Source organism: Acomys russatus, chromosome 28 (assembly GCF_903995435.1).
Source record: "Acomys russatus chromosome 28, mAcoRus1.1, whole genome shotgun sequence".
Taxonomy (NCBI): domain Eukaryota; kingdom Metazoa; phylum Chordata; class Mammalia; order Rodentia; family Muridae; genus Acomys; species Acomys russatus.
This window is the reverse complement of record NC_067164.1, coordinates 23,269,248-23,557,605: the sequence shown is the minus strand read 5'-3', so window position 1 is coordinate 23,557,605 and position 288,358 is coordinate 23,269,248. Positions and strand designations below refer to the sequence as shown.

The 288,358-nt window shown below is 43.4% G+C and overlaps 4 protein-coding genes and 1 pseudogene across 14 annotated transcripts; 3 read left to right on the top strand and 2 right to left on the bottom strand.

Moving 5' to 3' along the window:
• The first annotated feature begins 52,857 nt into the window (after positions 1 to 52,857).
• Plac8 (placenta associated 8) lies at positions 52,858 to 68,217 on the top strand. The gene is made up of 4 exons (XM_051170704.1): positions 52,858 to 52,934; positions 64,010 to 64,147; positions 66,620 to 66,744; positions 67,501 to 68,217. Exons 2-4 carry the CDS (start codon positions 64,039 to 64,041, stop codon positions 67,603 to 67,605), a joined length of 339 nt encoding a protein of 112 aa, XP_051026661.1. The 5' UTR covers positions 52,858 to 52,934; positions 64,010 to 64,038; the 3' UTR covers positions 67,606 to 68,217.
• Positions 68,218 to 77,893: 9,676 nt separating this feature from the next.
• Positions 77,894 to 105,474, bottom strand: Cops4 (COP9 signalosome subunit 4). The gene is made up of 9 exons (XM_051170324.1): positions 105,308 to 105,474; positions 95,163 to 95,242; positions 94,504 to 94,655; positions 92,835 to 92,938; positions 90,433 to 90,586; positions 90,129 to 90,279; positions 86,004 to 86,174; positions 82,210 to 82,325; positions 77,894 to 78,373 (listed from the first exon to the last, which is right to left on the bottom strand). The coding sequence occupies exons 1-9, from the start codon at positions 105,379 to 105,381 to the stop codon at positions 78,317 to 78,319; spliced, it is 1,059 nt and encodes a 352-aa protein (XP_051026281.1). The 5' UTR covers positions 105,382 to 105,474; the 3' UTR covers positions 77,894 to 78,316.
• Positions 105,475 to 107,927: 2,453 nt separating this feature from the next.
• On the bottom strand, positions 107,928 to 114,073 carry LOC127210538 (translation machinery-associated protein 16-like; annotated as a pseudogene).
• A 5,762-nt stretch (positions 114,074 to 119,835) lies between these two features.
• Lin54 (lin-54 DREAM MuvB core complex component) lies at positions 119,836 to 189,705 on the top strand. The gene is made up of 13 exons (XM_051170211.1): positions 119,836 to 120,160; positions 137,159 to 137,874; positions 142,362 to 142,485; positions 153,695 to 153,837; positions 164,442 to 164,658; positions 171,225 to 171,298; positions 171,629 to 171,826; positions 173,543 to 173,634; positions 174,235 to 174,306; positions 175,628 to 175,730; positions 175,872 to 176,009; positions 187,521 to 187,723; positions 189,491 to 189,705. Exons 2-13 carry the CDS (start codon positions 137,191 to 137,193, stop codon positions 189,690 to 189,692), a joined length of 2,250 nt encoding a protein of 749 aa, XP_051026168.1. The 5' UTR covers positions 119,836 to 120,160; positions 137,159 to 137,190; the 3' UTR covers positions 189,693 to 189,705.
• A 32,759-nt stretch (positions 189,706 to 222,464) lies between these two features.
• Sec31a (SEC31 homolog A, COPII coat complex component) lies at positions 222,465 to 281,933 on the top strand. 11 transcript variants are annotated; one of them, XM_051170753.1, is made up of 28 exons: positions 222,465 to 222,626; positions 234,469 to 234,551; positions 235,270 to 235,393; positions 237,248 to 237,446; positions 238,838 to 238,933; positions 240,813 to 240,953; positions 242,536 to 242,678; positions 246,653 to 246,752; positions 250,005 to 250,166; positions 250,294 to 250,446; positions 250,670 to 250,903; positions 252,055 to 252,129; positions 253,324 to 253,362; positions 253,821 to 253,898; positions 256,237 to 256,312; positions 256,799 to 256,977; positions 258,007 to 258,133; positions 259,046 to 259,191; positions 260,775 to 260,948; positions 263,472 to 263,645; positions 266,330 to 266,422; positions 267,058 to 267,181; positions 268,768 to 269,061; positions 275,069 to 275,127; positions 277,525 to 277,788; positions 278,853 to 278,972; positions 279,344 to 279,415; positions 281,345 to 281,933. In XM_051170753.1, the coding sequence occupies exons 2-28, from the start codon at positions 234,473 to 234,475 to the stop codon at positions 281,522 to 281,524; spliced, it is 3,705 nt and encodes a 1,234-aa protein (XP_051026710.1). In that variant the 5' UTR covers positions 222,465 to 222,626; positions 234,469 to 234,472; the 3' UTR covers positions 281,525 to 281,933. The 11 variants fall into 11 exon arrangements, with proteins under 11 accessions (XP_051026710.1, XP_051026703.1, XP_051026712.1 ...); XM_051170746.1 differs by having other exon boundaries at positions 268,768 to 269,106; XM_051170748.1 differs by having other exon boundaries at positions 222,467 to 222,626; positions 234,472 to 234,551; positions 268,768 to 269,106.
• Positions 281,934 to 288,358: the final 6,425 nt, after the last annotated feature.

Here is a 288,358-nt window from a genome sequence, read left to right as displayed (position 1 = left end):
CCATATGGCCAATGTTCAGCCATCTTGTCAGAGCCTGCACCTTTAAGTCTCTGTTTTTCCTAGAGCTTGCCTTTCACCAGAAACTAGCTGACCCTGTTGTGGGTCAGCTGTTAGACTAAAGACAGATAGAGATGGAGCAACCCTGTTATGGTTTAGCAGTTAGACTAGACAAAGAGGGAGCCAGATACCCTGTGTGGCAGGACATTATGACCCTGCCTGGAATTCCCTGTGTTTTGAGAAAAGCCTGCAGCTGGATTGCTATAGCAATATGTCTCCCTGCCTTCGGACTTATAAAAGCTGCTGCCTGACTAATAAAGTTTGAGAGCTTGGTCAATCAGACTTGCTCTCCTTCTTTGTGTCTTGCATTTTTCACCAGGTGACCTTCCTCCCGAGTTTTAGTCGAACCCTGCAGGTCAGGTCACAGAACAAAAAGCAACTTTGAGCGGAGGGCCTCCCCTCACCTTGTTAACGTTAGATCTGAGTTTGTGTCACCCTTTCTGCTGTTGAATCCAGACACAAGTCAAAGGCAACTGGGACCCCGAGAGGGGAGGGACCATGGACTGCCCCCATCTGTCACTTCTGGGAGAGTAAACACCAGGGTGATAACACATTTGACATCTGGCCTGGGTACATCCTGACCTGGAATCTCAACCCCGGGCAGAAACTGGCTCTGAACATCTCCAAAGAGTCCTGCCCCAAACGCTGTAGCTGTCCGGGTCTCCTGGCTCAGCATCAGGGATGTTTCCAGGAAGGCAGAGCCTGTTGCTCCAGCTGGCACTGTGCCACCACCAGGGAGTATTAAGTTTTGATTTCCCAGCCGTTATGAGAGAAAAGACAAAAACAAAACAAAAACAAAAAAATCTGAAAGTACATTCATTGCCTGCTCGGCTCCAGCCACACTCTCAGTGCAGGGGCAGTGGCTTTTTTTCAAAACAGTACTAGCAAATTCAAAATCCCCCTGAGGCAAGATAGAAAGATGAGGGGGAAATCAAGGGGCCATGGGAAATGAATGAAACCTCTCTCCACAACTCTGGTTAGGGCCCCTGTTGGCTGCGAGTCAGAAACGGCAGCACAGCAAGGAAGTCTCCCTGGAGACACGAAGACAACGTTCCCTTCCCAAGAGATCTCAATCAGGGGCGTCCAAACCCACAGATGGCCTGTGCTGGGGCCAGAATGTTCATGACTCTTAAGTTTAGCTGACTCAGGTCTCTCCTCTCCTCCTTAAGCCTGAATAATGAACCCCCATAAAACTATCTAAAAGTTCATTTACAAACAAGAAATTCTTTCAGATTAAAAAAAAAAAAAATCAATAAGCTGACCCATGTTTTCTGACTTTTTTTTTTTTAAGACAGGCTTTCTCTGTGTAGCCTTGGCTGTCCTAGAACCACTCTGTAGACCAGGCTGGCCTCAAACTCACAAGGATCTTCCTGCCTCTGACTCCAGAGTGCTGGGATTAAAGGCGTGGGCCACCACTGCCCAGCTGCTTAGCCTGCCTCCTTGTAGAACCCAGGACCAGCAGCTCATTGATAGAACCACCCACTTTGGGCTGGACCCTACAGCGGATCTTATGGGGGCACTCTCTCATCTGAGGCTGTGTTAAGTTGACATAAGACTAGCCAGCACATAAGCCTTCATTACGTCAAGAGGGTGAGGAAGAGGCCAGATGTTTGCCATTTTTATTACCTGTCTGTGGCTCCTTTCCTTGTCTGTCTGTCAGAGATCTGCCTAGTTTTTATCCTCTCATCCTTGTAATGAAAGGGGCTCTTTCTCTTCATTAACTTAGGCTATGGTTGCCATGGCGTCTTCTTAGGCCTTTCTTGTCAACACTTTCCTTGTTGTCTCAACTTAGAGAAAAAGAACAAAGTCGTTTCCCAAGATTTGCAGCACATCAAATAGCTTTTTTTTTTCCTCACAAAGATAACAGTATTCTCCCTTCCTCTTTTTTTTTTTTTTTTTTTTTTTTTTGTTGTTGTTTTTGTTGTTGTTGTTGGTTGGTTGGTTTTTCAAGACAGGGTTTCTCTGTGTAGCCTTGGCTGTCCTGGACTCACTTTGTAGACCAGGCTGGCCTCGAACTCACAGCAATCCACTTGCCTCTGCCTCCCGAGCTGGGATTAAAGGTATGCGCCAACTCCACCCGGCTCACCCTTCCTCTTTTTAAAATTAGCACGAATGGAGCTGGGCTTGGTGGCACTTGCCCGTAGTTTCATGGGGTGGAGGCAGGAGGCTCACCACAAGTAGCAGCCATGTTGCCAGGCTGAGTTTCACCTCTTCACCTAAGTGTTAATTCTAATATTTGTGTTTAAGCAGAAGCATCACAGAGGGAGTGTTTCTTCAGTTGTACAAATACCAAAGCCAGTTCCAGCTGGTCTGCATAGCGATCAGACTTTCTACCCTCAATTCAACTGAACCCACCTGTGAAATAACCAAACCCTCCCGGAGACCAAGACAAACAGTGTGCCAGCAGTAAGAACAAGGCTTGAAGTTTTTTTTCTCTCCGCCACCCCTACCCGCAATGGGGCCTCACTGAGGCAGGGCCTGGCTTGTTTGTAGTTGTGAGGCTGTGATTACCTATCTACAGTTTCTCTTGCGTCTGTACAGCTTCCCCAGTACTGAGCTCAGTAAAGTGTGCACAACTGATGGAGGATGCCCTGCTAGCTGTGACCATGCACAGAAGTGTGAAGGCTCATCACATTTCCCCCAGAATATTTGAGATCCATTTCCGTTCTTCCTCTATCTAGCTTTCTGACTCCTGGAAGTGTCACTCAGTCTCCTTAAGCACCCATTTCCTCATTGCAAAATGAAGATGATGTCCCCTGAGGTGTGAGAGAGAGAGAGAGTGCATGTGTGTGTGTGCACGTAAGTACGTATGCATTTTCAAGATAGTCTTTCGCTGAAGCTAGTGCTCACAGGTCAAGCAAGACTACTTGACCAGTAAGCCAAGCCCCAGGGCTTCCTGTCCCTAGCTCCTCAGCGCCGAGATTGCAGGCACGTGCACTGCATGGCCAGCTTTTTACGTGGATGCCGGATATCCAAACTCAGGTTTTCGTACTTGCATGGCGAGCACTTTATGCACGGACCCGTTGCCCCAACCCTCAGCTTATCTCCCTTGAGTGTGACATCCTAGCCACTGCCATGTGTGTGCTCTATAAGCATTTTTCTAATGAATGAGGACTTGGCCTACATCCTCTCTGCTTTTCTCCAGCTGAATGGCAAGCAGCTGCCTAACACCGGAAACCTCATTAATTGCTTTACCTGCTTCTGAACGTGTCTGCCTCCAGGGGGTTTACATAGCGGCCCATAATTGTGTTTTCTCAATACTTAGGATTGTATCAAATCTTTAACTCTGTGGATCTCTCTCCCTTCCTTCTTTCCTTCCTTCCTTCCCTCCCTCCCTCCCTCCTTCCCCCCTCTCTCATTCTTATATTTATTTACTGTATGTGCGGAGATCAGAGGACAGCTCACAAGAATGAGTTTTTCCCTTCAATCATGTTGGTACTGGTGAACATAAGTCAGGCTGTTAGGCTTGACAAAAAAAAAAAAACAACAACAACAACAAAACAAACAAACAAATCCAAGTTCACCAGCTGAGCCCGGTCACCAGCCCGCCCCCCTGGCTGGCCTCCTGTCTACCCTTTACCGTCCTGGGCTCTTGGTCTAGCTTTCCCGTCTCCCCGCTCCCTCTCCTCACATGGCCTGGCTCAGACTGGTAAGGGAATCACTACCCTGCTTAGTGATTCCAGGTTCTGGCTTCCCTGGGATGTGTGAAGGTCACTCACCGAAGGGCAGCACAATACAACCCAATGAAAGCTGTCACCCCCAGCACTGGGCTTGGGCTTAAAGGAGAAGTTGTTCCTTACTGGGTACGGTTTCAGTTTTGCAAGATGGAAAAGTTCTAGAGATGGATGGTGAATTAAAAAAAAAAAAAGAAAGAAAGAAAGAAAAAGGAGGACATGACTGCTGCTAGGTTTGGTGGCAGGGAAGGGAGAAGACAGGCAGGCCGGATCATATAGGGAAGGCAGCCCAGATACTGGGCTGAAGAGTTCGGCGTAGGGGTTGGGGTTTGCCAGCCAGGAGGACCCTGTAACAGGGAGAGACTGAGAGATGCTAAGAGAACCTGGCTTAGCGGACAGGGTCCACTTTGACATGTAATAGGCACCTCAGCCAGTTTGTCTCCGTTTTGAGACCTAACATGGCAGATGGCCCAACATGAATATAACTGACACTATTGAATTATCAACAGGAAAGCGTTCAAGACGGAAATTTTACTGAAGTCTCTACCATGCACTAAAAAAAGAAGACAAATCAATCATGTGATAAAGTGTCTTTTAATTCCTTGACAGACTGGAGGGGGGGTGTCTGTGTCACTTTCAGAACTCTGACAGACATAAGAGCAAACCTATATGGTTAAATGGAAACAGAGTGGGCTGGTGGTACACCCTGTAAATCCAAGCCCTCAGGAGGCAGAGGAAGGCTGATCTCTGAGTTTGAGGCCAGCCTGGTCTACAGAGTGAGTTCCAGGACAGCCAGAGCTACACAGAGAAACCCTGTCTTGAAAAAAAAAAAAAAAGTAAACAGAAACAGAAAGTCTTTCAAATTTACTCATAGCAAAGTTAAAGACTGGGCTTAGAAATGGGCACCCGCACCACTGAACATCGCATGGAAGTTGTTAAACACGCAGACAGACGCTCAGACCGCAGTTCACTTTGACTTGCTTTCTCCAAGGGCAAACCAAGGTGACTGCTGAATGCTGCCCACTGTGATCTGTGCGTGTGTGCTGTCTGTGACAAAGGTACCTCGCCAGCACCAGCTACACCCTGTGGGTTTTGGCTGCTTTTGGGGTTCAGGGCGGGCAAGATTCAGGTTACCCTCCGGGAAGGACTCCCAGCCTTTTTTTTTTTAATCCATGAGCAGGCTTTTTAAGGGTTCATCCAGTAGTGGACATAGGATGCTGGGTTTTTGAAAGAACTTGTTTTAAATGTTTACCTTTATTTACCTTCCTTATATCTCCAGAGAATATCTTTCTCTAAGGGCGTAAGCCACTTATATTCAACCTGTAGCTTTAGGCAGTGAGAGGTTACACCCAGTTAATCTGGGGTGTTTTCTACAGTGATATTTCCTTCCACTTCTTAAAGCATTTGGCATTGTTAGCTGTCTGTGAAAGTTCTCTACAATTCTGTCTCCAAATGTGGCTTTTCGGTTTTTGTTTTCTTCCTCTTTAACAGTACCCCTCCAGACACCTGGCCCCGCTTGCCTGTGCAGCTTGCCAGCTACCAACCTTCAACGGGGAGCTTCCTTAGGGTGCGTAAAGTAGACACTTAGGACACATCTACCGAATTCACTTAAACAGTCAACGGTGTTAATGTTAAAGGAAAATGGACAATTAAGAGTTCGAGGTGCGGCCACCTGGAACTGCTATCCAAAGTCAGTTTATTTGAGGAAGAACGGAGAGTCAACAGGCATATAGGAGACTTCAAATATCACAACTCTTAGGTCCAAACCCACGTCCAAGTACAGAGGTGCCTATTTGACATGCCAAAGAGAACACTGGCAGCCAGCTTCCTCCAGCATTCCTCTGTCTCTACCTGTTACAGGGTGCTCCTCTGCCCCTCTACCCTGAACTTCTCCAGTCCAAGGGCTGGGCTGCCTGCCCTTCCCTATATAAGCCAGCCATTTTGGTTAGCTGGCCTCCTGTCTATGCTTTACCTTCCTGGGCTCTACCTGCCCCCTTCTCCTCACATGGCCTGGCTCAGACTGGTAAGGTTCCCTCTGGACTCCCTCAGATATCCCTGCCTCTGACTGTGTTCTCCATTTTATCTACAATAAAATTTCTCTTCCACCATACCTAGGAGCAATTGCATCCTTTTTTTTTTTTTCCTGTTTGTTTTTCTTTTTCTTTCTTCCTTTCTTTCTTTCTTTCTTTCTTTCTTTCTTCCCATTTAGTCACAAGTAGACACGGGTGTGTGTGTGTGTGTGTGTGAACTCCCACCATAACACGATTGGGCTTGTAACGACAGTTGCCTGCGCAGGAAGCATTGCATAAGTAGGTCCAGGTGGCAGGGGGTTCAGGGAAGGGTGCAACATGAGAACCGAAGAAGCCAGGCTCACAACGCAGTGCTCAATTCCCAGGCGGTTCCTTCCTTCAATGAAAGCCCTGCATTGCATAGTGCCACCCAGCTTCACACTTCCTCTTGTGTCCTCAGGCAGGCACTGCATGTGGCAACAGTAGGTGTGGCAGCCCTGAGACGATGAGAACACAAGGTTTCAGAGAGATTACAGAAAGTCTTACAGGAAGTCACATGGTTTGTATGGAATGCTGCTGCTTAATCCCTGTCCCAAGGCCTAGGCGGGTTTTCTCTCACCTCTTCAGTGACTAACTTTCATAACCTTTACCTCTCCTCAGCTGAAAGCCCCAACACCCACCTCCCCTGGGCTCTCTGTAGCCTTTTCCCATTATCAGCTGGAAGCTTCCACCTGAGCATCCCGTAGTGTCATGGAAATAAAATGTCAAACATTCTTAGTCTTCCGCCCAGACCAGTTCACTTGTAAATGTTGTCTAGTTAGTCTTATGGTATTGTCCTGCCAGCTAGCTGGCAACACAGCCCTGAATCCATCCTCTTCTCGTTTCACCCTGGCTTTTGAGGAGACACCAAGTGCGCTGTGAGTCTCTTCACAAAAGCTGTACACTTGAGTGTCCAGTCTCATCTCTGTTTCCAATCTCAGGCTGCAAGAGTTTGTATCTAAGATATTCAATTCCTTCTGAAGGAAATGCCAGACGTGTCGACAAGCATCCATCCACCAGGATACCAAGCTGAAAGTATTCCATCATTACATGTATTTATTGAGTTACCTTACCTGTGAGGAGCTTGCGTAGGCACCAGATAAAACACATGTCCTGTGTTTTCTGGCAAGAAAGACAGGGAGATGGGTGTGTAAGCTCCCAGAAGGCACCGGTTCAAGCAGCTCTGAAGCCCTGATCTGTCTCCAGTCTTTAGAACAGTGATGATCCCACAGAGATGATCTCTGATTTGTTAGGTAGACACTTTTTCTTTTCCAGAGAAATTGCATGTATCTAGTGAAAATCTGTGACATTTATTTCATGACATTTTAAAGCATTTCATGAACTTTAACTCAGTGGTTAATGCTACATCCTTCTCCCAAAAGACTGAAACCCTTCATGTTTCCATTAATAGATATAGCTTAGCAAGTGACAATATAACATCATCGTCGTCATCATCCCCACTACCATCATCATCATCATCATCATCGTTATTTGACTTTAAGATAGCGGAGTCCATTTCTCCCAACACAACATGGGTTGCAGGGATCAAATTCAGGGCATCAGGCTTGTGTAGCAAGTGCTGTACCCAGTGAGCCATCCCGCCAGCGCTATTTTTAGTTTTTGAGAAGTTTTTATGCCCAGATCTCCATAGTGGCTATGCCACTCTACTCTCAGCGATGGTAAGTGAGATCTCTTTTCTATATCCTTGCCAGTGTTTCTTGCCACTTGCCTTGACGACAGCCATCCTGACTGGAGTGAGACAGAATCTCAAAGTAGTTTGAATTTGTATTTTACCGACGGCCAAAGATGCTGGACACCTTTAAAAATAGCTCACAGTCATCTGTCTGTACATTTATTTATCTATTCATTTATTTATTTAGAAATGTTTGCTTATTTCATTGGCCATTTTACTAATTAGCAGATAAGGTTTTGGTGTGTGATGTTCCTTGTCGTCTTCTATATCTTCCAGGTGGCAGTTCACTGTGTGAAGCATCTCTGGCAAAGATTTTCTCCCATTCTGTACACTATCTGCTCACAAAAGCACATCTTGGGCCAACCCTTTCCCTCTGAATTAAAGACATTTCGGCAATCTTGTTACCCTCTGTCTCTGTGTCCACACTGCATTGATTTGGTAGCTGTAACCTTTGGTTTTGACTGTGTGGTAGAGAAAATCTCTCACCATTTTCCATGGTCACCTGAGCCAATGTTGGGTGTTATGTGTACATGTGTGTGTGCATGTGTGTGTACGTGTGTGTGTGTGTGTGTGTGTGTGTGTGTGTGTGTACATGTACAAATAACTATCCATGCACTCAGGAACCAGTGTAGGGCCTTGGGTGTCCTTATCTATTGCTCCTCCATTTTATTCCACCTAGACAGAACCTTTCTCTGAGGCAGGCCAGGCAGATGGCCAGGAAGCCTCGGCAAGCCTTCTCCCTCTTCCCTTCCCACAGCACTGCAACTGCAGGTGTTTATGTGGCTGTGCCAGCCTAGTGAGTGCTGGGAGCTGAAGTGAGGTCCTCATGTTAGTGAAGCAAGTGGTTTTTTCCCCCCAAGACAGGGTTTCTCTGTGTAGCCTTGGCTGTCCTGGGCTCACTTGTAGACCAGGCTGGCCTCGAACTCACATCAATCCGCCTACCTCTGCCTCCCAAGTGCTGGGTAATTAAAGGCATGCACCACCACTGCCCAGCATTGAAACAAGCATTCTTACTTTATGAGCCATCTCTCCAGTCCCTCAAGGTGCTGAGGAGCCCAACCCAAGACCTTGCACATGCCAAGCAAGCACTCTTCTGATGAGCCTCCTACCTAATCCAATTGTCTTTTTTTTTTTTTTTTTTTTTTTTAAGTTTCATGGGGGAGATGGCCACAGTCATGGGGTTCTGAGGACAAACCATCCCCTCAGTTGTCACATAAACCTTGTTTTTTACTTTTTATTCTTTCAATAGAATAAAGACATTTATACAATGGCCACATTTTCTCTGTGGTTTTGACGCTGAAATCATAAGTGAGCGGGGACGTAGCTTGCCCATCATATTCAAGACCAGGCCCTGGATTCCCAGCACTGCAAACAAGCAAAACAGAATCTCAAAGTGAACCAGCTGAGGACTGCATCTATAATTAAAAACTCTTAGTCCAGAGCCCGGTGCGTGGAGCACAAATTAATTCCAGCCCTTGGGAGGCAGAGACAAGAGGGCCACCAAAATCTTTGAGGTCAGCCAAGAAATAAACGCTATTAATGTGCATTTTATTCTACCTTAAGTTTTTGTATTAAAGTTGTGTTGATTTCAAAGATGACGCTAGGAGTCAGAAAAAGAGGACTCAGCAGGTAAAGCACTCCCCACCCCTGTCAGATAAACGACTACTGAGTTCAATTCCCAGAACTTCACCACAGCATGGCAGATAGATATCTACCTACCAACGGCTTTCTCATCCTGTGGGCTGTTTCTTCACTTAATCATCTTTGATGAACAGACGTTTGTTCATTTCATGAAGTTCCACTTGACCGTTGTTTTTTGGTTTTGTTTGTACCTTTTGTTTTTGTTTGTGTTTTTTTTGTTTTTTTTTGTTTTTTTGTTTTTTTTTTTTTTTTTGAGATAGGATCTCTCTAGGCAGCCCTGCCTGTCCTGGAATGAAAAAGTGTGTGCCACCATGCCTGGCTTCCATTTGCCAACTGTTGGCATTATTTTCTGAGTGACTGGAGTCATGCTCAGGACTTCAGAGCTACAGCCTGTGTTTCCCCTGACTTCCTTCCATGTGACACCTCTGCTCTCCCATTTAGGTCTTTGATCTTTTGGGAGTTGATTAAATTAAAAGGGTTTTCTAGCTGGGCGGTGGCGGTGCACACCTTTAATCCCAATCCTTAGGAGGCAGAGACAGGTGGATCTCTGAGTTCGAGGCCAACCTGGTATACATAGCAAGTTCCAGGACAGCCAAGGCTACACAGAGAAACCCTGTCTCAGTGGGGGAAAAATGTTTTTCCATAGCTATCATAGCTGTGTACTCCCAAGTAGCACCCAGGTGCTGAGACTCGGGGGCAGCAGGTTTCAATGAGTTCAGACCAATGGCTTTTTCAAGGTAACTAAAGCCCAGAGGTGAGGTCATTGCACACCTGTTGTCAGTCACCATCATCTTTCATCATCCACTGGTCCATTCTGTTTCCTTCCCTCTTCTAGGTAATTTCAATCATATTTTGCTATGAAATCATGTATTTCCTCTCAGTTTTCATAGCCCTTACTATCTAGCGCCTCTGCTGAGTTTCTTCACTCCTTCAATCCCCACATGTCCATAGTTGCTTCTTTTCTCACTCATTCTCAGTTCCTCTTCGAGCATCATGAATCTGTTCAGGAAGTTGCTTCAAGCCTCTTCTCTCTCTCTCCTCCTCCTCCTCTTCTTCTTGGCTCTATAATTTTCTTTCTTTTTTTGTTTTGTTTTTGGTTTGGTTTGGTTTTTTGTTTTGTTTTGTTTGAGACAGGGTTTCTCTGTGTTAGCCTTAGCTATCCTGGACTCGCTTTGTCGGCGGCCAGGCTGGCCTCGAAACTCACAGAGATCCTCCTGCCTCTGCCTCCCGAGTGCTGGGATTAAAGGTGTGCGCCACCACGCCCAGCTCTATCATTTTCTTTTTCATCCATTCCAAGTTTTGTGTGAACTCCTACTTCCTGTTTTTCTAAGGTGTGAAGGGGTGACTTAGTTCCTCTGCCAGCGATTTTAGTTTTGAATTGGGAACGTGTTTGACATTCTCGGGACTCAGGATGGTGCGGTTCCTTTTATTTCTGAGTAACCCAGGATTTATACAAGTTTAGTTTGTCCCTTAATTTTTAAGTATTAAAGACTTTCAGGTCATGAATTTATCATTTTTCACATTGTGTGACCTGACCATTTGTTGTTTTTGTTGTTAAAGCTGGTGGCGGAGCCAAGATTTGAAATATGAGCATTTTAATGCAAATATGTATTTACTTACTTTTTATTTTGAGACTGGGTCTTAGCATCTAATCTAGGCTGGCACTGAACTGACTGAATAGCCGAAGCTGGCCTCATAGCAGCCCAGGTGCTGCAAGGCAAGTACCACAGGGCCTAGTGACTTTTTCATTTTTGTGGGGAGAAAAAAGGTCTTTTCTTATTTTGTGGAACATAAGAAGTCTTTATATGTACTATATTAAGTCACTTAGTTATAGTATTCTGTTTATGAGAAGAATTTTTTTTGACAGACAAAATACATTAATTTGTTGGTCTGAGGGTTTTTTTAAACTTTTAATTCTGGCTAATCAATCATTGAAAAGATATTTTAAGCCAGGCGGTGGTGGCACATGCCTTTGGTCCCAGCACTCGGGAGGCAGAGGCAAGTGGATCTTTGTGAGTTCGAGGTCAGCCTGGTCTACAAAGCGAGTCCAGGACAGCCGAGGCTACACAGAGAAACTCTGTCTCAAAACACCAAAAAGAAAGAAAATGTATTTTTTGAAATCTCTCAGGATAATTTTGCGTATATAAATTTCTTCTTGACAATAGCCAATAGTGTGTGTGTGTGTGTGTGTGTGTGTGTGTGTGTGTGTGTGTGTGTGTGTGTGTGTGCGCGCGCGCTCGCCTGCAGAGGCCAGAAGAGGGCATCAAATCCCTTGGAGCTGGAATTTCAAGTGGTTGTGAGTGGCCCAGAGTGAGTGCTCTCAACCACACTCAAGTCCTCTGGAAGAGCAGCCAGTGCTCATGACCAGCGAGGCATCTCACTAGCCACTCCCACACCGCTACATTCTTTGATGTATAGTCTGCTGTGCTACTTCTGTGCCTTTCCCATTACACTGAGGACTTCCCATACGCTGTGTTCGTGCCTGATCTCACAAATGTTGCCACTCCTGTTCTTGTTTGTCACTCATGCAATATGGTTTGCCTGTTGTTTCATTTTCAGCTTTTAATTAATATTATTTTGTTTCAAGTATGAACCAAGGTTTCCAGGAAAGCAGATCTCCGTGTTAACATCTTCCAGCACTTAAAGCTTACTCATTTGAACACTGAGTCCCTGATTCAATTTCCAGATGTTTTGTTTCATCCCAGTTGTGCTGACAGTGACCTTGCTGTGAAGTTTGTAACTGCCCCGGCTCTGAGCAGAGTGCCATCCCTTCCTACTCTCAGCCCTGGACTTCACACGGTGATGCCATTTCCTCATGTCAGCACAGAAGTAGCCCAGCAACTCTGGATGGCAAGTCTGGCTGGCAAGTTAGACAGCAGCTTCCTTAAACTTGTGTGATGGCTCTTCTTGGTTGGCTACTTGACTACATCTGGAATTACCTAAAACCCAAACAGCTGAACAGCTGGGTACGCCTATGAGGTATATCTTTCTTTCTTTTTTCCTTTTGGTTTTTTGAGACAGGGTTTCTCTGTGTGGCCTTGGCTGTCCTGAACTCACTCTGTAGACCAGGCTGGCCTCGAACTCAGAGATCTGCCTACCTCTGCCTCTTCAAGTACTTGGATTACAGGCATGTGCCCACCATATCCATGTGAGGTGGTTGGGTTTTTCCCCCCTTAATTAAAACATTTGAAGTAGGAAGACCCACTTTCAATCCAGATCTCTTGAAGTGGGAAGATATGGCTTTCATCGAGGCCACATCTGATGGCAGCCTATATAAAAGATACGAAAGAAGGAAGTATTTGCTGGCTGCCTGCCTGCTCTCCCTCTTGGCAGAAAACCCATTCCTTCACTGACATCAGAGCCCACTTCTTTGGCATTCTGGCATATGTTCAAGACTGGCTAAGACATCAATATCATTGACTGAACATTACTGTATCCGTGGCCTGCCCATTGGCAGAGAGCTACTGGAAAAGCTGGGCCACAGCTTGTAAGCCATTCTAATAAATCCTATATATTCACTGCATAAGCTCTGTTCCCCTAGAAAACTCTAGCGAATATAGCCTGACTGGACCCAAACACAAAGCCTGCAGCGTACTACTCCCTTTCAGAAGGGGCACTGTACAGCACAGAGGTGGTCAAAGAACAGACTGCTCAGATGGAGATTCCTGCTAATGCTGGCTTGAAACCATGGGGTGGATTAGTAGGGCTCTGCTTTACTGTCTGCAAGACACTGTAGAAGACCTGTGTGTAAACTACACAGCAAAGTACATAAAACGGGCTGGAGAGATGGCTCAGTGGTTAAGAGCACTGCCTGCTCTACCAAAGGACCCGGGTTCAATTCCCAGCACCCACACGGCAGCTCACAACTGTCTGTAACTCCAAGATCCGACACCCTCACACCGACACATATAAATTAAAATTAAATTTTAAAAAAAGTACATAAAACACTAGAACAGTGCCTTGTGCAAATTTTCTTGTCCCAGAATCCAGAGGATGAACATGGAGCTGTTCGCTCTTCCCTGGACACATGGAGTTGAGGAGGTGCAAGGGTCATGTGAAGATGATAAGAGTCAGAGGGCAGAGCCCGAGGCCCTGACAGGAGTAGGGCCTGAAACAAGCTGGTCCTAAAACTAGTTGTGCCTGGAACTTTTCAGTTGCCTAATGTTATGTGACTTGCATTAAAAAAAAAAAAAGGGTTCTGATACCAGTCACCCACTATCCCATGCTAGAAGGCTAGGGCCTGCCCACACCCTGTGTTATAAGTCTGTACTTTCTACTTCTTCCATGGCTTTTCCCTTTGACTATTTTTCTCCTACTCCTCTACTAAAAACAAGGTTGGGTTGGAAAGTAAATGTTTTCTGGATACATTTTAAGTGCTCAGAGACGGGTGCTTTGTTTGGCATGTGAACTGTTTTTTGAATAGCTCTATAGTGCACACAGCCAGTGATTAGTCTAAGATGCACAGTGAGCTGATGGCGATGTTACCATCTGAGCCCCGCCCCGCCCCCTACCTTGGAGCAGCTCTGAATATGGCCAAACTCTAGACAAATGTTTGTAGCATAACCAAATCTGATAGCAATACCTACAGAACTCATTATGCTTGGTACTGACTTTCAAATGTACTTAGTCCTCCTCTAAAAAAAAAAAAAAACTAGACCTGAACTAGACTGCTCTGCGGTCACACACATTGGTCTCCATGATCCCCGCAGGAAATCAGTCATCAACTGCTTAATCCCCCTTTCCTGCCTCACATCTTGCTGAGCCTGTTTGCAAAGAAAACAGGACCAGGCCGCACAACTCCAAGGCAGCCACCGTGTCTCCCACATCGTTCCAGCCATGCCGTACAGCGGAGAGCTGAGGTCCACCCGTGTGTGGTTGACAGCAGTGCGGAAGTGTCAAGACAGGCCTCGGTTTGAATTTTACGCCCTGCTTACCGACAGTGGAGCACGTAGGCCATAAGAGGACGTGGGAGCATGGTTTGGGGTTTTTTTTCCCCCTATATTGTCTCATCACTAGTCCACCACAATGCTCTGATGCCAGGTGTGGGGGAGGCGGGTTCTTCTCCTACACCAAGCGATCAGTGAGCGTTTGCAGCAATCACCAGTTTGATAACCTCTAATCCAGTCTGATTCTGACACTGCTGACCCAGAGGTAATATCTGATGCCACATGACCCTCAGCATCCGGCGGGCGGCCTGGTCTCCACATCCAGGTAGGTCAGTCCAGGCCCTGCTTGCTTCTGGACAGGAACAGCCAGGTTTTGAGGTTAAAGATCCCAAGGTCCTGCTTCTTACTCAGGGGTGGCTTAGAGAGCTCAGGGTGAGGCCCAGGCCCACGCTGATGTGGAATTTTCTATTCGGTGGTATGCGTGAGAAGTGAGTACAGAGACAAATTCCTCTCTGAAATAAGCAAGCACTAAGGGACCCTTCCCTTTTCTCTGTCACATCCGGGAACAAGCCTCTCGCTGATAATTTCCGACTGGGGAGAGCATAGCAAGGATGTTTCACAATGTGAGTCATTCAGATTTTATATTCAAGCATAATAAAAAGATTTCTTAGAGCCAGACCTAAAGGGTTAAGGGACTTTGACCTCTTCTAAACCAACAGATCTTAGTCAGTGATCCTGGAATATTTACATTTATGTGCAGAATAATGTGTCTATGTACCCACCTAATGATTCATTAGGTGTGTCATTTCTTCTATTACCCCTCCACCCATTTCCTAAGAGCCGCCTATTTCACCTACAGTGACTTTCTGTTCAATATGTCCTCTTACCTTCCATACCTGCTCAGGTCCTCAGGGACAGTGGCCCTCTAATGTCAGTCTTAGCTTCAGGACCAGTCCAGTGTGACAAAACAGCATTGGTCATGGTCTTGCTCAACCCGCAGTCTCTCAATCTCTCCCCTTGTCGAGCTATACTCTGAAGCCACAAACACAAGACCCAGGAAGCTGGTTTGGGGCCTCACAACCTGTAATTCACAGGTATAGCACATCAGTGTCCTGAGCATTTTGAAGTGAGGGGTCGAAAGGTCTCAGGAGTGCGTCTCTCAGATCTCTCCTACCTTCATGCCTCTTGCTCTCTGTTCCCTGAAGCAAGTCTCAGAGAGCAGAAATTGCCAAGGTGGGAAGGCCCTCCTCACACTTCTTCCATCTCCCACAACCCAGTAACATTGTTGGTTGTCTAACAACGTTGACTGCTCACTGAAAAGGGCAAAAAGCAAAAAACACCCAGACTGAATCTCTCTGAATGTTTTTTTATTTTTTATTAATTTATTCATATTACATCTGAATTGTTAGCCCTTCCCTTGTATCCTCCTATTCCTCCCTCCTTCCCGCTTCCCCCCTTCTCCCCTCCTCTATGTCTGTGATTGAGGGAGACCTCCTCCCCCTATATATGCTCTTAAAGTATCGAGTCTCTTCTTGGTAACTTGCTATTATTAGCAAAATGGATAAACTATTTTCTGATCCCACTGGACAGCCTTCAGGGCCTGACAGACAAACCAGTTCAGTTCCAATGTGAGCCCTCACGAGATTCAGTGTGCATCTCCACATTTCACAGATCCTCTGGTCCCTGTAGCCTCGACAGTAAATCTGTGACCTCTAAAGGACTAGCCTCCCGCAGCCGTGAGTGGAGAACAGATGTGCTGGGTATGATCTGGACCAGCTCTCTGCAAATGCAAGGTGGAGGGTCCCCTTGTTTGCTTTAGCAAGGCATCTCTGCTGAGCTCCTGCAAGAGATAAATCTCCAAAGAGACATGAAGAAAAAAAGAAATAGAATAAGGGCAGTGCCTGTGGCTGGGGAAAATAAATTGTCGCCTGAATAAGGAAGGTCATCTGAGTAGAGAGCTTTGGAAAAGATGCGTACAAACTGGGACTCTGAAAAGGACTTAAAGTCTTGTTCAGTCAACCAATAGGATTTCAGCCCTTCAGCAGCAGGCCATGGGAAGATCTATATGAATACAAACTAGACTCTTGGCTTCTTGGCCAGGCTCTACCCTTTTGTAGCTGATCAAGACTCTTGGGAAGGACCCCGTGATGACTAGACACTAATTTCAAGGCAGAGCATAGTGGCCAATGCAGTGTTCACTCGCCAGGCATGAAAACAGAAGGAGGATTTCATCACAGCGTGAAGAAATTGGTTCACTCCACAACTAGGAGACTCTGCGTTAAAATGTGATCGGTGTGATGGCACACACCTGGAATCCCAGCACTCAGGAGGCAGAGGCAAAGTGAGTCCAAGACAGTCAAGGCTACACAGAGAAACCCTGTCTCGAAAAACCAAAAGAAAAAAAAAGTAATCCTACTGTTGGCTCTGTTTCTTAACAATTAGACTTTATTATACAACCCAACTATCCTACACAAGAGGGAAAAAAGGTTAAAGGGAAACAAGAAGAAACCTTCCGGTGTCTGTTCCATGGACGGATCCCTAGGTGTCTGCCTGTACACGGATCTGGCCTGCACACTGGTCCTCTCCCCGATCCACGTGTGCTCATCTTCCAAACCTGCAGCCTTCTCCTCTCCTCTCCACCTGTTTGTCTCTCTTCTCTTTCTCTCCCTTCTCTCTCTCTCTCTCTTCTCTTTCTCTTTCTCTTGTGCCTGAGTCCCCAGGCATTTCCTAAATTGTGGACCCAAGATGGTTCCCCCAGTCTATAACAATGTCCAACTCAGTGGGATATCCGTGGTGTTTCCAAGGGGCAAAGCCTAGGGCAAGGCTTGCCATGACTGCTTTCACCTGGATCAAATCCTGCAGTTCTTCCACACATCCCCCTTTTCTTAAAAAAAAAAAAAATTAAGAACTATATACACAAGTATACATATATACAGAATCTTCAGGTATCAAATACATAACCCAGTCCTTTTATATTTGTTAACCTTGGATAAAGTGTAGCCTCGGCTGTCCCGGAATTCACTTTGTAGACCAGGGTGGCCTCGAACTCAGAGATCCACCTGCCTCTGCCTCCCAAGGCCTGGCATTAAAGGCATAGGTCACCACGCCCTGCTCCTCAATTCTTTTTTAAGAACCCAATACAGGTATGCACTGGCTAGTCTTAGGTCAATTTGACATAAGTTAGAGTCATCTCAGAGGAAGGAACCCCAAATAAGAAAATGCCTCCCTAAGATTGGGATGAGGGCAAGCCTGTAGGGCATTTTCTTAATTAATGATTGATGAGGGAGGGCCCAGCCCATTGTGGGTGGTGCATCCCTGGCTTGGTGAGCCAGGATTCTATGAGAAACCAGGCTAAGCACCCTAGTAAGCAGCACCCCTCCATGGCCTCTTCATCAGCTCTTGCCTCCTGGTTCCTGCCCAACTTGAGCTCCTGTTCTGACTTCCTTTAATGGTGAACAGTGGTGTGGAAGTCTAAGCTGAATAAACCCTTTCCTCCCCAACTTGGTTTTGGTCATTATGTTTCATCACAGCAACGTAACCCTTACTAAAACAAGGTACGAATCAGAGTTTCTCAGCCTTGACACGACTGGGGCAAATGTTTCCTTGCTGGGAATGAGGCGAGGAGCTATATCCTTTGCATTGTGGACTGTTCTGCAGCACCCCCCCCCCCGGTCTTTACTCACTAGACACGGATAGCATTTCTCTCCCACCAACCACCCCCTGGCTGAGGCAGGCAATGAAGGGAGGTTATAGGAGTTGGGGGAGCTTATGGGCGGCCAGCAATACCTCAGCTCCTGTATAAAGTCACTGTTACAAGGAGTGCCACTTTTGTAAAAACTCCTGCCATCATACAGTTTCTGCACGTTATGTTTGTACCCTTGTGCTTCGATTAAAAGTGTATTGAAATGGAAGAAAGCTGGCAGCAGTGAGCCTCTGACCGGAAGGAGGAACGAAGAATGAGCTGAAAGAGAAGAGAAAGCAGGTAGGGTGGGGTAGCGTAAAAATTCCAGACAGAGAATCTGGGCATGGTGGCATGCTCCTGGAGTCCCAGCACTCAGGAGGCAGAGGCAGGAGGATCTCTGTGAGTTCAAGGCCAGCCTACTCTTACAAAGACAGTTCCAGGACAGCCAGGGCTATTACACAGAGAAATCTTGTCTCAAAAAAAAAAAAAAAAAAAAAAAAAAAAAAAAAAAAAAAAAAAAAAAATTCCAGACAGGAAGTCCAAACAGGATGTGAACAAATCTACAGGGAGATCAGCATCGCCTAAGTCTTTGTCCTGTGTTCCAGAATTTGCATGTTGGCCTCCGGGTTCCAAATGACCCACTTAAGCATATGTTACCATGGTGACTTTGACTTTTGCAGGGCTTCCATATGCTGCTGAGATATGCAATCTCTGAAACTCTTGCTCGTGGCAAGACCTGGAGCAGTGAGGCTAAAGGCTTACTCAGGTCTTCTCATCAAGGAACATATGCCCAATCAAGGAGTGATATCAGAATGTTCTATGCTCAAAAGTTACTCATGTGGGGGAAAGCGGCCAGTACTTCCTGCCAAGCCTGACAGCCTGAGTTAGAGCCCTGGGACCACATGGCGAGAGGACTGATTGTTGTACAAAGTTGTCCTCTTCTCTGTACATGAATGTGTGACACCCCCACCCCACAACACACACACACACAAAAAAAAAAAACCAAGTAAACAATAAATAAATGTTATAATGAGAAGCTTTTTTTTTTTTTTTTTTTTTTGTTTTTGGTTTTTGGTTTTTGGTTTTTCAAGACAGGATTTCTCTGTGTAGCCTTGGCTGTCCTGGACTCGCTTTGTAGACTAGGTTCAAACTCACAAGCTGATCAGTCTGCGCTTCCTGGTCTTTTGGCTAAGATCAAGAATAAAAAATATAGCCAAGTGTGGTGATGCACACCTGTAATCCCAGCACTTGGGAGGCAAAGGCTGGATATTAGATTTAGACTGTTTAAGACCTAGTCTAGGGTCCATGTGAGGTGGCCCCATGGTTACAGCACTCAGTGATCTTACAGAGGACCCAGGTTTGATTCCCAGCACCCCACGCAGTGTTCACAGTCATCAGTGACCCCAGTTCCCGGTAATCAATGCCTTCTTCTGACCTGTGCGGACACCAGGCACATCCATGGCGCACATATAGACACATGCAAATTAGATACAGTTTAGGCCCTGAGATAGTTTTAAAATATTTTCCATGTTGCTTTAGTAGCAAAAAAATGATTTTATTCTATGGATTTTTCCCTCCAGAGCATTGTTTGTTTTTAATTAAAGAAGTGATTTCTGTTAAAACATGACCTTGGTACGTTCTTCTATCTTTAATGATGTAGATACATATAAGCAGTGATGGCAGAGTATAGGTGTACCTGATACAGGGACAAATGTGTGTACATATATACTGATTTCCCTAAGTATATTCTCTCTCTCTCTCTCTCTCTCTCTCTCTCTCTCTCTCTCTCTCTCTCTCTCTTTCTCTTCTCTTCTTCTTCTTCTTCTTCTCTCTCTCTCTCTTTCTCTTCTCTTCTTCTTCTTCTTCTTCTCTCTCTCTCTCTTTCTCTTCTCTTCTTCTTCTTCTTCTTCTCTCTCTCTCTCTTTCTCTTCTCTTCTTCTTCTTCTTCTTCTTTTCTCTCTCTCTCTCTCTCTCTCTCTCTCTCTCTCTGTCCTGGACTCACTTTGTAGACCAGGCTAGCCTTAAGCTCGCAGAGATCTGCCTGCCTTTGCCTCCCAAGTGCTGGGATTACAGGTGTGCATCACCACACTTGGCTATATTTTTTATTCTTGATCTTAGCCAAAAGACCAGGAAGCGATGACCCTTGGTATATAGTTTGTTTTGTTTTGTTTTGTTTTGTTTTTGATACAACATCACTCTGTTTAGCCCTGGCTGTCCTGGAACTATGTAAACTAGGCTTCCTGAAATTCAAATGTGCTGAGCCCAGTGACACAAACCAGTCCAGAACACGGATTTGTTCTGAGGAGGAACTAGGGAGCTATGATGCTGATCAATAAGGTCATGTAATATCTTCGAGGACAATTCCTACATTATGCAATCTCAGACCTAGAAGTGACCTTAGGCCAGGAGTGAGGGCGAATGCAGTAATTACAGTAGTAGAGAGGCTGAAGTAGGAAGGTTGCAAGCCCAAGGTGAGCCTAGGCTACAAAGCAAACCTCTGTCTCAAAAAGAAAAGAAAAGAAATGACTGTAAATATAATTTGGCATGACTTCCTGATGGAATACGTGAAGACTTTAGCCAAATACCAAATACTTCTCAGGGTTACAAACTTAGCAAGCTAGTGAGTTGGTTCCCCAAATTTCATCTGTAGGATCAAGATAGTTACTGCTCTTCTGTACATCTGTGGGATCCAGGAATCTCTCCATGTGTGTGTATATCCCTACATACACATGGCGTTTTGAAGTTTCTGGAGGTTAGTGGTCCAGGCATAGAGTTAAGAATCCCTGTGAGATGCTGGGCATGGTGGCGCATGCCTTTAATCCCAGCACTCGGGAGGTAGAGGCAGGCGGATCAATGTGAGTTTAAGGCCAGCCTGGTCTACAAAGCAAGTCCAGGACAGCTAATGCTACACAGAGAAACCCTGTCTCAAAAAACAAACAAAAGAATCCCTGTGAGGTCAATTGGATGGACAAGCACATAGAAGAAATGACCTTAGACATCCTAGGTGCAAAACTACCTGGAAAAACAGGGTTGTATTCTGGAGCTTTAAAAAAAAAAAAAAAAAAAAAAAGTAACAGCTATTTATTATTTGCCAGGCCCTATGCTAAGTATTTTCCATATGTTATCTCATTGTGATGCTTACCTCAACACCATGCATGTGATGTTTACTTCAATACCATGGGCATGGTGCTTACCTCAACACAATGTATGTGTGATGCTAATCTCAACACCATGTGTGCGGCGCTTACCTCAACACCACACAGAAGGCACCATGATTCCCACTCCATCAGGCAGGAACTTGAAGCATAAAAGGGTTAACAGCTCACCATTTGTCATGTGGAAGCAGTTGGGCAGAGGCTTGGGTTTCAGGCATGAGAAGTCATCATGCCATTTCTTGGTTTTTCTAGATCACTCAGAGTAAAAGCTAGAGTGGCCTAGATGGCTAGCAACTCTGGCTTTATGTCACTTCTGGAATGTTCTACAATACCTTAGCCCTAGCCCTTTATTCTGCTAGCCGCCCCGCCCCCCAAGACAAGACACCCACTGCTTCTCCTTGCTCTTCCTTTCTTCCCAAGGTCGCTGTGACAACTCCACCCCTCTTCCCTGCTTTGTTTTCCTCTCTAGTGCGTGTCCACCCCCCTATTGTGCTGTACTGTGGCCGTGCTCCTTAATCAAAATGCAAAATCCACTACTAATGTCATATTATTAGTTGAGCGATAAAAGAATCTTCATGGATGTTAGGTTTGATGAAGAATAAGATATTGATAATTCCCCTCAAGAACCGTTCTCATCGCCAGCGCGATGACATCTGTCGGTAATTTCTGCCCTATAGGGCTGAAGTAGGAGGGCCATGGACTGGAGGTAAGTCCTGCATTTCATAAAAAGACCGTGTCTATAAAACACTCCCACCACTGGCAACAACAACAACAACATAACACACAAAGGCATGAACAATAGCTTACACCCGTACTCAAGACCAAACAAACCTCCTATCCAAAAAAAAAAAAGTTATTTTTGCCTTTGAGTCATTTACACTGACTGAGAATCATAGGATGCTTTCCTAAGCAATTCCACACACGCTTGCAACTGTTTCTCCAGGTTACTCTGAGATAGGGAGGACCACCCAGGGGAGGACTCTTGTTTCCCAGCTAGCAAAGTGACCGTAAGAGTTTTTCTTTTGGTGTGAGTAAGTTCTCGTAGTGTGAGGACTTAACCTCAGTGTCATCAGAGGTTCAGAAGATGACTCTCAGCATATAAGTTGGGGGTCTGAGGCTAGGTCCTACACACACACATACAGCAAACCCCACTCCTGCTTCTCAGTGACTATCCAGAGAAGTGTACGCCTCTAACAGAAGGAAAACCCAAGAGTAGTAATGGTGACCTTTCTTCCCCCTGTGTTGTTAACATCACAAGGGCTTCTAGCTAGTTGTCAGCAGTCACTGTGTATTTAGCGACATCTAGACCACTGACATGTTAACAGAGGAACTGGATTTCTCAACAGAATGATTAGCTTTCTCTTGTTAAAAATGTCAGGACAGAATCTGAAAAGAAATAGACGCTTCAAAGCCTCCTAGGAAGCCAGGTTCTGGCAAATAACTGGGAAGCAACGTGTATCCGAGTGAGTGACACCAGTACTATTCCCGTTTTACCAATCAGGTCTTACAAGCTTTTCACTCAGCTGCGCTTGGTTCCCGATTAACATTGAACGTTTTCCTTTACTGCTTGAAACTCTAACCACAATGTTGTGCTCTGTTGTTGGGCTGGTAACCTTGCTCCCTTCTCTCTTATTATTATCTGCTTTTCGTTTTGTGGGTATGTGTATGTGGGCATGGGCGGTCATCGATGTGTGAAAGTCAGGGGTTAGCACTGAGAGCCTGTCTCAACCGCTCTCCGCCTTTTTTTTGAGACAGGGTCTCTCACTAGCCTTGGAGCTTATCAGTTTGGTAGACTGGCTGGCCAGTGAGCTCCAGGACCTGCCTTTTCCCTGTTCCCCAGCATTGTGATTATAGACACACACTGCGTGCACTATGGTACCTGCCTTCTGCACAGGTGCTGGGGACATGAACTCCTGTCTTCATGATTGGGCAGCCGGTAGGCGCTGAGCAGGCTCCTTGGCTTCCTATTTGTAACACTCCCCTGACCAGGGTCAAGAAGCATCCCATCCCTCTGCTTCACTGACTGCCATCTCCCTCCGTGCTGCCGGGGAGGGTCCCTAGTCAAGATCCGGCCAGTGTGCTTGCTGCATCTGATTGCAGTGCCTGCCTAACCATGCTGACTCGATGGCTTGGGCAGAGACTCTTCGCAGGTGCACGGATGCAGCCAGTGGCCGGAGATGACTTCTTTGTCACTCACCACTCACTCAGTTCATCCCCAGCAGACCTCTCCAGCCTCACCTTGCCCGGTTCTTCCAGATTAAACTTGTCCTCGCTGAGATCTGTGCTGTTGCCAGCTGACTCTCACCAACAGCCTGCAATACCCTATCATGTTGGGTCTCAAACCCCGGGACAAATGGCCCAGGTGTCTATTTAACATATCAAAGCAGACTCTAGCTGCCAGTTTCTCCCTGCATCCTTAAGTCCCTACCTGTTCCATGGTATGACTGGCGTACCCTGGCCCTACCCTAAACTTCTCCAGCACAGGGGCTGGGCTGCCCTGCTCTATATAGCCCAGCCATTTGGTTACCCAGTGTCTTGTCTACCCTTTTCCTGTCTGGCTTCTTGGCCAGTCTCTTGGCCCAGGCTAACCTTCTGGGTGAGCGGCTCCTCTCTGGCTCCTCTCACCTCTCTGCTTTTCTCTCTCCTCATATGATCTGGCTCAGGGTCATGTTCACTCTGGACTCTCCCAGATGTCCCTGCCTCTGACCACACTCTCTCCCTTTGAGCTACAACAAACCATACCTGGCTACAGTCATGTCCTTCTCTCTCTCTCTCTCTCTCTCTCTCTCTCTCTCTCTCTCTCTCTCTTTCTTTTCATCTAAGAAGTGGAAGTTCTGTGAGTTTTGGAAGACAAGAAGCTTTGAGCTGCCTTCGGAAAATATCTCCAATATTCACTATCAAGAACTTGCTTTATGACACAAAGAGGAAAACCCAGACGGAAAAGGTTATCTAATAGTAAAGTCACATGGAGAATAATTCTCGAAACTGCCCAGCAGAGATAAATATTTAACTGTAATCCAGAGGACTTTCTCCTCTCTGATTATTTGGGAGGGTAATGGTGTCCTTGCTAGTATCATAGGGATATAAAGTGACGTCATGACCACTCCAAGGTATAGAGGTTGAGGGAAAGGATTTTATTGTAGATGTGAGGAACAATACAGTCAGGGGCATCTGGAAGAGTCCAGAGCAAGAACAGAAACACGGCCAGCAGCATGGACCAGGTCATGAGAGAAGGAGGAAGGGGCGGGAGGAAGAAGGGCAGAGAGGAAAAGATGGCAAAAGAGAGCGTCAAGAGAACACATGGCCAAAATCACAGGGCTATATAGGAATGAGAAGCGAGGTGATGGGAGCCCACGAGCTGGGGAAATCTAGAGCAGGAGGTGCGGTGAGAAGAGCCGAGAAGAGCCACCAAGGGGACTTGACACACTGAGAAAGCCTGGAGGCCAGCATGCACTTCTGTATGCTAGTGGGCACCAAGGGCACCCTTTTGTCCTGAGTTTCTTCTGGACCTGGCAATGGGGAAACCTAATAGTGATTAGTGGCTGACTGGCCAAGCTTCTGGAGGATTTGGCACAGTGGCAGGCCCTCCAACAGACCTAAAGACGTATCAAAGGTGGGCAGGGGGAGGGGGGCGGACTTCGAAGTCCCAACAAGGCTACACAAAAAACACAGACTTCTGCGTAGTTGCTAATAGTTTCACCCAGCACTTCCTGCTTAGAGCCAACAAAATTGGAGGCATCCCCATGGTCCACACAACCACTCACACTTCCCCGAGAGTGAGGCGTTGCTGAGCCTGAGCTATGCGAGTGGGAGCATCCTACAGAGGGCTCTCACAGGCTGCAGCTTCTGGGTCTGACCTAGACCTGCCTGACACCTGCCAATTGCTTAATACCTACCTGATGTATGAATTCTAATGAGTCCAGTGTTTAAGTTAGAATAGAATCAGTTTCTCTTGCGTGTAGTCAAAGGACCATAATTAAGACTGCCCTCGCTGACAACTCATATTGAAGGCCATTTGAAAAACCATCTGGACGTCTCCTATTATAGAAGCTTCATAAAATAGAGACAAGTATAAGAGGAGTTTAAGTGGAATCACCAAATAAAATGCTCCCACTAGACATTTTATGCCACCAAGTAAAACCCCCAAGGCCAGGAATGGGTCACATCTTGCTGAGTTATTGGTCAAAGGGGCCCCATGGAAACCTCCAACCAGCTCAGGCTATGGTTGCTCTCCACAACCGGATGATTAGGCCCTCTTATTATGTCATCGAACATGGAAAAGTCAAACTGATGCCCAACTAGATTTACTCCTCCTGACTAGTAGTGTTCATAGTACAAGCTACCAGGGGAGAAAGGTAATCATCTATATTATACACACACAGACATATTATGTGTTATATATACACACATATATTCATACAAACAAGTTTAATTGGCGTTGTCCTGCACAAAGGATTATACTCATCCCATAGGCTAAACGAAAACCCCGAGCTAAGCATGAGATTTCACCCTTCAGTTTGTTGGTCTGAGGCATCCTGGAGACTGTTAAAACAATACAAGCTACTACTGTTCTTGGTTGCCTGCCGGAACTTGATGGATGCCCCCACTGCTGAAGTTACCCACACACACTGGCACTGGACACCCAGAAATCAAGTTAGTACTGACCAGGCAGTTTGTTCCCTGCTAGCCAGATTTCATGGCTGAAGAATTAACGACCTAAAACAGAGGTCCTCAAAGAAGCTGAAAAACCTCTGACTCAGCACAGCGATACTACTACCAGCTGACATGAACGCCAACATAATACGGAAATGTGCAATCAGTCAGAAGCTGGAAAACTCCTGACAACAAGGTTAACATATAATCATTTTTTAAAAAAATCTGACATGTCTCAACCCTGAGACTACAAATAACAAATCTACAGATAAAAGTTTCCACTCCAAAAGTTCCCTTATAAAACCTTCAAGTCCCCTGTGCCCCAGTACACAGTCTCTACTCCTCTAGAGAAACCTGCCTTTCACTGTCCTGGCAGGGGACAAGCCTCTTCTGTTGAAATCAGTCTCCTTTTTCTTTTCTTTTTCTGTTGCCTCAATTAATCCTAATCTAACGGTGGTACTAGAAGGTGTTATACAGGCTACCGGAAGGAAAAAAAAAAAACAGTCATCAACAGTTTTACCTAGCTGGGGACACTGTGAACAAAAACGACTGACATGGCAAGATACACTTGCTGGTGCAACCACGGCACAGCTGTTGTAGGAGTCACCAATCGCTTTCCGATTAGCCCCAAGGCCTGTTCCACAGGAGGCAACGTGTCTGGTACTGCAAATCTGGCCAAGAAGTAGGTTTGCTAAACGGACATAGTATCAAACTGCCCTCTACTTTTGTGTCTCTCTTATCAAGAGATCGGTGTGGCTCTCGAGTCCCATCAGAAAAGCCTCTTTGTCTAATGGACGGTGGTTAAAAACAAAGAAATCTATAACTGGTTGAACCATAAAGAAAAAGTGTCTGTGGTTGCTTGGCCACAAATGGGACATCTCCTAAGGCTCAGAGACCATTGTGGAAGAGAGGAGGGCAGAAGGATTGTAAAAGCCATAGGGCAGGGCGGGCTGCAGTGAAACTGGTCTGGACCTCACAGGACCACAGTACTCATGAGCTCACAGCAGCTGTTCCTCACAGGATCAAACCAATCAACAATCCATCATGAAGGGGGACAAGCTCATGAGGCCCACCCCTAACTGAGGAGCTATGGACACGTGGTGCCTTCTGGGGAAGGGTCAGTCAGTTTTGTTAAGGTTGTGCTCCTGGTCGACCATGATCCAGTTGACGGCCCCACACACCAGGAGTATACAGGGAGCTCAAATTAGACTCTGCGGATTATTAACACAAAAAAAGAGCACAAAGCTGGGGCATGGGGTAAATCTTGAAACACTTAGTAAGAAGAAAAGAAGTGACTATAATCAAATTTATTGAATGAAAATTTCAAAAAAAGTAATAAAAATAGTATTTTGAAAACGTATCTTCCTTACTTTTATGTTTTTAAGTATCATTTCACAAAAGTTGTAAAATGGCAGGGAGTGGTGGGGCATACCATTAATCCCAGCACTCAGGACACAGAGGCAGGTAGATTTCTTGAGATTGAGGCCAGCCTGATCTACAGAGTGAGTCCAGGACAGCCAGAGCTACACAGAAAAACCCTGTGTCAAAAAAAAAAAAAAAAGAATAAATAAAATAAATATCTCAAACCAACTCTATGAATTGTCTTCTGATCTCCACACACATACTGTGGCAGGCACACTTTATCTCTACATGCATACTATGATAAGCGTGCACACATGATCTCCACTATGGCAGGTGTGCACACATGATCTCCACACACATGCTATGGCAGGTGTGCACACATGATCTCCAAATGCACCCTGGGGCAGGCAGGCACGCAAATTATGCATATATACACAGACAATAAATAAATGATTTTTTTTTCTTTTCGAGACAGGGTCTCTGTGTTAGCCCTGGGTATCCTGGACTCGCTTTGTAGACCAGGCTGGCCTCAAACTCACAACGATCCGCATGCCTCTGCCTCCCAAGTGCTGGGACTAAAGGCGTGCACCACCACGCCCGGTAACAAATAATTTTTTTTAAAAAGAAAAGAAAACAAGCCCAGCAAAACGTTATCAAAGTAGAATAAGAGTGTAGGCAGTCTCTTTACTTTTCTACCGTAAGTGTGCTTGAAACATCAGTAAAGAGTACTGTCCATTTGTAAAGCAAAAGACACCACACTGTTGATTTATTGCCTCTGGAAATGTGTGGTCTCGATGTATAAATGGCCTAACCACCCTGACGAGTGTGTTTTTCTTCCTTCAGAGTCCTAAAATGGTGTTTGATAGCTCTTTATATCCTCAAGAGTCAATTCACTCTGGGAATCACTGTTTTGAGTAGCTTAGTCTGTCTGGGCTTTTGTTCTAAACAAGCCTGCCTCCTTCTCCTCTTCATCCAGCAGGCTTCGCAGAGAGGGCAGTGAAGTAATCACTCCTTCTGGAGATTGGGTCTGCCCCTCTGCTCACGTGAGACTGGTGATGCCTACGGCTCTCTCCTTGTCATATGCTCTTTCCTCGTCCCCTGGATGTCTAGGCTTGGGCACGTCTTGAAACGTTGACCCTAGTGTCTCCTAGAGCCAACCTCATACTCCCCCAGGCCCATCCGGGCTAACTCAGAACAGACAGCCCATTAGCACATGCTAAACTACTAACACCACGCATGCTCAGAATCCGTTCTATGGTGCAAAGTACAAATGGGTTTTATAATGGAATGCAAAGAGAAAAAGTGTTTCTGTGCATCCTTCTTGTCCCTTACCACTTCCCACTGTCATAAGTAACTCTTCGTCTGTGAAGAGCTGCATCACATGGCACCCTGCATCCTGTATTGATGGACCTGGTTGATTGTCAGCATAGCTTCTTCCCAGCTCGGAACCTCTCTGGCACCTAACTGTGCACTTTATACTATACGTTTATATATGTGTATATATACATATGCCTAATATATTTATGTAACTACATATAGTACATTATCTGAACATAGTAAGCAGTTGTGGCTTGCTTGAAAATGTTTGAAATATGTCTGTGTCTGCTATGGCGCCCATAAACAATACAAGTAGGAGGCAAGGTTAGAGCACAGTTAGTAGCTTGTAACAGCCTTAAGAACCATTTGGAATGGCTGGTGCTAGGGTACTCCATTTTTGTGGTTTACATTGAAACAAGTTCTTTTTTTTTTTTTTTTTTTTTTTTTTTTTCCCCTTGTTTTTTTAAATGTCAGAGCTGGGCATGGTAGTGCACGCCTGTAGTGCCAGCAGTCAGGAGGAAGAGGCAGGTGGGTCTCTGTGAATTCAAGGTCAACTTGGTCTACAAAGTGAGTGCAGAACAGCCAAGGCTACAGAGATGCCCTGGATGAGGATGGTGATGGTGATGAGGAGGAGGAGGATGAGGATGATGATAAGAAGTTAGAAAACATACATTTTCAAGAAAAAAAAAAAAGGAGGTCTTGAGAAGAAAGGTGTGAAAAGCAAAGAGTAACAAAATTCCCTCTAAACAAAGGAAAGTTCTTCCCACAGAACATAGAGATGATGAGAGAGAACATGCCCACACGATGAAACACTGCGTGGTCATTTTCCATGTCTTAGGTAAATATTGTGTGTTCAAAGGACAGCATCTGACTTTGACAGCTGAGTTACTTTCTAGTGTGCATTCCAGAGCTGTAATGACATCTTCTGTAAGGGCAAAATTAATGCCATATTCTATATGTAATGTATATTCTGCAACTAATGCCGTGGTCTGTGAATGTTCTGTGAGAACTTGTCCTCCAGGTGACCTCACGTCTTCCTGCATTCCAGGAATGACCGTGCACTGCCATAAACTAGACCTGCCAGCAGTCTCCAGAACTCTAAGTTTACTTCTTCCTGTATTCGGGGAATGACCGTGCACTGCCATAAACTAGACCAGCCAGCAGTCTCCAGAAACTCCACCGGAGTGATTAGATACAATGAACTCCCAATGATGCTCTGAGATAAACAACTTCCTTGGAGATTCAGCCCCCTGGACCCAACCTGCCTGAAGGTCGGCATTCCTGTGGCCCACAACTTTCCCTTGAGATCCAGCCTCCAAGCAACCTGCTTGAAGGTTGACATTCCTGTGACCTACAATCGCCACTTATGGTTTTTTTTCTTACTCCCTTGTGACCCCAACCCCCAATTACAGTTTTTCCCCTTATAAACCCACTGCCCTTGAAGCTCTGGGTCACTCTCCTATTCTGCTGCATCAGGAAGGATTGTGACCTGATGCTCCAGACCAAAATACAGAACCCCGTGTGCATTACATCGGTATCTAATCTTGGTGGTCATTTTGGGGGTCTCGCAATCTGGGTGATCTCCATATTACACTTTAAAGTTTGGATTATTTTTATTCAAACTGATGTTTCTACTTCCCATCACCTTAAATTAAAAAGTACATATTATCTGGTATATTAAAGTCGTGAAGTAGGAACTAAGAAAGTTAAAATAGCAGGGAAATTTAAATTCTTAGAAAGGAAGTGTCACCCTAAAATAACCAGAGAAAGAGACTCTGAAGAGCATGCACACCCTGGGGAAGGAGCGTTGCCGTGGGAACATGCATATGATAGTAACTGTGTGTGCCCTCATCCAAAGAGGCGACAGGAGGCAGGTTTTGTTCTTGTTTTCAGGTTTACAAGTGTATATGGGTGGGACACACACACCGTAGTGTGTGTGTGAGTCATAGGACAACTTGTGGGAGTTGGTTTTCTCCTCCTACCACATGGGTGAGATCAATTAGAAGTGACAGCAGGAGCTCTTGCCCACTGGCCCATCTTACTGGCCTGAGCGACAAGGGGACTCAAAGGTAAGCTGAGGAGGGTTTCAGAACTCATTTGGAGACCCTTTACCCTTGACTACCAGGAGCAGTAGCCAGGGTGGCCTCAAACTCACAGAGAGCTGCCTGCCTCTGCCTCCTGAGCGCTGGGATTAAAGGCGTGGGCCACGGTGCCCAGCGAATATTTACATTTTGGATACATTTTCAGAGGCTGTCTTAGTCACTGTTCTATTGCTGTGAAGAGACAACATAACCAAGCAACTTTTATAAAAGAAAGCATTTAACTGGGGAAGGGGGCTTGTTTATAGTTTTAGAGAATTAGTCTATTATAATGGCAGGAATCTGACAGACATGGCGCTAGAACAGTGGCCTCAAGAGCTCTCAGGCAAGAAGAGAGACCCTGGCCTGGTGTGAGCTTTTGAAACCTCAGCACTCATGCCAGTGACACACTTCCTCCAACAAGGCCACACCTTCTAATCCTTCTCAAATAGTGTCACATTCAAATGCATGAGCCTATGGGGGCCATTTTTATTTACACCACCACAGAGGCATCTAGTTCAAGCCCCCAAACAGGGAGAGGAAGGTTGCTGCCAAAAAGGAAGGCTTGTATCATCTGGAGGACATGAGGTCAGTGGAAGAATGGCAGCCAGAGGGCAGGGCAACCGAGAAATCTAGAATAAGATGTGAAGCACACTCACATTCTCTCTCTCTCTCTCTTTCTCTCTCTCTCTCTCTCTCTCTCTCTCTCTCTCTCTCTCTCTCTCTCTCTCTCTCTCTCTCTGAGACAATTTCTCTGTATGTCCCTGGCTGTCCTGGAAGTCATTCTGTAGACCAGGCTGGCCTCAAACCTAAGCTCTGTCTGTCTCTGCCTCCTGAGTCCTGGGGGATTAAAGGCGTACCCCATCTAGTCTTTTCTCTCTTTCAAAACACTAGAGATGCTTCTTTAAAGAACATTGACAAGCCAGGCGTGGTGGCACGCGCCTTTCATCCCAGCACTCGGGAGGCAGAGGCAGATGGATCCCTGTGAGTTCAAGGCCAGCCTGGTCTACAAAGAGAGTCCAGGACAGCCAAGGCTACACAGAGAGAAACCCTGACTCGAAAACAAACAAACAAAAAAAGAACACTGACAAATAATAGAAGACAGAATTAATACATTCACTAGTGTCTTAGTGTGACAGAATACCAGGACCAGAAGCAGCTTGGGGAGGAGAGGGTTTATTTGGCTTTCACTTCCATATCATAGTCCATCACTGAAGGAAATGAGGACAGGAATTCAGACATGACAGGATCCTGGAGGCAGGAGCAGATGCAGAGGTCATGGAGGAGTGCTGCTTGCTGACTTGCTCCCCATGGCTTGCCCAGCCTGCTTTCTTTCTTTTTTTTTTTCTTTCTTTCTTTCTTTCTTTCTTTCTTTTTTTCTTTTGTACACCTGCATGCCAGAGGAGGGTATCAGATCACATTATAGATGGTTGTGAGCCACCATGTGGTTGCTAGGAATTGAACTCAGGACCTCTGGAAAAGCAGTCAGTACTCTTAACTGCTGAGCCATCTCTCCAGCCCTCAGCCTGCTTTCTTATAGCGCCCAGGACCGCCAGCCCTGGGCCAGCTCCACTCACAATGGGCTGGGCCCTCCCCATCAATCACTGACTTCAGTCAGATCTTATGGAGGTGTTGTCTTGATCGAGGGTCCCTCCTCTTCAGCTTGTGTCAAGTTGATATAAAACTATGCGGCACAGCTAGAACAGGAGACAATAACTGAAAGAAACAGATTTTCCCTCAGGTTGAAGGAAGCGAAGATCCATAAGGGGGCCCAGCACAACGAAAACAGCAGTGATGGAGTTCACGACTAGATCTCTCAGAAACAGACACCCAGGGCATGTGTCTGGTCCTAGCACTAGAGGGGAAAAAAAATGAATAGAATTTTCACCAGCCACATCAGAGCTTAAAAATAGAAGGATACTCTCAAGACACTAGAGGAAACTCGCTGACAAAAGTACTCGCAACAGGGAGGCTGGTTCTCTTGCCTCAGTTGCCGCTGGCCTGGTGGCCTTCAGAGAAAGGAGAGCAGGCTACCAAGAAGAGACTTGATACCCTATGAGCATATACAGGGGGAGGAGGTCCTCCTCAGTCACAGTCATAGGGAAGGGGAGTAAGGGGAAAATGGGAGGGAGGGAGCAATGGGAGGATACAAGGGATGGGATAACCATTGAGATGTAATATGCATAAATTAATAAAATGTATATTTTTTAAAAAGAAAAAAATTCGACTTGAGCCTGGCAATGGTGGCATGCTCAGGAAGATCTTTGTGAGTTCGAGACCAGCCTGGTCTACAAAGTGAGTCTAGGACAGGCAAGGCTACCATAGAAACCCTGTCTCGGGGGTGGGGGGGTTGGGGGCAGAAATAAGTTTACTTGAAGCTTTCATTTGGACCTTATTCATCCAGCAGAAGACGAAATTTTTGATTCTGGAAATTTTTAACAGTTTCTATGGAAGAAGGTTGAAGTCAATGGAAAAACTGGAGATCTTAGAAATGCTGTTCATGGTGAACGCTTGAAGAGTAAAATCACAGTTATTTCAGAGAAACAGTTCACTAAAAGGTATTTGAAATTCCCTACCAAGAAATGTGTAGAAGGGGTCTCCTGTGTGTGTGTGTGTTTAAGTGTCACCTCTCAGTGAAAGGCTGATGGCCCCTTAGCTGAGGTGGGAAATAGGGTGGCAAGAGTTCTGGAGAGGGAGAGAGGGACTCTGGGAGACCGTCAGAGGCAGAGGTTCACCCTGTGACCCTGAGGAAGATGGATGCAGATGCATGAAACTGAGCAGAGGTAACCAGCCACGTGGCAGAACTTAGAATAAACAGGGTATCAGTTATGAGCAGGTCAGGACCATGCCCAGCTATATTGGTCTAGGCTTTTGTGAGTATATTTAAGCCTCACAGTCATTATTTTGGGAGCTGGGGTGGGTAGAGGGTGGGAAGAAGCCATGTATTTACAGAAATGCCTTAAGAAGAATATCCCCTGAGATTGGCTTTGTGTGGTTGCGTCTGACAAGGAGACTTACGCACGAGTTTCCAGATTAGTTGAGATGAAGATGGATCAGGGTCTGAGGACTTTGCCTTTAATAAAATGGAAGTATTCTAAAGAATAAAAATCACAGTATTCTAGTTTTTAAAAGTACACATAACATACAAACATGGGTTTACAACAATTATAAAATGAACATTCATGAGGCTGCTGTCCTACTAAAGGTCTTTAATATCTCACACACTTGTGACACTTCAGGGCCCTGTCCTGAATTCCCCCCTTTTTCCCCAGGCTGTAGCAATCTGAATTTTGCACAGTAATTTCCTTTCAGCATCGTCCCCTGTTTATGTATTGCTGATTGATATAATCCTGGCTTGAAAAATATTACCACATAAAATGTGTCTGTGATATGAATTTTTTGATAAATGATACCATTTGATATGTCCCTCCCCAACCCCGCCCCTCTGTGACTTCTCCTGGTAGTCAGTCGTGTGTTTTTTAGTGTGACCATGTTGCTGTAGAGATTCCACACAGGCCCTATGCTACACTCTTATTTACCTTATAGCAATGCAGCTGCACCGGCTTCCCCCTGACTAGCCCCTAGTAAATCTCGTCGCTCTCTCCTTTGCTGTACACAGAGTCTGGGCACTAAGCTGACAGACCATGATACTAACACGTAACTGGATTTATTTTTAAATCTGGTCTGACAATTTACACTTTAACTGGGTTATTTAATGTGATGCCTGATGAGGGAATCGGCTTTCATGCCTTCTACTTTTTTCTTTTCTTAACTTTGTTCTTCTTCTTCTTCTTCTTCTTCTTCTTCTTCTTCTTCTTCTTCTTCTTCTTCTTCTTCTTCTTTCCGCTTGCCTGCTTGCTTTAGCACTAATCAAGTGCCTCCTTCCATGCTACTACTACTGTATGGAAATCTGTTGAAACATGGAATGTCTAATAAAAGTGTGAGGGACGATCAAGAACCTTTTCACACATAAAAGGACTCAAAAATACCTGCTCCAGTCTTAGGGATCTCATCCGAATGTGAGCCGCTGAAATGAGAGGATGAACCATCGAAAGGGATGAACTACAGAGAGAGAAAAAAAAAAAGGAAAGCCAGTAGACAGCAATCACCTGGCCTCAGGTTCAACTCTGAGGCAGAGCATAAAGCGCAGGGCTCCGCCTCTAGTATTTCAGGTGTGTGTGGGAGCGGGCACAGTGAATAATCTACCCAAATAGAAGTCAGAGGTGGAGATTTGAGGAAGGAGTAGGGGGCGGGCAGAGGGAGGGACAGAATTCCAAAGATTTGAAGGCAACATGGGGCAGCCCGATTAAAGTACACTCAATAAGAAGATAAAGTGGCAATGCTCAGAAACTCCCAAGGGAAAAAGTCCTGACCTCACCAGTTAGATTTATTATTAACTATCGACCTCATAGGCCTATTGTGAGGATTAAGTTGGTTAATAATTGTAGAGTGATTGGAAAGGAGCAAAATAGACAGATAAAAGAAAATGAAACTCAGCTGAGCCCCTGGTGATAGCCACAGTGTGTGTGGGTGGGTGGGGGGAGGGTCACTTCCTTACTTCTCAGATCCTAACCCTAGTTTGAATCGCAGACTGTTTAGCCGTGGCTAAAGATAAAGGTTTTTATTAACTTAGAAAACATACAAAAACGGTACAAATGTTAAGATGTTATAAATATAGACGTTGGGGCGCAGGAATGAAAAGCATATGAGATGCTATCCTTATCTTACACAAAGACCAGAGAGGACTGGAGAGATGGCTCAACAGTGAAGCTCACTCACTGGCTGCTCTTGTAGAGGACCTAAGTTTGATTCCCAGCACCCACGTGTCAGCTCACAACCATCTATGAGTCCATAGACACAGACCTACTCACAGGCAAAACACCCATATAAATAATAAAATAATAATAATAATAATAATAATAATAATAATAATAATAATAATAATAATGTGGTGGTATGATTGAGAATGGCCCCCATAGGCTCATAGATTTGAATGTCTGGCCCAGTTGGTGGACTGTTTAGTAAGGATTAGGAGGTGTGGCCTTGTTGGAGGAGGTGTGTCACTGGGGGTGGGCCCATGCCAGGCCCGGTCTCAGTGTCTCTCTGCTTACTGCCTGCTGGTCAGGGTGTAAGCTCTTAGCTAACTGCTGCAGCACCATATCTGGTTGCCTGGCCCCATGTTCGCTGACATGATGGTCTTAGACTTGCCCTCTGAAACTGTAAGCAAGCTCCCAATTAAACGTTTCCTTAGCCGGGCACGGTGGTGTACGCCTTTAATCCCAGCACTGGGGAGGCAGAGGCGGGTGGATCGAGACCAGCCTGGCATACAAACTGAGTGCAGGACAGCCAAGGCTACACAGAGAAATCCTGTCTCGAAAAACTAAACAAACAACAAAAACGTTTTCTTTTATAAGTTGCCTCGGTCGTGGTGTTTTGTCACAGCAATAGAACAGTAAATAAAACAAATTACAATTTTTTTTTTTTTAAAGACAGGAAAGAGCATAAATGAGAAGAAACAGAATGTTCGTTCTAAATTGTTCAGATCTTGGTTCTGGCTTTAATCAAAGGGGCGGTGTGTAAAGCAGACAGACCTGAAGTAGAGATCTAAGTTTAGTATTTCCTGTAAAGTCATTAACTATGACAAAACTATCAAGGAGTAACTATGGCTGGCTATGTTGAAAGGAGATCTATATAGAGATTAGGTAAATCCTCCTCGATCACGTGGAAAACTGTGCCTAAAATTATTAGTCAGTTATTGATCCATCAACAACAGTAAACACATTAGTCCTGGATAGATATGAAGATAAATCCCCCAGAAAGACTTTAAACAGGAACACAAACCATTAAAAGGGTTGACATGACGCTTTCTCTGAAGCAGAAGTGAAACTGAGAAAACGAAACAGAAGACTGATGCTCTCTGTAGAAAACCTTCCATAGTTTTTGAGACTTTCAATCATTTCCATGTATTACTTTAAAGAGAATAAAAGCACTTAAGTATTATACGTTTACAACTTTTATGAGGGAAATCTTGCAACTACCATGTTTTAAATGGTTAGTTTAATTTTCTGTTATTAACCATTTGCTTGTCTTCAAATTCCTCTACAAAGATCAAATGTCATGATACAAGTCTGCAATGTGTAACAAATATTTTAAAGTGCCTCCGTCCATACCTCCTGCAGACAAGGTTTCTCTGTATAGCTGTGGCTGACCTGGAACTTATTGTGTAGACCAGACTGATCTCGAACTCTCTGCCTCCCAGATGCTAGAATTAAAGATATGTATTGCTATGCCCAGATCCAAATATTTTAAAGTTTTAGGTATGCCAAAGCACTTAGTTTCCTAGGCCCACAAACCTTGATTTATTTTTAATTCATGTCAAAAATTGGAAGATTGCTGCATGTAGTGGCATACGCCTTTAATCTCAGCCTCTTGGAGGCAGGGGCAGGCAGATCTCTGTGAGTTCAAGACCGGCCTAAGTCTACAAATGGAGTCCAGGACAGCCAAGGCTACACAGAGAAACTCTGTCTCAAAAAACCAAGCCAAAACCAAACTAAACAAACAAAAAAAGATTGGTAGTTATGGTGGCCTTTAATCCTAGCACTTAGGAGGCACAGGAAAACAGATCTGTGAGAGTTCGAGGCCACCCTGGTCTACTCAGCTAGTTCCTGGACAGCTGGAGCTACAAAGAAAATCCCTGTCTTGAAAAACGGAAAGAAAGCTGGGTGGTGGTGGCGGCGCACGAAAGAAAAAAAAAGAAAAATGGAAAGAAAAAAAAAATCTGCCAGAAAACATTGAAAGCTACATTAGAACTACCCTCCCTTTAAAAAGATATTTAGTGTGTGCATGTGTGTGGAGGAAGATTTGGGGAAGAAGGAGGTGGAGGAGGAGGAGGGAGGAGGGAGGAGTAGTAGTTTTGCATGACAAAGTTTCCCAAAGCCAAGGTAAATTCCCTCCCTCTCTGAGTATCTACTACACGCCTTGGTTTTGTTCCTTTGTTGGGAAAGAGTAGAAGATAAGAGGCTTCTTTTATATTAAGGAGGACATTCAACTCTTTTGGGAGACATACGGGCCCAATGCCAGAGGTGAAGCCAACAAAATGGGCGGCGTGATGTCAGCGAAGTGGAAGCATCCAGGCTCCTTCTGAGCCAATGAGCAAAGGGATGAAGCACACATCTTCCTCATTCTCCCCAGGTCAGTCACAGACGTCGACTTTGCAGCTTTTGCTCCAGTCTGTAAAGATGAGTGCCTCTGGCTGTGGCCTGTGTCCACCCAGAGTTTTATGGCTTCCCTTAATGTCACAAGAGGCCTGCTTGCAATAAAAAAGAACAGAACGGAGAAACACAAAGCCCTAACTGCTCCAGTTCCCGGTCACAGTGGCTTCTAAGGGACTCTTGGATCCCTGCCCTCAGGGACTTTTTTCCGTCTGCCCTTTTCGTTTACTGAGAGGAGCCCAGGGTGAGTGCGTGGATTTCTGTTCGTTGGCCTCCCTAAAATGAAGAGTTCAGATTCACAAGGAAAGTTCTACCCACCCATGAGCCCATAGCTCCTGGGAATAGAGACGATTACCCCCCCAAGAAACAGGATCTCCCACCCAGCTGCTAACGGTTAAGAACGTTATAAGAGACTCCACAATAAAAATATGACCCAGGGAAACGCGTCATAAAACCCCTTTCGTGGCCTTCTTTGTTATAGCCTGCGAATTTCTTTCCGCCGAACACAACCGCTGTTGCCGGCCTAACCTTTAAGGAACAGAAGATCTAATCGGAGATTGGCACCTACTATTGTTTGTGTCCTTTTCCTTGAGAGACAGCATGGTTTGGGAGCCAGTTGGGTTGAGTTACCCTCCTCAAAGCAGCCTGTTCTGTTCCTCTGAAGGAGGCCGACTCCATTCCTCTTCTGTTCCCATTAAGTTTAATGATGCATATTGGCTTTGTCGGCATCAAGCAAGAAGCAAAGAACAACCAAAGCTACCGTTGGCATCGTGTTGTTTGACACCATCTGGAGAGAAAGGCTCTGGTTTCTCACCATGTTTCCAAACTGAGATTGCAAGCAAAAGAAATTAAGTTAGTTTACTTGTGACCTGTTAAAAGTCTGTCAAGAGGGGCTGGAGAGATGGCTCAGAGGTTAAGGGCACTGACTGCTCCTCCTGAGGTCCTGAGTTCAATTCCCAGCAACCACATGGTGGCTCACAACCATCTACAATGTGATCTGATACCTCGTCTGGCCTGCAGGTGTACATGCAGGCAGAGCACTGTATACATAATAAATAAATAAATATTTTCTGTCAAGAGTCTGACTGGTCCTCTCCTCACTTGCATCAGGAAATGCTGAACATATATATTTGTTTATTTTCTGGTTGAAAGACTACTGACATGCCGGGCGTGGTGGCGCATGCCTTTAATCCCAGCACTCGGGAGGCAGAGGCAGGCAGATCGCTGTGAGTTCGAGGCCAGCCTGGTCTACAAAGTGAGTCCAGGATGGCCAAGGCTACACAGAGAAACCCTGTCTCAAAAAAAAAAAAAAAAAGAAAGAAAGAAAGAAAGACTACTGACGATAACTTCATAAGAATTGTCCCTTCGTTCAGAGAAACAGTAGCACTTTTTATTCTATTTGCTGACTAGAAAATATATTAGCTGGGTAGAGCTCAACGCCAGCTATTAATTTTTTTTAACTGATGAAAAGGACTTCTAACGTATTGCTTTTAAAAGCATTAAGATATACTGAAAATATTATAAAATTCATCCATCTAAGGCGTAATTTGGTGGGCTTAGCGGTGTTCACAAGTTCATGCTATCGTCGCCAGACACCTGATGCCACACGTTTGCTTTTAAAGAACCCCCTATTGTTACCAGGCACGTCCCGTCCCATCCTCTCCCCAGTCCTGTGCAAGCACAATTTAGCTTCAATCTATAGCTTTTTGTGTGTGAACTTTGTCCTGACCATAAGTACCACAAAACTAAACATTTTACCCTTAAATGTCTAAGTAGAGACAGTAAAAAAGAAACTGAAACATGAAAACACTTTGAGTAAATATGGCAAGCATGGTAGTGTTTCTTGTACACGGTTATTCACCTCTGTATATGCAAGGGACATAGACAGAGACACGCTGGAAGAGACAAGGAATGACGCATACTACAAGGAGTCTATAAAGACAGGACCCACCGACCAAATGGATGCCAAACCCAAAGTAAGAAAGGGTTAAGGGCTGGGGAGATGGCACCAAGGCTAAACTACTGGCTCCTCTTCCAGAGGACTAGGATTTGATTCCCAGCACCCACATGGTGGCTTGCAGCCATCTGTAACCTCAGTGCCAGAGCATCTGGACTCCACAGACAGCAGGATTGCTCATGGTGCACAGACATACACGCAGGCAAAAAACAAATGCAAATGAAAGGAAAAAAGAGGCGTGTGTGTGTGTGTGTGTGTGTGTGTGTGTGTGTGTGTGTGTATTCTATTCATGACAATACAAAAAGTTCTCTGTAAATATAGATTGTAGAGTTGGGATGATGGAAAAATATATCACTGCTTCTTCAGAAATGAATGGGTTAGTGTGCAAAGCTACTTTCCCTTCTCCGTTTTCCTGTCATTTCTTAAGAGCCCAGGGCACTGGCACACACTGAGCGCCCAGGGGGCGGTTGGTTCTAGGTGAGTTTGAGGCTGGCAAGGTCTACAAACATATAGAGTTCCAGGCCAGCCAAAACTGACCTGACTCTGACTCAAAAAAAAAAAAAAAAAAAAAAAAGATGGTTATTCTTGAGAAGCTAGAGGCAACAGGAAGAAAAGCATTCAAACGTCAAGTTCCTCTCCTATAATGAAAGTTTGAAAAAAAAATCCACTTTATATTGTTTGCCCTCATTTCTTACCAGTTATCTATTTCTGAGAACAAAACACTCCGAAGCTTAGTGGTTGCACCGAGCAGCCACTTACTTTGCTCACAAATCCGTAGCCTGTGCAGCATTCCGAGGAGACTGTGGTTTGGTTTGGTTTGGTTTTACTTTCCACGTGGTTTCTGTGTAAATACGATGAGGAGAAAATGGAAAATGAAAGAGAAGCTAAATCTTTGTTTTAAACATTGGGCTCAAAACCAAAACATTGGTATTAGAAATTGTCATCAGAACTTATTTCTCAGCCAGGCGGTGGTGGAGCATGCCTTTAATCCCAGCATTTGGGAGGCAGAGGCAGATGGATCTCTGTGAGTTGAAGGCCTGCCTGGACTACAGAGCGAGTTCCAAGACAGCCAGAGCTGTTACATAGAGAAACCCTGTCTCGAAAAACCAGAAAAAATAAAAAAATAAAAAGAATTTATTTCTCAGGCTGGCACACACCTTTAATCCCAGCATTCAGGAGGCAAAGGCAGACAGATTGCTGTGAGTTTGAGGACAGCCTGGTCTACAAATAGAGTCTAGAACAGCCAAGGCTACATAGAGAACCCTTGTCTTGGAAAAAAAAAACAAAACTTATTTCTCTTATACTCTTCCAGGTGTGTGCATAGACATCCAATAAACAGTATCAAAATCACTGAATCTGGTAAGCAATTAAAAAGGAAGTACATCTGTATTATCTCATGTCTCTCTTCTACATGTCCAACAAAGCAACATCTGGATCCACGCTGGGGCCGGGGCATGATGGGTACTTATGTGCAGCTGACCTTTTCCTTTCCATTTAGTCCAATGGCTTGCATTGACTTTGGAGGTGTTGGCATGACACCATGACATAAGTAGAAGGGTGAGTATCCATGCTTATGTCTGTACAGATATGTGTATGTGTTCACATACGTGTAACTATGTTTCCTAGCTACACTAAAGGAGCCTAAACGAATGCTAACCCAACAGCATCAAGTGCCCCTAGGACCCTTGTCTTGACTTTTAAATATCCTTCTTTTGAGAAAGTATGGCATCCCAAAGAGGTCATTCTGGAATCAGAACACTAAACACAAGGTGAATATGGGATACCTTGTGGTGCCCCAAAACAACCCAGGGTCAGCTCTTCAAACACAGAAAAAGACAAACGCTTAAGAGTCAACTAAAGTTTGTCATCTAGTTTACGTGATTGACCAAGGTCAATTTCTGAGATTCTTTTATTGAAACTCAGTATAATTGCCTGAGGGAATAACAAAAGAAAAAGGGGGCCATAAATTGCACTCTTTTTTCACCCTTGTTTCCTGGGCTATAAACACTTAAATATTAGGACATTATTCTGAATTGAGTTGTCATGAGAGTGACTGCTAATAGATAATTCTTCAAGCTGCTCTGAGGAACACAGACCACCTCTTCTTTAGGAAGTCTGTCCGTCTTTGGGTCCGATGGACGTATGGTGGGCTACTGAGGCTTGGTAGCTGAGAAAGCGGGAATCCCACGTTTGTTTTCAGAAAAAGACACGGTGAGATCAAGTTGGGCTTGTGAACATCTGGGACATCTGTAAAGAGAAAAGAGAAAACGTAAGAACACCAGCAGCTAAAGCCCTAGGCACCGAGCTGGAGACACAGCTCGGTGGTTCAGAATACTGATTGAGATTCCTGGCATGTGCCACCATGGGTGCTGTCTACGATGTCACAACTGTCTCTAACTCTAGGGTCCAAGGGATCCAGTGTTTGTTCTCCATGGGAACTAGGCAAAGCCATACATGCAGGCAAAACACACATACACATAAAATAAGAATGAAATTTAAAACAACAACAACAACAAAAATTAGCCGTTAACAACAGGCCTCACAGATGGCCTGGCTACTCAGTTCTTGAGGAGAGGCTTTTCAGTGCCATCAACTTCACCAGAGGCCTCTCTCACTGAGCCTGACTGAGACCTTTTTGAGCATGTGACTGAAATCAAGCCAATACAAATGATTTCTGAGAATTAAGGAGGTGGAAAGGAAAAGCCCTTTTCTGTAGTACTTTTTTTTTTCTTTTCTTTTTATTTATTTATTTATTTTTATTAATTTATTCTTGTTACATCTCAATGTTTATCCCATCCCTGTATCCTCCCATTCCCGCCCCCCCCCCCATTTTCCCATTATTCCCCTCCCCTATGACTGTTCCTGAGGGTACTTTTTTTTTTTTAAACCTGGAATAAGAGCCTGCTATGGCTGGGATGTCTGAAATACCAATGAGATATGAGGTATGAGATATGAAATGTGTTCCACACAACCGATAGGCTATGGAGAGGTTTATTATATGAGCATGGGGAGGGAAGGAAACGGGTTCCCCAGAGAGAAAGAGACAGAGAAAAGGAGAGAAAGAGACAGGAGGGAGAGCAAGAGAGAGGTAAGAGAGAGGGGCGAGGTGGGTCTGTCCTTTTATATCCTGGGCAGGGCCATGCCCAGCAGCAGGTAGCCGACTGGGGCAGAATCCTAACAGTGGCCTCTCCGCAAGCCTCTTGACCTGTGGAGTGTCTACAGCAGACAGGCAACCAGTGAGAGGAGAGCAGGGGCTGCTGGTGACAGACTCCACTCCTTGCCCCAAGACCCTGGCTCTCCTCAGATAACTCCCCTGTGAACTGAGTTCCTGCAGACTGAGCTCCCACACTGTTACTCACCAGAAAACCCTTTGTTCCTTTGTTTAGAGAAGCGTAAATTGAATGAAATTCCTGTCACTTGACAGCAGTGAACCAAAGAGTATACTGTGCTGGCAGCAGAAAACTACTGTACCAGAGAAGAAAGGGCTTGGTTTTTTTTTTGGTCTGACTTTGAAGTAAACACTTGAAAGTCAGTGCTTTCCACATCCTGAATATGAAGACATTGTGACCTGAGACCATATCAGGGAGTTCAGATGTTTCAATTGGGCAGGTGCGCTCCTGCCCAAGGCTCTAACTTGAGAGCCTTGTTAGCACTAGCAAGAACTCCATCCTCAAGCTATGCTTCTGGCCCCTTAAATATTCCTTTCTTCCTTTATTTCTTTTCTTTCTTGGTTTGTTTGTTTGTTTGTTTTAGATTTTACAATTTTTTATGTGTATGAATATTTTGCTCACATGTATGTCTGTGTGCCACGTATGTACCTGGAGCCCATCAAACGCCTGGAAACATAGTTACGGATGGCCGGGAACCGCCATGTCAATACTGGGAATTGAGCTCCAGGTTTTTGCAAGCCGAACAAGAGCTCTTAACTACTGAGCTACCTCTCTAGACGCCCTCCCCCCCCCCCCGCCCACTCCCTTAAATATTTTTTTTAAAGCTTGAAACAGCTGTAGACTTAAAAGAAAAGTTGCAAAGGTGGAGATAGAGTTTCTGGATGTCCTTCAACAAGTTTCCCCCGATGTTGGCCTCACAGGTGATCGTGGCCACGTCACCTGGGCGTAATAAGGGATTATGTAACCAGGGAGATATCATGAAGCAATCAGGGGGGAAATGGACTTTTTGGTAAGTGGTATTGGTGTAACTGGACAGCCTTGAGATGAAGGTACAAGTGCCTCTTCTTTATACTGCCCAAAAGAATAAATTCCAAATATAATTTAAACATAAACAAGCAAGAGTCATGAGAGCAGGAAGATGGCACAGATGGAGTCTGGACAATTGGAAGCAACAGACATTTCCTGTGATTCAGATTTTTTCAATGAATAAGAGGAAATACTAATTAAATTGCTACAAAGAACTCAAATTTAAAAGTACATGCCTTGTTTGATCTTATGTAATGACTCCAAAGGCCCATCTGAGGTCACCTTGGTCCCCAGCTCAGTACCATCTGGGGATAGCAAACTCTTTAAACATGGAGGCTAGTGGGATGTCTTCTGTGGAGAGTGTGCCCTGGACTGAGAGAGGCTCGTCTCTTCTTTCTCTGAGCTCTGAGATGAGCTATGATGGGGAGTTCCCTCATTGTGGACTCCAGAGCCTAATGACCCACCATTCGTGGGCTGATACCGAGCCCATAAGCTTTTCTCACTTGTTTATTTTATTTATGTGTTGTTTCACTCTGTTTAGACAAGTCTCATGTAGCCCAGACTGGCCTCAAGCTCCCTGTAGCTAAGGATGACCTTAAATTCCTGGTTCTTTTATTTCTGCCTTCAGAGTGCTGGCATGTACAGCCACACTACCTTTTCTCTCAAGGTGGCTGCCTCGGGTGGTGTGCATGCGCTGTGCCATTTTATATGAGTTTTAAACAGTTGATCAAGGTGTTGACTTTGAAATATATTTTAAGACATCATCTCTACTCTTCCTCTTTCCTCAGCCCGCTGAATGCTCACCTAATAGTTGTGCATGAACAGACCCAGCCGAATTTTATCTTTAAAATAGATATTTATGTGTTTACTTACTCCAACTCCTCAAAAGGCCCTATAGCAATTAATGAGTAGCCCTGGTACCCAACAGTGATCTCTAAATGATGCTTCAAATAACAGAAACCAAGAGGTTTTTGTTTGGTTTTTTGTTTTGTTTGTTTGGCTTTGGTTTTTCGAGACAGAGTTTCTCTGTGTGGCCTTGGCTGTTCTGGGCTCGCTTTGTAGATCAGGCTGGCCTCTGCTGGGATAAAAGGCCTGGCGAAACCAAGAGGTTTTTTGTTTTGTTTTTTCATTTTTTTCTTTTTTGAAGATTTATTTATTTATTATTTTGTATACAGTGCTCTGCCTGCATGTACACTTGAAGGCCAGAAGAGGATATCAGATCCCATTATAGATGGTTTTGAGCCACCTTGTGGTGGCTGGGAATTGAGCTCAGTACCTCTGGAAGAACAGTCAGTGCTCTTAACCTTTGAGACATCTCTCCTGGCCCAAAATCAAGAGTTTTTAAAGAAACTGAAAAGAGGCTGAAATGTGTAAAAGAGAAGGGGGGCGGGGAGGGGGGCGTGAGATGACTCAGCTGGTAAAGGCAGTTGCATGGTGCAAGGAGAGCCCCGACTTCCACGAGTTGTCCTCTGACCTCCACATGTGTCATTGCAAGTGCTTATAGGTGTGTATCACACACACACACACACACACACACACACACACACACACACACACACACGGAACAAATGAATGAGTAAAAAACATGGGAACACAAGAAAGCAAGTAATATATTGGAACACACACAATTGTAGGACCCATGAGGAAAGAGAGATGGGAAGTCCTCCCTTCTAATTTTGTGAAGACACCTACCTACTAAACAGACTATGAACAAATGAAAAAACTTTACTTTAAGCTTAAGTCCTTTCCCAAACCCACCAGAATAATGTGATCGTGGCTCAGCAGGGAGCTACTTCTAGTTGGGCTGTGATAGCTCACTGTGAGCTGAAATGTGAACCCTAGTTGAGGTCAGAACACTGAGGATTTTCAATGCAAAGCACCGAGGACCAGTGAGCTTGTCTCAGCAACAGAAATCCTGCATAAGCGAGCAATGGGTGTGATAGGATTTGAATCGTATTCCAAGTGCCGTGGAAAGCTGCTACAGAGGTTTGGCCGGAAAATAATAGAATTTGATTTGCGTTTTAAAACGATGGTTCTGGCTGCTGTGAAGAAGGGATGATTTAAAAACATGAGGGCAAATAAGGGAGTGTTTGTAGCCATCCCCAGAATAACAGTGTGGCAGTGGAGGTGGAGGAAAGCAGGTAGGTAAGGCAGACTCTTCTGAGATAAAGCTAGCAACCCTCGCAATGGAATGACTGGCCATGCAGGGATGACCTAGGTTGTTGTCTGAAGCCATGAGTAGATTGTGGGGTTACTGGCTGACATGCAGAAAGTGAGGAGGTATCCATGACAGAAGAAGCAAATCAAAGGTTAAAACAGGAGCATAGGCACCTCTCTCAGCTGATATATTTGCATATTGAAATATATGTAAAGTAGAAAGGTTTCAAATATCTCACGCTCCACCATAAGTAGAGGTTTTGAGGGATAACGCTGTGGTCCCCTTGCCCTATTCCGATCTTTATTTCTTTTTCTCAGCTGTTTCTACTCCCAGCTAAACATTCTCTTCTGTCAAATCCTAGTTTCCAAGGTTTACCTCAGGCAGAAACATTCACCTTATTTCCCCAATCTTTCAGAAAATTACCAAAAATGGTTATTCCCCCATTGCACTGCACGTCTGTCTACACATGATCTTGTGCTGGTCCTCAGTGCCCCTGTATTCCTTGAGAGGGTGGACCAGTTGCCCCTGTATTCCTTGAGAGGGTGGACCAGTTGCCCCTGTATTCCTTGAGAGGGTGGACCAGTTGCCCCTGTATTCCTTGAGAGGGTGGACCAGTTGCCCCTGTATTCCTTGAGAGGGTGGACCAGTTGCCCCTGTATTCCTTGAGAGGGTGGACCAGTTGCCCCTGTATTCCTTGAGAGGGTGGACCAGTTGCCCCTGTATTCCTTGAGAGGGTGGACCAGTTGCCCCTGTATTCCTTGAGAGGGTGGACCAGTTGCCGCTGTATTCCTTGAGAGGGTGGACCAGTTGCCGCTGTATTCCTTGAGAGGGTGGACCAGTTGCCCCTGTATTCCTTGAGAGGGTGGACCAGTTGCCCCTGTATTCCTTGAGAGGGTGGACTAGGTAGGTAAACACTTTGGTGCCTCCCTCTGGGTAGCATGATGCTATATATGAGCTAGAACGTGGCACAGTCTGGCTTCTTTCCTTGTATATTCAAGCATTCAAGGCCAAAATAAAATAGAAACAAAGAAGGTATGCACAGGCACATCATGTACTGTGTTACCATGAAATCACAGGGCCAAAAAATAAGTATTTTTTTTATTCTTCTATGTACGAGATATCCAACACTGCCTTCTTAACAGACAGTACCAGCTCATAATGCTGTCACAAATCAGTCTGTAAATTCTGTAAAGTATTGTCAAAATTAAGTATTTACTTGCATGTGTACACGTGTGTGTGTGGGGGGGGGTGGGTGGAGAGAGAGAGAAAGAGAGAATAAGAGAGATAATGTGGGTTGGTCCTTTTTTAATCTAGTATACAGCTGAAGCGCATGTGGCACACACCTGGAGGCCAGCCACAGAGTGATGATGTCAGAGGTTGCTAAGCAACCTAGAGACAGATTAGCAGGACTACTTTTCATATAGGGTAAGTTAAAATATACAAATGTAGGTTTATTGGAAGTAGCTCATGGCTGCCATACAAGGGGGAAAGACGGGGGCTGGGGGGAGACAGAGACAGAGACAATGCACAAAATGTCCAGGTTATATGCTGAAGGAGAAGGAAAAGCTCTGCCCTGGAATTTTAGGGTAGAGGACAGGGTATGCCAGCCATGCCTTGCAGCAGATAGGGACGGAGGAGTGCTGGGAGAACCTGGAGCAACCAGTCATTATTGAGTGCAAGAATGTAGCAATCGAGGGCCGGGCGTGGCGGCGCATGCCTTTAATCCCAGCACTCGGAGGCAGAGGTGGATCGCTGTGAGTTCAAGGCCAGCCTGGTCTACAAAGCGAGTCTAGGACAGCCAAAGCTACACAGAGAGACCCTGTCTCAAAAAAACAAAACAAAAAACAAAAACAAACAAACAAAAAACAAAGAATGTAGCAATCGGGGGAAGGGGACGGAATCCCACCCTCAGAAATAGGCGATAGGTGGGGAATTTAGGCTGTTGATTGGCAGTGTAAGATTCCAGGTGGCTTGGACTTAGCCACCATAACAACAGCATTGTTAGCTGAGCAAAGCAAGTTAAGACTTGCAGGCTGATACAAGGGCAAAAGAAGTAACAGCAAACTGAGAAGAACAGGTTAAAAATCCTCTACTAGCCTCCATCTCAACCCTGCCCCCCAGAATTTACTGCCCCTATCTCACCCTACTTAGAATTTACTACCTCAGACCCCCCATTCACCTAAAAGGTCACCTACTGTTAGCCTATCACACATTAACTAACCATTGTCACTAGTTCCGCGCTTCTGTATATGGTATATTAATCCCCGACTCTTCCAGAACGGGGTCTTACATCTCCTCAGAGCTTGGTGGACCCCGGCGCGTCCACTCAATAAAATTCTTTTGCTTTTGCATCGACTCTGGACTCTGAGTCTCAGTTGGTCTTCCAGGAATAGACTCTGACGATCTGAGTCTAGCAGCAGTACTTAACTTGGGGCTTATGCTGTAAAATGAAAATTCACCACCACCACCCCCCCCACACACACACAAACACTCACACACACAAATCCTCTTTTCTTTCTTCTTCTTTCTCTTCTTTGCTTTTCAATACATAGTCTCACAGTCTAGTCCCTGCTGGTCTCAAATCCATGACGTTCTCTCCACAGAGTAAGGGTTACTCATTCAGGACCAAAATGAAGTCGAGATAACGAGTCAAGGGTGCTTCCCTCGTGACAGCAAGACCAGTAGCTGCCAGTGGGAGCTAGCTGGTAATGGCGGTGCTAATGCTGTCCTGACTGTGGCAAGCTGTGGAAAATGGCGGCCTCTACACTTCTCTGTGTTTTCATCGCAGATACATGGAGAGACCCTGTCTCAAAAACCAAAACAGGAAAGAAAAGTGAACCGGGGCTGGGCGTGGCGGCGGCGGCGGCACACACCTTTAGTCCCAGCACTCGGGAGGTAAAGGCTGGTGGATCGCTGTGAGTTCGAGGTCAGCCTGGTCTACAAAGTGAGTGCAGGACAGCCAAGGCTACACAGAGCAACCCTGTCTCGAAACAAACAAACAAACAAAGAAAAAGAACCCAAAAAAGTAAAACGGCAGTGAGTGGAAACTAGGTAAAGGTGAAGCAATGCTGAAGGTGTGCAAGAGTCAAGAGATCTTCAGGCTCCATTCTTTTCAAGTCTCTGAACTTCCTGAGTATGTGACATATTCACTCCAACCCCCTTGGATCACTTTTTTGTCACCCAAAGTACTACATGTTTCTATGAGATTGCTTGTCCAAATGGGTGGAGCTCTGGACCTGGCTAAAGTAGAAAATGTACTCTGGCAAGCTGTCCTCTGACCCCCACGATAGCTCCATGACTCACTTGTACACAGATGTTGGGGACAATAAGCCATATGGCCAATGTTCAGCCATCTTGTCAGAGCCTGCACTTTTAAGTCTCTGTGTTTCCCAGAGCTTGCCTTTCACCAGAAACTAACTGACCCTGTTGTGGGTCAGCAGTTAGACTAAAGACAGATAGAGATGGAGCAACCCTGTTATGGTTTAGCAGTTAGACTAGACAAAGAGGGAGCCAGATACCCTGTGTGGCAGGACGTTATGACCTTGCCTGGAATTCCCTGTGTTTGAGAAAAGCCTGCAGCTAGGTTGCTATAGCAATATGTCTCCCTGCCTTCTGACTTATAAAAGCTGCTGCCTGCCTAATAAACTTTGAGAGTTTGATCAATCAGACTTGCTCTCCTTTGTATTTTGCATTTTCAACAGGTGAACTTCCTCCTGAGTTTTAGTCGAACCCCACAGGCGGGGGTACACAGACACACACGACTCAAGCACAATAAACAAGCAAACAAATGAAGGAATAAATAGATAATAAAGTAATCAACATTTGAGTAGATCAGTTATTTCAAAATTAGTAGAGTTGAATAGAAGTGTATATTAGTCAAGCCGGGCGTGGTGGCACACACCCCTTTAATCCCAGCACTCAGGAGACAGAGGCAGGTGGATCACTTGTGAGTTCAAGGCCAGCCTGGCCTACAAAGTGAGTCTAGGACAACCAAGGCTACATAGAAACCCTGTCTCAGAAAAAAAAAAGTGTATGTTAGTCAATTTCCCATCATGCTGCCTCCCTGTCAAAGCTTCCCTCAGGAACTTGTAAAATGGGGGAGAGGTTGCCTGCCAGAAAGAACCACTTCCCTTATATACCTGAGGTCTCAAAGCCCATGCTGGTCCCCAGGCTCCTTGGGTCCTTATTCGCAAGTACCTGGTACGCATTTCAAAGGCCACACTAGCTTCCGGCCCCTTCTCACCTCCTCCCCCCTCCCTCCTCTCTGAACATCTGGCAGCTTCAGCTTACAAGCTCCCTCCCCTCAGCTGCTTGTGCTTCTTCTAAGTCACATGATTTTTCCTTCTCTAGCCCTGGCCATGGCCAGTCTATGTCTTTCTCTCTCTGTTCCGCACTCTTCCAGATGCCTCTGGATGTCCCCTACCCCACCCCACCCCACTCCCTATTTTAGATGCCTGGCATCTCGCCTGCTTGTATGTCAGCTTGTAGATGTCCTTGGAACTGGAGTTAGAGGCAGCAGGCGTGAGCTGCCATGTGGATGCTGGGAATTGAACCTGGGTCCTCTGGAAGAACAGCCAGTGCTCTTAAGCACTGAGCCATCTCTCCAGGCCTGTACTATCTTACCTACAATAAGAACCCTCTTCCTGCTGACGGAACAACCATTTCAGCGCTTTATTTCCTGGGCCCTCACTTACGGTAACAACTACCTAAGGAAAGCAACTTGAAGGAGGCAGAATTTACTTTCTCATTTGTTTCAGAAGGCTGAGTCCTACGGTTGGCTGGCTCTGTGGTATTGGTCTGTGAGGACGCAGGACATTTTGGCAGTGGAAGTCTGTGGATGAAGCTGATGACCTCCTGATAACTCAGAGGCAAGAAGAACATGCTGACGCACGGATGACTACGCAATCCGAGGAGAGTGTCCGGTGACATACTTTCTTCAAGTATGTCTTGCCTCCCAGTTTCCACTACCTCTTGATAACCAAATTGTGAATCCATCATTGAATTAGCTCGTTGGTTAAGTCACAATCTCAGGGACCAATCAGCCTCCAAGAGCCCAACTTCTGACCCTTGCATGGAGACCAAGCCTTCAACCCACGAGCACTGGGATGGTGGTGGATGGGGGTGGGTGGGTGCGCACGGCACTTTGTAGCTAAACTACAGGAAGGATTTCCCTTATGCTGTTGCCTCAGGCTAGCCAGAGTCCCCTGTTGGGGAAAACTGGACTCCTTTGAAGTTCACTTTAATTACGTGGCACTTACCATGAATGCCAGCGCTCTGGTCTGCTCTGGCCTGGTCTTCCTGGGAGTCTCCTTGAGCCGGGGGCTAGTCTACAGAAAATGGCCTCCTATAAATGTTGCTGCATAATAAAACCTCTCAGAAATGGAAAGTGCCCAACCTACCTGTCACTCACGCTGAGGCTTGTCTGAAGCAGCAATCCTTGCCAGGACAAGGCTGTGGTATTAGATCAGATGGTAAGAATGTGCACCAATATGTGGCACAGAGTCCCATTTCAGCCGATTTCTAGCTGCCATATACTAGCATATATATATATATATATATATATATATATGTGTGTGTGTGTGTGTGTGTGTGTGTGTATATATATATATGTGTGTGTGTGTGTATATATATATATGTGTGTGTGTGTGTGTGTGTGTGTGTGTGTGTGTGTGTGTGCCTGTGCCTCAGTTTCCTTTATCAGTCAAGTGGTGGAAGCAATACTGATACTACCCTTCAGGATCATAAGGAGAAATTTTAAAGTAGATATGCCCCCAAAAGCATTAAGAGCCACACCCATGAGTCCAGTACAACAGCCCAGGGGTTAAAGGAACTCACAGGTAAAATCTGACAATTGAGCTAAAGAGTTGGCCCAGAGGGCCCAGGCTTGACACCCCAACACATGGTGGTTCATAGGCATCTGGAATTTCGGTTCCAAGGGATCCAATTATCCTCTTCAGGACTTTGTGGGCATCTGGCACACATGGACATTAAAAAAAAAAAAAATTAAAGAGTGGGGGAAGTCCTGACAATCTCAGTTTAACCCCTGGAATCTACAAAACAGCAACAACGGGCCAGCCTGGTATGGTGGCTGATAACTGTCATCCTGGAACTCCTCTGAGATGGGAAGTGGAGACAGGAGAATTGCTTGGAGGCTCACAGCCATGTGGCACAGCAGTAACAAGAGACGAGGCTGTTTTGACAGATGGAAGGAGAAAACAGCCTTCTAAATGCTGTCCTCTGACCTCCGCATGCCTGCTGTGGCACTTAGGTGCCTGCATGCATGTACACACAGGCACACACTACAGAGAGGGGAGAGTGGGAGATGATGATACATACTCAAGTAAAATAAGAAGAGCCATGTCCAGGCTGGCACGTGGTGGCTCACGCCTATAATCCCAGCACTCGGAAGGCAGAGGCAGGTGGATCTCTGTGAGTTCTAGGACAGCCTGGTCTACAAAGAGAGTCCAGGACAGTCAAGGCTACACAGAGAAACCCTGTCTCAAAAAAACAAAAACAAACAAACAAACAAACAAAAAACCCATGTATAATATACAGCAAGTGTTAAGGATGTCACTAGTGCCTCGGGGAGAAAAAGAGAGGGAAGAGAAAGAGGAAGAGAAATGTCTGGTCAAAACCCTGGCGTGGTGGTATGGCTTTAATACCAGCACTCAGGAGGCAGAGGCAGATGAGTTTGAGACCTTCCTACAAAGTGAGCTCCAGGACAGGCAGAACTACATAGAGAGACCCCTGTCTCAAGAAACAAACAAGCGAAAAACAGTCTGATCAGGCCCTCAATTCCAGGTCGCCATGTGCTTCCTTGTTTATTATATTAAAAGAGGAAAATAAGGTGTAAGAATCAGTGAACTTTGTTTGCCCGGCAGGTAACACACCAGTCACCTATAGCATGAATCACACCTCTCCTCCCCACAGGGGAGTAGCTGTGGTTAGCCCTTTGTGAGAAAAAGAACGGTCCCTATTTGGTCAGAGATAGCTTTCAAGCACTTCAGCCTAGATTACCACAGCCAATCAGAATGGAGGACTCTGCCCTTCGGACCATGGGCTTCTCCTGAAAGCTGATCACCTCTTCCCCCTCCTCAGAGCCTCGGCTGGGTAGTAAGAGTCCACCTCAGACCACAAGACACTTCCTGCTCCAACCCTTTCAAACGGTGAGTACCTTGTTAAGAACTTCTTCTAACACGGGGAGGTGGATGTTTCCTTTTAAAAAGTGATTTCATTGTTTTGTTTTATTACTAACATAGTTTGAGATTCTGTTGAGAAATCCGTGTTTTCTTCCCTAATTGCTTTTTTTAGTGAAACCCAGCAATTATGTGGTGAGCCTCTTGCTAAGAGCCATGCTTTGAAACATCTCAGCTGGAACCCTCTGGAAACACTGCTTTGAGTGGGGGTGTACATTTCATGTACTTTTCTAACTTGGTCCTTTCCCCCTCTCCTTATTTACTGGAGCTGGCCTAGGTGTGTGTGTGTGTGTGTGTGTGTGTGTGTGTGTGTGCGTGTGTGTGCGTGCGTGCATGCGCGCGCGTGCTCGCGCGTGCATGAGAAATATTTGTTTAAACTAACAAAACTAGATGGGATTTTTGTACGTTTAGTTTGTCAAGTCTGAGACGCTTTAGAAGCTTACTACGAAAGCAAAAACCTGACTACTATGGGAATTTAATTCTGGTCCTGGCTCATGTTCTTAAGGAGAAACACCACCTTTTACACTGCACATTTGATAGCTCATGTGATGAGAGAGTGTTGTGTGATGTGAGTGGTGCAGTCAAAAAAGAAAAAGACTTTTAATACCAATATATAATTGAAGAAAGCCTAAGCAATATTAACAGGACTTACTAATATAATCGGTGCCATATAATAAAATGTCATTAAGCCAGTGTATTGTCCTTCTAAAGAGTGCTCTGAGGCAGAAATATAGGTCCAAGAACGAGTCTAAAACTAAGCCGGGCATGGGGGTCAGCCTGGTCTACAGAGTGAGTAGGCAACACAGAGAAACTCTGTCTAAAAGAAAAAGAAAAAGAATCTAAGACTCTAAGACTAATAAAGTCAAGATGTTTAACATGTGATCCAAACCCTACAAGGTTTCCTGGCAGAGACCATTTCCTGCTAAGAAACCTCCGAAGGAAGGTATTGGTCCTGTCACTCTTCAAAGCTTGTTCGCTTAGATTCCCATTTCAGTCTCCTCACCTCCATTTCTTTCTTTCTTTTCTCCTGAGTGCCCCCCCACACCCGATAGCTTTCTCTTTCTCCCGTTCTGCATTCAAAGATGGGGTACAAAGCAGAGCTCCGAGCAAGGTTACCCCCATGGACAGGGAACTACAGGTATCTCCTTGGCCCATAATAACTCTATCACAAGACTTGTATTGACACGCAGGCTGGGCAATACATGTTTTCTAGTGGACTTGTAGTTCAGACAGGAAATGGACGAACCAAGAGGCAGAGGTTACAGGGTCTGTAAGTCACTGGGGTGGGGTGGGAGTGTCCACCTCTGATCAAGGGGCCAGCATCACCAACAGTTAAGTACGATGAGCCAACTTTGCATGTGCTCTTCAGGCATGTGGGAGGCACCCGCAGGGACTGTACCTGCCTGGGGAAAGGAACGCTTTTTTTTTTCTCCCTAATTGTCATCAAAGCAGCCACATGCCTTTGTCAAGACCCAAGGGCTGCAGCCCCGAAAGCTGATGATTACAAACTCCCAGACCCTGACTAATTACAGCTTTCCAGAAGAGTAACCAGAAATCTACTTTGCCACGAGCTTTCCAAGGCTTTTGAGACAGGTCTGGCAGAAATGAAGATACTCTAAAGAGATAGCCGGGCGTGGTGGCGCACGCCTTTCATCCCAGAACTCAGGAGGCAGAGGCAGGTGGATCGCTATGAGTTCGAGGCCAGCCTGGTCTACACAGCGAGTCCAGGACAGCCAAGGCTAACACAGAGAAACCCTGTCTCGAAAAAAACCAAAAGAAAAAAAAAAAAGAAAGAAAGAAAGAAAAAGAGAGGTGTTGGTGTCTAGCAGTCTTCTAAAACAATAGACCGTCCAAAGAAATGGGGACCTTCCTAGGAACCTCACTCTGGGAGAAGGAAAAGGCCTCTCTAGTTAGTGCACACCCCAGCCTTGAGCTTAAGCCTTAATTTCACTTCAGAGCCTGGAGGACATATTTGTGGACTGAAGGGGTGAGAGTGAGGAATGAGGCGCTTCTAAGTTTCTTAGCCCGTTTTCTGCTTTCCATTAATTTGGGTCTTAATTGGCTTGTTAAGAATGGGTGGACAAACACGGTTTTAGGGGCACAGGCTGTGACTTCCCAGTCTTCACGTATGATAAACTCAGAGGACCAGGGAACAGACAGACACACACAGGCAGATTTTTTTTTTTCCCCTTCACTTCCTGGTGATCTTTTGTTTGAGATGACTAAATTTAAACCATCTTGATGGTTGACGTCAGTGGGGGTGGGGGTGTGTAGGTGGGGATGTGGGGGTGTTGTTGGAGGTGAGGGTGGGGGTGGGAGGTTGTTGGGGGTGGAGGTGGGGGTGTTGTTGGGCGTGGGGATGTGGGGAGGTTGTTGGGGGTGGGGGTGTTGTTGGGAATGGGGGTGGGAGGGTTGTTGGGATTGGGAAAGTGGGATAGGAGGAAAAGAGCAGGTCTTTGGGGTTGGCTGCATTGCTTTTTATATTTTGTTCTAACTTCCAAGTGACAGGGTCATGAGGTGCACGAGAGAGCACTGTAGAGCGTGTCTGCAGCCTTCTGTTAGTGTTTTGTGGTTAGTTTTAGTGGGCAGCATACTGAGGACTAGAGGCAGGGCAAAGTCCGTGGGCAATGCACGCTCAGCTGCGCTTCACTTTTCACTTTCAGCCTGACTTCTTAGATCTTTAACTATGGAGGAGCCATTTCTTCTATAAAAACCACGGGCTAGGGGCCGGGCGTGGCGGCGCACGCCTTTCATCCCAGCACTTGGGAGGCAGAGGCAGGCGGATCGCTGTGAGTTCGAGGCCAGCCTGGTCTACAAAGTGAGTCCAGGATGGCCAAGGCTACACAGAGAAACCTTGTCTCGGGGGAAAAAAAAAAAAAAAACAAAACCACGGGCTAGACAGTATAAGAGCCTCTTCAGAATAAACTGAGGTGACAAATGGCGATCCTGGACAGCTGGTTTCTTCCCTCTAAGACCATGCTTCTGGACTGTGCTGAGCAGAGAAGCCGTCCCCACAGCTGTAGGCAACCTTCATGGCCCAGAGCTTCTATTGGTATTCAAATCCTCCTGCCGCCCCCGACCCCACCCCCGCTTGGCTCCGGTTTTGGAAACACCATGGCCCCCATAGTTTCCCACATTGAAAAGAGGAAGTTAGGTAAGTAAGCATGGAGCCCCGGATGGAGCACTGCCTAACACGCTGGAGGCTTTAGGTTCAACCTCCAGTACCACAGAGACAGAGCGAAGGGAGAAAAAGAAATCCATACTGAAAGAAACATGCAGCTTTTTTTTTTTTTAATTTAATAAAGTTTTATTTTTCCAAATGTACAGCTGACTTAACCTGCTCCTGCATCTTCACCAGCAGCTGGGGCATCTCCACCTTTATGTTTCTTGTGTAAATTACTTGGGCCCTGTGCTTTGAAACCAGCTTGATAAGTCCTTTACTAAGTAGCTCCTGAAGGGCTGCCCTGGCCAAGGAATGGCGAATCTTCAGTGTCTCAGAGACCACAGCTGGAGTAGTAAGTTTATATAGTAAGGAACTTCCTTGCAGAGTTTGTCGTATGTGGCTTTGTCACACAGGACTAGATTATTGAGCTTGTCCCAAACTTTGCCTTTGAACCACTTCTTTTTGGCCTTGCCACCAGACTTACCTACTGGGTCTTTATCCTTTTTTTTTTTTTTTTTTTTTTTTTTTTTTTTTTTTTTTTTTTTTGCCGACTTTTTGGCATCTTTCTTCTTCTTGTCCTTGGGCAGCATGGCGAAGCTCAGACAGTGGCAACGACCACTGCAGCCTCACTAAGATGCCCAACATGCAGCATTTTAATTCATTATTTTATTTGTAATTTGATTTTAGTCTATATTAGAAATAAAGGTGGGGGGGGGACCTTACAATACCAAAGGGACTGGAAATGATTTCTTTGTGTGTATGGCACATTTTATATGTTTTCAGATTTCCCCTGGGTTAAGCAAATGAAAAAAATATGCGTTTGTGTTATGCTTATTATTACAGTATTTTTTTTTTTTTCCTCCTGCCTCCACCTCCCAAGTGCTAGGATCTAGCACCACCACCTTGTCTATGACACAGCTTAGACTGACTGTTTAGGGCACTAGTAGAGAAAAGAAAACCTTTTTACTGATGATCTGGCATTGAGGAGCTGAATGTTTTGGGTGCAGGTCTTTGCCACAGACACAGATTACCGTGGGCTTCAGAAGCACTCGGCCGGTGCTCAGGTCTTACCGGGCTGTAACATCTAGGAAACCCAGTTTAAGTACATAAACATCTGGAATACGCTGAGTAATGGTTGCCAGTAAAAGGGTAATTACATCACCACGCACCCGAGGTTTCCCTCTCAGATCAGATGCCCACTCTTTCATTGAAAAATCACAATGTAGAAATGAGCTACAGGATTATAATTTCCCTCTGAGAGAGATGACGGAAAGGCTGCTCTCTCACCCCCTCTACTGTTATTTATCAAATGCCCAGGAGCAGCTAAGACTAGATAGAGCCCAGGGGGGAACCATGAGCTCTTCAGGACAGCTTAATCCCTTTAGATTTGTTTGTCTCTGGAGGGGGAAAAAAAGCTACCTGAAGATTTCATGATAATGAAATAAATGTTAATTCTAATTTTTTTGTTGCTGCTGTTGCTACCGCGGGGGTCCAGCCCAGGACCTCTCACGAACTAAGGAAGTGGTCTAGCACAGATCTGTCTCCCAGCACTAACAGTTTCCTCACCACTATCATAACAATAATGAATCAGAAAGATAAAAGTGAAACAAACTATCAGCAGCTGGCCCTGAAATGTGCCCCCTACAAGAGCAGGGAGCGCACCCCCAGCGGAGGGGGAGGGAGGGAGAACTTCCTCACTGGAGTTAGTGAACCCCCTTTCCAGGTACCAGGTGCCCGCTCCAGTTTCCAAGTCTTGCTGCAGTAAACACTGCTCAAACACACCTGCTCCTGTTAATTGTGAAAAGGGTCGGCAACCAGAACTGAATTACTGCAATGTCTTTAATTTCTTTTCCTGGAACTGATTAAATAAATTGAGGGAGCAGCTGATGCATTCTTTAACACATACGAAGGAGTTGGAAGAGGGACAGTCCGGTCTAAATAAGTAAGTAAATAAGACGAGCTGCGGAGCTCTGGTGACATAGCACTTCCCAGCACTGCAGGAGGCGCTGGATTCAAGCTCCAGCATGGGGCGCAGGGCGAGAGGACCCAACAGTCAAGATTGTCCATGGCTACAGTTTGATGGTAGCTTAAGCTATAGGAGACTCTACTTAAAAAAAAAAAGAAAGAAAGAAAGAAAGAAAGAAAGAAAGAAAAGAAAACTATTGCTTAGGGGCTGCAGGGGCAAGACTTACTGAGAGATTTCTGGGGCTGTATATCAGGCATGGCCCATACACATTTCAGATGAACTGCTTTTCTGGCCAACCAGATGCTGTTATTCATGGGCCACTGGACTTATGGGTTCCACAAATCCAAGCAAAGTTTAGATGAGCGTGCCTTATGACGTGATGTTAGTCCCTTTCCCGGAATAGCTAGCTTTGTGGTTAATTATCAGGGGACGGGACGAGATGCATTGTTCAGGAGACTTTTTTCTTCCTTCCCTGATGTGGCCACTGGCCAGTTACCCAGGCTAATCCTAAACATTCTGTCTCTCTCTCTCTCTCACCTCTCTCTCTCTCTCTCTCTCTCTCTCTCTCTCTCTCTCACACACACACACACACACACACACACACACACACACACAGAGAGAGAGAGAGAGAGAGAGAGAGAGAGAGAGAGAGAGAGAGAAACAGACAGACAGACAGACAGACAGACGGAGACAGAGACACAGAGACAGAGACAGAATGCATTTGGAGGAAGATACCCCAAAGGCAAAAGTCCTAGGATAAGATCGTAATATGTAGCCTCTTCACCGGCTTGAAGCTGTAATGTGGCATCAGTAAAAGCTGTTGTTAGCAGCAAAGCTAGTTCGGAGTCACAAATACACAGGCCAGCTGTGAGCCCTCCACAATTAGTGAGGCTTTTTTTCTTTTTTTTTTAAATGAACTGAAAGCAAGAGGAGGAAGCTCATTTAACTTTCCCAGTCAGTAAAGCTGCTGTCCCAGTGAGCTGTCCATACCAAATGAGTATATGTCACCGCTAAATGGCCGTCAGCCTCTCCATTTCCTGGTTCCTCTTCCGAAGCCTCACCCTGGATCATGTGTGTATGCCCCACACTCCAGACTCAGGTAGACTTTTTACTGTTGTTAAGAAACAGGATATCGTGTGGCCCAGGCTGTCCTCGAACTCACTACATACCTGATGGCTCTGAACTTCTGATCCTCCTGCCGCTATCGCCTGATACTGGGATTGCTGGCATGTGCCACCCTGCCTGGTATTCTGCAGTGCTGGGACCCAGGGCTCCTTGTGTGCTGAGCAAGCACTCTACCAATGGAGCCACATTCCCAGCCCTCTTGGAGCTCTGTCTTTCTGGTGGCGTTTGTGGGGATGTCGCCAGTGCCTCATTGACTAGGTGGGAGAGCATCCGCTTACCTGGCCAGATCCTTCCTCGTGGGCCAGATCCCACAGTGGATGCATGTGGATGGCTGTCTGAGAGAAGAGACAGGAAGCTGTCTTAATGGCCAACTCCAAGACAGAAAGGTGGGAAAGATTAGTTCCTTAGACTTTGGGCAAGTGAAATTCCAGTCTTTAAGACTTGTTCTGGAGAGAGAATAGTAAGCCAGGAACCATAGGTAAAAATGAAAAACATCTCTAATGATATCAGACTCCACCCACCAGTCTTGCCTACAGTTGTTACTATGATGTATGCCAAATGGCAGACTTGTACGTCTGTTCTTCCTTCTACACTCACTAACTGGAACTTTCCAACAACGAAAGTACCATTCCTTTCTCTCCGATTTAATTTTTTAAAAATTTACCTATAATAGTATCATGTAGCCGGGCGGTGATGGTGCACGCCTTTAATCCTAGCACCCGGGAGGCAGAGGCAGGTGGATCTCTGTAAGTTTGAGGCCAGCCTGGTCTATAAAATGAGTCCAAGACAGCCAAGGCTACACAGAGAAACCTTGTCTTGAAAAAACCACCACCCCCAAAAAAGTATTACGTAGCTATATTACAGATAGCAGCTAGAGCTACAGATACTTTGCCTTATGAATTACAGTCTAATAATAAGATTACTTTTTGCTCAATTGTCCTAAATTTGGCCATCAATTTTCCTCAGAAGTCTCCCCTATTCCCCCAACTCAGAAATGGCCCATTCGATAAGATCTTCTCTTGAAGCCTGTTCTCTTCCTGATACCACAGTCTCAGGTTCAACCTGCTCTTTTTATTGAACAATGGCACTTGGTCATCAAGATTTGGGTACTCGGTGTACCTTTTCTTTAGACCTAATCAGAACGTGTCTTTATGTTCAGCTATCACGTCTATCCATATTTATCTATGTAAATCTGCTTGCCACGTGACTTCTTGAGTCCTGGCCCCCACCCTGATGATTTTTAGACAGAATCTTACTGCATTGTTCAGGCTGGGCTAAGAGTGTGGCCTTAATGCTCGTCCTGTGTTGGCTCCCTGGGTGCCTGGGACTCTGGGCTTGTGCTGCCTACTTGGAAGTTTTGCTCATCTTGGGTGCTCGGCTAGTGAGTTCATAAGCCTCCTGGGGGCCTCACTTTCCAAGTCAAGCGAGTCACAGGCATACTACTCAGCAATGTTTCCTGAATACCACAGCTATTCTCACGGAGGTGCTTTCCCTCCAGCAGGTCTGTAGCAGGCTGCTCAATGCTCACTGCTGTGACCAATTTTAGTGCTAAGGGTCAGCCCCAGAGCCTCACTGATGCCAAGCCGCTCACCCACCAACACCCAGGCCCTCCAGTTTTCAGTTTTGCCTAGCAGAGAGAGAGAGCACGCCTTCCTCACTGTTGGGGGAGTTTGAGTATCGTTTTATATATTTAAACTTTCTTTTTTTTCCTTTTCCATTTCTTTTGTAAGTAAGCTGTCTTTTCATCATTTTTCTAATCTTGGGGCTTTTGAATCTCTCTTGCTTTGGATTTAAAAAAAAAAAGCATTCTCAGTGCCTAATTTTGCACCCTCTCTCCTATACTTTCTTTACTATTTTTAAAAAACTATTCAAGGGGCTGGAGAGATGGCTCAGAGGTTAAGAGCACTGACTGCTCTTTCAGAGGTCCTAAGTTCAATTCCCAGCAACCACATGGTGGCTCACAACCGTCTATAATGTGATCTGATGCCCTCTTCTTCCCTGCAGGTGTACAGTCAGGCAGAGTACTGTATAATAATAAATAAATCTTTAAAAAAAAAACTATTTAATATTTGCCCACTACACTAAGTAATGGGAAGAGAAATACTTAGAGATATTTACTGATCATGATGATAGTCAACACATACAAACATTTCAAAGACCTTTTAAGCCTTTTTTTCTTTGTCGCTTTCTCTGCCCCAAGCCCCCGCCCCCAAGAAGAAATAGATAGGGTCTCAGTATAGCCCCAGCTAGCCTAGAACTCACAGATGAATCTGTCTCTTCTTCCTGGGTGCTTGGATAGAAGGAACACAGGAATTAAAGGAGGACCCAGCCTGTCTCTTTTTAAAATTAAACCAGTTTTATCTTCCTCTATAATAACCAAACATTGTTCGCATGCTGTTTACTAGGATTCAGGGGCCTGATTAATTTATAATTAGCTCTACTGAAGTATGCGCAGATTTAGCCATATTTAAAGCACCCAGGAACATGCCTGGTCATGTGAACACATCCATCGTGTAAGGTCATTCTTGGGATGACCTGCTGCTCTCTTTTTTCCATTCAAAGAGACTACTAAACTAGCAGGTGCTGCAAGTGCTGACGTCTAGAGAGAACTAAACAAAGGTAACTGAAGAAATAAAAGACTACTAACTCTTATGACAAGACAGAGCCAAATGGCCCGTCTTTAAAAGGGTTCTTTCTGTTTAGGAGATAGTCTCTGCATGTGGCCCTGACTGTCACGGAGCTCACTATGCAGACCAGGCTGGCCTGAAACTTAACAGAGATCCATCCACCTGCCTCTACCTCCCAAGGGATGGAACTAAAGGTGTTCACCACCACACCCAGCCTTTATGCGGTTTTGAAAATATGTACCAGATTCCTAGCTAGAAATTCCCCAGCACCATTAGCACTTAATTCAGCAAGAGAGTTAAAATACATACCGTGACCCTAACCCTGAACTTGATGCTGAAGGAAGTGGGAAAGCAGAAGGAGGCTGAGGAGGCAGCTCCACGGGTAAGTGTGCCTGGTGCACAAGCGCAAGGACCGGAGTTTGGGCCCCAGCACCTGAGTAGAAAGCCAGGTGTGGCTGCACACACCTGTCAACCCAGCACTAGGTGCGGTGAGCACATGGATGGCTGAGGCTTGCTGGTCAGGTGACAGATGCTGTATCAAGGGAAATGGAGGCTTGGAGAAGGACACCTGGTGCCCGCCTCTGGCCTCCACAAATGTCTGCATACACAACTGTATGTACAACAAACACACACACTTTTTTTTTTTTTTTAAATAAGGGGGTTTCCTGTTTTCCAAGAGACCTTCTTTGAGCAGTGGCAGTCCTGAGTGAAGAGGGCAGGATGTGAGAACAGGGCTCCTAGGCAGAGAGACCAGAAAAGGATTTGAATTTCACATTTTGCTTAGGCCCTCCCCCACGGTCCCTGTTTTCTTATTAACTCAATAGAAACCATAATTCCCAGTGGCAGAGCTGAGTAAATGGATAATGCAGGTTAAGCTATGCCTGATGCAGTGCAGAACCCTTAATGAGCTAGCTGACAGTATTGCCAACAAGTGTGAGTGTGTGTGTGTGTGTGTGTGTGTGTGTGTGTGTGTGTGTGTGCAAACCATGCAAAGGAATGCCTTGCCCAATACTGTCCTTTGTATTTGTATTAATTTTAAACAGGTGTCCATTAAACTTGTCTGCAAACTATACATAGTGCTCTCAATGCATGTGTGAGGTGGGCAAGCCAGGAACCACTTTGACTTTACAGATGAATAAATAAAAAATTAAGTGACATGGTTAAGTGGCTCATTGGTGACCATGTGGCTTTAGGGTGAGGACCTTAGCAAAGATATTGTCATTCCAAATCTAAGTCACATTCCTGGACCCCCAGGAGAGCTGGGGACGATGACACACACCTGTATCTCCAGCACCAGGAAGGCTTGAAGCAGAAGGTTCATGAGCTTGAACCTAGCCTGGGCTACATGGTGAGCTTGAAGCTAGCCTGGGCTACATGGTGAGTTCCTGACTTGGGAAAATAAATAAACACCAACAATAAAAACACAATAGAAAACTGGTTGAGGTGCCAGGTGTGGTGGCGCACGCCTTTAATCCTAGCACTCGGGAGGCAGAGGCAGGTGGATTGCTGTGAGTTTGAGGCCAGCCTGGTCTACAAAGTGAGTCCAGGACAGTCAAGGCTACACAGAGAAACCCTGTCTCGAAAAACCAAAAAGGAAAAGAAAGAAAGAAAGAAAGAAAACCAGTTGAGGTGATTAGAAGGACTTGCTAGTCCCTGTCACAGGTCAGGGACAAGCAGTACTGACAAAGGGAAGTGAAGGAACAGCTTGATTTCAGAAGAGTGCAGTGAAACCCCAAAGAGGCAAGAGAGAGATGTGTGTGTGTGTGTGTGTGTGTGTGTGTGTGTGTGTGTGTGTGTGCGCGTGCGCAATAAGCCTAGGCTGTTCTGTTTTCTATGGTTCCCTGTCACAGACCCGCTGTTTGTTTCCCACCTCCTAGACGGTAGGTACCTGTCTAAAAATAGCACGCCATCAACCCTGTTTCTTTTCTTCCACCCATGGGAGATACCTGTTCACCTTACCAGTTCAGTGAATTCCTTTCCCCTGAGGCCTCTGTCCCTTTGGAGGTGGAGACTGAAATGCTTAAAGATCAACAAGCTGGTTTCCCCCAAGCGCAGATGCTCCTGGCCAGTGGAAAGCAGCGGTTAGTTCCAGCTAAGGCGGGCAGAACGCAGCAGCTTCCCAGAGCAGTTCCAGGGTTGCAAATGCCAACATTGTCTTTTTCAGGCCAGGGCTTTTGAGACCTCTCACTGAAGATGTCTCAGGGACCAACAGTCATTGTGACTCAACCTGGATTTGTTCGTGCTCCCCAAGATTCCAACTGGCAGACCAGCCTGTGTGATTGCTTCAGCGACTGCGGAGTCTGTAAGTGCGGGGAAGGTGTCCTTGTAACTGATACAATGTCCCATTCCTCCCTTACTGTGTTGAAAGTTCCTAACTTATTACAGGCCCCTGGGAATCTGGGATTGGTACAATCAGCATCAATCTACTGATTATAGCTGATTCTTCTCCAGCCAAAAAAAGAAAAAAAGAAAAAAGAAAAGTAAAGAAAAAGAAAAAAAAGTTACCTCTAAAATAAATCCTAAAGCCGGACATGGTGGAGCACGCCTTTAATTTCAGCACTTGGGAGGTAGATTCAGGTGGATCACTGTGAGTTCGAGGTCAGCCTGGTCTACAAAGTGAATCCTAGAGTTAAGGTAACATTGAAAGCCTCAAATGATTCTAAAACTGAATGAGCCTGGTCTAATAATTATAAATGGATAAATGAAACATTTTGGCCTCAACCTGTTTTGTTTTGTTTTTCTAGACAGGGTCTCTTTTGTGTTAGCCCTGGCTATCCTGGAACTCGTTCTGTAGACCAGGCTAGACTTGAACGCACAGAGAACCACCTGTCTCTGCCTCTGAAGATTAAAGGTGTATGCTACCACAGCCCTGAAATATGTTTTTTTTTTTTGTAAATTTATTTATTTTTATTATATGAACACTGGTATTTTCCCTGCATGTAAGTCCCTGTGAAACAACTGCAACAAGATTTCTTCTCGGGGTTACATACATATTAAATCTTGCTTTATAGTTACCTCCTGTCCAGTCACAGGACACCCTCAGAGAACTACTTTAATCTGAACTGTTAAGTTTTCCTCCATGCAGTAAGATTTCTCTCCAAGTGAACTTGGAAGAAAGCGAGGTGAGGTGGAAAAGGGGCCCAGGGGCTTTGTTCTCAGCAAATCAGGAACAAAAGATTTGCTTTGAAGCCTGTTCCTAGGAATGGTAAGGAAATACAAACGCTCTGACTTGCAGTAGAATGGAACTTGGAACTGAATGAAGCTAATAATGTCACGGAGAGCATAGACAAAAAGAATTCCATGTGAGTTTGTTCGTTAGCTTTCTCTGACTTACGAGGCAACAGGGGCTGATTGCCAAATGTGTCGCATGACATTATTTTGACATCTGAAAATCAAAGTGATAATAAAGACTATAATAGTTAAATTCCCTGAACATTAACATTCTCTCACTCAGCCCCAAGTTACTACTCAATTATTTGAATGTACATACTTGGATATATGGTTTTTTTTTTTTTTAATGGGTCAGTGGGAAGAGTGCCTGTGGCCTAGCCTCATAGCCTCAAGTTTGACTTCCCAGGACCCACACAGTGGAAAGATGACCAACTGTTGAAAATTATCCTCTGACCTTCACATGCATATACATGCACACACTGAATAAAATGTAGTTTTAAAGGGGAGGAGCAGTAGGGTTGGAGAGATGGCTCAGAGGTTAAGAGCCCCGACTGCTCTTCCAGAGGTCCTGAGTTCAATTCCCAGCAACCACATGGTGGCTCACAACCATCTATGGTGTGATCTAATGTCCTCTTCTGGCCTGCAGTTGTACATGTAGACAGAGCACTGTATACATAATAAATAAAATAAATCTTTAAAAAAGGGGGCAGAGGGGCAGGCTGGGTCCAAATGCAGGCTTCATTGTTTTATGGCAAATTTTCTTTCTTTCTTTCTTTTTTGTTTCAAGACAGGGTTTCTCTGTGTAGCCCTGGCTGTCCTGGAACTAACTTTCTCTGTAGACCAGGCTGGTCTGGAACTAACTTTCTCTGTAGACCAGGCTGGCCTGGAACTCAGAGATCCATCTACCTCTGCCTCTCCGGTGCTGGGATTAAAGACCCACAACCACTTGGTTTATGGCAGATCTTCTTTAATGCAGATCTCCTCCTACAAATACTTGGTGGTTCTTAGCCTTGATGGCATACATAAACACCCCTAGTTTGTCATCAACACACACACACACACACGCACGCACGCGCGCACACTCACGCGCCTTTGCCACCCCTAGCTTCATCCCCATCCTACCCCAGGACCTTGGCCACAGTGTATGTATGACAAACTGTCTCAGACAGGCTTTATTCCCTTTTGTCCGTTTAAAATTTTTTCTCACCATGCTTTACCATTCAGCTCGAGCAGTTTCCTGCTTAGGGCCTTGTAGGTGCCACTCTGAAGTAACCTGGACAGCCTAGGCTGGTACTGGACATTCTTTCCTCTTACGTCCCTCTTGGACTTCAGCTGGGGACACTGATAGTACCGAGGGTTTTACCTGGAACATGGGTAGGTTTCAGTCATTTGTACATGAGTGGCACTACTGCAAGAAGAGCCAGGTCTTTCCCCTCGCGCAGCCACTCTTGAAGTGATGGAAGTGGGCAGTTGCACTGAAGTCCACCCAAACCATCAAGATGGGTCTGGCCACAGAGAGGGGAAAGGCCTCATAATGTGACTGCTCTTGCTGTAGCCGATGGGGGCAGACTAGAGTAACTCGTATCTGTTTTCGTATTCTCAGGCCTCTGTGGGGTGTTTTGTACCCCATGTCTCGGGTGCCAAGTGGCAACTGACATGAATGAATGCTGTTTGTGTGGGACAAGTACAGCAATGAGGACCCTCTACCGGACCCGATATGGCATTCCCGTGAGTCACTGGCCTGTCCAGTTTTCTTTTTTTCTTTCTTTCTTTTGGTTTTTCAAGATAGGGTTTGTCTGTGTAACCTTGGCTGACCTGGACTCGCTTTGTAGACCGGGCTGGCCTCGAACTCACAGAGATCTGCCTGCCTCTGCCTCCTGAGTGCTGGGATTAAAGGCGTACGCCACCAAGCCTGCCTGTGCCATGTTTTTCATTCTGACGTGATTGCTTTGAACTAGTACCTTCCTGGCTGTGAGATCAGACTTCCGACATCGCCTTATTGTATCCTGGACTTGGTAGTTTGATTGAATCTTTCATTCTCAGAATTACAAAGTGGAAAAGCCAGCTAACATTTTCCTGAATGTGTCCAGCTAAACTGAGTCCAGGGCAAGAGAGATGGCTGAGCAGATAAAAGCTGGGGGTGGTAGCGCACATATTTAATCCAAGCACTCAGGAGACAGAGGCACGTGGATCACTGTGAGTTCCAGGACAGCCAGGGCTACACAGAGAAACCCTGTCTCAAAAAAAAAAAAAAAAAAAAAAAAAAAAAAGCACTTTCTGATAAACTGGAAGGCCTGAGTTCAATTCCCAGGACCCATAGGGTAGAGGAAGAGAAATGACTCCTGTACACGTACACACACACACACACACGAAATACAACATAAAAAGAAATAACCTGAACCGAGCCTTCTGGCTCTCTCTAGAATGCCTGCAAGCCCACAAGCAACAGGCTGCACATTCATGTGTCTTACGTGTCTTCCACAGGGATCTATCTGTGAGGACTACATGGCCACCGTCTTCTGCCCTGTTTGCTCTCTTTGCCAAATCAAGAGAGACATTAACAAGAGGAGAGCCATGAACGCTTTCTAAGGAGCTGCATGGTGAGTCAGCGTGGGGCTTGGGAAACAATTAGGGGCCAGGTAAGTTATTCCTTGTTTGGAATGATGACTCAGTCACTGCAACTCCTTAAGTCTCCGTGCTGTCCCATTATAACAATGTACTTGGTTTTGGTCTATCAGGGAAGCAATTAACCACTTATCTGCTACAAAGTACAGTAAACAAGGAAGTTGCAGTTGGGCACAGTGGTACATCTTGTAACCTCAAACTCAGGAGACAGGGAAGGGTTGCTATCTAACCCGGCCGTTCTAACAGAGTAATTGCTTGGTTAGTCAGGGCTCAGGGTTGGGGCTTTAGCTCAGTGGTAGAGTGTTTGCCTACCTCTACACCACAGCTGGCTACAGGTAAACAGTTTTGAGATGAGAATTTTAGAATACATAGATTGTTAGGCTGGAGAGATGGCTCAGGGTTTAAGAGCACTGTCTGCTCTTCCAAAGGTCCTGAGTTCAATTCCCAGTAACCACATGGTGGCTCATAACCATCTGTAATGAGATCTAGAGCTTTCTTGTGGGGGCAGTCACACATGCGGGCAGATTATTGTCTAAATAATAAATACATCTTTAAAAAATACATACAATGTTATAAAGCAAGAATGAGCTGAGTGTGGTGGCACACGTCTTAAATCCCAGCACTCAGGAGGCAGAGGCAGGCAGATCTCTGTGAGTTTGAAGCCAGCCTGGCCTACAAAGTGAGTCCACAACAGCCAAGGCTACACAGAGAAACCACGTCTTGAAAAACCAAAAAAAAAAAAAAAAAAAAAAAAAAAAAGAAAGAAAAGAAAAGAAAAGAAAAAGAAAGAAAAAAGAAAAACAAAACAATACCCCAAAAGCATAAATGGCATGGCCTGTAATATTTTGGTTATTTTTGGTATAAAAATCTATTTACTAAGTAAGATGAGGTTTAACAAGTAAATTTGTCAGATGTGCCCGAGAGTACAGATGTCCCTCGGTCATCGTGCTAGTCTGAAATTCATATGGCCTCCTTAGGAAATCATGCCTTATCCAGCAAACATTTACATAATCAGCCACCTGTGAATATATTTCTTGATAAAATTACTAAAACTGTCCACCTAATGAGGTTAGTGTTGATAAAGTTTCAATAATTAAAAAAAAAAATTTTATTTTAAATGATATGTGTATGTGTGTGCATGTAAATATGCATGAAGCTGCCTAAAGTGCATGCTGGGAACCAACCCTGAGTCCTTTTTAACAGCAGCAGGTGCTCTTGAACTTGGGTGCTCTTATCTGTTGAGCCATCTCTCCAGCCCCCTAGAAACTTTCTCCTCTCCATATGTAGCCCCACCTGCCCTGTTCATTCAGCACCTTACTACACTTAGCAATAAAAGTTACATGTGGTGGTACTTAATGCAGACGTCTGCAACAAACACAAAGGCAATTGGGCATTTTAAATATGTAACTGGGTGCCGGATTAAAAGATCTCAATTTAGAAAAAGTGTATAAATACTCTGAAACAAGACACAAGAACAAATATGAACCAAAAGGTCTTGCTGAAGGAAGTGTCCTTTGAGAGGGGTAGAGAGTGAAGCCGACAATACTGGGAAATGCCGTATGACATTTCTTCATCTGTAATTCAGCCAAGTCTCTTTCCAACTAATTTTTCTGAGGCTTAGCTACTGAAAATGCAGGTAGGCAGAAATTAACACTGGATTTGTCATTTATCTATAGGATACCTCCAGTGTGAAAAGGAGACAATATCTTAATCATCTGAAATGAATAACTCTTCATAGGTTAATAGAAATAGCTAAGTATTTCTAAAGTGTACGTGTCTGTGTGTGTGTGTGTGTGTGTGTGTGTGCTGCACATGTATGCAGGTCCCTACAAAGCCAGAAGAGGGCGTCTGATTTCCTGGAGTTGGATGTGGGTTCTGGGACAGCTCTGTTCTCTGGAAGAGCAAGCGCTCTTAAGCCTGAGAAACTCTCGGACCCCTACCCCACCCCATTTTTTAAAAAAAGATTTTATTTTTTTAATGTATGTGAACGTCTTGCTGTGTGTGTGTACCACATATGTGCCTGGGGCCTTTGGAGGACAGAAGAAGGAGTTGGATCACTTGGAGCTGGAGTTAGAGGTGGTTATGACCCACCACATGGTGCTGGGAACCAAATCCTGGTTCTCTGCAAGAACAAATGCTCTTAGCTGCTGAGCTCTCTCTTCAGCATCTCCCAAATAATTCTTGAAAGATGCATAAAACTGTTTATCTGTTTAGCAAATAATACATTAAATATTTAGTGTTGTGTAAAACATCAGCCAGGTGTTGCCGGGGACAAAAATGAACTAGTTTCCTGTCCTTGTAGCTTTTATTCTCAAAAGATACCCCTAAGTAGGACGCAACGTTTAATGAAAGCCTTAACACCGAATGCCATAGGAAGGTCACCTTTGTGAGAGGAGTGAGTGACAATTGCTTGGAAGCTGTGGGTTTGGGTTCTAAAGAAATTCGCCATTAGCTCACTAGAAGTGCATAGAATTGACTGTGGCAGGATATAAGGCAAGCTGGTGACAGGTGTGGATGGAGGCAGGTGACTCAAGACAATTACCTGGCCAGCAGCAGCTCAGCTGCTCTTTCCTCTAAGCCCCAGGGGAAAGAAGCATCAGTTCCGAGAATCCCTCAGGAAAGAGTGTGAAGAGCTGCTCCCCACAGAGCAGCAGAATCCTCTCTCAGAGAGGGAAAGGGCAACCCAAGGCCACCCTGAGGATGAGGTCGAGCTAAAAAACACTCTGACCTCAATAGCCGCCCTCCTGGGCTTGCCCTAACAGAGCCAGCCAGATGCAGGGAATAGGATTGGGTGGATTGCTATACTTCACAGGCAAGCCTCAAGCTGGACGTTGATTAGGGGGAATAAAAATAAAAGGCAGCTTCTGATCAAGCAATTATCCATATATATATATATATATATATATATATATATATATATATATATATATATATATATATATATATATATTCCATATACATGGATTTTTTTCATATATATATACACACACACATATATATATATGAAAAATTATCCATCTTTATGAGCTTAGGGCCAATTTGACTGGAACGTACAGTGTAAGTAGGAAAATAACGAAACAAGAGATTTGTTTTGTTTTGTTTTTGAGACAGGTTTTCTCTGTGTAGCCTTGGCTGTCCTGCACTGGCCCTCGAACTGAGAGATCCACCTGCCTCTGCCTCCCTGAGTGCTGGGATTACAAGCATGTGCCACCATGCCTGGCTGACGACAGCCTTTTTAAATGTGGGTTTGTGTCCTTAGCCTGCCATAGGTGGACACTGGGCTGATGCCTGATAAGCACGGGGAGTTATCAAAGAGTAAAGGCCAGAAGTGAAGAAGTAGGACATTGTTGGGCTGGGGCCAACCTAGCTCAGTCTTTAAGAACACTGGCTGCTGAGGCTGGAGAGATGGCTCAGAGGTTAAGAGCACTCACTGCCTGCTCTTCCGAAGGTCCTGAGTTCAATTTCCCAGCAACCACATGGTGGCTCACAACCATCTATAATGAGATCTGGTGCCCTCTTCTGCCCAGTGGGTATACATGCAGACAGAACACTGTATACATAATAAATAAATACGTCTTTTAAAAAAATATATGAGCACTGGCTGCTCTTCCAGAGGACCAGTTCAATTCCCAGTACCCACACGGCAGCTCACAGGTGTCTGTAACCCACGTTCCAGAGGATCTGACACAGATGACTGATCCTCACACAAATGAACGCAGGCAAGACACCAATGAACATAAAATTAAGTTAAAAAAAATATATATATATGTAAATAAATAAATTGTCCACATAAAAACCACAGCTCTTGCCAGGCATGGTGGTGGATGTCTTTAGTCCCAGCACTCAGGGAGGCAGAAGCTGGTGGACCTCTGTGAGTTCGAGGCCAGCCTGGTCTACAAAGTGAGTCCAGGACAGCCAGGGCTATTACACCAACCAAACCAACCAAAACAAAAAACCCCACAGTTCTGATCCTCAAAGGAATAAGGGAGTTTCTTCTGAGGCCACTATGAGTAACCACAGCCTAGGAACACAGATTGAAGTTGCCCCAAATTCCATGTTCCAACCTGGAAGCAGCCTTACAGTTTTATAGGACAAAGAAAGTCACAAAGCATAATAGGCAACTTTAAAATGCATTGGTGGGTTCACCAGACACTGGGTAAATGGGATGAGGAGATGTTTTAAAGGCCCAGCATGTTATCTGATGATGTTCTTAGTTCCTGAATTGGTGGATATCACAGATATTAGTTCAGATACAGAATAGGGGATGAAATGGCTGTTCCAGAAGCTAACTCTAGCCCAAGATAAAATAATTCATTTTTGATCCTACAAAATTCCAATCTCCCCACAGCACTAAAATTCCTATCTGTGCACCAGTCTCTCTGCAGACACGGACTCCTTCCAGGACATGTTTTGTTCACAGCCAGACACAGCTCTTTCCCCCCCCCCCCCCAAAAAAGTTTTCAGTCTCAACATGAACAAGGTGAACAAACCATGTGACCACATATACATGCTAATAGGGCGGGACAACTGAACCTTAGATTTTAATCTCTGAGAAATTAGCTCACTGACTCTTCAAGCTGCTTTGAAGTAAAAATCTCTTCAATGGTTCTGACATCCAGTGGTCAACGTGGATATTCTATGTTCGTCACTGGGAATAAAACTGAACACAGTATTGAGGGTGAAGCCGAGTTGGTAGCATTCTTGCCGAGGATGCACAAAGCCCCGAGTTCAATTCCCAGGACTTCATAAAACAGGCACATACCAACACTTGGGAAGAGGGAAAGGAGAGGGAGGAGGATCAGTGCAAGGCCAGCCTCAGTTGCAGACAGAACTGGAGGCCAGCCTGAGCTACATGACACCCAGTCTCCAAACAAAACAAATCCACAAGGCTAGCGAGAGGTCACAAGTTCCAATCCCAGCACCGCATGACGGTTCACACCGTCTGTAACTCCAGTCCCCAGGAACTCAGTGCTCTCTTTTGGCATCTATGGGCACTAGGCACACATGCCCACAGAGAGGCACACAGGCAAAACAGTCATAAACATAAAGTAATTTAAAACACAAGTAAACAAACAAGGAAGTCTGGTACACTATCAGGTGATAGGAACAAGAGGATATAACAACTCAATGGGGTTCAGGCTTGGACAAGATCCCGGAACAGAAAAGACAGTTTGGTAAAAATGTAAGGACGCTGGTTCAAGTCCATTCTGCTAATGATGCGCTGACGTTGGTTGTCACAGTAACACCCGATGTTAACCAGCGGGGAAACGGGGCACAGGGTGCCAGGGAGCTCGGCACTATCTGCTCAACTTCTCAGTGTTTCTAAAGTGATTCTGCAAATTAAGGTTTACTAAAAATGAAAAAGTAGACTGAGAAATTCAGCAACTATTTTGTGCTTCCCTCACAGGTGAGAGCCCTCGCCGAAGCAGCTGAGCTTGGTAGACACCTATTCAGCCCGAGGGTTTCCAAATCTTTGGCAACTGTGATACGATGCGATGTGTTTAATTACAAGATGGTGGCATTTTAAAAATTGGGCTTTTCGATTTATTTAAAATGGATGTTGCTCTTTGACTCGGTTTCTTCTTGCTCCCATATCACCAAATATCCTAGCTTATAAATTTTTTTACATTACATTTTAAATACAAACCAAATAAAAGATTTTGCTAAGAAGAGTGTTTTTGTGTGTGGTGCTGGGGACTGAAGTTAGGGCCTCACACACGCTAAGTAATTGCTACACCTTCAGGCCGTGCCTTTAGCCCTCCCTACATTCTTTTTTTTTTTTAAGATTTATTTATTTATTACATACACAGTGTTTTCCCTGCATGTATATCAGAAGAGGGCACCAGATCTCATTATAAATGGTTGTGAGCCACCATGTGGTTGCTGGGAATTGAACTCAGGACCTTTGGGAAAGGGAGACAGTGCTCTTATCCTCTGAGCCATCTCTCCAGCCCCCCTCCCTACTTCTTTATGGATCTTTGCCTTCACTCAAATGCTTTTGTCATCAATTAGTTTTAAAGGCTCAATCTCACAACCCCACTCCCACCCACCCCCCATTCCCATCCTCCTACCCGCCCCCCATGGTTCAAGGTTCAGACAGACTTTCATCAACAACAATTCAGCACTTTGATCCATGAAGCTTGAGGTGGGTGTGGAAGCAGTAAGCTACAGATAGCGAATTATTTTGACACGGCAGACACTCAGTCCACCCCGGTTACTTGTCAGTACAAGGACTGACGACATAGCGAGACTCTGCCACGAACATGCCATGTCTGGCTTCCAGCTGAATACTTGAGAGGTTTAATGGCATTTCCTTTTCTTTTTTTATCCTTTTAAATATGAGGTAGTAATAAATAAATAAATAAATATGAGGTAGTGATGAAGAAGAAACTCTAATACTATTGATGCTATAAAGGACTTACTAACAGATCTGCTTGGGAAATGTGAAATCACACAGTGCAGAGTTGAGCTAAGGGGATGCTGCCACCAAAAAGCCTTAGATAACCGTTATGCTAACCAGGCCTGTTGAGACAAATGAATTTTGAGATTGCAAGGACATACGGTTTGTTCACAAGGATTTATCAGCCATTAGCTCCATCCCCAAAGAACCTGTGTAGTAACATTTGAAAGAATTCTGGAATTTTGGTTTCTTTAAAAAACACAGATATGCTGGGCGTGGTGGCGCACACCTTTAATCCCAGCCCTTGAGAGGCAGAGGAAGGCAGATCACTGTGAGTTCAAGGCCAGCCTGGCCTACAAAGGGACTCCAGGACAGCCAAGGCTAACACAGAGAGACTCTGTCTTGAAAATAAAATAAAATAAAAATAAAAAATAAAACCCCACAGATATCTAAGAATGTGCTTTCGTTTTGATCCTGGATGTGGGGCTGCTACAGATTATCTGCAGCAGCTGACTGTGATTTGCCTCATGCTCTAGCCAGATGCAGATAATTTTCATGATTGAGTGACATTTGGAATTCTGGGAACTTTCCAGAGGGTATATAAATGGGAGGGCCTCCGAGAGGCGGGTTGGTAGTTGGTGGTTGTTTAGGGAGGTTGTTTGCTGTTTCTAAGTAGCTGTGGTCAAAGAAGAAACAAAAGGTAAGAAATCAGATTCAGGGGTTCCCCCCCCCCCCCCCGCCACATCCTTATTTCTCTCCTAATCTAGTTAGGAGGTGAAACCAGGGGCACACAGTGGGAAAAAGAAGAACCCACAAAATAGCAAAGACCGGCCACAAACCTGCCTCAAAAAGGCATCACAAGGCCATAACCACCATTAATTTTTGGTCTGCCTTTAAGTCCCCCCCCTCCCCCGTGCCACCGTGCCTGGGTATTTCTCTTCACTTTTAAAGTATAATTTTGTTGTGGAAAAGTCCATGCTGGGCTGGACATAGTGGTGCATGCCTGTAATCCCAGCATTCTGGGAGTCAGTTTCTGAAACTTCCTGAATCTGTTAATTTGGTGTATATGTTAGCTTTAGAACATTGTTAGGCATTATTTCAAATATTTTTTCATCTTTTAGTATTGTCATTACACATGAACTTTGATAATTTCCCCCACAGTTCTTAGCTATCCCCGTTCCACTTTACACTTTAGTTTGGGCAGTTTTTAAACTATCAACCACTTCAGGCCATTTCTTCTCTTTGCCATCCCAACCTGAGGCTCAGCTCAACAGTGGGTATTCTTTTTTCTTTCTTTTCTTTTTAAACCTTTAAAAAAAATTTTTTTTTAATTTTATTATTATGTATACAGTGTTGTCTGCTTGTTTACCTGCAGGCCAGAAGAGGGCACCAGGTTACATTATAGATGGTTGTGAGCCACCATGTGGTTGCTGGGAATTGAACTCAGGACCTTTGGAAGAGCAGGTGGTGCTTGAACAGGTGGTGCTCTTAACGACTGAGCCATCTCTCCAGCCCCAAACCTTTCTTTTAAAAAGGTTTATTTATTATATACACAATGTTCTGCCCACCCAACAGAAGAGGGCACCAGATCACATTATAGATGGTTATGAGCCACCATGTGCTTGTTGGGAATTGAACTCAGGACCTTTGGAAGAGTAGCTGGTGCTCTTAACCTCTGAGCCTTCTCTCCAGCCTTAGTGGGTATTCTTATGTGCTTACTTTTTGTTGTTGCTGTTTGTTTGTTTGTTTTGAGACAGGGTCTCTCTGTGTTAGCCTTCGCTGTCCTGGACTCACTTTGGAGACCAGGCTGGCCTCGAGCTCACGGCAATCGCCTTCCAAGTGCTGGGATTAGAGTGCACCACTACACCTGGCACATGCTTACTTTTTTCACTTCACAGTTTCAACCTTCTGTTTATATATCCATCTATTCTTATCTTTGCCAGCTTTTCCTATTGCAGCCCTGAGCATGTTAATCACGGTTGTTTTCAGCTCCTGGCCTGGTATCTGCAGCACCCCATCATCATATACTTTCCTTGCTCTAATGCCTGCCCTCTCACTTACAATGGCTCTCTTGTCTTTTAGCATTTGGGATTTTTTGGGTGGATGTCATGATGTCCCAGGCTATTGGTAATTAGGCTTTTGGTAGGAGGTTTTATGCTAACTTGAGTGGGAACTAACAGTTGTTCCCTTGTAGCTATAACTGAGAAAGGGTGCAGTTTCCTCCTTGCTTGCTGTTTTGAGGGAGAGTCCCTTAGAGCTCCTCCTTTGGGTCTGTGTCCTGCATGCTCACAGTCACAATTCAGTGGATCTTTGATGATACAGTAATATCTGGGAGGCACTCTAAGGTATGACCAGGTTTGTTTCTTTTTCATCTATGTATATCGTATGTGTGACTAGGGCCACACATGTGCCATGATGTATATGTGGAAATCAGAAAACAACTTTTTTTCCCCCAGAATTATTTATCTTTTGTTTTATATGTATATCTGTTTTGCCTGCATGTATCTCTAGATCTTACTTGCATGCCTGGTACCTTCAAAGGCCAGAAGAGGGGGGGATGAGTCCTCTGAAACTGATTAGATGTGACTGTGAGCCACCATGTGGGTACTGGGAACTGAACCTCGATCCTCTGGAAAAGCGGCTCGTAACTGCTGAGCCTCCTCTCCAGCCCCAGAAGATGTATTGATTTGGTTCTTGACATCTACCTTGCTTTGCAACAGGGTCTCCCTGGGGTTTCCCATTCTGCATACTGCAGGCAAATCTGAGATTCTGGCCAATTCTCCTGTCTCTCACTGTATGGCATCTCATCACAGTAGTTTCTGGACTGGAGACACACACCATCATCTCTTCATGTGGGTTTTAGGGGTCGAACCCAGGTCAGCATGCTTGCACGGCAACCGCTTTTACCCACTACACCACCTTGCTGGCCCCATGTGTCTATTTCTTATTTATCCCGGGTCCCTGGCTCTGATCTTCAGAGGTGTATCTATTGCTCCGACCCTTGCAGAAAACAATGATTTAAAGAAGGCTGGAGCTGTGCACCCGTTCTCTAGGTCAAAGCCTGTGCAGAGTAATTCCCCTTAAAAGTCAAGTCTGTCTTATGGAAAATAATTTGGGTATTATTTCAAAATAAGCTACTGTCCCCCAGGTATATTTCAAAACAAAGGGTATACTTCAAAAGTCACCACCCATCCTCTGGTGGCTGAAACACAAGGAATTCCAATTATAACCCTAGAACCTGGTCTGCAGGAGGCCAGTTGTCTGAGTTCATAAGCAGGTACTGGCAACACTGCTTTCTCCTAGATGATCCACTACAACCTGTATCCCGCCCGCCTGCGCAGGCCCCTCCCTCCATCCCGCCCGCCTGCGCAGGCCCCTCCCTCCATCCCGCCCGCCTGCGCAGGCCCCTCCATCCCGCCCACCGTCCAGGTGTGGTTGTGGTTCATCCTGTGCCTTCAATTTTCTGATGGATCTAAGACAAGACACTGATTTTTCAACCTGCTTAGCTGTTTTGGTTTTAAGTGGGTGAGTCACTTTCAAGCTCTTTCACTGTTGGGCTAACCAAGAAGTTATCCATACTCTTTCAAATTAAGAAGTCCTTTCTACATATTCTCTACTATCCATGGTTGAAATAACCTACAGGCCTTCCTTGTTGGCTTTCTGCCAAATGATGAGCTCCTCCTGGTGTGTGACTCCAAGCAGTCACCTTACCCCGTTGGGTTTGTGACTCAGAAGGCTTGGAGGCAGGCATTATAACTTATTCATGTATTTGTAGCACAAGATGAAAGTAACATCTTCTAAATTCAAGGAAAAGGAATGAAACACTTCACTAATTAAGAACAGAGTACTACCTTTATTCAGCTCATGGCTTGTTTATTAGAGTAACCACATTTGGAGAGGCATAAAGCACTTAAGTTTGATATGACTACAAAGTTACCACAAATCGCAAACATCAGAACTTTCATTTCTGCTTAAAGAACAAGTTTTCAGAACATGTGAGTTAGTTTAACACACAGACCCAGGGTATATGGGCACTGCTATATCTAAGTGCCTCGCTTCCTGCTCTCATGTCCTCTTTAAATAGGAACCCGCATAGAAGAGCTGAAATGTGTAGGTCACGATGCAGATGCTCTAGAGGGTAAGGGGCATCAGTCCGCACGAAGGGGCAAAGATGCAGTGTGCACAGCTGTGCAGGGGCTCACTGCGCCATCTGGGCTTCCATGGCTTGTGCCGTCCACTCTGGGGCTGTCTGACTAATTTTCTCCAGAAGGTTATTTACTTGGAAACAAAGTGATTGGATTTGTTTGTCCCATGTTGGCAAGGCTTCTCGTGCTAAGCAAAGAATAAAATAATGGGTGGAAAATAGAAATTACTTACAAATCAAAGCTAAAAAATAAATGACAACAGTGTTTTTTGTTTGTTTGTTTCTTCTTTTTCCTTTTTGAGATAGGGTTTCTCTGTGAGCCTTGGCTGTCCTGGACTCACTTTGTAAACTAGGCTGGCCTCAAACTCAGTGATCTGCCTGCCTCTGTCTCCCCTGAGTGTTGTGATTAAAGACATGTGCCACCACACCCAGCTTGGTGGCACATGTTTTTAATCCCCTCACTCAAAAGGCAGAAGTCGGCAGGATCTCTGTGAGTTTGCAGCTAGCCTGTTTTACAAAATGAGTCTAGGCCAGGACTACACAGTGTTACTATCTCAAAAAAACCCAAACCACCCTCAAATCACTAACACCAAATATAAAACATAATAAAAACAAATATTGTTAATGCCCTTGAAAGCAAAATCAACTACTGAACACCTTTCAGTACCACAGAGCAGCCACAGGCAAGGCCTGTGTCTCAGTGCTTACTGGAGGGTCACACTGCCATCTATTGGGAAAGCACTGGACTTACAAGCAGGATTGTGACTACCGCACACACACAAAAAAAGAAACCATTTACAACAGAAATAAAAAGAAGCAAATCCACTCAAATCACTATCTTTTTGTTGTTGTTGTTGTTTTGTTTTTTGAGACAGGGTCTCTCTCTGTGTAGCCCTGGCTGTCCTGGACTTGCTTTGTAGACCAGGCTGGCCTCACAGCGATCCACCTGCCTCCGCCTCCCGAGTGCTGGGATTAAAGGCGTGCGCCACCACCGCTAGGCTTCAAATTACTATCTTGATCTACTTTTTTGTTGTTTTTTGAGACAGGGTTTCTCTGTGTAGCTCTGGCTGTTCTGGACTCCTCTGTAGATCAGGCTGCTCCTGACCTGTCTCTACCTCCCAAGGGCTGGGACTGGGATCAAGGCGTGTGCTACCACCGCCCGGCTTCATGTAGTCTTTTAAGAAGACTCCGCTCTATGTGTATGAATGTTTGCATGTGTGTGACATCATGTCTGGTGCCCAAGGCCAGAAGAGGAGGTAACCTGAAAACGGAGTCAGATGGTTCTGAGGCACCATGTGGGTTCTGGGTCCCCTGAAACCTATTGAACCATCTTTCCTATCTAGGATCAGCCCCCTTTTAACTAATTTAACTTGTTTCTAACTAAAATAGTTACATCGCTCTCTGCCCCTCCCTTTCCTCCCGCTGCACTTTTTTCATTTTTTAAAAGCATCACAATGACTCTGGCCTGAAAGCACACATACCAGGACATCATGCAGACCGAGAGAGGCTTCTATTTAGGAATATATATGTACATGCACATCCATCCTTGCATATTACAACAATTAATGAAAAAGAAGCCATGAACCTGAACCTGAGTAAGAGCAAAGAGGGGTATGTGGGAGATTTGGAGGGAGGAAAAGGAAGGGGAAGTGATGTAATTACATTAACCTCAAACATAAAGGTAATTTAAAGGGTCGACAGGCACTGCTTCTAGGGAACCAGTGAGATGAGAACTGAATAAGGGGATCCCAGGATCCGACTTAAGCAGAAAGAGAAAACAGAAAGGGCTGCACTGGCTACAAGGGAGCAGAAGTGAGCACACCAGTGGCTCTTACAGGTCAGAGAACAGGAAGGGCCACCAGGTACCACGACAGAACCCAGCTCTGCTCTGAGAAAGGCCTTTCAGTTACAAGCTCCCAAGTGAAGAGTGTTCTGGTTGCAGGTATAAAGTGGGAGCAAGCGGAGAGGTGTCAGACAGGTGAAATGTCAGGCGGTCCACTTACCTACCTGCCTACGTTAGTTCAGTGAGCTTCTGAGTAGGAAATGCAATGGTCTTTTCATGTGCACCATACATGGTTTGAGCTCAACAAAGGTCAGATGACTAAATGAGTAAACTGATACAATTTCAGTTCATTTTCCTTAGCTTAGAAATGTTGAAATACACCATGTGCGGTGGCGCATGCCTATAATCCCAGCACTCTGGGAGGCAGAGGCAGGTGGTTCTTGGAGTTCGAGGCCAGCCTGGACTACGAAGTGAGTCTAGGACAGCCAAGGCTACACAGAGAAACCCTGTCTTGAAAAAAACAAAACAAAAACAGTTGGAATAAATATATTTACAAATATAACCTTTTAAAGTTATTTTAAAGTATATCTTTTGGAAATAAACTCATGAGTAATGCATTCAAAACATCAAAACAAACAATTCAACATATTTTAACCATAAGCATATACTTCATTGTCATTTCACTATAATGAGAGTGCACAAAACCTCTTACTTTCAAAATGAACTATTCCATCAATCTGGTCAATAAATCCGTTCATACGTCCTTCTGTTATCATTTGAGACGCTATCTTTTCTGCCTATTAAAAAAAAAAACAAAACAATCTCTCAGAAACTGAAACGTCATTCTTAGCAACCATTGACATATAGCCAAGGGAAAGCCTTTGGCTGAACTCCTACCATGGCTGTGCTTACCCATCCTTTGTTGAGCAACATGTCTTGTATTTCTAGTTTAAGTTGAATGGGATGCTATTTCACTTTCTTGGGAGTTTGTCTGTTTTGGAAACAAGGTCTTATTATACAGCCTGGCTGACTTAGGACTCATGATCCTCTGGTGCCAATCTCTTTCGTGCTAAGAATTCAGACATGCTAGACTTGCCAGACAAGAATGTAGCCATTTTCCACCAACTTTCTTCTGTGCTTAAAATCAAAATACCAAATTTTCTTTTTAATGACTTGTCTCATAAATTCTCTGCTGACCTTAAGTTCCCTTAGCTGAGGATGATCTTGAACTTCTGATCCTCTTGCCTCCACTGCCTGAGTGCTGCGATTTCGGGCGGGTACCATCAGTGCAGTTTATACGGCCCTGGGCATTAACTCCAGAGTCTTGTGTATGCTAGGCAGATATCCACCAACTGAGCTACAAAACCAGCCTCAAAAGTCACTGGGACCCAAATGTTAAGAAAATAAAAATAGCTGGGCAGTGGTGGCACACGCCTTTAATCCCAGCACTCAGGAGGCAGAGGCAGGTGGGTCCCTGTGAGTTCGAGGCCAGCCTGGTCTACAAAGCGAGTCCAGGACAGCCAAGGCTACACAGAGAAACCCTGTCTCGAAAAAACAAAACAAAAAAACAAAAAAGAAAGAAAGAAAAAAGAAAAAAATAGTTTAAAACTGCAAGGGCACAGTTCTGATGCTGCCTTTGTTACTGCTTCCCTGCAATGTCCTAGAAATGAGCTGAGTAGTTAAGTTCAGTAGTTAAGCGTACTGGCAGCTCACAACAGATTACAATTCCATCCCAGTGGACGGAACACCCTCTTCTGGCTTCTACAGGCACCAGGCACCCATGTGGTGCACAGACACACATGCAGGCAAAACACCCACAAACACGGGGCTAGAAACAGCTTAGTGGGGAAGAGTGCACGCTTCTCTAGCAGAGGATCTGAGTTCACACCGGGTGGCTCACAACTAACTGTAATTCTAGCTCCAGGGGATCTGAAGTCCTCTTCTGGCTTCTTTGGGCGCACACAAACATACAGAGGATACACCCACACAGACATACATATGAATAAAAATAACAAATCTTAAAAATAAAAAAAAAACCATACACATGAAAATAAATAATTGAATCTTAAAATAGCCAGGCATAGTGGTGCATGCGTGTAATCCCAGCACTCAGAGAGGCAGAGGCAGGCAGTTCTCTGTGAGTTCGAGGCCAGCCTGGTCTACAAAAAGCAAGTCCAGGACAGTCAAGGCTATACAGAGAAACCCTGTCTTGAAAAAACAAACACAAAGACAATGAAATACCTTGGCTGCAGGGATCTCTAAAAGAGCTCCAAGTTCTTCAAAGGTGATATTGTTGTATAATTTGCTTGCTGACAACAAGTTATGCTCAATGACAGCTCTGTCCAAGATGCTGGAACCTTAAAGAAACAAACAAACTCCTTAAATGTTTGAAACCAGTCTTATACTTTAAAAATATATTCCTTTATTTTTATTTCTAGGCATGTAGTAATCATCTCTGTGCCTCTGGTCAATACTAAAACTTACATTTGATATTATTATTATTAATTTTGGTTTTTCCAGGCAGGGTTTCTCTGTGTAGCCTTGGCTGTCCTGGACCCACTGTGTAGACCAGACTGGCTTCAAACAAAGAAGATGCGCTAATATGCTGAGGTACATTTACACTCTTAGTTTATTCACAATTAAATAAAATACAGTATTTAGAAAATTAGTGTGATAGCCAGTTTCCAATAGTCAATCACCATGAACCACACCTCTGGGTGTGTCTATGAGGGTGTTTCCAAACAGATTTAACTGAAGAACAAAGGACCTCCCTGAAATGAGCATGCCACTCCCTGGATTGGGTCCCAGACTGAATGAAAAGGAGAAAGCCAGCAAAGCACCTGCACTGTCCTCTCTGAGTCCTTACTATAGACACAATGTGACCTGTCCCCTCACACTGCATCACGCTGTGCACACCACGAGGGTCTGTACTCTCACTGTGAGCCAGAACAAACCCTGACTTCAGCTGCTTTTGTGATACACGGAGATATTTAGAGACCTTCAGGGAAGTAGTCTACAAAACCATTTCTTGTGACTGCCCACCACCTCACCACAATAAGGAAAAGAAAGGAAGAAGACAGACAGGCAGACAGAAAGATAAAAATGAGTTAGCCAAGGATGGGGCGGTGGACTGTCCAACAGTACAACATTTGCTATTGAAGGGCACAAAAGCAATCCCAAGGATGAAAGTAAGGGGAGGAGGAAGGGATGGATGGTGGGAAAGAGGAAGAACATACACACACACACACACACACACGCGCGCGCGCGCGCGCGCACTTTAACACAAAACCTCATAGCAGCAATATTAACAGCCCCAAAGTGGATACAATCTTCCTGTCCATCAACTCACATGTAAGTAAGCAAAAGGGCACATCCGCACAGTAAAATACTATTTGGTAACTAAAACAAATGAAATACTAATAACAATCTGAGCCATTACACCAAGAGAAGCCAATTATGAAAGGCCATGATATTACTATGATTCCATTAACATGAAATGTCCAGAGCAGACAAATCTATAGGGCAAAAATATATTGGCAGTACTGCTACACAGCTCTGGAGGAGAAAGGCAGTGGACATCCTTTAAGATTAACAATAAAGCAGACACTATGCTAGCTCAGGACTGCTGCCTCAGATGGGAGCAGCACACAGCCTTCCTTTCTCCCAAACAGAGCCACTGCTCCTCAGGGAACCTATGGAGCCTATTTTCCCACTTTTCTCTCTCTCTCTCTCTCTCTCTCTCTCTCTCTCTCTTTGGTTTTTCTTTTTTTTGGTTTTTTGAGACAGGGTTTCTCTATGCAGTCTTGGCTGTCCTGGACTCGCTTTGTAGACCAGGCTAGCCTCGAACTCACAGCGATCCGCCTGCCTCTGCCTCCCGCGTGCTGGGATTAAAGCCGTGTACCACCACGCCTGGCTCGCTTTTCAGTTTTTCAAGACAGGGTTCCTCTGTGTGGCCTTGGCTGTCCTGGACTCGCTTTGTAGACCAGGCTGGCCTCAAAATCACAGTGATCCACCTGCCTCTGCCTCCTGAGTGCTGGTATTAAAAGCATGCGCCACCACGCCTTGCAGGTCCCACTTTTCTTTCCCATTTTTCTTTCATGACGAGAAAGTTCACTGTCAAATCTGAAGATCAACTACATAATTCTGAAAACTTTTTACCTAGCTTTTAATTAATTTATATATCAAACATTTTTATTTTTATTTTTGGCTTTCAAGATAGGGTTTCTCCATGTAACAGAGCCCTGACTGTCCTGAATTCACTTGATAGACCTGGCTGCCCTCAAAGTCACAGAGATCCACCTGTCTCTTCTTCTGCCTCCCAAGTGCTGGGGGATTAAGTGTGCCAGCCATCACACCTGGCTCCAGACACTTTTTAAAAAAATCATGGCTGCTTAAAATATACAGAGGATTAAAAAATTCAAAAACAAAACAGGAGGAATAGCGTCAATTAAAGCACATACATACTACTCATAGTTGGCCTACAAATTTAATTTTAATTTTTCTAGAAGTCAAGCAAAATAAGACAATCAAGGGGCTGGAGAGATGCTCAGTGGTTAGGAGTACCAGCTGTTCTTCCAAAGGATCTAGGTTCAATTCCCAATATCCAAATGGCAGCTCACAACTGTTTGTAACTCCAGTTCCATAGATCTGACCCTCACACACATACAAGCAGGCAGACCACCAATGTACATAAAATAAAAATAATTAAAATAATCCTTCAGCCATAAATGAATTTTTCCTGAGATGCCACATACAGAAAATTCCATAAAAGAGAAAATCTTGGGGCTAAAGATAGAACTCAGCATGTTAAGAGTTTGGTCCCCAGTGGCCACACTGGGTGGCTCATCGCGGCTTATAACACTTGCTGAGCTTACGGCCTTTCAAGCCACCTCCACATGCCTGGCGTGTACTCATATTGACACATGCTGACACACATAAATAAAAATAAAGTCCTTAAAGATGCTTTAAAAGAAATGTCCTTTAAGTAGAAAGACGGGGACCACCAGAGTGCTTTTAAAAGTATAATCAAATAAAGGAAATACTCAGTGCCAAGCAGTTAAGACCGGGTCAAATGTTGCCTTTCAGCTGGCCCCAGTAAAAGGACTCCTCACAGCTAACTGCTCTTGGGGACAGGAAGTCCAGGGCAAAGAATCTAGCTGACATGCATGCTGAACGGTTCTTTGAATATTTCTCTGTGTTCACATCTATATGTTTAGTGTTGCAGTCACTTTAACAAGGTACTTTAAAACATCTATAGACAAGGTACTTTAAAACATCTGTACACAAGGTAATTAGTATTCCTCCTAGCTGGGCTACCTTGTCAGGCCCCAGTGGGAGAATACACACTTAGTCCTGCTGTGACCTGAGGTGCCTGGGTGGGTTAACAGCCCTTGGAGGCCTCCCCTTCTCTGAGAAAAAAGAGCAGGGAATGAGGAAAAGGAGTGTGAGGGTGGGACTGGGAGGAGAGAAAGGAAGGGGCTGGGATCAGGCTGTAAAGAGATTAAATTAATAAATACATGGGAAAAATGAAAAGAAAAAGAAAGTTAGTATTATGAATAAGAAAATATTAAAAAAAAAAAAAAACTTTTTCCTGGCAAAGACATTCTGATTTAAGCAAACACATCATCTAACCAATACAAAATGAAATCTGTTCTTATAATATTTTATCATAAGGAACCCTGGGTAAGCTACTGAGCTAAATTTTACTCTTTATCAAGAATGGATATTTATGCTCTATTACAATCTGTTATTTACCAATGGCTTAAACTTTTTAAGATCTAGGAGCCATAGGTATATTTCATACTCTCTCAGCTTTCACAAATTTCGGGGGAAAAAAAGGATACAAAAGAAAAGAAAAAGTATTATTTCACAAAATGCTTTCCAATAGAGACGATTTTAGAGTACACCACAAGCCTGTGTTGGTGTTTATAGTCACGATTAGTCAACAGTCCTTTCTATTAATCAGGAAGTAATACTTAGAAATACTAATCTATCCCTAATCAGCACTGCCGCACACAGTAAGACGTAGGCGTTACCATCGGCTGTCGTTGCTTTCTGGTGAGGCATCAGCATTGCAGCGAACTCTTGGAGCTGGTTCCCTCTGATGATCCTGTCTAGGTACATCTTCTCGAGGATCCCATATGCAGCAAGTTGCTGGCACCTTTCATCCTTGAAGAGAGTAGCCAGCATCCGAGAGCGCTGCTGTCCTAGGGAACATCACACGTTCTCTAAGTGTCCTTCAGTGACAAAAACAATCTCAGTCTATGATCCCATTCTTGTGTACTAAGCTACAGACAACCCTCATTAATATGTATGTTGTATAATATAGCATGTTCTGGAAAGTCACTGCACCACATAGCTAATGCTTAGCTGCTGCTTTTATGGGAGATACAGAGTTAGGTTCTTTGAACCCCCTAGTCAATTTTTTGTCGACCTTAATCGATCTGTACTTTGTTTCATGTGTTTCTGTTCAGACCCTGACTTAGCACATCGTGTTAATTCATTAGCCTTGAACTCATAGCTGACACTACAACTCTGGCAAAATAAAGTTTACATGACACTATTTTGTCACACAAAATCTCCATATCAAACTGCCTATACTTATGAGCACTAGAGGGCATGGGGGTGCACGCCTGAAATACCAGCAATTAGGAAGCGGAGGTAAATGGATTGCCAGAAGTTTAAGACCAGTGAGAGCCACAGTTCTGCCAAGACTACATGGCAAGACCTTGTCCACCGCTAGTTCTGACCAACACCTGGTCTACAAATACAAAGCAAGTTCCAGGACAGCCAGGGCTGTTACCCAGAGAGACTCTGTTGCGGGGTGGGGGGGGGTAGAGCTGGGTTACAAAGAGGCAGAGCACTAGAAGACCACTCTCACATGCAGATAAGAATTGCATAACTCATTTTGCTACTCTCTCTGCCCATATCTGAGAATGACAAAAAAGCTGAGAGTTTGGGTTAGTTCAAAATAAATTTTAATCTTTAGATATGTTCACTAACAAAGACCCACAGATAAGTGAAGATAACTGAATATTTATCACATAATGGGCCAGGTGGTTCCAGGTGGTTGTAAGCCCAGGTGATTTCTAGTTTCTTCTTTAATGTTTACATTTATGCATTATTTAGTTAATAAAAAATGTATGTGACCAGCATAGAATATTCGTCTGTAAACCCAGAATCTGGAGGGGTTAAGCGTGAGCTTCAGCAGTTTGAAGCCAGCATCAACTACACAAGTTCTAGGCCAGGACAGTAAGATCTTGTCTCAGAAGCAAAGGAAACAAAAACATTTCTCTGCTAAGAAGCAATATTGTCTCAATTTATAAGTTTTAAAACCTTTAAACAACAGATGACAAAAATACCAAAAGAATGGAAATAATATTGTCAACAATCCCTTTCTTTCTTTTTAAAATTAATTTATTCATATTACATCTGATTTTTGTTTTGTTTTTTCGAGACAGGGTTTCTCTGTGTAGCCTTGGCTGCCCAGGACTAACTTTGTAGGCCAAGCTGGCCTCGAACTCACAGCAGTAACATCTCAATTGTTATCCCCTTCCTTATATCCTCCCATTCCTCCCTCCTTCACCCTACTCCCCTCCCCTATGACTGTCGCTGAGAGGGACCTCCTCCCACTCTATATGATCATAGGGTATCAAGTCTCTTCTTGGTAACCTGCTATCCTTCCTCTGAGTGTCACCAGGCTTCCCCATCAAGAGGACATGGTCAAATATGGGGCACCAGAGTTCGTGTGAAAGTCAGCCCCCGCTCTCCACTCAACTGTGGAGAATGTCCTGTCCATTGGCTAGATCTGTGTCGGGGTTCGATGTTTACTGCACATATTGTCCTTGGCTGGTGCAGTAGTTTGAGCAGAACCCCTGGGCTCAGATGCGCCCGTCATAATGTTCTCCTTGTAAGTAATCCCTTTCTTTTACAATATAAATATTTGGTTTGTAGAAGAGTGTACTCTTAAAGACACCTACACTGAGTAGGTGGCATATCCGTGGGCACATCCAGTGTCTAAATCTTGGGGTTTTTTATTTTTTATTTTTTTCCGAGACAGGGTTTCTCTGTGTAACAGTTCTGGCTGACCTGGAACTTGCTCTGTAGACCAGGCTGGCCTTAAACTCACAGTGATCGGCCTGCCGCTGCCCCTCCAAGTGCTGGGATTAAAGGCATGCACCACTACCGCCCAGCTGTGCTGGCTAGTTTTACGCCAACTTCACACACACTACAGTCATTTAGGAAGAGGGAACCTCAAATGGGAAAATGCCTCCACTAGACTGACCTGTGGGAAAGCATGTAGGGGGCACTTTCTTGGTAGTGACTAATGCAGGAGAGCTAAGCTCACTATGGGTGGGGCCACCCTCTTAACCGCTGAGCCATGTCTCCAGCCCCGGCAGTTGTTAATGAGCATACAGGGCTGAGCAGTGGGGGTGGTGGGTGGGGCACAGCTCAGTAGCAAGAGCACTTGTCTAGCATGTGCAAGGCCCTAGATTGAATCCCAGCCCTACAAAGTACTCACCAAAACAAGGTGAGCAAAGTGAACCTCTGTCCATAATAAAGATGAACAGTAGTATCTGTTGAAAACTAGAGTTTTCATTGGGCGTGGTGGCGCACGCCTTTAATCCCAGCACTCCAGAGGCAGAGGCAGGAGGATCGCTGTGAGTTCAAGGCCAGCCTGGTCTACAAAGCGAATCTAGGACAGCCAAACGCTACACAGAGAAACCCTGTCTTGAAAAACGAATCAAACAAACAAACAAACAAAAAAAGATTAAAAGTATGTACCTTTGTATCTAGGTGTTTAACCTATCCATAAACTCATCCCTGTGCCCACAGGTGTGTCCAACCGTTTGAAACTGTGAAATGATGTTATCAATTACAAAGTTCACACTCAAGAACTATGCAACTGAATTACAAACAAAAACCATATAACCAAAACTAAAAGCCCTCATGTTTTAGGTGTTGACAGTTTCATGTTGCATCACGGTTATAGCTATGCTTGGCTGAATACAGCTTTGGGCCACAGGTTGGAGATGCGTGGATGATAAAGTAAAACAAGAGAAAAATTGAAGTGAATCTATATACTAATATGTAATAGTCGCTGATACCTAGTAACAAGAATAAGTAAGTGGTGGTTTAAGTCTTAATCCCAGCAGTGTAGAGGCAGAGGCAGCCTGGTCTATAAAGGGAGTTCCAGGATAGCCAGAACTAAACAGACTCTGTCAAAAAATAAAAAATAAAAAGGTGGTGGTGAGGATGTTAAGTGAGAGTTCTAAATGTGTCACGAGCTCTCAGCTGATTATAGGTTTTGGAGGATTTCAGAATGGTTTAGAATTAACATTCCTTCACTATGGTCTTTTCTATTGAAAAGCTGCTTGCTTTCTATACTAAATTTAGTAAAACCTTTTTATGTACTGAGGAGAATGAATGCTATGTCTAACACTGAAGCTTAATGGTCTAAAAATATCTAAAGGGCAGGATATCTTATATTTTTTTAAAAGATGGTATTACATTTATTTATTTTATGTATACATGTGCTATATGATACATCTGTGGAGGTCAGAGACAACTTCCTGGAATCAGTTCTCTGCTTCCTCCATGTAGGTCCTGGCAACCAGCACCTCTCTGGAGAAGGCATCTTACTGACCTAATCTCTGGACTGTAATCTCTGTCTCCTCTTCTGCACTCCTCATTTAATTTAAGAGCCATTGTCTTTTCTTTTCCTCTTTTTCTTTTTCTTTTCTTTTTTTTTTTTTTTTTTTTTTGGTTTTTTAAGACAGGGTTTCTCTGTGTAGCCTTGGCTGTTTTGAACTCGCTTCATAGACCAGGCTGGCCTCAAACTCAGAGATCCACCTGCTTCTGCCTCCCTGAGTGCTGGGATTACTGGTGTGTACCACCACACCCAGCCAAGAACCATTTTCTTCTTCACTGAAAATTTAGACATAAACTTTGCTACCTCTTAGTCTATGGGTGACAGGCGGATACACTCACCTTACGTTTTTAGATAAATCATTTTATTCCTGGTTTTGTTTCATGTTTGCACTCACGTTAGTTGTACTGAGACACCCTAGAAGATTCCTTGCTAAGTACTCTAGTAGTTACCACCTAACATTATGAAGCAGAGACAACTCACTTCATTTACACATAAATCACACGCTTACCTGCTGATGCTAAGATGGTGCAGTGCAAAGCATGCTTTAAGGCCTCTAGTCTTTCACTTTCATGGACTATTGTCTTATAAGAGAGTTCATTGTACCTTTGGGCAGCTTCAATGAACTTCCTTCTGTAATCAAGAACACGTGCATAGCAAACCTATGGAGGGAAAACGCTCCAATTAGGGAAAAGAGGAAAGACAAAAGAGCAAGGAGACTTTCTAAAATATGTAAACATTCGTCAGGTGTTTTGAAACATCTTGGTATATAATTCATCAATACAAAATTAACTGCAGATTAGCTCATTTGTTACCTTGTAATGTATTTGTAACTGTTCATTTGTGGATTCATTCTGAAGCAAGGATGCTCGATTTATATAAGCCTCAGCCTGAACAGGGTCATCGTCCTCCAGATACAGCCTAGCAATCTTCAGGTAAGTCTCCAGCTTATAATCTACATTGTACTGTCTAGGACAAATAAGTAAGTAAGTAAGTGAATGGATGTTTTGTCAAGAAAATTTTTTATGAATAATACAATTCTAACTATATTATGTTATAGAAAATAAGCTAAGATTCACTGATATTTTTAAGTTTGTATTGTCATTGGTCATATTATATCATGGCTGCTTGTAATTCTCAGATAATCTCATAAAATAAGATCATGCACCAGATTCAAGCTTAGCAGATATTACTAGTGGAATTGCATCCAGGCTCAGCCTGCCTGGAGAACAGCCTGGCAAATACTCTTTGAACTCTTTGAATGTGAATGCTTTTAATCCACTATACTTTACTTCTAGATACCAAATCCTAGACCATAAGGAATGTGCCTATGTGTTTATTACAAGCAAATTAACTTGTAAAGTTATAATTATTTATGTTAGGAAAAAAATGAAAATCACTATAAATATTCATAGGAGTGAAGGTGTGTAAAAGGTAAAAAAGTGTGCAGTTATGATCATTACTAGGTGTTTACAGACAACATCTGGTTTTTTTTAAGTGAAAGAGTGGGCTATGGCTAGGCACGGTGACACATGCATTTCATACCAGCACTCTGGAGGCAAAAGCAGGCAGATCTCTGAGAGCTGGAAGCCAGCTTGGTCTATATACCAAGTTCTAGGTCAGCCAGGTAGCGAGGTTCTATGTCAAAAACATACAACGTAGAATGCGGCAGCATGCCACACATCATGAACACGTGTCCCTGCCATCTAAGTAAAATGCATCTTTATTCATACAACAACATATAATCTCAATTACGGTGTTGGTTTCCTGTTTCTTCCTTCCTCTTTTGGTTGTATTTTACTCCAACAGTGAAGTACTGGAGGCCTCACAAAATTCAAGATTAATCTTCATAGACAAGTAATCTTTTCTATTTGCCAGCCAAAGCAGTAATGCATTGTGGCAAGAAAAATGCCTTAGATCATTTGACTTTCACTCTGAAATTCATTCTTTACTTGTTTTGATATGTGTGTGTGTGTGTGTGTGTGTGTGTGTGTGTGTAGCAGGTCATGGAAAGGATTTCTATGGATTCAAACTGTTAGCTTAATTTATTTTTCATCAATAGTTTGCTACTCACAATTGAAATCTATATGAATTGTTCTATCATGTTAAGCTTCTTTAATTTTTCAATTTTTTATCAGGGTATCCTTACATTACTTTGAAAATCAAAATCAATACTTTTTTTTTTTAAAGAAAGTTCCCATTTACCCAAGTTATATTCCTGTATTTTCTCACTCTCACAACTCCCATGCCTCTGTCTAGCTGATGGCTATATCTGACTTCACTAAGAGAGGCAATCAACAAGTATTTGCACCCATAACTAACATACAATGTGCTCTGTGTTCTAGTTGTCAATTCACATCACCCACCAGGGAACATCTGGCATTTCTGATTGTTACGAGGCACAGCAGTGCTGCTGCGACACTGCTAACCTCTTAGCACAGGGCAGCCCCTAAGGAAAGGATTATGCCAATCGAAAATCTCCCCACCACTACCAGAGTCCCCTCCTTTCATACACTGCTGCAAGAATCCTTTACCAATTCCTCAATATCTTTTTTTTTTTTTTTTTTTTTTTGTCTTTTGTTTCGTTTTGAAGACAAGGTTTCTCTGTATAATAGTCCTGGCTGTCCTGGAACTCTTTTTAGACCAGGCTGGCCTCGAACTCACAGTGATCTGCTGCCTCGGCCTCCTGAGTGCTAGGATTAAAGGCGTGCACCACGCCCAGCTTTTTTATCTTTTGAGATAAGGTCTCACTATGTTGCTTTGACTATCCAGGGGAATCCCCATCAACACTTTGACCAGGCTAAACTCAGAGCTCTGCCTGCTTCTGCCACCTGAGTGGTAGGATTAAAGGCATGCACTACCATGCCTGGCCCTCTCATTTTTCTTTGAATCAAAGTCATTACGATGCCTTCAAAAACCCATAAGATCTGATCCCTAGAATTAATTTCACTCTGTCTTTTCCCCGTGTTCACTCTGCCTACCCTGATATTCTTTAGAAAACGCTACAAATATGTTGTCATCTTAAGATCTTTGTGTTAACAACACTCCTTCTAGAGTGACCCTGCTATACCCTGCCCCTAGACAACTCAATCACTCTTTGAGAAGCATTTACTACCGTCTCATACACTATAACTGTCTGTATCTCCTATACTAGAATGTAAGAAAAAGTGTTAGTGAGCACTTATATATGTCCATCCAAATCCACTATTTACTATACTTTTGTCCTGTTTCCAGGGGAATCCCCACCAACACTTGGGCTGCATTTCTCCAGTCTTCTTCTTTCTCATAAATAGATGCAAGATGCTGTCTTATGGAAGCAACCTAGAATGACAGATACAAATGTTACTGAAACAGTGCTCTCATTAAATATTTTAAGCTGGTAAATAAGTTGCAGGTTTATGTAGCATCATGTACTTTTTTTCTTCTATCAAGTTTGCATTCACAGAACATCAAAATAGAGAACTGAAACAACGTGTATTTCTACAACGTGTATTCTGGCAACATTCTGTTTTCAGTATTAAAATTTGCTTTTGTGTTGCTATATACATGATGTGGAGCTTTACTATGGTTTTAAGGTGAACTTAACAATCTTACTAAGGCTACCGAGATTGCTCATGGTACAAGGCTACAAAAGCCTACAACCCAAGTTCGAGCCCCAGAACCCAGATACAGATAGAAGAACAGAACTAACTCCACAGTTGCCCTCTGACCTCCACCTGTGTATAGCGGTTCATGTTTTTATACCCAAAATAAATAGGCAATATTTACTAACACTCCAGTTGGAGCTGTAACATCCCAATACTTATTTGATTTTACATTGAAAATGGTGTTTGACACAGTTTTATAAAAAAGTATGAAAGGGAGCATAAATTATCTTCATTAAGGAGTTAATACCATCAGATCATAAAAATAATTTATCTTACAATCAAAATCTACCATCCTAACACAATAGGACTCATGAGCTCAGAGACTGAGGCATTTTGCCCAAGGCCTACACAGGTTCAAGCCAGACAAGGCCCACACAGGTTCAAGCCAGAGAAGGCCCCAGCATAGAGAGGGGCACTGTATACAGACAGGGTCCTACACCTAACCAAGACGCTGTTGACAACGGATATGCTCACGGCAAAGGGAAAACGGTCTGTGAGTCTATTAGCCACACTCCAGGGCACCAGGCCCTATGGCCAACTCAATGATATTTCTATGGACTTTTGGTTTCATCTGCTTTGTTTAAACTTTGTTTTTTGACTTATTGGTCTTTTACTTCTTTGTTTTGATTTTTGTTTCTGTAGTTCTGTGTGTGTGTGTGTGTGTGTTGTGTGTGTGTGTGTGTGTGTGTGTGTGTGTGTGTCTTGGTTTGCTTCTGATTTTTGTTGGTTTGGGGTGTTTTTGAGACAGTTTCTCTGTGTAGCTCTGGCTGTCCTAGAACTCCCTCTGTAGACCAAGCTGGCCTCAAGATCCACTTGCCTCTGCCTCCTGATGTTTGTTTGTTTTTTCCTTTTTTTAAGAGAGAAAAAGGGGGCTGGAGAGATGGCTCAGTGGTTAAGAGCACGGTCTGTTTTTCCAGAGGTCCTTAGTTCAATTCCCAGCAACCATATGGTAGCTCGCAACCATCTATAATGTGATCTGATGATGCCCTCTTTTGGCATGCAGGTGTACATGCAGATAGAGCACTCATATACATAAAATAAATAAGAGAGAAAACAAGAACAAAGTTGAATGGGTGGGGAACACCTAGGAGGAAGTGGTTGAGGGAAAAACATAATCAAAATATATTGTATAAAAATTTTTTTCCAAAAAAATAAATTACTGGTAATTAGTAAATCTGGTTTCCTGATTCATTAAAACAGAGCAAAATAATAACAAAATCCATGGCTCTGAATTTTCACCTGCTCCTCGAAGGAGATGACCCGAGGCTGGATCTTTTCCAAGGTGAAATGGTAGATATCCTTGGCAGTGCTGTCCGGCAGGTTAGGGAGGTGCGTGCAGAAGTCTGTCAGAAGCTGCCTTGAGATCACCAGGCTGACGTTCTCATTCACCACTTGTTAGAAAATAAAAAACACGAAGCGTCAACAATCTTTTAAAGTTTCCATAAAGCAACTAAATTTTACTTAAAATTAACACTTAATAGTTCAATGTATTATTCAGAGGCTTCTGGATCTTATCATCTTATGTTTCATAATTAGTTTCTTTATGCTGGATTACACTGACTATATATCTACTACAGCAAAACAGAAAAAAAATACAGTAACTTTTCTAAGAAATAGAAAAAATTGGGGAAAATTTATTTCTTGAAAATGTTATACTTTTTCTTTTCCCCCCTTTATTCTTGTGCAAGGGAGGGCACAGAGCATCTATACAAAATCTTAAATGGAATCTCAATTTTGAAGACAATTCACCTGAAAATAACCCAACTATAAGTGGTTCCAAGTCTGAATTAAGTTAATCTCAAAACACACTTAACATTGATTGTTGTAAAACAGGCTGACGAGGCCGTAAGGAACCAGTCAGTACTACAAGGCAAGCGTGGCCCTTCCAGTCTACTCACTCGCTTCCACAAAAGCTTTCAATGCTTCTAGTTGTTCTGTTCCAGATAACTGAATGGCCTTTTCCAAAATCTGCCGATATCTAAAACAGTATCAAATAAAGATAATAAATGTTTAGTTCTAATTGTCAACTTGAAACAATCTAGAATCACTGAGGAAGAGAGTCTCAAGGAAGAACAATCTTAATCAGACTGGCCTGTGGACACTGTCCTGGAACTCTTGCTTGTATTAATGAAAGAGTGAAGACCTACACTGTTGGCAGCAGGGAATCCTGAACTATAAGAACTGAGAAAGCAAGCTGAGCATAATCACACATGCATTTATCCCCTCTGCTCCTGACTGTGACGTGAGCAACGGCTTCAAGCTCCTGCTACCTTGACCTTCCAACAATGAAAAGCGGTAACCCAGAACTGTGAGCTAAAGCACGCGCCTTCTTCCTGAGTAGCTGTCAGGGTATTTTCTAAGAGCAGCAGAAATACAACTAAGACATAGATCGTCTAATGCAAACTTCAAAGTTTATTTATTCATCTTACTTGTCTGTTTCTGGTCTGTCTGTTTGTTTGAGCCAGAGTTTCACTGTGATATAGGTCCAAGCTGGCCTTGACTCGCTATTGTAGACAGCTAACTTGGAGCTCTTGATCCTCCTGTCTGCCTCTCAAATGCTAGGAATCTGGGATGCCACCATGCCTTGGCCTATTTATTCATTTCTACCACTAACTTTGACATGTATTCTGACTTTTCAATTTACCCTACTTTCTTCCATTAATCGCTAGATGGTCGTTTCCTTTACTGCACACTGACTATATACATTAGAGTACCCAGCCCATCACAAGAAATACTAAGTTTTGGGACTGGTGAAATAGCTCCGCCAATTCTGATACCTGAGTTCCATTGCTCGAACCCACACAGTGGAAGAAAGGAATTGGTTTTGCCAGAAATTGTTCTCAGAACACACACACACACACACACACACACACACACACAAATGCAATCTTAACAATTTGTTTCGTTGTTTGTTTTTGTTGTTGTTGTTGTTTTGGTTTTTTCTGAGACAGCGTCTCTCTGTGTAGCCTTGGCTGTCCTGGACTTGCTTTGTAGACCAGGCTGGCCTCGAATTCACAGCAATCCGCCTGCCTCTGCTTCCAGAGGGCTGGGATTAAAGGTATGTGCCAGCACGTCTGGCTCTTAACAATTTTTAAAATAAATACTAACCCTGTAATTCTTGTTTGCTTTTGCTTTTTAAAACAAGGTTTCTCTGTGTCCCTGGCTGTCCTGGAACTTGCTTTGCAGACCAGGCTGGCCTCAAACTCACAGAGTTCACTTGTGTCTGCCTCCCAAGGGCCAAGGTTAAAGGTGTGCACCACCATGCCTACCTAAACTTGTAATTCTAAGGTGCTACCTCTAGTTTTTTTATATTGGGTAATACACACACACACACACACACACACACACACACACACACACACAATTTTTAACTCATCAGAAGAGGAGTAAACTCATAACTCTACGTTACTGAATCTAAGGTGTCTTTTTCTTGAAAACTTTTATTTGGAATTAGAACAAAAATACCCATCTTTTTTTTCAGTGTCTTTAAAAATAAGCTACATTTTTTTTTTCAACTGTATGCTACACACACAAGAACACTATTTGAGGTGCTCAGCTTTCCTTCTTGCCAACATCATGAATCTAGGATCATCAACAATGAGATAATACCACCTAGAGATTGAATGTCTCAATGTGTACAAAACCAATCCACCAAGACAATGCACTAACAGAATGTTCTTTTTTTTTTGGTTTTTCGAGACAGGGTTTCTCTGTGTAGCCTTGGCCATCCTGGACTCACTTTGTAGACCAGGCTGGCCTCGAACTCACAGTGATCCGCCTGCCTCTGCCTCCCAAGTGCTGGGATTAAAGGCATGCGCCACCACGCCCGGCCAGAACGTTCTTTACGTTGTCAGACATCTGCATTCAGCTCTAGCAACTGGTCTACTACCCATCACCACATCAAATCAGCACTATAAATAAGAGAAATGTTAAAAATACACAGTGACAACTGCCATGCACCAATAAGTTCCTTCCTAAGACACAAATTCCAAGAGGACGGGGACTTTTTTTTTCTGCTCTGCTCACTGAAATATACGCCATCTTCAACAGTACATGGGACAAAAGGAGCACCGACTTAAGAATGGTGGCATTTCAGTTCTTAAAGTCAGTCAGTAAATATGGGCTAAATTTTAATACTCTTTATCTTCTGTCTTTTTTGCTAATTTTTAAGATTTATTATTTTTATGTGTCTGTTGGTGTGAGTATCTGTCATATAAATTTGGGTACTCATAGAGACCAGGGATTCAGGTGGCTATGAAGCACCCAATGTGGGTGCTAGGATCCCAACACCAGTCTCTGAGCCATCTCTCCAGCCTTGTCTCTTGTCTTTTTGGAAAGGTGGCTCAGCAGATAAGAACATTGCCTGCTCTTTCACAGAACCAAGGTTCACAAACATCCATAACTCTAGCCCCAGGGATCTGACACTGTTTCCTGGCCTCCATGAACAGTAGGCACATACATGCACAATGCAGATATCCAAACACAAAAAACACCCATACACACAAAACAACTTATAATTTATTATTGGGGGGGGAGGCAGACAAAAATGCCATGGCATACATATAGACGTCAGAGGATCACTTTGTTGAGTTCAAGCAAGGGGCTGAAGAAACGGCTCAGCAGTCAGGAATACATACTGCTCTTCCAGAGGAGCCGAATTTGATATGCATCACCCACCACAGATGGCTGAAAGCTGCCTATAACTCCAACTCTAAGAAATCTGATGCCCTATTCAGTCTTCTTGGGCACTTGCACACATGTGGCATATGCACACTCAGAAACACAAGCACATAAATATAAAATAAGTTAAATTTTAAAATAATTGATAAATTTTTGTACTATTAGATCTTCCATTTATCGTTATGGTGAATGTTACTGGACCAACTCTCCCTTTTTAAAAAATGGCTGAGCTGCGCATGATGGTGCATGCTTTAATTCCAGCATCTGGAAGGCAGGGGCTTCTGTGAGTTCCAGGCCAGCCTGGTCTACAAAGTGAGTGCAGGACAGCCACGGCAGTTATACAGAAAGACCATGTCTCAAGTCAAACAAACAAACAACAACAACAACAAAAACAAAAACATGGCTAGGTTGGAAAGATGGCTTAGTGCTTAGAAGCACTTGCTGCTCTTGCAAAGGATCCAGGGTCAATTCCCAGCACCTGCATGGCAGCTCACAACCATCTTTAACTCTAGTGCCAGTGGATCTGGCCTCTAAGGGCACAAGGCACACACATGTATACATAGATGTAGTCAAACACATAAAATAAAAATAAAAACAGCCTTTTTTTGGGGGGGGCCTTCTAAAATACATAAAAAACACAGCCAGAGAAAGGCTCCTAAAGACCAACTAAAAAATACAGGCAATTACCATTGTTATGTTTTGCCCACTAGTATTAGATAGTAAAGTGCTATTGCTGAAGATAACACGTGGTCTGGTTGCAAAACACAGAAATCAAGCTGGGCTAGAAGCTTCCTCCCAGCTGGTTAACTCTCATAAAGCCAGAAAGTACTGTAAAAGAAGAGTTGTTAACAAGTCTTCTTTGCTGTGGGCCTAATTTCAACACTACTGACTGGCCTGGCAAACTATGCCCACTGGCCCTATAATGCCAAGTCGCTAAGAGATAACCCACCACTTTCTGACTGGATTTGACTTCTGTTCCAGGGAGAGAATTCATATTTGATATTGGAGACTAAGTCAAAAGCGCACAGCTGGGGAGGTTATAGGCCTTAGCAAGGAAGCTGTTACAGGAATTTTATAAATGGGCAGACGCACCCATCATATTTATGTTTAGATACAGTGCCACCATCAGCTTTGGTCAGAGAAACTTCTTTTTACAGTAACTATAACAACTAACAACTGGACAACTGGGTGGTGGCAGCAGCTCACACCTTTAATCCCAGCACTTGGGAGGCAGAGGCTGCCACACTACACACAGAAAAACATAAACAAAACAAAGAAAAAGATTAACAACTGGTTAGAATGGTTAGAATAAATGATTGTTGAATAGTCATCAATAAATGGGTTACTATATCACCCTCTCTAAGGTGGGGTGGGAAGACTAGTGTCCTGAGTTCTAACCCTGTAACCATGATGGAAGGAGAGAACTGACCTCACGTGCACCCATGACATGCAACAACTAGGAGCTGATGTTGAAGCAAAACAAACAAATAAACCTGTAACATAATTACCCCTAGAGAGGTAAGTAAGCTTTGAAGTTCAAGGAGAAATTAGGAGCCGTGAAATGAGATTCAGAAAATGAGAACTATCAGAAATTACAGAACTGAAAATTATTATAACCAACTTGAATACTCAACGGCAGATCAGACAGCTGAAGAGCAGCCAACCCAGAAAGCAGGTCTGAAGAGCCTGTCCAGAATGAAGCAGAGACGTGAATGCATACACAACAGAGCAGAAGACAAAGAAGTCCCACGACAATGTTCCAAACATCTCACTGGAGTCAGAGGAGAAATAGGACAGAGCAGACATAGTGAAGACACATTATTTAGACCAGGAATGGTGGCTCGTGCCCATAATCGCAACACTTAGAAGGTCTGAGCTACAGAATGAGACACTGTGGGGGGGGGGGGGGGAAGGCAGACAGATAAGCAGATAATGCAAGACACTTCTCAGAACTGTTCAAAGAATCTAGACCATTGGGCTTTCCAGTGAAGCTCAGCTGAGTAACTAAATATTTTCAAAAAGTGGCCACAATTCTTTCACTCCCTGTATCTATGTCACTTTGCAATTTGACTAACTCTTCACATAAAAAGAGTTCATTTCACCACCCTGCTCTCAACTTGTTGACCAATAGAATGTAGCAGAAATGAAATACCAGTTCTGGGCCTAGACGTTCAAGAGGCCTTGAATGTGTCATTATCTTTGGAACCCTGTTGTCACATATTAGCCACCGACTTCACAGAAGCAGAGCAGGGTACTGCAGATGCATGTGGGAGGTCGAATGGAAGCAAGACCTTTGGCATAGATAAGTATTTACCTCAGCCAAAGCCAAGCTGTCAACCTACAAAACTGTAAACTAAATAAGTTATGTTTTAAGTCACTAGGTAACAATTCTTAGTGGCTTATTTCACAGTAAAAGCTGTCTGCTGTGTATATATGTGCATCATAGTAAAGTTGCCAAGATGAAGACAAGCGCTAATATCATTTTTAGGAGAAATAATCTCTAGTAATCTCTTGATCTGTAAGCATTCTATTCCAATTTAGTGGCAATGGGAAATACTGGGGACAGATATTCTACACAATTTAGTCAAAACAAACCACCACCAACAGCAACAACACAACAAACCCCAAAAGCAGTCCGCTATCTGTCAGGAGACTGAGGAAAGGGCTGCTGTGAGTTAGGGGTGACCATGAGCTATGTAATGAGTTTTGGGACAGTCTGGAGCATGAGTGAGACCCTTTCTTAAAAAAATAAACCAACTCATAGCCAAGTTTGGTCAAATAATATGAGGCCAAAATGGTGTCCATGTTTAGTTAGGCGTCACAGATGTGGGCTGTGTCCTGGCTTGGCCTCCATGTGACCCCCAGGTTTCTGTGTGTGTGAGTAGTCCTCCCCTTGCGATACCTCTCACTCTCCAAAGCTCTTTCTCACTTTTCCTAAATAATGCTGTTTGCTTCGAAAAAAAACAGAAAATATGTATTTTCTCCTTCTTCCACATATAAGACTAAAACCATCACCTGACTTGCCACATAGTGTCTGGCATTTATTCTGGACATGGGAATCAGTAAAACTGTCCTGGAGGATTAACAAAGAACCGAAGGTTTTGAGTCAGAAGGGCTCTTAGAGGTTGCCCAGTCTCTCTGCCACTGCAGACACCTGCGTGTACGTTCATTTTGACCCTTGTATATTTGTATATTTGACCCTCTACTATACAGAAAATTGTAATCCAAAGTCTACTTCACTGGAGCAGAGTACAATCTTATTCCTTTTCCTCTGAAAAGAAGTCTTCTCAGTAAGCAAAGGCAACGAACAGATCTTCTATTACTAACAACTTCTCATAAAATGAAATGTTAGCGGGTCCTGGCAGGCACATTAGTAAACCCAGCTTGGGAAAGCCTGAGGCAGAGAAAGATTAGGAAAGAGTCCTAGGCCATCTTGGGCTATACTGTTGAAGGCTAGCCTCGGCTACGAGAAACTCTGTCTCAAAACAACAAATAAAAATAAATGTTTAAACTGAAAAGACCTTCTCGGCCCCTCTGGATCCTTTCTATGCTCTAAAACTGAGAGAAAGAAGTTTTCAAGGTTGTGTTTTCACATGATGGATTCAGCAAAGAGACCTATAACTCACAGCTTGACGCCTGCCCTCAAAGAAGTAACATTTGCAAAAAAGTGAATTCTGGTCAGGGAGTGAACAAATGAACAGACCAAACAATCTAATCTATGTCCAAGTAACGAGGCTACATCTGAGCACAGGGAGATGGGCCCACCAGGCCAGTGTGGGCATGGGGTGAGGGTGTGGGCGTGTGAACATGCTTCCCCAAGGAGGAAGTCACATGTGAAGCAAATGCTGAAGAATCAAGTAGTTCAGCCAAGCGAGTCAAGACAGGCCCAGTACAACAATTACCTTCACATGCTCCTCTGCAGCCTCTCTTCTTCTTCTGAAGGTCTTTTTTGGGGGGTCGGGTGGGGGTGGGGAGGAGATAGGATTTCTTTATGTAGCCCGAACTGCCCTGGAACTCACATAGATTGGCCTGCTTCTAATTCCCAAGCGCTGGAATTGAAGGCCTTCACCACTAGAAGACCTGGCTTCTAAAACTGTTCTTTAAAAAGAAACATTTATTTTATGTGTATGAGTGTTTTGCCTGCATGTCTGTCTGTGCACCACATGCATGCCTGGTGCCTGAGAGTCAGAAGGGGGCACTGGATCCCATGGAAATGGAGTTATAAATGGTTGTGAGCTACCATGGGAATGCTGAGGACTGAACCCAGGTCCTCTGCAAGAATGTAAGAGCTATTAACAGCTAAGCTATTGCTCCAGTGCCCTCTTTTAAAGCTTTGTAAGAGGCAATAAATATTTTATATGAAAGGAAAAAAAGTAGCCTATATCTGCAACCAAAAAAAAAAAAAAATGTTTTTTATATGGCCAGATTCTTGTTTTGTTTTTGAGACAGGGTTTCTCTGTGTAGCCTTGGCTGTGCTGGACTTGCTTTGTAGACCAGGCTGGCCTCAAACTCACAGAGATCCGCCTGCCTCTGCCTCTCAAGTGCTGGGATCAAAGGCATGCACCACCATACTCAGCTGTGGCCAAATTCTTATGCTAACTTCGGATAACTGAAAGCACTTCTTATTGAGTTTTTAACAAGAAAAGCAATATAGTCTAGTTGGTTAAAAGTGAGCTTTTGAGACAAACCTGGGTTAAAGAGAAGTTATATCCCCTTCTGGCTGTTCACTGACCTAACCAACATCTCTTGAACAACACACTGCACGGAACAGAGGGGGTTAGCACTAGTACTCCAGAATTCCTTAAAGTGAAAGCTTTGTTTCTCAGTTTCCAACGTAAATACCTTAAAGGAGCAAATGACTTTGACAGATGCACTTCATAAAGTATGTGGTTGGCAGAACTGTTTTGTTATGAGGATAAACATCCCGATACATTCTTACCCGGAGAGTACTGGGTAAATACCTAGAGGGAAGGCTAGGTATTCTCAGAGGGCTGGAGAGATGGCTCAGAGGTTAAGAGCACTGGCTGCTCTTCCAAACAAAGGTCTTGAGTTCCCAGCAACCATATGATGGCTCACAACCATCTACAATGAGATCTGGTGCCCTCTTCTGGCCTGCAGCTGTTACCTGCAGCTGCAGGTTTGAACACTGTGTACATAATAAATAAATTAATTAATTAATTTCTCAGAAAGCAACACTGAGGGCTGGAGATGGCTCAGCGGTTAAGAACGCTTGCTGCTCTTCCAGAGGACCTGAGCTCAATTTCCAGCACCACATCAGGTGGCTCACAACCACCTGTAACTCCAGGCCGGAGGGATCTGACTCCCTCTTTTGGCATCCATGGGCACCTGCACACAGATGGCACTCATTGTCACAAATATATAAATAAAGAAAATACGCTAAATGCTAACACAAGAAAGAAAGCAGTATTGAGGGAGGTGCCAGCTAACACAGCAGGGGTCACCGTTATCAAGCAAATTACTTCATTTACTCTCAACAATAAAACTCTGAAGGGGACACAGCAATGGCTCCCAGGCTCACACTCCTTTGCAGCATGACTTTGCTACTACAGAGTTAGTGGTCCATCCATTCCCTCTCCTCCCGAGTCTTGGCTGGTCTTGTTACTTGCTTTCATCAGTATTACAGAATGGATGTGAGACTTCTCGAACTAGCTATAAGCCTTGCAGCTTCCATTCTCACCCTGGTAGAACACTCTGATGAAGGAGGTTCCAGAAGACAGCTGAAGCCAAACTAGAGAATGGGAATAAAAACCCAGCCAACAGGCAGGGATGCGCACGAGCCCAGCCCTAACTGAACTGCCAGCCAACCTAACCTGCAGCCACACAACACACAGCACCCCGGGGGGCTAAAGGAACATACGTTTACACTATTAAACTGTATATTTATTAGGCAGTAATAGACAAAACAAACAAACAACCCCCAGCCTATTGGAGACATGCTACTGTTTGTCTCCAATCCAGAGCTACGGAGGGAAAAGCTTAAGTCCCAGATTGCTCTCAGGTTCAAACAACTGCATCCTACCTAATAACTAACGGACGTATGTTTTCTGTAATAAAAAAATAAAAGGATACATTAAAAAAATGGCAAATAAACCAAAAAAAAAAAAAATGAAGATAAAAAAAAACAAATAAATAAAAGGAAATACAAGGGACTACAAAAGCTGGTTTTACTTTCAGCCAAATCTATAAAAAGTATTACTATATTTAAAAAAGACTAAACATTCCAACTCCTGGAATAAATCCTATGTACTTACCGACTGCCTAACAATAGTAACTCTATGAGGTTTTCTATACACCAGGGACTTTACTCAGTTATTTAAGTGTGGTAAGTACACAGACACACACTCATTTTGAAATCAGAAAAGACTAAGTCTCACGATTATACTACCATCTTTTTAAGCAGAAAAATGAAGAATAAAGTAGTTAAGCCCAGGGTATACAACTCAATTTCCCACTAATAAAGTTGACTACTACAGAGAAACGCAGCACAGTGGCCACACAACACATACACTATTTCAATGTGCAGGTTTGGGCAAGAGTATTTCATTAATTAGATCCACGTGCTGTCAGGATGTAAATATTAGGAGGCATACTTTCAGTATCAAGCAAAGCTGTGGACTCTACAAAAAGAAAACGACTAAAACTGTTAAACAACTACCTGGGGGGAACTGACACAAATTTTGACTTAGAATGGTCATAAGCACTCGCACTCGTAAGATTTTGACAAAATTCCTAAGTAACGCCTGGAAACATCACTGTTCTAAACATCCTGCGCCCGAGGGCATTCTGCCTGTGTTCTCTTCTGCAGAGTTGGTGACAGACTTAAAAGAGCATCCAGTACATAGGGACCCACACACACGCTATCAACTGAGAAGTTCTGGACGACGTGACAGCGGCCATACCTTCCCAGCCCCTGCCAATCCTGGATAGCCCGGATCAAAACTCGGAATACAAATTTCCCTCCGCCAAGGCGAGGGCCAGGCGGGTAGCAAACACAAGTCAAAACTCGGTGCGCTGAGCTCACCCAAGAGGCACTAAAGGAAGGGGGGGACGGGGGGAGCAATCTTCTTTCTTACCACGCTCCCAGAAGCCAAAGGAACCGCAGAGGTCGTTATCAAGGACTTCTAGAAATTGACAGTCTCCCCGGGTCTTAGGACAGCCAGGACCCCAGCACAACGGTCCCTACGGCTTTCTGCTGCTCCCAGCAGTGACCGCCACAGCCGACTGCAGGCCCGCCCCCCTGAGTCAGGCCTACCTGGAGCTCCGCACCCGAGAGCTCCCGTCACCTCTAGGAAGGTACATTTGTGGCTTGCTTCCTACTTCTATACTCCTAGGAAATACTCACTTGCCCGCCAGATCTTTGTGAGAGCCGCTCGAATTCATGAGCTGGGCCAAATCCTGGCGCACGGCAGCCGCCATCTTTCTCCGAGCTCAGCCACGGCGGAGGGACCGCTCGCAGCCAAAAAGGAAACGAGTGCAGTCCTCCAGGACGCCGGCGGACGGGCCGCGTGGTACCATAGAGTAGAGTCTTTGTGGGCCAGAGCGCCGAGGATGGGAGCCGGAATTAGCTCCGCCCCCCCCCCCCCCCCAGGAAACGCCACTCCTCCAGATAGAGCCCCGCCCAGGCTTCCCGGGAGAAGCCGGCTCTTACACTCCGATCTGCGATTGGCTGAAAAGCTTGAAGGCGTGTACTTTGTGCAGCTTCAGTAAAGGACCGGCTTGTTAAACTACTGCGTTTTCACTAAGTTCCGGGTCCAAGGGTTATCGTTCTCACCTTCCTTCTTTAAGGCGTCTCCTAAACTACCTATGGTAAACAATGAGCTGTTTTTATTTTTTTATTTCAAATTCACTATAACCCAACGCTGGGGAAAAGAAATCCAACACAGACACACACACAAACAAACACACACACACATATCATGGCCAAAGTAGTTAAAGCAAGCAATTAATTAAAGCAAGCTCTTTTTTATTCGTGTACACCGGCTGCTTCCCCCTAAGGCAGAGTTCAAGAGGTTAGCCTGGGATGTGAGGGAGACAGGGCTTTTAAGAGCTCAGGAGTAGAGGGATTCCACATGGGGGATATGGAGGCCAAAATAGGCGGGTTTAGGGGACCTGAATGTAAGCCTAACACGTTAGTCCTTCCTGAAACAAAGACATGGTTGCAAGGTGGACAAAACCAAGTCATTACATCAGGCAGTCCTAACAAAGTAGCCATAGGTGGTCATAGAACCTTTGGAAACAAAGGCAGGGGTGCAAGATGGTTATAACCCACGTTTTGAAAGAAAGACATGGTTTCTACTCCTGGAACAAGCAGTGCAGAACCATTTGTAGTTAAGGTTGCAGGTGAGGCATAGCCCAATCCTTAGGAAACAGGAGGTTTAATCATAAACAGGAAGAAACCTAGTCTGTCTTTACTATAAAAACGCTTTAAGCCTAAGAATGGAGACAGGCTGGTTTTTCAGATAATTTACCTTGGGAGGGAATATACTATGATCAAGAAAATGATCCTCAGCCGGGCACAGTGATGCATGCCGGTAATCCCAGCACTCAGGGAGGCAACGAGGCCAGCCTGGTCTATAAAGCTACAGCCAAGGCTACACAGATAAACTCTGTCTTGAAACTCTTCCCCCAATCCCCCAATTAAAAAGAAAATGATCCTCCCAGGATGAATCTCCACTGCTTAGGTGTGCTGATGTCTGCATTTCCCCACGTGTAAGAAAGTCAACTGCATACTTTATGATAATAGTGGACTGCTTTCGAAACATTCCCCTTATTAAAAAAAAAAATGAATAGTTCGTCTTGGTGGTGGTCACCTGTAATCCCAGCATCCCAAAGATGGAGGCAGGAGGATCAGGAGTTCAAGGCTATGCTCACTAACTTGGCAAGTTTGAGGTCAGCTTGGATTACAAGAGACCTTGTCCCACAAAAGCGTAAGATATAGTATAGATTTAATGTATACACACACACACCTATGGACTATACATGTGTATTGCCTTTCCCTGTTACACCCTGTATTCGACCGCCCCCCCCCCCCCCGACAAGGTTTCTCTGTGTAGCCTTAGCTGTCCTGAACTCACTTTTTAGACAGGGATGTCCTCGAACTCACAGAGGTTTGCCTGCCTCTGCCTCCCTAAGTGCTGGGATTACAGGTATGCACCACCACAGCCTGTATCTTTTCTTTTCTTTCCTTTTTAAAATTGGGTATGTAGTACTCTGCCTGCATGTACACCTGCAGGCCAGAAGAGGGCATCAGATCACATTAGAGATGGTTGTGTGCCACCATGTGGTTTCTGGGAATTGAACTCAGGACCTCTGGAAGAGCAGTCAGCGCTCTTAACCTCTGAGCCATCTCTCCAGCCCCACCCTGTATCTTTTTAAAGTATTGGTCATATATCACTTTGTTCAGAACAATGCAATTTTTCATCTGTTGTCCTGAAGTAATTAGTAATACTGACTTTCTCTTTAGTCGTTGTTATTTGAGGCCAGGCGGTGGTGGTGCACGCCTTTAATCCCAGCACTTGGGAGGCAGAGGCAGGCGGATCTCTGTGAGTTCGAGGCCAGCCTGGTCTACAGAAGTGAGTCCAGGACAATCAAGGCTACACAGAGAAACCCTGTCTCGAAAAACCAAAAAAGCAAACAAGCAAGCAAGCAAGCAAGCAAGAAAGAAATTGTTATTTCAATGACAAGTTATATGATCGTCTTAACTTTTTTAAACTTTTTTTTACATATAGATAATACTAAAATTTTTATTTGTGAGTGTGCATATGCACATATGCTATGGTGTGCGTGTGGACATTAGAAGAACACTTGCAGCATCTGTTCTCTTTAACCCATGGATTCTGGGAATCAAACTTTGGCAGTCAGGCGTGGCTGCAAGCCCCCTACCTGCTGAACTGTCTCACCAGCCCACATACGAATGATCGTCACCGTCATCACTGAGGAGGATGTGAGGGTCCCGCGTGATTTCAATGAGGACGATCAGGCACTGGAGCTATTTCTTCATCTGTGTCACTTGCTTCACTCGCTGGTTCCACTCTCCCATCTTTAGAGTCTCCAGTTCCCCATTAGCTCTAATTCTCCTAAAGCCTTTTCTATATTTAAAATATTCTTCTGTCTGCGCTTCCTAGGAATTGCACCATTAGCACAACGTTTCCTCACTTTGATGTTTGGCAATTTTCTTCAGATAGAGATCCCATTCCCACAAAGTCTGCAGACTATTAGAGTCTCAAAGACTTAGCCTCCATCCTGCTGCCGTTCCGTCCCCACTGTCTGCTTGATGACGGCCTCCTGGGAACGGTGCCACCTTCCCTGCCTGTCCTTGATGCTGCAGTGTAACTCAATCTGCTCCAGCTCACTGCTGAACCAACTCAAATACCTTTCAACTAATTCGCAGGCATGCATCTCTCTCTCTCTCTCTCTTTCTCTCTCTCTTTGTCTCTCTCTTTCTCATGTTTATTTTTATTTTATTTTTTATCCAGATGACTGTGAAACCACTGAACTTTGTCACTGAAGGCTGAGACCCAAGGCCCTTCAAGCTTTCCTTCTTGTCTTGTCTGTGAGACTCTATTGTAATCTGAGCTGCTTTTCTACTGTACAGATGGATGACTTACACCCCCACCCCCCACCCTCCACATCCTATAATTTTTCCGTTTATTCTTTTTTGTTTGTTTGTTTGTTTTGTTTTGTTTTTCGAGACAGGGTTTCTCTGTGTAGTCTTGGCTGTCCTGGACTTACTTTGTAGACCAGGCTGGCCTCGAACTCACAGCAATCCGCCTGCCTCTGCCTCCCGAGTGCTGGGATTAAAGATGTAATTTTTCCTTTTAATCCTTTAGACATGGTGATGTCCTGGCCACCTGAGGTCCTGCAGTGTCCAGAAGCGACAATCACACTGCCTGTAGCTGCAGCCACTCCCAAGTTCACTCCTTAAGAAACCCACATGGGTCCCAGCCATCTTAGTTTTACATGTGAACACATTCATTATTCATGTAGTCTTATAAACTTCTTTCCAAAAACGCAATCAAATAAATGTAAGATTTTTGTTTTCTTTTCCTTTCACAAAAAGTAACATGGCTTATTGTTCTTCCTTTGTGTTTTCACTTTTTCTGCTGATTTAGCCATGTAAGACTGGTCCTTTTTTTTAATCATAATTTTTCACAAGCACTGATGATACATTTAATATATAGGACATATTAAGTCCTTTCTAATAGAGCAATCAATGGTGTAGTGGATGACCTCTTATATGTACACGATTAAAGATATGTGCAAGTAAAATATACTCCCAAAAGTGGGTCAAGGTACATACAGTTTGGGGGCAGCTTTTTTCCAAATTGCACTTAACAGGAGGATTCTCGTGTTTTGCTCTCCAGTCAGATCTATTTGGAATTGCAATTTTTTTTTTTTTTTTACAGACTTACCTACAGCAGCAAATACTGACCTTGAAGCACTTTACCATTTTATTATGTTATAACTGACATGTTCTCTCTGTTGCGAAGGGAACAGAACAAGGAAAATAGAGTAATGTAGAGGTTCTCCATACCAGTGCATGTCACGTCCTTTTGGCAAGAATGTTTAGTGTTGGTTACATTGGAAATTCTCTCTCCAGTCGGGCAGCCTTTGTGCCCGGAGAGGGTACTTCAGGTCTGTTGGCATGGGCCTCTCAAGGCCTGTCTGGGCAACTTAGTGGGACCTGTTTGAAAAGAGAAAAATAAAAAGGAGGCCGGGAGGGAGCACACTTTACACCTCAGGGGTAGCGCCCTTTTCACAGTGGAATAGCGCCCTTCCCTGAGGAAGAGAGTTCAGCTTCCCGTTCAGTGTTGCCAAAAATAAGATTGTAACACTGTAAAGATCTTCAGCTCAATAGACTTTTTATTTTAGAGTTATGTGCTTCACAAAAGAAAGTAAATGTTCCAAGAAGAAAGACATGGTTATATAGACAGAAAAAGAAAGGAAGGAAGGAAGGAAGGAAGGAAGGAAGGAAGGAAGGAAGAAGGAGCAGTGAGCTCACACCTGTAAACCCAGTACTCAGGCGGCCAAGGCAAGGGACCTCATGCAAGGTTAAAGTCATTCTGGATTGTGTAGTGTTCCAAAGCAGTCTGGGACACAGACTGATACCTTTTGTCAAAAGGAAATGAAAAGTGGTTTGGTTATTTCAACCTTAGTTTCTTTGTAAGACAGGGCCAAAAATAATTTGAAAAATCCTACGTTACTTTCTGTTAATTTGGTGTCTCCTTTTGTTTTTGTTTTTGTGAAAGTACAAGGCATTGAAGGAACTTCATCAGTGTGATAATTGAAACTGCTTGTTTGAAAAAGTCTCTTTAGTCTTGATGTCTCTAAAGTTGAAATAAATAGCTTGGGATATATGCTACTGTGAGTCATTCCACATTTCAATTATAGTCTAGTCCTTAGGGTAGGACAGGAGCTTGGTCTGAAGCAATGGGCTCTGTAATTTTTTTTTTTTTTTTTTTGGTTTTTCGAGACAGGGTTTCTCTGTGTAGCCTTGGCCATCCTGGACTCACTATGTAGACCAGGCTGGCCTCGAACTCACAGTGATACACCTGCCTTTGCCTCCCGAGTGCTGGGATTAAAGGCTTGCACCACCACGCCCGGCTCCTGGGCTCTGTAATTTTATTTGACATGTTTACATCTGCGCAAAACCTGGGATGGTTTTGTTTTGTTTTTGTTTTTGTTTGTTTGTTTGTTTGTTTGTTTTTGTTTTTTTGAGACAGGGTTTCTCTGTGTATCTTTTTTTTTTTTAATTTATTTATTTATTAATTATACAGTGTTTTGCCTGCATGCCAGAAGAGGGCACCAGATCTCATTGTAGATGGTTGTGAGCCACCATGTGGTTGCCGGGATTGAACTCAGGACCTTTGGAAGAGCAGGCAGTGTTCTTAACCACTGAGCCATCTCTCCAGCCCTTCTCTGTGTATCTTGACTGTTCTGGACTTGCATCTAGCTGCCTCTGCCTCCCAAGTGCTGGGATTACAGGCATGCGCCACTACCACCCAGCAAAACCCAGGACGTTGAAAAACAAAACGAACCCTCTGGAAGGACTGGAGATATGGCTCTTGAATTCCCAGCATCTATATGGTGACTCACAACTGCCTGTAACCTCAGTTCCAGAAAATTTGATATACCATTTTCTGACCTCCTACGGCTCCCACACAAAAGCAGTACACAGAAACTCAGGCAAGCAAACACATATACACATGAGATAAAACTAATAAACCTTTCAAAAACATAGGATGTGGGGTTGGGGAGATGGCTCAGTATGCAAAGAGTGTAACACACAGGGAGTTTGGATTCCCAGGACCCACATACAAAGTTACTTTGTGACAGGTAGGTCCTGAGGGCTCACAGGTTGGCCAGTCTAGCTGAAAGAGCAAGCTTCAAGTGTCGTGCAAATAAGGTGGAGCTAGCTGTAGGGCTCCCACCACCTCCACACATGTGTGCATGTTGCAGTGCACACTAACACATTAATATAGAAGAACAATCATAACAGCAGTGTCATTCTCACGGTTTCTAGTTTACCTGGAGCTCAGCAGTCTCCACAGGACTAACTTTTCTTCCTTATCTCGAACTCTCACTTTTCACCTAACCAAACCCTCTTTAGCATATCAGGATGGCCAGTTTCACTGCCCTTTGCACTCCGGGGCATTATTAAGTCAAGATAAGATTGCTTGAAATACAAGGACAGCGATAGTAGATCTGCTCATCAGGACAGCTACCAGGTGACAAACAGAAGGGCAGGGTACACAGTGCAAAGGAACGATTCATTCCCTAAACAGGACTGAAAAGAGCAGCAAGAGAGAAGCCTGGTGTGGTAGCACATGCCTGTGATCCCAGCACCGGGAAGGCAGAGGCAGGCGGATCTCTGTGAGTTCGAGGCCACCCTGGTTCTACAAAGTGAGTCTGGGATAGCCAAGGCTACACAGAGAAACCCTGTCTCAAAAAACAAAAACCAAAAAAAAACAACAACAAAAGAATGGCAAGAGAATTCAGCATGCTACTCAAAATCGTGCTCAGTAGAACCAGGAAGACGTGGCACAAACCTTGACACTGGTGTGCCTCAAATATACCACTATGGTCTCATTAGGGTCAAATGCAAGTGGTATTGTAGAGATATCTGGTGTTCACTGAATCTCTCTCTCTCTCTCTCTCTCTCTCTCTCTCTCTCTCTCTCTCTCTCTGTGTGTGTGTGTGTGTGTGTGTATGTGTGTGTTTGGAGGCTATGTATGTTAGGCTTCATCTTCCATTGCTGTTCCCTCTTTTTTTTTTTAATAGGGAGCTCACCAACTAAACCCAGAGCTCACCAGGCAGAGCTGGTGTGGAGCACATGCCTTTTAATCCCAGCACTTGGGAAACAGAGACAGATCTCTGTGAATACCGGGCCAGCCTGGTCTACATAGAAAATTTCAGGCCAACCAGGGGCTATGTAGTGAGGCAGTATCTCAAAAAAATTTTTTTAAAGAAAAAAAGGAGAGAGAGAGAGAGAGAGAGAGAGAGAGAGAGAGAGAGAGAGAGATTAAGAGCACGTACCTAAATGACATGGGTTCATTTTCTACCACCCATTTCAGGCTACTCACGCCTGCCTGTAGCACCAGCTCCAGGGAAATGGATTCCCTGTTCTGGTCTCTGTGGGCTTCTCCACTTTTTGAGAACATATCAACACACTTATACATAATTCCAAATAAATATTAAAAGTTGAGGTGTTGCGTGTCCTGGACCGTCTCAGTCGGGTGTAGGTCCGTGGGTCGGGAGTTTTTGAAGCGTCGGTGTGCAGAAGATAAGGCGAGTGACAAACAGAAACAAACCCAGAGCAGCTGTTTGATTCTGAGTGTATTTTGGAGACAAGTAAGTCAGGTTTATATACACATTTTAAAACGGGGGTGCTTACCCCCATGGTTATATTATTTTTTCATACAAATGAAAATACAGGAGGTAGTGTAATTATGTTGTATCAATCTTAAACAATCATTTATAAGTCATTAGATTGGTATCAGTGTATGTGCCCTCCTTATCAAGGGTCAATGTTTTTTCATTATGTCAAACACCTGTGAATCAAGACAGTTTTGTTTTGTTTTGTTTTGTTTTTTAAAGCTCATTCATCACTATCTGGAGTTTTACTCAAATTGTTACTTGTAAGTTATAATATGAACTATGATTAATTTTTAGCCATGTTTTTATTAACAAGTGGAACGGAAGTTAGTGGTAAACTTCACTGAATGACCCTTGGCTGTAGTTTTAAGTAAAGGGCCGTCTAGCAACACACTTACGTTTGGAAAGTTTTTTGATAAGAAAAGTAAAACAAAGGCAGAAAGAGAAAACATTTAGAAAAACAGTCAGGATGTTTTCAAACAATGAGTGATAAGAGGAAAAAAAGGAGGGGGGGGGACCACAATTAGCCACTCCTGGCAAGAACATCAGAGCCGTTTTAGGAAGCTCTCCCAATGAGTAGGGGCCGTCGCCTCGGTTTTGTGGTAATGTTTGTCACACAGACTCCACTGGAGAGGTTGTGACAGTTGTGAAGCATCTAGAAGATTTAACTCCACTGGCATATTAATTCCACCCACTAGACTCTGCTTTAATGATGCTATTTCTCTGGCTAGGGTGCCATTATGACAGCCAACTCCACAGGTGCCAGTGTCTCAGCACAGACATTCAAAGGAAGTCATCCTGGACCTGCCCCTCCCCCTTTCTGTGGTACACTCTTTTGTATTTTTACCTTGTCCGACCCAAATGTACCTCGCTACAGAAGAGAGAATGTGTGACTGTGTGGCTGATCCGTGCTCTTGTCATCTTCCGCACGAGCCATACTCACTCCCTCCTGTACTGAGTGGTGCTTTTTTGAGACCATCTGTTTTAGAATCCTCCTGCCCTTTCTAATCTAGACCTGGCACATCCAGTTCCCAAGAAGCTGTGCTGTTGTTCTTTTAGGGGGATCGATGGTCACAATAGCTGACAAGCCAAGTGCTAGGAATGTTCTTACTATTATATTAGTAATTTTGCCCTTCACACAGGGCAGAACTAGAAGATATGCATTTTAAGGGTGAAAAAAACTCACGAGCTCATGCACCTATTCAGGGTTACATCTGCGTCTTCTAGTGCCCATGTCCGGGATCCCAGATTCAGTATGTCCCATGATGACTCTTCATCTGCCTCACGCTATGTTTCCAACAGCCTCTGAACAACAGCTCTAATGCTACTACAGAAATATGACTAGGAAAAACAGTTGAGGGGCCAATGAGATGCCTCATCTGGTGACAGAACTAACCCCGAGTTTGACTCTGGGGACACACGTAGTGGCAACCAAGAACCGTGGCATGTGCATGTTTACACACACACACACACACACACACATACACACACACACACACACACACACACACACACACGTAGGGCAGTTGGGGATTTGGCTGCGTGGTTAATAACACATGCTGCTCTTGAAGAGGATTGAGGTTTGGGTCTCAGTACCTATATGGCGCCTAATGAATGTGTGTGACTCCAGTTCCAGATGAGCAGACGCCCTCTTCTGGTCTCCACAGACACTGTATGCACACAGTGCACAGACAAACATGCATACAACCATCCATACATATAAAATAAAAACGAATAAATCTAAAATGGAGTTGCAAGTGTAATTTTTTTTTTTTTTGAGACAAGGTTTCTCTGTGTAGCCTTGGCTGTCCTGGACTCACTTTGTAGACCAGGCTGGCCTCGAACTCACAGAGATCCACCTGCCTCTGCCTCCCAGGTGCTGGGCCCTATAATTTTGTTACATTATCATTATTCACCTATACTGCCTTGCATATTTAAAGTAAATTACCTTCCTCGGATTCCTCTTCCCAGCATCCCTCCTATCTTGATGAGAACCATGCTTGTTTCTTTACTAGTGACAAGGGCTCATGTGCACCATGCATGCACGTGGAGGGCAGAGACGGCTCTGGGAAGTCTGTTCTTAACCATCCACCTTCACAAAGGTTTCAGAGATGGAATTTTTTTTTTTTTTTTTTTTTTTTTTTTTAAGATTTATTTATTATGTATACAGTGTTCTGCCTGCATGTACACCTGCAGGCCAGAAGAGGGCACCAGATTTCATTGTAGATGGTTGTAAGCCACCATGTGGTTGCTGGGAATTGAACTCAGGACCTTTAGAAGTGCTGTTAACGTCTGAGCCATCTCTCCAGGCCCATCAGAGACAGAACTTAAGTGCCTTTGCCGCTTCATTCCTCACTGTCCAATTCTGGTTTTATAACCTGTTTTATTGTTTTTGGGTTTTTCCCCCTAGGCAACTTACTTATTTTAGATTTTCCTATTTCTATTTGTGTGTGTGTGTGTGTGTGTGTGTGTGTGTGTGTGTGTGTGTGTTTAATACAGGATGCCATGAGCCTAATGTCCTAGCAAATTTATTGGGATTACTTACAAGAGTATGTGTGTGGGATTATTTGCAGAACTGTGGATGACTGAAAGGCAGCTGCATTTTCAAAAGTTCCCAACAGCATGAGACACAACTCAGGAAAGCTGTATCCACCCATGCACAGCATGGATTCAGCTCAATTGGTTCAAGATTCTCCCTTCCCCAGCGGTTGTTACCGTATAAAATCTTGGGGAGGCGGTCTTGTAAATCTTTTGAGTTCCTGGTGCTTCTGGAGACTGGTGAATTCTATTTATTTCCTGAGATTTTGCAGGAGTTTCTCTTTCTGAGTCTTAAGAAGCCTACCTACTGGAAATAATGTTTCAATGTGAAGAAAGTAGTTGTAACAAACACCTGTTCTTGCTATGAGGCCTCAGGTAGCCTCACATAATTCTCAGGCCTCAGGCTCCAGAATTCCCTGAGTAGAGAGCAAGCCGAGGAGGAAAGGGTTTTGTGGTCCATCATTGAAGGAAGTCAGGACAGGAACTCAACCGAGGCAAGAACTAGAGGCCATGGAGGTGTGGGGCTTACTGGCTTGCTTAGCCTACTTTGTTACAGAAACCCAGGACCACCAGCCCAAGGATGGCACCAGCTACAGTCTGCTGGGCCCTCCCTCATCAATCACTATTTAAGAAAATGCATACAGCCTGATCTTTTTAAAAAACATATTTTATTAATTTATTCATATTACATCTCAATTGTTATCCCATCCCTTGTATCCTCCCTTATACAGCTTGATCTTATGGAGGCATTTTTCTTAATTGAGGTTCCCTCCTTTCAAATGACGCTAGAATTGGCCATGGCAGTTGTGTTCGCTCTTAGTGACCCCTAAGAGGATGTCCAGGAGAAGTGTGTCTGTGAAGGTTTGCAAGGCACAGGTCTCTGTCTCCTGACTGCAATGGAATCTGGGCTGTGTTGACAGCTTTTTCCTTTGTAGCTTCTGGGGTTTCATATGAGAAGTCAAAGCTATACAGTGCTAGTGTTGTCCTGTCTCTCATCAGTACCGCTCCCCCCCCCCCCCCCAGCTTCTTAGAAGTAACTTTTTTTTTCCCTATCATTTTAAAGCTCTTCTCTTTATAAAGACTTACCTAGGACATGCTTAGGTGTGTCCTTTCTCATGAATCCTTCCGGGAACACAGACAGATGTGAGTCTATATTTTAGGGAGGGCCATGTTCTTGAAGCATTTGTTAATCACGTTTCTTTTTTATGTTCCTTTTCCCAGATAACCACATACTTGGCTTTTTAGATTTATCTTCTTAGTGACTTGTATTCATCAGCACAATTTTTACCTTATATATGTTTGCTTTGTGTTTTAAGATAATCTTTTTTGTTTGTTTGTTGTTTGGGGTTTTTTGTTTGTTTTGTTTTTGTCTTATGAGACAGGGTTTTTCTGTGCAGCCCTGGCTGTCCTGGACTCTCTTTTGTAGACCAGGCTGGCCTTGAACTCATAGAGATCAGTCTGTCTCCCAGAGTGCTGGCTCTTCAAGTGCTATTTTGTAGTAGTGTTATCAGAAGTATGCTATCCTGGTGGAAAGAACTCAGACTTTTTCTACCAGAGTGGGGTGCAGGGCTGCAGATTAGTTCCTTAAACCCAGCTAAATCTGGGAACTCCATCTCTGTGCCCTTTGCTTTCCAGAGATGCCCCCACAGTACCACCAGTCATTTCACCAGGATTTCTGGCTAGATCTCAAGGTTTCTCACACACTAAGCTCAAGATATTGATTGGTCCTCAACAAAACCCACGTATATGCTCCAACACTTGAACTTCTAAGCCTATGCAAATTTCATGCGACTGGGCCTGCTAAAGGGTGGTTATAACTTAACAGAACTAACATTTGAGGCCAATACCCTGTATCCACTTGACAGCTCTCACTTTTACTTAGCTGTCTAAATCCTGGGGAGTTATTTTTATGTTGTAGACGATGCACCTCGTGGAATACTCTCAAGGCCATTTTATTTCTTGGATTTTTATAAATATCCCAGGAAATGAAGGAAAAGATGACTGAATAAAAAAGAAATCAATACCGTATTAGTATAAGGTGCATACTGTATTGCAAAACAAATGATCAACAACTCCCTTTCAAGGTAAGTTTAACTCTGCGTCCTCCTCTCTGGAGCTTTTTGGAGCCCCTTGCAGAACTCATGCCTAAACCCGAAGAGATTTAGCATTCGAGAAAGGATGTCGACGCCCTCTTCACCCACTCAAGGGCATCACCAAGCGGGGGCGTGCTGGAAACCGCACCTACTGTGGCACTGTCACAAAGCCAGAAGCAGGAACCCAGTCGGTGCTCCCCGCCTTCCCTCTGACAGAGAGGCCCCGGGAGGAGTCACGTGGAACCCGAGAGCACTCCCCAGCCTTGCGCAAAGACGCCACTCAGGTTGCCAGGGGGCGGGGCGGGGCGCGTAAGGGGCGGGGCGGCGCAGGGGCGGGCGGGGCGGCCCGGCGTATTATGGGATGCGGCGGTGGAATGGCGCTGGGCGCGTGATTTTGAACAAACCCGGGTCTGTGTTTCGGAGGCGCCGCCGCCGCCGCGGCTGCTGGGAGCCCGGGGAGCGCGGCGCGAGAAGGAGGCGGCGGCGCCGCCGGTTCGGGTGAGTGTCAGCTCCGGAGACCCGGGCGGAGCGGCGGGGACCGGCGCCGGGCCCTCGGGGCGGCCGCGCGGGCGGAGAGCGCCGGCCGGCTCCCGGGCAGCTGGGCCGGTGGGCCGCTGCGGGCGGAGGGTCGTCGGGGCGCGGCCGCGAGCCGCTGGCGCCTGAGAGCACGGCTGTCACTCGGCGAGGCCGGCGCCGCCCGCCCCGCGCTCGGGAGGAAGGGCCCGGCGGCTGTTGACAGGCTCTCGGCGGGGCCCGGGAAGCAGCCGCCGGCCCCAGGCTTCTGGGAACCGGTTTTGCTGCTGTGTCATTTCGTACCAGCGCCTCCTTTCGCTGCTGCCCGCCGCCGCGTTCTTCCTACGCCCCTTTGTATGGACTCCTCTGGGTGTGTGTCCGTTTCCCTCGCGAAGCCCACCAGCCTAATGTCATAATGTCCCCGCGGTGCACGGGGGAAGGGAGCGGGGCTGGGACTCAGCCTGGCCAAGCAACGGTAAACAACCATCCGAGTGCCGGTGGACCCGGCTGTTGGTGGGGGAATAAAGTTGAAAGATGAAGAAACTGGGAACCCCTTACATGCCCAGCCTCTAGCGGGCTGTAGATAAAAAACGCTCTGGGAGCGGGTGGGAGACAGCACTTGATTAAGCCCGAGCCTGCAGACCTTTATATGGAGTTGTCATTGAAGCGAGGTAGGTAGGGAAATGAAATGGCTTCTACTTCTTCCTTATTCTTAGGTAAACTTAAGACAGTAGAATAGCCTTTTCCACAACACTGAGATTCAGTTTCCTCCTTGCAGATTAGCCCTTTGAGGGCTTAGACTGTAACTGAATGATAAAGAATAAAGCTTTTGAGCTGGTAATTATTAAGGCTTTCTGAAGCCAAACAGCTAATTTTGGGGGAATACTGGTCCCATTCAGAAGCCTTGCAGCTTATATGCTTTTATTCCTTAGATGATTAAATATTACTTATATCCTCTTTTGGCTACTTATTAAACTAAGGAGGAACTGGAAGGGGTGGGTAGGTAATTCCGGAAGCTTGTTCTAAAGCAAGCTGTTTATTTTTCACTGCATTGGACAAGTGTATCACCAGCAGATGGTTTTTAATTTGGAAACTTAGATTTTAAAACCATTTGGCAAGGGATTCTAGCGAAGAGCTGTGTTTCCTATATATTAGAAGTTGATCGTTCATGAGTGTTTTTCCACTGTTGAATCAATACACTTTAAATTTAGTAGCGCTTGTATATCTCAAACCAACGACAAATTGACGCAATGGTGTTTGTTCATGGCAGAAATGGTCAAAGTTATGCGAAGAGGAAAACAGTTCAGAACTTTATTTTTAAAAAATAAGGGCGGGGGGGGGGGGGAGACCCCAGTTCAGCGCATGTAATTTAAGGGGTGTCTGAGAAGTCAGGTATGCATATGGAAATAGCCATACTGTCAAAGTAGTTCGGTGGGTGGAGTAAAATGCCAAAGTTGGTGCGTGACGTTGAAGGTCTCCAGTGACTCTGAAATGTACACGACACATGTACATTTCAAGTGTTGTTCTGGAAATGAAAGAGTTTGGGGTGTTTACGGTTCTTGGGTCAGATTCCGCATGGCTTGACCTCCTAACCAATATCCCTAACTTGGAATCCTGCAGGTATCACGACTTCCCGTCCCCCCCCCCCCTCGTTCCCCTCCCACGGGAGTTGTGGGGCTGGTCCTGGGATGATAGGTCTGGCACAGCCCGCCGGTAAGGGCTAGAACCTCCGGTGTGCGTTTGAAGGTTGGCGGGGCGGGCGGGAGGTTTCCCCGGATATGTGGGTGTGCGCTGCTGGGGAGGGCGGGCCCGGGCGGGAGCAGGAGGAAGGGGGAGGTGACTGGCGGCCGCGGCGGCGGCGGCCGGGGCTCGGCTGTCGGGGGAAGCTGCTGAGCTGTGATGGTGATGACGAGGTGAAAATGGCGGATCTTTCGAAATACAATCCCGGCCCCTGACATACCAGAGGCGGCGGCAGAGGCGACATCGCCACGCCGGTTCCCTTCTGGGTCCCCAGGTACCCTGTAGCATTCCATTTCGGGCAAACTGGGAAAGGAAGCAGCTGGACAGAGCTATCGTGCACAGCTAAAACAAGCACTTCCCCGGTCTCGAAATTGCCCCGGACCTTCTGGAGCCCGCTCCTCGCAGCCGGAGGGTGGAGAAAGCGGCAGCCTCTGGAGGTAGCGGAGAATGGGGGTACCGGGGGTTCTCTGTCTGCAGAGCTCTTTATTTGGGAACTGGGGGAGGAAATGCGTTGCAGATCAAAAATGACTTGCCCGGAGTGCAAAGAATCAGTAGCCTCAAAATGACATCAACATTATTTTTTTGAGTATCAAGAGGACTGAGTTTGCTTAGACCTAAGGCTGCTGCTGAGGCCTAGAGGACCCGCCAGTACTTGCGATCCTTGACAGAATACTCAGACACCCACTCAGTGGGGGTTGGCTGGTGGTGTCCAGCAGCGTTCAGGGAGTTGTGTTTCCCTTCCGAGGCACAGCATTGGCATTTTCTTCCACATTTAATGTTGGTGACAGGACATAGTCCTTAACTTTCTGGGGTGTGGGTCCTACAAATTTTTGAACATATGGACCAGTTTTGTAGCAATCGAAAAAACCTTTATATGGCTTTGTCATCTTTGGGGTGGCACCTTTGACCCTGCCACTTGGCAAATACAGTTGATACTGTAAATCATATTTTCTGCCCATTTTAAAGTGGAGTTTCTTCTCTGCCCCTATCTAATTAAATGAATTCAGAGAATGAGGTTATGGAAGATTTTATAATAGACTGTATACTACAAGTGAAATTCCATTTGGGAGTGTTGTTCTGCTCATGAATTTGCCTTCACTGTCAGAGATGTTATGTTTTGATGCAAGCTTTGAGTATATTAAACTGATAAAGATAATTGGAGCCTGTTATATTACAAATGTTGCTTCTTTGTTCAGGAAACTAGAGCACTGTTACCTTGATTATGAGCCTTGATTGACCTGATGGTGGCCCTAGCTTACGTTTGTCATCTGATGGTTCGTACTGTTTTAGATTGTGCTGCAGGTTCCTAGGCGGTGTCCTTGCATACAACAGCAATGATACTGAAAGTCTTACATGTTACATAAAATCTTATACACCAGTTTGGGGCCTTCCTTTTTTCTTCAACTTAAATGGTAGAAAGAAGGTTGGGTCAGTGACCTTGAATTATAAGGGTAAACAGGTTACTATTTAAGAAATGCAAAAAAAAAAAAAAAAAAAAAAGAAAAGAAAAAAAAGAAAAAGAAATGCCTACTAGTAATATTGTAAGCAGTAATAAGTTTTCTTACCCAGGTTGTCTACAAAGTGGTATGATAGTACATCTATTACCGTATGGTATATTGTGAGATACAGGGCAAATATTTTGAATGTGTATATAATTTGAACCTTGGCTTTCACTCACTACAAGAATGAGAAGCCAAAGAATGTTTTACAGTAAATGCCTGAGAGGTTCTTAGAAGATTTAATTATTGTTGCTCATCAAAAATATAATTTGAGGGGTCAGCCAAATGGTCCAGCAGGTAAAGGCACTGGCCATGCCACCAGTCTTGAACTTGCTTCCCGTGGGACGCACATGGTGACAGGAGAATACCAACTCCCACGGGGTACTCTCTAACTTCCTCATGTCAGGTGTGCTCCCACTAAGTAAACAGATGTAGAAAACACTAAACTTGTGTCTGAAGAGGTAGTTCATCCATTAAGAGTGTTTCGTGCCTCTCTAGAGTTTCCAGCATCCATGACAGAAGGCCTCACAACTGCTTTAACTCCAGCTCCAGGGAATTTCATTCCCTCTTCTGGCTTCTTTGAAAACCTGCACATTTGTGGCCTATATGCACAAACACACATCAAAAATGGCTTCTTTCTTTTTTTTTTTTTTAAAGACGAATGCATTAAAATTATATATTTATATAATTTTATCTTGCATTACTCAGTAGAATTTGTTTGTTTTTTAACTAAATTATGCTACAGTTTTTTGGTCCACATCAACTAGCTTACTTGGTAGTAAGAATAATAATTTTTAAAACGTAAAATGCGTTGTCAATTGTCATTGTTTTCTGTTTGTTTTGTGATGAGGTCTTGCTTTGTAGGCCAGGCTAGCTTTTTTGTGTGTGTGAGCATTTAGCCTGCATGCACCACATGCATGAGATGCCCACAGGCATCAGGTACTCTGGAGCTGGGCATGCAGAGATTGTGAGTCACTACCACGTGGGTGTTGTACTCTTTGGAAGAGCCAGCTTCTGCCTTGAACTGCTGAGCCCATGATCAGGTTAATTTTAATCACCTGGTGCTTTTTTGGTTGCTTCTTGGTGATTATCCCGCCCTCCCTTTTTAAGATAGTCTTTTTCTGTAGCCTAGGCTGCCCTGAAGCTCACAGTGGTCCTTATACCTCCCAAGTACTGGGATTACAGGCATGTGCCACCATGCTTGGTTTGTGATTACCTTCTTCTTTTTTATTTCTAATATTTTTTTTGAGACAGGGTTTTTCTGTGTAGCCTTGGCTGTCCTGGACTTGCTTTGTATACCAGGCTGGCCTTGAACTCACAGAGATCCACCTGCCTCTGCCTTTCCAAGTGTTGCAATTACAGGCTTGTGTCACCATGCCCAGCTTTGTGATTACCTTTAAGCCCCCCTCCTCCCGTTTTTTGAGACAGGATTTCTGTGGCCCTGGCTGTCCTAGCTCCCATTATGTAGATAGACCAGGCTGTCCTTGAACTTACAGAGATCCACCTGCTTGTGAGCAGTTGTGATTACCTTTAGAAAATTATTTCTTTTTTAAAAAAATAATTGTATCATTTCCCCCCTTCTCTTTTCTCCCTTCAAAGGCTTCTATATACTCCTTATTCTTTTTCAACTTTATGACCTTTTTCTTTTTTTAAAAAAGATTATTTATTTACTATGTATACATATTCATTTGCACAACAGAAGGGGCCACCAGATGACACTACAGGTGGTTGTGAGTCACCATGTGGTTGCTGGTAATTCAACTCAGGACCTCTGGAAGAACAGACAGTGCTCTTAACCTCTGAGCCATCTTCCCAGCCCCCATGACCTCCTTTTTCATTAATTTTTGTTATATAGGGAAGTGCATGCACACACATAAGTATAACCTGCTCAATCTCTGTAGTTACAGTTATTTGTACCTATGTGTTTTTTAGGGCTGACCATTTGTCATTGGCTAACTAATTGGTGTGTTCTTCCCTGGGAAACTCTTTCTCCCAATCTCAACATGCATTAGGGTAATTAGTTTATTATTATTGTTGCTGTTGTTGTTGTTGTTGTTGTTGTTGTTGTTATTATTATTATTATTATTATTATTATTATTATTATTATTTTCTTTCTCTGTGTAGCTTTAGCTAACCTGTCTTGGACTCGCTTTGTAGACCAGGCTGGCCTCCTGCTCTGCCTCCCTAAGAGCTGAGATTATGGTGTGCACCACTGCACCTGGTGTAATTTACCTTTTAAAGCTCAGTTTTTAGATCATCTTAGTAAGGACAGTTACCTATTAATAATTTAAATGTATTAGAATGACTGAAGGAAGAATTTGCCTCTGTAGAGAATCAAGTGTCTGTTTTGTTTGGAGAGAAACAATATGGATAGTTTTGCTTATTTTGGTTGCCTGCCTTCCTTCCTTCCTTTCTTTCTTTCTTTCTTTCAGACAGGATTTCAGTGTGTGTAATTGGAGATTCTTCTTGCCTCAGTCTCCCTAGTGCTAGGGTTACAGGGGTCTGGGGTCACACCCGCTTTAAAGGTCTGCCATTATTTGTCAAACACTTACATGTTGAACATTCCTAATCTGACCCAAAGTGATCATTCAAAAACGTTTAGCTTTTAGAGCATTTTGGATTTTGGTGTAGGATATAGTTAGAAGAAAAGACTATACGTAAATTCCCCAACGTGAAACTTGAGAATCTGAAACACTTCTGGTTCCTGGCATTTTGCATGAGGAATAATCAGCCTATATTGGGGGTTGTCTGTGAGCCCTAAACTATGCATGGGAACAATAAACATCATTGCCCCAGAGGGTTTTCAGTTTAAGTGTCACTGCAGGTGAAATTGAAGTCATAGGCTAACAGGGGCCTTGTAGCACCAGGCTTTGAGTTGTACAGCTTTAGGGTAGGATGGCAGCCTCAGAACTGTACCTAGGGATATAGATTCATGATGTGTTTGTAAGGTGTGCTGTAGGTGAGAGGAGACAAGTGAAATACCGTGTCAGACTCCAAGCTGTGGAGATCTGACACTGTTGATTGAAAAGGGATGGAGTAACTAACTCATGAACTGCATGTCATAATGACAGATTAGTTTTCTGTGGAGATTAAAAGATCTCATTTTATTTTAATTAACTATTTTGTGTTTGAGCTCACATGCCATGGCCCACATGTGGAGGTCAGAGGACAACTTCTGAGAGTCGGTTCTCTCCTTCCACCAAGTGGACCCACAGATTAAACTCAGGTTACCAGGCTCGGTAGCAAAGCACCTTACCAGCTGAGCCATCTCTCCAGCTGCAGATTAAAAGACCACATGTGGGCCATGCCACGTGAGCTCACACACAAAACAGTACGCTAAGCTTTGATATATCTCCATGGAAAAAGATAGTAAGTTCTAGGCCAGCCGTGGGCTACATAATGAGACCTTGTCTAAAATAATAATGGTAATACTAGTGACATTTGAAGAAAAATTATCTGAAGAACATTGACCAGTGTTATTTTCGTGTTTATTTAGGACATACAATGATGCCCTTACTGCATATCAGTGAGGGTATCATATGGGAATATTCGCAAGAGGCTTGGGCCAGGCTCCGTCCACGTTTTGTTACTTGTTGCTGTGATATGACACCTGAACTGAAGAAGCCATTGATTCTAGCTCACAACTCCAAGTCACAGTCCATTATTTGAGGGAAGTCAAGGTGGGGGGAACCCAAAGCATCTTGTCATTGCGTCCAGTATTTGGAGGATCACTTCTCAAGTTGCTTACATTAAGAATCCTTGTTTCATGCTGTCTTCTGGGTGAGCATTGTACTCAGGACTCAGAGCAGCTGTGGTTACAAGACTGTTCCAGGCCAGGTCCAGTCCATCATGGTGGGGAAGCAGGGCGAGGCTGGCTGTCACAGTAAGCAGCAGGCTGGAAGCAGAGGCAAGCTTTGATGGAATATTGAAGGCATAAAAACAGCTTGAAGGGAGAAGTAGTTTAGAGAATGTGGAGGTACAGTGCACCCACGTCTTCACAGTGGCTTCTAAGTGGGCCTGAGATTATAGGATAAGCAGCAGGCAGAGCCAGAACTGGAAAATGGGTCTTCTACTGTGTGGAATATTAAGAGTTTGTTGTTTGAGAGACGTCTTCTACATAATCTGTGCTAGTGTTGAGCTCAGGATACTCCTGCCTCAGCTTTCTGGGTGTGTTTCTTCTGTGGTAACACTCCGTAATAAATTCTTTAAAATGTAAAAACATACGTAGCCTTTTATTTCCATCTATATTATTTTAAAATTTTAGATACAATTTGCTTTTTTTCCCCCCATTGTCCCTGTGCTAAATCAAATATGTTTCTCTCTGCTGTGGACTTTTTTACTGTAACAGCCCAACACCCCACTCCCCACACCTCAAACTGGGTTTTCTCTAGGGTAGACATGGTTATCCTAGAACACATATTCTCATATTCTCCCCCCACCCCCAGGCTGGCTCGTACTCACATAGATCTACCTACCTCTGCCTCTTAGTGCTTGGATTAAAGGCACCCTTCCCCCCACTTGTAACAGCCCTTTAACTGTCCAGCCTAACAGTGAGCCCATGTTGCCTCTTGTTGATTCTTCTTCTTGTTGTTTTTTAAAGCTCTCAGACCTTAATTTCTCAAATGTTCTCAAAGTCAGAAAGCAATAAGTACCTGTTAGTTAAACTGCTTATAGAACTGTAAGCTAGTTAAAAGTTTAGGCCTTGTAGATTTTTTGATAGTATTTTCAGAGGTTATTGTTGAAAAGCTTTCTTGAAGATAGTTTCTTAACTTGCTAGCATGTCTATGATGGTATGGATTTCGTGTTGAAAACACTGTAAAGTCACAGAGCACCTTACATAGATAGTTACTTTCTTTTCTTTTCTTTTCTTTTGGGTGGGTGGGGGGTTTCAAGACAGAGTCTCTCTTGTGTTAGCCTTGGCTGTCCTGGACTCATTTTGTAGACCAGGCTGGCTTCGAACTCACATCGATCCACCAGCCTCTGCCTCCCAAGTGCCGGGATTAAAGGTGTGCGCCACCACGCCCGGCCTAGATAGTTATTTTCAAAGCCTGACATAAATAATGGTACGGCTTTTTTTTTTTCCCTGAGATGGTCTCTCTGTGTAGCCTTGGCTGTCCTGGACTGGCTTTGTAGACCAGGCTGGCTTCAAACTCACAGTGCTCTGCCTGCCTCTGTTTCCCAAGTGCTGGGATTAAAGGCATGCACCACCATGCCCGGCTAATGGCGGAGGTTTTTAATGGCATTCCTTCCTTATGGTTAATTTATTCATTTTCCAAATTTCTATGGAGAGGCTATTGTTTGCCAGCTCTATTGTAGGCCCTTGGATGAGAGGGAATGATGGTGAGGAAGGTGAGCAAGTCTTCCTCCTGTAGCTCACGCTCTGAAGAAGTGGGTGGGATGTAATCAAGTACAAACAAATCGACAAGGACTTTCTAATAACAGTAGATGGTGTTTAAGAATGGGGTAGGATGTAGTGCCATGAGGGTTGTGTTGGACAGAGGGCTTTTAGTGTCATTGAGACAGAGTTAGAATTCATTAGACTTTCTGAATTGAGTGACTCTGATTGGGCCTAAACCATTCAACCATTTTCAACTGGGAGGAAGTAAAAACCTGATTGACTTCCAGGAGTGTACTTCTGCCAGTAGATGCTTAGAACTTCCATGCTACAAGCTGTAGCTACTGAAGCCATGGGGGATTCTATTTGTGTTCTGGGCTCTTCTCCTCCGTCACTGACTGGTGGTAACTCCTGTGCAGGAGAAGCAAACTGGCCTTAGCTTTCTTGGCCTGTGAAGATCCTCTTTCCTTAGAATAGACTTCAACATTGATGAAGACACATATGCTAGCACATAGCTTCCATTCCAAAGGGATAAAATTAGGGTGATGAATCATGTAACTAAAGGGCCAAACCCTTTTCTTGCCATGCTCACAAGCTTGTTTGGACAATTTATTTTAGCCATGGTTAGTATGCCCTGTGCGTGACCCTAATGGAAATATATAAGGGTATTAGGTGCTCTGTAGACTGCTGCATGGCTTCTGAGGTGCCCTGTTTCTGGAACTTTGCACAGTCCCATATTACTTACAGACTGGACAAGCCAAATTAGACCGTTTCTTACTACAAGTGTAAAAAGACATGCGTGCGTGCTTCCACTCCTGTAACTTAGTGTTGCTTGTGGGTATTCTCTTTCTCTGCTCCCTTCCACCCTCCCTTCTTCTTCCCTTCCTTCTTTTCCTTCTTCCCACTTTGCTTATCACACTATCTAGCAGTCTTACTATGTGACTCAGGCTGGCTTTGGAATTGCCTCAAAATAAAAATCCTCCTGCCTCCCAAGTATTGGGATTTCTAGCATGCACCACCATGCTGTGCTACTCCAGGTCTCCCCCACTTCTCTCTTTTTAAGATTTATTTTATGTATATGAGTGCTCTGTCTTCATGCACACCAGGAGAGGGATTCAAATTACATTACAGATGGTTATGAGCCACCATACAGGTGCTGGGAATTGAACTCAGGACCTCTGGAAGAGCAGCCAGTGCTCTTAACTGCCGAGCCACCTCTCCAGCCTTTATTCCAGGTCTCTTAACAAGATGAATGTAGACTTAAGTTTTCTAACAGTAGAGCATTCTTTTTTTTTTTTTTTTATTTTTATGTTCAATGGTGTTTTTTGTTTGTTTGTTTGTTTTTTGTTTTGTTTTTTTTACAATGGACTATGTTCAATGGTGTTTTGCCTATATGTATGTCTATGTGACGATGTCAGATCTTGGAGTTACAGACAGTTGTGAGCTGCCATGTTGGTGCTAGGAATTGAACCCTGGGTCCTTTGGAAGAGTAGTCAGTGCTTTTAACTGCTGAGCCATCTCTCCACGCCCCCAGCAGAGCGTTCTTTAAAGGATCAGAAGCACAATACGCAGAAGAGACATGGCAGTCAAAGCCACTATCACATTTAGGAACTTCAGTGTCCTTGGTGGTTATTTAGCACAATTCTTTTGGTTTTTCAAGACAGGGTTTCTCTGTATAACAGCCTGGCTGTCCTGGACTTGCTTTGTAGACCAGGCTGGCCTTGAACTCAGAGAGATCCACCTGCCTCTACCTCTGCCTCCCTGGGATTACAGGGTGCACCACCACTCCCAGCTTTAGTGGTTATTATTATTATTATTATTATTTTTTGAGACAGGGTTTCTCTGTGTAGCCTTGGCCATCCTGGACTCACTTTGTAGACCAGGCTGGCCTCGAACTCACAGCGATCCACCTGCCTCTGCCTCCCGAGTGCTGGGATTAAAGGCATGCGCCACCACGCCCAGCTTTTAGTGATTATTAAAACAATAGAATAGTTGGCTTTTTGTTTTTTTTTTTTATTCATTAAGTTGCTTTGCTTTTTTCCTTGCTGTACAGCCCAGGCTCTCCTGACACTCAGTAGTGTCTTGAGTTTTGGGGTTAAAGGAATAACTGTACCACACACCTGAATAAACATGAGTAAGAATATGGGCTGTACAAGTAGTACTGAAAACCGACTTGACGTAACACTTGTAGACTACTACATCTTCTGTAACTACAGAACATGTGTTCACATGCACAAAGTGAAACATTCATGAAGATGGATCATAACTGACTGACAAATCTCTTATTTTGAATTAGGGAAATGTGAGAATTTGTTTTGACAATAAAAGTTAAACTAGAAATTGATATAAAAATCTCCAAATGTTGAGGTATTAAATACTATTTATTGTCAAAGATGGACTCACAAGGGCTATTAGAAAAAAACATTTTTTTTTCCGAGATAGGGTTTCTCTGTGTAGCCTTGGCTGTCCTGTACTCCCTTTGTAGACCAGGCTGACCTCGAACTCACAGCGATCCTCCTGCCTCTGCCTCCCAAGTACTGGGATTAAAGGCATGCGCCACCACTGCCTGGCTAGGACATGTTTTGAAGTGAATAAATAGTAGCAAAAGTTGACCTAATGGGATGGATTTGAAGTAGCATTGGTGTTCTTTTTGTTGTTGGTTTACTTGTTAGGTTTCAGTGGCGTGTTGTAGGTATAGAAGGCTTCAGAGTCACTCGTCATGTCCTCCAGAGTGGTACCTCTGGGAGCCAGTGTTACCTTCAGCGTGTCTGACTGCACCATTCCTTTGCTTTTTTTTGAGTGTTTTCTCGCTACTTTGGGGAAAAAAACAAAGCTGTAGCAGTGATCTGAACCACAGCTTGAAAAATTGTGTTTTTCTGGGGACAGACAGCAAACATAACTTTTGCAGGCATAAAATTGCTTACATATGTTCTTCCCAACCATGGAGAAATGTAATTAAATAGCAAAACACCCTCAGGGTGAGAGTGACAGAGAACAGCGCTCTGGGCCTCTAGGCTGGATTTACTGAACCCTCATCCTTGTTACCATTTTAAGATTCTGGAAAATGAAGGTCAGATTACACCTAAAGAACTCAGTAGGAGCCGGGTGTGGTGGCACATTCCTTTAATCCCATCACTCGGGAGGCAGAGGCAAGTGGATCACTGTGAGTTTGAGGCCAGCCTGGTCTACAAAGCGAGTCCAGGACAGCCAAGGCTACACAGAGAAACCCTGTCTCGAAAAAACAAAAACAAAACAAAACAAACAAACAAAAAACCCAAAAACCCAAAAAAACAAAAAACCAAAACCAGACTAGAGTTCAGCAGTTGACACAAGTGTGATACATGATGGAATGGTCTTTGAGATTGGTAATAAAAATCAGTTTAACTTGCAGGCTAAAGTAGAAAACCATCTGATTTTCTTGGTAGAAAAAGCATATGTCCCTCCCCCTCCCTCCTCACCCCCCACCCCCCGTGCGTGCGTGTGCACGCGTGTGTTTTGCTGGAAATGAAACATTAGGCTTCGTACATATGAGGTCAGTGTTCTACCATTAAGTTACATTTCCACCCTCACTCCTTTTGAGACTAAGTCTTGATATGTACATAGATGTATTAGTTACTTCTCTGTTGCTGTGATAAAATACCATGACCATAAAATAACTTAAAGAAGAAAGTTTATTTTGGTTTATGGTTCCAGAGCAAGAGTCCATCGTGGCAGGGAAGACATGGCATAGGAACAGGAAGCTGGTTGGACACATTTCCTTCCATATCCTGGAAGTGCAGAGAGCAAGCAGGAAGATGGGGCTCTTAACCTTCAGCATCCTCTCCCAGTGATGTGCTTCCTCACTGTTCATCCTTGAGCATTGGGACTGTTACCCATTCAAACCACCACCCAGGCCAGCCGAACTCACAGTCCTTCTGCCTCCACCTCCTAAATCCTTGCATTACACACAAACCACCATTCTTGGGTTCATTTAGTTTTTACAGATATAGTCATTTTTACTTCGTATGTATGGCTGTCTTACCTGTATGTCTATGTACCACCTATGTACAGTACCCTCGGAGTCCAGAAGAGGCTATCAGATCTCCTGGGGCTGGAGTCACAGGTGGTGGTGGGTACTGGGAATGCAGCCCCATCCTCTGCAAAAGCAGCCAGTGCTTTTAGTGCTTAGTTGCTTAACTATTTCTCTAGGCCAAGTTTTTTTGGTTTTTGTTTTGTTTTCTTAAAGGATAAGCAAGATGGCTTAGCAGATAATGGTGCTTTTAGCCAAGCCTGATGACCTACATTCAATCCTAGTGATTCACATGGTGGAAGGAGAGAACCAGCTTTGTCCTCTGACCTCCACACTTGCATCATGAAACTTATATACCCCACCCCCTACAAGTATATACTTTAAAAAAAAAAAATCGTTTGAAAAAATAAGAAAACAGTGGAGCCGAGTGTGGTGGTAAACATTTGTAATCTCAGCACTCGGGGAGGCAGAGCGAGTCTAGGACAGCCAAGGCTACACAGAGAAGCCCTGTTGGGAAAAACAAACAAACAAACAAATAAAAAACAACAACAACCCAGAATGGAAGCCAGTTCTTTTCAACTTGATAAAAGAAATATGAAAAACCTACAGATAAATAAATGACATTGGGAAGCAAGCAGGGACATCTGTTTTCACTCCCTTAAATTATCAGTTTGTGTGATGTCACAGCAAATAGAGTAAGGCAAAGGAAATAAAAGGTGTGCAGATTAGAAGGAAGAATTACACCTGTTATTTGCAGATGGGTATTGAACATTTTAAGTAATCTACATAGAAAAGCTACTTAGTGTTAAGTAGGCTTCAGATACGGGACAAAGACAGTATACTAAATCATATCTCTATTAATGACAAACACTTGGAAAGTGGGAAAACCATTTATAATAGCATAAAGACAGAGTACTCAGGGTGGGCTGAACAGCATGTATCAGGTGTGTACACTTGGAGTATAAAGATATGCAGTTGACGTGTGTGTCTTTGTATTTCTGTATGACTGCAAGGAAGACAGTAACAGCTCTTATTTCTTGTTTTGTTTATGAGACAAGGTTTCTCTGTATAGCCCTGGCTGTGCTGGTATTCACTCTGTAGACCAAGCTGGCCTCGAATTCAGAGATCTGCTTGCCTCTGCCTCCTGAGACTAAAGGTGTGCACCACCACTGCCTGGCAACAGCTCTTGTTTTAAAATTCTTTTTATGATGATGTGTGCCTGTAATCTTAGCTATTGGATCGCTGAGGCAGAAGGGTCCAGCTTTCAGGTTAACCTGAAGGACTTAGCCAAACCCTGTCTAAGATAAAGTAGAGCTAGGACTGTAGCTCAGAGGCAGAGCATTTGCCTGTCATGCACATGACTGTGGGCTCTTCACCCAAACTAAAAGGGTTATAAAAGGCAAATGTTCTTGAATGATACAGTATCCTCCTCCTCTTCCTCCTCCTCCTTCAATGTGCAAAATGGAGCAAGGTGGTGGTTGTGCAGCCTGGTCTACAAAACCAGTCCAGGACAGCCAGGGCTACACAGAGAAACCCTGTCTCAACAAACAAACAAATCACAGTCAGAACCTTCTGGCTATTTTCCTGTGGCATACAAGAATTGTATAGTACGCCCTTCCATGCAGCATGCGTTTTGAGTTGATCTTTAGTGTTGCTCTCATCTCTAGTTCCCTTCCTTTTGACTGTTAAATAATATTCTCCTGTACAGATCTCCTGCACTTTATATATCCATCCACTTAATAATGAGCATTTGAACTTTCTCAGTTTGAAACTTAAGTTACAAACATTAAGTTCAAGTATTATGGCTACATCTTTCCATTTTTTAAAAATAAATACCTAGAAAGGAATGAACCAAATATTTATGGTTCTGTGGATACAGACACTCAGATTATCTCATTTAGTATGGATAGAGCATCCAGGTCATGGGCATGATTTGTAGTAGGAGAAATGAAGAGACTGTGTGGCTGTAGGTGGGGCCCTTGTGTGTGGTAGAGACTGTGGCTGTAGGTGGGGCCCTTGTGTGTGGTAGAGACTGTGTGGCTGTAGGTGGGGCCCTTGTGTGTGGTAGAGACTGTGGCTGTAGGTGGGGCCCTTGTGTGTGGCTGTAGGTGGGGCCCTTGTGTGTGGCTGTAGGTGGGGCCCTTGTGTGTGGTAGAGACTGTGTGGCTGTAGGTGGGGCCCTTGTGTGTGGTAGAGACTGTGGCTGAAGGTGGGGCCCTTATGTGTGGTAGAGACTGTGTGGCTGTAGGTGGGGTCCTGTGAGCCTGTACTGTGAATGCCTGTAAAACTGTCAGTGTCCATGAGCTGTGTTCAATATTTAGGAGTGTTTATGGCTCTGGCTCTGCTCAGTACCCAGTTTGTGTGCCACACCCGCTTTTCCAGTTTCCCCAAAGTCTGCAAACCCTACTAATTACTTTCAACTACAAATTATTGTGACTGATGATTTTCCTGCATATGTAAAGGACTCATTCAACACAATAAGAATTTTAAAAGCTAACATAAAAAAAATTTTTTTTTCTTGCTTTTGTTTTTTTTTTTTTTTGAGACTGGGTTTCTCTGTGTAGCCTTGGTTGTCCTGGACTCGCTTTGTAGATCAGGCTGGCCTCAAACTCACAGTGATCCGCCAGCGTCTGCCTCCTGAGTGCTGGGATTAAAGGCATGTGCCACCATGTCTGGCAAAAGAAAAACAACAAAAAAACAAAACAAAACAACACTTCTTAAGGCTGGCCTTGAGTTCCTGACCTTTTGTCTTTACCTCCCAAATAGTGAGATTACAGCCACGTGTCTCAGCTATTAATAGGCGCACACACACACACACAATTTGCACATGAAAAGACAGACAGTATTATTATTATAGCCGTCAGTGGTAGAGTGTATGCTAGGCAAGCACAGAGGAAAAAACTAGATTCCTCATTTCTAAGAAATGTCTTTGTTTTTCTGATTGACTTATTTCACTTAACATGGTAATCTTCAATTACTGAATTCTCACCTTTTGAAACAGGAAACAATATGCTATAAAAATACTAGAAGGGATTGGAGGTGTAACTTGGTAAAAATAGCTCTTGTGTAGCGTGTGCAAGTTGCTATGTTCAATTCCTGGTAGTAATTTTTTTAAAAAGAGGATAGAGCAGACTCAGTACATTGTTTAAAAATATGGAAGTTGGCCTGATGTGGTAGCTCACACCTTAATCCCAGTATGTGGAAGGCAAATGGATGAATAAAATCACACGGCCAAGTTCATGAGTAATGAGTCAAAGCTGCCAGACAGTAGAGTACTTGCCTCATGCACACGAAGCCCTGGATTCAGTCCCTAGAACAACAGACATCCACGCATGGAGCACATGCTTGTGATCCCAGTACATGGGGAGGCAGAGGCAAGATTAGAAATCAAGGCCAGTCTTTCTCAAAAAACAAACAAACAAACAAACAAAAAACCCTCAATGTATGTATGTATGTATATATATATATATGTATATATATATATATATATACTTAAACATATATATGTATATTTATAATGTAAATATAACTATATTAATAATTAGCATGCTTCCTAGTATTCATGAAGCCCTGATTTTGTGCCTAGCACCACACAAGCCAGCATGGCGGCACACGCCTTAACCCTAACACTCAAGAGATGGAGGCAGGCAGAGAGAGGGCTTAGAAGTTCAAGGTCATCCCTGGCTTCATACCAGAACGAACCTGAATTGCAGTCTCACATCTCAGAAAACAAGTCTCCCCGAAACCTCAGTGAGGTTGCAGAGACTAAGAGCCACTTGCTGCTCCTTCACAGGGTGTGTGTTCAGTTCCCAGCACCCATATACGCTCACAACCATCTCCAACTCCAGTTCCAGGGGATCCAACATTGTCTTTTTCTTTCCATAGGCACTGCATGCACTTGGTGCAATCACATACATGTAGGCAAAACACTCATACACATAAAAATAAAGATGTTTTAAAACACCTTGCAAGTCCATATCTAGGTATGTATTAATATTATTTAAAAGAAATGGTAAGATGTAGCCATAATACTTGAACTTAATGTTTATAACTTAAGTTTCAAACTGAGAAAGTTGAAATGCTCATTATTAAGTGGATGGATATACAAAGTGCAGGAGATCTGTACAGGAGAATATTATTTAACAGTCAAAAGGAAGGGAACTAAAGATCAGCTCAAAACACATGCTGCATGGAAGGGCGTACTATACAATTCTTGTATGCCACAGGAAAATAGCTGCACAACCACCACCTTGCTCCATTTTGCACATTGTAAAGAAGAAGAAGAAGAAAAAAAAATTCACGTAGCCAGGCTTAGTGGCTCACATCTGTGATCCCAGCCCTCAGGAGGCAGAGGCAGGTGGATCTCTATGAGTTCCAGGCCACCCTGGTCTACAAAGTAAGTCTAGGACAGCCAGGACTACACAGAGAGACACTGTCTGAGACTGCAGGTATGTGCCACTACAAGTGGCCTTTTATGTCTTAATGTAAATGTCTGGTATGCAAGATACAGTGAGCAACCCATGTGGAAGGGTCAGGTCCTGACCCACAGGTTGAGAACCATTGCTTTACAACATGTAAAGGTGGGGCTCGGAAGAGGGCTCAGGGGCTACAGAAAGAGTACCTGCTGTTCTTCCAGAGAACTGGAGGTCATTCTAACACCCATATAGGGTGGCCCTCAACAGCCTGTAATTCCCTCCAGAGGGTCTGATGCTCTGCTGTTCAATTGTTTGGTAGGTGTTTATGATTTAGATAGTATTGTTGTTTTTTTTCTTGTTTTTGTTTTTTCCTAGACAGGATTTCTGTGTATCTTTGGCTAACCTAGACTTTGTAGACTAGGTTGGCCTCAAACTCACAGAGATGCCTGACTCCTTCCTCCCTAGTGCTGGGATTATAGGCGTGCGTCATGGAGCCTAGCTATATTTTTAGACATTAACTAGTGATAGTTTTTCTGGGATAACACTGTTTTGTTTGTTTGTTTTTTGTTTTTGTTTTTTATAACTCATTCAGATCACATCCCAATTGTTATCCCCTCACTTGTAACTTCCAGAGCATCTGAACAGGACTTCCTGTACATGAAGTTCTATATGAGCAAAAATACAAAGCAAGTATGTTGTGTGGGATTTCAGGACAGGGAGTTGACCTTGAAGAATTAAGCTTGTTTTATTCTTTACTTTAAATCACCAGTGATAAAGTGTGTATGCTACTATAATTTTGCAGTTAAAATGACTAACTTTGGAACCATTCAAATCAGAGTTGGAGTCCAGTCTTTACCATTCACTAGTTGCCCTGGGCAATTATTCAACCTTTCTATATTTCTCATCTGTAAAGAGGGGTGGTAATGCTACACATAGCCAGGATGAGGAGGGCAATTATGTCAGGCTTGGCCCAGGAACTTCTTAATACTGATGGCTAATTTTGGTAGCAGTGATATTTGCCATTGCTACTAAGCACTGTTTAGTGTCTGTGTGTGTGACTGTTTTGGGTCGCCCCAGAACTTGCTGCAGCCCTTCTGCCCCTGCTTCTCCAGGGCCAAAGTTACAGCATGAACACCACCAGCTATATGTGCTGCTCTGAATTTTGGGATGATGATTATATTTTATTTTTATATTTAAAAAAATAGGAGAGGTGTGGTGATGCCACCTGTAATCCTAGTACCCAGGAGGCTGAAAGATTAGAGGACAGTTTGTGCTAGGTAGTGAGATGAGAGCCTGTCTCCAAAAGAAGAAAAGTAAGACTTGCCGATTGGGTTCTAAAGGACTTTTGAGGTTCTCAGAGCAAACAACTTACTACTAGTTCATTACCTGGACACACTCTACTGTCTTTAATACAGGCTGATCCTGGAACTCACTCCTTTATTAGAAGTTCCAAATGATTTTTAGCTAAAATCATTACAACTGGTTGGTCCATAATCTGGGCTTATTTTTTTCCTCGATGGGGACTGGCAGTGCATTCTTTTTCATTTTTTATATTTATTTTTTATGTTATATGTGTTTTCCCTGCGTGTGTGTATGTGCAGTGTGTGCATGCCTGGTGCCTGTGGAAGTCAGAAGAGGGCATTGGATCACCAGGAACTGGAGTTCCAGACTGTTGTGAGCCACCATGTGAGTGCCAGAAACTGAATCCCAGTCCTCTGCAAGAACAGTTGCTCTTAGTCACTGACCATCTCTCTAGATTTGGATATTGTTGAATAGCTCCCCTTTGACACGTTAAATGGGAGAGGATTTGAAAATCATTTCAAAGATAATTCCCTTAGTATGAAGCTAATTGGTTAGACGTGGGCCACACAGTCTACTAGATTCTAGTCATGAGGTAGATTCATCTAGAAACTCCTTTAACATGTAGTGGGTGTTTATAAATAGGGCAGTACAATTTGTAGATAGGTCATTGAGGATTTAAAGATATTCCCATACCTTAGATCCTTAAAAGCTAAGATTCGTGAAAGTGGCATAATCTAGCTAAGTATCAGGGACATATCTTCTGTTGAATTGTATATCATTGTCAAGACTGCTATTTCGTCATTTACAATGGTTTTGAATGTATTTTTTTTAAAGCTGCTTCAAAACCTGGTAACGGGCTTTCCCTTTTCTTACAGTGCCTGGGCATCTTTCTAGAAGCAGAGCAATCATGGAGGTGGTGCCGGCTGAGGTGAATAGTTTGCTTCCAGAGGACATAATGGACACTGCTATAACTTTAGTGGATGAGGATAGTATTGAGGCTGTAATTGTGTCATCCCCAATTCCCATGGAGACAGAGCTGGAAGAAATTGTCAACATAAACTCTACTGGTGACTCTGCAGCCACGCCCATTTCCACGGAACCAATCACAGTGTACAGTAACCACACTAACCAAGTTGCAGTGACTACCACAGTTACTAAAGCAGATTCTAATTCCACAGTGAAACCAGCATTTCCAAGTGGCCTTCAAAAACTTGGTGCTCAGACTCCTGTGACTATATCAGCCAATCAGATTATTTTAAACAAAGTATCACAGACATCTGATCTTAAACTTGGCAATCAGACCCTTAAACCAGATGGACAGAAGTTAATTTTAACAACTTTGGGCAAGTCTGGTTCACCAATTGTTCTAGCACTACCCCATAGCCAACTACCCCAGGCTCAGAAAGTTACAGCTCAGGCACAGCCAGGAGATGCTAAGTTACCACCGCAGCAAATTAAAGTAGTTACCATTGGAGGGAGGCCAGAGGTGAAACCTGTCATTGGTGTCTCAGCACTCACTCCAGGAAGTCAACTGATTAATACTACAACTCAGCCCTCTGTGTTACAGACCCAACAGTTAAAAACAGTACAGGTAAAAACAAAAAAGGGGGCATATTATGTAAAGTGCATGTAAAAAAATTAAACTGACTCAAACTTGTGTTTATAGGGCTGTTAATTGCTTAATTTTTAATGAATTCTTATCAATGTTGTAAGTAATTGTGTGGATTTGTTTTGTTCTTGTATTTGATATGTCTAATGCTCATGGAAATTTTTGCCATAGAACTTACAACAAACTAAATTTTAATTAAATTCCAAATTGTATATTTATAGCCTTTTATGCATTTTATACATAGTGGTAGTTGGCCTCAAGGGCATTATTTTGTTGGCATAAAGATGCCCAACTTACTACAAAGTTATCAAATTAATCCATCTTTCTTTCTGTTTTCATGGGTAATTAATGACTAAGGGCTGGGTAAACTTTGCTGTTCTGAGAACCCCTTGGTGCCTGCAACAGCTGCTGCTCACCAGCGTTTGTCTCTTGCTTGGAATGTATTGTCCATCATCCTGTTCATATTTGCAGTATAATGGAACAAAGCATAGTATTTTGAGTTGGACCTGCTGGCTTTGAGTCACTCCTGTGCTAACCATAGGCTATGGAACTATAGGTAGCTAGCCCTCTGAAGTTTTTACCTTAGCTTAAGATGGCGACTTGAGAGCTGGAGAGATGGCTCAGAGGTTAAAAGCACTGTCTGCTCTTCCAGAGGTCCTGAGTTCAATTCCCAGCAACCACACAGTGGCTCGCAACCATCTGTAATGAGATCTGGTGCCCTTTTCTGTGGCCTACAGGCAGAGCACTGTATACATAATAAATAAATCAGTCTTAAAAAACAAAGAGACGGCTACTTGATCATTTAAAAAACAAAACAAACAGTGTTGTGTTCTCAAAACATTGAAGATCCTTCAGAATAGTACTTAATAGTATGGACATGTTATAGGGTGCACATGAAATGTTTTTTGGATTTTTATGGCCAAAAAAGCCTCTTTAGGCCACTACAATGCTTACAAATGCAGTGGTTCACTTAGGAGAAGGAAAGCACAGTACATTCCTTGTTTGGAAGAGTTGTCTTTTAAAAGAAACCAGAAGGCAGCCAGGCGTGGTGGCCCCACTTTTAATCCCAGCACTCTGGAGACAGAGGCGGGCAGATCTCTGTGTTCAATGCCAGCCTGGTCAACAGATGAGTTCCAGGACAGCCAGAGCTACACAGAGATCCTGTCTCAAAAGAAAGCCAAAAGAAAATAAACCAGAAGGCGTGAGTCAAAGTAGCAAAGAAAGGAGTGTAAGGAGTGAGTCTGGGGGAGCTGCCTCCCCTTCGCTGACGTTTCCACTCAAGTTTTGGTGCCTGTGTTGGGAAGAAATCAGAAACTTTAGTTCTCCTGAACTTTGCTTTAAGAGTTTTAAGCTTTCTCAAACCTTGCAGCCTGCTGTATCCTTTCCGCTGCTGTTTAACACTTCATACTCCTTGCTGCTTCATCACTGTTATCTCTCCCCTGACTTTATCATTGTTGGGGCACCCTTGAGTGCTGGGAAAGCCTCCTGCTCTTAGTATTCAGACCTGTTTGCATTGGTCTTGGCAGTGGGCATCATTATTGTGTTCTCCAGAGCTGATGATAGAAATTGGAATGCTGTTTCTTTGTTCATGAGAGCAGTGTATAAATATTGTTTGAATGACTGACTTTTAGCCACTGACTTCTCATTTTAATTTCCTACATATTGACAATAAAAGACTCAGCTCTAATACTTGTTTTATTGTTGGTTTTATGAAACCTGATTCCATTTGTTTTAAAAAATTAAAATATGTATATCTATCTATCTATCTATCTATCTATCTATCTATCTATCTATCTATCTATCAGAGCTGGGCATGGTGTTTCATGTCTTAATCCTGGCACTCAGGAGGACTTTATCTTTGTGAGTTTGAGGATAGCCTGGTCTACATAATGAGTTTCTAGGACGGCCAGGGCTATTTAGTGAGACTGCCTCAAATAACTAGTAAACAAACATAAATAAATAAAAATAAGCAACAGAACATCAAACATTTATTTAGAATATTTTCTAAGTATACAGTTGATTTTTAAGTAGCTTAGATCTTTCCAAGTCAAAAGCAACTTAAGAAACCTTAAAACACTTTGGAAAAATTAGTTAATAATTACACATCTACAGTTTTTCTACATTAGGCCCCATAATATTGGGGCTGTCTTGAGGACTATAAGTATACAAATCTGACCCCCCCCAGATAGTTTACAGCATTATTTAAATTGAGACTTTTAGAGTGTGGACAGCAGGCAAGAATAAAGAAGACCCATTTTCAAAAGTAGTGAAAGTAGTGACTGTCCCACAGGCAATGACTGAGGGAGAGTTATACTTCATTTCAAAGAGCTAACCACTTGTATAATCTTAGTGCATAGTGCATAAGAGTAATAAGCAGCTAGCAGCCTGGGACTGCATAGCCCTTAGTGGCTCCTGAGTTGTGTCCAACACGATGGTGAAAGTTAGTTGCAGGAGTTATTGCCTGATTTTTTACCTTATTTATAATTTTTCTTTCTTTTCATTTTGTCTTAATCTGCTGGTTATATACATTAATTGAAGATGTTTAATACTTTTAAAAAAGTTGTTTGCTTATGTATTTATTATCTATCATCTATCTATCTATCATTTATCTACTCTTTCTCATCTATAGGTATGAATGTTTTGCCTGTGTGTGTGTGTGTGTGCGCGTGCGTGTGCGCCCGCGCGCATGCCTAGTTCTTGCAAAGTCCAGAAGAAGGCATCGGGTCTCCTGAAACTGGGGCTATCATGGTGCTGGGAAGAGAACCTAGGTCCTCTGCAAGAGCAACAAGGACTCTTAATTACTGAGCTTGTGCATGCCAGGCAAACACTCTAGAAAACGAGTTACAGACTCAGGCCTGTGCACTTTGATTCCTAAGCTACCCTAGAACAAAAGTGTAAGTAAAGTAAAAGATCATTTTCAGGGCCATGCACAACATTACATAACATAAGACCAGGTGTGGTGGCAGGTGTCTGTACTCTTCGTGCTTGGGAGGTAGAGGCAGAAGATAAAGGGGTTCAAGGCCAGCCTAGGTTACATAAGGCCTTATTTAAACAGAAACAAAACCAAAACCAACTAACTGTGGTTCCTTAATGGATCTAGAAATTGTTATTTTTAGCAGTGCTAAAGGAATACAATTGTAAGAATAAGATGAGATTGTTCATTTGAATAATTACTGGGCTTTTGGTTAGAATTTTTTTTTTCTGTTTGGTAAGCATGTAGCATATGATGGTGAAAATCAGGAAGAGGAGGAAGATACTTACAAGTCTTACTTTAATAGCTAAGGTCCCTAACATGATGTGTAGATGTGAATGAAGCTCCGCCTTGTTTTAGAGCTTTACTGAGAGCACTGTGGCATTTCCCTTTGTGTCTCTGGGTTACATCAACTTTCTAAATACAGTTAATTTGCTCAATATGTCATGGTTTGCAAGCTGAGTATATTACTATGCACCAATGGATTTCCTTTTGAAGAAATGATTTTATCTCATAGGTATTTGTGACACTAGTATGTTCTGAGTGTGTCAGCATGCTGCTGTAGTGAGCACATAGATGGAACTGGTCTGTAGCTGGGATCAATAGCATTTCTGTTGTATCGCTGTTCTTGTTGGTCATGTTTATTCATTTGAGTCATCTCCAGTAATAAAATACTTTAGGGTCTCAGTACACATATTTGCCAAAAGATAACCTGTTTACTGTTCTTCACATAGTAAGCTTTGAGTTTTATGCCAGGTAAGTTTCAGTATTTAAACAAGGAGCTTGGGTGTGGTGTGACAGCGTGTACCCATAGTCTCAGCACTTGGGGGTGACAGCAGGACTTTAACTGCTTCAATTCTTCCCTTACCCTTGATACGTGTGTATGTAGCTGAAAGTCTGTTAGGCATGATGGTTTATGTCTATAATCTCAGGATTTGGGAAGCTGAGGCAGGGGGATTACTGTGAGTTCAAGGCCAACCTGGGCTACATAGTGAACTCCAGGACTGCCTTAGCTGCTGAATGAGAACATATCTCAAAAACAAAACAAATGAAAAAGAGAAAGAAAGAGAAAAGAAAGACAGTGTAGTTGTAAATCTGTAATATGTATTTATATGTTGGATTGTAGGTGAATGTTGTCATGCGTATGTGTACTTCAATGCCTCATTATTTGTATTGTATTTTTAAAAACTCTCTTATTACTAGCTTATTTGGAAAACTAATATTGTGTTTAGTGTTTCACTATTATTAAACTTTACTGTTTGTACCATCTACATGTATCAGAGAGGCTGGGATTTATTGTGAAAGTAGAGGTATTAGGTCACGTGCTTATAGATATGGTTATACTAATATTTTGGCGAATGGATTTATTTAAATGTTTTATACATTAATATATAGATGTATTTGCTAAATGACCTGACTTTACATGTATGAATCTTGTCTCATTTTACTGTACAGATATTTTATGGAACAGATGTCTTCATAGTGATTTATGTTTCAGATTGCTAAGAAGCCTCGAACACCAACCTCCGGTCCAGTAATCACGAAGCTGATATTTGCAAAACCAATTAATAGTAAAGCAGTCACGGGACAGACAACTCAAGTGTCGCCACCAGTCATCACAGGTTGTATTTCTTTACAGTTCATCAAGCTCTGTCTATATCCATCTTTTTTAGACTTAGACAAGGCTGTTTTGCCATATTAAGTTTTTAGTGCATTAATTATAGCTTACTTATTAGTATTTTTGCACTCTTACTGAAAATAATATTTTCATACAATATATTCTATTATGGTCCCCCCTAACTCCTCCCACATCCTTCCCACAACTCCAGGCTTCTTTCTTTCTCTCTTGAAAATGAATAGGCTAACAATAAATAAATAATAAAAATATAAACAAGTAAATAAATACCAGGATAAAAGAATAAAACAAAATAACAAAGAGAAATCATAAGAAATACACACAGATAAATACACACAAAAAAACAAAAACACAAATAGGAAATCAGAACACAGCTCCTCTGAGTGAGTCACCTCTCTTGCCCACACATGAAATTCTTTATGAACAGAAAATTGTCATGTTATCAAACAATTGTTACTTAACTAATAACAGAATTTAAGCCATAGTACATTTATCAACACTCTCCTTAATGTTGCCCAATTTCTTTTTATTATACAAGCAAAAGACCTATAAGACAAAAACAAAGTGATAGGAGACAAAAATTCTACAATAATTACATTGAGTTTGTTTTGTGTTGGCATCTGCTGCAGGGTGTGGGGCTGACCCATAAGTGTGGTTAATATACAGTGAGACTCCTTTGGGGGGAAAAACCTGTTTTCCTTTGTTGTGAATTGGAGATAAATTCTTGGTTAGGGAGGAGAACTTGTGACCACCTCACATCCCCCTGGCCCATCTCCGATTTCCTTGGACCTGTGCGGGCCCTGTGGGTGCTGTCATAGTCTCTGTGAGTTCATATGCACATCAGTTCTGTTGTATCTGGGAGATACTGTTTCTTTGGTGGTGTTATCCCCTCTGGCTGTTATAACCTTCCCACTTCTGCATAGTTCCCTGAGCCCTGAGGTGTAAAGGAATTTTACTCTAGCAACATGGCTACTCTGGCAAGGGATGACATCCAAATACCTAGGTCTATGTGATCCAGCCGGAATATAGACATGCCCTTAGTATACACCTTAATTCTTCTGGCTGGAATACCCACTTTTAATTCCTCTGGCTGGAATATAGACATGACTTTAGTACACACCTTTAACCTCAACAATCAATGACATCTAATTGAGGGGCAGACAAAGTGACAAATCAGAGAAAGATTGGACAGAATGAATCAGAGATAGGATACATCCAGCTCTCATGAGAAAAAAGAGGAAAGAAAAGCTACTTAGAAGCAGCCTGCAGAGATTGGGCCCGGGGAGGGAGGAGAGAGTTTGTGGAGACAGTATAGTACAGTTCAATGCAGTTCCAGTTGAGTACAGTTAAGTTTATACAGTTCGGTTCATGGAGTTCGGAGGCAGTTTTTCCAAGCAGAGCAATTCCGTGAGAAGCAGAGAGAAGCCAGTTTGAATCAGTCAGCTTAGAGAAGAGTTTTGCGTCACATTAGCTGAGTTTAACCAGCTAGACAAAGTTCAGAAAAAACTAGAGTGAACATATTCAGCAGTAAGCCTCGTAGGCTAAAAACATTCTAGGCCTAGGTTAGCAGACAGAGGCTGGAAGCTGAAGCCTCAACGTCTAGGCTTTCAGAAGATTAGATTGTGTGGAGGCTAGAAACTTCCAGGCCTAGGCCAAGGGATAGTTAGATAGAAATGCTCTGGGCTCAGCATAAACTTGTATAGCTTGGGTACAGCTCTCATCTCATCCCCTCTTCTGAGGAAGTAAAAATAACGTTTACACTGAGTGGGGAATTCCAAAGTCTCTCACTCTCTGTCCATCATCCAGTCGTGACAGAGGTGTCAATTTTTATTTGTAAAGTGAGACATGCTACACTTACTAAATACTGCTACAAGCAAAGTGCCTCTTGTGTAGTAAGCTCATGCGGGCCTTAAGCTTCTCTGCTTTGCATGGGAGTTTACCATGAAAGCAGCAGACATTTGGGCCTACAGTAGCCCCAACTAGCACTTACTAATGTTTAGTTTATGATTTTTATGGATTTCTATTTGTAGTAACTCATGTAGTTTCCTAGAAATCTTGTGTAGTAGACACCAAAACACCTTAATTTTGCCAGAGTGCAAACGGAGGCGCCCAAGGAGTAAATGTCTGAACTGGGATTTGAACCTAATCAGTTTGTCTTCAGGTAGTAACACATATACTAACTAATTGAATAGATTCAAGTTAATAGACATTGGAGTGTAATATTTCATGGTTTTAGTATTTTAATATACTCCATGTATAACTTAAAAATTCATTTAAATTTATTTTATGTGTTTAGGTGCTCCCCTACATGTGTGTATGTGCACCACGTGCACACTTGGTTCTTGAAGGCCAGAAAAGGGCTTTGAATCTCCTGAAACTGGAGTTATGAATGGTTGTGAGCTGCTGAGTGCGGGGGCTGGTAATCAAATGGGTCCTTTGGAAGAGCAGCCAATGCTCTTATTGGTTGAACCACCTTTCCATCCTCCACATGCGATTTTTTATGAACAGAAAATTGTCATGTTGTCAAACAGTAGTTACTTAAGTAGTACCAGGATTTAAGCCATAGTACATTTACCAGCACTCTCCTTAATGTGTCCTGCTTCCTTTTATTATATACTTTAAAATGTGTCGTCGCCAGTAACTATCATTTTGGACGTTTAGATTCAGATGCTCTGTTAGGCATGTAGTTCAGCTAGTGGAAATGCTGGCTGTGCCTAAGACCTTGATATCAATTCACAGCAATGCAAAACAACAGAAAAGCCCCCAAAACTATAGCTCTCCTGGTTAGGCTGCATGACTGTCATGGACGCCATTGCTCAGTCCTTGGCTCACTTATAGGATGTTGCAAGTTAATCACAGCTTTGCTTTGTGATCGCAGACAAATTGCATACAGATAAATATCTGTTGTATAGTGCACTAAGTTTACTTTGCAGAGATAATTTCATCTTTTTGGGGTGTAGGAGTCAGGATCTTACTCTGTAGCCCTGACTGGGCTGTTGCTCATTCTGTAGCCCAGGCTGGCTCTTGCACTCATAGTCTACCTGTACAGTGTCCCTGGTGCGGGTTGCAGCTGTTCATACTGTGCTCAGCGTAGCTCCTTCTGTTGGGTAGTTATGTGCAGCCTTTATGTTTTATGTATGTCGCACTGCAGGCCACCAAGCAGTTGTCCTGTATTACAAGTAGGTTATGTCACTTTTTAATATTGCAGCTAATGCTTTTTCTAAATATGCTAAGAGTGTCTTTTAATTTGGGGGTTCTCACAAAAGATGGATTTACCTATGTAGAACTGCCTTCTCTAAAATTCAAATTTGGTCTTGTCACATCCAAATTCTTTGTTTGTTTCATTTCTTGGCTTTGACCTATCAATATTAAGTTTACATACTAAAGGAAAGAGCCTACTTCTGCAGCATGCTTTCTGATTTCCAAAAGCACATCATGGCCTGTGAATAGGCCTGACTCTCACACATTGAATAAAAAATAAATAAATAAAAAGAGGAAAATCATAAATGCTACCTGGAGGGAAATCTAGCCAATTCCTCAAAAACAAAACAAAATTTTAAAGTATGTCATAAAATATTCAAATATTTGACCAAAGTTACACATCAAGCTGAATTTGCCCTTGTGCTATACCAGTGGTTCACTGTATCAAGGGGTTCATCATGCTGTGGTCCCCCCAACTGTAAAATTACTTTCGTTGTTACTTCATAACTATAATTTTGTTACACTTAAGAATCTTAATATAGGGCCTGGAGAGATGGCTCAAAGGTTAAGGGCACTGACTGCTCCTCCAGAGGTCCTGAGTTCAATTCCCAGCAACCACATGGTGGCTCACAACCATCTGTAATGCGATCTTATGCCCTCTTCTGGCCTGTAGGTGAACATGCAGGCAGAATACTGTATACATAATATATATATATATATATATATTTTTAAAAATCATAATATAAATATCTGATATGCAGAATAGTCTTAGGTGATTCCCGTGAAAGGGCCATCGGACCCCAAAGCAGTAGTGACCCACAGGCTGAGAACTGCTGTACTTTATCATACATGTTTTCAGAAGGGGCCTCTTGTCAACCACAGCATCTACAGCTCTTTGTTTTGTTCATCCCCAAAGAACATCAAGGCTTTATTGATTGTAGCATTAATGTGGCAACCCCAAACTGCCAGCTGGGTGCCAGAACCTAGACGACGTTAGAACCAGATTCATTCTCGGGTAAGTTTGATGTCCACAGTTCTTGGGAGCTGGCACTGGCACTTGGGAAGTATTTAGGCAAACCTACATTTTTGCACCTGACGGAGAGGGATGAGAGATTCCAGACTATTCATTGTTATACTGTGTAAAATTCTAGGCCAGCCTGGGCTACCTAGGAGACTGTTTCAAACTTAAACCCCAAACTAGAAACCTGAAATTCCCTTTCTAGCTAGGTCTCTGCGTGGGTTATTCTTCATTCAGTGTCCATTCAGGAGTAGAAAAGATAGGATTTTCTCCTTCCCAAGCCACCGCACAGAGGGAAGGCAGCAAACAGCAGGGCCTACATGTGACACGTGTGTGAGACCACTCTATCTAAGGGTTTCTGGAAGGCTTGTTGGGAGGAGTTTCCAGGACCCTAGAGAGGTAGGAGAGTTCAGATCCCCACATTAATGTTGTATAAACACTGCTCCCCAATTGTTCCCTGAAATTTCTATTTTTAAGATTTTTATTTTTTAGGATTTTTAAAAGATTTTTTAAAAAATTATTTTATTTTTTTATTTTTAAGATTTATTTATTTATTATTATGTATACAGTGTTTTGCCGGCATGTACACCTGCAGGCCAGAAGAGGGCATCAGATTCCATTATAGATAGTTGTGAGCCACCATGTGGTTGCTGAGACTTGAACTCAGGACCTCTGGAGGAGCAGTCAGTGCCCTTAACCTCTGAGCCATCTCTCCATCCCTGTTCCCTGAGATTTTTAAAAAATATTTTTATTTAATTTTAATGTATGTGCATTGGTGTAAGGGTGTCAGATCTTGGAGTTACAGACAGTTGTGAGCATTCCCTGAAATTTCAATCCAGCAGTTTAACAGTCAGTCACTGAGCAGGGAAGAGAATAGGGCTGGACTTTCTGCCGGTGAGGGAAGGATAAGAGAGGGAGGAAATAGGGGAGTCAGGCAGAGGTCCAGGAGATGGGAGGACATAGCAGCTGAAGCAGAGAAAGCCATAAAGTGCAAGTATCTTGGGAATTTACACTGGGAGAAAGTCAGATTAGCTTAGAGGGTTAAAAATAGATTAATACTACTCAGTTCTTGTGCCATAAAGCTTATTAAACAAAAATAATAGTCTAATCTCAATTATTTGGGTGCTAGCTGGGTTAAGAGAGAAATTGCAACATATGCACATTTTAAAAAACAACACTAGCACTTGTGTACCTTAGAGTATGTGTGGAGGTCATGTGACAACTTGAGGCAGTCCTTTCTTTCCTAGCATGTGGGACTTGGGGACTTTACTTGTCCTCTCAGGCTTGGTGGCAGGTACCTTTACCACCAGGCCATCTCACCAGGAATTATAGGTGGAAGCTTAGTTTGGGGATCCAAAACCAAGGGAGGGATCCAGGAGACCTATTCACTTTCCACTGGGGCAGAAGGGGATTCACCCCTGCCTCAAGCACGTGAGGCCACCACACTCTGAGCTGACAGTAAATATTGTAAATAGTAGCCCTTAATACAGGGTTTTAGGCTGGGCCCTGACTTGGTGATAGCACACTTTCCTTATGTATTAGACCCTAGGTTTACTCTACAGTAGCCCATGCCTCTACCCAAGAAGGGTGAAATCTGCAGACAGGAACATTGAGTAGCCACCAATTCCTAACTCCTACCCAGGGGTGTAGTCTGACCGAGTGGCCCACCTTGCCTGCTTCCTGAGTCCAGGGTGCTTCAGCACCTCAGCTGGCCCACCTGCCTCGCTGCCTGCTGGGTACTTCACCGGGAACCACCTCTCACTTCCTATTCTGCTTTGCTGCGCCTGTTATTTTAGTCATTGTCCCTGAGTGCAAGAGGGTGACCTCCAATTGGTCTAACGAGGCCAAGGACACCCTCAACAGCCTCCTTTCCTAGGGGAACGCCAGCTCCCAGTGGGCCCAGCAGCAGCAGACTGAAATCGCTGTCATTAGGGCCAGGGATCTGGGATTGGCACAGTGGACTGCAGGACTTTTAAGATAAAAAGCAAAAAGGAAGTAAACTTCTGCTTTTAGTTTTCTTTCTTATTTACAGTTTGCTTTAACATTTAAATTATTCCTGTTATATTGGTGTGTGGAAATCATCACTTTTGTGTAGGAAGCACCTTTCCCCGCTGAGCCATCTTGCCAGCCAAGTATTTGCCCTGTTTTAAATGACTTCCCCCCTAGTATTATCTTCAGGATTTGAGGTTGTCTATGAAAGTGTGGTAGCTCACGCCTTTAACCCCAGCACTGGAAGGAAGAGGCAGGCAGATCTCTGTGTGAGTTCAAGGCCAGCCTGGACTACAGAGTGAGTTCTGGGACAGCCTGGGTTACACAGAGGAACCTTGTCTTGAAAAACAAAACAAAACAAAACAAAAAAAACAACAACAACAAAAAAGTTTTTCAAGAGTTTAGAAAAGCAGCTCAGTGGATAAGAGTGCACAGCACTCCAGCTTGGCTTCTGGCACTCACATGTGGTGGCCCACAGTTAGATGTAACCCAGCTTTTCTGGCCTCCAGGGGCATTGCACTCGCTTGCACAAACCCAGACTTAGATGTATAAGGCTGGAGATGTGGCCTAGTGGCAGCAAACTTGCCTACATATACTCATGTACATATGGTTTTATTTTTTAGAGAAAAGTAATTTAATGAAAACATTTTTAATTTATTTATTTATTATGTATACAGTGCACATTAGATCACATTATAGATGGTTGTGAGCCACCATGTGGTTGCTGGGAATTGAACTCAGGACCTCTGGAAAAGCAATCAGTGTTCTTAACCACTGAGCTATCTCTCTAGCCCCCAATTTAATAAAATTTGATTACACTCTTTTAATCAGTAAGCAGTCATTAGGTCTTGACCAATCGTATTTCATAAACCCATCATCCCTTGCTCTTTTTTTTTTATTTTTTTTTGAGACAGAGTTTCTCTGTGTAGCCTTGGCTGTCCTGGACTCACTCTAGACCAGGCTGGCCTCGAACTCATAGTGATCTGCCTGCCTCTGCTTCTCCGGTGCTGGGATTAAAGGCGTCCATGCATTGTTTTAAAGCAATTTCAGGTATTCTTACCTGTAAATATTTCAGCCTTGCAGGGCATGGTGGCACACACCCGTAATCCTGGTACTCAGGGAGGCAGAGGCAGACAGATCTCTATAAGTTTGAGGTCTACAGCCAAGGCTACACAGAGAAACCATGTTTTGAAAAACTAAAATAAATAAATAATTTCAGCCTTAATCTATAATAAAATAAGTATATTTATAAGAATAACCATACCAGTGTCACTAACTACAATAACTAGTGACCTTAATTTAGTTTCTAAATATAAAATACCATGTTGCCAGGCGTGGTGGCGCACGCCTTTAATCCCAGCACTCGGGAGGCAGAAGCAGTCGTATCGCTCTAAGTTTGAGGCCAGCCTGGTCTACAAAGTGACTCCAGGACAGTCAAGGCTACACAGAGAGACCCTGTCTTGAAAAACGAAACAAAACAATACAAAACAAAATACCATGTCGTATCTCAATTTAACCAAAGTCACTTTAATGTTAATATTTTTAAATACTTAAAGTAATAATGTTTATTATTGTTGTTGTTTGTTTTTTGAGACAGGTTTCTCTGTTTTAGCCTTGACTGTCTTGGAACTCACTCTGTAGCCCAGGCTGGCCTCAAACTCACAGAGATCCACCTGTCTCTGCCTCCCTAAGTGCTGGGATTAAAAGTGTGTGTCACCACCACCCAGCTTTTTTACCACATTCTTTTTTTTTCTTTTAAATACAGGTTTTATAAAAATTGTGTACATCTTGTAAAAAATGAATATTCAGTACTCGTTGATACAAAGCAGCTTGTAGCAGTAGAGTAGCAGTCACATTTAAGTTTTTACCACATGCTTTATCATGCCTATCAAAGCCCGTGGTGAACAGTAACTCCTCCATTGCAAAGGAGGCTTTACTTTTGTGTTTGGTTACAAGTTAAACAAAAACAAAAATAATAATAAAATTATTTTTAAAATAATACAAATAGAATCTTTTTATTTATTTATTTATTTATTTATCTTTCAAGACAGGGTTTCCTGTGTAGCCTTCGCTGTCAAGAACTTGCTTTGTAGACCAGACTGGCCTCGAACTCACATTGATCCACCTGCCTCTGCCTCCCGAGTGCTGGGATTACAGGTGTGAGCCCCCATGCCTGGCTCAAATAAGATCTTTTAGAAAGAGTGTTTCCTGCCAGGCGACAGGAGGCAGAGGCAGGTGGATCGCTGTGAGTTCAAGGCTGGCCTGGTCTACAAAGCGAGTTCAGGACAGCCAAGGCTACCCCGAGAAACCCTGTCTAAAAAAGAAAAACAAAACAAAACAAAACAAGAAAAAGAATGTTTCTTGAGAGATAATACTCATTTTATAGGAAATTATATTAATAACTAATGCAGTGAGTATTTTAATGAAACTCTTAATAATTGTTTTTGGGGCTTTAGGCTTTTTCTATAGGCATTTGCTTTGCAAAGCCTATCACACACATATGATATGCTAAAGCAATATTTAACAATTACTTTAAAATAGCTTTTAAATGTTTAAAACTACATTTGTTGGTTGACTGATGGGGTGGGTATGTGGAGGTTGGAGGACTTTGGGAATCGGTTTTCTTCTTCCCATGTGGGTGCAGGGGTCAAACCAGTGTCTCTTTCCACTGAGCCTCCTCACAGTGCCCTTTGTAGCTGAGCCTTAACCTGGGTTAAAGCAACCGCCTTAGCGATATCGCAGTAGTAATTTCATTATGACCTCCACTACTTCCTAGATACTTAACCCTTCTGCCTTTGGTCAGCGGATTTGATCATTTCACCCTCAGTGACTAGAGACTCATTCATGTTGAGACAGTGCCTTTTTTTCCCTGAGTTTTGTTTTGTTTTGTTTTTTTTTTTTTGAGACAAGGGCTCTCTGTGTAGCCCTGGCTGTCCTGGATTCACTTTGTAGACCAGGCTGTCTTTGAACTCAGAGAGATCCACCTGCCTCTGCCTCCCAAGTGTTGGGATTAAAGGCGTGTACCACCATACCCAGCTGAGACAGTGCTCTTTTATTTTTAAAGATTATTTATTTATTTATTTATTTATTATGTAGTATTCTGCCTGCATGTACACCTGCATGCCAGAAGAGGGCACCAGATCTCACTATAGATGGTTGTGAGCCACCATGCTGCTGCTAGGAATTAAACTCAGGACCTTTAGAAGAGCAGACGGTGCTCTTAACCTCTGAGCCGTCTCTTCAGCCTGAGATAGTGCTCTTAATAGGAAAATTTTTGTCAGAATTTTTTTGATAATGTTGAGTTTAATGTTTTTTTTCCCTCCTACTTCTGTATACTTGATGTGGTCAGTTGCTTTTGGTTCTTCAACCTGACAGCCTGGGTCAGTCAAGATAATTTTGATTTTCCTGCCAAAATAGTCTCCAAATTGTTTCACAGAAAAGTTATTATTCATATTTCAAAATTATCTGAATGTCCATTTGCACTTTAGAAGATATTTTCAGTGGTCACTTAGATACACAGGAGACAAAGGAGCTAGTGCCTTGGACACAGTGGGGAAAAGGGCTGTGGAAGGGCTTATGTTGGGCTGATCTGGCCCAGAAATGACATTCCAAGTTCATTCATAACTCAGTGGCAGTAGTAGTCACATGGCCCTGTTTACCCTCAAGACTGGACAGGGCATAAGGTCACAAGTACAAGTGCAGTTGCTCCCATGTGCCTGAAGTACTTGATGAGTGACGATAGCAACAGTTCTATATCCTCCTTCTAGACTGTAGTGGGCTGGGCTGGTGCTGAACGTAGGTGAAGGGACGGGGCTTAGACCTGATATTTAAAGGTCTAGTGTGTCTCTGTACTCTTTTCTTGCCCAAGGTAAAACTTTCTGATAGTTGACCTCTTGAAATTGGCTTCTAGCTGGGTGGTGGTGGTACACGCCTTTAATCTCAGAACTCAGGAAGTAGAGGCAGGCGGATCTCTGTGAGTTTGAGGCCAGCCTAAACAACAGTACAAAGGCAGTTGAGGACAGCCAGGGCACAGAGAAACCCTGTCTTGAAAAAAAAGAAAAGAAAAAGGAAAGAAAAATTATGTCTTCTGTTTTCCTAAGTCATCCAGACACTGTATTTCCCTAGGGGTAGTTACTGTCCAAAACAGAGCACAGTGTGGAATCTGGCTAGGGCACTTAGTTGAAATTTTTCTTTCCCTATGGCACTGTAAAAATCAGCATTCAGGTTTGTCCATACAATTAATTTTTATTAAAAAAAAATAATTTGTGTGTTGTCATTTGTTTGGGTCCCTTCAGAGGCCTAGAGCTGAAGTTAGAAGGAGGCGTGAGCCACCTGGTGTGGATATTGGGATCTGACTCTGGTTTTCTAGATGAATAACAGGTGCTCTTCACCGCTGAGCCGTCTCTCTGGCCCCAGTAGCTGTGTTATAAGTGTCTGTATGAGTTTTGGTTTTGAGTCCAAGTCTTGTGTATTCCTGGCTGGCCTATTGCTGTGTTGCTGAGCAGGACTTTGGATCCCCAATTCTCCACCTCCCCAGTGGTTTCCCTTCCATCTTGCCTGGTTTATGAGGTTCTAGGGGTAGAACATGGCTTCCTGCAAGCTGAGCATGCACTCTCCCAAATAAGCTGCCTTCCCAGCAGAACTGTGGGTTTAATTTTGCCCTGTGTGACTTAAGTTCAGATAGGAAGACAGCTGTTCGACGGGTAGAGTCCGAAAAAGACTTAGAGCATGAGTCCAGAGCAGTCCAAGCTCAGTCTGATGGCCGCAGCCTGTTTTGGGGTCTCTCTTAGCTATCTTAATATGATTACGTTTTATTTTGTTTCTGCCTAGGCTCACTATTGTTCACTGGGTCTCACTAATATCCCTAAAGTCATAATTGATATATGAGAAACTAAAGTCTTTGTATATAGAGGCTATCACCACTTAATTTTTTTTTTTTTAACTATTACTAAAAATCATCAACTGATGTGCTACCTCTCTTTTGCAGGTAGGGTTCTTTCACAGTCGACTCCTGGAACTCCATCAAAGACGATAACAATATCAGAAAGTGGTGTTATTGGATCGACTTTAAATTCTACAACACAGACACCAAATAAGATAGCCATCTCACCTCTGAAGTCGCCAAATAAGGTAAAAAAGAAAGTCAGCCCCAAATGCCAAATGTTGTGGTTGATGTTTTATTCTCTTACAAGGAACTTCAAATTCTTTAGCTTTTATATATTCCCAAGCAGATAATATGTACTCAGTGAATATGGGATTAATTCAGTAATCAGATTTTTTTCTTTTTTTTTTTCTTTTTTTTGCTTGTTTGTTTGTTTAAGGCCGAGTCTGCTCTGTAGCCCTGGTCTGTCCCCGCCCCTCCTGCCCCCATTTTATTAGTTTGTTTGATCCTGGGGATTCTGACAAGCACTCTACCACTGAGCTACACCCTCAACCACAAGCAAGGAAGTTTTGCTAGTAAGGATTTTACTTTAAACACTTGGCAACAGAGTAATCCTTGGTGACTCTTACGGCCTGTGTGGATGTAGATACACGTTTTTAGTGAAGTATACTCTTTTGGTAATAGTAAACACCTGCAGTGAGTTTGTAGTTATAAACTAACTATTTCTTTATGGAGACATGAACTCTTGCTGGGCCACACTGTGTACCAGAAAAGGATAGCTGGGTGTGATAAGCATACTATCAGTCTACGTGGAGCTTAGCTGTGTTTTATTCAAAGTGTTGGGAAGCTCCTCATGATGTGTTTTCATTCTAAGGTGGCAAGTATCTAACGTGCTTCTCTAAGACGTACATATGTCATCATGCCAATGTAGAAAAACATACAAAAACATACAAAGCAGGTATACTTTAAAAGTTACTTTGGTGAAAAAACATCATTATTTTTCTGTCAGATGCCACCCTGTGATTCTGGAAGTACACTTTCTTTTGTCTTTGACTTTCTGATTTATAGCTATTCATAAATAAAAGAACTTTAAATGTTTGTTCTGTATAATATATATATAAGATTCTCATTCAGCCAGGCTCGGTGGCGCATGCCTGTAATCCCAGTACTCAGGGAGGCAGATGCAGGTGGGTTTCTGTGAGTTCAAGGCCAGCGTGGTCTACACAGTGAGTCCAGGACAGCCAAGGCTACACAGAGAAACCCTGTCTCAAAAAGCCACACACAAAAAGATATCTCATAGAGCTTATTAAGATAGGAATCCACATACTAATTAATATAGTACAATATAGACAAAGTTTTTAGTAATAGAATAGACTTAGCTTATTTTTTCATGCATTTCAAGCTCTGGGGCTAAAACATAAAACAGTAAGGTTTTAATTTCTTTTATTTTTTTAAAGATTTATTTATTTGTTTATTTATTATGTAGTGTTCTGCCTGCATGTATACTTGCAGGCCAGAAGAGGGCATCAGATCACATCATAGTTGGTTGTGAACCACCAAGTGGTTGCTGGGAATTGAACTCAGGACTTCTCAAAGAGCAGTCAATGCTCTTAACCTCTGAGCTATTTTTCCAGCCCCAAGGTTTTAATTTTAAGGAGTTCAATAAGAACATTAGATGGAAGCATTAAAAGTTCCTTACAGAATTTTAATTATTACAGGTAGACTGATATGTGTCTGAGCACATGTGTGTATTGTGTGTGTGTTCACGCCTAAGATTTATATAGAGAAAGCTATTCGTTTTTTTTTTTTTTTTTTTCTATTTTTGTTTTTTCTTCAGTCTTTCTATGTAGTCTACGCTGGCCTCTAACTCAAGGCAATCCTTCTGCCTCAGCCTTCTGAGTGCTGGGTTAATGGCATTTGCCACCACGCATGGTTTCAAAGGTTATTCTTGGAGATTGTTAAACTGAAAGGTAAGTGTGACTGAGCTGTGAAAGAGAAGATGCTTTTCTGAGTTTGTAGATGTATGGCACGTTCTGGGAGCTGCGTTGTTGGGTAGTGGAAGATCCTGAGGTGTTATGCTTATATGGAAGAATTAATCTTCAGGGACTTCCTGTCGTTTGCAGTGTGTCTACATCAGTACACCTCAAACTTGTCTGCACATTAGAATCCCTTGGGAAGTTTTAATTACCAATGCCCAATTCTCATCCTAGAGTTTCTGATTTACTGTCTCTAGAGTTTGGTTTGATGTTGAGATCTTCAAACTGTCTCTGAGTGATTTGACTAGAGCCACTGCTCTGACAGTAAGCGGCTTGTGTATGTATAAAGAAGCGCTGCTATCTTATATAAGACAGTTGAGAGATACCGTCAGATTCAGATTTGGCTACGCTTGAGAAACATCTGGGGCCCTCTTCAAAAAACCAAAACCAAACCAAACCAAAGCTAATGACTGGCTTCCTGCCATACCCTGTTTAAATCAGAATCTCTTGGCTAGGTTAGGTAGTAGGTTTAATATTTCCATTATAAATTGTGGGTGAGAATAGAGAATCACTAAGTTGGATTATGATGAGTAGCTAACTGCCTTCCAGCAGAGTAATCTGTGTCTGCTGTTGCTAGCTCAGCGCAGTGATGCTTGTCAGAATGGGATGGGTTTCAGGGCCCGTTTACTATTTTGTTTTCTTTCCCTCTACTTTCTTTCTTTCTTTCTTTTTTTTTTTTTTTTGGAGACAGGTTCTTACCATGTAGCCAAAATCTCCCTGCCTCAGCCTCTCAAGTGTTTGGATTATAAATGTGTGCCAGAATGCCCAGATTTTTATATATTAGCATTTTGTCTGCATGTATATATGTGCATGATGGGTGTGCCTAGTACTTCAGAAGCCAGAATAGGGTAGCAGCGCCCCTGGAACTAGAGTTGTGAGCTGCCATCATGTAGGTACTGGGAACCAAATCTGGGTTGTCTGGAAGAATGATCTGTGCTCCTAGCAGATGAGCCATCTCCGCTGCACCCTCTCCCCTTTTTAAGTAGCAAGAGTTAATTGGTGGGGGGCTGTCTTGCAGAAACTTTGTGTGGGTGTCACATTCTGTTAAGACTGTGGGGAGTTGATCACATGTAGCTCTTAACTTGGGCATGTGACTAAAGCAGTATGTTGAGCTGATAGAAAACAATCCATATAGCTCTCTTGTCTATTAGTTTTTGAGGCAGGGTTTCTCTGTTATCTTGGCTGTCCTGGACTCACTTTGTAGACCAGGTTGGCTTCGAAATCACAGAGATCTGCCTGGCTCTGCCTCCCGAGTGCTGGGATTTCAGGTGTGTACCGGCTTTATATATCTCTCTTGTATTAGGCACTGTAGAAGAAATTGCTAATTTGGGCAAAAGGGCATTTAGTTCTTGGTTATGTTTTTTGTTGACATCTTCACTAATTATCAGAGGCAGATGTCAGTTGGGAAGTTTAACAGAGGCATTAATTAAAGGTATAAGCCTCTGCCAAGAAACATTAGGCTACAGAGAGTGGGAAGAGCAGGACTGATCCAAAGATGACTGTTACAAGAGCTAGAGTAAGAGACAGCAGCAAAGCCCAGAGTGGGGCCAGAGTGACATTCAGAAATAGCCCTGGCCACAGATCATGAGAGAATCAACTAAGAAAAAACTAAAATGGGTTTTAGCGGGACATGGTAGCATACATGTCTGTAGCCCTAGCACCCAGAAAACAGAGACAGCTAGAGCAACCCAAGTTCAAGGCCATCCTGTTCTATACACTGATTTCCAAAATCCACCTAAGGAGTGAGAGTTCTCTCTTTGTCCCATTGTTCACTGATAGGGTCAGGAGGGAGCTTGGTACGCATTGCTCCCCCAGCCATGCCACAGTCTGAGCACCACTGTATGCCTTAATCTGCTGAGGCTTCTTTTTTACTGATCCCCATTTATATTCGGCACTGCCAAGGCAGGAGTTCTAGGTCCCCTTCCCACATCTAATCCCCATAAAGCTGTTTTGCTTTGTTTGCCTCCTTTCCATCCACCTCTCTTTTGAAATTCTCCAGTGTGTTTCCTCTGGAAATATTCCCCTAAAATCTCAACTTTTTATCTGGATGCTTCCTGTATCTTTTTGTTCAAATGGATACCTGTTGTTCCCTGAGGATACTCTGGCCCCCCACAGACATTAGAGTGATGGCTCTTCTCTCTGTGAGCCCTTCTGACACCAAGTCTGGGATAGGTGACAACCCTGTTTTATTAACATCTCAGACAGCTCTCACTCTTGTTGGTCTTTGAGTCTAACATAAGGCTTTCATCATAGAACATCAAGATGCCTATGCTTTCTCAACTCTCTTGAAACTGCAGACGTCTCTCAGTGCAGGACAGATTCCTCTTTCTTTCTTTCTTTCTTTCTTTCTTTCTTTCTTTTTTTTCTTTTCTGTTTTTTTTGAGACAGGGTTGCTCTGTGTTAACAGCCCTGACTGTCCTGGATTTTTGTAGACCGGACTGGCCTCGAACTCACAGAGATCGACCTACCTATGCCTCTCAAGTGCTGGGATTAAAGGCATGCACCATCGCGCTCAGCCCAGGACAGATTTCTTCTGTTGTGTTTTCTAAGTAATCTTGATATTTCATAGGTATTTATTAGACATGCAAACAGACATTGAATTTATGAAATGTTCTGTTTTATTTCTTCTGCCTTCAGTTTTACTAATTTTTATTCTCTGTTTTATGGCCTCCAGTGTATCTTTTGTTCTGAAATCATAGTATTTCTTCTTAGAATGTTTTTATGTTATATTTCAGTTTTTTGGCTTTTCAAGACAGGATTTCTCTGTGTGGTCCTGGCTGTCCTATATTTGCTTTGTAGACCAGGCTGACCTCAAACTCTCAGGATCCGCTTGCCTCTGCCTCCCGAGTACTGGGATTAAAGGCGTGCGCCACCACGCCTAGCATATTTCAGTTTCTTAACTTCAGTGTTTTAACATGCAGAATTATTTGATGGAAGAAGCAGAGAGTGGGTTACATGACAGGTGCAGGGAATGCATAAAAGCCTTGGTAATAATCAACTTCTGCTTTGGTAAACAGAAATTTGAAATTTTTAAAAATAAGATGCTTATAATTTAAAAAAGGAAGAAAAATTCTTAAGAGTCTATGTACTGGGCATGGGGAGGGGCTGGGGAGATGGCTTAATTGTTAAGAGCATTAGCTGCTCTTCTAGAAGTTCAAGGTTCAATTCCCAGGCCACATGGCAGCTCACAACTGTCTGTAACTCCAGTTTCAGAGAATCTGACACCCTCACAACATGTGTGTGTGTGTGTGTGTGTGTGTGTGTGTGTGTGTATTTAAAACAAAATACTCTGGCAAAAGAAACTTATGGAAAAAATATTTACAAAATAAATTGAAAAATTAAAATGTTTAAAAAAGAAAAAGATTCCATCTACAGGAAAAGAGTCCATGTACAGGAAAGATTTCTCGCACAGTGTTGAAATGGTAATACCTACTTCTCATACTTGTTCAGTTCTTCAGATCTGAGTTAATGCCCAGTAAGAAAAAGAAAAAAGGGATTAAGATGAATATGACAACATCACAGTTCACTCATTTACGTTAATATGCTCATATAAAATACAAAGGCCACAATGGAGTTGATAGAATTAAGGCTTAAGTTTAACAAGGTGACTGGATATCTGTCTAATGTGTGTTGTTTGTCTCAGGACGGGGCTGTAGCTCCGTTGATGCAGTGCTTGCCTAGCTTACATGGAGCCCTTGGGTTCCGTCTCCAGCAGCACACCAGAATGGACATGGCGGCGGCTGCGCATGCTCCCAATCTCAGGACTTGGGGAGCTGGGGGCCGATGGCCCAGAACTTCAAGGTCAACCCAAGTCTCAGACCCAAACTTGGGTTGTCTTTAAAAAAAAAGATATGTGTGTGTGTCTGCCTGCCACCATCATAACCTCCTCTCAGTCTCTCTCTCTCTCTCTCTCTCTCTCTCTCTCTCTCCCTCCCTCTCTCTCTCCCTTCCCTATGTCTCTGTCTCTGTCTCTGTCTCTCTCTCTCTCTCTCTCTTACACACACACACACACACACACACACACACATACACACACACACACACACACACACACACAATTTAAAAGTTATTTTGGTGCTGAGAATTGAACCAAAAGTATCACATATTCTGAGCCTGTGTTTTATCACCATGATGTGTTCTCAGCTTCATATAATCAGTGTTTGCAGTTTTTACTGTAGAACTCCTTTACTTTTCTGATTAAACATAGGAACAGTATTGTGAGGCTTGGGTTTTCTATGTTTGTGTTGGTGACTGTGTAAGTCTGATTGCTTTCCTGATGCCAGTCTCAGACAGCTTGCTGCTGTTGGCTCCAGCAGAGCTACTGAGTTTTGACTGTTGACTGTGTGTCCTGATACTCAGGTTTGTTAGTTAGCATTAGGTTTTCTCTGTGTCAAGCTTTCTGTCATCCACTGATTGTAAATTTTGACTTCCTCTTTTCCAGTGCAAATAGAGTCTCTTCCTCTTCCCTGGCTGTTCTGTATAGGACTTCTAGCACTTTATTGAGTAAAAGGATACCAAGTGAGCCTTTTTTTTTTTTCCCCTTGTTTGAGATTTTTAGAGAGAAAGTTCTCAGTTCTTCCTCATGAACAGAAGACTAGCTATCGGACTTTTGGATATGGCCTTCTATGATTAACTATGTTCCTCCTGTATGTAATTTCATGAGAGCTTTATCATAAAGGGTTACTAAGTTTTACAAAATTCTCTTTTGTATCTGTTGAGATGATCACATACTTGGTTGCGGTACATTTATTGATTTGTTTCTACCTCTTTTGGAGCTCTCTGTAGCCTGGATTAGCCTCCAACTCATGACAGTCTTAGTTTTTTTTTTCTTACTCCAGTTAAGTATTTATCAAATGCATTTTTTTAGAAGAACCATCTCTGGTTTGTTTGTTGTTGTTTTTTAGTTGATTTTTGTAGCTTTTAGTCCCTTTTGCATTTATTTTTGTTGTGATCTTTGTTATTTCTTTCTCCTAACCTAGAGTTTGGTTTGTTCTGTTTCTAGTTACTTAAAATGTAACATAAGTTGTGTGTTTGAGATCTTTGTAGGTTTTTAATGTGTTGTATTTCTGTTTTCATTTTTTCAAGGAATCTCAAGTATTTCCTTTTGGTTTCCATAATCTATTGGTTATTTCAGAACAACTGGGCTGGTGTGGTAGTAAGCACCTGTAGTCTCTATGTTTTAGGAGGCTGATACAGGAGGATTGGGAATTCTAAGTAAGTAGTAATAAGAGCGTCTCAAAAGAGAAGAGAAGAACAAGAGGATAAATTTAAGGTTTTCCTGTATTTGTATGGTTTCCAAAGTTGTATTATGCTACTAATTTTTAGTTTTGTTGCACTCAGGTTGGAAAAAACTCTAGATGTGATTTCAGGTTTCACAGTTGAGCCATGTTTTCTTTTTTTTTTTTTTTTTGGTATTTTGAGACAGGGTTTCTCTGTGTAGGCTTGGCGGTCCTGGCCTCTCTTTGTAGACCATGCTGTCGTGGAACTCACAGTGATCTGCCTGCCTCTGCCTCCCGAGTACTGGGATTACAGGTGTGCGCCACCACGCCTGACCCGAGCCATGTGTTCATGACTACATGATGTGTCTTGAAAAATGTCGTACATGGTAATGAGAAAAATGTGTAATTTACAAGTCTGGGGGGCTGTTCTGTTGGAGTCTATTTGGTTTAGGGCAGCTTAACTGATGCTTCTCTTGGATTTCTGTCTGGATGGCCTGTGCATTGCTGGCAATGGTGTGTTAGAGTTCCTTAGGGTCCCTTCCTGTTCCTACATTGGAGTCTGTGTCTTCCTGCGCTGACACTGTACTCACAGACATTTACATTTCCTTCTTTTGGCTGAGTTACCACCTCACCCTTTGACCCTTGGTCTTTAGACAGTGCTCTTCCATGTTGCTCTTGCCTGTTTTTGAATTGAAATCGATTTTACTTACTATAAACATGGCTACTCTTGTTTCTTTTTGGTTTTTGCTTGTAATATATTCTGCCCCTTTGTGCTCTTCTGTGTTCAAAGTGAAGCTAGTTTCTTATTTGTTTGTTTATTATGTATACAGTGTTCTGCCTGCATGTAACACCTACAGGCCAGAAGAGGGCACTAGAACTCATTATAGATGGTTGTGAGTCATCATGTGGTTGCTGGGAATTGAACTCACGACCTTTGGAAGTACAGCCAGTGCTCTTAACATCTGAGCCATCTCTCCAGCCACCAAAGTCAGTTTCTTACAAGCAAATGTAGTTGGGCCTTGTTTTTTTCATCCAGTTAGTCATTTTAATAGGAGAATTTCACATTTAAGGTTATGACATATAGGTAACTTGTTTTGCTATTTTGTTATTGTTTGCTTGTTTGTTTCTGTTTTATACTCTTCTGTGGAAGAATTCTAATTTAGAACATGGCTCCTCTGGCAAGAGATCACATCCAAAGACCTTCTGAGTCTGTGTGATCCAGCTGGAATACAAACACACCTTTAATCCAGGAGACAGAGGCAAGCAGATCTGAGTTCAAGGCCAGCCTGTAGAGAGCAAGTTTCAGGTAAAGAAAAGCTTAGGTCCTGGTGGTACACACCTTTAATCCCAAACAATAAAGGTAAAGTTAGTTTGTAGAAGGAAGCACCCATGATTGAAAGTGATGTTTAATTGAGTGGCAGAAAAAGTAACAAATCAGAGGAAGATTTGACAGAATAGGATATATCCAACTTTCCCAAGAAGAGAGAGGAAAGGGAAGCAGAGAGGTGGGGGAGGCAGTTTTACAGAGAGAGTTGGATGAGAGGACAAGCTAGATACAGCTGAAAGCAGAATGATTCAGAGAATGAGAAGGAGCCAGAAGACTAGAGCAGATCGCTGCTGGAGTTTGGTTGAGGCCAAGCAGAGCAATTCAGAGGCTGAGAGCGAAGCCAGAGTCTATCAGTCAGCTGAGAGAGGAGTTTGCGGCAGAACAGCTGAGTTGAACCAGCCAACCAGAGCTCAGGAAGAACGAGAAAAGAGGCGGGCGCAGTGGCTCAAGGCTATACTCTCAGCACTCTGGGGAGACAGAGGCAGGTGGATTGCTCTGAGTTCCAGGTCAGCCTGGTCTACAAAGCAAGTCTAGGATAGCCAGGGCTATACAGAGAAACCGTGTCTCGATAAAACAGAAAACAAACAAACAAGCGAAAAACAGGAAGAGAAGAAAGGAAAAGAAGAAATAAAGGAAAAGAAAGCAGGTTAAGCCAACCCTGAGGAGCAAACCAGGAGGCCGAGCTCCTTCATGGCCTCTGCTTCAGTTCCTGTTTCCGGGTTCTTGGCTTGAGTTTCTCCCATTACTCTCTTTGTTAATGGACTGTGATGTGGAAGTGTGAGGTGACAGGAACCTTTCTTTCCCAAGTTGCTTTTGGTCGTGATATTTTTTATCACAGCAGTGGGAACCCTGGAATTGGAGGTCTGGACGATTATGCACTGCTTTCAGTTTAGGAAAATGAACCCCAGTTTTCTTCAAGAGCAGACAGGACAGTGCTCTTAGCCACTGAGCTATGTTTCTAGCACCCACAATTAGTTTTCCAATAAAAAGAAAACATTACTTTTAGATATGTGAGGACTTTCAGTAGACTGAGCAGGGCATATGTAATCTTTTGTGAAATCACATTTTACAAGAGCTTAAACTACCTTTCCCTTATTGTTTTAAATAGGGTTTCGTTGTGTGACCCATAGCAGCCTTGAACTCACCGTCCTGCCTCAGCTTCTGCAGTGCTGAGATTACCAAGTACCCACCATCCACACCAGTTCACCTTGCCTAGTGTTGACAGTGTGATGGATACACAGGGATCATATCTAAATGAGGGGCATCTCATGGGACTACTTGCTTTCTGGGCTGCTTCTGATGTTTCATTAGCGTCCTGGAAGTCTTAGCTTGTTATCTGGTAAAAAAAAAAATTATTAAAATGATAATTAAAATTTGACTCAGATTTGTTCCACTCGGAGTTGGTTAGTTTCTGTAGTCCACCAACATCCAGAGACTTTTGAGCTGCACTTGGCACTGTGTTCATAGGCTTGGGTAGCAGGTGGGGTGGTGGGTGTTGCAGCCTTTCAGAATGGACTAGAATTGGATATGGGAGCAGAATGGGTTTTCTTTTTTAGGATGTGTTGAATAAAAACTGGTATGGTAACCAGGCAGCAGTGGCGCATGCCTTTAATCCCAGCACTCGGTAAACAGAGGCAGGTGGATCTCTGAATTCAAGGCCAGCCTGGTCTACAAAGTGAGTCCAGGACAGCCAGTGCTACACAGAGAAACCTTTATGTCTTGAAAAAACAAAATAAAAATCTATATTCTCCTTTTAATTCTGGGAGTCAAAAAATAATAAATTTCTCATAAATTTTACCTAATATCTACAAAATTATGTGCATTCTTGCATATTATTTTGACATTTTTTATTTTTGAGGTTATAATTACAGTATTTCTCCCTTCCCTTTCCTCTCTCCAAACCCTCCCATATCACCTTCCCTGTTCTCCTTCAAATTCTCTTCCATATTTAAAGTAATTTTTTAAAGACTTTTTAAATTTTTATTTTTAAGAGTGTGTGGTGTATGTGTATATGTGCCTGTGGAGACTAGAGGAGTTTATTCCATTCACTGGAAATTGAGTTTCAGGTGAGCTGCCTCACTCGGATGCTGGGAATCAAGCTCTGGTTCTTTGGGAGAGAGCTTACTCACTGAGCCATCATATCTCCTCCAGCTGAATATTATTTTTCATTTTTTTCCAAGCAAGTTGCTGGTGAGCACACTCTTTTACCTGAATGACTGTCGTAAGTTAACAAATTAACAGTAGGCATGCTGTTTTGTGTTGTTTGACAGACAGTGAAATCCGCTGTGCAGACCATCACTGTTGGAGGAATGAACGCATCACAGTTTAAGACCATCATTCCTCTGGCAACTGCTCCCAATGTCCAGCAGATTCAAGTGCCTGGAAGCAAGTTTCATTACGTCCGACTTGTTACTGCCACAACAGCCAGTAGCTCAGCTCAGCCAGTCAGTCAGAATCCCAGTGTAAACACTCAGCCTCTTCAGCAAGGTGTGTGACCTGTTTTCTTTTAACAGTAACAAATGCTTTTTAACATTGTTAAAGAACACCTCTATTTTTTGTTTTGTTTTTTAAGCCTGGCATTTCCTTTGAAGGTATGAACGAGCAGTGGCTACTGCAGTAAGAGCAGAGTTGTCTGTAAGCACTATCATTCTGTGAGAAGGTAATTGCTGTAACACCAGAGAATCACAAGTATTGGGTAGCTGGGAGCTGTTTTACTGCTTACTACTCCTCTGTTGATGTCAATGGGATAGATTTAGTTAGAACCAAATGCTTTGTTTAATTTCTGAACTATACAGCTCTTTGATAAGGTTTGGGTCAGTGTAGAAAGAAGAATGTAACAATTAGTTTAATCTTCTGAATAGTACTTACATTAAAATTCCAATTAGCAGGGCTACTCAGTTGGCAGAGTGCTGGCTTGCATGCGTAGAGCCTTAGGTTTGCTCCTTAGCATGTCTTATAAACCCAGCACCAGGGAGTCCTCACTTAGATGACAGTTTCAAGGCTAGCCTGCAAGGAGACTGTAAGCAAACACAGCTTCCATTGCCTGATACCTATGCACAGACATGTTTAACTGTTCTCGTACTTGGCTACTTTTTAAGAGTTGAGCAGAATGAGAGGCTCAGAATAGCTTAGCGCTTAGAACCTGTGTTTCTTTGGGAAATTGCTTTATGGTCCAACAATGTCAAATTGAAACGATGAGTATGTAGCCAAGTGCTGGAGTGCTCACCTAACATGTGTAAGGCTGTAGGTTTGAACCCCAACACCACAAAACCAAATGCAGAAGTGAGAGGAAGAATCAAACACCAGGTGGTTACTTAGTTTTTAAACAGTTCCTTTTGAAGGGTAGGTTACAAGTCTCGGCACTCGTGGGGGGTTCTCTCCTTCCCTTATGTGGGTCCCAGGGATCAACCTCGGGTCTTTTATGCTTGGTGACAAGCCCTTTACCCACTGGACCACATGCCTGGTTCTGTCATGGCGTTCTCAGTGAAAGAGAGAAAAATGGACCTGAATGTCATGAAGTATAAGAGCAAAGTTTGTGTTCTCAGTAACTCAGTAGGGATGGGTTCACGCCAACTACACATCATACTGATAAAAGTACGTGCCAGCTGCTCTCAGTTGTATTTTATGAAGTTTTGGATGTGTGTAGTATGCTTTGACTCCATGCCCAGTGTGGTGTTGGCATTATTTTATTCATTGGTATGATTTTTTTAAAAAAAGTGAAGATACAGGAAGGGAGAGGACTGGACTTGGATATCCCACAATTCTAATGTGTTTATTCTTCCAACTTATGGTCTCTTTCTGCAGTTCTCTACCCTTTTCTTTCCCCTTTGTCTTCCTCACAGTCTCTGACTGCCTCCTTTTTCCAAACGCCTGTCTTTGCCTCTCTCTCGTCCCTCTGTCTCTTTTCCTCGCCTCCCTGCTCTGCCCTCTTCCAGCCCATTCACAGCAGACACTATGCATGCACTTTCTCTCCCATGCACCTCTGTTATCTTTTCTGTCTGTCCTTTTCATAAAACACCTGCATATTAGCAATATTTACTATTTTATAGGAATAGTAAGTTGAAGTTAAAAATTTTAATAGATAAGCTAAAAAGGTGCTCGGGTTTATTAGATACATTACTCTAAATGTGCGTGTCTTAAGTTTTCCAGGAGGATGTGTATCATAATAATGATTATTATGCCACATAACATATCTGGTATAAGGAAGTTTATTGTGGGAAGCAGGGAGTAGGGAAGAGGTTAGAGAGGGAGAGAAAAGGGGGAGCACCCACGACAGAGAGAAAGAGACAGAGAGAGAAAGTGAGAGAGCTGGGGAGGCTAGTGGTGTCCTTTTATTAGGTATGCACCTGGTGTTGGCAGCAGGTTATAACATCGGAGGTTGCTAGGACCCTGAAAGGCAGGCTAGTGGGACTGCCTGTAAATTAACATGTGTGCATGTGTGAGCGGATGAGGTGAGGACAGTCCCATATTGATGTCACAGGGCAGGTTGCAACCTTTCAGCATTATTTTTCTGAGCATCAGGAAATTCTCCTAGTCCGTGCTGCTTGCTCTGTGTACCCACAGGAAGGTGGCTATCATCTCTTTTCTCCAAATGGCAGCCTAGAGGTCAAGTGTATATTCGAGCTTTCTTTTTATATCTAGTGTTGCCAGGACTAGTCTATAATGGCTTTTATAACTTTAGTCATCTTTGGGTGTAACTGGGGGTAATCAAACTCAGAAATAGCTTCAAATCCAATGTCACTGCATCGTACTCAATGTCCTGTTGCTGTGAAGAGGCACAGTGACTATGGCAACTCTTCAGAGGGTTAGTCCACACCATCGTGGTGGGGAGCATGGTGGCAGCAGGCAGGTGTGGACCTGGAGAAGTAGTCCAGAGCTGCATCCTGATGTGCAGAGCTTGGTCCTGGCATGGGTTCTAACAAGTTCACACCTCCTAATCCTTCTAATCTTTAAAAAGAATTCCACTCTCTGGTGCCTTAAATATTCAAATATATGAGCCTGTGGGGACCATTTTTATTCAAACCACCACATACTGCTTCTGTATTCTTTTTGTATTATAACTTCATTGAAATGTCTTATATGCATCTTCAAATTCACTTTTATCTCTGTGCATGCACGCACGTATGTGAGTGCAGGTGTGCACTTGGCACAGAGCACATCTGGAAGTCAGAAGACAGCCTTGGTGTCAGTTCTCACCTTGTTGGGAGCTCCTGTTGTCTACTGCTCAGAACACTAGACTAGCCAGCTCCTTGAGCCTCCGGCACTCCTGCTTCACCCTCCATTCTCTGTTAGGCCTGCTGGGATTGGGCACAGTGGGCATTGGCTTTTGTGTGCAGGTTTGAGGTGCTCATGCTCATGTGGGAAGGGCTTTAGCCGCTGAGCCAGCCACCTTCCTGCCCAGTGAGGGCTGTGCAGTCACCATCACTGACCACACTTCTCCCACTTCCTCAGTATCTTTTCCCTAGTCTGTCACCTTATAGCAGCTGCTGTCCTGTAAACCAGAGTACCCCTTGTACAGAGCTGTCACCTAAGGCACTCCGTGTCTCTATGTTGTAGCTACTAGCCTGCCAGTCGCCTTCAGAAGTTTAAGGAAGGAAGAATCTCATTGACATCATGATGACTTTTTTATACAAAGACTTTTTCATTTATTGTTTAGGACAGTCCTTTCCCCCCGCCCCCAATATTTTTCCATCCTTGAGACCAGGCTCTCAGCTTTCCTCTTTCATGAGTGAAACACCAGGTGATATCCTTCCTACCCTATCTGCCTAGCCCCCACCCCCCCCCCCCCCCCCCCCTCAAGGCTATAGAAACGGCAGGAGCAGGCTTTAGAATTACACTTAATTGCCCTGGACCAAGTTCTTCAGTCTGTTGCCAACATGTTACCTGAGTTTATCCGTGTTTATCCATCAGGGTTCTGTCCTCTGCCAGCCAGCTCACCTTACGGTTTTAGGTCTAACAGCCATCCTTGTTTGGATAGCTCTGCAGTGACTGGCTGTTTCTTCCCTTCCACCTCCTGTTCCCAGCACTCGCAGAGGGTCAGCTCTTGCACATGTCCCAGGTCTCTGACATGCCCTCCTTTACCCACCCCTGTGCTGGCGCTACCTGCTCTTCCATGCTGCTTGCACTCTCCGTTCTGCCTTTTCCTGTTTCTTGCAATGCGAGTTGGATTGTTTTTCATCTCTTACATACTACTACCAAGTAAATTTTCCATTGGGCTATTTTCTTTTTCTTTTCCTTTCTTTCTTTCTTTCCTTCCTTCTCCCCTCCCACCCCCAAGACAGGGTTTCTCTTGTAGCCCTAGTTGTCCTGGACTCACTTTGTCAACCAGGCTGGCCTCAAACTCAGAGAGATCTGCCTTCCTCTGCCTCCCTGAAAGCTGGGATTAAAGGGGTGAGCCACCATTCCCAGCCCCTTTTGTGCTGTTTCAGTAATATTTAGGTATCTGAGGCCTCCCTAGAAACTTCTCATTGCCTATAGAATTAAAACCACAGAATAAGATTGGGCATGAAAGATCTCTGTAAGTTCAAGGCCAGCCTGGTTTACATAGCAAGGTCCAGGTCCACCAGAACTACATAGAGAGACCCTGTTTCAAACAAAACAAAAAACAGAGCCAGGCATGGTGGCACACGCCCTCCATCCCAGCACTCGGGAGACAGAGGCAGGCAAATCTGTGGATCACTGGAGTTTGAGGCCAACAGCCAAGATAACATAGAGAAACCGTGTCTCACAATACAACAACAACAAAAAGCCAAAAACAAAACAAAACAAAAAAGAATAAATATATACATTTCTACCTTAACATTCAAAGTTTTCCAGCAAAAGTTTCCACTTCTCATACTCAGTCTACAAAGAGGCTCTGCCTTCACCAGTACTGGATGCTGAGGGCCTCTCACTGTGGTGTCCTCTATGAACTCTTTCCATAGTCTCGTTTTTTTTTTTTTGTTTTTTTGTTTTTTTTTTTGCCAATACATGTATATTCTCTTCTTTGAAATCTTAAGGCACTTTATCTTTTCTTCTTCTTCCTCTTCCTCCTCTTCCTTTTTTTGGGGGTGGGGAAGGGGTTTCTCTGTGTAGCCTTGGCTGTCTTGTACTCACTTTGTAGACCAGGCTGGCCTCAAACTCACAGATCCATCTGCTTCTGCCTCCCTGAGTGCTGGGATTAAAGGCATGAGCCACCACACACGGCTCCACTTTATTTTCTTTAAAGATTTTTTTTTTTTTAAATTTAAATATAATCACTTTTTACTCCGTTCTTTCCCTCTCTCCATCACTTCCCTCACACGCCTTTGTTTTCCCTGAAATTCATTAGCTCTGTTTCTTTAATTGTTGTTAGACAGACAAACAGACACACACACACACACACACACACACTCATAAATAAAACCTGCTTAGTCTCTATAAAGTTACTTGTAAGGTTATGATTTTAGTATTTGTGAGTTTGGAGAGATGACTCAACAGCAAAGGGAGCACATGCTGCTCTTGCAGAGGACCTGGATTCAGTTCCCACATGGCAGCTCAGCAATCGCCGTGACTCCATTTTTATGGCATTTGACACACTATTTGAGCCCCCATAGGCACCAGACATGCTTGGGGTGCACAGACAAAAGGCAGGCAGGCAGGCAAACCACAGATACACATAAGATAATTCTAAAAACATGTTTTAAGTAGTTTTTCTTTACTTGGGCACTTGCCTAGTCTGTTCAGCAATACAATCTTGAGTGCAAGTGTTTTATACTTCAGTTTCCTGGGGCGCATGGGCTGGAATATCGTTTATATAGAAGCAGTGGTTACAGTAACAGCCATGGTAATGACAGCTGAGGTTTATTGAGCACTTGCTATCTGGTGGGACCTATTGTAAACCACTTGAGGGAATTGACTGTTAATCCCTACACCTAATCTGGGTGTTTACTACCGATGTTGAAGATGCCATCACAGTTAAAAATGGCAGAACTGGGGCTTGGACCACTGGCTCTTCTGACTTTAGAACTCATTCTTTTAAAATTATTAGTGTGTGTTTGCATTCATGTGACTGTGTGCATATATTTGAATGTGTGTATGTGCATGTATGCTCATGGATTCGTATGGATGTGCATGTATGTGTGTGGGTATGTATGTGAGTTTGTTCGTGTGTGTGTGTGTGTGTGTGTGTGTGTGTGTGTGTCAGAGTTGTGGGAGTTGGTGTTTTTCTTCCATCATGTGGATCCTAGGGATTGAATTCAGTCTACCTGCTGAGCCATCTTGCCAGCGCAAGGACTTAGATTCTTAACCATTTTGCCCTGTGGTCTCTTGTAAATATGGTGTTGTGTAAGCATGATCTTTTCTGTAGCTTAAAGAAAAACACAGAAGTTAGAAATAGCAGCACAGAGTGATGTACTTAGCTGAACTCGTAAATGGCAGTGCATTTATTTGTGCAGTCTTGTTTAAGGCTTGTGAGCACAGGCTACAGGAATGTCAGCAGGATGCTTTGACCTGCAGATAGCCCCTCACCTGGGTGGAGCGTTCACCTTAGAGTTAAATTTGCTGGGTGGAGTAAGCAACTTGAAAAGGTAACTGATTTGTTTGTTTTCTTGGTTTTTGTTTTTTTGTTTTGTTTTGTTTTGTTTTTATTTGAGACTAGGTCTCCTTGTAGCCCTGGATGGCCTGGAACTCATTAGGTAGTTCAGGGAAGCCTCCAACTCAGAGATCAACTTGCTTTTGCCTCCTAAGAAAGGTAATTATCTTGGATTCAAGATTGCTTCAAGGGATGGAGAGGTGGCTCAGAGGTTAAGAGCACTGACTGTTCTTCCAGAGGTCTAGAGTTCAATTCCCAGCAACCACATGGTGGCTCACAACCATCTCTAATATGATCTAATGCCCTCTTCTGGCCTGCAGGTGAACATGCAGGCAGAGCACTGTATACATAATAAATAAATCTATATAAAAAAACATTTTCAAAATGAGAATTAGGTGAATGCTTTAAGCTATTTCATAAGCATATCTTGAAGGATAAGTATTCTTAAGTTTTTTGAGTACCATTTTCTATAAATAAGTTTTTTTTCTTTTTCTTTTTAAAGCAAAACCAGTGGTTGTTAATACCACCCCTGTACGGATGTCGGTTCCATTTGTCCCAGCTCAGGCCGTTAAACAAGTAAGTATTGCGTAGCTCTCAGTCCTCCCTCCCCACTCCAAAGGGCAATTTACTGTTTAGTTACAACATTTAGTTATAAGAAGCTGGCATGGTAGCACACTCATTTAATCCCAGCACTTGGGAGGCAATGCCATGTGGCTCTCTGACTTCAAGGCCAGCCCTGGCCTACAGAGTGAGTTCCAGGACAGCAATGGCTACACAGAGAAACCCTGTTTTGAAAAATTGGAAAAAAAAATATGTATAAGAGATTTATGTTGAATTAAGTATATGGTTTTTTTTTTTTTTATTTAGTCACAAAATTTCTTTATTTTTAATTTTTATTTTTTTAAGGTTGTTCCCAAAGCAGTCAATTCAGGTTCCCAGATCGTCACTACTAGCCAGCCACAGCAACGGCTGATCATGCCTGCCACAGCACTGCCTCAGATCCAGCCCAACCTCACAAGCCTGCCCCCAGGCACTGTGTTGGCACCAGCTCCAGGAACGGGGAATGTGGGCTATGCAGTGCTTCCCGCTCAGTATGTCACTCAGGTACGTGGGGGTGGGCGTGTGCATGGGCCTGGGCCTGGGCCTCAGAGTGTCTGCTCGCCATGTTCTAAGGACAGTGAAGCATCAACTGCATTGGAACACTTCTTCCTAAATGCCATAGTAATTGAACATTTGGATTTATTTCTTTGTTTAGAATTTAGAAATATACAGCACAAATAAGATTTAAAAGTTGGGCAATTTGGAATAGTTGGGTAATAGGGCAAGACTATAGATAAAGAGTTTTTAAACTTTACATTAAAAATTAGAATTGTGGTGAATTTAGTAAAGATTGCACCTACACTTACATTCATCTGCACACACAGATATAATGCTACTGGCTTGTGCTTGAAAATAAACTGTAAGGTACATTTCTTGGGGGCTTTTTTTTTCTCAGACAGGATCTAACTCTAGCCTAGGCTGGCTTGGAAGTCATCATGCTTCCTGCTGCCTTTAGAGTACTGGGAGGACAGGCAGCTTTTTTCAGCTAAGGTGTCGTATCTTGAGAGAGAGAGAGAGACGGGGCGGGGGGAGAGAAGAAGAGGCGTCTATGTATTAGCATGATGTGTGTGTGCATCCATGATGAGCGCGTGTCTGCAGGAGAGTGCATATCACAGTGTGCACTCACCTGTTCAGGTGAGAGGCTAGTGTCTTCTTCCATTCCTCTGTACTTTTTACACCAAGGCATGGCCTGTGACTTGAACTCCAAACTTGGCAAATTAGGTACCTTGCTTCTGAGATCCTGTCTCCACCTTCCAAGCACTAGATTATAGGTGGGTCACACAAACCTGTGCATTTACATGGGTGCTAGGTGGGGATCAAACTCTGGTCTTCTCTCTTGTATGGCAAACACTTTGCCTACTGCGCCATCTCCCTACCCCTCAAGATGTCATGGCTTAGTGACTTGTTCCTGTCATCTGGGCATCTTCAGAATGGAGGTCAAGTTGTTTGAGAGTACTGATAACATGAAGCAGACGCAGATGGAAGTTTCCTTTGTTATGTAAGATCAAGTGAATGAGCACCATGTCCCACACTGTGGAACTGATGAGTCCTGATGACAAGAGAATGGAAACCACATGCGTTCCTTGCGATGTACAGTATCTTGTGTGGCTACAATTAAAACAGAGTTCAGTATTCTTACCATAACACTTCATATGATTTTACAACAGTGCAGAATAGAAGGCGTGCATGGTCTGCTCCACCCCATTGTTTGTAATGTGATAAATAATACAGTACCTATCTCACAAGTGGGCACATTGCATTTGTTAGTTTTTTGGTTTGGTTTGGTTTTTCGAGACAGAATTTTTCTGTGTACCCCTGGCTGTGCTGGACTCGCTTTGCAGACCAGGCTGGCCTCGAACTCAACAGTGATCCGCCTGCCTCTGCCTCCCGAGTGCTGGGATTAAAGGCGTGCGCCACCACCACCTGGCACATTTTTTGGTTAATAGATGTTACTTGTGTACTTGCAGGATGTTCACCTAGAATTTCCTGTAATTCTGACATAGTCTTTTGTGTCTGTAGCATTCAATGCTGTAAAATACTCATGCTGTTTCACCAGTATTGGCTGGGGTCTTTGGAAACATACCATGAGGTTTATATGAAATTCTTCATTGCTTTTTCTGTTTGGGCAGACATGCTTCTCACTCATTGTTTTGTCTGAGACTGCTATCCATTTTTGCAAATATTATCTGAACTTTTTTTTTTTTTTTTTTTTGCCAATAGTTACAGCAGTCTTCGTATGTGTCTATCGGAAGCAACTCGAATTTTACTGGAACATCTGGCATCCAGACACAGGCAAGGCTTCCATTCAATGGGTGAGTATTTTGAAATTACGTAAATTAAATGATTAAGTCAGTTCAAGTACAACATTAAATAGATTTATTCCAAACATATTGCATTTGGTTTTCCCTTTAAAGCTATTGATTTATCCAAAGTACTGTTTTGAAATACTTCAAGTGGAAAGTTTAGAGACACTCAGTGAAGGGCTCGCTTGCGTCCTTGCCAGCGTTGCCATGTTCCCCTCACTGTTGCTGTCCCTGTGTTGAACTTCAGCTTCAGTCGCTGGTTAGCGTGGTCGCTGCTTTGTGCTATCAGCCTGTGAGCAGCACTGAGTCAGCCTCCTCTTCCACACACTCCCTTCCCCTGCCCTCCTCAGGAAACCCTAGGAGTTTGAAGCTGTTTTCATCCTCAGGTCTTTCCATGGGAAGAGCATGTGTGACATATTTGTAAGCATTTGTTGGTCATAGTTTTTAAAGTGTAAATGGAACAACCTAGTAAAGTTTTGTTGGAAATGGATGCATCTGTTAATGTTTTACTTTAGGAGGAATTTATGGATTGAAGTTTTTTTTCTCATTTTAAGTAATTATTTTAATTGATTGAAATTATTTTTTTGTGTGTGTTGTGTGTCTGGATAGCATAATCCCATCAGAGTCTGCCAGTCGGCCCAGAAAACCTTGTAACTGTACAAAATCGCTGTGTTTGAAATTGTGAGTACTTTTATTATTACTTGCTTATTTGGTACAACTAAAAATGTCCTTAAAATTAAATGAAACTAGTTGGGCATGGTAGTACAAGCCAAATGATCCTAACACTTGAAAATGGATTTAAAGGGATCCTCTGTTACATAGTGCTAGCCTGAGCTACATGGAACCATTTGGTAGGTAAACGGTAGATAGATAGGACAGATAGATGGATGATAGATAGATCTAATTAAAAGTTCCTAACAGACAAATTTTATTAAGTCTAAACAATTTAAATAAATGTAGATGTGAATGATTGAACACATGCTGCAGCATAAAAACTGTCCATTCACTGATTCAGAAGAGAATAATCTGGGTGTTGATGCCCCATTGGCTATATTCCTAGCACTGAAGAGACTGGGGCAGGAGGATTGACAGGCATTCAGGCTTATCCTGGACTATCTATGATAGTGAGTTGGGGACAGCCTAGGCCACAGTGCAAGACCCTGACTGGAAAAACAAAAACCAAACAAAAACAGAAGGAATAAATTGTAGAGTCCCTCATATGCCAGTAGGGTTGAGGGACTCAGAAAAATGAGACATAGGTTATGTCTCAATATTAACAAGTTTGATCTTATTTATGACCTTATATGTGGTCCCCTAAGTCAGGGAATACTTGTAATTTTAAGAGCCATTGGATGAGGGCCCAGAGAGTTAGTTAAGAGTACTTGATTCTCTTGCAGAAGACCAGGGTTCAGTTCCCAGCACCTAAATAGTTTCTCTCAGGGCTTCCTTCCGACTCCCTCTTCTGACCTCCGTGGGCACCAGGCATGCATGTGATACACATACATACATGAAGGCAAAACACTCGTGCACATCCATCCATCCATCCATCCACATACATGATCATTGGATGATTAATTTTCTCACTAGGATTAGAATAAAGGATTTGGCATGGGAAGTTCAGTGAAAAGCACTGGTTCTATTGCGGTTTGGGATCCCAAGCGCTACTGTTCTAACTTCTCTGAGTCCCTAGGAAATATGAGGCCCGACTCCTTTTTCTCAGAGTTTTGAAATAACTCATTTAAGGGTACATCAGATCACACAGTTTTTGTGTTGGCATTTGTTAGTTGGACTGAGTTTTTAGGATGAAATTCTAGAATTGGTGGCTCTCATATTTGAGTGTCCATCTGTATGTATTGTTTTTAACTCTATATCTAAGTATCTCTGAGTACATTCTAAAATGTACCACATTTATAATGTATATAGAAGTATATATATACATAATCAAGTATTGCTAATTTTGTTTTAAAATAATGTTTTAATCTTATTCTGCTTTTATCTTCAGATACTGTGATTGCTTTGCAAATGGTGAATTTTGCAACAACTGCAATTGTACTAATTGTTACAACAATCTGGAACATGAAAACGAAAGACAAAAAGCAATAAAGGTGATTCTTTTCATTTAACTGACAAAAACTCCTTTTACCCATTTTTAAAGAACTAGTGGCTTTACAGAGATAAATTCTTTACCTTTGAAGTGTGTATGTTGAACCCGTGACCTGACCTGAGTTGTGTTGTCTGTCCAAAAGGCATGCCTTGACAGAAACCCGGAAGCCTTTAAGCCGAAGATAGGGAAAGGGAAGGAGGGGGAGTCAGATCGGCGGCACAGCAAAGGCTGCAACTGCAAACGCTCAGGGTGCCTGAAAAACTACTGTGAGTGCTATGAGGTGAGCTGCTGCTGGGGGAAGGGAATCTAGCCATCTTTTGAAAACCTTTCCTCAAAATTGGCAAATCAGTGTGCCGTTACATTTGAAAATGTGTTTGAGGAAGGCCTGGGACCTTCCTGGCGGGGCTTGAGGAAGGCCGGCCCTTAGGCTCATCACTCACTGGCTACACGTTTATGACTTAACGGTCATTGCATGAAAGCATGTCAATCAGAATGGCAGTGTATTGACTTTTCACATAAAGTATTAACATAGCCATGTAATGACTACAGCGCAGCTCCTCAGCCAAGGCACAGTGCTGCCCACCTAGCACCATGGGCTTTTTAGATATATATGGACACCACATAGCCTACAGTCCAAGGTAGGCCTGAAACAAAAGGTCGTCTTTACTAAGCTGCTAGTCCTCCCTTGAGGAGGACTGCTCTGCAGGAGGGAGCACATGGGATACCACAGGTGTGTCACTGCTCTCTCTGAGCTCACTGAATTCCTTCGCACTGCCTCCGTGACCCTTGGCCAGCTGTTTGTTCCTGGGCTGGCTGTCTTCACTGAAGAATGTAGTTGCTGCTCTGCCTTGACAGATCATGTGTAAAACTATTTGCTCCCTGCTTCAGACATGGTCTTAAGCTATTTTTTATTTTCAAAGCTTAAATGTAACAATCTGCCTATGTCTGATATTAACACTTTGGGTTGAGTCATTCCTATAGTTAGCTCTTCTACATTAACACTCTTTCAAATATCATTTTCAGAGGGAAACTTCCCCTACCCCCAATTCTGACAGAAAACCTATCCTTTCACATGGTAAACTATCACTACTAATGCCTATGCTCTTCCTTGGGAAAGAATCTCCTCTATTCTACTACCTTCTCCCATATAAAAGTGATCATATTAAGGTTTGTTGTTGTTGTTTTTCTGAGACAGGGTTTCTCTGTGTATCCTGGACTCCCTTTGTAGACCAGGCTGGCCTCTAACTCACAGAGATCCACTTGCCTCTGCCTCCCGAGTGCTGGGATCAAAGGTGTGCACCACCACGCCCAGCTCGTATTAAGGTTTTGTGTGCAGTATCTTTCTAATTAAGTATTTGTGAATTTACTATGTAAAAAGTCAAGTAGTGATTGATACAGCTCAATGGTAGAGCACTTGCCCAGAATGCTTAAGCCCAGCACATATTTATCCACAACAAATAATGTAATCCAAAAGTCAGCTCCTCTCAGAGCAGGAACTAATGCTATATTATTAGTTCCACTGTCAGTACAAATAAGAAGTATGTGAAGTCTTTGTTTTATTTTATTTTGTAATTCACTTTATAGCCTGATTGTAGCCACCCTCCCTCCTCCCAGGCCCATCATCACACCCCCATGCCCTTATCCTCAGAGAAGGGCAGGCCCCCCCCATGGGTATCAACCACTCTAGCACATCAAGTCGCAGCAGGACTAAATGCATCCTCTCACACTGAGACCAGACAAGGCAGCCGCGCTATGGGAAAGGGATCCAAAGGCAGACAGAGTCAGAGGCAGCCCCTGCTCTAACTGTTAGGAGACCCACATGAAGAACAAGCCGCTCATCTGCTATATATGTGTAGTGAATCTAGACCCAGCCCATGCACGCTCTTTGATTGGTGGTTCAGACTCTGTGAGCCCCTATGGCCCAGGTTAGTTGACTCTGTAGATCTTGTGGTACCCTTGATCCCTCCTGTTCCCTGAACCCTTTCTCTGACTCTTCCACAAGATTCCCTGAGCTCCACCTATTATTTGGATGAGAGTCTTTGCATCTGTTTTCATTATCTGCTGGATGAAGCCTCTCAGAGGACAGCTATGCTAGGCTCCTGTCTGCAAGCATAGCAGAGTAGCATTAATAGTGACAGGGGTTGGCTCTCTCCCATAGGGTGTTCTCAGGTTGGGCCAGTCAGTGGTTGGCCATTCCCTCAATCTCTGCTCCATTTATCCCTTCACTACTTATAGACAGGGCAGATTTTGAGTTAAGGTTTTGGGGTGGGTTGGTGTTCCTCTCCTCCACTGGAAGTCACACCTGGCTATGGCACTTTCAGGCTCCATGTCCCCTGCTGCTAGTAACCTCAGCTAGGGCCACCTCTGTAGACTCCTTGAAGCCTCCCCCATCCCAGAGGTGACCTCACTGATTTCAGTTCTCTCTCCCAGCCTTCTTCCCCGCCCCCTGCTGACCGTACCCCTGGTCCTCTCCCACCTAGGTCCCTCCCTCCATCTACTTCAGATGTGTGTTTCCCCTTGTGAGTGAGATCTAGGCATCCTCCCATGGGTCCTCCTTAGTTTCTTTTGGTCTGTAAATTGTAGCCTGGTTATCTTATGCTTAAAGCTAATATCCACTTATAAATGAGTATATACCATGTGTGTTTTTCTGGGTCTGGGTTAACTCACTCAAGATGGTATTTTCTAGTTCCATCCATTTGCCTGCAAGTTTTATGATATCCTTATTTTTAATAGCTGAGTAGTATTCCATTGTGTAAATGTACTGCTGTTTCTTTATCCATTCTTTGGTTGAGGTACATCTAGGTTGTTTCTAGTTTCTGCCAATTATGAATAAAGCTGCTGTGAACATAGTTGAGCAAGTGTCCTTGTGGTATGGTAGAGTCTTTTGGGTACATACCCAGGAGTGGTATATTTGGGTCTTGAGATAGAACTATTTCCAATTTTCTGAGGAAGCGCCAGATTGATTTCCTTGCACTCCCCCCAGCAGTGGAGGGGTGTGCCCTTTGCTTTATATCCTTGCCAGCATGTGCTGTCACTTGACTTTTTGATCTTAGCCATTCTGATGGGTGTAAGATGAAATCTCAGATTTGATTTTGCACTTCTGCGTTTTGGTTTGCATTCCCCTGATGACTAAAGACATTGAGGGTTTCTTTAAGTGCTTCTCAACCATTTGAGATTCCTCTGTTTAGCTCCATACCCCATTTTTAAATTGGGTTATTTGGTTTGTTGGTGTCTAATTTCTCGAGCTCTTTATATATTTTGGATATCAGCCCTCTGTTGGATGTAGGGTTGATGAAGATCTTTTCTCATTCTTTGGGCTATCGTTTTTGTCCTATTGATGGTGTTCTGTAGAAGTACCTTTTATTCTTCCTACATTAATTAACACAGTAAATTATTAGGGCAGTAGTTTTCTTTAACCAGCTAGTTCCCGAAGGATGGACACAGAGAATATGCCTTATTTTTAAGCTGAAAGCACTATGCTGGGCAGAATCTGAGCTACTCTAATCCTCATACCCTTAAAACCCACATACAAACCTATACCTTGCCAGTCTGATGACTCCTGGGGCGGCTTCTATTCTCTCAGTCTCTTTGTCCAGCCACTGGCTCCACCATCCTTGTTGTGTTCCTCCCCCGTATACATCCTCCTTTCCACTTCCTGTCCTTCTGCCCAGGTGATTGGCCAAACAGCTCTTTATTGGCAATTGCTATACCTACTCAAGGCATTCCTCCACAATTCCCCTTCATAGTTTACTAAAAAGCCACCCTTTACCCATACATTATATTATTACACATATATACAATAAACTACATACAGCAGGAAGAACCACAAAACAATCAGGAATTATATAAATGTTACATTCATAGTGTTTTGCTTATTCCTATTTGGCAACCTTGAAGAAAACATCTTTTTTTTTTTTTTTTTTTTTTTTTTTTTTTTTTTTTGTGAGTCTAAAATTCCGAATGTAAATCAATATCTACCATATCTCATCTCTGTCAATGTAAAACATTGTTCTAGACCTGAAAACATCGTAACTTCTAAACAACTAAGCTTAATTTTAAAAATAAATACATGGTCTTCAACCCCATCAGGGACTTGAGAAGGAATCAATTTAACTATCAAAGTAAGCAGGAAGTGCAGGTTAGCGGCTTCCCAAATGAGAAAATGACAGAGACAGTTTGTTGCCTGATCAGTCACCCAAAACTCTCTCTAATGTTGGAGCATCTTCTTCAGCCTTCTGGTCCAATATATCTGCCAGACATATTTGTGAAGGAGGAACTATTGAGAACTTGTTTACCCTGTCTTGGTAGGGTTTGGCTGGTGACTCTGCCTGCTTCCAAGCTTGCCCATTTTAGGCAGAATTCTGTCTGTGGCAGATACAACGGCATTTTTGCCCAGTGGCTGGTTTGCCATATTTGAAGCCATCTCCATAAGGAGGTTCTTCAATGCTCATCATCTTCTTTGAGGTAGGCTGGGTGTTACCAGAAGTTAACCTGTCTTATCCAAAGAATCCTAAAATAATAGTAATTAAAAAAAATTTTTTAAATGCCATATTCTGTAGATCTCTGAGGTTTTTGAAGACTGTATCTATTTCATCTTATCTATCTGTAGAATCAAACCTATCTATTAAATCTAGGATGTATATTCCTGTGATAAAAATAGACCAGTATTTGACATGACCATGAGTTGATCAACTAAGAATTAACTTATATTGCTTATCCTAAATAGCTTGTAATAGCACTTTCAGCGTATCAGAGATAAACCTTGTATTAATTGATTTGTATGTGTATAATACTTCATATTAGGGTAGAAATATATATAATGTATGTAAAGAATAATAATAAATTTGAATTCTAGTTTAATGTATCAAAATTAAATTTATTTTGTATCAATATACAAAATTCTATATCAATGAGTTAAAATTAACTTTGTCAGTAACAATTACCGCCTGAAGTTGAGGAGTAGATTCAATAATCTACTTTTTGTGCTATCATCCCTACATATTTCAATATTCTTCTTTCTTTTAACCCCTATCTCCATACCTAAGAAAGAAAGTTAAAGGAAAAGAGAGAAATCCCTAAGTCTAACCTTGACGTCTCTCTGAAGAAGACCAATAATAACTTATAACTAATTCCCAATGACAGTAAACATCTATAACCCAAGAAAGCAACCAAAAACCTACCCAAACCCCCTGAAGGGAAACCGGCATCTTTCTCTTAAAGTTTCTTCAGGCTTTTTTGGGATGAATAATACCTATGTAGGGGCCCAAATAAAATTGGGGGGAAAAATGGTTAACAAGTTAGGAATAGTATTTGTGGTCCAGTCTCTAAATGTTTAAAAATTCCAGGCTAAATATAAGTCCTGTGTGGGACAGTCTGAAATGTTGGATCATTTCGGATCAGGAGCCTTCTTTGAAGCTGTCCTTCTCTGATGAGGAACAGCAACCGAAGCACTTGGGCCTGGAACATGAAGGATGCAGGATGTCAGCGTCTCAGCATGCTGGAGGAATGAATCCTGTCAGGTCTGATCTAGTGTCAGTGTCTGGTTCTTTCATTCTGAAAACATACAATTTCTGACAAGCATTATACAGTCCTAAAACTATGAATATATTAGGTGTGCAGGATGCACAGAACAATTAAGGCTGGTTCTCTGCTCTTTGTATGAGCAGGAGAAAGACATCTGTAAATCTTCATCCATGCCATATGAAGAATGGCATCTAATAATAAATCATGGGGATTCTGTAACCAACAGGAAGCTTTGGCTATGCATAGACATTCATGTCTCAGCCAGTCTCAGAGCTATTCCCATGTAGTGGGATTAGCAATATAAGTTGACTTCTTGTTATGCAGTTTATATTCATGTAAACATAGACTTTCTTAAGTTAGCAGTCTCTCTTTTATTTAGGTCTGTTTTATTTTGACCTCTTTTAAAGACAAAACTTAACATCACCATTAACAATGAACATACCATCATTATCATATTGAAATCAAAACAAGATTGTGTAGTTCTAAATGTCCTTCTCTGGGCTCTGTGGCACCTGATGTGTAGGCCAGGCTGCGACCTGCTTCCTGAGAGAAAGCCTCTCATTGTAGAGACAGGCTGGTTGCCCTGAGCAAAAGAAAAGGCATTAAGCTTTAAATAAACTTTGTATATATAAACTCCCATTGTATTTTAGAGTTTATGCGTACCATAGGCATCTTGTACCTCGGTTTTTACATTTGTTGCAGATGTTTTTGCCTCATCCCTTCTCTCTACAGGGGGTGGACGCGGTCACCTTTTACTCTAAATGTCCTTCTCTAGGCTCTATGGCGCCTGCTGTGTAGGCCAGGCTGCGACCTGCTTCTCGAGAAAATGTATCCCATTGTAGAGACAGGCTGGTTGCCCTGAGAGAAATGCATTAAGCTTACCCTAGGCATCTTGTACCAGGGTTTTCACATTTGTTGTGGGGGGTTGTCTGACCCCTTTCTCTCCATAGGGGATGGACGCTTCCATCTTCTAAGCATATGAAATGTAGCCTTTGAGTTTCTGGGACCTAACTAGGTTGATGTGTAGTTTGCCACCTGTAAGTTCTCTGTGTTTCTTTGCATCCGGCATGACCACCACCTGTCCCTTGTAAAAGTGGCTCACATAGAGGGATAAGCTGGATGCCACAGCAGTGACACCTCAACTCAGCATACAGAGGCTTTTCGATGTGGCAGGCATGGAGTTTGTATGTCTGTCTTCCCGCCAACACATTGACTAACAGAATATACCTTTTATGCCAATTAACCCTTTGGCACCAGATCTACCGTGGAGTCTCCACTTGTAAGGAGCTGGCTGGCCTTTTTTAGAGCAGTGACATCATTTTTCCTTATATGAACCCTAAGATTGATGTGTATCCGCCCTTTAGATCAGTAAGGACATACAATCCATTATTAAGAAAAAGGAACTTACATAGTAAATTTAAGGAAATTTTTTCATTTTAAATCCTAGGCCGTCTCTGTAACTTATTTTATCAGCAGGGCGTCATACCCTGGCTTACTGTGGAGACCAGGCTGGTCTCCATTGTGTTGGGATTAATGGCATGTGCCACCACTACCCTGCTCAAATATTTCATTTCAATTCCAGTCAAATTCTTCAAAAATCAAGCAAGGAGACAAAGGTCTAAGTCTTGGGTCGGTTGTGCCAACTTAGGCTTCAACAAGTGATGCCCTGTCCATTGTTCCTTGGAATTTAGTTGTTGCTAAATCCTATCAGTGGGCCCTTTCCAGAACGTGCTGACAAACACCTTGCAGCTAGAAGGCCTTGAGCTCCAGCTCCCATCAACTTACCATTTTGCTTTGTCTTCCTAATTTCTTCTTCTTCTTCTTCTTCTTCTTCTTCTTCTTCTTCTTCTTCTTCTTCTTCTTCTCTTCTCTTTTCTTCTTCTTCTTCTTCTTTTCTCTACTCCTCCTCCTCTTTCTTCTTCTTCTTCTTCTTCTTCTCTCCTCCTCCTCCTCCTCCTCCTCCTCCTCCTCCTCCTCCTCCTTCTTCTTTTGTGTGTGTGCGTGCATGCGTGCGCATAAGATCTCCAGGGTCTTCCTTTTTCATATCTGATTTTTTATCAGTTTTGACCGAACCCATAATTTCTCCTTTCCTGTATGAACATATGCAAACTTCTACCCCAGCGTAACACATTTCCTGTTCTCCATTCTGAGGTCAAAATGTCTTTGAAATAGACAGGCTGATCTAATTCAGCAGGTTTTTCTATAACTCAGTGTCTCTCAGCAGCCCTTGCATCATGTAATCTATCTCTGGGGGTCTTTGGTACCTCTCTTTGTTTGATAAGCATTTCTTTTAAAGTACGAATGGATCTTTGAATGACTGCTTGTCCTGTAGGATTATGTGGTATACCTGTAACATGTTTTATGTTTTAATACACAAAAAAATGTTTCATTTTATTAGAGACATACGATAGAGCATTGTCAGTCTTAATTTGTTCTGTAGTATAGCTCTGTGTATAGCTTGAATTCAGGGCTGGAGATACCTTTAGAAATTCTTTTATTGTACAGGATTATTTTAGCTATCCTGGGCTTTTTATTTTTCCATATGAAGTTGAGAGTTGCTCTTTCTAGGTCTGTAAAGAATTGTGTTGGAATTTTGATGGGAATTGCACTGAATCTGTGGATTGCTTTTGGTAAGATGGCCATTTTTACTAGTAATCCTACCAATCCATGAGCATGGGAGATCTTTCCGTCTTCTTATATCTTATTTGTTTTCTTTCTTCAAAGACTTGAAGTTCTTCTCATGCAGGTCTTTCACTTCCTTGATTAGAATTCTATTTTATATTATTTATGGCTATAGTGAAGGGTATTGTTTCACTAACTTCTTCATCCTCTTTTTTTTTTTTTAAAGATATATTTATTATGTATACAGTGTTCTGTCTGCACATACACTCTCAGGCCAGAAGAGGGCACCATATCTCATTATAGATGGTTATGAGCCACCATGTGGTTGCTGGGAATTGAACACAGGACCTTTGGAACAATAGTCTGTGCTCTTAACCTCTGAGCCATCTCTCCATCCTCTTTATCATTTGTACAAAGGAGGGCTACTGAATTTTTAAAATTTTGTTTCCAGCTATTTATTAGGTATAGGAGTTCTCTGGTAGAATGTTTTTAGGTCATATGTGTATGTGTATACTGTCATATCATCTGCGAATTGGGATACTTTGACTTCTTGCTTTCCAAATTATATCTCCTTGATCTCCTTTAGTTGTTGTATTGCTTTAGCTAGAACTTCAAGTACTATATTGAAAAGATACGGAGAGAGTAGGCAGCCTTATCTTGTTCCTGGTATTAGTGGGATTACACTAAATTTCTCTCCATTTACTTTGATGTAGGTTATTGGCATGCTGTATATTGTCTTCATTGTATTTAGGTATAACATGGGGGTGTTGGAGTTTGTCACAGACTTTTTTAGCATCTAATGAGATGACCATGTGGTTTTTTTCTTTCAGTTTGTTATATGGTGGATTACATTAATGGATTTTCATATATTGAACCATCCCTGCACCCCTGCAGCCTAATTGATCATGGTGGATGATAGGTTTGATGTGTTCCTGGATTAAGTTTGCAAGTATTTTATTGAGTATTTATTTGTATGTGAGCTCTTTAATTTTTTGACATCTTGGAGGTCCAGCAAGCCAATTTTGTACCTAATGCTAGAATATTTTTGCATTTTTATTGGAATAACTCATAAAACATTTGGCTTGTGGTTATAAGCTATGTCATAGAACACTCAGAATGAGTATGCACAAAACAAGTCTATAACTTTGAAAGCATGAAAAAACAGCTTTGCTCTAAAGGTAAGTTAGAGGTGTTGTCAGTCTGTGTCTGTGGCACAGAGCAGTCAGGACAGGCTCGCTCAGGAACCTCAAACATACGTGAACCTAATCATTCAATTGAACTGGTTAACAGTCTATAGATTAGTAGAAGTCAATATTTAGTGGGATGGTTAGAAAGTGTTTGATTTGTCATTCTATAATTTATTTGCAAAACAAACAAACAAAAACATAAAACAAAAAACTAGGAAGCTATCAAGCCATGAGGAGGGAGTGGTTAATTGGTGATGTTTTCCAACAGTTTGAGTTTTTTGTTGTTTCTTTGACATTGAGTTAAAATGGCTTTGCGTCCTGTTGCCTTACCTCTGGACAATAATTTACATTTCTTGTTCCTATCCTCAAATTTTACATGATTATGCGTGGCTCTGCATGACGTCCAAATGCTTCGGCCTTTCTTGTGTTATCCTCAGTTCCTCTTGAACTCCTGGAGAGGCTGAATTAGCAAATCAGTAGATAGCATGTTATAATTTCTTTTCTGTGCTCTGTTAGTGTCTTCCTAATACAAATCTGGAACAGGAGAGATGGCTCACTGGTTAAGAATGCTCACTGCTGTGGGAAGGTGGTGGTTGTGGTGCACACCCTTAATTTAAGAGGCAGGCGGATCTCTGTGAGTTTGAGGCCAGCCTGGTCTACAAAGTGAATTCCAGAACAGCCAGGGCTACACAGAAAAACACTGTCTTTAAAAAATACAAGAACGTTCATTGCTGATATGTTCCCTCTGCTGAAAGTCTCCAAGAGTTAGGAAGATGTAAAGAACAGTGTGCTTTTATCTTTCATGTCCTCCCTCATCGCATTGGAAGCCTGGTGACTCCCTGGTTTACATAGTTATTTCTGGGACATCCAGAGCTATGTAGAAAAACCATCTCAAAAACAACCAAAAAATTATTCAGGAATATAGTAAAAAGAGTTATAGTGCCCATTGTTTTCGGAAATGCCAGAAAGCCTTAATGTATACATTTTTGGTGACGTGAGAGGTATTAGAACTAGAAAAAGCAGCCTACCCACATCACTTAAAATACACTTGGAGTTTTATTAAAAAAAAAAAAAAAAAATGTAACCAGGCGTGATGGCACACGCCTTTAGTCCCAGCACTTGGGAGACAGAGGCAGGCGGATCTCTGAGTTCGAGGCCAGCCTGGTCTACAGAGTGAGTCCAGCACAGCCAAGGCTACACAGAGAAAGAGAAATAGAAGATTTATTTGAATAATCTTCCCATCAAAAAACCTTTTCATGAGTTACTTTGTTTCCCAATAACTGTAAACAAAATATACATCGATTATGAGAGAAATAAATAACCCAGAAATGTGGCTCCTCACATCAGGACTGGCTGTGCTGGGTGTCTGGGAGAAGGTTCTTCATGAGATGTGAAGTGTGAGGAGTGGGGGTGCACCAAAGCAGGCGGTGGTTCCGAAAGGGAGAGTTGTATTTTTTAGTCGCTGGTTTTCAAGATTATTTATTTTATATGTGTATGTGTTATTTTTGAAGCAAGGTCTCATGTAGCCTCGGCTGGCCTTAGTTCATATCCAGCTCAGGTTGGCCTTGACCTACTGATCGTCCTGCTTCCATTTCCCAAGTGCTAGGATTGTGGGTTTGGGCTGTACCCCTAGCTTCAGTCTGTGTTTTCATGTAGACATGCTTTATATTTTCACATAATAGAACACATAAGTTTATGGATGTGAGTTACTGAAGAGCTTGGGAGTCTAATTCAGTAATGGAGGCAAAAACAATGCTTGAAATCCACCTTTTGAGATAAGGTGTCACAGTTGTAGCCTAGGCTGGCCTCAAATTAATGACAGCTTTTCTGTATCATCTGAACCAAGCCCAGGTATGAAATCCTTTAATGTGAAATTGTGAGTCTGTATAAATGTGAGGTCACTGACATGTTAATGGTGATTTGACTGAGTGGTTAGATTCTTAGTGACTTCTTTTAAAAAAAATTTATGTCATGCTGGGCATGGTGGCGCACACCTTTAATCCCAGCACTTGGGAGGCAGAGGCAGGTGGATTGCTGTGAGTTTGAGGCCAGCCTGGGGTACAAAGTGAGTCCAGGACAGCCAAGGTTACACAGAGAAACCCTGTCTCAAAAAACCAAAATAAATAAATAAATAAATAAATAAATAAATGAAATAATAATAATAAAAACAAAACACCAAAAAAATGTATGTCTTATTTATATTCATTCTGAAGAAAATGCTAATCCTATCTGGATGAGACTATATATAGTCAGGGTGCAAGAGAGCTGAGGGACCTTGAGTGAAGCCCTGGTCTCAGTCAACTCTTGATTTACCCACAGGCACAGCCTTTGTCAGCAGATCATGTTTTCATCTAAGACATCAGTTGACAGGATAATGCTATTATTTTTCTGTTGAGAATCTACTTACAATAATATTTTCTACTTTTGATTTGGAAACTTCCCTTTGGTAAATCTTTCAGGCAAAAATAATGTGCTCCTCCATATGCAAATGCATTGGCTGCAAGAATTTTGAAGAAAGCCCAGAACGAAAGACACTGATGCACTTGGCAGATGCCGCTGAAGTCAGGGTCCAGCAGCAGACAGCAGCAAAGACCAAGTTATCCTCTCAGATCTCAGACCTGCTCACGAGGCCAACCCCAGCTCTAAACAGTGGAGGAGGAAAGTAAGTCAATATTTTTAAAAAAAAACCTCTTTTTACCTGTTTTTCAAATGTTCTTTTTAGGAAGACAAAGTTAGATTTGGGCTCTAAGCTGTTGTCGACCTGAATTTTCCATTTTTCTTCTATCTTTTGGTTTCTTGAGATGGGTTTTTCTGTGTAGTCTTAACTATCCTTGAACTCCCTTTCTAGACCAGGCTGGTCTCAAACTCACAGCAATCTGCCTGCCTCTGCCTCCCTGAATGCTGGGATTAAAGGCGTGCGGCACTATGCCCAGCTTCATCTTACTTTTTAAGTAAGTTGAAGAGTAATAGAAAAGCTGTGCCGTTCCATAGTGCATAGCAATGATTTGTTTTCTATGGATAATCTAGCTGGATTGCTCTCTCCTGACTCAAGGTAAGTCTGTATCTGAAGAAACTCTTAAGAAAGCCAGGGTGTTCCACTTTCTTCACTGTGGCTCCTCACTCCCGTGGTTGTCCTGCATTGCCTGTGTTCTCAGAACACTTGCGCATCCTGTACCGCCCTCCCGAGTGCACTGCAGTGCCGTGTCTCACGTTTTCTGCTTTCCTAGACTGCTGCTCTGCAGTGGAGAACTTGACCTCAGGTTGAGCACTGGTGCCGTGCTGCTGCCCTTAGCTGCCCAGGGGCTGAGGCAGCAACCAGTTAGAATTCTAGGCAGTCTGTGCAATAGAGCAAGACCCCATCTTAAAACAAAACAAAACAAAATATAAGCACCTGGGCATGGGGGCACAGCACGCGGGAGGCAGAGACAGGTGGGTTCTTGAGTTGAGACCAGCCAACAAAGCAAGTTCCAAGACAGCTAGAGCTATACAGAGAAACACTATCTCAAAAAACCAAATATATAAATAAAACAAAACTAAGCAATTGATTAACTAAACAAAAATAAACAAAAGTATTATATATATAGTATATAACACACCTTTAACTGAAAAGAATACATATCAAAGTGTTTAGAATAAATACTAGAAGGACGAAAATAAGCAGGCCTACGTTTCCTACTAGAGTTACTTCTTAGTCTACAGTGAAAGCACTCTGTCTTTGGTCCCAGAGTTCTGCAAACTGCAGGAAACATTTCTGTTGCCAGTATTTTTCAAGGCCTGCTGTTAACACAGTAATTTAGAATTGGATTATAGTAGGCAGTGTATTAGTGATTAATTTGAGAAATTATTAAGAGAATAAACCATTCAAATGATCTTTTTACACTGGTTCTCAGCCTGTGGGTCGCAACCCCTTGGGGGGGGGGTTGTCAAATGACCCTTTCGTAAGGGTTTCCTGAAACTATCCTGCATATCAGATGTTTACATTATGATTTATAAAAGTAGCAAAATTACAGTTATGAAGTAGCAACAAAAATAATTTTACGGTCGGAGGTCATCACAGCATGAGCGGTAATGCTGGCAGCGTTAGGGAGGTTGAGGGCCACTGATGTAGCAAATGCTGAAGTGGAAGCATTCGTGAAGCCTTTCCACAGCGAGGAGATTCAAGTGGTCGGAACCTCCAGTAGACATATAGAGTTCCATCTTTTCTTCAGCTGCATAACATTGTCAGAGGAGTAAATGATGTACTTTGTGCTAAATGCATTTCCTGGTAAGTAGTTTAGATGTGCTCCCCGAGACCACCCTTCCTCAGAGCGCTTGAGCGTACGCTCCTCTCACAGCCCTCATGCCCTTACGTGGCTGCAGCATGAACGTACCAGTGGCGTCTCAGGTCACCCCATGATCACCTGTGTTTCTCTCTCAAAAATCATTTCAGATTGCCATTCACATTTGTAACTAAAGAAGTAGCTGAAGCCACGTGTAACTGCCTTCTTGCCCAGGCAGAGCAGGCAGACAAGAAGGGCAAGTCAAAGGCGGCGGCAGAGCGCATGATTCTAGAGGAATTTGGACGGTGTTTGATGAGCGTCATCAACTCTGCAGGAAAAGCAAAAAGTGACCCTTGTGCCATGCACTGCTAACTCTTGTACAAAAGACTGATGTGGAACTGTACAGAAAATTTAAGGTGCCAGGACACTTGATTTTTTAGAAGATAGTTTAACAATTACTGTATTTTAATTCATCCCTTGTTATAAGAGACCTGAAACTATAATATTGAAAGAGAAGGAATTTTAAATGAAGAAATTAGTACATTTTAAATCTTAGTTATTCTGCCTATGTCCCTTCTAAATTTTTTTCTTTAAAAATTCATTCATTGTATTATATATATATATATTTTTAATTTGCTTGGATTTCTTAAGAATTAGATGTTCTGTCTTTCTGATTCTCTTGACAAAGAACATTTATAAATTATTGTAAGTCATTTACAATGTATGGTGTTGCATGACTTTGTTCAGTAGACGGAGCTAAAGCACCATGGGTGTTTCCCATTCTTTGGCTCCAGAACATTCACAGGTAGAGTGTCCACACAACCAGGTTCTTAATGAAACATAGTCAACTAACATTTTGTTTAGAAAACACCATCCTTCTAAGAAAAATCCACTTCTCAGGGTGGATTCTGGAATACTATTTGTTGTCTCCTTGGGAATATCGGGCGGGGAAACAATCCCTTTCACACTTTTCAGATATAAACATATTTTCTTTAAAGAAAATGGAATGTTAAGGGACAGTAATTCAGAGGAGGGCAGTGTGTCTGTGACGAGGAGTGGCTAACACGTCCTGGGTGTCTTCGTTTTCTTTGAAGGAGGTGGTATGTTTTGCAATAATTGTCAAAGTGATTATGGATAAGTACTAAATTAGGACTGTGTGACTCAAATAAGCATTTTATGTCATAATGTAGAACTCATAAGCATCAAGTACAACATTTGGCTTGGATTGAGAAGCAAGGACACAAAACTGTGAGATTATGTATAATGCAGTTTTTATGCACACAGTTCTCTGTAGACCTTTGGAGCTAAGTTTGAATCAATATGTGACTCTTACCTGATTTACTGATATGGTCTCCTAGCAGCTTCCACAATTATAGTGAGCTTTTTATAAAGGAAGTTTAATATAACATTGTCTTTAGCCAGTGATTTGGTAAGCTAAAGTATGTATGTTCTCAGACTTGCAAAAACAACCTAAATCATCTTCAATAATTAAAAACTGTATGAACTTGAGAGCCTGCTGTAATAGGACTCTTGAGTTTATGACAAGGGGGAAATATGTTGGAATCGAGGCATTTTGTAAGGTACCTTAATCCTTGGTAATTGTTAGCATATGATTATTACCCTTCCTACAAGGACTCTATAGTTGTATGTAGTAAGTATGTACATATGTTCATATGAACATGAAAGATATAGGTAATAGAAATTAACCCCAAGAGGATTCCGTTATTCATTAAAGTACCCTCCTTTTACAATGTGGATTTATAAAATTATAGTGCAGTAACTTTAAATGTAGATAATGCAGGCGTTCTCAGCACCTCAGGCTAGCGTGTCTAAGTAAACTCTGTATAAATGTAAATTAGTCTAAGAGGACAAAATAATATCTAATCAAGTTATTTTTCAAAAGACTGCAATAAGTTTTTCGTCTAAACATAAGCTTTGTTCATTTTGTATATATTATGTGTTCATTCTAATTGCACCATTGTGATATGTATTTATATACAGTGTGCACAAAATGTTTGTGAATTTTTGGTTATAATTGTAGATTATGTATGATGGCATTGTTTAAGAATGTTTTGCTTGTAAAATCTGAAGGTGCAATCCAATGCTACTAGTTCTGATTTTTAAGAAGCTTTCTAAAGTATCAGTCCCTTTCTTCCTGTGTGGTTCTCACTAAACAACTTTTGTATTAGGCATTTGCATCAAATTGCTGAACAAAGTTAATAGCCACAGAAATTCGCAAATTTCACAAGATTATTTGGGGAGGGTTCGGTATATAATTTTAAAGCCCTATTTACATCCCAAAGTAGAAAGATTATATTTACTAGAGCTATTCAAAAATACACTTTTCTATATTGTAAAAACAGGGCAGAGGAATAAATCATACAGAAAATAAACATTTATACTATTCTGTAAAAAAAAAAGTTTTGCATTTTTTCTTTAGTTTAATAATACCAGTTTTAACCATTTACCATGCAGGAAACCTTGTAAGTCACCTGATTTTCAGTACATTTGACATTATTTCTGAAAAAAACTTTAAAGATAACTTTGCATAATTCATTACTATGAATTGCATTGAAGTGAGAATATGTCTGTACTTCTCTGCTGCTGAGGCAGAAATGCCGTCTACTTTCGATACATGATGCTGTGTGATCATCGCTCTTAGTTCTTGTGACTCTGAAGAGGTAAACACAGCCCGTAGGTCTTACCTGTGAGGTGGAAGCTTGGTGTTGTAGGGACTGAAGCGCGCGGCTCGTTGGCTGCGGAAGGAGGAGGGTGGGCTGCCTTAGCTTCCCCTTCTTTTGATACTTCATAAGAGACATTTTGCAGCCTTACGTAAAATGTGAATAAATATAGCTTCAGAAAGTTTTTCTATTTTTGTCTATAATGCTGATTAGAAAAGGAATTCACATCATTGAAGCTCTCCTAGGACCTGCAGCTCTGCCTCTGGGCAAACCGGTCCCTTAGGCATTCTGGTCTGTCTTTGTGGAGTTGGAGATGAGCTCTGGACCTTGAGCAGCCCTGCCCGCACTGCACTCCTGCACCGCACCCACAGCCCTGTGGCAGACACCCTGCACCCACTGCACTCCTGCACCGCACCCACAGCCCTGTGGCAGACACCCTGCACGCACTGCACTCCTGCACCGCACCCACAGCCCTGTGGCAGACACCCTGCACCCACTGCACTCCTGCACCGCACCCACAGCCCTGTGGCACACACCCTGCACGCACTGCACTCCTGCACCGCACCCACAGCTCTGTGGCAGACACCCTGCACGCACTGCACTCCTGCACTGCACCCACAGCCCTGTAGCAGACACCCTGTACCCACTGCACTCCTGCACCGCACCCACAGCCCTGTGGCAGACACCCTGCACGCACTGCACTCCTGCACCGCACTCACAGCTCTGTGGCAGACACCCTGCACGCACTGCACTCCTGCACTGCACCCACAGCCCTGTAGCAGACACACTGCACTCCTGCACTGCACCCACAGCTCTGTGGCACACACCCTGCATGCACTGCACTCCTGCACTGCACCCAAAGCCCTGTGGCAGACACCCTGCACCCACTGCACTCCTGCACTGCACCCAAAGCCCTGTGGCACACAGACACCCTGCGCAGTGTTCCTGGCGCATCCACTGAAAGCCCCAGAACCAAGCAGCTAAATGTTACTGTTGAAGTGTCTCCTGTTGTTGCTGTTATCACTTATTTTGCGCTGTCAGCGATTGAACCTAGGACCTCATGCATGCTGGCAAGTGCTCTGCTACTGACCTGCATCCCCAAGTAGTGAAGCTGTTTTCTATTAGGTAAGTTATTTAAGCTTACCTCCCAGTTCCTGTTACAGTTTCTTTTATCTTTAGATCAGATGTGAGGTTCTTGTTTGTGTTTATTTTGGTTTTCCCTGTCTCCCTATTTAGCCTAGGCTGGCCTTCCCCTCCCCAACCCCCCAGTGTTTCTCTGTTTAACCTAGGCTGGCCTCAACTTCTCGGCAGTCCTCCTGCCTCAGCTCTCCAGAGTGCTGGGAGGACTTACAGACGTGACTTACTCACTTGGCTTGGTTGGCTGTTGCTTTGGCATTTTTGAGGCATTGTCTCAGGCTGCCCACAGTAAGTAGGAAGGATAGTCTTGACCCCTGATCCCCCTCTCTTCCACCTCCCATTCCACGACACATGTGTCACCATGCTCAGTGTGTCGTGTGGGGTGCGTTTTTAAAGCCTCCTTTTAGAGATTTATTTTTAGTTGTGTATATGTGGCCGGGGGTCTGCAAGCAAATACGTGAGTGAGTGTGAGTGCCTCCTCCAGCATCCAGAGTTGTCAGGTCCCCTGCAGCCAGGACTACAGGTGCTGGGACCTGCCCTGACCCAGGTGCTGGAACCAGAACTCAAGTCCTCAGCAAGAGCAGGATGAGCCCCTAACTGCTGCACCATCTCTCTGCCCTCAGCTGTGTGTGGCTTTTGTTTCTTTCTTTTTAAGATTTATTCATATATTTTATGTATATGGGCATCAGATCCCATTATAGACTGCTGTGAGATGCCCTGCGGTGCTGGGAATTGAACTCAAGACCTCTGAAAGAGCCAGCCAATGCTCTTAAAGGATGAGCCATCTTTTCAGCTCCTTTTATTTTTATTTTTTTCAAGTGGTTCTTAGATCCCTGATTTTTGTTTGTTTGTTTGGTTTGGTTTGGTTTGGTTTTTGAGACAGGTTTTTCTGTGTAGCCTTGGCTGTCCTGGACTCACTCTGGAGACCAGGCTGGCCTCGAACTCACAGAGTTCTGCCAGCCTCTGTCTCCCAAGTCCTGGGATTAAAGGTGTACACTACCCCACCTGGTTTAGATGCCTGATTAAATCCAGGGCCTTACACATGCTAAGCAAGCATGTGTGACCTCAGGGTGGGTTTCAAGTCTAACATGTAGTTTTGTTTTGTTTGTTTTTGAGACAGGGTTCTCACTATGTTGATCTTGCTTACCTAGTAGGCAGCTCAGCTGTGTAGACCAGCCTGGCCTGGAACTCACTGACCTTTGTGTGCCTCTGCCCCTGCAAATTCTGGGATTAAAATGGGAACCACCACATTGGCCAAGGCTTTTAAAAAAGATTAGATTTTTCTTAGATAATAAATTTTTGTGGCCACATTTAAGACATTCTTAACTTCTGCTAAATATTAAGTATATTCAAGGTGATAGGTCACTGGAACTTTTGTAACTCTGTAAAAAACGAAGGAAAACTGATACTATATAAAAAGAATACATTATACCAGAAATAAAAGTGTGAGTCAGTATTCCAATGAAATTCACTGGATTGTGGCTGGAGAGATGGCTCAGAGGTTAAGAGCACTAGCTGTTCTTCCAAAGGTCCTGAGTTCAATTCCCAGCAACCACATGGTGGCTCACAACCATCTATAATGGTTGGTCTGTCACCCTTTTCTGGCCTGCAGGCCCACATGCAGGCAGAATACTGTGTGACTAATAAATAAATCTTTAGAAAAAAGAAATTCACTGGATTTATGTACATAAACGACAGTCACATCTTTAAGAGTTGCAGGTCTTGGGAGTTGCAGGAAGTAGCCAAGCGTGGTGGCGCACGCCTCTAGTCCCAGCACTCTGGAGGCAGAGGCAGGCGCATCTTGGCGAGCAACAGGCCAGCCTGATCTAAAAAATTAGTCCAGGACAGCAAGGGCTACACAGAGGAAACCCTGCCTCAAACAAACAAAAAAGTTGCAGGAAGTGATGGTGAATATAGAAGAATTCTGAATTGTATACTTTTAAAAATATTGAGTGTTATGGCATGTGAATTATATTTCAAGATTATTTTGCCAAAAGTGCAGGAAAAAAGTCAGCACCCATTTATAATTAAAAAACAAAAACAAAAACAAAAAAAACCAACCAACTCTGAAGCAAATGAAGAATAACCAGATAAAGAGCATTTACAAAATGCCACAGTGAAGCAAGCCATGGTGGCACATAACTTTAATCCCAGCACTCAGGAGGCAGAAGCAAGTCCAGGACACCCAGGGCTACACAGAGAAAGCCTGTCTACAACAACAACAACAGCAAAACCACAGTGAGCCACACTTGTGGTAAGCCAGTTTTCTCTGAGACTGGGAACAAGGCCTTCCCACTCACTGCTTTGTAATTCTTTATTTCATCAGACAAGGGGAGAGACGTACTGGAAATGAGTGACAAGCCTGTGTTTAGGTGATGTGATTGCCTGCACAGAAAAATCAGAATTGAATGAAAGGTGTCAATGAGCAAGAGTCAGATGGATGTCCACACCCAAGCAATAAGCATTTAGAAACGGAAGCCATTTATAATAGCATCAAAAGTATGAAATATGTGTGTGCACATAGTCCATGTGCGGAAAATTAGAAAACAGTGATATGAAAAGATATGCCATGTGTTATATTTTAAAATGCAGTGTTATGCCATTTCTTCCTAAATTTATCTATAGACTGAGTGGAACTCCAATCAAACTCCCTGCACAAATACATGTAAATATTAACAAGTAAATGGAAAGGAAAAAAAAAACCCAGTATCCAAAACAGATGTGTAAACAGGCAGTTGGGGGACTCATACCTGATTTCAAAACTGACTTAAAGCTACAGTGGTTAGGACTGACTTTGGTGAAATGACAGATCAGTAGATCTACAGAACATAGAGTAGACATAGACTCGCACGTCTATTGGTCAGTGTTTGACAGAACGATATAGTTCAGTGTGGAAAGCAGTCTGAGACAATTAGTGCTGGGTTATCTGCACTTTAAAACACAGTCTTTACATCTAAGTCAACCAAAAGCAGATTGTAACTCAGGGTTTGCTTTCAATTGCTGCCATAAAACACTGACCAGAAGCACCCTGAGCAGGAAAGGGTTTATTCCTCTTGTATTTCTAGTCTGTCACTGAGCAGGAACTCAAGGCAGGAACTGGAATAGAGGCCATGAGGGAGACCGCAGGCTTGCTCCCCACACTCATGGGTCAGCTTGCTTTATTAGACTCCCAGGAGCACCCACATCAGTCAAGAAAACACCCCCAAATCTTGCCTGGGGAGCACTCTAATGAATGTATTTTCTCATTTGAGGTCCCTCACCCCAGGTGGCTCTAGCCGTGTCAAACTGACAACAACCTAAACAAAACACAGTAACTTAAGTGTAGAGCCCAGACTACTAAATATTAAAAATGCAAGAAAACGGCTAGGACCTTGACATGAGAAAGGATGCTTTAACTGGAAAAATACTAGACTAATCAAGAAACCTGTTTTTTGAGATGGAATCTAGTGTAGGCCAGGCTGGCCCCCACAGCACACTATGTAGCTGAGCATGACTGTGGGCGTCAGTGTGTATGTGTAGACGGAAAGGCAGAGGAGGGGGCCGGTGGGGGGGGGGAGCCGCTTTTCTCCATGCATGATTTAGGCGCCAGGGTGGAAGTCAGGCTGTCAGCTTAAGGGCAGGGCCCTCAGCCCTTGAGCCACCTCCAGCTTCTACCTTGAATTTCCTGCTCTCTTGCCCCCACCTCCCAAGGGCTGCAATCACAAGTGTGTGCCACCATGCACTATTATGTGGATGGAGGTCAGAGGAGCTGGTTCTCTCCTCGCCCACATGGGTCCCAGAGATTGAGCTCGGCTCATGAAGCTTGGCAGCAAGTACCTTCCCTGACAAGCCATGCCCTTCTTAGCGTAGGATCAGACCTAGGGCTTATGCATGCTTAGCAAGCACCGTACACACTGAGCTACATCCCCAGACCTCATAATAATAAAAAAAAATTACATGTTTTTCAAATGGCATTGGCATGAAAACAGAAAGCCACAATCTTAAATAGTTTAACATATGAAATTACACATATGTCCGGAATATATAATATTCAATAAGAAAGGAACCTTCCAAAGTGTGTATAAAAGATAGAGCAGACCCTGCGCCTGAAGAGATGTTAGACGTGCAGGTGAGAAGCTGTCAGTATATTAGCCGTGAAGAAAATGAAAGGCACAAGGATACACATGGTAGGGCGTGGCCATAATCCTAGAACTTGGAAGGTGAGACATGTGATGATGGCCATAAATTTTGGGCTACCCCACCTACATAGATAGTTGCTAGGGCTGTACACCGAGACCAGGCCTTATTTGTGGGAGGGTGGGGGCTGCACCCCGAGACCAGGCCTTATTTGTGGGAGGAGTGGGGGCTGCACCCCAAGACCAGGCCTTATTTGTGGGAGGGTGGGGGCTGCACACCGAGACCAGGCCTTATTTGTGGGAGGGTGGGGCTGCACCCCGAGACCAGGCCTTATTTGTGGGAGGAGTGGGGGCTGCACACCGAGACCATGCCTTATTTGTGGGAGGAGTGGGGGCTGCACACCGAGACCATGCCTTATTTGTGGGAGGAGTGGGGGCTGCACACCGAGACCATGCCTTATTTGTGGGAGGAGTGGGGGCTGCACACCGAGACCAGGCCTTATTTGTGGGAGGAGTGGGGGCTGCACACCGAGACCAGGCCTTATTTGTGGGAGGAGTGGGGGCTGCACACCGAGACCAGGCCTTATTTGGGGGGGGGGACTGCAGGTTACTGCAGCTGATGCCTATAATCTCAGAACTTGGGATATGGAGACAGGAAAATTAGGAGCTCAAGGTGCTGTTAGCCACAGGGGGAGTTCAGTGGGGCCGCATTTCAAAATGAAAATTAAAAAGTGAAAAATAGAAATCTGAATTGGTTATAGTGGCACATGCCTTTGTCATATTTTTCAGACCATAAGATGCACCCAGTTTTTAGAGCAGTAAAACAAGAAAAACAGTAAAAATAGCAATCGGACCATAAGGTGCACCCTAATTTCCCCCTCCCATTTTTTGGGGGAAAGTACATTTTATGGTCTGAAAAATATAGTAATCCCAGCACTTGGGAAGCAGATGCAGGTGGGCTGCTTAAGTTTGAGGTGAGCCTGAGCTACATAGAGTTCAAGGACAGCTAGAGCTACACAGAGAGACCCTGTCTCAAAATAAACAAAAAAAATCTGACTAGATGTATGAGCTTTATTTTGGGTAGTATTTTCCTTGTCATTGTTTACTTTTTTGAAACTACAAATTTCTGAGCCTTATTTGTGAGGTAATCACTATGGAATTTGTGTTAGTTTACACATTAAACCAATATTTAAAGCCAATCTTTAAAAAAGGAAATCTCAACGGTCACTACACACCCAATAGAATCCTTCAGCCAGAATAAAGGCTAACCATAACAGGGCAGTAGAATAGTGGGTGCTTCACACATTGTTGGTTCAAATGCAGAATAAACACGGTCAGGTCACAAAACATGGCCTGACTCACTGCATTCGATACGACAGTTTCGCCTATGCTTTCATCCTTCCAGGATTTCCCCCCCCTAGTTTCTGGTTGATAATAGCTCTTTTGTTGCTGATTTTCACTTTTTAGATGGGTTCTCTATGTAGCCCTGGTTGTCCTGGAACTCTTTATGTAGACCAGGCTGGCTTCAGACTCAGAGACACCTGTCTCTGCCCCTTAGTGCTGAGATAAATGGTGTGTGCCACCACAACTGGCTGAACTTTGAAAAATTCATATCATGTGTATTGAGTGTCTTGCGGCATCATGTGCATGCAGTAGCAATGGAGGCCAGAAGAGGGCATCAGATCCCCTGGGACTGTTGTGTGCCACCATGTGGGTGCTGGGAACTGAACCAGGGACCTTTGCAAGAGCAGCAAGTGTTCCTAACCACTGGCCCATCCCTCTGGTCCCAATAATAACATTTTGCTTTTGCTTTTAAATGGAGTTTGTGAATACATCTTTTTGTGTGGACATGTTTTAATTTCTCAGCTGAATGCCTAGAGAAATGGCCAGTTCAGAAGTAATTGTTTAATTAAACCTTTGGAGGAGCTGTCAACCTGCTTGCCAAAGCATGCTTGCATCTAAACCATTTTCCATTTTGAGTAACAGTGAGAGAGGCTCTTATTTTTAGATTTAGGATTGACATGTGTGTGGACAACTGTGTAAATGCATGTAGAGGCCAAAGGTTGATATTGGTGGCTTCCTCTATCACTCCCCACTTTACCAAAAAAAAAAAAAAAATCTTTTGAGATGGAAGTCTCTTACTGACCCTGTAGCTCACCCATGAGCTAGCCAGCAGACCCCAGGGCTGTTCTCCTGCCTGCTCCCCTGATGTTGGGATTGGAGGCCTGCCCAACTATGTCCAGTCAAAGAACATGGATAAATTTTTCTTGTTCTTTTCTTTTTAATTTTTAAAAATTTTTTATTTGTTGTTGTTGTTTTTTGAGACAGGGTTTCTCTGTGTAGCCTTAGCTGTCGTGGACTCACTTTGTAGACCAGGCTGGCCTCGAACTCACAGCAATCCACCTGTCCTGGGATTACAGGCGTACACCACCATGCCCAGCCGACGATGGATAATTTTTAAGAAAACGTTATGGGGCTGGGGAAGCGGCTCCATTAGTGATGTCTTGTCCTGTGAGCACCAGCACCTGTGTTTAGATACCCAGCACCCACAAAGGCGGAGTGCAGTGGCATACACCTCCCAACGCTGAAGGAATGGAAAAAGACAAAGCCCTCGAATCATTCATTGGCTGGCTATTCCAGCCTAGTGAGAGACCTCATTTCAACAGATGAGACTGAACAATGTAGGACATTGACCTCTGGCCTACTAACTAACATGCATTTTCACTGGCATGCACACGGACATGCAGCTGTGTGTGCACACACCTCCATGGACAACACACACACACACAAACACACACACACACACACAGTTTATTTTGAAGGATATAAGATGCAGAGTAGAAATTATAACCAGTTACTCTAACCAAACCTTCTTCACTGTGAATTTATTTCACCGTGAATCATAGTATAAACTCCAAGGCTATGAAGCCATTCAGAATTGCAAGAACAGTTAGCAGAACTAAAAGCAATGATGGAAATATTCTCATCTTCAGCCTCTGTCTACCCAACTTACCCAGCGTTTAAAGGAATAATGCAAAACACTTTTTTCAAATACAGAATAAATAAGTACATAGTCAGATGTAAAGAGCAGTGAGCAGGTGTGAACTTTTAAAGATTATGGGCAAACTGCGGCCATAAATTATATAGGCCCTAAATTAAGGGAGATGACTTAGGAATTCAAGGAACCCCATGATTTTGAACTTCAGCAGCATGCCACATATAAAATGGAATATGACACCCATTTAATTTTTCAAAACAGAAGCCCTTGTTGGGATGGAATAAATAAATATAGAATATGTTTTGTTTTCCCAGAGCTGAGGCCTTGGGCCTTGTGCTTGCTAGGCAAGCGCTCTACCACTGAGCTAAATCCCCAACCCCTAGAATATGTTTTAGAAGGGAATTTCAATGAAGATAGTCGACTTTTACATAATTTTTCTTGCATTTTAAGTTTTCCTATGGGGATTTACTGTACTGTGCTAATATCCATTCCGTGGCAGTCATCTTTTACACAGCGTGCTTGTATATCATGTTTCTTTCTTAGCCCCCAGCACGCTCCTCGTTGTGAAAGTGTACACGTACGTACGTGTGAGTGTGAGGGAACGGGGTGCTGTCCACCTTCAAGTCTGAACTTCCAAGTCCCTGGGGGGCTGGAGGGAAACACTGAGAGGTTTCTAGTCCGTCCTCAGTAGACATTTTTCAGTTACTAAAGGCATGCTGGTATGGCTTCAAAGGAAGGTAAACAGGTAGTGTGTTTACTGAATGCTTCTCATTTTAACCTCCCAAACCCAGGCAGACCTCAGAGGCAGCAGACGTTAAAGGCCTCGGCCTGTTTTCTGCTCAACACTGGACTTTGCTAAGAGGCGTCAAGTAAGTATACAGCTGGTTATATTTTTCAAAAGCAGTATTTCAGAGCCTGCTGCTTGAAAGTGGAACTCATAAAATCACTTGTATTCTGCATTCCCCAGCTTACTGCAACACAGGGAAGGTTTTCCCCGCATATGATTTGCCTTTTGCCTGCTGTTATTTCTATTTTAGGGTACTTCAGGACAAGAGGATTTGTGATATTTCAATCTGCACTTTTATCTAATTTTTCAGACCATAAAAGTCTAAATTTTTATATTAAGGTAAAACTACACTCTAGGTTTTATAGGCATTTTACCAATATTGTGTGTGTGTGTTGTGTGTGTATTATGTGTCTCTCCCTGTGTGCTTGTGCGTTTTATGTGTCTGTATGGTGTATCTGTGGATATGTGTGTGACTGTGTATGATTCATGCATGATATGTGTGGCTGTGTGATGTGTGTGTGTGACTGTGTGTATGTGTGAGACTACATATGATGTTTCTGTGTACCTGGTGTTTGTGTGTCTGTGTGACTGTGTATCTGTGTATGATGTGTGACTGTGTGTTTGATGTGTCTGTAGGACGGGTGAGATTGTACATGTATGTACAATGTGTCCGATATGTGTGTATGCTATGTGCGTGGTGTGTGGCTGTTATGATGTGAGACTGTATGGTGTCTGTGTGTATGATGTGTGTGACTATTACGGTGTGTGACTATTACGGTGTGTGACTATTATGGTGTGTGACTATTATGGTGTGTGACTATTATGGTGTGTGACTATTATGGTGTGTGACTATTATGGTGTGTGACTATTATGGTGTGTGACTATTATGGTGTGTGACTATTATGGTGTGTGACTATTACGGTGTGTGACTATTACGGTGTGTGACTATTATGGTGTGTGACTATTATGGTGTGTGACTATTACGGTGTGTGACTATTATGGTGTGTGACTATTATGGTGTGTGACTATTATGGTGTGTGACTATTACGGTGTGTGACTATTATGGTGTGATATGGTGTGACTATTATGGTGTGACTATGGTGTGTGACTATTATGGTGTGTGACTATTATGGTGTGTGACTATTACGGTGTGTGACTATTATGGTGTGTGACTACGTTGACTATTATGGTGTGTGACTATTACGGTGTGTGACTATTACGGTGTGTGACTATTATGGTGTGTGACTATTATGGTGTGTGACTATTACGGTGTGTGACTATTATGGTGTGTGACTATTATGGTGTGTGACTATTACGGTGTGTGACTATTATGGTGTGTGACTATTACGGTGTGTGACTATTATGGTGTGTGACTATTATGGTGTGTGACTATTATGGTGTGTGACTATTATGGTGTGTGACTATTACGGTGTGTGACTATTATGGTGTGTGACTATTATGGTGTGTGACTATTATGGTGTGTGACTATTACGGTGTGTGACTATGTATGATGTCTGCATGTTGTGTGTGACTGTGTATGATATGTTTGAGGCTGTATGTGTGATGTCTGTGTGGTGTGACTGTGTGTGATGTCTGAGTCTGTATATTGTGTGATATCTATATGATGTATGTGTGTGTGACTCTGTGTCTGTGTGTCTGTCTGACGAATATGCATGTGATGTGTCTGCATGCTGTGTGACTATATGTGTGAGTTGTGTCTGTGTGTGACTGCATATGTATGCTGTGTCTATAATGCGTGTGACTATGTGTCTATTAGACTGTATGTGTGTGTTGTGTGTGTGTGGGTGTGTGTGTGTGTGTGTGTGAAGGTAAGATGATAATTTTTTTAAGTGTTGCTTCTTGCTTTGCACCTAAAGAAAGTTCTTCCTTGTGGCTGCTGTACTGCTGCACACCCAGGCTGGCACACCCAGGCTGGCACACCCAGGCTGGCACACCCAGGCTGGCACACCCAGGCTGGCACACCCAGGCTGGCACACCCAGGCTGCCAGGTCCAAGAGCGTCCAGTGACTCCTGTCTCTCCTATCCTGCAGCAGCCATGATAGGACTGTAGGTGAATACTACCACATCTGGCTTTTTACAGAGATTCCAGAGTCCTGAACTCAGATCGTCAGGTTTGCAAAGCAAGCACTTTTACCCACACAGCCATCTCCTTGATCCCTAGTAGTATCCTTTTTAAAATTTTACATTTACTTTATGTGTGTGGGTGTTTTATCTGCACATATGCATCATGTGTGTGCCTGGTGTCCTCAAAGGCCTGAAGAGCTCATTGGGTCCCCTGGGCTGGGGTTACAGATGGTTTGTGAGCCACCATATAGGAACTAGGAATTGAACCCAAATCCTCTCTGGAAGACGAGCTAGTGCTAGTAACCACTGAGCTATCTCCCCTTCTGTCCACTCCCACCTCCTGTATTTTAAACTGTCAGCCAAGCTTTTTATTTATACAAATAGTTTATGTTTCAGTCACTCTGAGTTGTTATTCAGACAACTTAAAAGAAGGCCTGACATTGCATACATGTCAGAAATTACAAAAGAATGAACAGGGTTTTTTTTCCCCCTCTCTTTCTAAACAGGTTTAGCTGTGCACACACCTTTAATCCCAACACTCAGGAGGCAGAGCCAGGATGGTCTAGGTTGGCCAGTGCTAATAATGATACCCTGTCTCAAAAACATGTTTTGAAAAGCTTTTTAACAGATCTGCTCACACGCCTGTCTTACAGGCAGCGTCACCAGCAGCACCTGATAGTGTCTTTTCCTCCTTTTTAGAAAACTCATATTCCAAGCAGGCCAAGCCAAGGAGTTCATCATATATATGCATAGGCCAGAAATATAAACCCGTCCATTGAGAATGATGAAATTATAAAATATGGTAGAAAATAATATGCTTTTTGATGAAGAAAGAGTGTCTGCTGTGTCTAGGCACGCCCATCGCGTGATAAATGTTATAGCAGCGTACAGCAGCAGCAAACACTGTGTGACTGTCAAACAACACTAGTGGGATCACTCAAGCACAATCTGTAATATGGAACTAAAGATCATAGGAATTATAAGTTTGCAATGGCACTACATTGAACAAAATAGGTTACATGTTATTGGAAAAAAAACCACTGCAAACAAGAGTCCCTTAGATATCTGTTCAGGTCATTGATAAACTTTGGGATTCCCATAAATGTTTTTGTTATTTTGTCATAAAATTCATTCTAACATGTAATTAATATTACCTAAAAGAAAAGTGAACTTTAAAAAAAGTTGGGTACACTTAAAACAATTTTAACATAGGGGCTGGAAAGATGGCTCAGAGGTTAGGAGCACTGGCTACTCTTCCAAAGGTCCTGAGTTCAGTTCCCAACAACCACATGATGGCTCACAACCATCTACAAGATCTGGTGCCTTCTTTTGGCATGCAGGCATACATACATGCAGGCAAAACACTTATACTTAATAAATAAATCTTAAAAAAAAAAAAAAAAACAACAGCCCACATCAATTGGCATTACCAGACTTGAACTTCTGTAGTCCAAGAAAGACTTGGACTACAGAAAGTATTTTCTTGGAAAAAGTTTCTAATTCTTTCTGGATGATTATTTTTTTCTCAGAGACAGGATTTCACCAAGTCCACAATGGTCTGAAACTCACTGTGTAGCTAAAGATGACTTTGAGCTCCTGCCTCTGCCTCTTGAGTCCTGGGGTTACAGGTGTGTGCCACTGTGCCCTACTCTGAATGATGTTTTGAGGGACAAACAAGTCTTAGCTCTAATATTTAAGAAACTGATATTTAGATCCATTTGTAACTTTACAAAGTGATTGAACACATTTCTCCACCATCGATGCTCATTTTGATCTATGAAAGTTAAACATGCCAATGCTTGTTGTTTTAAATGAAAATCCCACATCGTTCTGTTTTACCAATATAGACTCAGGAGCCAGGTGCTGTGGTGAAAAACCCGCTAGTTCAGAGAGTTAGAGAAAGCTCCCCGCTGACCTTCCTACTCAGCTCACATCCCAATGGAAAAGGCCCAAAGGCTCACTAGCTCAGTTGACTACCCAGGTAGAAAAGGCAAAAAAACCCAAAGCCAAAGGCTTGCTAGCTCAAAGCCCGAAAAAGCCAAAGGCCACGAAGCTGAGGAGCTCAAGAGCGAGAGAGCTAAGAGCCAAAGAGCTCAAAGCTAAAAGCCAAAGCTAAAGAGTTCCTTCTACTTCCACACGCTGTCTTAAATACCCCTCAACTCAAAGTCCCTCCTACTCTTTAATACCTGTCAGCTGGTTTTATTGCTCTGCCTCTTGACCTAAGGTTAACTTTATTAAATTCTGTGTATAGAAAGCTCTTGGATTAAAGGTGTGTGTTAGGGCTCAATCATGCCAAACAAAAGACAGGTTTTTACAGTTCACAATCTCAGGGAGCACATTGGGATCAAATATCCTGCAATACAAGCTCATGGAATATTAATTTTAAAATGGCATTTAGTGTGTGTGTTCCATGGCACATGTCCTAAGATCAGAGGATAACATCCAAGAGGCAGTTTTTTCATTGATCAAACTCAGATCACAAGTGTGTATGCATGTGGTAAGCATGTGTGCATGTGGTAAGCATGTGTGGATGTCTATATGCTGTGGAGACCCAATATTGATAGAGGGTATCTTCCTTGATGCTCTCACTTTTTTTTTGGAAAGATTTATTTATGTATATGAGTACACTGTCTTCATGCACACCAGAAGAGGGCATCAGATCTCATTATAGATGGCTGTGAGCCACCATGTGGTTGGTGGGAATTGAACTCAAGACCTCTGGAAGAGCAGCCAGTGCTCTTAACCACTGAGCCATCTCTCTAGCCCCTGTTCTCCACTTCTTGAGAAAGTCTCTTAGTGAACCCAGAGTTTGCTAATCTAGCTAGCTAAATTGACCTGGGGATCTCCTGTGCCCCTCTGTGCTGCCACCCTGCCCGGCTTTTTAGATAAATTCTAGGGATCTGAACTCCGGGCCTCTTCCTTTGCAGGGCATGGAGCCATCAGCCCTGTTGATTCCTTACTTCTGTTTTTGTTGTTTTGTTTTCATTTGGTTTAGATTTTTGATGGCTGTCCTGGACCCCCTTTGTAGAACAAGCCTTGAACTCAGAGATCCACCTGAAATTGCAGGGCTCTAATGACTAATCAAAAGAATGGGATTTTTGTGGCATCTCCAGCCCTGGGTGGAGAGGTAACTCTAAACTGCTCAAAGGGTCATAAGACCTTATCTACTTGAGGTTTTCTAAGAACACAGACACACCACTGTCCCTGTCCTTTATTTTATTTTATTTTATTTTTGAGACAGGGTTTCTCTGTGTAGCCTTGGCTGTCCTGGGCTTGCTTTGTAGACCAGGCTGGCCTCAAACTCATAGCGATCCACCTGCCTCTGCCTCCCGAGTGCTGGCATTAAAGGCATGTGCTACCATGGCCTGGCTTCATTTTTTTTTTTTTTTTTTTTTTTTTTTTTTTTGAGACAATGTGTTAGATTTACCATTACTGTGATGAAACACCATGACCAAAAGCAAGTTGGGAGGAAAGGGTTTATTTGACTTACACTTCCACATCATGGTCCATCACTGAAGGAAGTCAGGACAGGAACTCAAACAGAGCAGGAACCTGGAGGCAGGAACTGATGCAGAGTCTGTGGAGGTGTGTTGCTTACTGGTTTGCTCTCTATGGCTTGTTCAGCCTGCTTTCATACAGAACCCAGGACCACCGGAGATGGAATCACCCACAATGGGCTGGGCCCTCTCAAGTCAATCACTAAATAAGAAAATTCCCTACAAGCTTGCCTACAGCCAGATCTTCTAGAGGCATTTTCTCAGTTGAGGCTCCTTCCTCTCTGATGACTATCTTGTGTCAAGTTGGCATAAAACTAGCTAGATACAGGATCTATCTATATAGCCTTGACTGTTCTAGAACTCACTATATATACCAGGCTGACCTCGAACTCAAAAGAGATCCACCTGCCTCTGTCTCTTGAGTGCTGGGATTAAAGCCCTATATCATTATGCCTGGTGTCACTGCTCCCTCCCCCTCCTCTTTTTAAAGCTACTTCAAGTGGGCCTGTCAATCACTTGTGGAGCAACAAAACAAACTAACACACACACACACACACACACACACACACACACACACACGTCTGCTTTAGAGATGTTTGTGTTTTAAAAATGTAGGCTGGCACAATAATCTCTTGGGCCAAAGTCTGCCTGGGCTTTTATGCCAATGGTCTCTGGCTGTTGTTTACTCTCTTCTTTGGGTATACTTCATTTTACAATATTTAATCCCATTTATCTTCAACAGTGTGATCTCGTGGGTCTCATATGAATTCTTTCATAGCAATCACAAGAAATGAAGAGCTAAGGTGAGTTCAGTGGGAGAGTCAAGTAACAAGTTTTTTTGAGGACACAATAAAATAACCATCACTCTCCTGGATTATTTTGGATCTTGATAAATAGACAATACTGTTGATTTTATACAAAAGCAATGGCATAGCTGGCTTATCACATATAAAGGAAATAAATACATGCAGTTTGAAAAGAAAACTCAGGGCAATTAGGAATGCACAGATCAGCTTGGTGTAATAGCACACAGGTATAATCCCGGCACTGCGGAGCCTGAGGCATGTGGGTAGAGTTCTAGGTCATCCTCAGCTATACTGGGAATTTAAGGCCAGCTTGGGATACAAGAGACCTTGTCTCAACAACACAGCAACAAGCACCAGAACTGAAGTTCCCAGGGGGAAAAAAAAAAGCTCCACCTGTGTTAGAGATTAGAGAGATGAAATGTGATAGGTACAGAGTCAAATTATCTGTGCTAACTTAGGAACTCCTCAAAGCAGCACACGGGTCTGTTCCAACATCTCTGTGGGAAGGGAATCCTGGAGGCCGAAGCTTAGAGACGGTGAACCGAGCACATTAAAAACCTGGGCATGATGGTGCACATAGTAGCAGTGCTGGGGAGGCCGAGAAAGGTGGAACTTGAAGGTTCTCTACCCAGCCAATTTAGCCTAATTGGTCAGTCCCAGATTATCAGTGAAAAACTGTCTCAAAAAACTTAAGTGGCTGGCTCCTGGGGAGTGACACCTGAGGTTAGCTTCCGGCCACCGCAGGGACCTGACCTGTGCCCACACACCTACACATATACATGCAGACACAAACACACACACTGAAATAAAAGCATCCGTTATGGGCAATGACAAGCTACCAATTATCCACTTGGTAAATTGCACACAATGATACTCGCATCATATGTGAATTGTTATTCAGCAAATTCTGACATTGTGATAAGAAAATGCGTCCAAGTTTCAGCGGTCTCTGAAGGCTGATGAAGGTAGATCGCAAGTCTGAGGCTAGCTTGGGCTACAAGTGTATTCTCCGTCCGACTGACCTAAATAGGGAGACGCCACCCCACAAACAAACTAAAAGGGTTCTCCCTGGAAGTTAGTGTTCATAAGGATTTATTTTATCTACTTTTCTCTTTCCTCCGTATGCCTTCATCATGGTATGACTGACTTTCAGAAACCGGGATGGCAAAGCCACCAACTCGGGAATTTCCTACCACACACCTCTGAAAGGCTGAGATTACTGGCGTTCACCACCACGTCAGACGCCTAATAAATGGCAAAAAGAAAGTCTTTTGAATAACCTCACTCAAACCGGAAGGCAAACACTGGGCACCAGATAGGTCTCTAACTGCCATGGTTTCCTGCTCCTCCTCCGGCTGCGCACGTCCGGTGGCAAAGCAGGACCTGCCACCGCCCCACCTTTTCGGTCCCGCAGCAATGCCGCGTCTACTCTAGCCTACACGGCTGGAGGACAGGTTGTGTTGCACGGAGGGGACTCCCCGGGGCTGTGGTCCCCTGTAGAGCAACTTCCGGCTATCCAGAACTTAAATCGATGCAAGCTCAGTTCCGCCCAAGGGCTGGGCTGCCTAACCGGAAAGGCGGCCTTTGAACCTGTGGGACTCGGCGCCCGACTGCCTAGCCAATCGCGGGCCAGTCTGTTTCGCAACAGCCAATCGGAGAGGCCCGGAGGAGGACCGTTCCTCCGTGGGCCTCGCCTTCTCTCTTGCCGCCAGTTCGTTCTTTTGTTAAGCGTTGTGGTTGTTCTCGCGTCTAGACCTCCTCGTGTACGATCCGGCGCCATCGCGCTTTGGGAGAGCATGGGGATGGGGAGTAGCGAGGTGGGAAACGAGCTGACAGAGACCTGGTCTTGGCGATGGTGGCGAGCGCTCTGGAGAACTTACTGCAGAATGGCCCCAGGAGACGGGTAGGAGTCTTGAGGCGAAGTCCGCTTACTGTTCCTTACCAATCTGGGACAAAAAGAGTGATTTCAGCCCTTGCCTCGTGGCTTCTTTTGTAGCGCCCTGGTGCGGAGGTGACACAGATGAACTTGGTGTGACCTGGCGTTATGTATGTGAACTTACAGGAGCATGAGCAAGGATGGCCGGGAATCCTAACCCAGTGAACCAGTTTTCTGAAGACGTTTTGCTTGGATGAGGTGGTTCATTAAGGTAAGGTCTCGTAGCCTTGCAATCCTCCAGTGCGGTGGGAGCTGCTCAGGTGCCGAGACGGAAGAGAAGGGGCCGTTGCTCGGGATTGGAAGGAGGCCTCGTGGATGGATAGCTTTCAGAATCGAGAAGATACTTTAGAACAAAACAAGTTCCCTTTTATTTACACTTCCAGGATCGAAAGAAAACTGATCAGATTAAGGCATAGTTTATTGTCTTTCACAAGGAGACTCTTAGCGATTCCTTGGCTCTTTTCTGAATAAAGTTGGAAGCCACGGATAGAAGCATTTATTTCTTTGTATCCTTCAAATGATACTAAAGTTTCAAGTCCAACAAGTTTTTTTTTCCCCTTCTATTTTACTCTGTATTGAAGTCAACCAAGTCATCAAGGTATTATTTACTCACTCCTTTCCATTATGATGTGCTTATATTTTGTTGGAATGAAATAAACAGCTTTTGCTGTTCTTTTAAAAAAAGTCCATGAACTTTGGGGAAGTTGGGTGGGGGGGGGAGAGTCGTGGTGCACATGTTTGCTTGACTGTTAAGATACAAGGCTTTCTGTTTGTAACCGTTTTCGTAGCTGAATTATTTCACCACACGATTAACTGTACAGCTCAGCAGGTCCAGTATAATGTCACTTAAGCAGCTCTCAGCACGGTCCTGTATATCGCAGGGCTGGCCTTCAAGCCTAGGCTTTTGCGTGCTTTTGGCCACTTCATCCCCAACCTGCACTTGTTTTTAGGGCATTTACAATTATAGATTACCTGTCCTGTGTTTCAGATGGATGGAATAATAAACTAGTACCCAGGATTTTTGTGGCCAGCTTTTTTCCCTACAGAATACTGGTAAGATTGTGCCCTTTTTTGCTGGGCGGTGGCTGCGGTAGGATGGCATACACCTTTAATCTCCAACAGAAGCAAGCGTTAGTTTCTTCTGAGTTCTGGCGCCAGCCTGGTCTATGGAGTGAGCTCCTGGCCAGACAGGGTTGCACAGAGAAACCATGTTTCAATATTGCCTAAGTGTAACTTTGTATAAGGAAGACATCAGTTGCCATGCTTTACTTTGTAACTATGTCCCCACTTGGTACTAAGAGAGAGTAAAAGTTCCAGTTTTCACCACAAGTTTACAGGTGTTAAGAGGTAGCTTGTAGTATGCCTCCTCCCTCCCCGCAGAAGCTTCATAAGAAAGAAAGCTACAGCAAGCAACTTGAGAGTCAGAGAGAGGTGAATCTGAGTTCCAGGCCTGCCAGGGTTACATAGCAAGGCCCTGTCTCACAAACACCCTAAGATAAAAATTTATTTTCTTGGCATATGTCCTTCTGTGTGTGTTATCAGAGAGCATTTGGCCATCTGGCAGTTCACAAAAGTTTGGGTTCAGTTTGTAGCACAGCAAACAAATGAAAAGCATGCTCAAGCAAGGACCAGTGAGATGGCTCTGGTGAGAGCACTGAGTCAAGCCTGATTGTGTGGATCGATCACACAACCCATGAAGAGGAGACTCCAGAGTCTGACTTCCGCCTAAAAGTCATGGGACATGTGTGCTCAGGAGATAATAGAATAAATTAAAAACCATAACAAAAAAAAAATCTTTGACATCAGGAAAATTAAGTATTCGTACAGGGATTTGTGCGTGTGGCGAGGTTAGAGTTGACTTCAGTATACGTGCAGAGGTGCAGACTAGTCTGGGCTACATGATTAAACTTGTCACAAAAGTAAAACGTGCTGGTTATGTCATTAGAGAGATGTGTGGTGGTTAAGAGCGCTTGCTGGTCTGGTGGTGGGCTCAGCATCCATATGGCAGGTCACAATCATTCATAACTTCAGTTCCAGGCATCCAGTTCCTTCTGGCCTCTGTGGGTACCAGGCATGCAGGTGGTACAGGCATATGCACAGATAGAACAGCTATACATAAAAATAAGCTTTTTTTTTTCTTTAGGTAACAGGTTATGATGAGAGAAAATTTTGTGGAATGATTTGTGCCCAAAGAATGATTTTGTCTTCCTTCTTTGCTAATGTATTAAAAGAACATGAAGTGCTGTGACACTACAACGGAAGTGGGATCCTGGGCTGTCTTAGTATTCTGTTGCTGTGAAGAGACACCATGACCATTGCAACTCATTAAAGAAGCCATTTAATTGGGGCTTGCCTACAGCTTTAGAGGATTAGTCCAGTTTGGCAGGGAGCCAGGCAGGAAGGCATGGTCCTGGAGCGGTTACCAAGAGCTTGACATTCTGATGTGTCTGCGGAGCAAGAAGGACTTTGTGGGCTTTGGGGCTCCAGGTGAGGCCTGCTCCCACACGGCCATGCCCCCTAATCCTTCCCTGACGGCTCAACTGGGGAAGAAGCATGGCTGAGCCTCAGGGAGGCGGACCTCACTCAAAACTACTACAGGGGCTGGATGGTTTCAGAAATACAGTGCACTGAGCTATGAAGACAAGTGGGGAAGGGCACAGCTGAGCAGCTTGTAAAGTGAAATGTCTGTTTCTTGCTTAATTGGGGGCCTGGTGCTGAGCCTCGTTGGACGGATAAAGGGGTCCCGATAGTGCAACAGGTCTATTGTCACTATGGTCATACTGCTCTGAACTGTTCTGGTCTCGTCTGGTAATTTGAGTACATTGTTATTATGAATTACAAATGGAGAATTGTAAAACAGTCAAACACAGCTAGGTGTGGTGACCCACTTGTTTAATCCCAGCCCTTGGGAGGCAGAGGCAGGTGGATCACTGAGTTCGAGGCCAGCCTGGTCTACAAAGTGAGTTCAGGACAGCCAAGAGAACACAGAGAAACCCTGTCTCAAAAAACCTAAACCAAACCAAAACCAACCAAAGAAAAAAAAGTAAAACACATTTACTTACATGTCATAGACCCTTAAGTAAAACAACCTGCTTTAAGAAGCCAAAGGTGCTCAAGATACTAGAATACTTGTGGCTAGAATCTTGCTTTCTGTGCCCTTTGTTCTTTGTTCTAGAAGCTTCATATCCGATGATTAAACTTTTCACTGCTGTTCACATAATGAGCCGTTGTGATTATTGAGGAATTAATGAGGATATGTAAGCTTTACTAACTTTGCAACAGGCGGCCCCCTTGTGCATGATTTACAAGAAAATCTCTTTTTCAGGAGTTGTGTTCTTGGTGACATCTGGAAGAGATGATTGGCTTTGGAAGACGATGAAATATGCGGGAAAGGTACAGTTACCTGTTTTGCATATATTAACTAGTCTGAGAGAGACAGTCTGAACTGGAAAGATTATGTAAGTAAAACTGGAATCCAAAAATCTTAATTACCTATTTTTGGAATGGTGAGAAATTTTTAAAAAGCTATTTATGGTGTACATGTTGGTGTGTGGGGGTTAGAGGACAACTTGGGAGTTGTTTTCTTCTGTCACCTTGGTCTCAGATATCCAACTCAGGCCATCAGTCTTAGTGACAGGTGCCTTTATTTTATGTCTGTGGTTGTTTTGCCTGTGTGCATGTCTGCATCGTGTGCACACATTGTGTCTGAGGGGGCTGTTAAGAGGGTGTCAGATCCCCTGGAATTGGAGATAGTTGTGAAGCCTGCCCACGGGCTATGAATCGGACTATGAATTGGACCCAAGTCCTCTAATCCCTCTAAGACTCAGAGATGAGCTCTGTGGGGGGCGGGGCTCCAGGCATTTTGTTGCAGCTTGTGCCTTTATTTTCTGCACTGTTTCTCACTATGTCCCTTAATGGCATAACCATCAACTTTGCTAGAGGGTTAGTGCTGTGCCACTTCTGTTCTTTGCTTTAGAAAGTGTTGGAGTTCTGGGATTTCTGGGTATCAAAATAAGGTAGTCCTAAATCTTAAATAAAACCTTATGTTTTTCTTTTTTTTCTTCTTTTCTTTTCTTCTTTTTTTTATGTTTTTCTTTTTTAATATGAATGTGAATTGAGCCTCTTATTAAAGTGAAGTAGTTCATGTGACAGACATTACTTTGTATTTTGCGGATCTTGGGTAGGTCTAGGTATTTTGGGCTTGTTTGTCGGCGGAGTCCCTGATTTGAGAAGAGTGCACTCGCCCTGGTTATTTGTCTGGCTTCCCCTGAGACCAAGAGGGAAGGCCAAGATAAAGGGTGACTTGTAAATTTTGGTTTAGGAAGTCAGCGCTATTTAATCTTTAGAGTTATAAGAAAATTCCAGGCCTATTTATTTCATATTTAGGATCTGGATTTAGTGTCTGAATTCAGTAAGTGAGTATAAGAGCATGAATATCCAAGTAAGTGGCTCCTTTAAAATTTTTTTAAATTTTCTGTGTACGGGTGTTATGCTTGTATGTATGTCTGTGCACCAAATTCATGTCTGATAGCAGAGTCCAGAAGACAGCATCAGATGCTCCCGAACTGGGGTTGTGGGCTATCTGGCTGCTGGGAGCTGCTAGTTCTCCTAACTGCTGAGCCTGCTCTCCAACCTAGTGGCGTGTCAGTCCCCCCAACCCCTCACATTCTCGACATTAGGGAACTTGCTGTGTAGACCAGGCTGGCCTCCAACTCATGGATCTTTCTTGAGGTGCTTGATTTTTTTTTCTTACCTACATTTACATATAATTTATGTATGTTTGTATGGAAAGCCCTACAGCACTTTCCTGTTTGATTTTTTTTATTGGAACATTTCTTCTAATTACAGAGGTGGTTGGAACTGAACTATAAGGAGTGTGACTGTGGCCCAGCTGTACAAACATTTAACATTATTGAAGTATGTTGACATTTCCCCAAAAGCTTGATTTATATACACTGTGCTGAGCATATATTCACAAAGTGCTCATCGCCGCCTCTTTGGTGCTTGTTTGTGGGCGTTGGCTTCTCTTCATGAGCAAGACAAGGCGGACTATTGGGAAATCAGAATATCCCTGTTCTGTTGAATATTGTGTCAGCCAGTTCTGTAAAGGAATAGAACTGGTAGGATTAATGGATACACACGTACAGACGTATCAAAGGCGGGAGTACTAGAGGGCCTCGGGCTGCGGTCCAGCCAGCCCAACGATGAATGTCTCTCAAAGGACAGGCCAGGAAGCTGGAGTCGGTCAGTCCCTGCGCTCCAGTGTGGTAGGGAGGCATTGGAATCTGGAAGAAGTAGGTTCTGACAGCAGGAAGAGCTGAGGCAAGCTGGTGGGAAGCCAAGGCTGTGGACTCTGCCAATTAGGAGAGTCCCCCAGCTGCATGGGCTTCCGTTGTTCGTGCCTTAGTCGGCCTGGCAACCCAACCCTGGCCCACATCATGCCTGATACTGCTGTCTTTTTAGTGTTTGCATCACTCCTGCCTGAATGCAGAAATGACTTGACTTTGAAGCTGAGGCACATGGCTCTTCTGTTGTGATAAGTAGTTTAACTGTTGGGTTGCATTCATAGCACTTCTTAGCTGCACGGGCTCACATCTGGGTTGCAGGTTGGCCACACCTGTTAAGAAGATCCGATCTTAGTTGGGAAAACTTGAAAAAATATTGTATACTTAATAAAGGGGAAGGAGGGGCTGGAAAGATGGGTCAGTGGTTACGAGCACTGTCTGCTCTTGGGAAGGCTTGGGCTCACTGGCACTGACATGGCTGCTCACAACCAGCTGTAACTCCAATCCCAGGGGATTTGAAGTCTTCTCTTCTGGCACATACTTGCACTCAGGCAAAACACTCTCACGTATAACATCAGTAAGTGTTAAGGAAAGGTGTTACACATAAAGCACAAAATAAGTTTTTTTTTTCTTCATATCAGGCCATTAGTTTGAACAAAGATGTCATAATAATATGCTTGAAATAATCTTTATGAGTTTTTTTTGACATGTTTTACATTAGAGAATTGATACTCATTTATAAAACTGTATCTACATTTTAAAGGCCCAGGCAACAAGAACAAAATATTTCTAAGCAGAGCTTAAGTAAAGCAAATGCAGATGCCTGTGATTAGCTTTCTCCATGCTGTTCACATCATAAGGACATTTCACAAAACTGACTTAAATATATGGTGTAATCTGGCATTGATTTCTCTAGCTGAATGTTTTTCTTGTAGGAATGAAAGCAAAGGATATTTTTCTTAAGAGGGTACCATTTGCAAATTTATTCAATACTTACTTTGATGATTTGTATAAGGAAAGGGACTTACAAGCTTACTAAATTGGTCTTTATGTAGAGTTAGGGTCTTCTAAGTTACCAGGCAAGCCTTCTGTTCTAATTCTGCCTCGCTGGCTTGGTTTTCTGTAGACTTCTTCTGATGTGTAGGAATTACTTTGAGGGGATACAACCCATAGGAAACATGACTGGTGATCAGTGTTACAAACATTTGGCTCTCTAAGAGCTAGTACTGTCTGTTCTGACCTGGTGTCATCCATACTCTGGCCATATACAAGAAAACCTATTTGTTTCCTGGTCTAACAGCTCGGAAGTAGTGCAGGCAGGCCTTACCTCTGTTGCTGGAGTGGGTCTGGGTATAGAGGGAGTCCTATTGTCAACAGCCTCTTAGCATTAGTCTGCTAATGGCTATGCAGGGCCAGATAGGCTAGTGTTTTACAAAATGGGGGCTGGGGGAGCTAGACCTGCTGGCTGCTGAAAGGGGCACTCTGTCTTTCTCTCCATGAAGAACGGCACTTACTTCTGTGTAAGCCAGTCAGGGATAATCGGAGATAAAGGACAAATTGCAAAGGGGAGATGAGAATAGCTAATAACCGGAACAATATCTGGAGTTGGGTGTTCTGGGTCCTTCTGTTAAGGGCCCTCCTTATGGCACTCCTGTTTGCATCCTTACTTGTCAGCCTGGTTTGTATCTTCTCACCTAGGAAGTATAAAGCATTAGATACTTCTCTAAAATTATAGTGAATATAGAAGAAAGTGGTGACTCAGACGGGGGTGGGGGGGGGGGTGGGGGAGAAAACTATAATCAATTGAGAAGCAAAACCCTAGAGTGAGTCAAACAGCTGGTTCAAAACAAACAGCTTTTATTTCTGCCAGTGATGGAAACATAAAAGACCTATGCCAAGCAGCCGATCAATGCTGACAGAATAAAAACAGCAACCACACAAGACCTGGGGAGCCAACCCCAGGCTCCTGGGCATTACTCACTGAGTCCCTGAGACAGCTGCCTCCCTCCTCAGAAAGTGCCCTCCCATTCCTTCTCTAACCAAAGCATTCCTCACACAAACCTGCTGACCAGAGTTCACTCATGGGGCCTGCAGGGTGGAAGAAGAGAGCCGACTCCTGAAAGTTGTCCTCTGGCCACACATACACAGTAAATGTACTTTTTAAAAATTAAAATAGAAGAACTGAAGCATGAGAGTGAGGCTGTTTTACTGAAATGTGAACATGGTACAAGTGATTATGGACAAATTCAATGCTTTGCAATAGTTTTGTACAAAACTTTACTCTGTTTTGAAATGAGAAAGGGATCAAAATTGTCAAAAGACTTGATTGAACTCTTTGTAAATATTTTGTAAAGATTTATTTGTAATGGTGTGCTGTTTGTCTGCAGTGCCCTCAGAGTCCAGCTGGCGTTGCATGCAGTTGTGAACTGCCTGAAGTGGGTATTGGAAACTGAACTCCCCGGCCTAAGGAAGAACGGCAAACTCTCTTAACTGCTCAGCCCAACTTCTTATAAATATGAATTTGAAATCTTTGCATTGTGAAGAAAAAGCAAGTGTGAGTGCTGTGTTGGAATGTCATGACTGCAGCCAATCAGACGGACAGTTACTCCTTCCTGTCAGAGTTGCTTCCTGGTAGAGGGCTAGCCCTGGCTTAAACATCAACTAGTCAGAAACGTCCTTGTTTAAGCTGCAGGAACCACACTGAGTAAGAACAGCCCGTGTGTCCTCACAAATGCAATTCTACTGCTGTCTTACCTGCTGCTCATTTGTAGTGTATTTAATAAACATCATTTTCTACTAGTCTGGCTCGGTGAGCTCTTTTACTGCTTGCTACTCCAAACAGCAGCATTTGGCAACCCATATAAGGGAGTGGGGAAGGTTTAAAGCTCTTGTTTCTCTGAGTTAGGCTCCACCTTCCTTCAGTCATGTGCAGGTTTGGAAACAGTTGGTCACTCTTAGTAGTTGGGGACCAGTGCCCCTGGCCCTTGTGGAGAGTTTATTATTCCTACCTGAGAGTTGAGTCTGTCGGATGGCTGACGATTAAACTGCCTTGTTAGGCAGCGCATCCAGGGCAAAGCTGCACTTTGGCCCTTTTCACTTACTACGGCTCTTCTGGACTTGGGAGCCACTGAGAAGGAGAATCTGGTTACCTGACAGGCTGTACCTTGCCAGCCTCTGGTTATCGCCTGTTTTTTGTTTTGTTTTGTTTTGTTTTTTGTTTTTTTTTTTTTTTGTCTTCTGGCCAGCATTACTGAGACTTGAGTTCTGCCGACAGCTGTGTAAGCTGTGTTTCTTGCCCTTTGGCTGGTGGCCCTTGTCAGGAGTTTTCACTAAGGTTCCTTCACCAGGGGTCAGGCCTCTTCTCTTTATTGCTGTAACACATCATTGCAATGTAAGTTTCTTTGCTTCCTTTAAATGCCATCATTTTTTTCTCCACAGTACGAACTTCAGTTCTAGGTTTAACTATCTCCCCACACATCCCAGACCGGGTTTCTCTGTATAGCCTTGGCTGTCTTGGAACTCACGTTATAGACCAGACCAGGTTGGCCTCGAACTCAGAAATCTGCCTGCCTCTGCCTCCTGAGTGTTGGCTGGCTGTTTCCTTACAGTAACTGGTAGGCTGCTTGTTTATGTTCTTCAGCTCACTGTGGGGTGTTAGGAAGATAGTTTTGTCTTGAGAGAATCTCAGCCCAGGCTGGCCTCCAACTTGTCTTTCTGCTTCTAACTCCCATGTCCTGGGATTATAGGCATGTGCCACTATGCCTAGCTCTTACAATTCTCAAGACTCCTGTTTCCCTCTTTTCCTTCATTGCACCCATGAAACACTCATCCTTATTTCCAAAAATCAGTGAAACCAGCTAACGAGTTGCTGAGGTTGTGTTTATGTGGCTTAAGTAGGAGGCTCCCTAAGGCTGCTTTCTGGTCATCTGTGCCCCTTGAAGTCAAGGTGCAACTAGCTTACACAGCTGCAAGCCTACGCCAGTCTTACCAGTTGGATAAATACCAGTCTTAAAGGGCCTCCCAACCGTCTCTGGCAGTCAGAGGGAATTTTCTTTCAGGAACCAAACTGCAACCCAATTAAACCTGGAAAGGGTAGTTCTTACTAGTTAATAACTATAGTCAACCCTCTAACTCCACTCTTATACTTGAACCAGAGATTCCTGTTATAGGCATGAAGTCTGGCCCAGTGGAAATCTCCCAACCTGAAAACTGGAGAGTTTTCAAGACACCCCAGCTTGTCCAAACCTCACTAGTTAGACACTAAGTTTTGGGCTTAGTCCAAAAAGCATGCAGGCTGCTTGTGTGTGTGTGGGTGGGTGGTAGGACCCCACTCAACCTCAACTGGGCTCAAACCTTTTATATTCCCTTTAGCGACTGTGAGAGCAGCCAGTGCTCCCTTTCCAGACAGTATTGGGAACATTTCTCAATGTGATCTTCACTGTCTACCTAAATCCTGAGGACCCTGTGTACTTCCTTTGACTGACTTGTGCCTATCTTTCCTCCTAACCTAAAGGACACATGTAGCCTGGCACCTGTCCTTCCCAGAGTTTCCTGAGTCAGGAAAACCCTGTGTGTACCCCTCCCTGTCTGAGTGAAAGCTGAACTTGTTTTCTGGCTGGGTAGACTGGTACAGGTACAGACGTGGGCCTCTGTGGCCTCCTGAGCTCTAGACTCCTACTGCCCCAATTCTCCCTGGGACTTAGAATAATTACTGTACCCCAAGAGCTTCAGCAGTATAGGAGAAAATCCATTTGAAAGCAGCAGTTACTCTTCACAGCTAACTGCTGAAGGCCTACCCTGTGCGAGGAAGACTACTGCTCATGGATCAACGTATGTTGATGCGTACAATCGAACCTCCAGAACATCAGAGAAAATGGCCTTGCTCAGGGCCAAGGAACAAGTGTCTGTCTAGGATGGCTTATGGCTGTTTGCATCTTATATTTGGCCCTTAATTATTTTTAAGCTGGCATACAGAGTAATAGGCTTTACTTTGGTGTCCACATTTTTTTTTTTTTTCATTTTTCATTTTAACCTGCTTGTCAAGCTCATTTCTAGGGCTCAGCGGTTCCAGGTCCAGGTGATTTTCAACATGGATCCAGCCAATTCCGTCAAAGAATTAATTGCCAGTAGGCCCTTTAGAATCGGCCATCAGGATTTCCTTGCCAGCCATTCTTAAACTGTCCCTTTATGACTGTTCCCTGTTGTTCCCTGACACATCATCAACAGAAGGTAAGGACAGCACGAAGAGTCCAGCTATGCAGGGGCTGGAGGCATGGCCTAAGGCCTAAGAGCTAATCATGTTCTTTCATGGACTAAGGAGCAATCGATGACACCTCTCTGGCCTCTTCCTGTACTCCACCCCCCCCCCCCCATACACGTAATTAAAAATAAATAAAAACTTAATGTCATGCTGTCTGAAGCTCCAGAAAAGACTCCCCCAAGAGCCATGAATGGTCTAGAACAGTCCTCTCTGAGAGGTGCTGTAGGGTGTATGACAGCAATGCCTAGCCCAGCCGTTGTCCAGAGAACCCTAACCAGTCAGACTTGCTCTTATTTACATGGCAGGAATCAGAGCTGTGTGTGACAGGCATTTCTGCCACCACTCCTCCTTTTCAGTCTTCTTTCTGACCTGGGTGGCATGTACTGCCTGTGACTCCACCCACCACATGGATTTAGTTACCTCCATTCTGGCTTTAGTGAGTGAATAAGCCTGGAGATGAACTTTCCTGCAGAAGGCATCCTTTTCACCTGACCCAGAACAAGCCTTGATGAGCTGAGAGACTTGTGTGAAGGGTGCTGGCTTTTCCTTGTTAGCTGTAGGCAGTCCTTTGCAAGCCCTGACTTTGTACAGGGATCACTTCAGCACCTGCCCACAGTCAACCTAATGGTACAGGACCGGGAATCCCAGCTACTCGGGGGGCCTTAGGTCAGCAAGCTCGTGGTCAGCTTGGTTAACAGTGAAAACCTGCCTTAAGAAAATGAGGGTTGCAGACATGTATTGGTGCTGATGTCCTCCCCGAGTATGTGCTTGCTGTTTCCCTTTTACTCTACCCAGGGCTCCCCAGTCTCTCACTATGCCACCCACGTTCAGGGTGGGACTGCTTTTACTGCTCCCTGGGCATCCCTTATGCTTGTGCTGGGGAGTATCAGTGCCTATCACTGTCCCTCTACTGCTGCTCTAAGTAAGCTGCTACATGGGCCCTGTCCTTGTGCTGGGTGGTGTGGGTTAACATTTTCTCTGCTTGGCAAACTTTCTTTTTAAAAGTGAAACATGTGTAAGACACTTGCGAGGGTGAATTGAAAAAAATTTCCCCCCACCTTCCAGTACTTAGGACTACCGGCTAGGGATCAAACAGCCTGTGTTATGCTCTGCAAAAGCATATCTTACTTACTGTAAAGTATGTAGAGACTCGGTTAACACCATGTAGTTCAGGCTAGCCTCACACTCTCAATCTCTCTGCTTCTGCCTCAAAGTCTAGCTTGCATATAGTTTGTGTTCAGTAAAGAAGCATTACTTTCCTTTAAGGAGGCTGAGAAAGGTTATATAAAGTTAGCGGACCTCAGTCCCATCCAGGTGCAAATAGTTTATAGCAAGTGATTTTCCTCTGGCTTGATTTCACTAATAAAATGATTCCATCCTAAATAAAAAGTACAACGAGGCAACACATTAATGGTTGGAAGCTCTAAGGAAATAGTAATATCTTTTTATTTTAAGTATTTGGGAGCCAGAGGGTTCCCAAACCAGCCTCATTTGGTTAAACATTACAGAAATATACTAAGGCTAGCTTAAGTTGAGACATAGGGTACATTAATTATAAAATGGAATTCCAGTGCCTGGTTTCTTTTGTTTATGATTAATTTTTATGTGTTGCATGCCCATATGTATGTATCTGCCCTATGTATACACAGATATAACTGGAGGTCAGACGAGGGCGTAGGAGCCTCTGGAACTGGGGCCACAAATAAACTCTTAACTGGTAAGCTTTTTCTGCTCTTGTACTTTGTCTTGCTTTTTGAGACAGGCTCTGGCAGCCTAGGGTAACCTGAACTTACTACGTGGCCTAGACTAGCCTTGAACTCCTGATCTTCCTGCCTCTACCTCATGAGTACAGCGTCTTAGGCATGGGCTAGGATGTCCATTTCGTTTTTTTCTTTTGCTCTACAGACCAGCTTCTACACTTTTCAGTTACTGGCTTATATCTCTAGTCGAAAATCCCAAATGCTCCAATCTGAGAGCGTCATACTACCCACATCCACACCCAAAGCAGCTTTGGATTTTCAAATTGGGATGCTTGCTTTGTCCCAGTGGCCCAAGGCGAGTGCTAATATGTCTGGATACCATGGTCAGTTATTGAAATATTAAGGATACCAACTGCATTCGATATACCTCACTCACGCATCTTAAGACTATAAGTAATATCCGTTGGGTGTGTGCGACAAAATCACGTACGTTCTCAGAAGGCAATAATTAGCCGAGCCATAAACTGAACCAGGCCTGGCAGCCCAGTTTTCGCGCGGTTTGTCTAGTGTGGATAGTGTCGCCAGGAGTTGCTGACGCCTCACAGGATTGCTACGTGGCGTCCTCACGGTCACCGCTGTTCTTCCCAGATGGAGACGCCCAGTGGGACTTCCCCCTTGATCCACCGCCAAGGGCCACAGTCTTACGTTAAGCGCCTCCTCACAAAGCACGGCTAAATCCCTACTTTCAGCTCGCCGAGCCTTCCGGAGCCACCGCTCCCGGAAGTGCCGTCCCGCAGGGTGGGAGGAGCGAACCGCTGCTCCCGGAAGTGCCGGCCGGCAGGGTGGGCGTGGTAAGACGCCGCACCCGGAAGTGGCGGCCCGCAGGCGGGGCTGCGGCTGCCACGTTGGAGCGGAGCGTGGAGGTGGCCCTGGGCAGCGGAGGAGGGGCGGCGGCGGAGGATCCTGGAAGAGTCCGACGTTCGCCGGCCAACTCAGGACAGGTCGCTGAGGTCCGCCAGGTGTGTCTGCCGTTTGTCCCCTGCCCCTCGCCAGGTTCGGTGTCCGCTACCGAGGCCCGAGGCCCACTCTCCGCTGACGGCGCGTCCCTGTCTCCTTTCGGCCCCGCCGGGACAACGCCTGGAGTCGCAGCAGCCGGGGCGATCGCGCCCGTCATCCTCCGCCAACGTTTCCAGACTGCTCTGCTCCGGAGTGAGTTTGAGGTTAGGAGCCCTTCAGACCCTGTGCACAAAGAAGTGCGATCCCCAAGGGCATGGAAGGGAAACAGACCTCAGGATTATTTCTTTGACTAACTATATATAACTATAGTTAGGTTGAGATTTAAAAAAAAAAAATTATTATTATTGTGTTGAACTGGTGCCAAATTTAAGGTTTTTAGATTTGAAAGGAAGACCACCATCTTTTAACTACGATTGTGTTATTTAGGGACAGCGGTCGTCAGTCACATCCTGTACTATCAAAAGTGTGTGATTTTTTGCTGGTGGTGTTATACAAGATTAAATCGTGAGGCAGTTGTAAAATAGTTGCCTGGACTTGTGGGCATATAAACTTTTTCTGTGAGCTTGTAGAACTAATTCTGCAGGTCTTCTTGCACGTTGCAAGAGCATTTTGATAGTTCCTCTAAATTGTTAAAGTGTATAGAAAGCTGCAACTTGGTTCGTTGTCTACAATTGTAACTGTTTTAATATATAATTTAGAAACTCGCTCATGTCACAGAATCCCTTATATCCTGATCAGGAGTTGGCCAAAATTTACTGCCCTTCTGAGTAGTTCTGTTTTTGTTTCTTAAGCGAATGGGAATTTGTGGGTAATTGCTGTCTGACTGTGAATATATTACACAGATATGGAGTTTGGAAATGTGAGATTTGAGATGAGTTTTGAGTTTCACTGGTTAATTTTATGTAAGCAGGTTTTTTTTTTCCCCCTGAAACATGTAAGAGTAGAAAGACATTTGTGAACTGTAAAAAGCAGTGATTATCAATCCGTTGGCATTTTTATTCCCCTTTGAAGGTATTGGGCTATCTTCCTATAATAACGTGTTTTACACTGTATGCACACAACTGCGTAGAATTTTCTTTGTAATTTTATGGGGTTCAAAAATGCCACATTAAAAGCTTGTAAAGTGATACTGCTAAGTTAATTTCTTTTTGTTTCTTCCTCTCTTCTTCCTTTCTTCCTCCATTCTTTGAGAGAGGGTCTCTTGTGGCCCAGAGTAGCCTCAAAGTCACTGAATAGCCAAGAATGACCTTGAATTCTGACCCTCCTCCTCCTGCCTCCCAACCTCCCAAGTTAGGCGCGCACCACCGCACCAGCAGTGGTTCTTCTCTTGTAGGTTAATTTCACCTCCTAACGCTTTATCTTGTAGATTAGCATGATGCCATGTAGCTCGGCAACCATAGTTGATTTTTGAACAGGGTGAGCCTGGAACGACTGACCATCCTAAATACCTCTCACAAGATACATTCCTATCCTTAGATCTTTTGCCCACATGAGTTTTACGCTGAAAGCAGTACCAGTGAGGGCTTTGTGCTTTGCATTTAGGACTCTGATTGTACTTTCTCAGGTGTGGGACAGCTCTGGAGTGCTGCAGGGTTGCCACTTTTGACAGAATAGTGCTGTTGGGTTTTCATATTGCTTTACAACACTTGGAATGTGAACAGCAGTTTAGGCCTGCCAAGACGGCTCATCAGTTCAGATGCTGGCACCCACATCAAGTGGCTCCCAGTCACCTGCAGTTCCAGCTCCAGGGGCCTCTGACTCCTCTGCCTTCTGAGGGTGCCTGCACTCACATGCCTGTACCCACACGGACACAAACACCCATGCATATGATTTAGAACATCAGTAGAAAGAAAGATGTTTCCACTTAATTCAATGCAGTTATCATGGAGAGAAAGTAAGGGAAAAGAATAAGAGCTCTTGTCTGGAACATAGTGTTCGTCAGATGTTAGGTCTTGGGTTCCGTGGTTGTTGAGGGGAGTAGGGGAGAGATACACAGAGCCTTGGATATTCTGTTATGTATTGTGAGCTGGATCCTCAACTCTTGTCTCCCCTGGCCCATGTAGCCCAGGCTGGCCTAAAACTGTAGATCACCCGCCTCTAATCTCCAGTATTTAGGATTACACACCTCTGTGCACCACCACGTCTAGCACTTAGATACATTCTTGAAGGCTTGGGATAGACCTTTTAAGTTGTGCATTGAGACCAAGAAGCATTACTTAATGGACGAACCTTTTCCCCACGCCCTTTAAATTGTGATTTTGAAATAGCTATCATTTGTATTTATTTATTATGAGCTAGGCATGTTCTAAACACATTAAATTCTCATTTAATTCTCACATGATGTGGATAGCTAAGAGGAGAAGAGAAAAAACTCACAGATGCAGCGACGCTGAGGGTAAAGCGAAGGGTGTCTGTTCCAGGCCTTGGGCCACCTGCAGTCCTGTACATTCTGCCTTGAAGGTGATGGACATGAGCAAACCACTGCCCTCAAAGTGTTCATTTTCTGTTTTTACTATGATTATGTTCTGGGTAGAATGGTCTTGAATGAAAGAATTATGCACAATGTGAATGCAATCACATAATATTGAAAAGCTATACAAGACTCTGAAGACAGGTTGTCACTGAGAAGCACACATGGCTTCATTCAATCCCTCAGATTCTAAGGAAGTTATTTTCAATTAAATCAGTTTGTAAGCGAGGAAAATACTTGTACCCCATGAAACTGTATTTTCATGGCATTCTTGCTTTGTAAATAAAAATAAATTAGGGTCTTGTTTAATTTGATGGGTAACTTACTGCATAGCTGTAGGCCATCATTGTACCATTGGGTTTCTTTCTGTGCAGCTGGCATGGAAAGTTTGTTCTGTATAGGTTAATAAGAGGACCTACTTTTTACTAGAACATGGAGTGTTAGAGCAAAGAAACAGATACCCCAGAATGCTTTGAGTTCCTACTTAGCCATCTTATGTCCCTGAGCTATCTCCGTTACACATTAACTAAACACCCAAGAATAAGATCGCCCTTGTACCTTTGCTGCCAAGACACTGTGGTTCTAGTCAGGCCTTTTTTTTTTTTTTTTTTTTTTTTTTAAGGTGTTACAGATCTCTGTGCCCTACTAATGATCTCTAAACCCTAAACTCAGCTTTTATTAATTAGCTATTTGATTTTACTTTTAGAAACTCTGAGGTCAGGCAGTGGTGGCGCACGCCTTTAATCCCATCACTAGAGAGGCAGAGGCAGGAGGATCTCTGTGAGTTTGAGGCCAGTCAGGTCTACAAGGTGAGTCCAGGACAGCCAAGGCTACACAGTGAAATTCTGTAATTAACCCCTCTCCAACTGCTAATTTTTTTTTTTTTTTTTTAAACACGAAGAGACCCTCTAAAGCAGGTTAAAAAAAGAGGTTTATGTGATACTGGCTTTTTTTTTTTAGCTTATGTAGGTTATTAGTAAATTTGTTTTCCCTTGAATATAAACACTGAAAACTGAAACAAAACTTCTGTATACCTCAGCTACCCCTAAGCACATTTGTTTGTTTTTATGTGTATATGCCTATGCATTTGTCAGTTTGTACATACCACATACATTGAGGGAACCCTGAGAGGCCAGAAGAAGACTTCAACTCTTGTGGGGCTGAAGTTACACACAGTTGTGAGTTGCTGTGCAGCTGCCGGAACTGAGCCTGGGTCTTCTGCAAGAGCAGTAAGCCCTTGGAAGTCCTGAGCATCTCTCTAGCCCCACCCTAAACAAACTGAATCCCAAAGGATAAGACTTAATACCTCATTGAAAAGTGACATGATGGTACACAAAGCAGTTTGTAAAAAGGGCGATTTGAAAACATCTAACTATGTACTGATGGGATGTAATAAAATACCTAGATAAAGTGGGGTGGGGATGATACTGTATCTTGAAATGCCAGAAGTGTGACCCTGATGAATGTGAACAGTCCTGAGTTTATTGAGAGCCATATGAATTGGATTTCCATAAACGAACTGGAACTTGATTTTCTATTCAAGGTTAAGTCAGTTGGCTGACAGGAAGAAGATGGCTCGTAAGAGGAAAAATAGGTCCTGGGCTTTTTTCCCCTTCTATTTTTAGTTTAGTTTAGTTTTTATTTTTTCCTGGTTTTTTTTTTTCCCTACAAAAATCATATTTTATTTTCACCAGAATAATCTTAGATATGATATTTTCTCAGTCTCAGATAAAAAGTAATTTATTTTTTATTTTTTATTTTTTTAAGATTGGGTCTTACTGTGAAGCCCTGGCTGACCTGGAACATACTGTGTTGGCCAGAATTAAAAAGTGTATACCAACATGTCCAGTTTTGTTTTTGTTTTTGTTTTAAATATTGTGACATGAACCCAGGTCCTTGCACAGGCTAGCCACTGGTACTCTTTATTCTTTCTCTCTATTTTTGGGGGGCGGGTGTTTTGAGACAAAGTTTCTCTATGTAGCTGTCCAGGACTCGCCTTGTAGGCCTAACTGGCCTTGAACTCACAACGATCCGACTGCCTCTGCCTCTGCCTCCCTAATGCTGGGATTAAAAGTGTGCACCACCATGCCTGGCTGCCACTGGTACTCTTACCAGTGAGGTGATTCCACCACCTGCCTGTGTCTGTGTTTATATGTAAGTGCATGTGTGTGCTGGCTGATCCATGCTCCTGTGTGCATAGCGAAGGCCTGAGGTCAACACTGGCTGTTTTTCTCTATTGCTCTTCACTTTCATTTTTTGTGTATTTGTTTGTTTGTTTTGGTTTTTGTAGACAGGGTTTCTCTGTGTAGCCCTGGCTGTCCTGGACTTGCTTTGTAGACCAAGCTGGCCTCTAACTCACAGAGATCCTCCTGCCTCTGCCTCCCGAGCGCTGAGATTAAAGGCGTGTGCCATCATACCCGCCTTCACTTTGATTTCTTAAGACAGGAAATCTGTCTTCTTGAGCCTGGAAATCGCTTCTTGGCTAGACTGGCTGTCCACTGAGCCACCGGATTCTCCTGTCTCATGCCAAATTCTAGAATTTCCAGAACGCTGCTGCTTTTCACTTTCTGTTCTGGACTAAGTTACCCAGGCTGGTCTTGAACTTGTTCTGTAGTGTAAGATAGACTTGGATCTGTCCCCCCTCCGTCCCTCCCTCCCTCCTTCCCTCCTCCTTCCCTCCTTCCTTCCTTCCTTCTTTGCTTCTTTCCTTCCTGGGAAGCTAGAATCATAGCATGAATATGTAAGAAACTAATCTATGTGCAGGGCCATTTAATTGGCTCTCTATAATATATATTGTCCTGTTTAAATCTCATATTATCCCATGAGGTAATCACTTTTTTCAGGTGTGGAAACCAGGGCCCAAAAAAGCTAAGCAACATCTAACATATATCTAATAGTAGCAGAGCCAGTGTCCAAACCCAGGGGTGGCTTTTGATTACAGTTTTAACTGTGTAGTACAAGAGTGGAGTCCCAGTCTACCTAGCGTACATTTGCTTTGTTTTGACTTGTTTTCTTCCAGTTTTTTGTTTTGTTTTGTTTTGTTTTTCAAGACAGTATCTCTCTGTGTAGCCTTGCCTGTCTTAGACTTGCTTTGTAGACCAGGCTAGCCTTGAACTCACAGTGATCCGCCTGCTTCTGCCTCCCGAGTGCTGGGATTAAAGGTGTGCGCCACCATGCCCGGCACTTTTTGTTTTGTTTTTGAGACAGGGTTTCCCTGTGTAGCTCTGGCTGTCCAGAACTACTGATGTTCCTGCTTCCGTCTGCCAAGTGCCAAGATTGCAGGCACATGCCACTGTGCCCAGCTTACCTAGTGCACTTTCTAAAGTGAATTTCTTTTCTTTTTTACTTTTGTTGAGACAGGATCTCATGTTGCTAAGCTGGCCTCAGACTTGCTATGTAGTGGCCGGTGACTTTTCCTCATCCTCTCGTTTCCACTTCCATAGTGCTGATCTTACGGACTCCTAACTTCTAACATGAGTTTCTTATCCTTTTAATTTCATTATGCATGGTAGGTGCATCATTGGTTCTTCCGAATACTAAGTTTTTATTTTAAAATGAAAAATTATTATTTTATGTGTACATATGTGAGTGCATGTGTGCAAGTGGAGTCAGAGGACAACTTTTGGAGTCAGTTCCTACCATGTGTGTCACAAGATCAAACTCAGGTTGTTGACTTTGGCATCAGGTACCTTTATCGACTGAGCTACCTTGCCTGCCCTTTCTTAGTTTTTTTTTTTTTTTAAATCTAGCATTTTTGCATTGTTTGTTGTTGATTTGAAACAGGGTCCCATGTGCCTCATCTAGCCAGGAAATAGCTAAAGCAGAGGGTGTTGTTGAAGTATTGATTGTCCCACTTCCTCTGGAGTGCTGGGCCATAGGGCCTCTGGCATGCTAGGTTGGCACCCAACCCTCTTAGCTATAGCCATATGCATGCATGCATACATACATACATATATACATACACACACACATACATACATACATTAAATCTATCATATATATGTATATATATTAGATCTATTTATTTATTATATATATAGTGTTTGCCTGCATGCCAGAAGAGGGCCCCAGATCTCATTATAGATGGTTGTGAGCCACCATGTGGTTGCTGGGAATTGAACTCAGGAACTTTGGAAGAGCACACAGTACTCTTAACCTCTGAGCCATCTCTCCAGCCCATATTTATATGTATATTTGATGATGATGATGATAGATAGAAAAACTGAATACCCAAACTTACAGCAAGTTACAAATGAGTGCTCAAAGTTTGGAGTTAAACTTCTGAGTTCAGTTTGGCTGTCTCTTGCCAGCTTGTACAAGTTACCTAACTTTCTGCACCTTAATTTTATCATTTGTAAAGTCTTCAAGTAGAAACAATGTGAGTGAATACAATTGTAATCTGAAGCGCGTTAATGGAAACTAATAAAGTGAACTTGACCCTCTGAAGAGCACTTAGGAAACTGACAGCAGTGCCGCGGTAGCTCACTGAGCGGATTTATTCACCTGCCTGCGAAACAGAAGGGGCCTAAGAAAGTGTGAGTGTAAAAGTCCAGTAATCCAGGCGGTTAGCAAAGAATCGGAAAGTGGGATGTGAAAGGTTGTAGATTTCTGTATCTGTAATGACTCGGAGTCAAAGGACATCCTCCAAAACTGACAATCATGGAAATCTAAGCCTATTTGGCGGCACAGATGTAACTACTGAGAGAGAAGGCTGTTGCTTTAACCAGGAGTGCAAGAGCAGCGGTAAGATGATGTGAGCCAGGGTTGAAGAGATGGCTCAGCAGTTAAGAGCACTTGCTAGCCGGGCGTGCATGCCTTTAATCCCAGCACTCGGGAGGCAGAGGCAGGCGGATCGCTGTGAGTTCGAGGCCAGCCTGGTCTACAAAGCGAGTCCAGGACAGCCAAGGCTACACCGAGAAACCCTGTCTCAAAAAACCAAAAAACCAAAAAAAACAAAAACAAAAACAAAAAACAAACAAACAAAAAAAGAGCACTTACTGCTTTTGCAGAGGACCCAAGTTCAATATTGACCACCATTTCTAACTCCAGTTCCAGTGGATTGGAAACTGCCCTCTGGTCTCTGTGGGCACTGTACACATGTGCAGGAAAAACACCCATATACATAAAAATAAACTTAGAAAAGATTATATGAGCTGACTTCATTTCTGTAGCCAGCAGTTGATGAATACAAAATTAAGGATTAATGCCATTAAATAAAATTATTTAAAATACAAAGGTAGAACCAGAAGTATATTGAAATGAAAATAAAGATATCAATTACCAGAAATATAATAACTGCACAGAAAGAGGATGAACAATAGCAGAATATAAGTTACAAGACCAGATAACAAAGACTTAGGCAATTGTGAAAACCCGTCTTAAAAAGATGGTAGGTAGCTTCTCAGGTGGACTGTGGACACACACATACACATAAATGTGTGCTTGCACTTTTTTTTTTTTTTTCGAGACAGGGTTTCTCTGTGTAGCCTTGGCCATCCTGGACTCACTTTGTAGACCAGGCTGGCCTCGAACTCACAGTGATCCACCTGCCTCTGCCTCCCGAGTGCTGGGATTAAAGGCGTGCGCCACCACGCCCGACTCTTTTTTTTTTTTTGTGCTTGCACTTTTTATACACACACATACACAGACAAAATATGGTATTGTATATGCTCATACACATGTACAGCATAAAGCGATGTAAGTTGTCCAAACAAAACACTTCAGATTAGTTTACCGTGCACAGTCTAAGTTTTCTACTCTTTGCGCAACAGTTAATGAAATCACAATGGTTTGAAAGTACACATGTAAGGTGTACATGTAAAGGAATTTTTTGGTTTTGTTTTACTGTATTTTTGAGGCAGGGTCTTTCTAGGTAGCCCTGGCTGTCCTGGAGCTCTCTATGTAGACCAAGCTGGTCTCAAACCCAGGACTGCACCAGTCTCTGCCCTCCTGAGTGCTGCGATTAAAATCAGAACACTGTGCAGAGCTGTAAAGGAATTTGTTAAAGAAAGAAAACCAGGTGTTATACTACATACCCATAGTCCTAGCACGTGGGAAACCTAGACAGGAGGATCATTTGAGCTCAGGAATTTGAGACTAGCCGGGCAGCATGGTGAGTCCCACTTTGAAACCACAACACAACACTAGATACTGATCTCAATAAAAGGCATACTTACGTCATGCTCAAAGCTGTTCAGGCCAGACTCCTTCATAAAGCTAAAGGATGCATGTGACATAGATTAGGATGGATACGTGCTAAATCTCTGTAGTAAGGAAGTGACTTTGATGAAGCTGAGGAAATACTGGGAGGTACAGACAAAACCACATGAGCCCTTCGCTGGCAGGAGGCTGGAGAGTCTTTGCTTTCCTTCAGGATAAGCAAGAAGACAGAAATATGGTTATGAAAGTCACAGATAGTTTAGACAAGGAAGTGTTGATTAATGTATCGCTGTGGGCCCTGAAAAACATCATACCTTCTTTAGGATCCATATACAGTGCATACACACAAAAATCATTGTGTAAAATCCATGTATATAGGGAAGGAGAGGGGGAGAAGGCAGAGTACAGATTTTAGGGTAAGGAAACGACCCTGTAGAATACTGTAATGGTAGATACACCTTATTATACACTTGCCATTCAGTGTACGCTGATGTGAACCCTAAATGAAACTGGATGGGATGACAGTGATAAGTCAGTGTTGGCTCATGGATTGAAATAAGCATACTGGGTGTTAGGGGGAAGGGGACAGTTGTGGTCACTGTGCTTTTTATGTAGTTTAATGAATCTCAAACTGCTCTCAAACATAAAGCCTAATTAAAAAAAAAAGGCGATGACAATGATTATTATTATCATCACTGTTTTGTTTGGGGGGGCGTTGTTTTGTTTTGTTCTATTTTGTTTTGAGACAGGGTCTCACTATGTAGACTTGGCTGGCCTGGAGCTCACAGTGTAGGCTAGGCTGGCTTTAAACCCACAGAGATCCACCTGCCTCTGCCCCTTGGGTGTTGGAATTAAGAGCATGTACTACCACACCTGGTTATTTATTACTTTTTACTTGATGAGTATGTGAGTATGCCCGAGTGTGTGTGCATCATGTGCCCACGGAAGTCAAACGGATGAGCTGGATCTCCTGGAACTAGACTGCGAAGGGGTGGGAGCCACCATGTGGGTGCCGGGAACTGAACCTGGGTCCTCCACATGAGCAGCAAGTGCTCTTAACCACTGAGCCATCTCTTCAGCCCCATAAAGACTATTTATTTGTTTATTTGTTTTTCGAGACAGGGTTGATTCGCTTTGGTTGTTCTAGACCAGGTTGGCCTTGAACTCACAGAGATCCAACTGCCTCTGCGTCCCCAAATGCTGTGATTACAGACAGGCCTGCACCATCTCACCTGGCTAAGACTGTTTCTTAAAAGTCAAAATTGTATATGTACAGTCAGAAGATTAAATTTGATAGCCTAACATTTTATAATCAGGGCTGGGGGGCATCTTTGTGGTAATTGAAAGCACAAACAAAAAAGGAAAATCAGAAAATAAAAAGAAAGCTAGGAAAATATGAATCACAATAACACAATGTGCCGTTTATGGGTAGGGTGCAGAGCAGAAATATGCAGAGATAACATTTTTAATTTATTAAATTGGTAAAAATCTAAAAATGTGCCATTTCACTCTAGTCAGGCATAAGATCAGAGATGTGCATGTTAGAGTGTAAAAAGATTCATTTACCACATAAAGCAACTGGTGATATTTGTAAAAATTAAAGTGGAACTTTTCTTTTTTTACTTCCAATTATGTATAGATGTGTATATCTGTGTGTAGGTGTGTGCATGTGAGTGCAGGCAGCCAGAAGAGGGTGTTGGATCCCCTGGAGTAGTTGTTTCAGGTAATTGTGAACTGCCTAATAATCATGCTAGGGACCACACTTGGGTGCTCTGAACTGCTCAGCCAACGCCCAAGTCCATGCATTATCCTTTAGCCTAGCAATTTAACTTCCAGAAATGTATGGCCATTCTTGTCCATGAATGACATAGCATCTATATGTGGCTGTTTTTGGTCTTTGTGAAAATAATAAACTAGGGTTCTAGATAATTAAATCATGATATAACTTACGGTGAAGCACTGCACCCTGAAACATTACTTATATAAAAATAACAGAGACATGAAAAAATGTATAGCCCAATATCCCCTGGATTTTTTCTATGAAAGCAACTTTAATGAGAGTATATAAACAAGCGCCATATGGCTTTATATCTTGAAGTGACCAGTCTTCTAAAAAATTCTGCTTTAATCTTAAGGCTATAGTACATTTCTTTCATTAAATTTACCTGTTTATTGTTCTATGTGTGTGGGTGTTTTGCCTGCATCTTTATCTGTGCACCACATGTGTGCCTGGTGCTCACAGAGGCCAGAAGACGTTGTTAGTCCTGTGGGACTGGAGCTACAGATGACCATGAGCTGCCATGTGGGCACTGAGACTTGAACCCGGGTCCCCTGGAAGCAGTCAGTGCTCTTAACTGCTGAGCCAGCTCTCCAGCCCTGCTATTGCTTAGACAGGATCTTATGTAATGTAATCCACGCCCAGCTCACACTTTTAGTCCTCCCATTTTAGTCTCTCGTGTGCGGGAAGTACAGGTGTATGCTACCTCCCCTGGTCTAAAGTCCCTGGATGTATTGTATTTCTGGAGGCAGGGTCTCACTCTGTAGCACAGGCTGTCCTGGCACTCACTGGTTCTGGCATTGAACTCTATGATTCTCCTTCAGCTGGCTGAGTGCTGGGATTGTAGGCATACTCCACCACATCTGACTGTGAGAATGTTTTTAAAACCATTTTTTTTTTTGTCACTGAGTAATCCTATGCAAGGTCCATCTTGTTTATGATGTGATTTCCTTACTCCCAATAGGCTCTGTGCTGTCAGTTTGAGAAGTGCACGCATGACTTTGGTTAACTGTGTTCGTATGTGGTTTTTTTACAGACTGACTTTTTAGCTAAGGGACTGTAAATTGAGTTTCCCTAATTGAAACATCTGAAGAGTTTCATATTTTAAAGCATTTTGGATTTTGTACATACACTCGCTCAGCCAGTAAGGTCTGGAAAATATTCCAGTAGTAGAGAAACTCTGAAGTCTGAAGCATTTCTGGTCCCAGCCATTTCAGATTATGGATATTCAAATGCAAGGAATTAGAATAATAAAATATTTGTCTCAAAATAGTTCCACAGTTTATGTCTAATGGTGAACATTTCCAATAAGTGACCCACTTCTATTACCAGTACTTGGGTATTATTAATACTGTGGTTTGTTCAGGATGCTTTTATGTATTTTTTAATGTGCCGTGTTATTTGCTCAGTATATTTTTCTCTAAAATGTTCATTTTAGCAGAATGAAGTTAAAGGAAATAGATCGTACAGCTATGCAGGCATGGAGCCCTGCCCAGAACCACCCCATTTACCTAGCCACAGGTAAGCTCGAAAGAGACGACAGTGGAGTAGCCTACTTCTGCGCCTGCCGCCTTCGTGCTTGTATTTTACGTGTTAGTTCAAGCTTCGTCTTCTGAAAAGTTTCTCATTCTCCAGCAAGACTCCCCCATCTCCCTGTCAGTTAATGTCGTGACCTTCCCCTGTGTTTCACAGCATCTGTACAGCATAGCACTGGCCATGTGAACACAGTGTCTTCCCCAGTGCGCGGGAGTCATGTTAGTTAACTCACAGCAAATGTCATAAAAGGGAGTTTCAATGGATGACGAGCAAACTTGACAGAAGAATTTTTAGTAAAGAGGGCTGCTTTGAAAAAAAATAATAATTTACTTTACATCGCAAACATAGTTCCCCCTCCCTCCTCTCCTCCCAGTCCTTGCCCTGCCTCCGTCCACTCTTTGTTTTAAGAGAGCTGCTTTGTGTAGGGCGTTAAGCAGATAGAGTACATCATGGGACTGTTTCTCCGGATAGCTTCTAAATACCTACAGTCTTTATAACATTGTCTGTACCTACCCACTCTTAGAAATGTCATCTCCTACCCTGTGCCAGATCTTATTGCTGCAGTAACTTAAGCGTGCCCAGTGAGATCTCGTCACACATGTATTCATGACAAGACAATTACAAGCCTGCTTTTAGTTTCTCATGCCACTCTCCGAGTTCTTTTATTTTGCATATGTAGTTGCCATACATGTATTTCCTGCAGGAACATCTGCTCAGCAGTTGGATGCAACATTTAGTACCAATGCTTCCCTTGAGATATTTGAGCTGGACCTTTCGGACCCATCCTTAGATATGAAGTCTTGTGCTACTTTCTCCTCTTCTCACAGGTATGAGATCAGCCTTCAAGTTCACATTATTGTCTAACTGTATGCTGTGGTTGATGGCTTTCCTTAATTTTTTATTTTGGGGTAAGGTGTCCTGTAGCCCGGGCTGGCCTGAGACTCACTAGTAGCTGAGAATGGCCTTGAGCTTCTGCTTCTCCTGCCTCTGTCATGAGTGCTGGGATCATGAGCAAGTGCCGCCACATGGGCAGGTGCCACCACATGGGCAGGTGCCACCACATGGGCAGGTGCCACCACATGGGCAGGTGCCATCTGAATTGAGGACTTTGTGCATGCTAGGCAAGCACTGTACCAGATGAGCTATATCCCAGACCAGTTGTCTATTTCTGTCTGTAATTATGACTATTAGAAACTTTAAGAAATAATGTCAGTGACATGAAAACTTGTAAAAAGTTGTGCAAGTGCATTTTTGGGCAAGTAAAGTATTTCCATGTCCTGTTGAAAGCTTGGATGCTGCTGTGTGTAGTGTAGCCGTAAGAGTTTAGCTCTTAACATTCCTCTTTTCTCAGTGTAGTAGAGGTTTTTTGTTGTTGATGTTTGTCTCTTTCTTATAGTTATAAAATATAGGTATGATAAAGAAAAAAAAATATATATATATACACGTTTTTCCCCTCGAGACAAGATCGCTATGCAGTCCTGACTGTCTTAGAACTAGCTATGTAGACCAAGATAGCCTGAACTCCGCCTCTGCCTTGAGTGCCGATGTTAAAGGCGTGCACTGCCGTGCATAGCTGCCACGCCTGCTATTTATTTACCTTACGGAAGTTTATGTGTGTGGGGGTGTGTGCACCGGAGCGGGCAACTTGTAGGAATTGGTTCTCAACTTCTGTGTTGGACCTGGGATCAAACCCCAGTTGTCAGGCTTGGCAGCGAGGGCTTTACTTTCTGAGCCATCTTGCTGGCCCACTGACACTGGTGATGCAGAGGAAGATTGCTTACTTTAAGCAATGAAACAAACTTTGTATGTTTTTACTAGGTTTAAAAGAGACAAACACTAGCTGAGAGATGAGTCATAGAGCTCTGTGAATCCTCCTATGCTTTGCATAGGCTTCCTCCTGTGATAAGATCCCAAGATGCAATTGTGTCCGAGGTTTTCCAACCACTGTCTGTTTCACTTCATGTACCTCCATGCCACCTTCTTTTTGTAGTTTTTTGAGACAGGGGTTTTCTGTGTAGCCATGACTGTCCTGGAACTCACTCTGGAGACCAGGCTGGCCTTGAACTCAGAGAGGTCTGCTTGCCTCTGCCTCGCAAGTGCTGGGATTACAGGTGTGTGCTCCCACTACCCACTTCCATGCCAACTTCTAATTTTATCTCCAACTGAGATCAGATCATTATCCTCTACCAGAAATAAGGCCCATAATGTTGACACCATATCTCTACTTAAATTTCCACTGACTCCCTTAACACTTTGCCTACTTCACAGGCTACAGATTAGTGGACATTCCTATAGCAAATAAAATGTTTTATTTTCTAAGAAAGCAGTTGATTAGCTTTGTTTTGCAAATGAACAAAATACATCTTGGGAGTATAAATGTGGCCAGTTATTGGGAATAAGTAACTTACCCAGGGTTGCACAGTTTCTAAATGATAAAGTCATTTTTAAACTCATGTCTTCTAACATACAAGTAACTTTCTATACTGTATTACTCTGCGGTCTTCACTGTTAGAGATCAGGAATCAAATGTGAATATATAAGTAAACATTAAATCTCTCTTTTACTGGGTATACAATCAGCAGGAATCGTGGAGAAACTAATTTGTAGTACATAGAAAGATGTAATTAATTTTTTGAATAGTTATTTGACTTGAAGAGTAAGTTATTTATTTTCTCCTTAAGGTATCACAAGTTGATCTGGGGACCTCATAAGATGGATTCCAAAGGAGATGTTTCTGGAGTTCTGATTGCAGGCGGAGAAAATGGAAACATTATTCTTTATGATCCTTCTAAAATTATAGCTGGAGACAAGGAAGTTGTGATTGCCCAAAAGGACAAGCATACTGGGCCAGTGAGGGCCTTGGATGTAAACATTTTCCAGGTTTGACTTTGTTTGGAATTCATTCATAGTTCTTAAACTATGTCTTCTTCCTTTGAAATAACTTTATGAATGTACTAGGCTTCAGTATTAGAAATGAAGAGTAACCTGTACAATTCAGAGTTGAGCTTAGGAGCCCTCGTCCATGGCCATAGTGGCACATGGCTGTTACCTCAGCACTTTCAAGGTATAGATAGGCAAAAGATCAGGAGTTTGAGGCTAGCCTTAGCCACATGGTGAGTTCAAGGCCAGTCTATACTACAAAAGACCCTGTCTCAAACAATAGCAACAACAAAAGCCCGAGTAGCTGTGGAGGTAGCTCACCTGGGAAAGTGTTTACATGTCATCAGGAGAGCACCGCATTCAATTCGCAGAGCCCTGTGAGAGTGCTGCCTGTGGTGGTACTCTTGTGATTTCACTGTGGAGAGTAGAGGCAGGAGGATCTCTGGAAAGTGCTGGCCAGCTAGTCTAGTCTGGTGAGTTCCATGCCAATGAGAGATCCTGTCTCGAAGGGGGTGCACAGTGTTCTTGAGGGTGATGTCTGAAGTTGTCCTCTGACCTCCATATGGACATGTACACAGGCGCGTGCGCACACACACACACGTACCCCACATGTGGGCTCACACAACCAAACATGCATAAAAAACAAGCTTCCCCAAGCAAAGCTGAGATTAAGGCATTCAGCTGATAGGCTTATATTTGGAAGTCTGAAGGTGTCATGTCATCTGCCTGGCACCTTTAGATATTAGGAGCCCCACAGTTTGGAAACTGAAGGCTTATGTTAGGCTGACTCAGCACCAGTTGATTTATGAGCTTGAAAAGTAGCAGGTGAGGTCACTTTGTGAAGCTTGTTATAGTCTTGTACTTCTTACCAGTGTTAGGGTCGTTTAAATCCAGTGGGTTTGAAGTAGAAATCACATGGCAATACTGCTCCCTACAACACAACTATGTGTCCATGAGGTAGAAATACCTGTCCTGCTCCAGCTCTGGGTGCTCACTGTGAAGTGCTGTTGGAGGGCACAGTAGCTGTGGGGCTCGGGTGTCGTTGAGAGCAGTGATTGGCAACTGCTTTTGTATTCTGTAGTAACATTTTCTTCCAGAGATGCAAATCTGAAACACCAGTGGCTGATGTGATTCTTTAACAGTTTAACCATAGAATTGTTCTTTCTGTAGTGCATTGCTTTAAGATGAATTTGTCAGTAGACATACTTCATTTGAAAAGTTTTCTGATGTTTCTCTTTAAAAAGTTAACTTTGTTGAAGAATTAGGGGTAATTACAAAGTCTTGGGTGATTGTTTTGATCAATAGAAACATTGTATGTATTAAAGTCAACTCTTTGGGTTTTAGTTATTCTGAGTTTTTAGTTGTTATTTGGTTATTGTTTCTTTTTGCAGACCAATTTGGTGGCCTCTGGTGCTAACGAATCTGAAATCTACATTTGGGATCTAAACAATTTTGCAACTCCAATGACACCAGGAGCTAAAACACAGGTAATGTTAACTGTTGATCAATGTAATCAAAGGTACCAAAAGCCATTCTTTTAAACATATTTACATTGATTTTAAGTTTTTGGAATGCAGACCGGCGCTTAAATATCATTAATTTTCAGTGGCATAGTAAAGTATTAAATGTTTCTCTTGTCAGATGGAGGCAGGAGGATTGCCATGAGGTTGAAGTCAACTTGGAATATAGAGTGAGACTTTATCAAAAATAAAATATTGCCAGATGTGGTGGTGCACGCTTTTAGCCCCAGCACTCACAGGCAGAGGCAGGCAGATCTTTAGGTTCCATGACAGCCTGGTCTGCATGGCAAATTCCAGACCACTTAGGGCTACATAGTGAGACTGTGTCTCAAAAAATGAAATGTAGTCTTTGCTTAACAGCTCCCTGATTCCTGAGCAGTAAGTGGTCATTCAGCACCTACCGACCGCCAATGTGTGTGGTATTAGGCCGAGAGATGTCTACAGACCAGATGCGTGCTGCGTAGTTGTCTCACAGCGGCACTCTGGCTCTTTCATTAGTGCTCAGATCTACTAGACACACGCACTTCTGTGTTCCGCATGCACCTTGGCTAGGAGCTGCTTCTGCTCTCTCGAGCTTCTCATTGGTATGTGGATTCCCAGTTGCAGGGGCCCCGCCAGAACTGGAGAAAGGTGGCATAATGGTGGCATACAGTCTGCTGCTTAGAAAGGCATTGCTTCCTGATGTAGTCCAGCCTGCCGTTCTCGTCCTGCCTAATTGTTGGGCACATTCACCCTAATTGTAGGGCGCTCTGTCTTGCAACAACTGCAAATAAAGAAATGTCTTGGTTTATAGCAGGAACTCAATAAATGCTTGTCAGATGAGATAGTATTAAACAGTGTAAAGTATTTGGAAACCATGTAAATATATTTTAAACAAGATGGTGCATATTGTGAATATATGAAGAGAAAGGAAATTAGTGGAATAGGTGGGTCTAATTTTTTTTTTTAAGCTCCTCGAATTCAAATTCATACATGCCTTCTTACTTTTTTGAGACAGGCTTTCTCTGTTATACAAAGCTCTGGATGTCTTGGACTCTCTGTAGGCCAGGCTGGCATCAAACTCACATCTATTTGCCTGCCTCGGCCTCCGGATTGCTGGGATTCAAGGTGTGTGCCACCACGCCTGGCCAATGGGTCTAATTTTTAAGGAGCAGATGTTTTTTTTTTTTTTAAATAAATAAATAAATGATCAGCTAGGCATGATGGTATATACCTTTAACCTCAGCAGAGGCTAGTGGGTCTCTGTGAGTTCTAGGCCAGCCAGAGCTACATAGTAAGACCCTGTCTCAAAAACATGAAAAAAAAAAAAGAATTAGAATTTGTAATTAACTTTATTTTTCATTTTGAGACAGAGTGTTACTATGTTGTTCTGGCTGTCCTGGAACTCAGTTTGTAGACCAGGCTAGCCTCCAACTCAGAAATTGACCTGTCTCTGCTTCTAGAGTGCTAGGATTAAAGATGTGAGCCACCACAGTAGTTTATAATTAAATTTGAATATAATATTGTCCTAGTTACTTCCTGTTGTTGTGATTAAACACTACCCAAAAACAACCTGGGAAGAAAGAGCTTGTATGACTTAGATGTCCTGTCACAGTCTGTCAACTGGCTGGCTTCCTGGCTTGCTCTGTTACTTTCCGTACGTAGCCTACACCCACCTGCCCAGAGACAGTGCCTCCCACAGTGGGCAGGGCACCCCCCACATCAGTCAGCAGTAAGAAGGTGCTGCACAGGCATGCCCACAGAGCCATCTGATGGAGGCAGGTTCCTCCCCGGGACTCCAGTCTGCCAAGTTGACAAAAACCAACCAGCACCGGAGGGAAACAGTTCTAATGGTTTGTTCTTACAGCCACCAGAGGATATCAGCTGCATTGCATGGAACAGACAAGTTCAGCATATTTTAGCATCAGCTAGCCCCAGTGGTCGGGCAACCGTGTGGGATCTCAGAAAAAATGAGCCAATCATCAAAGTCAGTGATCATAGTAACAGGGTGAGTATGAGGTCGCTTTGTGTAAGCATGTAGTATTTCTACTGTGAGTACCCGTAGTTTGTTTCAAGAAATCAAACTGCTGTAAAATTAAAATCCTGTCTTTTTAGCCATCAGTTAGTAGTAGTGGGGTGAATGCTGTTCCCCTTAGTGAAAATAATTAAATACCAGTAAACCATGCTGGATATGTTTTTAAGCTTTTAAGCACTTCATTTCTTAATTTTGTATGCACGTGTGTGCTGGGGGGGTGAGCTCATGTGTGCCGTGAAGCACATTTTGAGATCAAAGGATAACTTTTGGGACTCTGTTGTCCTCTTTTCTACCATGTGGCTCCCAGAGATCAAACTCAGGTTATTGGGGTCTTAGTGGCAGGCACCTTTACCCAGCGAGCCACCTTGCTGTTCTGTTGTTGTTGTTAAAACTTTAAAAAAATTTTTTTCTTATTACATTTATCTTTTGTGTGTGTGGTGGGGTGGCTGTCTTTGTCAGTGTGCATGCTCCATTGTGCACTTTTGTGTTGATCAAGGGCAGTTTTGAGGAGCTGGTTCTCATCTTTTACTGTGTGGGGGCCCAGTGATTAAACTCAACTTTGTTGCGCCATGTGGCTTGCCCTGGTTAAAGATTTTCTAAAATAAGACTACCTAAATCAGAGAGGGGGTTATGATTGGGATGTAAAGTGCATAAATAAATAATTTTTTTAGAAAAGAGTACCTAAATCAGAATGTGTATGTCATTGAAAAAAAAAAATAATACCGCAGAACTGTTGAGAAGAACCTTCTTCCAGATTTAAATGGACCAGAAATCTTAAAACACAAGTTTTAGTGGAATGAGGGACACAAGAGCCATCTTAGTCCTCATGTGGAGACTTACTAGAGTTGACACTCTGGGTAAAATCCCCAGGGACGCCAGTTGCCTCATGAACTTCCGCTGCTAACTGTGCTGTAAGACATTTCTGGTTTGTTTGTTTGTTTGTTTTCTAAGATTGAACATTTTTGAGGCAATACTGAAGGCTTTTTTCATAGCTTTTATTTATTTTCGTTTTTCAAAATATTATATTTTAAGTTTGTGTAAAATATTTTTTTAGTTACAATATTGACAGTGAAATCATTTTAGGTGATAGAATTATTTTGATTCTGAATTGCTTTGGGTGTCAAGTAGATGAATAGAAAATATACAGATGTTGTAGTTTTAAGACTATTGCTTAAAACTGTTTAGGAACATTGAAAACTGAGGTTCTCAATCTGTGGGGTGCAACCCCTTTTGGGGGTGTCAACCAACCCTTTTACAGGGATCACCTGAAGCTATTGGGAACCACAAATATTTACATTATGATTTATAACAGAAAATTTATAGTTACAGAGTAGCAAGCAAAATAATTTTATGGTCAGAGGTTAGCACAACATGAGGAATTGTACTAAAGGGTTGCAGCATTAGCAAGCTTGAGAACCACTGACTTAAAAGGTTCAGAACTAGTCTGAGCTGATACTTGTTCCTATTTGTTTCAATAATGACATAGTCCTCAAATTTTATTTCTGCTTTCCATAAAGTAACATGATTGCTGAGATATGAGCCTTCCTGTCTGCAGATGCATTGCTCCGGACTGGCATGGCACCCTGATGTTGCTACTCAGATGGTCCTCGCCTCTGAGGATGACCGATTACCAGTGATCCAGATGTGGGATCTTCGATTTGCCTCCTCTCCTCTCCGCGTTCTGGAAAATCATGCCAGGTACCATCCAGCCATTTCAGGGAACTTTGTTTTTTCATGTTTTGTTCTAAAACATATTACTCATTTTTATTTTAAGCAGTAGTCATTTTCATAGATAGATTATATCGTGCTATCATGAATTGTTTGTTAATGATTTTCTACCATTTATTTTATATTTCATTTACTTCAAGTAATTAAGCAGGGAATAGAGATGTGTGCCTGTAATCCCAGCACTTGGTAGGTAGAGGTAAGGAGGGCTAGGGACTCAAGGCCGTCCTCAGCTACATCATGTATAGACAACGCAAATTTACCCAGAGTAATTAGTAAGCATTTGAGTATATCAAGGCACTTCGACACAAATCTTGACACTGATTATACAATTAGATTCTTATTTTTCATCAGACCTACGAAAATGAGGTGCCACGTAGGAACAGTTCAAAATCTGGCTTGATTCTGTTTTCACTTTAAAAGCAAACATTTTTGAGCAATTAAGTCATCTTCTGCTTTTAGTTTCATTAATATGTTGAATAGATAGTCTGAAAAAAACATAAAACAAACCAAACCAGGAATTTTCTCATGTTTCAGTGTCTTTACATTTCATTAATTTGCCAAACTTCCTGTCATCGATCCTCAGGCACTAGCAAGTTTGTATAAATTCGTTATTGTATTTAAATAAGGAAGTCCCTTTGAGTATTATACTAATCCCTAAGTACTTTGGGGGCTTCTGTTCTTCCTATGTAGGGAAGGCAAACTGAGATTTGAAGCCCTTCTCCCCTCTCCTGTGTAGTGGTTTGTGAAAGAGAAAGTCTTGAAGTGCAAGGTCTGTTTGAGCTGCTCACAGAGGAGAGGAATCTGGTCAGAATGTATTCCTCGTTACATGTTAGGCTTTAGTCTCATTCATAGCAAAAAATATGATTCTGAGGAGTCTTAATGCTTTTCTTACCTTATTTAAGATTGAGTTTATTAATTTATTCAGTAAAACAGACAAGATTCCTATGTGTTTAGCTACTTTCCTATTGCTGGGAGAGACATCACAACCAAGGCAACTTATGAAAGAAAGCAAGCAACGGGCATGGTGCTGGAGCCATAGCTGAGAGCTCACATCTGATCCCTAACCAGGAGGCAGAGGGAGAGACTGGGCGTGGCGCCACCCCCAGTGACACATCTTCTCCAACAAGGCCACCTCCCTATCCTTCCCAGAGGGTTCCAACAATTGGGGACTAAGCATTTAAACATACAAGCCTGTGGGGGCCATTCTCATTCAAGCCACTGCACTGCCTTCTGGGAAAACTCTTACATAGCATAGACAGTGACAATCATTTTATGTGATGCATTAGTCATCTTTATTGTACCAACAGCTGTAGACACTGCTATTGTATGTCTTACAGACCAGAAATTGAAGCTCAACAGGGCTAAACATGTCCAAGGTTATATATAACTAGCCATGTGCTGGCTTCCAACCCAAATTCTGAACTCCAAGTGATCTCTTAACACTACACTCTATCACAGAGCTTAGGAACGGGCCATCATAATTTATAAAGTACAGTGCCCCATGACAGAAACAAATCAATCTCGTGCATACTGGCAATTTCTTTATTTTTCTTTTCCTTTCTTTTCTTTTCTTTTCTTTTTTTTTTTTTTTTTTTTTTTGGCTTACTGAAACAGGGTTTCTCTGTGTAGCCTTGGCTGTCCTGGACTCACTTTGAAGACCAGGCTGGCCTTGAACTCACAGTGATCCACCTGCCTCTGCCTCCTGAGTGCTGAGATTAAAGGCGTGCGCCACCACGCCTGGCTACTGGCAATTTCTTATACTAATAAATGGTAGATTACTTGATCTTAAAGTCTTTTCCAGCCTTACAGTTCTGATGATGATGATGATGATGATGATAATGGTATAAAATATCAGGCTGGACAGATGGCTCAGTAATCAGGAGCACTTCTGAAAGACCCTAGTTTATTTCCCAGTACCCATCTGGCAGGTCATAGCCATCTGTAGCTCTAGCTCCAGGGGGTATGATGGCTCCATCTTCCTTGGGCACCTGCACTTATGTGAATATATAAACGCACACAGTTTTGTTTTGCTTTTTAATTTTTTAAAACAAACTTTGACTGTTGTTACTATGTTACCAATCAGATCTAGCAGCTTATATATGCTAGGCAAGTACTTACCACTGAGCTGAATACTCAGACCTCCAATTGTGTGCTCTTAAGAAATATCCAAACGTAGTTCTGGTTTCTCTGATGATCTCTGAGTAACATAGCTATGAATATAGAAAAGACAGTTAATACTGGCTTTCTCTAAGTAGTAGGATACAGAAGTGTGTGTGTGTGTGTGTGTGTGTGTGTGTGTGTGTGTGTGTGTGTTGTATGGGTGGGTTCACATGTTTGCGGAGGCCAGAAGTCCATGCCTGATGCCTTTCTGAGCATTCGTCAACCTTATATTTTTGAGATGCTGAACCTGGAGTCAGCATTGGGTTTAGGTGACAGGTGTACCTGCTTTGCTTCCTCCCTAGCTGGGATTACAACTGTGTGCTGCCACGCCTGGCTTTGTGGGGATGGTTGTGGGTGTGTGTGGGGAGTGCGTGTATGCCACACTTCGCGTGAGGAAGGCAGGGTAGCCTGTGGGAGTCAGTGTCTCCTCTCATATGGGACACAGGAATTGAATGTAGGTCATAGGGCTTGGCAGTAGGTGCTTTTACCTACTAAGCCATCTCGATGCTGAACAGTGAGCACCTCACTGCAGAGCTGCCTTCCCCCCTCCCCCCCGAGGATTACACTGCTGCAGTGTGTACAGCCCAGCGAGTACACTGTATGACTCCCATACTGAGGTTAAGGATATCCTTTACAGCAGGGCAAGGTGCCGCACGCCTGTCATCCCAGCACTCAGGAGGCAGAGGCAGGCAGATCTCTGTGAGCTCAAGCCCAGCCTGGTCTACAGAGTGAGTCTAGGACAGCCACGGCTACACAGAGAGACCCTGTCTCCGGGGCAGGGGCCGGGGGAAGGGAGAATGAGAATATGAAGATCCCTTACGCTAAGATAATGATCTATAAAACCGTGTTTCTAGAACCTAGAGTTTAATATTTCCCTTGAAATATCTTTTTTTTTTCATTATATTCAATAAACAGTAGTTCCCTGATGGCATAAGCTAAAAAAAATAGGACTGAGGTTATAGATTGGTGGTAGAACACTTGCCTCCCATGTATGAAGCTTTTTGTTTGTTTCTTTTTGGAGACAGGGTATCTCTCTGTAGACCATGCTGGCCCGGAAAGAGACCTGTCTGCCTCTGCCTCCCAAGTGCTGAGAGTAAAGGCATGTGCTACTACTGCCAAGTTATACAAGGCCTTTGTATCTGTATACTTTTTCATTGAAAACAAACAAACAAACAAAATAGTCCATGAACCAGGCATGGTGGCACACATCTGTAGTCCCACACTTGGGAGGCAGAGGCAGGCAGATCGCTTTGAGTTTGAGGCCAGCCTGGTCTACAAAGTGAGTCCAGGACAGCCAAGGCTACACAGAGAAACCCTTCTCAAAAAACCAACCAACCAACCAACCAACCAACCAACCAACAAACAAACAAGCCAGCCCATGACTACTTATTCATAGTCCACATTCTTGGGTGTTAACTTTCATTTCTTACCGTCTGCGCATGGTCTTAAACATCCCGTGTCTGTACTGTACATGTTAACAGATTACCATGAGTTACATTCCTGTTAGCAGGGTGTGAATCTCTGAGCCTGCACAGGAGGGACTGGAAATTTGCTCTCCTCGAAATTGAACTTTTCCTCATTTCTTTGTGGTTTTTCTTCCTGTTTATGTGTGTGTCTACCTTCTTTCCTTTCTTTTTTCCTTCCTTCCTTTCACCTTTCTCTTTTCAAGCTAACAGTTTGGGCTAATAAGCAGAGAAGTGCATTCTGTTGTGGTCTTTTCACAGCTGTGCCTCACTACACTTTGTTCTCATTTGTTCCTCTCTCCCCACTATGTTTTTTTATAGGGGGATTTTGGCAATTGCTTGGAGCATGGCCGATCCTGAATTGTTGCTAAGCTGTGGAAAAGACGCTAAGATTCTCTGCTCTAACCCTAACACGGGAGAGGTAGGAGGGGGAATGCTTCTCAAATTTCAGCCCTTGTAATATTTTATTTCTACCTAAATAAGTAATTTCCATATGGGTTCTAAGCACTCGATTATAACTAAGACCATTGGAGGAGGATATGAGAGGTTAGTCCATCAGAGCTCTATCAGGAACATTATCCTTTAAATTAAAATTAATCTTTCGGCCAGAGAGATGGCTCAGAGGTTAAGAGCACTGGCTGCTCTTCCAAAGTTCCTGAGTTCAATTCCCAGCAACCACATGGTGGCTCACAACCATCTATAATGAGATCTGGTGCCTTCTTCTGGCATACAGGCATACTGTATAAGTAATAAGTAAATAAATCTATAAAACAAAACAAAATAACCAAAGAAAAAATAAAATTAATCTTTCTCTATTAGAACATTGATTCTAGCTCGACAGCCTTTTCTTTGTTTCTTACTTCTACTTTTGTGCATTGTTGTTTTGCTTGCATGTATGTCTGTGTGAGGGTGTTGGATCCCCTAGACCTAGAGTCACAGACAGTTGCAAGTCGCCATGTGGGGGCTAGGATTCGAACCTGGGTCCTCTGGAAGAGCAGCTAGTGCTCTTAACCACTGAGCCATCTTCTCCAGACCCTAGTTTTAGCCTTATATATAACTTTGCCTTTTCTCTATTAAAGTAGATTGTTGCAGGTGCTTTTGTAGTAATTCTGATGGAAAACTATTAAAAATATTAATGGCTGGGGCTGGAGTGTGGCTCAGCAGCCAAGCACTTGCTTAGCATGTACAAGTTCTGGGCTTGATTTCCAGCACCATTAAAAAGTGTCTTCCTGCTGGCTCAGTAGCTCTGCGGTTAAGTCTGGAAGCCTGAGTTTGATTCCTGGAACCTACATGAAACACAGGAAGTAGTAGCTACATGTGTAACCTCAGTAGGAGAATTACCTAGATCAACTTGGGTATGCAACACGACAGACACTACAAGAGGCTATGCCTCAACAAGCTGGCAGGAGAGAACAGACTCTTCAAAGCTGTCATCCGTGTGCACACTGTGGCACATACCCCAGCACTTGTGCCCCCCCCCCACTCACCCATACCACACACATACACATAGGAATACGAATAAACAAAAATGTTTTCAAAGATTTCCTTCTTTTAGGTGTTGAGAATTGAACTCAGTACTTCAAATGCTCTACTACGCTCTAGTCCCAGCTTGTCAGTAGATTTCAGGCTATCACAGAAGCAGGTTCCTTAGTTCCTTGATTTCTAGTTTGTGTCTTTGATTATACTTTCTGTAGGAAACCGGAAACGTGAAGGTTAGGGAGCCAAGAGCAACATTAATGCAGCGATAAATTCTACCTGTGTGATTTGTAGCCGGGGGGCGGGGGGGGAACCATGTACCTTTCCCTGTACCTGTTCATGTTGGGCAGATTTCTTGAAATACACTGTTCTCTTACCATTTTCTTAGTTTTAAAATAAACTTTTGACTGGGTATGGTGGTGCATGCCTGTTATCCCAGCACTTGGGGAGGCAGACACAGCTGGATCTCTTGTAAGTTGAGGCCAGCCTGGTCTACAAAGTGAGTCCAGGACAGCCAAGGCTATACAGAAAAACCCTGTTTTGGGAAAAAAAAATAAGTAAATAAAGCAAACTTTTGCATTTGGCTGTATTAGAAGGAGTTGGCTAATTCAGTATATACTACAATTAACAAATTAGAATTCCGAGTTTGGTGAAATTTCATCACCTTACACACCAACCAGTGTAAGCATCAAAGACACAGCAGGCTGCACACTTGCTTCTGTTTTGTTTTGTTTTAAGTAAAGCACTTTTAATGCCATATAACACCAAAGTTACGTTTTTTTGGCTTTTCTTAAGGCCTAAGACATATATACTCCTAGGATTCCCAGTTGCCACCACACTCTGGATTGGCAACAATTCTGATAACTTTTTATTTATTTTTAATTTCCTCTGTGTGTATAAGTTCACACAAGTACCAGTACATGTGCACTTATGTGTGTATGCACCCAGCTGCCAGTAATCAATAGTGTGTCTAGTCTGTTGCATCTCTTTCTAATTTGGGGGGCAGGGTCCCCGGTTGGCCTCCTTCAGTACTGACCAGCTAACCCCGGGGCTTTTCCTGTCTCTGCCTCCCCAGCTATGTGATTTCAGGCGAGTAGTAGACCTGCCTTTTATGTGGGTGCAGGGCCTTGGACTGCAGTCCTCCTGCCTGCATGGCAAGTATTTTACAGGTGGTGCCATCTCCCCAGCCCTGTAATAGCATTTTTTTTTTAGTTTTTCGAGACAGGGTCTCTCTGTGTAGCCCTGGCTGTCCTGGACTCGCTTTGTAGACCAGGCTGGCCTCGAACTCACAGCGATCCACCTGCCTCTGCCTCCCGAGTGCTGGGATTAAAGGCGTGCGCCTCCACGCCTGGCTTGTAATAACATTTTTAAAGTTTTCCCATGTCATTTTCCTTCTAGAGAAGACTTTGTTAGGACTCTTCAGCAGTAGGAATGGCATGCACACGATTTCTCTTTGGCTAAAAAGCTGCATGTGTCAGTTCTTTCTAACGGGGTGGTTTACCGTCTGGTCTTCAATATAATTATTTGGATCTTGCCAAGAAAAGCAGCTGAGAGGAGTAGCAGTAGAGCCTGATAAGGCGCCCTGGACTTTGCTGCTGGTCTCTGCTGCCATTTAGGAAGAGAAGCACTGACTAGCATCCCTGTGCCTAGTGGACCATTGCAGAGCCGCTGTGCTGTACCAGGAACTTACCACTGCTTTTCTTAGCTAAAGCTTCTTTTTTTTTTTTTAATTATTTTTATTTTATGTGCATTTGTGTTTTGCCTGCATGTGTGTCTGTGTGGAGGTATCAGATCTTGAAGTTACAGGCAGTTGTGAGCTGTCGTGGTTGCTGGTACTTTGGAAGGGCAGTCAGTTCTCTTAACTGCTGAGCCATCTCTCTAGCTCCTCTTTTTTAAAAAATATTTTCTATTTATTTAATTTTAATTTATGTGTGTTGGTGTGAGGGTGTCAGATCTTGGAGTTATAGACAGTTGTGAGCTGCCATGTGGGTGCTAGGAATTGAACCCGGGTCCTTTGGAAGAGCAGTCAGTCCTCTTAACTGCTGAGCCATCTCTTCAGCCCTCTCCAGCTCCTCTTAGCTAAAGATTCTTAAAGAAGATGTTCAATAGACTTATTACCAACAGTGCTTATTGCTATTGGTTATGACCTGGCTATACCTTTTTCTAACTATTACTTATTTTATTTATGTTGAGTTAGGTATTATATGAACTTCCCACTAGCACACAGTGGTGCTTTGATATCCAGTGGTGTCCTCGAAATCCTGCAGTCCTGTCAGCTGCCTCCTTTGATGGACGGATCAGTGTTTATTCTATCATGGGAGGGAGCATAGACGGTTTAAGGCAGAAACAAGTTGACAAGGTAAAGTGATCTTGCCAACCAGCAATGCTGGATAACTGTTATTAGACGTGTTGTTGTTGTTGTTGTTTTTGTTGTTGAAAAGTTGCAACCCAGTTTGTGAAGGTCACTTTTTTTTTTTTTTTAATAGCTCTCATCATCTTTTGGGAATCTTGATCCCTTTGGCACAGGACAGCCCCTCCCTCCATTACAAATCCCACAGCAGAGTAGTCAGCACAGCATCGTGCTGCCCCTGAAGAAGCCACCCAAGTGGATCCGGAGACCTGTTGGCGCCTCCTTCTCGGTAGGTGGATTTCGTCAGTACAACACCTGAACTGAGGAGCTGTGGGATGGCACAAAGTACTTCTGAGCCAGGGAGACCTGTAACAACTGCAAAGGGACGGGTGAAGGACAGATTCAGGCTTTGGAGCGTGGGAGGGTGTCAGGAGTCAGGTCTTCCTGTCAGCAGGCCTACAGGACATTCACTGGGGGCACAGCTTAATGGCTAATTCATTTATTCTTCACAGTTTGGAGGGAAACTGGTGACTTTTGAGAATGTCCCAGTGCAGCCTCAGCAGGGAGCTGAGCAGCAGCGGCGGCAGTACGTTTTTGTCAGTCAGGTGGTGACCGAAAAAGACTTTCTCAGCCGTTCGGAGCAGCTGCAGCAGGTAGTGCAGTCTCAGGGCTTCATCGGCTACTGCCAGAAAAAGGTTGATGCTTCTCAGACCGAGTTTGAGAAAAATGTCTGGTCCTTCTTGAAGGTAAAGCTGGGTTTATTTTTATTATTTATTTATTTATTTGTTTTGTGTGTGTTTATTTTTATTTTTCGTGTGTGTGTGTGTGTGCACGTGCACTTAGCCATCTCTCTGGCCTTAAATTTGGCTTTATTTCATTATCAGTAAATTTCATTATTCCTATTATAATCAAAGTCTGTCTTCCTTTTGAAGAAACATTTGCAATAGTGTGATCTCAGGAATACATGATGCAACTCAAGAGATCTAAGCTGGGCATGGTAATCCACACCTGTCTGCCAGCACTCAGGTCTTAAGCTTAAGGCCAGCCTGGGCTATATAGCAAGACCTAATCGCAAAAGCCAGAAACAAGCTTATACAGAGAGCAGAGCCCAGTCTCTTACGTCATGATGAACTAAATAGTGTAGAGATAGATTTAAGGGAGAGAGGCATCATTCAGCAGACTTCAAATTAGAATGGGAGAGGTGCTATAGTAAAAGCATAAAATACCTAGTGTCAGCTGGGCGTGGAGGCACGCCCTCATAATCTCAGAAGCTGAGGGTGGAGGCAGAGAGATGGGGAAGTCAGGGTTATTGTCTGCTACATAGAGTCTGAGTCTGGTGCCTAGGCTACATGAGATCTGGTCTCTAACAAACAAAAAACCTAATTTTTCATTAAAAAAAAAAAGTTATTTAGAGATGTGGTGCTACGTGCCTTTAATCTCAGCACTCAGGAGACAGACACAGGTGACTCTGAGTTCAAGGTCAGCCTGGTCTATATAGCAAGTACCAGGGCAACTGAGCCTATGTAGTGAGACCCTGTCTCAAATAACCCACCCCAGTCAGTGACTAAGAGTGCACACTGCTCTTTCAGGTGAGCTGAGCTGGGTCCCCAGCACCATGCTGGAGAGCTCACAACCACTTGTAACTTCAGCTGTCCAGGACTGGATGCCCTCCTTTGACCTCTGCCGGCACCGTACTCACCATGCACAAGCCAACACTCAGGTGTACACAGTCTTACCCAGTTAAAGAAGTGCAGCTTTAGAGTTAAGTTCTCTTTGAACAGTGAATTTTTAGGATTTTGTAGACTTTAGATTCTTTGGTGATTTGATTTGGAATTTGGTCAATTCTTAGACAAACTAGATTTTACATGTAGGTCTTTGATAATGTCTCTTTTAAAAGGTAAACTTTGAGGAGGACTCTCGTGGGAAATACCTTGAGCTTCTGGGATACAGAAAAGAAGATCTGGGGAAGAAGGTAAGTCTCTGGGAAAGTCAAGTGACTGTCTCAAATATGTTGTTTGTTTTTATAAAGGTCTATACAGATTTTCTCAAATCAGTCAATAAACATTGAATAAGAATTCATGTCTTTTACTGAAGTTTTCAAATGCAAAACTCTACTTTCTGACTGGATTTAGAAGCTTCCAGAACCATCTGTAATTCAGCCTGGATTGTCAGGAATACTTTGGCCTTGACAGATCAGTTGCACACACTGAGGGTTTATTGGGGCGTGCTTACAATGGTGCCTTCCCAACTGTGTGCCGCTCACGTGGGAAGTAGGCTCTGTCTGGGCTACTGCCGAGCCCTACCCTATCTACAGAGATGCTTTCAGCATGATTCGGTTTTTAGTGTTTTTTAAAGACATAGTCTCTCTGTGTAGCCCTGGCTATCCTGGAACTCTCTGTAGATCAGGCTGGCCTGGAACTCACAGAGATTCACCTTCCTCTGCCTCCTGAGTGCTGGGACTAAAGGTGTGTGCCACCATCACCTAGCTAGCATGAAATGCTTAAATGGCACTTTATTAACCAGTTAGCATGTAGCTGGAACAGAGTTGAATTGTCCCAGGCTCAAGTAAACAATGTCTAAGCAGTTTGTTTTGTAGCTTTGAAAGAATTCCCTTTTTCAAAAACAAAAGCATATTTATAGTTGTTTTTCTAAGTTTTCAGGAGATTAAAAGTTTTTCTTGCATGCCTGAAAACAAAAAGATTGGGAAATAGAATCATCAAAATACTTGTAAAGCAATTCAGCTTTTTACAAAGTGTTTGTATGGCAGGCATGGTGCACAGGCTTTCCCTCAGCCCTCAGGAGGCAGGGGCAGTGGGCCTCCGTGAGGTCCAGGCCATCCAGGGCTAATGAGCCCAGTTAGAAACCGTCAACAACAAAACAAGAACATTGTTCCTAGTCAGTTAAACAGCAGAATACAAGAGAGTGTGTTTCTGTTAAGGTTGATTTTGTGATTAGACAGCAGAGCCGAAGAACATCTGCACAGTAGAATTCCATGTAAATGGAACTAGAACCATAAGAACCGGTGCTGCACAGATCTTCGCTTTCCCTAACATTGTGTCCCTGATAAGAACTTGTGGAGTTCTGCTGAGAGTGGGGTAACACTAAACTTGCTGTTCGCCCTGAACTAGAATTGCATTTAGTAGGTGAGTTGTTATTTTCATTTCAGGTTGCTTTGGCCTTGAGCAGAGTGGACGGATCCGATGTGGTAAGAGGGCCTGACAAATAGCTGTCTTCCAAGAGCTTGCTTTGCTTAGGCCATTACAAGGAAGTGTAATTTGAGAAGTTGATCTGTTTTGTGCTTCCTGGTTTAAAAATACCAATTCTAAGTATTTTAGTAAGTTCATAATTCTCATCTTAGTTAGCTGGTAAGGCATGTCATTCTTTTGTTATATTTGAACTTTATTAAAGGAAACACTGAATCAGTGCCTGCTCAGATACTTAAGGGAAAGCTCTTGTATGTCATGTGACATATCATGACCCAAAGGGAGGATGTTGTCAGTGATTGCTCTTGCTTTCCTTTGAATGTTGTTTCTGGAATAAATGTGCCTGGTTGCTTCTTACGATCAAGCTCTGGATGTGGTTGGTTGGGTCTTTTGTCTCTTATTACTAATAACCTTTAATGCTACATTCTTCAACTTCCTCTGATTGTTTTGTGTACCAAAGGCTCTTAAAGACCCTGACCAAGTAGCACAGAGTGATGGGGAGGAGAGCCCCGCTGCTGAAGAGCAGCTCTTGGGAGAGGTACTTACTCTTTTATATTATATTGGACAACTGTGATAACTGTGCATCTCACTTGAAAACGGGGACGTTTTCTTGACTACTTGTTGCCAACTGTGTTTGAATGTATTGTTTCCTCAGGTATGTTTAGGGAGTCTGTTCCCCTCACCTAACACAAGATCTCTGCGCTCTAGTTCCTTGCCTAGCTTCTGGATTGTGTGGCTTTAAATTAGCAGTAGATGTGAGATTTCCCTAACTGGCTCAGATGGCTGCCAGGATGCTAAACTGAAGAGATATTTTGTTTGGAAATGCAATTGCCGTGCTTGTCAAATTAATGCTTTTTTCTTGGCACATTAATTTGAATAGCCCGCTGTCAGTGATAGAGGCTTCGAAATTGGTCCCGAACTTGGAGCACAAGTAAAGACTATTTTATAAAGCTAAACTGATTGTGATGACTCACTGTAAATCTGTCCTTAGCTGTGCTTGACAATTTCTATAACTAATTGAAAAGAGACCTTGAATACAAAGTTGTATCATTAATTTGTTTCCTCTTGATTCTCTTTCTCCTCCCAACTAACAACTAATTCTACAATTTACTTGTTTTGCTTTTTAATTTTATTTCATCTTGGAAAATTAATCAAATTCTTATTTCTTATCTAATCTTTGATGTTTCCACTGCCTTTTATGATTGGCGAATATCTTGACTATGAAATGCTTGTAAATATAATTCATGACTATATTGGGCAGCTACAGAGTGATCATCAAATATGTTTTCTATTGAAAGCAATTTCCTAGAATTTAGGAAGGAAATAGGGGATATTGTAAGATCTTCCTAAAACTTTGAACTAGTCTTAGAGATACCTAGAGAAAATTATAGATACCTACAACTGTACTCATTTGTTTACAAGTAGACTAACTATGTATTATCAATTTAAAGACATATTTGGTCATACATTCATGAATAATATATGAGAAAAATACTTAGTCAAACAGTAGTCACCATTGTATACCTTGAAGGCTTGAAACAAGTTAGGCAGAAAGTGATTTAAAAAATCTTCCCATTTGTCTTAATGATACTATTGCTTTTCAGACTCACTATCTTGTACATGTGAGGTTTTTAGTACATAAGAAATTGCACTTGGGGCCCTATTAATATCTCAGGAGTTCATAAGTAAAGGTTTATTAATAGTGCATAGAAAGTACATCTGAAAATGTTGAGTTAGAAAAGGGTAAGATTGTGTTGTTTGTACAAACCTGGGGTTTGAGCCAGGGCCTCGTGCATCCCAGGTCTCGTCTCCAGCCCTGAAAATGCTGCTCTCTGAACTGGTAAACAGAGTGGAGAGGGTGGATATTGAATCCTCTCTCAGTGTAACTAGTGCAAACTGCCAGCGCTTTCCCAGACTTCAGATACTAGGGAGGCGGGTGGAGGCCTAGCCGCCTCCTGTAAGGCTCAGCGCTTAGATGCTGGACTTGGCACTAAAATGACTCCTTCCATAGCTCGAGGCCTTCACATTGAGGTGTGTAGGCAGCACAGGTGCAGGTGGGATGTTTGATTTTATGTGGGATAACTTTGCTTTCATTTAAAAGGAAAGGCTTGGGAATGTCTGCTTAGTCTTTACAAGTCCCTAATCTGAAAATCTAAGAAGTTTTACATTTCAGATCATATTGTATTCAGATGTTGAATTGAGTCACTCAGTCTGTAACCTTTATAATTGGATTGTGTATACATACACACACACACACACACACACACACACACACACACACACACACTATGTGCTGTTCTGTATATAACTAATGTAAAGGAAAATTAAATATATGATTTAATTGTATATATTTAAAAACAATGTTTGTGCCGCTCTGTGTGTAGGTGTGTGTGTGTGTGTGTGTGTGTGTGTGTGTGTGTGTGTGTGTATGTGTATGTGTGTCCGTGTCCCTGGGGACCACACCACTGCTAGGCTCTTGCTCTGTAACTGAACCTTGTTCCAGGCCCTGCTGCCTTTGTACTGAGAACACCAAGTGATTTGTTTTCCTGATTTAACTTTGACAACAAGACTTTATAGCCAAACCTACAGACACTACAATTAAAACATGTCTATTTTGCATCCTTGGGGGAATCTAAGGACATGCTTTTTATTTTGACAGCAGCTTTTCATGCACTTTAGTGAGTGTGAAGTCGAGTTTCAGGTGACTGGGTTTATCCAGGTCTCATTGTAGGAACTGATGCCTCACGGAGTCCCATTTAGAACATTTTGAAAGAACTTGGTGTATCATCTTCTCGGTAGATGAATAATTATACATAATTTAGCAGTAAATTATTTTGGTTTCATTTTGCCTAAATTGCCACCTTTCATCTTTTTAGCGCATCAAAGAAGAAAAACAGCAACCCGATTTTCTGCCCTCAGCTGGAGGAACATTTAACATCTCCGTCAGTGGGGGTAAGTGCCTTGGCTTTGAAATCTCTTAGTCCTAGCAGATAGCCTGTCTTCCGGCTTAAGTTAGGGAGAGGGAGTGTGTGTGTGCAGGGCCCTACTGTTTGTGGTTTTGAAGCACAAAGGTCTGTACATCTCTGTGCCGATGAGGATCTTGAGCTTACAACCCTACTGTCCCGGCCTGCAAGCCCTGGGATTTCAGTTATGAGCCAAGAGGCATAAGTAGAAGTGTTTTGTCAGGGGTGGGTGGGTGATGAGTTCTGATACGCCTGAGTGGTCTTTACTAGTACCCGAGGGTTATTCTATATGCATCCTGCTCTATTTCCACAACTTCCATTAATATTAACAGCTTGTTTTAGAAATGTAATGTGCTAGTAATAAATTAGCACTGTGTTCTTCATGTTTCTGTGTATGAAAATGGTATGCCTAGTTTTCTTGTAATTGTTTTGGTAACAAGCTGTTTAAAATGGACCTTGTGTTTTCTTATTGCAGATATTGATGGTTTAATTACTCGGGCTTTGCTGACGGGCAATTTTGAGAGTGCGGTTGACCTTTGTTTACATGATAACCGAATGGCTGATGCTATAATATTGGCCATAGCAGGTGGACAAGAACTCCTGGCTCAAACACAGAAGAAGTACTTTGCAAAATCCCAAAGCAAAATTACCAGGGTATGTTATTTTTCAAAAGAAGCACTAGCATACAAAAACATACACACTCAAATGTATGCTTTACAGAATTGTATATTAGCTTGGTATGGTGGCCCACACCTTTAATTCCAGCACTCAGGAGGCAGAGGCAGATGGATGGATCTCTGATCTACAAAGCAAGTTCCTGGATAGCCAAGGCTACACAGAAAGACCCTGTCTCAAACTCCCCTCTCCCCAAAAATATTTATTTGTTTTTCAGATGGGGTCTTGCCACATAGCCTGTGCCTTTCCCTGAACCTTATTCTTATTATGTGGAAGTGTTTTTTTTGGTTTTTTTTTGAGACAGGGTTTTTCTGTGGAGCCTTGGCTTCCTGCACTCACTTTGTAAAACAGGTTGGCCTTGAACTCACAGAGATCTGCCTGTCTCTGCCTTCTCAGCGCTGGGATTAAAGGCGTGTGTTACCACACCTAGCTAGGATCCTATTATTATTATGGGTAATTGAGATACAGTACAGAATTACACTTTTTGATGCAGAAATGGTTGTTTATGCCTTGATGTGATACAATTCCAGTGTTTTGATTACCTTCCAAAAAATTAAAAGCATTTTCAGAGGTTTAGTATAATGCATTTTAAATAAAAATTTTAGTTACCTCTTAACCTTGTCAAGAAGTTAGTGCATATCTTTGTGTATCATTGTGTATATCTGACATTATCAAGATCACACATAGATGGAGGTGTCATCTTTGTAGACACTATCACAGTGTAAGTTTCTCCTGCATTGTTAACGACTGTTAGAGTTCTACAGTATTTTATGGTCAGGATGTATTATGTTTCTACTTGGGGTTGTTCAGCTCATTGTAATGTTTCTCTCATATAGGGAAACCACATTGTTTTATATAGTGATTAAAATCTTTGTTATGCCTAAAGATGTACACAGAGTTTTGATTATTCAGTTACTGGAATTTCTGGCATAGAAGGTCTGAACGTTTTTAAACTTGCAGCTCTTCCTCTGTATGTAAAGCCTTGTCTCCTGCTGTTTCCTTTACAAGCTCATCACTGCAGTGGTGATGAAGAACTGGAAGGAGATTGTTGAATCCTGCGACCTGAAAAACTGGAGAGAGGCGTTAGCTGCAGTGCTGACCTATGCTAAGGCAGATGAGTTCTCAGCCCTGTGTGGTAAGAAATAAGTTCCACATGGAACTGTGATGTGACAGAGATGGCCGCTGTGCTGCAGGACCGAGGACTTTTACTAGAAATCTTTGTATGGCCAATCACAAATAAGAATTGTAAATTACATAGGTGGGCTGTACTCGGCTCTGGCTGCTTACTTATTTAGCACATTCACAGCTGTGGGTTTGATTCTCAGTAGGAAGAAAGACAGAGGGAAAGAGGGAGGCAGGGCCAGCAAATATACACGATGACATTTGAAGGTAATCTGTCCAGTGATAGTGGTTTTGAACAGACCAGAATATGAAATTTGCTTCTGCTACTTACTAGCTGTGTGACCTAGCAAAGATCGTTTGCTAAGCCTCACTTTATCCATCGTCATTTGGCACATATACAGTTCTCAATAAATGTTACTTGGGATCAATTAATAATTGTAACAGGTAATATTTATCAGTGCAGGCCGGGGCTAACTTGGTGGCTTAGGAGACACAGAAACTTTTTTGCTAGTGTGGATATTTACTATATTTTTCTGGAATTTTCTATTTGTAGTACATTTGTAGTGCATTTATAGAGCATTTGTGGTACATTGAGCCATCACTAACAATTTATTCTATATGTGCATTTAGAATTTTATGTTAAGATTTTCCCATTTATTGTTCTTTTCTAATATTCTTGATGGAGAACAGTTCTGTAGTTAGAGAGAGGCTCTTATTTGGTATATGATATGCTGTCCCCTCCATTCATTTAACAAGTAAGTATTTACTGATCTTTTAGAGTGATTATGTTTCTGTCTGGTTCTAAAATTCAGTGGTTGTAAAATTTATCCCATGCCTCTGAACATACCTTTGCGCTGCTCACAGCCTCATGCATAGATAGATGAAGGTGGGTATCGTGCTACCGGGTTTTTCTCTTGATTCACAGATCTTTTGGGAGCCAGGCTTGAGAGTGAAGGAGACAGCCTCCTGCAGACGCAGGCATGCCTCTGCTATATTTGTGCAGGGAATGTGGAGAAATTAGTTGCTTGTTGGACAAAAGCTCAAGATGGTAGCAATCCCTTGTCTCTCCAGGTTAGTACCTTTGAAACAAACGGTGCTTGCGTTTAGTGTCCCCACCTTACTCGGTGTTAAGTTAGAAATGCTTTTGTTCTGGGAACGCATTGCTTTCATCGTTCTTAGGGGTTCTCTGGCTGGATCATTGTATGTGTTCATTGTCATCTTTGAAGAAGCCAGGTGTGAGCTGACGGGCTGATCAGGTGTGGCTGAAGGTGTCAGGTCAGGTGTCATCGGCAGTTTACTGGGGCGAGTAGGTGGCAGAAGCATCGAAAGTAGCCCAGGGTCTAGCTACGTTCCCTCAAGCCCTTCTGCCTCTGGACGAGCAGCAGTGTGGGCTGGAGAACGGGCAGCACCCCAGTATGCTGAAGAGAGTATTTGTGATCAGGAAACATGAAGTAGGAGAAATGGAACCCAGGTTAGCACCACTATACAAACTAGAGAGAAAGTCAAACTGGAGACTGCCCTAGGCCTCAAGGATAGCTTAAATTTTCCCTCAAGGAGCTGGGTGGTGATGGTGCACACCTTTAATCCCAGCACTCGGGAGGCAGAGGCAGGCAGATCTCTGAGTTCGAGGCCAGCCTGGTCTACAGAGCGAGACCAAGATAGCCGAGGCTACACAGAGAAACTCTGCCTCAGGGGGAAAAAAATCCCTTGAGGCTGTTAGTGGGCAGTCTCACTGTAATATTTATTTTTCTCCCTAGGGGGCGAAAATTATACAGTCATTGCTTTAAAGACCATTCTTTTGAGACTAAAAGTCAGTTGTTTTTTTTTTTTAAAGCAAGCTTTTCCTTCCAAGTGCTTTTGAGAAGTAACGTGTTTCCCACCTGTGGATTGATTTGCTTCTGCAGGGTAGCCAGGGAGGGCCTCCTGCACACTCCTCAGCACAGAGCTCCCCAAGAACAGCTCTACATCCTTCGGCACAGGCATGCATTAGTCACTCTGCATTACTGTAATGAGATGGTTTTACAGAGAAAGGGTTTTATTTGGGTTCATGGTTTGGAGGGTCCTGTCAAAGGTTGGGTAACCTGTGGCTTTGGGCCCCTGGCAAGGACAGCATATTATGACAGGAGCGCATGGCTGAGCCACAGGAGGCAGCAAAACAGCAGAAAGCAACCTAAGCACACAGTCCCCTCAAGGAATGTCCCCAGTGACCTAAGGGCCTCCCTCTAGGCCCCACTTCTTAGAGGTCTTGCCACTCCTCAGCAGTGCTGACCATTGGGGGGAGGACATTCAACACAAGCAAGTGGTGAGCCCCTCTGGAGGTCAGGTACCTCTGTCACGAAACTGTTGTAGCCATGTTGTTGCAGGAAACATGGCATGCTGCACGTGCACATAGCCCCTTCCTTCTCTGCTACTGGGTACCTGCCCATCACTTTCAGTTTGGATATTTCCCTGTCTGAGATCAGTGACAAATGCCTGCAGGTTGAGGATACTTAAAAGATGGTGACCTGCATGCTGTCCATGAGGGGCAGGCCTTCTCCTCCTCCTCCTCCTCCTCCTCCTCCTCCCTGGCCACCATCCTTTTCAAGTAGAGGTGAGAATAGGTGCATGTGTTGGCATCTGTGATTGTCTCCTTCTCCCTTACTTTTCTCATTTAGGATCTGATTGAGAAAGTCGTCATCCTCCGAAAAGCTGTACAGCTCACCCAAGCCATGGACACGAACACTGTGGGGGCTCTGTTGGCTGAGAAGATGAGTCAGTACGCCAGTTTGTTGGCAGCCCAGGGCAGCATTGCCGCAGCCTTGGCGTTTCTGCCCGACAACACCAACCAGGTGATTAGGCCAACAGCTCATCTTTTTTGTTGCTGTTGTTTTATTTTCTTTTGAGATAGGTCCCTGGCTGTCCTGGAATTTGCATTGTTAACCAGGCTGGCCTAAATTACTATAGAGGTACCCTGCCTCTGTTTCCCTAGTGATGGGATTATATCCAGCTCCTCAAATCTCACTTTTCCAGGCTGGTCTTGAGCTTATTATAAAGCTGAGGGTGGCCTTGAACTTGTGATCCTCTTGCCTCTACCTTCCCAAGGCTGTGATTACAGGTGTGCACCCACTGTGACCAGCTTGGTCTCAATGTATTGTCATATAATACTCTTTATCTTAAGACTGACTTAAGTCATAGACCTCTAGATCATCTACTCATAAAACTAAACCCCTTATTTTTAGTATCACTTATAATCACATACATTTTCTATTTTGAGGCAAGGTCTCAAAACTCGGTGCAGTGGGGGCTGTGCCCTTGTGCTCTTGCATCCCCCCTCCAAGTGCTGGGGTCACCTAGATAACTGCATGCTTTAATGAGTTAACATGGCCACAGTGCATGTCCCATGAGCCATCATGGCAGTCAGACGTTGGTTCTCTTCAACCACGTGGAACCCACGGGGCAAAGTCAAGTCGTCAGGTTTGTTGGCAAGTGCCCTTACCTGTTTGTTGCGCCATCTTGCTGGCTAATCACATATATTTTTCTATATATTATCCTTTATACTGCTCTTTGGACTTTAGTGAACTTTATTGTGGGGGAAAAAAGTGTAATGCTGATATCAGTATCTCCTGTTTGTCTCAATGAACTCTTCACGTTGTCTAGCTCCTCCCCATAAATAAAGTGTGGTTCCCAGGAGGTGCTTCATCTGGTAAAGCACTTGCTGTGTGTGCAGGCATGAGGAAGCGCTATGGCTCATGTCTGCTGAGGCAGAGACAGGAGACTGGCTGGGCTGGCTGCCAGCCAGAATGTCTAATCTGAGAACTCTTGGTTCACTGAGAGTCCCTGTCTCAAAAAAACAAAACAAACAACAGCAACAAAATAAAACAGATGTGGGGAGTGATTGAGCTGGGCGCTCAGCACTGACTGTTGGCTCTACACACATGTGTAAATTCACATGCAGAAACACACACATACATGTGTATGTGTGAGCTGGGTGCGGTGGCACATGCCTATAATCCCAGCACACAGGGAGACAGAGGCAGGCAGATCTCTGTGAGTTTGAGGTGTGTGTGTGCGTGCGCACTTGCGTGTATGTGTGTGTGTAAAACACAGAGACAGAGAATACAGGTGCCCTCAGAAGACAGCGTCAGCTCTTTTAGAGCCAGACTGTAGATGCCTGTGAACTGCCAAACATGGGAACCGAATTTGGGTCCTGGATGAGCAGTAGCTGCTCAGCTGTCTCTACAGCTCCCCTCCCCAGCAACCTTAAACTCATGTCAAGTTTATTAGACTTTGTAATTTTCAAGATGCTAGGAGCTGGAGAGACGGCTCAGCTGTTAGGAGCACTGGCTGTGCTTCCAGAGTACCCACATACTGGCTCAGGACCACCTGTAACTCCAGTTCTAGGGGGTCTGACGCCCTCTTCTGACCTCCTCAGGTGCTAGTCATGCACACAGTATGCAGAACATCTGCATGCATAAAATTAAATAGACTTTTTTTCTTTTTTGAGACACAGTTTCAGAGATCACATTGAGATCAAATATCCTACAACGGAAGTTGGTTTTTGTCTTTGTTTTTTTTTTTAAGATATTACACTGTTTCTGAAACTTGTAGTCCGTTGCTTTTTACATTTGTCAGGGTCTAAAAATGCATATATGTAGTCAACATATATAGTTAACTTTTATAAATCTGTGTAATTGTGAATCCATATGAGGTCCAGATTTGAATTTAATGTCTTTTTCTTTGAATTATTTCAAGAATGTTTCTTAATTAATCTGTTGGATCCTTTTTCCATCACTAGCTGCAGCAGCTGATTCTCTTCAGAGACTTTCTTTAAGTTGTTTTCTAAAGTAGTTCTGTGATTTGGGAGCACTGTTACTTCACTATAAAATGACCAGAGAGCAACGAGGCCATGGTGCTGCACTGGTGTCGTAACCAAGAGGTGGCCTTGTTCAGAGTCCTGCCTCAGTGAACTTATAGGTTGTACTGTGTGTCACCAGCATTTGCTGCCAGGCTCAGGTTAGAAACCAGGAGGCTGACTCATGAGTAGCAGTATCTTTCGTAGAATGCTCAACATAAGAATTTTGAAGAGGGACTGGAGAGATGGCCTAGTGGTTAAGAGCACTGTCAGATCTTCTAAAGGACCCAGGTTCAATTCCCAACACCCACATGGCAGCTCACAACTTCCTATAACTCCAGTTCCAGGGATTATGACACCTTCATACCAATACACATAGAATAAAATTAAATAAGTTATTTTTTTAAAAAAAGAATTTTGAAGAAGTCTCTTGAATGAGCAGATTACTTTAAGAATAATTAACATGTTCTCATATAACTGGGTGAATTAACAGTGTTTTGTTTTCTTTTACTTCCTACAGCCAAATATTGTGCAGCTGCGTGACCGACTCTGTAGAGCACAAGGCAAGCCTGTGCCGGGGCAGGAATCATCTAAGAGCCCATATGAGAGGCAGTCACTGACCAAGGGCAGGCCTGGACCAATGGCTGGTCACCCGCAGATGCCCAGAGTTCAAACTCAGCAATATTATCCCCATGTGAGTGATATGGTCCAGATGACATGGGAACACGTATGTGTGTCCATCCAAATGATGGCTTTAATGTTCTTGGTAGAAGACGCAGCGACGGTACACAGGCCATATTGTGTCGTAGTTACACTTCTGTACACTTGAGAGTGGTGTTTATGACCTGCATGTCAAAATCACCTCTTTCATACAATTGTTACATGTTTGGTTTAAAGTCGTTTTAGATCTCCCTAGCAAGACTGGTTCTCTGGCTCAGTCCGACTTCCCTGTACATGAACATCTGTTCTCCACATCTCCACTGGACCCATTCCACAGAGCATGTAGGTAAAGTAGTGAGACTGAGTCACCCTTGCAGTGCCATCACCAGTGTAAGCTCGCTGTGTCCTCTGCATGGCAAACATTTAGTGAGCCCATTTAGGTTTTAAAGAGGCCTGCCTAGAGGCCGTGGCAACTGTGGACAGGACTGATAGTTTTATTTAACCTTGCGTTTATGGCATAAAATGTGGCTGGCCTTGAAGTCACAGGGATCTGCTTTCCTCTGCCTCCAGAGTGCTGGGGTTTAAAGTATGTGCCACCATACCCTCCCCTACCTTCACAGTCTTAAATGGAAGATACTTTTTTGGTTTTTCGAGACAGGGTCTCTCTGTGTTAGCCTTGATTGTGTTAGCCTGGAGTCACTTTGTAGACCAGGCTGGCCTCAAACTCACAGTGATCCGCCTGCCTCTGTCTCCCAAGTGCTGGGATTAAAGGCGTGCGTGCACTGCCACACCCGGCAAATGGAAGGTGCTTTTTAAAAATAAATATAAATAGTCTCGATTGGGAGTGTCATTGACATTTCAGATAAGACGAATTGGTGATAGAGTCAACACGCTCTTTTTTCATTATAGGAAAAGTAAACCTCAAATCCGGAGAGCCCTAGATCAGCTCACGCTCTTTTTCTTGTACTTGGGATAAGTCCTTAATCAGAATGGGTTAAGAACAGAACTTCATCAGACCGTATTTAAAGATAGCTGTACTATGTAGAACACTGTGTTTCTGGTGTGTTTGTTTGTTTTCATTTTGCAAATACTTATTGCAACTCTTCTGTGCCTTTCTGGCATTATTCTTGTTGTAGGGATTACTCTGGTAGACAGAGTGTACAGTTTCTCTACTGTCATGGGCAGTGCACTTAGAAAGCCTGGGATGTAAATGGGGATGAAATGTTGGCCAGGACAGCGGCAGTGGGATGTCACGGGACCTAGTTCAGGCACAGAGATGTCGTTTCTCAGCATCACCTGGCTGCTCGGAGGCTAAACTGGGGTTATAGTTTTCAGTCACCTGGTGTTTAGAAGAAGCTGCTTAAGGGTATTAAATACAGCAGAGCTTGCTCAACACGGGCTGAAAAGAACAGCCCGTCACCCTTTGTGCCTTTTGGTCATCTTTCTTTCTGAGGTGGCACAAGCACTTAAGAACCGTTGAGCTTGCCAGCATGCTGGCGCACCACTGTGACATTTGCCATCGCCTGGGAGGTGGATGCAGGTGGATCGTGGTGAGTTGGAAGCCAGCCTCGTGTCCATAGCAAATCCAAGGCCAACCAGAGCTGCACAGCGAGATTCAGTCTCAACAACAACATCACAAGATATCGGGTTCACTTAGACCAATCGTGTATTTTAAGAAAAACAAGGAAATTCAATCAAATGAAACAGGGATCTCTTGCTGAGTTGGGTGAGGACAGTGGTGTAGAGCTTTAAAGTGGTGTCTGCAAATGGGGAAGGGAGGGAAAGAAGGAAGCTGGATTGGTAGCGGCGACAGTCTCCTTTTAGCCAGCACGGCTTGGCTTTATGTTGTGTGTGTGTGTGTGTGTGTGTGTGTGTGTGTGTGTCCTGGAGGTTCCGTAAAGGTTTGCATACCAGAAAAGATTTTGATGGCTTACAAAATTTTTAGGAAAACTTAGACTGGACTAAGCGGCATGGTATATGAGAGGAAACACTGCATGAAAGTTGGGGGGCCAGTTCAGTCTTAACTGCATTACCAGATGCTGGATGGACCTTAACAGTCCCTCTTGGTAAAGGCTGGAGTTAGATGAGCAATCGTTAGTGTTCAGCTTGAGTGCACTTTAAGTGTGTTATTTTGAGTCTTCAGGGAGAAGTGTATACGGCTTCTTATGAAATGGCCTAATAGAGCATGCTGCAGATCACTAGCAACATGGAAATGATTTTACTCAGTATCCCAGAGTATCTTCTTTCTCTACCTAAAGGGCCTTTCTTCCCCACTTACTCTTTTTATTATTTATTTATTTACTTATTTATTCCTTTATGTGTTCTGCCTGCATGTATGCGAGATCCCCTGGGACTAGAGTTGCAGACAATTGTGATCTGTTCTGTGGGTGCTGGGAATCGAACCCCAGTCCTCTGGAAGAGCAGCTGGTGCACTTAAGCACAAGCCATCTCTCCAGCTCCTCCTCATACAGTCTTGACTGGGCTTGTTCTTGTGCTTTGCTGAGGACTCGCACTGCATCTCTCCCGCCTCCTCCTGCTGTCTGTTGTGTTTCCTTGGGAACCAGGTGGCCCTGGAAGCTGTTGCTTTACTACATGTAATTCTATTGCTTTTACTTTTTGCTTTGCATCTTGCGATTAAGACCTTTTGAGTTGTTTGTTTCTTCTTTTAACGTTTTCATTTTTTATTTTCTGTGTTTGGTATTTCTTTGTTCAATTCAGGTTAGAATTGCCCCTACTGTCACTACCTGGAGTAACAAAACTCCTACTGCCCTTCCCAGCCATCCACCTGCAGCCTCTCCCTCTGACACACAGGTACATCCTTCATTATTCCTCCTTGAGCACAGTCGGCTCACTTACATATAACTATTACTAATCATATATGTGACTATATATTCTCTACGCTTCTTTCTCACTCCTCCCCAGCCCCCACTCTGTCCATCTGCCTGCTTGTTGCGTTTCATTGCTTATGAGATGCAAGTGGCAAATTTTAGGACATTTATTTTCTTACCCTTTCTCTTCTTCTGCAGTTCTAAATTTACTTGAGCTAGAAAAATCTCAACCAAGATTCAAATAAGGGTTCAAATTGAATTTTTCTGAAGATGTTTCTCCTTCTTGTAAACATTGCAGAAATCGAAGAAAACCAAAAGTCCCCTTATGATATTTATCTCCAGAGTCCGGAACAGTAAATGGAAGTTAGTAGAGATAAAAACTTCTGGTGCCTTTCCGCAATGTTATCAACACTCTTATACGACCTTTAAATCACTGAGAATGTGTTGCCTAGAAAAATGGGGTGTTCTGTGGACGATAGTATAGGCAAAATGTAATTTTCTAATATAATAGCTTTTAAAAAAAATAAACACAATTTCCATTTCAGAGATTGCAAGGATAGTTGGTGAGGTTCTTGTTTCCACATATAATCTTCCTTTTTTCTCTATTCTCATTCCTAGGGAGAAAACCCTCCACCCCCAGGTTTCATAATGCATGGCAATGTTAGTCCAAACACCGCTGCCCCGTTGCCTACATCTCCAGGCCATATGCACAGCCAGCTACCACCTTATCCACAGCCGCAGCGTAAGTAATGGGACCCTGGAGCCTTCGCAGTAGCCTGCCTCCCTTCCCTCATCTACTTAGCAGCAGCGGAGCCATGGTCATTAGTTTTGACAGATAAAATAGGGGGCTATGGTACAGCTCAATGCTGGGGTGCTTGCTTAGAGTGTTCAGTCTCCAGCATCAGGAAAGAGTTGAGGGAGGTGGAGGATAGACACAGATGAGAGAGACAGACCGACAGAGGCAGAAGGACCTGAGTCTGAGTGCAGGGAAGTAGCTACTGTCTCGCCCTGTTTGGAACAGTGCCTCCCTCCGTTCCTGGGTCGTGTATAAGCCCTGCTAAAAGAGATAATGTGGCTTGTGGTTTGGTATTGACAAAGGGCTGTAGAAATTAGTATATATTTTTCTTCAGACAGCATGACAGTTTTGGGAAGTTGGTTCATGGGACATTTGTTGATGTTTTTCCATTTTATTTTTTATTGTTGGCTTTGTTTATTTAGTGTAGATTTTGTAAAAATAAATTTAGGTTTATAGCAAAACTGAGCAGAAAGTATGGAGCACCCACAGATCCTCAGCCCCACACACTCTGCACCCTGCTCCACAGGGGCGCATGTTTCGCAGCAATGAACAAATGATGCTGTTGCATCATTGCCAGAACCTATGGTTTATATGCGTATATACTCTGCGGACTGTGACAAAGAGAGCAGTTACACTTTAAAAAAAAATGCTACAAGCAGGCATGATGACACACGGCTTTAGTCCTCGAACTGTGTGGCAGAGGCAAGCAGATCTCAGTGAATTCAAGGCCAGCCTGGTCTACATAGTTCAGGACAGCTAGGGCTATAGAGAGAGACCTTATCTCAAAAGAAAAACAACAACAACTTCTGTTTTAAATAAAAGGGGGAATTTATAAGATTAAACAGCTATTAAAAATTAAGAACAAAGAGCTTAAATAAACATCTCAGGGGACAGTTGTAAGATTAAGCAACCATTAAGAAGAGAAGATGCCCCACGTAAGAGCTGGCTCTAATGAGGGCATTCTGCCTGCTGGAGTTCACTGCATGAATATGCATTCCATGCAGTGCTTAGAGCTGTTTTCTGGTTCACTGCAGGGCCCTCCCCACCCTGCCCATGCAGAATGTGGCACTGTCAGGCTCTCCCAGGATGGGTTACGGTTGAAGGCTGGAGTCTTGAGCTCCCAACAAATTCTAGGGTTTTCAAGAAAAGAAAATGCTCTGGGTACACAAGTGCTGCATGGCTCCATCTTGTGGTTTGTAGCTGTCTCTGCAGTCTTCACAGGAACAGGAAGTTTTAGCTCTTAGATCTCATAGTCCAAAATATTTTATCATCTGTGGCATTCTAGGAAGGTTGTTTTGTTGTTACTGTTTTTCTGTTTGTTTTTGAGGTGCTGGAGATGGAACCCAGTGCTCTTCCCATTGCTGGGCAAGTGCTCTGTCACTGAGCTGCATCCCTAGTTAGCTTTTGGTCTTACTATTTTAAGAATAATGATTAAAATTATCTTTCTAGAATGAGATTACTTCCCCCTCCCCCATTTCTGTCTGAATAAACATGTAACTAATTAAAACTTCTGTTTCTTCCTCTTGATGTAGCTTACCAGCCAGCCCAGCAGTATTCCTTCGGAACAGGGGGGTCAGCTGTTTATCGACCTCAGCAGCCTGTTGCTCCTCCTGCTTCTAATGCTTACCCTAACACCCCATACGTATCTCCTGCGGCTTCCTATTCTGGGCAGCCGCAGCTGTACTCCGCACAGCAAGTCCCCTCACCTACCTCCAGCTCTGCTGCTTCCTTCCCTCCTCCCCCTTCCTCTGGAGCATCCTTCCAGCATGGCGGACCAGGAGCTCCACCATCATCTTCAGCTTATGCACTGCCTCCTGGAACAACAGGTACACCGCCTGCTGCCAGTGAGCTGCCTGCGTCCCAAAGAACAGGTCTGCGCTTGGAAGGGATTTGCTTGGGCCCCCATCTCACTAGCAGAGGGTGGGTGCAGGGACAATATTTTCAGTGTTTGTAAACTGAGCAACATGAGGTATTGGTTGAGTGTGAGCCTCCCATACTGAGCATGAGATGCTGAGTGAATAATTCCTTAGACTAGAGCTTCAGGTTGCTAAGGGTGTGTGACCCTGCTGAGCCCACTTTAAACTGTACAAGATTTGTTAGGATGGTGAACGGTAGTGAACTCAGATTTAGTTGATAGCGTTATGTGAAATGCAGAACTTGAGAATTGAACGTAGGCCTCACAAGTACCAACACAATGCTCTCCCAGTAAACTTTCTCCAGTCCACTCCTCTCTTTGAGTGAAAGTGTGTTCAGTGTTCTGAAAATAGTCTTGATTTTAAACATTATTTGTGGGCTTAGAGGCTTCAGAGGGTAAAATGGTTCACTTGCTGTGAGCCTGTCAGGCTGCCAGGACCCACACAGTAGGAGAGAAGTGAGCTCCCAGAGGTTTTCCTCTGTCTGCCACGTACACAAATAAATAAATGTAAGAAAATCAGATAAAGAAAACTCAAAGTAAAGCTTCTGTACATGCAGCATTTGAAAGTAGTTTCCTTTTCAGATTAATGAGTGTTCAGACTAGTGGGTGAAAGGATGAAGTGAGGTTTGTTTGACCCTTAATCCTGAAGCTGCTCGAGGAGAGCCTGTTCTACAGTTACTGGATTAAATACTAAACAGTAACTCTAATTGATGAAAGTTTATTGTAAGTCTTGGTAGAAGCATTCTTCTCAAGTAAATACTATAAATGTAGATATAAAAATATTTTTAAACATTACTGCTTCTAAAGTGTGTAATTGATCCCAGAATTATAAACACACCTCTCTCTCCCTCTCTAATATGTAATATTAACATCCAAAGAACAAAAATTCCACACTACAAGAATTTTGGACACTTTAGTTGTCTTTCCTTTATTGGTGGATGCTCAGTGGATGTTTGGTAACACCACCAACAACCCCATATGTGACAAAAGTTTATTAGTTAAGAATAATCGGAGACACCTGTAATCTTAGCACTCAGGGAGGCAGAGGCAGGTGGATCCCTGTGAGTTCAAGGTCAGCCTTGTCTACAAAGCAAATGCAGGACAGCCAAGGCTACACTGAGAAACCCTGTCCTGAAAAAAAAGACAAAACAAAATAAACAACTCAGATAACTTGCCAACACAAGTACTTTGGGGCATTGTGAAGTGAGGTGGTCTTCCCAGTGGGAGGGCTGCTGAGTGACGTGTGGGTGGGCAGCACATACAGCACGGACACGCTGGACAAAGCCAAGACAGCTGGACAGATTGTATCAGACTGCTCACTGATGCACAAGGTTAAAGCTTCCACTGTTTGTTTGAAAGCTATTGCTTACAAAGATTTTTTTAAAGATCTATTTATTTTATGTGCATCAGTGTTTTGACTGTATGTATATCTTTTTGAGTGTGTTGGAGCCTCCGCAACTGGAGTTACAGACAGTTGTGAGCTGCCATGTGGGTGCTGGGAATTGAACCTGGGTCCTTTGGAAGAGCAGCCAGTACTCTTAACCACTGAGCCATCTCTCTAGCCCTTGCCTACAAATTCTTAATATTCCACTTAATAACTGTGACAAAGTTGAGGCAAAAGTACATATAAGGAGAAATTACTGCACACATTTCAGTAATACAGCACAGATACACTAGTAGTTTGATGGCTTAGGAATGAGTGCTAGCTCAGAATTCCAAACGTATCCTTTCACCCAGATCAGCACCATTTGGAGTGGCTCAGGTAAACACTCCCTTCAGTGGCACACAAACAGAAGGGGAGCACACTCTTATTAAATGCCTTGGACATGACCTGGTAGGTAAGGAGACTGGAGCTTCTCGGTGTGGCGAACAGTGAAGACTCTCAGGAGCACACGCTCGTCTCCAGTTTAGCCTGGGTCTGTGTCTTCACAGCCTGTGGGAGTTGCCAAGTCAGTGACAGAAACCTCGCAGCGGTGGAACTATGAGACTCCCCCAGCACCATTGATGGGGCTTCTGTCACTTTGTAGTAGAAAATAAATACTTGCTCAGCACTGCTTTCCTTCTTAAGCAAATGTGCATCTGCTGTGAGGCGATGTGTGCCGTGCAGCTGTTCTGACCTGCTGAGGGACGGGGTGGCCAGCTGGCACCCAGTGTGCACCGTGCATGCCCCGCTGCCTAACAACCCCCTGCCATTAACCTTCCTCTACGTCCTCGTCAGAGGTACTGCACCACATCTGCATGTTAGGTCTCCTGAAGGTTTTGTTAACGTTACATAATGGGGGTTGGAAATTTTGTCGTTTTGTGATGTGGTGTGGATCATGGGTTGTGCAGCATTGAGACATTGCAGTTGGCCAGTGCATAATTCCTGTTAGATTCCCCCAGATTTCCAGGCTTTCTGTTAGCATGTGAGGTTATGTGCCAAAGGCTCAGCGAAATAGATGTAGCAGTTAGGAAACCATTTATTCAGTCAGTTTTAAATGAGAACTTGTTTAATCTGTAATTGGAATTATCGAAAAAGTAGACAGGCAGAAAAGAACCATTTATTTCTAAGGAATAGCAAGTAACTCCTAGAAATTAAATTTTCTAAGTTTATAGTTCATACAATAAAAAAATAAGAGTCTGGTGAGAGGCTTTGAACTGCTGAGTGGTGGGCCTAAGTGGTACTTTTGGGAGAGTGACCTGGAAGTGTGCTTACGGGAGAGATTGTGACAGATTGACAGAATTACAGGCAAGACCATTGCTGAATGCTGCCCCCAGTTCAGGGGGGAAGTGGCAACAGTGCAGGTCCCCTGTGGCAGCACAGACTGGCAGAAAGTAGTCCCCATTTCACTATCTAGAATAACTGTGGTGCTGTTTGACATTTTTTTCCAGTCTTTCATTTACTTTTAAGAGAAAATACTTTAAATACTTTTAAAAATATGAAAAATATGAATTTTACTCAAAAAGTGTTTTCTGATAAAGTGGCCTTCAAGCCATGATAAAGCTATCATCAGGTGGGCATTGCTGTCTTTGTTAAAAGTGGAGTCATGTACTTGACAAGGTTTATTTTTATGGGACTTTCCTTAGTCAAATCAGAGTCCTCAACTTAGCTCTTCGAGTGGAGGAGAGGCACAGGAGAGGTGTCCTTGCTTTTCTTTAGGTGCTTTCATTTTTGTTTTGGAAAATGGTTTCAAGGATTCATTATCTTTCTCATTGTAACAGTCTGTCTTGTGACGCCTTTAAAATTGACGTGCTGGGCTTATAGAGAGAGGGATTCTGTGTTCTCTCCATCTCTCTCCATGCCGTCAGCGTTGATGTTCCCTTCCAAGTCCACCAACAGTTATTCTAGCCAGTCCATTGACTGTGTGCTTATTCCATGAAAGTCCTGAGGGCCCCAGGGAGGAGAGGGATTGAGCAAGGCTGGTGGACAGCTCCCCCATCGTGTGAGACCAGATGCTGCCTCTTTCCCCCAGTGTCTGAAAGACTAGTGTCTGCACAAGAGTCAGGAAGGCTCTGCAGTATCCAGTGACATATTTATTTTAAGAAGTAATTTTCCATGATTTTTATTGTTTTACTATAAACCCAAAATAGTATAAAGAAAAAGAAAAATTGCCTGAAATTTTACCAATCTAAATATAAATATTATTAATTTAGGTTATTTTTTTCCTTTGACATGGGCATGTATATGCACACATAAATATTTGTATGTGTACATGTTTACACATTAAGTATTTTATAGTAGGGCTGGAGAGATGGCTCAGCTGTTAGTGCACTTGCTGTTTTCCCAGAGGATGCAACTTCAGCTCCCAGCACCCACATCAGGCGGCTCACTACTGCCTATGACTCTAGCCAGCTCCAGGGCACCTGACATCTGCTTCTGGCTTATGTAGACACCAGAACATTTGTGGCATGCAGCCAGCCAGAAGCGCACACAGCTTTGAATGATGCCAACATGAAAACACTTGGTGCCATGTGGTATAAGTAGGTGTTGTGTGGGGAAATTCTGTGCCTTTAGGATGTGCTGAGCTTCGTTTGTCAAATAGAGAAATCATCAAGATAAAAACTAGGGAGACACTGATTTTTAAATGAAAGGTAAATCTCTCTTAGAGGAGATAGCATAGTAAGAGGGGAATGCTGTTTTAAGAGTTCATTGTATTTGATATTTACCCCCCCCAAAATTAATGACTTTCTTACTTGGACAGAAGACATTTCACATAACTTGTCTTAAAAGTAAGTTTTAGGGCAAATGCGGTAGTGCATATTTATAATTTCAGCATGTAGGACGGTAAGGAAGGATCATGAGTTTAAGATCAGCCTGGACTACATTGTGAGCAGCCTGAGCTATGTTGTGAACAGCCTGGGCTACATAGTGGGCAGCCTGGACTACATTGTGAGCAGCCTGGGCTATCTAGTTAGAGACCCTGTCAGTAAGTAAATTGTAAAGTTTTGTTCCTTTAAAGGTAATTTGTTTTTTTCTGGGTGCTGCTAAGTAGGGAAGAAAAAGTGTAAAGTGATAATTTGAGTTTAGAATGTCTTCCATAATACTGGCTAAGTGACTTTTACATTTTGTCTACAGAAAATCAGCCTTTCCAAGAGCAGGCATCTGTGTTGGAAGGTGAATTGTTTGTCAAACAGGTCTTTGAAATCATTAATCATTCAGCACAGCTAACGAGTAAACATTAACAATAATGCATGTGAGCTTACTCTAAATCTGATTGGTATCATTTTTAGTAGCTTTTTCATGGAATCAAAATGTAGAAGTGATTAAATGTATATGATGGCTGCAGCTGTGAATCATCAAGCTGTCTGTCCTGTGTGAACACAGTGACAGGACTGCTCTGTGCAGTTAAGAATATGAGGTGGCGGGAGAGATTGCATGATTCCTGGGTGTGATGGTGTGTTCCGGGGTCTGTTAAGCAGACATGACTCAATAGCTTGTGACCACCTTGGAGTGTCCAGAGCCCTGTCCAGCCTCCTGTCTCAGGTGAACTTGTAGGAAGTTCTCTTTAGCTAGGTCCATTGTGCTTAGAGGAAAAGAGCTGGCTGTGTTTGGTGACATTAAGCACAGACTGGTTTCCTTGCTTTGCCAAGCAGTTTTGTTGTGATTTAATATTCATATCAGTTCAGCAAGCAGTGGGGGCACCCTGAAAACAACGCACTAGAAGTTAGGGGCCACTTTCCATCTTCACGTGTTCTCACACACCTGTGCTTTGGCTTCCACAGTCTGCTTCCACAGTGAGGTGTAAAGTAGCGTACTGTAACCTAGAAATTGTCCGACTTGAGCATGTTTTGCAGTCTACGGGTACTAGACAGTGAGCCCCACTGACGACCATTTGACTGTGAGATGCCCGGGTGTTGGGTTCAGTTTCTAAGGAAACTTACTGTATTTGACTGTACTTTTCATAAAGTAGGAAATGATGAGAATTACTGCTGTTGTTTCTAGCTGGGCTCTTTTGCTGTTTTGGCATTTGTCTTGTGGTACTGGGCATAGAACCTGGGCCTCCTATTCTGGGCAAACGGTCCACCATTGACTTGCTCCCTGGGGTGGGCACTGCTTTAGACAGAGCCATGGTTCGCCTCTGTGCTGATGTGCTTGTGGAATCACACTCTTGCCCACAGAAGGCTTTCCCTTTACTCCTCTTTGTGCATTAAGTGTGACAGAACTCTGCAAAAGCACCCCCAGCCCAGCTCTTCCTCCTGACTTTGAAGGTGTATGTCCACTTACACAGAAGGGCTTCAGCCTTAAGCTTGGGACAGCCCCTTTACTTTAAATAGCAGTGCTGTTAGTCTGTGCTGCCTGCTAATCAGCCCTGTGGGACCCAGCTGACTGCTACAGCCTGTGTGGCAGTTACCTCACAGTTAAGGAGAATTTGTGTGGGATGAGTTGTTTTCTTCCTTTTAGGGTTCTAAAGGAAAATGTCTTCTGTTGTCCGTTCTAGGCCCTCAGAATGGTTGGAATGATCCTCCAGCTTTGAACAGAGTCCCGAAGAAGAAGAAGGTAGCAGCAGTTCTCTACCCAGTGCATGTCTTTGCTGTCAGTAGTCACACCACACTTAACCGGTCTCTTTAAAGGCAAAGCTTGGGGACTAATGTGTGTAAAACACATCACACCAGGTTTCCTTCTATCCATGATGAGAGGAGGGGGAGAATGCTGTCTGTGTCTGTGCTGTGGGCGGCACACACGTTACCCCAGTGCCTGGGAGGCCGAGGCAGGCGAGCCTGGGGAATGGCTTAGGAACTTGGGACGTCCGTGGCTTGGGCTATGCTGCCCTCCCTCTGCTAATAGTGCACTAGGCAGCCTGGGACACTTGCGTGTATGTGCTGTGTGTACACTCCCTCTCTGAACAGTGTACCTAGCAACTGAGAGCCCACACCTTCATGGAGCTGCACACGTACCCCACTCTGAACAACTGTTCTCTGCTTATGTTCGAGGTCGAGAGTAGAAAGGCTGATCTCTCCTTAGCTAGCTTTGGGCATATGTGTAATAAAGCAAAACCATGTCCACAGTCAAATTTTAGGAAGAATTTTCTACTAACCATCTGTGTCTACACATGATTTACCTTGCATGGGATTAAAATCAGACGTGCAATGGAGAAATAGTTACATAAATTAATCTATCAGTCAAAATAGAGAACAAAAGATATACTTCTTAGTAGCCAGCCCCCCGCCTTTGGATTCCATAACAAGAGGCCTCCAACAGCAGCCACAAACCTAGGACCACAGAGCAGCCTCATTCATGTGGCCTACCTTTGGTCTTGACAGGTTCCTAATCTATGTGTTTTGGTTTTGGTTTGGTTCAGTTTTTCAAGACAGGGTTTCTCTGTGTAGACTTGGCTGTCCTGCAACTCACTCTGTAGACCAGGCTGGCCTCAAACTCAGAGATCTGCCTGCCCCTGCCTCCTGAGGGTGGGGATTAAAGACGTGCGCCACCACTGCCTGACTTTGACAGTTAGTTTATAACCTTTTTTTTTTTTCCTTTGAATAAAGTTGCTTTACGTGGGCCCTTATTTTAGTTCTTTGAATAAGATGCCAAAACCCTGGAATCACACAGCCTAGATCCCAAATGCTGGTTATAGTCTGAGGCCAGCCTTGGCTTGGCTCTGTAATGGAAGCCTGTGTTAACTGACCAACCCCACCTATCCCCACCCCCAAGAAAGTCTTGTTTTGATGACAGTGGTATAAATTAAAGCCCCTTTAAAAGGCAGGGTGTCAGCTCCCTGTGGGCCTCTCAATCAGCAGGAAATAATTTCTGGCTTTGCTGTTGATCTTTTTTTAGTTTAGTTTAGTTAGTTCTTTGGGGTCCTAGCAGTAATCATGATAATATTTTATAATCAACATTAATTTGTAATTACATTTTATATTTTCTTTTAAAAATACTTTTTAATGATTTGTTAAATTTTATTTTATGTTTTGCTTGCATGTATGTCTGTGTAAGGTTGTTAGATCCCCTGGAACTGGAGTTACAGATAATTGTGAGCCGCCATGGGGGTGCTGGGAATTGAACCTGGATACTTTGGAAGAACAGCCACTGTTCTTAACTGCTGACCTGTTTCTCCAGCCCCTTGCAATTTAAAAAAAAAGTTTTTTTTTTCTTTTTTCTTTTTTTTCCTGTGAGTGTGCCACAGTTTATGTCTGTAGGTCAGAAGACACCTTGCAGAGAGCTGATTTTTCCTGCCACCATGTGAGTCCCAGTTGTTGGACTCAGATGCTTGGGCTTGGTGGCCATTGCCCTTACCCACCAGGCCATTTTGCTCTTCCTGTCACAGAAAATATTAAGTGAAGAAATACTCTGTACTTAGCATTATTTATATGTCAATACTTGCTAAAACTATTGAATATAAATGGTTTATTTTTCCTTTCATTGAAGCTATATATATTGGAAATTCTTGGTCATTTCATTCCCCAAGAATAATACTGAGAGGCTAGAATGTAACATTGGGAGACAGGCAGTCAGTAAGGAAACCCCAACAAAGGGTTAATTTCAACCAGAAACTTCAGCTGTTATTTTTAGTGCCAAGTAATAGCTTCTTAGTGATCTATGAAATTGAAATTACATCCTGTTGTCATTTAACATGTACACATGCATACATGCACCACATGAGCACACGTGCATGACACATTTGTTCCTGTGCTGCTGGATGAAAATGCATGGCTTTGGTGCCTGTTATTGGGAGTCTGTGTGAGAGGACAGGGAGGTGACCCTGAGTATGGTCCTCACCCATGCTAACACAGTAGGTCTACTTTGATGTTTTACTCTAGAATTCTGCATAAAATTTCATTTGGAAAAAGTATTCTGCTACGAATTGTAACTATAGGGTACTCTAAGGCCTTTATTTTTATTAGCTAAGGAAATGTTGCTGTTTTCATTTTTTTTTTTTTTTTCATCTTTTAAAAGATACCTGAAAACTTCATGCCTCCTGTTCCCATTACGTCACCAATCATGAACCCTTCAGGTGATCCCCAGTCACAGGTGCTGCCGCAGCAGCCCTCAGCTCCAGGGCCTCTGTCCAGCCAGGCCTCCTTCCCACAGCCACACCTGGCAGGTGGCCAGCCCTTCCATGGCATGCAGCAGCCTCTTGCTCAGACAGGCATGCCGCCATCTTTCTCAAAGCCCAACATTGAAGGGGCCCCAGGAGCTCCTATTGGGAACACCATCCAGGTGAGTCTGTAGGAGTTACTTGCTCTCTCTGTTGCAGTGAAGTGCCCGTCCCTCCCTTTGGACAGATTTGAGCTATATCTTTTAGTTCCCCTAAGCATCACAGTGTTACCTGTCTTTACATTTTAAGCTTTGTTTCTTTCTCTCCCAGTGGCCTGTGAGCTTCCTTAGGATTGTGATCGTTTCTGTATTGACTCTCAGTACGTAGCCAGTTCTGATGCATAATTGCCTGCTTTGTTTTAAGTGAATGAGAGAATTAACTGATGAATAAATGTGTAGAAAACTAGAGTCCCTGTTTGCCCTTCCATCTTTGTACTTAGCTATATCATGATCTATTCTGTCTTACCCTTTGGCTTAATCTTACAGGTTTTGGTAATCAATTAGCACTCCTTAAGGAGAGTAAAAGAAGAAGCTGGGCTTGGTAGTGCACGCCTGTAATCCCAGCACTCAGGGAGGCAGAGGCAGGTGAATCTCTGAGTTCGAGGCCAGTCTGGTATACAACTTGAGTCCAGGACAGCCAAGGCTACACAGAGAAACCCTGTCTCAGAAAGGGGGTGGAAGAGAGAGAGAGGGACAGACAGAGACTAAAAGAATTGTCAGGTTGATACACAGTTGTAATTTCAGCACTTTGGAGATTAAGGTACGAGAATTGCAGTGATTTCAAGCTACCCTGCGTGTTATACAGTCTCTGAAAACAATGGAAAAAGTAAAAGGATAGAAGAATGCTAGGATAAACACAAATAAGGGACTATGTATGTAACTAGTCAGTTACTTGAGGGGGTGCGTGTGTGATGCAGGGGTTGATCTCAGGGCTTCATATTTATTGGACAAGCATTCTACCCCTTAGCTAGAACCCCAGCCCTTATGCTCATACAGATCCAGGAGTGCCTCCTGGGTATCTTCCTGTCTCTTCACGGGTCCATGATGTCACATGTTAAACCTTCGCTTTATTTTTAACAGATCTGTCTATAAGGCAGTTGGGTCTCTCTTTCACATAGAATCAGGACTTCGTATATAAAATACTTTGTGGTCATTTCTGATTACTTTTATGGCATTAATTCTTTCAGCATGTGCAGGCTCTGCCAACAGAAAAAATTACCAAGAAACCTATTCCGGACGAGCACCTCATTCTAAAGAACACGTTTGAGGATCTTATCCAGCGCTGCCTCTCTTCAGCCACAGACCCCGTATGCATTTTTCTTCTCATAGTTTATTTAACTAAAATGTAGCCTGGGACTGGAGAGTTGGGTCAGCGCTATGACTATTGCAGAGGACCTGGGCTTCATTTCTAGCACCCACTATCTGTAACTCCACTCCCAGAAGATAACCTCTTCTGACCTCTGAAAGCACGCATGTGGTGCCCATACCTGCAGGCAAAACATATATACTAAAATAGTAAAAGAAATTGTTCTAGTATTTTTTTAAGTTCTTTGTGGTGCGCCTTCATTATTGAAGGTACTGTGGTCGTAGTTGTCTCTGTTGCATTGATAAACAAAGACCCTCAACATTACAAAGTGTGTGACTCAAGTGTGATACCCATCTTTCCTCTCCTATATAGCAAACCAAGAGGAAACTAGATGATGCCAGCAAACGCCTGGAGTTTCTATACGACAAACTTAGGGAACAGACAGTAAGTTTTTTTGGGGGAAGAGGTGGATTATGACGATCAGTTTTTTTTTTTTTTTTTTTTTTTGCCAATAAAGTACGTGGCTGGCTTGTCAGCACTGTCATTCTGTGTGATAAATGGTAAATTGTCACAAAAGTACAGAATGGACTTTCCCAGATCTTGTTTGTTGGGGGTGGGGGGGAAAACATTAGAGGGGAAATTTGCCCTTTTTGTAACAAAGATCAGAAACATAAACTGGACTGCATTGGGCCCAGGGTGAGTGGCCTAATGCTCATTTACATGCCCCATGTATCAGAAGCCAGAGAGGAGGCAGGTGCCCTGTTTTCTAGAAAAGAAACGTCGTCCCTCTGGAGATGCCTGGTCCTTTTCTCCCGCAACACACTGATAGAGAAAGGCAAAACCAGATGTCGCTGCCAGATGACAGGGTGATGTTCTGTGACTGAGAAGAGAGCCCACTGCAAGAAGTCCGTGTCCGTCCTGCGCTGACGTGCTGTTCCTTTTGAGAGTTTAATAGTGAGAATGCTGTGACTGGAGAGGACAAAGCTGTGTTTTGTAGAAATCCTGCTTGACATACTCAGTCTCTCTGATAAAAATAATGTTTCTCTCATGAGAACCGAAGCAAAGAAAGCTGATCTCATAGGAAGGGGCGTGGTCTATGACTGATCCAAAAGTGTCCTCTGCTAAAGTGTAGGAAGTACTGGGTGCCACCAAGACAGAGAGCTAGACTGTGTTCTTTTTTCTTTTCTTTTCTTAGGTTTGTTTGTTTGTTTGTTTGTTTTTGTTTTTCGAGACAGGGTCTCTCTGTGTTAGCCTTGGCTGTCCTGGAGTAGCTTTGTAGACTAGGCTGGCCTCGAACTCACAGCAATCCACCAGCCTCTGCCTCCTGAGTTCTGGGATTAAAGGTGTGTGCCACCACGCCTGGCTTAGACCATGATCTTAAAGAGTGACAGGTGAGCCAGTGTGCTCAGTGCAGGACCTCAGCTTCGTAGTTCAAGGCCAGCCCAAGGTACATGAGACCCTGTGTCAGAAAGATGTTGAGGAAGGGAGAGGACAGGGATGTCAGCATGGGTCAAAGGTCCCAGCTCTCAAGGTGAGAGGTTTGCTTGAGCCCAGGAGTACAAGACCAGTTGGGGCAACAGAGCAAGATCTAATTGCAAGGGGAAAAAGAAAAAAGAAAACCAAAATTTTTAAATGCCAGAAGAGACGTTAGAACTGTAAAAAATGCTTAAGGGCTCCAGATTGTGGCTCAAGGTTAGTGCACACTGAAGCCCTGGATCCCATCCCCGTCATGACAGAAGAGTGGAAAGTAAAACTCAGTAAGAGTTGGCAAATTAAGCCGGGCGTGGTGGTGAACGCCTTTAATCCCAGCACTCAGGAGGCAGAGGCTGGTGGATTGCTGTGAGTTCAAGGCCAGCCTGGTCTACAAAGCGAGTCCAGGACAGCCAAGGAGCCAAGGCTACACAGAGAAACCCTGTCTTGAAAAACCAAAAAAAAAAAAAAAAAAAAAAGTTGGTGAATTATGTTACATGGCCAAGCCTGCCTGGAGCCCAAGGGCAGAACAGAAGGTACAGGATCTGCTGTAGAAAAGGCTTTGAGTCAATGGCTTCCCAGCTGGGAGGTGTTGGGGTTCATGGTCTCCTGCCTTCCTGAAGCAGAGCGTGAAAGGCTCAGGCTAAAGTCCCTGGAGAAAGGAAGCCCTGTCAGCATGCCGCCTTCCCGCGGAAGTCAGTGAGGACCTGCTTGGCAGCATGTGTGACTCACAGAGGACTTCCATACACATTTCCTTGTCACACTTCTACTTTAAATTGTGACTTCACTTGGTCTAAAATTGTTGTTTGGTTTAAAACATCCCAGAAATACTACCTAGTTACCCATTCTCAGAGTATGTTTCAGGCTCTCTATAACCCTCTCATGCCTCCGCCTTTATTTCAGCTTTCCCCCACAATCATCAACGGGCTACACAGCATTGCGAGGAGCATTGAGACAAGGAACTACTCTGAAGGCTTGACCGTCCACACTCACATCGTCAGCACCAGCAACTTCAGCGAGACGTCGGCGTTCATGCCAGTCCTCAAGGTTGTTCTCAGTCAGGCCAGTAAGCTGGGCGTCTGAGGACACTGTCCACTGACATTGCTGCTTCTCCAAAGAAAGCCATGCTAAGACTCGGACCAACCCCTCATTAGCATGTTTCCATGGCAACCACCCAGGAGCTTTGACATTATTTCTGCAGGTATCTGCACCCTAGAACTGCTTGAACCCCTGGTGCTTTCTGTTGTTTTAATCTTCTGTTGCCCACTATGATTTTCCTCTTCTGGAGATAGTGTCTTTCCTGGATTACACACAGTGTAGTTTCCCGTGGGATTCAGACAAAATGTGGTTTTAAAACTTTGGTGTACTTCTTAGAAGAATTGCATCTGGCTACGTATAAAATGGACCTAGAGTAAATTGCTTTGATGTCTTCCATACTTTCTCCACATTAATCAGATTAAAGTGTGTAATCCTATCTTACGTGTTTATAGCCTTTTTATTTATTTTTTTTACATCATGACTACATTTTATTTATTTACATGTGAGTGGGTGTGGGCGTGCCACTGTGTGTGTGGAAGTCAGAGGCTACCTTGTAGGCATCACTTCTCTCCCTCCTCTATGCGGGTCCTGGGGATGGAATTCAGGTCATCAGTGTGGCAGCCATCACCCTTGCCCACTGAGCCATCCATAGTCTTTTCTCACCAGCCCTGCCTGTAGTCTTTTAAAAAGAGGCTGCAGGGCTGGGGTTATCTGTGATGGGGCACTTCTTCACGTGTGTGAGGCCGTGTGTTCCATTCTTAGCGCCATAGAGCAGGGGTCTGCAGCCTTCCTAACAACCATACAATTATTTTTGTTGCTACTTCACAGCTAATTTTGCTACTGTTATGAATCCTAATGTAAATTTCCAATATGTAGGATATTTGATATGCAGTCCCTTTGGGGCTGCTCGTATAGAGGGAAAAAAGCAACTTTACTTTAGCCTGGTCCTGAGCAAGTATGTGTGGGAGTTGCTTTGTCGGTGGTATCAGCACACACTAGTGTGGAGCGGGTCCTTAGCTTTAGATACTCACAGGAAGGGAGTGCTGTCCTCACAGCTGCAGCACACACTGCCATGTTCTGCTTGGGTTCAAGATGGAGTTGTCTTATTTCATAGTTAGACATTTGCTACCCCTCCCCCCACCCCAGTTTCTAGGAAGTTACCTATAGTCTTGAAGTTGCATTCAGAAAGAAAGCGTTACTACAGTTGAGATCCTAAATAAAAGCCATATATTTTCCAGCCAAGTTTTCTGTCAAGTGGCTTCTTATTGTCTACTTTAATGTATAACAACGTGACTAGCAAAAAATAGTGATCCCCATTATTCCTGGGTGGGTACATGGGCTATTTTAGGGTGCGGGAGTAGGAGCATTTGTCCAGTGGGTCTCAGAGCCTTCGGGAAGCAGCTTGCAATAACCTTTGGGTTTTTTGTTTTTTTGTGTGGTTTTTTTTGTTGTTGTTGTTGTTTTTGAAACCCCCTTCCCCCCCACACACACTTTGAAAATTTAAGCTCAACTTTGTAGCTGAGAACAGTTTGTAACAAGCACCATACTAGCTTCCGAGAAGGGGGGCAGAGCTGGAAGGAATGAAAAAACAAGAGAATGAGTTTCCCAAAGGTTAGACACACGGTCGGTAGCAGTGGGGCCATGGCCCCTGCTAGCAGGTCCAACCAAGTGTGGGCACAAAGCCCTGGCTCCCGCTGGCGTCAGAGGAGCTAGGCTCTTTCCAGTTCAACATTGGCTCCCCTCCCCCCCCCCCCCCCCCCCCCCCCACCCCCCGCTGCTGTGGACTCTTGGAGACAATTCATATCAACAGTCAGAGGTAAATTGAGCTGAATCCCAAACAATTTTTCTTTTCTTCCCTCTGAAGCATAAAGAAAATGGATTATGGAAAGAGCAGTTTGTTATCTCAAGATAAACTGTGAAGTTTTAAAAATTTTCTCCTTTTAAAGAGAAGACATGAGTAAACTGGCCTTCGTGAATGGTTCTATTTTAATAAATGCCTCTACAAGTCAGGAATTTCAGCTTAAGGCTCAGCGATGATCAAAGCTCTATGGCAAGCACACCTGTAATCCCAGCACTTAGCTGAGGCAGGAAGATGGTGAGTCCAAAGTCAGTCTAGACTACAGAGAGCTACGGTCTTATAAAAACCTCAGGCATGTGAGTGGCTGCTCTTTCCTTTGAGGAGGACACAGCTCCCTCTTAGCACAGTAATCCTGCATGTGTGGTCTGCAGTTCCTGTTTTGTGATTCCCAGACATGTTCAGTTTTCCTGTTCTGCACTTTTTTTTTTTTAAGTACAATTCTAGAGTAGAGGAAGGGTTATGAACGAATGTGGTCCTTGGGGCATGGTGTTGGCTTCTGGTCTGGGCTCTTCTGTGTTAGATCTCATCTCTAATGTTCTCTTTAAGGATCATTTACATAAAGGATTTATTTTGCATGCATGTATGTGCACTGCCTGCATTCCTGGTGCCCACAGAAGCCGGAAAAGGGCATCAGATCCCCTATAACTGGAGTGACAAGCAGTTGTGAGCTGCCATGTGGGTGCTTGAGCCTTGAACCAGATCCTCAGAGCTCTTAACCACTGAGCCGCCCTTCCAGATCCCACCTCTACCCTTCCTGCTTCGGGTATGTGAAGTGGACCCTGCTTAAGAATCGCCATGTGGGATGGGATGTGTAGCTGATAGGGGCTGTTATCCATCAGAGGGTGGGGGCAGCTTCGCCACTCCTCACTGCTGAGAGCCTCAGAGATCACTTAGATTCAGAATGGTTTCCCCCTGCAGACCACAGTAGGGAGGGGATAGCGGTCAGGGGTGAAGCAGTGGGTTGTGGGCTAGCCTAGTTGGTCCCAGCTGCTGGAAGTGCCTCAGGAGGGAGAGTACAGAAGAATTCCATTCTGGGAGTCACAGAGCATGCCCCTCTGTACTGCCTCGGCTTCCAAGCTGTAAAACAAAAGGCTGTAAAAAGGAGTGGGCGGAGGGCTCCAGAGCCTCTGGTCCATCCACCTTTGCTACGGCGTCTTTGTATATGATCAAAGCCTTCTGAGGGGATGGAAGATGAACATGGGACACAGCTCTCAGGGAACTTTTCCTCTTGAAGAGTTCATTTGATTTCTAGCAAAAGAAATGCATCGTGCCCCCCGATAGGAAATGAGTGGGCCGCACTGAAGAGGCGGCTTGTGGTCTGAGTCTGGAGGCTGTGTGTTTAGCTTTCCACAGCCCTTCTGTGTTCTCACCAGGAATGGACTGGCTACCTTGAGTGCCAGGAAAGACACGGTCCGGCCTACCTCCCTTTGGTGCAGCAAATCTGGGTCACCCTTTCGACCTTCCTGAACTGTGTTTACAAATTCCTGCCCCCTGCCGGAGAACAGCCTGGCCTTGGCCTTTTGAGAGCAGCCTGCAGTAATTAACAGGGCAGGAAGAAAAAGAGGCCATTGAAGCAGAAACAGTAACAACTGATGCTGAGAAACTGAAGGATACTGAAGCAACTTCCAGAGAGAAAAGAAAGAGGTTGGTGTTAGTGAGATGGGCGAAGTTTATGGGTTATTAGTGATTCTTCTGTCACAATAATAATTTATATCTGGGAGCTGAGTTGTGGCAGCAGTGGAGAAATGAGGAGGAGGTTGGTTGGGTTTGTAAACCCTTTTGGCCATGCAGTGGACAACAGGGACACTTATATAGGCCTGAAATATTAACCTGCCTTGACCCGGTCTCATAAAGGAATGCTACCTCGGAATACACTTTCCATCCTGACTGATGATTGCCGGCCTGGCCCACTGTGCGTGAGCTCCCAGAGCCTAATGCCATATATGCTGCTTGTAGACGGAGACAAGTGCATGGCTTCTAGAAGAGTCTCAACAAATATACATTGTAAAAAAAAATTAATTTGAACTCAAAATTAGCTGACACAGTGGTGCATGTCCATTCAGGTAGGAGGATGCCTGAGTCAAGGAGTTTAAGGTCAGCCTTGAACTAACTCTCTCTCTCTCCATCCCTTCCCACCCACCACCACCCCATTCCTTCTTCTCTTCCTTGCTTCCTTTCTCCTGTCCTCTCCCACCTTTCTCCTTCCCTCCCTCCTTCTCACCCCCTCTCTACTGGGGTCAAAATGGGTCTTGGCCATGCTAGACAAATACGTTACTGTTCAGCTATATCCCTAACCCTCTTTTCTGCTTCAGGTTTTTTTGTTTGTTTGTTTTTGTTTTTGTTTTTCAGTTTAATCTTTAGAGTGGGCACACGAGCACAGGTATATGGCATTTTCAGGTATACTTGGTTTTGGTTGATGCTCTTCTTGTCTTCCCTCCCTTCCATCTTCATAGCATGTGAGTTCTCTTACCCTCCTCCCCTCCCTCTTGCAGCCTGTGACTGCTTTTTCTACTTTAGGACTATGCCCACACTCTCGGAGCTAGGCTTGGCACACAAGCGAGACACACACTCTTTGCTTTACTAGGCCTGGGCTACCTCGGCAATACATTTCCAGTTCCATTCAGGAGTTCATGATGGTCTGTATTATCCCAGTACTCCAAAGCTAAGCGGGGAGGATTGCAAGTTTGAGGCCAGCCTGGGCTATATACTGAGTATAAGGCTAACCTGAGATATTAGTAAGACCGTGCCTTAAAAGAACAAAGCTGGCCGTGGTGTGATGCATGTGGAAGGCTGAGGCAGGGAGGCCATGTATTCAAGACCCATCTGGGCTATACAGCAAATTTGAGGCTAGCCTGGACTACATAGTGAGATCCTGTCTCAGAACATTTTTTTAAATTCAAAATTAAGGTTATTTAGGATACAAAGAACAAGATACTGCTGACAGGAGAGGCAGGTTTAAGTGTTTAAATACTTTAAATGCACTCCCCCTCTCAGCTGTACAATGCAGCTGTCTTCGGAGATTCATGCCTGCCATATGGCAGCAGTTCTATCGAGAGCAACTAGGAAATGTGACGGTGAGGGGCTCTGAAAGAAAAGCCCCTCATTCTCCTCACCCAAAGCAATGGAAGGCTTCTTTTGAGAGGGCCGGGCCGCCCTCGTCCACTGTCCTCTACCAGCCCTCCTGTGGCAGGGCAAGTGGACGAGACTGGTGTAAACACGGAGGGTCTCTGAACCTTCCAGCAGTCTTGGAGTGTGCACAAAATTTTGCAAAGTGTGGAGCTATCTCATGTTGCACATAAAAATGCTGATTTTTGAGGTGGATCGGTAATTTCCCAGAGAAGATCCCCAATGTTGATCTGTCTCAAGTCCTGTATTATACAGGATGAAATTGAAAAATTGAGACGCTTTGTCCCCAGGTCGCAGAATTCTCAGGTTTGCTAACTCAGAGTGGGTAGAGCTAAATTCAAATCCAGGTCTGTGCCTAAATGGAGTCATTTTCATAAAACTGTGTCACCAGTGGTCAAAATTTCCTTAGTGAGTGCATACAGGTGTAATTCGTGTCTTTCGAGAACGGGTCTTGTTCTTCAGTCTCTCCTCTAAAGCCTGCGGTTTCTTATCAGAATATTTGTGTCACGGTTTTAGAAATATCTTGGCATTCTTTTACATGTGTGCATGTCTGTATGCATGCTTGTGTGTTGAAGGAGTGCATACATGTCTGGGGGCCATGTTCACATATACGTGTAAGTTCACATAGAGGCCAAAGGACAACGTTGGGTGTGGTACTGCCCATCTTTTTGTTTATTTGTCTGTCTGTCTGTCTGTCTGTTTTCCTGAGATTGGTTCTTCCTGGCCCTTCCTGGCCTGGACCCTGTCTCTGCCTCTTGGCATGCCAAGCTTTGTCAGATGAGTTCTGGAGGTCAACTCAAACCCTCATGCTTGTAAAGGCAAGCGCTTTGCCCACTGAGCTATCTCCTCAGCTTTCCAAACATCTTGGCACCTGGCCTGTGGGCATGGCTAAATAGGCAAAGTGTTTGCTATGAAAGTGCCAGCATCAACATTAACAACGCCAGAACTGGGTGATGGTGGCAGCGGCGGCAGCGCACACCTCAGGAGACAGAAGAAGCAGGTGGATCTCTGAGATCGAGGCCAGCCTGCTCTATAGAGTGAGTTCTAGGACAGCCAGGGCTACACAGAGAAACCCTGTCTCGAAAACCAAAAAAGAAACAAAAGATCCCAGAGTCCATGTAAAGCAGGGCACAGTAATGCTTGTCAAATCTCAGAGCCCCTTCCATGAACGAGGAGAACCCCTGGAGCCCCAGAGGCCAGCTCGCCTGACAGGTGTATGCAGTAGGAAACAGCAGACCCTGTCTCAAACAAGGTGGTAGGCGACTTCTGACCTCTACAGGTGTCCTGTGGCATGTACACCTAGACTTAGACACAGACACGTACTGTTCTAGTTTTGTCTCTGTTACTATAACAAAACATTCTCACTATAAAGGATTTTTTTTACTTTGGCAGTGGTAGCTTGAAAGCAAGGGCTCGTAGATTTGAATGCTTGGAGGAAGCATGTCATTGGGAATATGCTTTAGGTTTGAAAACCCCAAGCCAGGCCCACTGTCTTTCTCCTCCTGCTGCCTACAGATCTAGATGTAGATGCCTTAGCTCCTTCTCCTGACCATGTCTGCCTGTGTGCTGCCATGCTCCTTACCATGATGGCAGTGGACTGAATCTCTGAGGGTATAAGCAAACCCCAATTAAATGCTTTCTTTTCTGAGAGTTGCCTTGGTCATGGTGTCCCTTCACAGTGGCCAAGACAAGTTCCACGTCACACAATCCATAATTGAGGGCTGTTGGGGTGGGGTGGGGGAGTAAGGGGGCGTAGGAATGCTGCTTACTGGCTCAGGGTTAGCTTTTCATCCACAGCCCAGGCCCACTTGCCTAAGGAATGGTGCTGGCCGCACCAGGCTGAACTCTCACACATCCATTGAGAATCAGGACAGTCCTTCATGGATTAACCTAAC

Coding starts and splice junctions, on each gene's coding strand:
- Plac8 (XM_051170704.1), top strand. CDS start 64,039: ATGTCTCAGGGACCAACAGTCATTGTGACTCAACCTGGATTTGTTCGT. Junction 64,148..66,619: donor CTTCAGCGACTGCGGAGTCT/GTAAGTGCGGGG, acceptor TCGTATTCTCAG/GCCTCTGTGGGGTGTTTTGT. Junction 66,745..67,500: donor GGACCCGATATGGCATTCCC/GTGAGTCACTGG, acceptor TGTCTTCCACAG/GGATCTATCTGTGAGGACTA.
- Cops4 (XM_051170324.1), bottom strand. CDS start 105,381: ATGGCGGCTGCCGTGCGCCAGGATTTGGCCCAGCTCATGAATTCGAGC. Junction 95,243..105,307: donor CACAAAGATCTGGCGGGCAA/GTGAGTATTTCC, acceptor ATACTGTTTTAG/ATATCGGCAGATTTTGGAAA. Junction 82,326..86,003: donor GAAAGCAACGACAGCCGATG/GTAACGCCTACG, acceptor TGTTTCTTTAAG/GTTCCAGCATCTTGGACAGA.
- Lin54 (XM_051170211.1), top strand. CDS start 137,191: ATGGAGGTGGTGCCGGCTGAGGTGAATAGTTTGCTTCCAGAGGACATA. Junction 173,635..174,234: donor GCAAGGCTTCCATTCAATGG/GTGAGTATTTTG, acceptor GTGTCTGGATAG/CATAATCCCATCAGAGTCTG. Junction 187,724..189,490: donor CTAAACAGTGGAGGAGGAAA/GTAAGTCAATAT, acceptor AAATCATTTCAG/ATTGCCATTCACATTTGTAA.
- Sec31a (XM_051170746.1), top strand. CDS start 234,473: ATGAAGTTAAAGGAAATAGATCGTACAGCTATGCAGGCATGGAGCCCT. Junction 235,394..237,247: donor ACTTTCTCCTCTTCTCACAG/GTATGAGATCAG, acceptor TTTCTCCTTAAG/GTATCACAAGTTGATCTGGG. Junction 263,646..266,329: donor CTCAGCAATATTATCCCCAT/GTGAGTGATATG, acceptor TGTTCAATTCAG/GTTAGAATTGCCCCTACTGT.